Source organism: Cyprinus carpio, chromosome B19 (genome assembly GCF_018340385.1).
Source record: "Cyprinus carpio isolate SPL01 chromosome B19, ASM1834038v1, whole genome shotgun sequence".
In the NCBI taxonomy this organism is placed as follows: Eukaryota; Metazoa; Chordata; class Actinopteri; order Cypriniformes; family Cyprinidae; genus Cyprinus; species Cyprinus carpio.
The window spans coordinates 23,005,581-23,293,938 of record NC_056615.1 but is presented as its reverse complement, the minus strand read 5'-3'; the positions used below and the strand labels follow the sequence as shown (position 1 = coordinate 23,293,938).

General features: G+C 35.1%; 4 protein-coding genes across 5 annotated transcripts in view; 1 reads left to right on the top strand and 3 right to left on the bottom strand.

Annotated features, from left to right (window-relative positions):
* Positions 1–8,071, bottom strand: part of LOC109045657 (collagen alpha-1(XXII) chain-like) — a 52,354-nt gene extending 44,283 nt beyond the window's left edge. Inside the window, exons 1-3 of one of the 2 annotated variants that reach the window (XM_042745126.1) lie at positions 7,704–8,071; positions 3,958–4,097; positions 3,116–3,682 (exon numbers count right to left, since the gene is read on the bottom strand). In XM_042745126.1, the coding sequence (XP_042601060.1) occupies positions 3,116–3,682; positions 3,958–4,033 (643 nt within the window). In that variant the 5' untranslated portion in view covers positions 4,034–4,097; positions 7,704–8,071. The remainder of the gene's footprint in view (positions 1–3,115; positions 3,683–3,957; positions 4,098–7,703) is intronic. The other variant, XM_042745127.1, reaches the window with a different exon arrangement.
* Positions 8,072–33,517: 25,446 nt separating this feature from the next.
* On the bottom strand, positions 33,518–80,225 carry LOC109102835 (potassium channel subfamily K member 9-like). The gene is given in 2 exon segments (XM_042745223.1): positions 33,518–38,928; positions 78,755–80,225. Coding segments are annotated over 2 exon segments (1,482 nt in total). The 5' UTR covers positions 79,317–80,225; the 3' UTR covers positions 33,518–38,008.
* An 11,207-nt stretch (positions 80,226–91,432) lies between these two features.
* LOC109069068 (trafficking protein particle complex subunit 9-like) lies at positions 91,433–280,405 on the bottom strand. The gene is given in 26 exon segments (XM_042745691.1): positions 91,433–92,218; positions 92,221–92,257; positions 93,421–93,644; positions 146,658–146,748; positions 149,836–149,989; positions 160,237–160,312; positions 160,366–160,400; positions 167,925–168,067; positions 183,048–183,166; positions 189,242–189,394; positions 206,379–206,530; positions 208,954–209,086; positions 209,639–209,765; positions 218,430–218,515; positions 236,059–236,204; positions 241,766–241,893; positions 259,382–259,524; positions 266,263–266,479; positions 266,556–266,681; positions 269,123–269,244; positions 270,082–270,108; positions 272,814–272,939; positions 274,557–274,702; positions 277,835–278,435; positions 279,481–279,525; positions 280,274–280,405. Coding segments are annotated over 24 exon segments (3,432 nt in total). The 5' UTR covers positions 278,419–278,435; positions 279,481–279,525; positions 280,274–280,405; the 3' UTR covers positions 91,433–92,081.
* On the top strand, positions 280,405–286,231 carry LOC109105715 (ras-related GTP-binding protein C-like). The gene is made up of 7 exons (XM_042745690.1): positions 280,405–280,768; positions 283,827–284,030; positions 284,184–284,383; positions 284,568–284,682; positions 284,809–284,951; positions 285,373–285,521; positions 285,661–286,231. The coding sequence occupies exons 1-7, from the start codon at positions 280,583–280,585 to the stop codon at positions 285,837–285,839; spliced, it is 1,176 nt and encodes a 391-aa protein (XP_042601624.1). The 5' UTR covers positions 280,405–280,582; the 3' UTR covers positions 285,840–286,231.
* The last annotated feature ends 2,127 nt before the right edge of the window (positions 286,232–288,358 follow it).

Here is a 288,358-nt window from a genome sequence, read left to right as displayed (position 1 = left end):
CTGAATATAAATCATGATGCACCTGTAAAGTGTTTCCAGATGTTGTTAGTTAACGATGTAATGAATGCAAAAGCTTTCATATTAAGACTTTATTCAGATTATAAAAGATTATTTTAAAAGATCCGTCTTTATTCATGCTTAAAAGGGCCCAACTGGTAATGGCTGATCAAGGAAATCAACAATTAATCACCTTGACATTTCAGGCTGGAGAATGATGCAGCATTTGAGAAAGTGCTGTGTCATATAGAGGACTTTGTAAAACTATTACCAACTGTATATATGCACTAACTTAAAGTACTCAAATAATCAGGAAGAAACCAAAACACCCTAGCAACCACATAGCAACACATTTTAAACCATTCAGAATGCCAGTATCAGCAACTAAAACACCTCACATCCAAGTTTTCTTGGATGCATTAGGCATACAGAAACAATCCTATTTCATTATTGCATCCAAAACAAAATATTAATCTTCATGGATAGCATATCTGAATCCTCAAGGCAAGTGTGCGAGCTATCCTCAGAGACACAAGAAGGGGAAGGGCTTAATCAAATGTTTTCTCTCCTGTTTGAAATACCCATTAAGTTAATCAAAACCAGATTTAGGAAACCGGAACAACAGATGCTAAAGCAAACATGAGGAAATTAGCACACCCAACACTATTACTGTGCACTTCTGTTCTGTTTAGCAGTGTCCCACCACTGATTACAGATCTGGCATGCTGTGGCCATGGGTGGACCACCGACCTGAACCAAAGCCCAGATATACTAAGTGATGAAACTACCCAGTTAAACACACTTTTCATTCATTTCAAGCATGATAAAAATGGCCCAGTGAAAGAACTATAATAACTTTAAAGCTAATTTTTGCATAATAGCATTATTTTTTTTTATGATATTTTGTCATTACTGTAACATACTGGTCAAAAACTATTTTTTTTTTATTAAAATTTTGTACAAAAACAGAGAATAATTAAATGGATAAAAATGTATGCCATTATGCAATATATATATATATATATATATATATATATATATATATATATATATATATATATATATATATATATATATATATATATATATATATATAGCCAGTAATAATAATAATAATTATACAATTTGAGAAAAAATGTATCTTCAATTGATCTTTTCACATAAAAATATCCAAAGATTAAAAAGTAAAAACAGTACTGTGGAGCCCTGTTCCACTTGAAACATTAGGACTGTAATTTTCATGGCAAAAATAACTTGGACCTTGGAGATGCCATGTTTTCTAGCCACCAGTGTTCTTAGACGCCAACGCTAGTGCCAGATGATCTTGGTTATCACAGAACTGGACTTGATATGCAGTTTCAGCCTTTCTAAATGCTTGAAGGATAATCCCCGATGGGACAACAAAGTCTATAGCTGGCAGTGAGATCATCAAGTTGATCAGCACACTGAGTCATGTATGTGATTAGAGCTATTCAGAAGAGGACTTTTGGTTGGAATCAGGGCAGAGTCAAGGTTTGGGTTTACAATGAATCAGTTTATCTCTTTCTCTTTTTATCTCTCCATCTCCTGCCAAGTCAAAGTGGTTCCCTCTCTTCCCACAAGGTTGTCTGACTTAAATAAGGCATTGGAAAAGGCTTGTGTTACAACCACTTCAAATACCAATGATTGTTTAAAGAGTGTGCTTTCAACAAAATGTGTCATCTTTTAATACTAATTTTACTACACAAGCGTTCTGGATAGCTTTAGTACTACTACGGACTCAGATTTCCACTTCAAACTAAAGAGCTCCAGGTGTCGTCGTTCTCCCGTTGTCACTAATTTTAGTGAGGAATGTCAAGTCTGGTGTGCTAAGCATCCATCAGCACTAAAAACATACTATGCATACACATAATTTGCATTTGGACGGTCAATACAGGCCACATACCTCAACGGTTTGGGTTTATGTATTTTTGAATCTATATTCATAGTTTTAATGCAAGCTTGTTGTTTGTAATGGCCTCCAAAGACTATCCCACATGCACTTTTAGGTAATCTTTGCCTGCGGAGCAGATGTGATCTGGAAAAGCACTTGAGCTCTCTTGTACTTACTACACCTCTTTACTCAGAGCTCACAGAGTCAAGAAACCACAAAAATGTGCAGTCCAAAGAGCTTCCAGTTCCTGTCCAACAAGTCTTGTATGGCACAGAACAGACCTTCTTGTGAATGGAAATGTGTGCCAACAAAAGCAGGTTAAATGACTGATGTTTTTAGTTAACTGTCAAGTCAATTACATGTTAAGTCAACTCCCACCTATATCTGACTGTGTAAAAAAAGTCCTCTCTAAAGTTTCTTTATTGGCATCTACAGTTCAGTTGAGAATGGGGGTGACCAGTCCTGCTCCTGGAGGCCAATTTTAGCTCCAACACACTTGCCTGGAAGTTTCTAGCAAGTCTGAAGACCTTGATTAGCTGGTTCAGTTGTGTTTAATTAGGGTTGGAGTTAACTCTGCAGGCCAGTGGCCCTCCAGGAACAGGTTTGGACACCCCTGATCAAGAACCTTTCTACTGCACAAAAGGTTCTTCGTAGTGGAAGAAGGTTCTTTAGATTATCAAAATGTTCTTCACATGAATAAATGGTTCTTTTAAAAACTGTTCACTGAAAGGTTCTTTGAGGAACCCAAAATAGTTCTTCCAAAGCAGGATGGGCAACTTTGGCCCACTTTCCTGAAGAGCTTAACTCTAGCCATAATAAAATACACCTGAACTAGGTAATCAAAGTCTTCAGATTTACAAGAAAGGCAGGTGAGTTTGATCAGGGTTGGAGCTAAAATGGATCTTGAGGGCCAGAATTTCCCAGGCTTGTTCTATGCCAGGGGTCTCCAATTCTGGTTCTTGAAGGCCAATGCCTTGCAGAGTTTAGTTTCAACCAGCTCCAACACACTTGCCTGGAAGTTTCTAGTACCTTAATTAGCTGGCTCAGGTGTGTTCTATTAAGGCTGGACCTAAACGCTGCAGGTCAGTAGCTCTTCAGGAACAGGTTTGGACAACTGTTTAATGGCTTTGCTGTGAAACCCCCTTTTTGGAATCTTTATTTATTTATTTATTTATTAAATGTACATGGTGCAAAATCAATACTCACTCTCGCAGAGTCTCCTCCTCAGCCTGCCCCTGATCTTGTCAATGGCATCAAAGTCCGTCACATGGAACACATGAGCACTTTTGGGCTCTGCTGCAATCTCCTCGAGCTCTTCTCTCAGTGCTTCCCCAATCCCTACAGCGAACAACCTGATTCCAGCAGCCGCTGCAGCAGTTGATGGCTCCAAAACAAAATCTTGACTCCTGCCATCCGTTAGTAAGATTGCCACTTTTTGAATGCCCTTACTGGCAGGCCTCGCCCCTGCCCTTTCTGTGAAGATGTTGTTGGTGGTAAAGCTAATGGCATCTCCAGTTTTGGTGTTCCCACCCAAGTAGCGGATGTTCCCAGCAGCACGCTTGACCTCCTCGAGGGTTTTGTACCTGCCCAGGTTGAATTCAGTGGTAGGACGGTCGCTGTAGCGAACCACGGCCACACGTGTCTTCTCTGCACCTACATCAAAAGATTCCACCAGGTTTGCCACCCACTGCCGGATCTTCTCAAAGTTTTCCTTGCCAACACTGGAAGAGGTGTCCAAAATGAATACCAGATCATAGTGGACGTTCTTGCAACCTGGGACAAAGGACATGACATTTTACAGGCTGTGTGTATACAGTTTAACCACAGATTTGTGAGGTTTGTATTTCTGCCATGGTCCGGTTGGATAATACATGGGCTGAATTTTGCAAAGAACTTGAAGCTACTAGTATGTCAGGTTCAAAACCTCAGTCTGCACACATTACAACAGACTCACTGAAAGTCAAAATTAGAACCACCAAGCTAAAGTTAAACAGAGATGTGGTCAGGGGTCATGAAAACTGTATATTTAGGCTAGTATTTGACCCCACCTGCCCTTTGTCCTTCAACAGTCAGAGCCAGTATGGTTAGGACCAAAGAGATCCTGAGCCCAATTCGAAACTTCATCTCCTTCTCCGCTGTTGTTTGCTGATATTCCTGCTAAGCTGCGATGATCATCAACTTGCTGCTCCTGTGGAGACATGAGAACAAATGTGAGGTGATCAGTCATTTGGACTCTGATCTGAGTTATATTGAATGATTGCAAACAGAAGTGGAGTGTATGATTCATGTTAGCTCTGCACTAACTGATGTACTGCTGGTGCAGCCCACATTAATCCTGATTTGTACTTTCCAAGCTGCCGTTTCAGTTTAAGCTGATAACAAGATGAGCCATGCTCATAAAACAATATAATTGAATGCAGTGCTGTTTACCATTTTAAGCTATATACTACACACCACTCTCCACAATACTTTAAATGATATAAAATCACTTTTTAGAAAAATATAATACAATCTTAAATAATAAATTTAGGATTTTTTAACATAAAATCTCTATTCATTTTAATGATTATAATTCTATATAATTATACCATATACTTTTAATCTTATTTTTAAGTATGAAGTGTGACCTATATATGTTTCCATGAGATTCATCCTTCATCCATATGTCTGATGGACACATCCGGAAATGTAGTTGCTCCAAACTACCAGGTATACTGTCCATGGTGAAGAAATAGTGCTTGTTTTCTGATAGACATATACATTAGCAAAAGTTCTAGCATGCACGTGACATGTATTTAGGAAAAATGCATAATATTATAAATAACTCATAATGAAATATAATAGGTCTCCATCAGCAAACCGGACTAAACAAGGAGGGGTAACAGAAAGAAAAATCCGAGATAGTTTTACATCCAACCGTAATTCATTCCCCCATTCACTTAACTATACATTCCACCACTGGTGACTAACCACACTCCCCTGGCTAAGCTGAACTGATGTCTCGGTGTAAATAGAGTGTTCTTCTGATTTAGTGGTGTAGCACAGCCCAGGGAGCACACTATCATCAGAGACTGAGGGAGCAGTGTTGGGAAGCATTGAATTATGGTTTGCAGAGCCTTGATGATGTGGCATCTCATCCTCACAGACAGTTTCATCTAAGCTGTCTAACTTTCAGGTGTATAAAATTACCATTCTTTTTGCAAATCCTTCATCAGGCACAATAGAGCGAACTGGGACTCTGATGCCTTGTAGAAATGACATTGATTCAGTTAGTGAGTTAAAAGTCCTCCTTATATCTTTCCAGTACTAGTTGATGCATTTAGAAATGAAAAACTGCCCATTTTTGGATCTGTCAGGCCAATAGGAAACAGTCCAGTTCCTCGTCAACTGCCGGCCTGACACCTCCTCTCACACAATTCAGTGTCTTTTCTTGGTTCCTTTCCATAACTCAGTCCCCTCCCTCCATTTTTCATGAAGGTTTGCATTATCATCATATGACCCAGAAAGCCGTGCTTGCTCATTGCTTTTGGTCTTAAAAGCCCACAGTATCTCTCAGCACGATGAGCTCTTTGAACCCTCTGACCAGAGCAGGTCTTCTTATGTTCCTTTGATGCTGTGAAAGTATCTCACAATTATTTAACTACTGTCCCAAAGTATAACCAGAGCATTTATATATTTGCAGTAAACAACATTTATGTTTTGTGGAAAGAAACAGCCACTTGTAACCTCCTTTCATTTAGATGTGGTATACCAGCTGGTATGTTGGCTGGTTTCTCTATGGACATCAAATTTCAGAGTTGCAAAGGCTTCTGTTTTCTTACAGTCAATTCAGAAGTCTAAAGTATTAAAGGGCACATTGTTCTACCAGCCCTCTGGTCAAGCTAATAGCCTAAATTACCTGCTGCTTTCAAAAACTAATGGACCCGCACTTGGTTAAAAAGAGATTAAAATAACAAAATTATTTCCATAACTAAAATGAAAGGTTTTGTACCAGTGAACGCCCATTTCTGTTTTTAGCCCTTCTGCTCAATGCTACAAATGCTGGTTAAAACGCATTAAAAAAAAAAAAAAAACCTTTCTATGGTCATGTCCAGAAAGAACCTGGGATTTAAGGCCTGGGTAAACTTGTTTTACCGCGTTCCACTCCATCTCACGCTCATTTGTGTCTGCACAGCTTTCAAAGTATACTCAACCGCGAATGAGCACAGATAGAGTTCGCCATATGCACAGTACAGTTGCTTTTTTAATACTCTTCTAGAAGCAATTATATTCTAACCTAGTCTATGAAGACACAAAAATTAGGCTGTATGTGTAAAGTGGGCACGGACATCCACAGACCCTCCTGATGATGAAAATTATGTCACATGGATGGCCAAAGTATACCATGGGTTTAAGTTAAGACCTTTAGACACAAAGGTCATGGTCACAGCCCTACAGTCTAAAAATAAAGCCTCTTAATTGGCATCTATGGCTCCATGATGAAACTTTAACATCCATGGAACCTTTCCATTCCACATTTATTGTGGAAAAAGGTTATTTGGGTTCAAATGTTCTTCAATCTTCAGTCTTTAACTAATCTGTAATCATTTGGTTGCCAGCCCTTTGACCTACCATCTTTTGTTTACCTGCCTGACAACCTACAATTGTTTACTTACCAGTCCTACAACCTTTGGATTACCACTCCCATGGCATATAACCTTTCCATTACCAGCACCAAAACATATTTTTTACCTTCCCTGCAGCCTACAATCATTTGGTTACCAGGCCTATTACCTGATTTCTTCTCATTGTCCATCTTACAACATTTTAGTTTCTAGGAATACAGTATATTATACTGTATTTGGTTTACCTGCTCTATTACTGGTTTCCAGATTTATGACCTGCATTTTTTTCATCAGCCAATTTACAACCTTTTAGTTACTAGATGAAAGTGAAAGTGAAAGTCGTGACATTTGTCAAGTATGGTAACCCATATTTAAAATTGGTGCTCTGCATTTAACCCATCCAAGTGCACACACACAGCAGTGAGAAGTGAACACACTGTGGACACACACCCGGAGCAGTGGGCAGCTATATATCCAGCACCCGGGGAGCAACTGGGGGTTCAGTGCCTTGCTCAAGGGCACTTCAGCCATGGGTATTGAGGGTGGAAGAGAGCGCTGTTCATTCACTCCCTCCCACCTACAACTCCTGCCAGCACCGAGACTTGAACCTGCGACCTTCTGGTTACAAGTCCAAATCTCTAACCATTAGGCCACAGCTGCCCCAGATGTACAGTATAACATACTAGATGTACAGTATAACATACTATTTTTCTGGTTTACCAACTCTATAACCTACAATATTTTGGTCACCAGCTGACCTGCATTCTCTTAATCAGCAAACTTACAACTTTTAGTTACTAGACATACAGTATTTTTATTTTTATTTTTTTTTTATTTTTTTTTATCATTTGCAGGTACATTTCTAGTTTTGAGTCTCTGAAACCTCAGTGCATCTCCCTCCACTAACACTCCAGCCAAACTCCAAATCTCTGTTAACGACCAGCATGGGAGCAACCTGCAGATGAATAAACCAGAAAGCTTCACCCTTCCCCTTCTGAAATGTAAAAACCAGCCTTTCGTTCTTCTAAAGTTCTCCAAAAAAGTGGAAGAACAAAGAAAGCTCTAGTTGAAGACCAGACTGAGCTATCAAGACATGATTGCTAAATATTCTAAAATAAAAGATCAACAATCAAACACTATAACAGAGGCATGTGTACTGATGGGATATGAATGATAAACCTCACTCTTACCTGTGATGTCAATTCGTGGGAACAAGAAGATCTTCTTCAACCTCCTCCTGAAACACACCTCACAGACACCTGAAGTATCAAAGCAGCATCCTCCTTGAAATAAAGCTCCAGGTAAGGTCACACACAGGTGTGATGACACACACACATGCAGTAATCCTGCAGTGAGGAGCAGAGTGTTTTGGAGTCTGCTCTCCTCTGCTGGGAGGTGGGAGGGACGAGGAACTGCTCCTGTAAGTGTTGGGTTTCAGTGGGGATGAGATGGCTGCCCTGCCCTGCTCATGCACATAAAATAGGGCTCTGACAGACTGCGCCAATTATAGAGCAACTTTCCGGGATATTTTCGTCACTTTCTTTCTCTTCTTCTTTCTTTCTCTCTCACTGCCATTCCTTCAATCTCTCCCTCTTGTCCCCATGGCTTGAGTCTTTCCAGGCCAGGCTGAGCTGACCATAAGTCAATCAGCTAATGGGGCTGATAGGTGACTGCTAGCTACAACATTTGTGTCTATAGTGTGTGTTCACTATATGAAGTGGGGTCAAATAACTGAATAAACAATTTTATGTTTTGAAAAGTAAAAAAAAAATACAAAATAAGAGTGTGTGCAGAGTGAGTGTGCATGCTCCAGTGTTGTGAAACATTCAGAATTAAAGAATTGGCCTTAATTGTTTCAGAAGAATTTCATACTGGTTTGGAACAACATGAGGCCAAGTAAATGATGACAATTGTCATTTGTGGGTGAACTATCCCTTTAACTATCTGAAAAAAAAATTCACTTGATTTAAACCCCACATTTACAAAAGAACAAACACACAATTACAAACATCCATTCTGGTTTAAGAGGGGGATTTTTTTTTTCTTTTTTATACATCTACTTTAAGAATAGTCTAAGCAGAGGACATAACTGAACTCAAATGTTCAAGACACCCAAAACCATGGATGGATGGATGGATGGATACAGACAGATAGAAAGAATGACAGATGTATGGATGTATACAGTAGATAGAATAACAGACAGACAGATACATAGTATGATAGAACGTCAGGTGGGTGGATGGATGGATGGATGGATGGATGGATGGATGGATGGATGGATGGATGATGGATGGATGGATGGATGGATACAGTAGATAGAAAGACAGACAGACAGATAAAAAGAACAATATAATGACAGGTGGATGGATGGATGGATGGATGGATGGATGGATGGATGGATACAGTAGATAGAATAACAGACAGACAGATAGATAAAAAGAACAATATAATGACGGATGGATGGATGGATGGATGGATGGATGGATGGATGGATGGATGGATGGAAGGATGGATACAGTAGACAGGACAATAGACAGACAGATTGATAGATAGAACAATGGACGGATGGACAAACAGACAGACAAATGAAATATTAGGAAACTAAACAGAAGGAAACTTACTCCAGAATGTGTGTTCTTGTACAAATTGTACTAATCTCTTTAAACACAAGCATGAACTAAATGTCAAAGTATTAGTGGAGTTAATCTCTCAGAGGAAACTCAATTAAAAATAACTTTTCCTACCTTAAAAGATTATTGTGTTACCTACACTGAGCTCACGTCAGCATGCAGGACTTCTCTGGCGTTTTTTTTTTTTTTTCTTCTTTTCTTTTCTTTTTCTTTTTTTTATGTTTTAGTTTTTTCCTGTCTGACCGTCTTGTTCTTTGAGGCTGAACATGCCAGATATCCTGTGTGCATGGTGTGTCTCTGAAGACCTTTGCTTTCTCTCTTTCCTTCTTCCTCCTGTCTTACTTTTCATGCCTCATCTGGATGTCTCACCGCAGAGTACTTTCACAGACATGGGACACACACGAAATCTCACAAACACGCACTTTCCAAACTCCCTAAATCCCATCGTTATGCTCAGTAAAACATATCAACAACCGAGTCACACAGCAATAAACATCAGACAATAAAATCTGGCAGGAAGTAACTGCTTCGTCTCGTTGAAAGGAAATCTCCCCTATTTCCATCCTCTACCTTTGTAAGGGGTCTCACTGGAGGTCACACTAACTTTAGCACAGGGCAAAGTCCAGCAGAGGACAACTGATGGGTCGACACAGATGCAGATTTACAAGAGTGACCAAGGAGGTGAAGTGCTTGGAGCTCAAAAGGAGAAACATGTAAGAATATAAAGGACATTCAGATTAGAAGATTACATTATGGAAATATTAAATTACAGCTTACAACAGAATTGTGTTGTAGATAGATAGATAGATAGATAGATAGATAGATAGATAGATAGATAGATAGATAGATAGATAGATAGATAGATAGATAGATAGATAGATAGATAGATAGATAGATAGATAGATAGTGTTTTAATAAACAGTAAGCTATACCTCTATCCCATAATCACCAGCTAGTGTTCTTTTCTAGTGTTTTTTTAGAGTGGCATTTTAGCGCAAGCACTATAGTGCTGAAATGACATTCTGTGAAAGTCATTTTAGTCATTTAGCACTATAGTAATTTTGGTCTCCAGAGAGAAAAGCAATTTATTTACATCTTAAACTCTAAATGTGTCAGACACAGCAACATTTCATTGATTTATGTAAAAGAGGAAAATAAACAATGATCATTTACATTTTATTGGCTGCTGTGAACAGTATTGACAAATTCTGTGCTTAGACTGTCAATGTGGACATTCTGTTTTTATCTAGTTTGCAACAACAAAAACATTTCTATTATTGTAGCATTGTAGCAAGAACATTAATGAACTTTATAATCCAACTTCAAGCAACTTCAAGATCACTTGCGATTTATAGATTTCACATCTGAAAGAGAGGCGTATGTGCGTTTTCTGTGCGCATGTTCATTCTATGAATGAGATGATTTATCACTGTTTCTGTTACAAATTATGTAGGAACAGTAATAGATTAATTTATGACAAGAGCGCACCTCAAAACATATACTATATCATAATAGGAGTTCTGACCTTTGTAACAAAAATGATTTTTCGTTTAATTTTTCCCTATCACATGTTTTAGTAATCATCATAAATTATATATCATTTGAAGACTTAAAACCTCAAAATTGATTCCATTTTAAAATCGGACATTGCATTACCATGGAAATGGTATTTTAAAATATTTTAGCGGGCTCCTCCCCCTTAATGGGGGTGTCATTTTACAAAATGTATTGTCTTTTAGAATCAAAACTTTCTATAATCTTGACAAAATACATATCGCTGGAAAGGTCTGAGTCTCAAGATTCCATATTTGGTGGTTAGTGATAGAAGTAATATTGAGAGAAAAATGTATACATTTGTGACAGAAAAATTGCATTGAAAAAAAAAATCTATGGAGTTTGAATGGCACTTGGTGGCTAGTTTTGGTATAACGCCTAAACAAAATTGCATAGGAACCTCTTTTTTGTCATATCAACTTCAAATTTGGAACACAACTTATTTAGATATGTTCATGGCCCTTAATGAGAAAAAGTAAAAAAAAAAAAAAAAAAAAATCTGGAAGAAAAAGATCAGTTAAATAGTATTTCATATACATTGAAAATAGAAATGATAGCTCACTTGTACCATCTGAGAAGTCTGAGAAAGTCTTTTTCAGCAATGAAAATAATGAGAAAAAGCAATTTTTTTCCTTTTCCAGGATAGCAAAACACCAACATAACAACATATACCCAAGAAATATATTTAATTTGAGTCTGTACAGTTGCCTTGAAAATAAATAAATAAATGAATAAATAAATATGCATCAAATTGACCAGCGAACATCAAAATCGTCCGAAAATTATTTGTGTGCACTTCAAAACACATCAGTGTATCATAACTTTGCATGCATGTTCATGGCCCTAAATGAGATAAAGTCACAAAATATCAAGAATAAAATCACAGATTAACTGGTATTTCCGACAGCTCGAAAATCAAAATGGGTCAGTTTGACCAGGAACACAACACAAGGGTTAAATACTTAAATGGGGCATTATTTAATTGAAAAAGCACTAACATGCATACATTTCCATAACCGAAATCTGAACATTCTGGCTCAGCCTTAAAGGGATATACTATAATTGAAATCTACAGTCACAAATAAATAAACTGAATAATTAAATAAACACTTAATTGTGTATTTTGGATGTTTTCGTAATACTAGTTTATAAGAAGATAGGTTTTATTTATATATTTAGTTAGTTAGTTAGTAGTGGAACAATTTTATGTACATGTTCTGATGCCCCTGTCCGGGTTTATTTCATTATAATCAGAACACATTCCCTTATATACCAATATTCGGATCAGGAATGTTGTGCTGTTTTCGACATTACTGCTGTCTTCATCTGAGCTGTTTTCCCATCTAAACCCAAGAGGGAAAATCCTCTGTAAACATGACTCTATCGCCATGTTCAAGTCTCTAACCCTGACACCATGTGCTGCACTTCCTCTTCAGGTCAAAGAGTCAGAGTACGGCTTCCTGAATGTCATTAACAGCCATCCTTCTCCCGACTTTACCCACTGCCTCAGTCCCGGGTTCCCGCGGGTTTCTCCACAATGTCTTTTCCAGCGCATGGCTGGCGTCTAGGAGGGCCTTCTCGGCAGCGCCCTGACCCTTGGCAGGGCCGGCTGGGGCCAGTTTGCTCTCATCAGCAGATAATCCACCTGCTGATGAGCTGGATTTGCTTTGATCCTCCTCCAGCCGCTGGGTTCTTCGCAGTCTTACACTCTTGACTGCATCCTGGCTCTTAGCGGGAGCGGCTGATTGGCTGTTGCCGTGCCCTGATTGGCAGACGTTCTCGGGAGCAATTGTTGAGCAGACGGTTGAATTACCTTCCATTTTCCCCACCTCGTTCCCTACTGGCCTATCAGAACCAAGTTTGACTTGATTGACAGGTAGCAGTGGTTTGTGTGGCTCTGTGATGGTACTCAGCGGGGAGCGTTCTGGCGACTTGTCCAGGCCGTCCAGCCAACAAACTTTGACTTTTCTCGGATATGTGTCTTTGGCCTCCTGGGCGCTTTTGAGCTTCTGCCGCTGCACCTCTAGGGGGAGTTCTAGCGGAGCAAGTTTCAGAGGACGTCTCGGGGGGAGATTCTCAGATTCTCGCTCAGAGGCCTGAGCAGGAGATCGACCCTCATCCTGTATGGAGGAGGAAGAGGAGGAGGAGGAAGAGGAGGAGGAAGAGGAGGAGGAGGAGGAAAAGGAGCGCATCAAGTGAACAGAATCCTCAGCATGTGTTGATAACAGATGGAGGGCAGGTGTGCGTGAGAGACAGCCCTTTTTAGACACCAGCTGAATGCCACAGCCACTTAGATGGATCATCGCATTTTTCCCCTGGCAGGTCAAACTCTCCTGCATCTGTAACACACACACACATGCAGAAGTGTGATGATTGCATATTTTTTTATGGAAAGGATATCAGTCATGCACACCAACAGTGGAAAATTTGGACACACTTGAATTTGTTTATGATAATCTGAAGGTTTATTCTTGAACACTTAGGTTTTGTAGAAACAATAATGTTCATAAAGATGAATTTGTTCATGAAACATGAAAATTCAAGTGATTGTTTTATTTACTATTAATTTTTTTAATGGATGAGTTGGAACACATAATGAAGGAAAAAGAGGCAAGTGCAGCAAACACATTTAAAACATTCCATGATGCACCCCATGCTTTGAAGAAATAAAAAATATATAAATTCTTGGTCACTACTTACACTTGAAATCAAAAGTTTACAGTTGTTTATTTAGTACTGACCTGAATAAGATATTTACATAAAAGATATTTACATATAGTCCACAAGAAAAAATCATTTCCCAGAAGGAACAACACTGAGTTAAGAGCCAGGGGGTAAAATCTTCTGTAGCTTCTGAAAAGGCAATACTTAATGAAATATATATAATATATATATATATAAATATAAAAATAATTTTCAAAAGTTTTCACCCCCCAGCTCTTAATGCATGGTTTTTCCTTCTGAAGCATCAGTGAGTGTTTGAACCTTCTGTAATAGTTGCATATGAGTCCCTCAGATGTCCTCAGTGTGAAAAGATGGATCTCAAAATCATACGGTTATTGTTGGAGAGGGTTCAAATACACAAAAATGGTGGAAAACCAAAGAATTTGTGGGAACTGAAGGATTTTTTTTTTTTCAGAAGAGAGCAGACAGTTTAACTGTTCAGGACAAACAAGGTACTCATGAACAACTATCACTAAACAAAACAGAAGAAAAAAAAAACAGATTTGGATCATTCAGGTAACAACACAGTATTAAGAATCAAGTGTATGTAAACTTTTGAACAGGGTCATTTTTATAAATTCATTTTCTCTTGTGGACTATATGAAAACATCTTTTATGTGAAATGTGTTATTCAGGACAGTACTAAATAAACAATAACATGCATTTTGTATGATCCCTCTTATTTTGGTAAAGTAATTAACAGTTTGCAGATTCTGCAAGGTGTATCTACATTTTTGACTTCAACTGTAATTCCCATATTCACATATATGTACAACTAAATATTAAAAATAATGATAATATTTCTAAAGATAATAATCATTTTTATACTTGGGGATATATAAATTTTAATTTGAAACTACTGTACTTCTTACTTCAGTCATGGTAATATTTGATCAAAGTAAACATTTAACCTCATGTCAAACATGAATACATTTTCTTTTTATTATTACCATTTTTGATAATCTACAAAAACTTTATATTTCTCCATATTGCAGTAGCTTATTACACTTCGGTACCACAGAATGTTTTATTACTGATTTAAAAACACATCAGTTTAATCCAAAAGTGAAGGATGTATGCATATTTGCAAAATAGGAAAATGCATTGTAACAAATAGCATTAACAAAAATATAGAAATCTACAATAATTTGCCATGCTTGTTATTCATACTAAAATAAAACTACATTTTAAAAGACTCAATTTAAAATATTTTGTTTATTATTTGTTTTGTTTTAGATTTGTGACTTGTCCACAGATATTTTGTGACAATAAATTAACACAATTTTGTAATTTTGTAATAAGAACAATAATTTTGTATAATAGAGTAGAATAGAAGGCTTATATACTCACAACTGATCCCATAATTTCCTGCCTGTGTTTTTGTCGAATCATCAGACGCGTGTGTTTGTTTTTTCCTCTGTCCTGCACGAGACCGTGACTCTGCAGAGAGAGAGAGTATTAAACAGTTCTCTCAGTGATTGACAGTAAGATCCTTATGGTAAGGATTGGGGTCAGTGTGCAGGTGTGTTGTGATCTCTGATGATGTCAAAGCCAGCTCACACACACTCAGAAAACCCACATGTGCTCTCATGAACACATGGCCTTCTTTCCTCTTATTGACAAATTTTGTTTTCAAACATTTAGTAGAAATGTGATTATTTTGTTAGCAGCCACTAGATGGCGCTACAGACTGCAGCTTACTACTACATGAACACTAAACACTTTATACTGCCTACAAAAACATGAAAAAGAAGTTAAGTTATTTTAAATTAAAGCAACTGCATAACTTACATTTCAAAAACTAAATATTGAATTAAAATGCTACTGAAGTTGGAAGGTCAAGTTGAGCATTACATTATGCAATTTACTGCAGTATGTTTTGCATGAACACTCTCAGAAGAAAAAATGTGCAAAAAGGAGGTAAAGAATGTACAAAGGTATCCCTTTGCGGGTACTTCCCCAGTGTTTAAATCCTAAAGGTAGAGTTTTGTACTAATATTAACCCTTTAGGGGTAAAGAAGATACAAATGTGTCCTTTTGAGGGAACCCTCAAAGGGGCAACTTTGTACCTTCTTTACCCATAAAGGGTTAATAATAGTACTAAATTGTACTTTTAGGGGTACAACAGTTTGTAATTGGGGCAGTATCCTCAAAGAGATACAATGGTATCTTTACCCCTAAAGGGTTAATATTAGTACAAAACTGGACCTTTAGGAGTATGACAGCTTGTCTCTGGAGCAGTACCCTTAAAGGGATACCTTTGTACATTCTTTGTTCTTAAAGGGTTAATAATAGTACTAAATTGTACCTTTAGGGATACAACAATTTTGTAACTGGGGCAGTACTGTCCCAGCAACAAGCTTTTGTACCCCTAAAGGTACAATTTGGTACCATTTTCAGCCCTTTCCAGATAAAGAAGATACATACAGTATGTGTCCCTTTCAGGGTACTGCCCTAGTAACAAGCTGCTGTACCCCTAAAGGTACAATTTTGTACTATTATTAACCCTTTACGGGTAAACAAGGTAAAACGGTGTCCCAGTTACAAACTGTTGCACTCCTAAAGGTACAATTTGGTACTATTATTAACCCTTTAGGGATAAATAAGGTACAAATGTATCCCTTTGTGGGTACTAGTGTACTAGTGCTGTCCCAATGATAAGCTGTTGTACCCCTTAAGGTACAATTTGGTACTGTTATTAATATTTATTTTTTTATTTTTTTATTTTTTTTGACAATGTATACAGCACATTTTGGCAAATTATTCAGCATTTTTCTGACACTTCTAAACTCCCTGGCTAAAAACCACAGATAAACTCTAAATCTACACATGTGGAAATGTAAAGCAAGCAAATGATCCCTGATTTGATGATCTTACTCTCCATTTGTGAGGTGGAATGAGATATTCAGTGGCCTAATCTTCTGTCCAAGTCCTCATAGTCACCCTGAAATCCTCTTCTTCCCTGCTGGGGCTGATGGGATTATATGTATGGCTGTGCTGTTGAGTGAGGCTGATCCCGGTGACCCAGAGCAGGGAAAGTGCTGTCGTAATCCAGACCCAAACCAAGCACCGGAAAAAGCAAGCTGACCACATATTCATACAGGCATGGGTGCAGAGACGCCAAAATTGGTTTCAAAAGGGCAATGGGCTTAACGAGAATCAGCGCCGCACAGACTCTCATATCTGCTGAAGAATTGTAACAATCTGCCTGAAACCCCAGGCCTTCAAGGCAGCCATATCCATCTGTCCTGATCCGCTCGCTCACAGATGTGTGTTCAGATGGAAGCAGCTGATAATGCCGCTTTTGTGGGCACTTCCTTTCTCTATTTTTATTTTTGCTCTATTTTTGGGCTCTGAGAAACTAGCAAGTACACATTCGCTTCAAAGCCAACACAAGTGAACACTACATCAAATGTCCATACTTACATTTTGCTGATTTAAAAATCTTTAAAATGAGTGTGGCTCAGTGGTTGTTAGGTTGTTGCTATGTGGTTGCCAGGGTGTGGCTAAAGTGTTCTGAGTATTTGGCAGTGTGTTGCCTAGGTGTTCTGGTTGGCTGCAAGGGTGTTGCTAAGTGTTTGTCAGAGTGCTGCTCAGTAGTTGCTACGATGTTCCTAGGTGGTAACCAGGGTGTTTCTCAGATGTTCAGGGTAGTTTCCAGGATGTTGCTCAGGTGTTCTTGGTGGTTGCCAGAATGTTGCTAAGGTGTTCTTGGTAGTTGCCAGAGTATTGCTTAAGTGTTCTGGGAGGTTGCAATGCTGTCACTACATACAGTAGGTGCTGTTTATTAGTCACTAAGGTGTTCTAGGTGGTTGTCAGGGTGTTGCTAAGGTGTCCTGGGTGGTTTCCAGAATGTTGCTCAGGTGTTCTTGGTGGTTGCCAGATTGTTGCTCAAGTGCTCTGGGTGGTTGCAATGGTGTCACTACATGGGTGCTGTTTAGTAGTCGCCAAGGTGTTCCTAGGTGGTTAGCAGGGTATTGCTCAGATGTTCAGGGTAGTTTCCAGGATGTTGCTCAGGTGTTCTTGGTGGTTGCCAAGATGTTGCTAAGGTGTTCTTGGTAGTTGCCAGAGTATTGCTTAAGTATTCTGGGAGGTTGCAATGGTGTCACTGCATACAGTAGGTGCTGTTTATTAGTCGCTAAGGTGTTCTAGGTGGTTGTCAGGGTGTTGCTAAGGTGTCCTGGGTGGTTTCCAGGATGTTGCTAAGGTGTTCTTGGTGGTTGCCAGATTGTTGCTCAAGTGTTCTGGGTGGTTGCAATTGTGTCGCTACATGGGTGCTGTTTAGTAGTCACTAAGGTGTTCTAGGTGGTTGCCAGGGTGTTGCTATGGTGTCCTGGGTGGTTGCCAGGATGTTGCTAAGTTGTTCTTGGTGGTTGCCAGAATGTTGCTCAAGTGTTCTGGGTGGTTGCAATGGTGTTGCTATATTGGTGCTGTTTAGTAATTGCTAGGGTGTTCTAGGTGGTTGCCAGGGTGTTGCTAAGGGGTTCTGGGTAAGGCAAGGCAAGGCAAGGCAAGTTTATTTATATAGCACATTTCGTACACAATGGTAATTCAAAGTGCTTTACATAAAAGAAGGTAAAATAATCATGAAGAAAAATAATAACAAAAATAAAACAAGCAATTTTAAAAACATAAAACAGGCAATTTTAAAACATTGGAAATGATTTAAAAATTGACGTATTTAAAATGAATTTAAAACAGTTAAAAATAGAAAATGATTTTACATAGAATATATAGTGAATATGTAAAATACAGTGCAATCAATTCGGACATCGCACATTGCTCATTCAACAAATGCACAGCTAAACAGATGAGTTTTGAGTCTAGATTTAAATGTGACTAATGTTTTAGCACATCTGATCTCTTCTGGAAGCTGATTCCAACTGCGGGCGGGCATAGTAACTAAAGGCGGACTCCCCTTGTTTTGTGTGAACCCTTGGTATTTCTAACTGACTCGATCCTAATGATCTGAGTGGTCTGTTAGGTTTATATTCAGTGAACATATCTGCAATATATTTTGGTCCTAGGTCATTGAGTGATTTATAAACGAGTAAAAGTACTTTAAAATCAATCCTAAATGTAACTGGAAGCCAGTGTAAGGACCTGAGGACTGGTGTGATATGCTCAGATTTTCTGGTTCTAGTCAGAATCCTGGCAGCAGCGTTCTGGATGAGCTGCAGCTGTCTAATGGTCTTTTTGGGAAGGCCGGTGAGGAGACCATTACAATAGTCCACCCTGCTGGTGATAAAGGCATGAACAAGTTTCTCTAAGTCTTGACTGGAAACAAAACATCTAATTCTTGCAATGTTTTTTAGATGATAGTATGCTGATTTAGTTACTGCTTTGACATGACTACTGAAACTAAGGTCTGTCTCCAGAATCACACCAAGATTCCTGACTTGATTTTTAGTTGTTTGTCCCCTTGAGTCAAGGTATGCATTCACCTTGAAAACTTCATCTTTGTTTCCAAATGCAATAACTTCAGTTTTTTCCTTGTTTAACTGAAAGAAAGTTCTGGCACATCCAACTATTAATTTCATCAATACATTGGCAGAGGGAGTCAATGGGGCTGTAGTCATTTGGCGATAAGGCTAGGTAAATCTGGGTATCATCAGCATAGCTGTGATAGGCAATTTGGTTCTTTCTCATTATCTGACTTAGTGGGAGCATATACAGGCTAAACAAGAGCGGTGCCAGAATTGAGCCTTGTGGGACTCCGCATGTCATGGACGTCCACTTAGACTTATGCTCTCCTAGACTCACATAATAACCTCTCCCTTCTAAGTATGACCTGAACCATTTGTGTACCATCCCAGAAAGCCCGACCCAGTTTTCCAGTCTCTCTAGTAGTATGTTATGATCGACAGTGTCAAACGCAGCACTGAGATCTAGCAATACCAGCACTGATATTTTGCCAGAGTCAGAATTTAAGCGAATATCATTTATTATCTTAATGAGCGCTGTCTCTGTGCTGTGATGCAGTCGAAAACCAGATTGAAAATTGTCCAGGTATCCATTTGAGTTTAAGTATTTGTTCAGCTGATTAAAAACTACCTTTTCTATAATTTTGCCTATAAAAGGAAGATTAGATATTGGTCTATAATTGCTCAGAATGGTGTTATCAAGATTGCTCTTTTTCAGGAGGGGCTTTACAACTGCATTTTTCAGGGAGTTTGGAAATGTCCCAGAGAGAAGTGAGGCGTTCACCACTTCTAAGAGATCTGCTTCTAAACAGTTAAGCACACTTTTGAAAAAAGATGTGGGAAGTGTGTCAAGATCGCAGGTTGACGATTTTAGGTGCTGCACTATTTCTTCCAAAATTTTGCTATCAATTGCTTCAAAAATAGACATAGTATCTTTTTGATATTGCGTCCAGATCTGTCTGACCTCTGCATTACTTGAGGATGTGCTAATTGCCTTCCTGATATTAATGATCTTCTCAGAAAAGAAGGAAGCAAACTCATTGCATTTGGTAACTGAGAGCATTTCACTGGGAATCTGACTTGGGGGGTTTGTCAGTCTCTCAACAGTGGCAAAAAGAGTACGAGTGTTGTTTATGTTACTGTTTATAAGGTTTGAGAATAAATTCTGTCTAGCTGTGGCTAGTTTCACATTAAAAGCATGAAGGCTGTCTTTATGAATGCTATAGTGAATTTCAAGTTTCGTCTTCCGCCACATCTGCTCGGCTTTTCTGCATTGTCTTTTCATAGTCTGAACTGCTGTTGATCTTCTCCAAACTGATTTCTGTCTGTTTGTTTTCTTACTGACTATTATTGGAGCAATATCATCAATAACATTCTTAACTTTTGAGTTAAAGGAATCAAGGAGAATATCAACAGAGTCTGCAGAAATGCTTGGTGTTAGAGATATAGCCTCCATAAACCGCACACTAGTGTTATCGTTAATGCATCTCCTTCTGACAGAGACAGATCTAGATTCATTGGTAGCAGAGATCAATATATCAAAGAAAATACAGAAGTGATCAGATAGTGCTACGTCCTTAATAACAATGGATGAAATGTTTAGACCCCTACTGATGATTAAATCTAGAGTGTGTCCACCTTTGTGTGTGGGTCCATGCACATGCTGAATCAGGTCAAAAGTGTTTAGAACCGTTATCATTTCTTTTGTAATTTTGTTTTCTGCATTATCTGTATGAATATTAAAATCCCCTGCAATAGCAAAACAGTCAAACTCTGAGGAAATCATTGATAGCATTTCTGTGACCTCTTCAACAAAGGCTGGAGAGTATTTTGGAGGCCTGTAAATAATGATATACAGAATGCGTGGAGCACCTTTCAGCACAATCCCTAGATATTCAAAAGACAAGTACTGACCAAATGACATTTGCTTGCATTGATAGACATCTTTAAATAGAGCAGCTACACCTCCACCTCTCCTAACAGTCCTGCAGACACTCATGAAAGTAAAGTTAGGAGGGGCTGCTTCATTGAGGACTGTTGCACTGCAGCTGTCTTCTAGCCATGTTTCATTTAGAAACATAAAATCCAGATTGTTTGTGGTTATAAAGTCATTGATTAGAAATGATTTATTTTTTAGTGAGCGAATGTTTAAAAATGCCAACTTGATGGCAGTACTTTGTGTCTTTATATCAATCTTAGTTTGATGCATTATAGGTCGCAGATTCGATGAGTTTGCCCTTGAGCTTGAAAAGACCTTAGACTTTCTATCACGTGATAAAACTGAAATATAGAAAGCTACAGGCACGCTGGGTTCCCGCTTGTTTCTGTAAACATTTGTGAATGTTGCTGCTATTATAGCAGGGTCCCGACACATATCACTGAGAGCTGCTATCAGTTGTTTTTGGTTCACCTACAGCAGATGGAGGGTTTGGGCCCTGGCGTTGTGGCAGCGGTCGGAGGGCTCTCACAGGAGCAGGGCCCACAGGCTTTGGTGGTTGGGGGGCCCGCCGTTTTTTTTTGGTGATATTTTGCGGGCTTGCAGCGAATGAGTGAGAGAGTTGAGTCCCACCATACACCAATTCCTCCATTTTCTGTGAGAAGCACAGAAGTGGAGATGCTGGAGAGAGGGATAATGTGTCCGGTGAGAGGGGCTGTGTCTCTGGTGTTTCCAGTGACTGTGATATGTTGTCCTGGCTTCCCTGGCTGTTTTCCAGAAGGTCGTCCTTGGGTGCTGAGTCTTGTATCTGTTTTGATACATCACAGTCTGTCTGTGAGGAGCTCTGTGGGCAGGGCTCAGCCGGGATAGTGTCCATCAGAAGTGCTTGTTGTGGCTGGGTGGTGTTATCAGTGTCCTTGTGGGATATGTCAACCACATGATGACTCGGACCTGGTGTGTGTGTGCTGAATGAATTGACATACTCTGCTGAAGGATGGCGTAAGCAGAAGTAGAAATTGTCCTTAAGCACTCTAGCTCCAAGTTTGTTAGGGTGGAGGCCATCCGGTTTAAAAACAGTTGTCTATGGCCCCAGAACAGATTGAAGGTGTCGATGAAATTTACTCCTTTTATATTGCAAGATCTTTGTAGCCATGTGTTCAGCCCAAGCAACCGTGAAAAACATATTTGTTCCCCTTGCTGGAAGTGGTCCACTGATGAACGACTGAACTTTGAGTCTTCGAAGTGTTTCAAAGAGTTCACTGAAGTCCTTCTTAAGGAGTTCTGACTGCTCTTTCCGAATATCATTCTTCCCCACATGGATGATGATTCGATTTGCAGTCTTGTGCTTCATCAGAATGTTCTGAAGTTCCTTGTTCACATCAGAAACCGTTGCTTGAGGAAGGCAGCATGTTGTTGTAGTCCTGCTACTGATGTTTCTGATAATAGAGTCACCCACTATCAGAGTCCTGGGCTCGGCTGCGCTCTGAGCTGAATGCCGCTGTCTGCTCGACCTTGAGCGCCTGTTAGTAGCAGTGTTAGCTGCTGGCTGATCCGATACATGTTTAATCACATTTGGGGATTCCTCACCCGCATTCATTAATGCTTCAAATCTGTTCTCAAGATGTATAGGGGGTGGCAGAATACCAGTATTCACAAGCCTTGTAATAGTCGAATCTGGGGTAGAGGATGCTACAGCAGCAATACGAGAAACTCGTGACAATCTGATGTCTTGTGTTCCTTTGGGTCTCGCTCCCTGTTTGTGCCATCGATTAGTGTGGCGATCAGTTTCGGCTTGTTCCTCTACACTTGGTATAAACTGTTGAGATTCAGAAGATTCATGGGACTCACCGGCTGTATGCTGAGAGGGTCCATGACGACGGTCTGCTGAGTGTTCCGCCTGTTTTGGAAGTCCAGCAAGTAACTTTGTTTCAAGAACCACAATCCTTTGTAGAAGTTTTTGCAGCAGTTTATGCAACAAGTATATTCAACAGGAGGCATTTTCTCTCTCTTCTGTTTGAATGTAGGCAGTTGTTTTCCCGTCTCCGGAATGTAAGCTGCTGGCAGTGGGAGGCAAAGTCTTCTTTTTGTAGTATAATTCCAGTCCCAAAGAGTTTTTAGTTTTAGTGTTTGTGCCAAAAATCTGTTGTTTGAGCACTGTGCTGATCTGCTGAAGTAAAAATCTTAGAAAAATCTGAGAAAAGTACAGAAATAAGAAGCAAAGCGCAGAGCAGTAAGCTAGAACGTCCGAACGGTAGCAAAGCCGGAAGCACACACGGGTAGCTGTCAGGGTGTTGCTAAGTGGTTGCTAGCATGTCCAAGGTGTCTGGAAGTGGCCACTGAGGTGATCTGGGTGATTGTTAGAATGTTACTAAGGCTATCAGCTGTGGTTGCTAGGGTGTTGGTAAATTGTTCCTTACTGGCCCAAGTATATGGAGGTTTTTTTTTTTTTTTTTTACCTATTTTCTCATTCACCAGATGAAAAATGTGCTTGATCTGAGATAAGACAACACAAAAAATGTGAATGTTTAGTATAATTCTAAGCTGTCATTCCATACCTAAAAATGTAACAAGCTGTGACAATTTGTCCAATTTTCCTTTATCACCAGATGCAAAACGTAAGATTTTGTGTCTCCGAGTTGTTCTTGCAGCTTTCTCAAGATGTTTCCAGCCATCCTAATAGAGAAAAATACTAGTTTATTGTACATGTCTCGGCCTGAAGTTGTTTCTCCTGAAATGTCAAACACCTGTAGTGCAAAGAGAAAAAGAGGTTATTACAGCAAAGACGAGAATCTCACCAGGTTTGTGACGGTTGGCTCTGTGGTTCTCCAGACAGACCCACGATGGACAAAAGTGCTCACATTTACTCACAGTCTCCCATGGAGGGGTCACTGACCACCATTTATTTGAGGGAATTTAGATGCCCACTGTTCCACAGTGCTTTCACCTGTTTCAATCCTAAAGCACCACAAATATGAGGGTGAACAAATAATCATAACAGCATATTTTGGGGTAAATTATTACTTTAATCCACCCCACATAAATAGTTTAGCACATTGATTTTGTTAGGAGAGAATGTAATAAACTCTGAATGACTGACCAAAACATCAATGTGGTTTGTTTTTTAGAGATTCAATATTTTGGGATTTACTGCAGCACATCTGAATGCTTTCTTATATGCAAACATAATTTATTTGACATAATGGCAATCTTGTGCAAAAGGATATTCTGTAAAATGAAAGAACAGCCTGTACTCTTGGCTAGAATTAAGACCCATGTAATTTTTGATGAAGGTGGATTCATTTTGTCCCAGAATGCCCAAGTGTATTTTTCATTACTCTTTATTATTTAAATAGCTTATGAAACTAATGTATGTATGTGTGTGTGTGTGTGTGTGTGTGTGTGTGTGTGTGTGTGTGTATATATATATATATATATATATATATACAGGGCCGAAGCTGGGGTTTGCAGGGCCCTAGTGCAGGTTGTACCAGTGGGCCCTGTTTGAAATTGTTTAATTTGTTTGTTCGTTCTATTTATTTATTTAAGCTATTTACACAATGTTTACATTTTTTCAAGTTTCTAGGTGTCCAGGTATAGAAACCGAATAATCAAATGTAAAATAGCACTACATTGTCTTCACTATAAAAATTAAATATACAGTCAGACCAAAATTTATTCAGACACCTTCAACGTTTCTCACATTATCACTGTTTATTTGCTATAGTTTAGAAAATGGTAATAAAAATATGACACGAATTCAGAGTTAAACTGTGTCAGAACAAATTCATCTTGATAATGTCAGATAACTTTGATAGCAGATTACAATCAACCAAAACGTCAGACAACTGTTAGTATGACAATATTTACACAACTATCAATACTTTGTTGACCAATTACCAAGCAATGCTTAATTTTTTTCAGTCTGTGTAAAAAGTTTGCATTAGCGATTAAATTAAAAAAAAAAAAACACTTAAGCAAAACATGGTCAGGGCAAAGTGTCTAAATAATTTTTGGTCCCAAATTTTTTTATCAATTTTACTGGTAGTCCATGAAGAATTTTTGGGTATAATATGTTGCAGTTTACTTTATTTTTCTATACTCACTTACAAAAATTAACTATAGTGTCCTGCACCCACTAGTAAAAAAAAAATTGGTTTGTGGATTAATTCTTGTTTAATCTACAAAGTAATTCAGTCAAGAGCAGTGAGTGATTTTCTTTCTTTAATTTTCTTGGATCAACATTAAGGACACCGACAGCAGCTAGTAAATTAGGCGCGGTCACTTTAAGAGACAATGCATCCATTATAATGATCCATTATAACATCCGATTTCTTTCTCCACCGATTACTTTCACTTAAGACATAACCGACCGTTTTTTAAGGATACTCTCCAAGACGGGTATTTTGACATCATTTTGCATGTATTTGTTGGTACAAGAGCAAGAAGAGGCAAATTCAGTGTACTAGCGCTTTGAGACTGGTCTCTCTGTGTGCGCCCTGTGTGCACAGAACACCACGCGCGGGTGGTGAATTGGGCTCTTTCACATCTTTTTTTTTCTGTTTGCATGTTTAAACTGTGATTTGTATTTGTTCGTTCAGGTGCAGGAGGACGTGAAGGAGACATCGGTTCAGTGTTGCTGTCTTTGAGACACGGCTCTCTGTGTGCGCACTGAACACGGCGCGCGAGTACTCAGTTGAGCTTTTCCACGTCTTGTGTTTGAATGCTCTAAACCAGGGCTACTCAGTTAGTTTTATTTGAGGGCAGGATTATTGAATTAAAAATTTTAAGGTGGCCAAGGGGGAGGGGCCCATCCCGATCTCTTTCTGGGGGCCTATAAAATTAGAAATTAAATTTAAAATCAACTAATATTACCAATACTAAAATCTTTAAAAATATTGGTATTGTCTGTCAGTCGATTAAAAACAACAACAACTAATTAATCGCACATCTTTCTGTAATTAATCACATTGAATCTCCAAATTAATGTAGAAACAACCTAAAGGTGGTATATTTTAAATGTTTAATGGCTTCTCTTTACAAAGTAGCCTATTATTAACAAAGGCCAGTATTTCTGATACCAATACTGCTACTGACGTCTCTATTAAATGCATTTTCACCTCAATTTTAGCCATTAGTTATAACCATTCAACATAATTATTTACAGTATAATTGAAAGACATTATTTTTAACATTTAGTAGGCTCTGAAAGATATAACTTTTAATTTAAGTGAACTTGAAACAATCTTCGCATAAACTATAAAATGTATTTTGTGTGTTTTTGTCAGATGAAGAGCTAGTCTGAGTCTGAAGCGGCTCCATATGCGAACAGCCGAACGCACAGCCTTTCAAACTGTACTCCATGTGATAATCATCTTCGTTCAGTGTCTGCACTATTTCTCGCCAGAAGTTATGACCGATAACACTGTCTTTATACTCGTTTAAACTAGAGTTCTCATCACCCTCACACAAGTGCTTGTCAGCGCTGCCGTTTATTGATGTTGCGGTCTCCGGTAGGAGTTGTTGTTCCCGCTCTTCCTTTTCGGCTGCGAAACCACGGCCCGGGCCAGCGATGCCACCTTGTGGACAAACTAATTAGTGCAAAACACACTCACACACTCACTTTATAACTTGCATAACATTGCATTGTGAAAGATTTATTTGTATAATATTATAATTCTAAATCTAATACATACCTAAATAATATACATTTAAATTATATTACAGAATTTATATTTGACTATATTTATAATATTTTAAAAATAATATATATATATATATATATTATATATATATATATATATGTAAACCAGTCATTGATGTAAGGTTTGTTAGGATAGGATAATATTTGGCCGAGATACAACTATTTGAAAATCTGGAATCTGAGGGTGCAAAAAAATCAAAATATTGGGAAAATCGTCCTTTAAAGTTGTCCAAATGAAGTTCTTAGCAATGCATATTACTAATCAAAAATTCAGTTTTAATGTACACTGTAAAAAAAAAAAAAAAAAAAAAACTGTGACATTTATGGTAAAATACCGGCAGCTGTGGTTGCCAGAATTTCGCAGTTAAAAATATGGTAGCAACATTTTAGCCTTTTCAGACTTAAGTTAAATTCACAATAAAAAAAAATGTATTTCATTTACTGAAGTAATGTTAATAAACCGGCATATTGAAGTATTTATATCTGTTTTGAACCATTGTAATTTTTCATTGTCACTTTTCACTTTCACTTTAATAATGATAACCACCAAAAGAAGGTGGTGATGAGAAAGTCACATGATGAATCAAAACTCAGCACAAACAGCTCTTCCACAAGCTGAGAAGGGATATACTAAGATAGATAGATAGATAGATAGATAGATAGATAGATAGATAGATAGATAGATAGATAGATAGATAGATAGATAGATAGATAGATAGATAGAGAGAGATAGAGAGAGAGATAGAGAGAGAGATAGAGAGAGCCAGAGAAGGCGCACAGTCATTCACACAAACACTACACAACCATCATGGTAACACACATGATACTGAAATAATGCAATAAACATTAATTTAACAACATTAGATGTAAGATAAAACCCCAGTGTACACAACTAATAAGAAAAAACTAAGAAGAAACGAAAAAAAAAAATAATAATAATAAAATATGAAGTGTCATGCAGGGAATTCTGGGAGTGTCAATTTACAGTTTTTCACTGTAAATTGTACAATGACTTTTTCTTTTTCACTTCCAAAAACAATAACATTTTTTTAGTATTTTTTTTTATGTATTGTTTTTTTTGTTGTTATTGTTGTTATTTTTTTTTTGTATTGTGGATTATTGATGATAAATTATTAATGGGTTTTTACTGTAGCATTTTTACAGTCTTTTACTGTTAAAATCACAATCATTTTTTACTGTGTATTTATGGTAGGAAATGTACAAAATATCTTCATGGAACCTGATCTTTAATTAATATTCTAATGATTTTTGGCATAAAGGAAAAAACTATAATTTTGACCCATACAATGTTTTTTGGCTATTAAATTCTAAAAATATATCAGAGCGACTTATGAATAGTTTTGTGGTCCAGGGTCACACACACACACACACACACACACTGACACACACACTGTGAAAAAAATATTTTTTTTTTTTAAATAATAAAATTTTTACTTTTTTTTCCCCCCTTTTTAAATCACAGCTTTTCAGTGTGATCTCTGACTTTCGGCTCTCACTTTATGTGCATATGCATTATGTAGCACATGCATGTGTACATACGCTTCCCTAATATCTCTCTCTCAGCACCTGCATATTAGACAGGCCGTTCATATCAGTGACATATAAAGAGAGAGGTTAGCTCCGCTCCTCGGGTGGCTTGGCTGCATGGGTGCTGAAGCTCTTTTGAGCTGCGTTTAAATTACAGGCTGGATCCAGCGCCAGAGATCCAGCCTCCCTCCACCACTGCTCTTATGCTGTCGCTCTCCCCCGGCCTCAAACAGCAGCCTGACAGCTTAATTAGTGAGGAGCCGTGGGAGATGAATAGGGCCGCAGAACATTTGCTTCCACCTACTCAATAAAGTCCGGCATCCAGCTGTAGACCTACGAAACACTGGGGATGCTGATGTCATAGAGGACGCGGAACTGCAACCTTACGGGGAACCGGGAAAAAGAGTGAAAAGAATATCTATTTGCTAGAACATTAGCTAATGTACTGCGTTACCAATGACAGCGCATTGCGTCAGTAGCATTAGAAATCAGCTCTGTAGAAAAACATACTGTGCCATAGATTCTGTTGCACTCTGGACCACGAAGATAAGTCAACATAAAATCTAAATTGACTGTATATATTTTCTACTGTAAGTTCATTTAAGTTTTTAAGGTCTTATTGTGAATGATTCCTCATGCATGTTACTTTAAAGTAAAAAAAAAAAAATCAAACTTGACTTTACATTTACCGATGACAACACATAGCCTATGAAAGCTTGTTTATGCCACGGGATTAAAAATAATAATAATAATAATAATAATTTTTATCATAATTTGTACTTTTTCCTCTCTCAACTCAATTTCAATTTCTCAGGATTGCAAAAAAGAAAATAGTCCAAACTGTGAAATATAAAAAATAATGCATGCATACAGTATAATGACCGTAGAGAGCATGACAGTAGGCAAACAATGCCCAAACTTGTCCGGGTAAAAAGAGGACATATGGTCACCCAGATCTATCTTTTTTATTAAAGTTTTACTGTGCTGAAATATGCATGATGAAATATACATGTGCTAATAAAAACTTGGAGCTGTAGTAGCTCCCTGTCTGGAACAAACGCAGTCTGTTCTCACTCACTAAAACACAGGCAAACTCTTTTATTGGAAGGAAAATGACAGAATCATATTCTTCTACTCAAGATGTCAGTGTGGTTTCCACAAATAGGCTTAGTTGTGGTGAAATTCACAGGCATATTCAACTCCTTCTCTCTCGCTCTTAAAGTCTTGCTCCTTCACTATTCTTCATGTGATGTTGCCTCTGTTAGCTCTACTGTGTATAAGCCAGGTTTGCTCTCACTTACATCACACTACAGTAGATCCACACTAACTATCTTTTATCTCTGCACAGTCTACTGTATATATTTAAGGCCGTACACACCAAGAACGATAATTACATTAACACCCATAGAAACGCACAATAACGTGTTTATTTTCATTGCGCTAAATTCTGTTTTGTTGTCTGCCGCTTTAAAAGCTCGCGTTCGTTAAAGCGGGATGGATTCTGATTGGCTGTAAATGTTTTTAACCTTCATGGGCTGGAAAATAAGGTTACGAAAGTTTTTCAACCATATCTTCTGTGTTGTTATCTTTTTTCCTGTGCTGTTGACTATTCTTTTTAAATAAAATAACATCTTTATTGTTCGTTTTCATCCTTGGTGTGAACGGGCCTTACTCCTTTTATATTTGCAATGTTTATATATGCAATATATTTGCAGTGTTTATAAGCTACTGAACAAGCAGATTCTGTGCACATGTATTTTAAGCGACCATGTTTCCTCCCTTTTTTTCACAGATTATTTATTGAAGTATCTTTGGCAGTTTTTTTTAGCAGGGTGATATATACAGGTGCTGGTCATATAATTAGAATATCAAAAAGTTGATTTATTTCACTAATTTCATTCAAAAAGTGAAACTTGTATATTATATTCATTCATTACACACAGACTGATATATTTCAAATGTTTATTTCTTTTAATTTTGATGATTATAACTGACAACTAAGGAAAATCCCAAATTCAGTATCTCAGAAAATTAGAATATTACTTAAGACAAATACAAAGAAAGGATTTTTAGATATCTTGGCCAACTGAAAAGTATGAACATGAAAAGTATGAGCATGTACAGCACTCAATACTTAGTTGGGGATCCTTTTGCCTGAATTACTGCAGCAATGCGGCGTGGCATGGAGTCGATCAGTCTGTGGCACTGCTCAGGTGTTATGAGAGCCCAGCTTGCTCTGATAGTGGCCTTCAGCTCTTCTGCATTCTTGGGTCTGGCATATCGCATCTTACTCTTCACAATATCCCATAGATTTTCTATGGAGTTAAGGTCAGGCGAGTTTGCTGGCAAGAACAGGGATACCATGGTCCTTCAACCAGGTACTGGTAGCTTTGGCACTGTGTGCAGGTGCCAAGTCCTGTTGGATAATGAAATCTGCATCTCCATAAAGTTGGTCAGCAGCAGGAAGCATGAAGTGCTCTAAAACGTCCTGGTATATGGCTGCGTTGACCTTGGACTTCAGAAAACACAGTAAACCAACACCAGCAGATGACATGGCACCCCAAACCATCACTGACTGTGGAAACTTTATACTGGACCTCAAGCAACATGGATTGTGTGCCTCTCCTCTCTTCCTCCAGACTCTGGGACCCTGATTTCCAAAAGAAATGCAAATTTACTTTCATCAGAGAACATAACTTTGGACCACTCAGCAGCATTCCAGTCCTTTTTGTCTTTAGCCCAGGCGAGACGCTTCTGACGCTGTCTGTTGTTCAAGAGTGGCTTGACACAAGGAATGCGACAGCTGAAACCCATGTCTTGCATACATCTGTGTGTAGTGGTTCTTGAAGCACTGACTCCAGCTGCAGTCCACTCTTTGTGAAACTCACCCACATTTTTGAATGGGTTTTGTTTCACAATCCTCTCCAGGGTGCGGTTATTCCTATTGCTTGTTCACTTTTTTCTACCACATATTTTCCTTCCTTTCGCCTCTCTATTAATGTGCTTGGACACAGAGCTCTGTGAACAGCCAGCCTCTTTTGCAATGACCTTTTATGTCTTGCCCTCCTTGTGCAAGGTGTCAATGGTCGTCGTCTTCTGGACAACTGTCTAGTCAGCAGTCTTCCCCATGATTGTGTAGCCTACAGAACTAGACTAAGAGACTATTTAAATGCCTTTTCAGGTGTTTTGAGTTAATTGGCTGATTAGAGTGTGGCACCAGGTGTCTTCAATATTGAACCTTTTCACAATATTCTAATTTTCTGAGATACTGAATTTGGGATTTTCCTTAGTTCAGTTATAATCATCAAAACTAAACATTTGAAATATATCAGTCTGTGTGTAATGAATGAATATAATATATAAGTTTCACATTTTGAATGGAATTAGTGAAATAAACCACTTTTTGATGATATTCTAATTATATGATCAGCACCTGTACAGTGTTAATGAGAAACATTCACTTTTGAGCAAATAAAATGCATCAATGTGTCAAGGTTCATACGTGGTAATAAAAACAGGTGTATAAATTACCTTCTATGCTGATAATCGTACACCTGCAGAAGTTCTAGCACTGCAAAGCGTCATTTGTCCTCTGCAATTTGGTTTCAAGAAGACGTCTGTGATGACAAATGAACACCTGCAAGCAACTGTTAGCATGTTTCTTTGTACTGCATGTCTTCTGAGAGTCAGCTAGCCTAATGGAACATCTTTATTGTCGGAAGTCAGAGATACAGGTAGGACTATCCTACATTTGATTTTGAGAGGTATGCAGCATTAGGCAACATTTTACCAGGGTTAAAATGTTAAAAATGTTGTTTCACATTTTCAATATTAAAAGTGTTTTGTATAGGCCTACTGTTATGGATAGTTTAAGTGTTTTTAACCACAGATTATGAGGCCACTTTAAGAGTTGTTGTGAAGATAACGTCAAATTTTGTCGCCAATACAGTCTGAATTAATAGGTCAGGATAAAATATGAATTTGTATGAATAAAATAATCAGAGGATTGTTATAACCTAGGGTTAAATGACAAAGGGTTAACAGTTTCAAGAGTGAAAATGAAGTGTGAATTAGTAGCCTAATAATAAAAAGACAAACATGCTGAAAAAATATATATATTAAAATAGCCTAAGTTTTACAAATTTTAGTTGGTTTAAGATGGTTTAGCTTGTGTTTCAGTCTGGTTAAGATCGGATCTAGCTGGTCTCCCAATTTAACAACAACAGAAAAGGCCAACCTAACCAACATCTACACACCCACACACTAATCTAGTCATGTTGGTTAGGATGGACTTTCATAAAACATAAGCAGTAGGCAGAGCTGGGTAGATTACTTACAAATTGTAATTCATTACTGATTTCAAATTACGTGAGACAAATTGCAGTAAGTAACAATCCCTTTTGTGTCAAAATGTGTGTCAATGTCCACACAAGTGGAAGACTTTCTGACTGCATATAAGCAGTAGGCTATTTTAAAAAGGAACAATTAAAAGATAAAAAAAAGAGGAATTAAGGAGAATCAATAAATTATGAATAATTTATTGCTATTGTGAAAATAATATGTAATCAGGTAATCCATAGAAAAGTACATTAACTGTTGTCTGATTACAGGTATTTAAAATGTAATTTAATCTCATTTAATTTTTGGAATCTGATTACGGAATCCAGATTACATGTAATCAGTTACTACCCAGCTCTGTCTGTGGATATGCTGTTTTGCTAAGTTGATCACATTATGAGATCTTCTGTTTACTCTGAGATCCTCCATTTGTACAGAGTACATAACCACAGCAGAACGACTGTATACAGCAATAAATGTCACAGCATTTGATTTATTCACCATAGTTAAACTTTAAATGGCATCTTGAGGAATTCTACTGATTTTTCCGTACGGCACACAAAGGACTCATACACAGCTCTCGACAGCTGCTGGAGAAATCCTGACGTGAGAGATAAGGTGGGAGGAATTGTGTGGTGTTATTATAGCAGCACCTCTCACCACCCATCATGCACTGAGAAACCGGACTAATTTTGGGCCCAGAGCACATATGGGAACACAAGAAACTGGAAACAGAAAAAGACTTTGCCAACATGATTATTTGCAAAAGTAACTGTCAAAAAATTCTGTGCACAGATGTGAACGCTGATTGTGTTATTTAGTGGAAGTGTGACGCGGTTATTATTGTAACTAAAAACTAAAACCATGAAATACATTGTTACACCAACTGAAAATAAGATTTAATATATATAAAACCAGCAATATTTCTCATTTTTATTGATTAACATGAATAACTTACTAAAAAAATAAAAAACTATATATAGGCCTTACTGTATGTATATATGTAACAAAACAACAAACTAAAACTGAAATAAAAATGAAAAAGAACTGTATATAGACATTAAAAAGGACTTTTAAACCTTTAAAAAGGAAAATCCAAAAATGTTATCAATAATACTAAAATTACACTATTTTCAGTACATAAAACAAGTGTGCATGTATATATACTTTTCCATAACCAATAAAACCAATGCATGTTTATGCAGATTGTCATATGATACAGAAACTCAGCCAATCAGAGAGCACTCTGTAAGCGTAAGAGGGAAGTTAACATTTTTTAATTCAAATTTTTAATTCACCCCAGTCATGTGAAGAGGTCAGCCGGCCCCATTATGTCATGCACACACAACAAATAAGACAAACAAACAAATTTAAATGCTCATTGCAAGTTTTCCCAATAAAGGCTAAAACAATAAACAGTATGTTGTTCTGACAGTCTGGAGTTTGAATCCGTATCATGACAGATCCCCTTCTTTAGTCGGACAGGGTCACACAGATTATTTGATGCAGTGGGATCTTAAAAGATACCTTGATAATGCATTCTATTTCAGAAACAGATTATTGTAGAAATGAATACAGAGCAACATGTGGTGATTATTGTGAATAATCATATTTATACTGCAGCGTGAATCACACTGCTGTGGGTGGACAGACAGATTTAATAGTGCAATATTCCTCTAAAAAATGTAGAAGCTTAGAGTAAACAAATGAAAAAGAGATGGTCAAACCAGCTGTTTTTCTGCTGATAGATGACATAAAACTACAAATGCAAAACTGAAATAGCAAGTATTTGGGGAGCCTGAGGCTAGTTGTCACACTATGAATGTCTCAAGTGACTATATCATATTTATATTAAAGGAATAGCTCACCAAAAAATGGAAATTTGCTGAGAATGTACTCACTTTTAGGCCATCGATATACAGAGTTTGTTCTTTAATCAAAAAAGATTTGGAGAAATTCATCATTACATTTTTGCTCACCAATGGATCCTCTGCAGTGAATGGGTGCCATCAGAATGAGAGTCCAAACCGCTGATAAAAACATCACAATAATCCAGAAGTAATCCACACCGCCCAGTCCATCAGTTAACATGTTGTGAAGTGAAAAGTTGCATGTTTGTAATAAATTCATTATTAAGACCACTGTAGCTTCCAGCTAAAACACAAATTCTCTATTTTATTTTTGCTTTCTCCAGTGAAAACATCCTTTCACTTGAATCAGGAGTGAAATATGCACAGATCAAGCAACATGTATGAGAGAAAGCGGTCCAAAACAGTTCTAAATAAAAATGTTGGTGGATTTTGATGCGAGAGAACAATAGGGGATGGACTTTTTCACTGGAGGAAGCATCATCGTGGATTGTGGACCTGAATCTTGTCCAGAAGTGATGGTTAAAACATCTTAAATGATGGAATTGTTTCTTACAAACCCTCAGCTTTTCTCTTCAAATATGTTAATTAATGGACTGAATTGGTGTGGATTATTGTGATGTTTTTATCAGCTGTTTGGACTCTCATTCTGATGGCACCCATTCACTGCAATGGATCCATTGGTGAGCAAGTGATGTAATGCTAAATTTCTCCAAATCTATTCCAGCGAAGAAAGAAACGAATACATTTTCAGCAAATTGGCGATTTGTTTTGGGTCGTGTATTCCTTTTAAATCAGGTTGCCCCATAATAATAATAATAATAATAATAATAATAAATGTTTCTTATAAATTAAGTAAAGTGGACTGATTTTGATACATATGATTTATTTGTCAGTGTTGCCAATCATAAAGTTATTACATTTCATCTAATCCAAACATACAAGCTCATCTGTTTGAGTAATTATCATCAGGCTATTACATATAGAATGCAAGGACAGTTTATTGATGTAAAATACATGTTATTCTGTCCTGACCCCAGGAACTATCATGTACATACATTGGTTAAAGTGACAACCAATAAAAAGAGAAAAATAAAGCTTTTTGTTGTGCTAGTGAAACAATGAACATATTTCAGACAGTGTTTATGCTAAAATACATACTTGTGCATTGTTTGGGTGGCGGCGGCATTCGTGAGGATTAGTTGCTTTGGTTTTCCATGTGAATACATGGGGAGCTTTTGCTTTAACAATGAAGTATTTTAATTTGTTTGATCCTATATCTGAATATGAATTTAAGTATGTGCCTTAATGAAATACAAACTCCACATTTGAAAGATACCCCTTCAAGGCACATACAGTATGCTGAACGCTGTAAAAATGGGAATGCATCTGAGTTTAAAATATGCCTTTGTAATTTATCAAGGATATAACTACTTACAATATATGCACTGTACAATATTATAAAATGGTAGCGATTTACATAAATTTACATGAGTGCTGCAACATATGCTGTGAAATCCAGAATGTCAGACGTCAAGTTGATTGGGATTAGAAGGGTGAGCTGTTTGAGCCTGAAACCGCTTCCCGCTGGCAGACACGGAAATTGACTAAAAGAGTGCACGGGAGCGCTGAAGTCCCTTGGGAATTTCTCTCATTAATTAGTCTTGTCTGAAACCGAATTACTTTAGTGGGCACTTTGGACTTTGCATACCTCAGTGATCCACATCAAGACAATCATTCAAGATTTTTTTTTCAAGAAAACATCGGCAAGGGTCCAGTCCATAAGTCACCTTCCACCTGAAACGTTTGGCTAATTTTTAAATAACTGATTCATGCTTTTTCTGTCACATTTCATCTAATTTATTATTGGTCGTCTGCCTAAAAATCTTGGATTTTAGATAAAAACGTCACCACTCTGACCGCTTCTGATTTATTTGGTCAACAGAACTGAAATTAGAGACCAACTCTCAATAAAAACTGGTTAAACAAAATAAACAGTTACAGCCTTCTACATCCATTAAAAAAAAATCCCTGTTATTTGCAATGTTATTTTATTAGTTAGTTATTGTCAGAGTTGGAGTCTTGAAGACCCATCCAGACCACATACATGTTGCATTGCTCCATCTAGGTCCAGATTTCATCTGTGTCAACTTACATAACAAAGACGATAGCCACATTCAACAAGGTGCCTTCATGATTACAGAACATAAAAAAAAAACGTCTATGGCTTTGAATGGGTACTTAGCCACTGCACAATGTGAATGCTGCAATAAATTCAGCATTTTCTCTGTTTTAGTCCATTACTTGGACAGGTATTGGTCTGGTTCTGGGCCTCAAAGCGTCAAGTCTTGGTCTATCTCTTGTAGGGTCTGGTCTTGACTCCAACTCTGGTTTATTGGATGATCCTAACTGTAACACAGATACTCAGATACTACATCCAGGATACAGTAAGACCTAGTAAAAGAGTTGAAAAGGTTTAGTTTAAAACCAAAAAGTGACATGATTGCGGTAATATCAGAGATGTAATTTGGTTAGCGAACAAAAACACTCCCTACCGCAAGCAGAGAATGAGAACTGTTGAGTACATCCAGACTGTTCCTAATAGAGCTGCACTATGTTTTTCAATCAACATCAAAGCAATTTTTAGGCCTATGAGATACCATCTCAATTGCAGGGCATTCTCTTAAGACATCATCAAAGTGTAAAATACATAAATAACTGTCTTTATTGATGCATTTAAATAAGTCGCATTCAAATAAATGCCATGGTTATGGGCGAGAATAAAGCAATCATTGCTAGGGTTAGCATACATTATACACTGATTGTTCACAATGGAATAATAGTCGTGCTGTTGTTTATATAAAATAACGATGAATAACAATCATCCGCAATGCCGTTACGTTCCCATTTGTGAGGCCCTGTTTTAGTGGATGTTTAGTTTGACTTTCATTTCAAAAAAATACTTTTTAAAGGATTATTTGCTTTTAATATTGGATCCAGTGCTATCGCTTCGCCTCATTACAGTATACGCATACCAGTTTAAACAAAGCACATGCAATTATTTTCCTCTCACAACCGACTTTTGCTGTCGCTCGTCTGTCTCCTCAAAATATAACGCACTTGGAAAGTCTCTACATACAATTTACAGAAAACCTTATGTTGAAATTAAACGAACAGAAACGGAAAACAAAAAGGCTGACGGAAACGATGACGCACATCAAACTGCAACTAATGCACATGCTATGGTTGGCAACAATATTTTGGCATGATGTGAATCAATGTCTCATTTTTCTTAAATAGAATTGCTTATAGAAAACAATACCTGATACTGTGTAGTCCTTTTCAAATCAGTTTTATCGTTATTTCTCCTTCTGTGGTGTGGCACTTGAATCTCAAGAAAGAGCCAGAGGTTGCTCACTGTTTGATAAAACACATTTTCACATGTCCCTTACAAAATTATATATATATATATCTATCTCCTTCTGTATTATTCAAAATGCAAGTGTGCATCATCTGACAAGATATCAGTATGGTAGTATTATATCCAAATCCACTTGGGTGCTGCTCAAAAGGGCGAAGAAGGCCCAGGCCATGTTTTCTGCAAAAATAGATATCCATGCTTCATGCTTTTTAACAAAGTTTCAATATATCCACCGAGAAATCCAATGTCCTGCTGGTCCGACGTCAGCCAGAAAATGATGAGAAAAGTGGCGTAATGAGGTTTGGTAGAGCAGCAGCATTGGATATGTGTGTTCAGTTGGTGCCATCGGTTCTCAGATGGACTTGCGTCGTCTCATCAGCCGGAGGTTTTCCGTGAAGCTGTGCAGCCCGGGCGAGACGGAGCTGATGGGGGAGGGAAGGATGCTGTTTTTCAGTGTGCTCGGCGAGATCTCCTCTATGCGGTAAGACACCGTCGAGTGGTAGTGATGGTACTGATGAGGGCTCAACTGGGAGCCGAATGAGTTCTGGTGTGGAAATGCGCCTCCACTGTTTCCTCCTCCCATTCCCAACCCAAGGCCGACCGAGCTCCCGAACTCGTGCGAATGGTAGTGCATGCAGGAGCAAACGGACTGTAGATCGGTGACCTCGGATCTGTAGCACTGCTGCTGCTGTTCTCGTCTCCGTCGACTCCTCTGCAGCGTGTCCTCTTGGATGTGTATGATCATGCTACTGCGGTTCCCCACCAGGGAAGCCCTCTCCTCGGCATCCCGCCGCTCGTCCTCGCTGTTCATGGTCAGGAAACGAAGGACCACCAGGTTGAGAAAGGCCCCGATGACTGTCAGCCCCACTAGGATGTACATGAAGCTGAATGCCACATAGAGGGGCTTTCTCTGCAAAGCTTTGTTCTTTTGCAGGGCCACAAAGTCCCCGAACCCAATGGTGGTGAGCGTTATGAAACAATAGTAATAGGACTGAAAGAAACTCCAGTCCTCGTAGTGGGAGAAAGCTGCCGCACCGATGCAGAGCGTTCCCATGCAGGAGAAGAAGCCCACAGTCACCATGTTCTCCATGGAGACTTCCGTGATGCGCATCCCGCAGCACTTTTTGATGCGCTTCAGCATGTACTTCACAAAGGTGTTCATCCTCTCGCCAAGGCTTTGGAACATCACCAGTGTCAGAGGGATCCCGAGCACCGCGTAAAACATGCAGAATGCCTTTCCAGCGTCTGTGCCTGGAGCCGCGTGGCCATAACCTGAGGACCAAAGAGACAAGTGATCAGATCAAAGATGACAAGTAACAACAAAAACGGAGTATGCTGAGAATACTGCTGGTTAAAGATCTGGGCTGGTCAACAAATGTTGCAGATGTGAAACAACACCTGGGGTCAGAAAAAAAAAATGTAGTAATTTTTCACAAACTGATGCCATTGGAGAGCATTGGTCATTGGAGATGCACTGATCATCACATTTTCATTTCTAAAGAATCATATACAGTACTGTATTGACTCAAAGACCAAGTGCTTCAAAAACCATTAAAGAACCTTAATTTTTGGGAAAGGCACTTTTCCCAAGTTGTCTAGAATGATTATCTGTGGGATAAGTGTGCTGTATGCCAATTTGGATAAAAGCATTAGCTAAATTGCAAAGTAGTAAAGTAGAACCAAGAAACTGCTTTCACCTGCTCCAGAATTCCAAACCGGATCCCATATCGACAAGCCGAAATTAGCAACATGGTGTGCTTTTCGCTCTTTGACCTTATTGTACTCTGGTGACCAGCCAATTTCTATAACTTCTATCATCTTCACCAAATTCCAAGAAGCCAATCAATCAATTTCCAAGAAGTGAAAGTTCCTCAAATTTTGGCTTTGCCTGCAAACGCACTCAGGCACAAAATATGAGCTGAGTCACGCACTCTCTCAGCCAAAACACTGAGCATAGGTCACACAAACCAGGTGCCTCTTTGATCTTATTCTAGGCTCAGAGATTAGAGGGGGACGTCCAATTAGTGCCAGGTTTCCTCTCTTGCCCCCTTGGTCTTCTTCTTAGGGGGGCAAGACAGGAAGGTAGGCGTTAAAGGTTTAGAAAAGAGAGAAAGAAGAAAGGATGGTGGAGCCAGTAAAGCTTTTAGCTTAATTAGACTGTATTTGGAAGTAAAAAGGCTAAATTCGCTGACTCATATCGAAGCCAACGAGCCTTACTAATACAATCTTTGCTGATTGGCAAGAAAATAAGTGACAATAAATGTATTACATCCCACCTCACTATGCCAAGGCAAGTATTCATCCTCCCCCTTTCATTAGCACTAAGAAGGTATCATTCAAAGAACTTTTTCTACACTGGAATACATGTTGGTGTGATAGTAGCTCAGAACATAGTGGTATAAAGTGTTTTTAACAGGCTTCCTTAAAGTTACTGTAAGCAATTTCAGACATTTTTCTAACTTACACTAGACTTCACACTGTCCCTTTAATCAAAAGCCTTCTTACAAAAACCACCCACTATATATATGTCAACAAACCTTAACACTAACACGCAAAGAACAGTTTCTGATTGGATAAAAGGTGTGAGCTGCTTGTATCTCTCTTGTGCTGCTTACAGCAGGTGCTCATTGTTTGGCTGGTTAGCTTCAGCAGTCAGTATCTGAAGGGAAAAAAGCTTATTTTTCCATTAATGGCCAATCAAATGTAGCTGAAAGCAACACATAAATAAATTTTTTTTTAAAAAAGTTAATTATAGTAGATTCAAGAGTTACATGTGTTTTTGGAGTACAATTAATAGTGTGAAACATCACACAGTCTGCTGCAAAGACTTCTAACATAAAGTGAAACTATAAATATATAGACATGTACACATGTACATATATATTGCATTGAGATATATCAATCTATATCAGTTCTTAAATCCCAAGATTGATCTTTAAGTCTATGCTTTTGAAGTTGATGTGTGAATAAAATTTCACTAGACATGTCCCATGTTGACAAGTCTCATCTTTCAAATTCTGACAATTTTTATCAGGAAATCCAAACAATAAATGCTAGGGATGGCCCCTAAACGGATCCAAGTCATTAAATATTGAATATCTGCCAATACAGAGTCCAGATCCGATACTTGTATTTTCCTAGTGTTTGGTGCACAATTCAAGTACAGTAAAATTATTATTACACACGCTGCCGTTCAAAAGTTTGGGAGTATTTTTTTAAGAATTTAAATAAATTAATACTTTTATAAAAAAAAGTGATAGTAATTTCTGTTTTGAATATTCTGTTCCTTTAAACTTTTTATTCATCAGTGAATCCTTTTTTTTATTATTAATAGATCAGCATATTGATAATGAATGTGACACTGAGGCCTGGAGTAATGGAAGATGAAAATTCAGCTTTGAATCACAGGAATAATTTATATTTTAAAGTATAATAAAATAGAAAACTGTTGTTTTAAAAATTGTAATAATATTTCACAATATGACTGTTTTTTTCTCTGTTTTTGATCAAATAAATGCGGCCTTGGTGAGCAAAAGATACCAATTTATTAATTTTTTTCGGGGGTGCTCCATTGTCAAGCCCTTGGAATCATCCTAACCTCCCCCGCCCCCATTACAGTGCCCCTGCCCCGCAGAGAGACAGCTTGTTAACAATTTCACATAACGTTACATTTACGTAAGTCATTCAGTGCCCACAGCTTGGTAGTTCACTAGTAGAGAAATTAACTCTGGGAGAGCATTTCACTAAATATATGCACTATATTAGACTATATTCATTCTATTTTTCTTAACCTGTTAGTGATGTCTTAATTATTTACTGTATGTTAAATAAATATATGTTAACAAACAAAAATGGAATAGAAACAATTTATAAGTTAATGTAAAAAACTGCATTCGATGAAATTTCCTTTTTTTTTATGAGTGTTGATTATTATATTTAAAAATAAACAGCAATTGAATTTGATTGTTTGGGCTTTGTTAATATTGTAGTATGTGCAAGTAATGGGGCTCCCTATAACTGACAGCATTAACTGAGGTAGATTTTTTTGTCCTTTAGGAAATTTTAATGGATAAAGGCTGAATTGGATTTATTTAAAGACAGAGCCACAGTTTGTTCTATATATAAAAAAAAAAAAAAAACTATTTTATTCCATTTTCCCCTACTGTACTGAAAAACGTATCAAACCCTGACATCAAAACAGAGGTATGTACTGAACCAAGTGGCTGTCTTGGAGCGAGTCAATGAATCATTCTAGAAACCCAATTCAGTCAAAACCACAGAAAATATTGTGTCTAAATGATAAGTTACTCAGCTTCTGGAGTTATAAGAAAGTAATATTATACTTGCAATCACGCTGTTAGATAAAACTATATAAAATACATCTAAATGTACCTATCCATCTAAAAAGGGAATTAATTCATATCTCTACAGAAATAGCAGCAGATTTAATGAGAACGCATCCCATTGACATATAGCCTCTTGAAAACCTTCTGAACGCCCACTGGACAGCCCACACTGCAGTGCTCAACACCCACAAACACATGCATTCATTACCGCAACACAGCGCAGCCACGCGGCTCAACTCCTGCCGAGCACTTGTGCGAACTTAACTGGCTTTTACAGATCTTTTGGACTTGTAAGAATTGATCTCCCAGTTCCCCTGAAGGCCGCCTGCCCACTCTAGTGTGCAGTTATGGATTCTATTTATAGAAGTCGAGCCTGATCGATTCAATTTGCAAGTGGCACCAGGGAGAGTTTTCCTCTCTTTTTCACTGGGTACTTACTGTGTTGGAGTTGCTCTCTTGACCTCATGTGCATACACGTGCACAAGCACGTATTGGAAATATGGTTGTGTAAATTTCATGTTATTACTCTCAGCTTTGCTGAAATATTGAAGAAAAATATCGCTGGGGTCAATAGATTGAAAGGTCAAAGTGCACTTGGATAGAATTTGCAGCATGCATGACAAAATTACATTCAATACAGTTGCATTTTAAAGATGGAACATATTGTGGAGCTATCGAAAATTCAATAACTGCATTTTAAACAGCATACTTTTGGAAAGCTCAGTCCTTTATTTCATGGAAAAGAACTGAATAGAGAAATGTTAAATGTATAACCTTATATACAGTGATAGTGAGAGTAAGACATGAATAATGTTACAACAGACTTCTATTTGAAATTAGGGCTGCACAATTTGGGGAAAAAATCTAAATGTGATTTTTCTTGTTAAAATTGCGATTTCGGTTTTTAAAACAAATTAACAACAAAAAAAAATCATTTGAACTAAAATTATAATATATAGTATACATAATAGACAATCTTGTTATTTTAACAAAGTGTAAATAGAATATCGCTAAGAAAATACTGCTATTTTCACTTAAATACAATCCATTGACTGAATGAATGAAATATAAATGCATCATACATTCACAATCCATTGCTATTTGGACTTAATGTAAACCGCAACTTTCTTATAACTAAGAAAATATGCTTTTTTCACTTGTTGCAAATAGCATCTAAACTAATCTGTTTTATTAATTACTATATAAAATATAAACTATTTTATATTATACTGTAAAGTTTTTTTTTTTTTTTTTTTTTTGTATACATTGGAAGCTTAATTACCAAAAAAAATAAAAATCTGTCTGGCAATAAACACATGGAGTAGTTCTGCCACTAGCTGGGTCTATTGATTAGTGGGTAACATGACTTCAGTTGTGCTTTTATTAATGGTGAATACAGGAGAAATTCATCTTTCCACAAACTCTTCCAGCATAGTTATGTAACATTAGTTTTGTATAATATCCTGTAACAGACAAATATATTTGGATTTACACAGAAGTAAAAAAGAAACAAACCTAAAGCACTTTGCACCCTATAAGAATACTAGTGCTAAATAACGCCAAAAAGTGTTCAAATCACCTTGAAATAATCAAGTGCCACCCAAACATGCAATGCCATTCAGAAATACAGTAAAAACAGTAATGTTATTACAGTTTGAAAAAATAACTGTTTTCTATTAGAATACATTGTTAAATATAATTTATTCCTGTGATGCGAAGCTGAATTTTCAGCATCATTTCTCCAGTCTTCAGTGTCACATGATCCTTCAGAAATGATTTGTGATATACTTCTTTTTTTTTTGCTGCTCAAGAAAAATATTATTATTTCTTATTATTATCAATGTTAAAAACAGTTATTGTTTTTTTTTTCTTTTTTTGAAATGTAAAAATGTATTAAGAGACATAACAAGCCTAATTATTCTACACTTTTAGTAGAAACCGTAAGCAATGTGACATCACTATTCATGACAACACAAGCTGGCAATAGAGATATTCAAGCTTTCGTGTCTCACCTGCATCATCTGAGCATTGCGGACACACTCTCCTCCCACATGCTCACTGTCAACGCAGCCAAAATCAGCAAAGACGGCTGAAGCTGCATGCCGTGAGTCATCTGCATAGGGTAAACGCTGACCTGCTAGCATGTTGAGCACTCTTCTGAATGACTAGCGCACATAAACGAAACAAAACGAAATGACACTTTACATATCAGTCAAGGCAGTCTTCATCCAAAACAAGCTGCAGTGGGAACCAGACCTTTCGCAAAGTCAAAAGTCTGGTTACGGAAGACTACGCACGCCTGTGATGTCAGTACCTAAACTACAGTGTAGTGATTTTGAACCGTTCGTGGTAATATTGATTCAGCAAGCGACAAACACATAGTATTCAATTCGCGTGATTCCCTGTTCACCTCAGTGGCTCTTTCCGAGGATGAACGCTTGCTTTAGCGAGAGCTCATGAGTAGGATGTGAGGAGATTAGAGCTGATGCACGTAGGTGGTTTATTTACTGTCATTGCAGAGCCTTGCAGAGCTTTGATACCGTGAGAATTTAAAAGCATTTTTATCGCTATCTGTGGCAGTGGGTTGATCTTTTACACGGTTGGATTTTTGTTCCAGTCCTGGCTGTTGATGAGCTTAGTCATACATCATGTGCGTGTGGTCTCTCTCGCTACAACATAGCCTGGGCTAATGGGAGAAACGCATGGGAAACTGTGAAAATGATTCTGATTTTAAATAAACTGCTTTGAAGCATCCGGGAGTCATTTGTATTTTAAAACTGAACTGCAGAGGGACGAATTTACAAACACCAACACTAGGGTGATCAAACGTGTCTCACGGTCAAAGCCAAAACCTGGACATTTTAGGCAATATAGAAATCCTGGCCAGGACGTGTCCTGGGAAAATGGCATGTTTGGTCACCCTAACCAACACTGCAGCATGCACTTTGCATGTTTCTAGGTATTTCTAAAGTTTTACAAACTATTTCAAGGTGCGTAGGGCACTAAAAATCACCTTCATAAGTGTGTCTCACACGTTTTAGATGAGCATCTGTGCTTTGTCGCCTTCTTTTTCACATTCTGCAAGTGCTAATTAATATTGAGCTTTGACACTTTTATAACCCGTGCAGTAATTACTTTAAATGAGTCATTATTGACAGATTTGATTAATTGATGCAATAATCTTACGACACATAATATTCACAACAACAACCGCTGAGTCACTGCTGCTATACACAGCGAGTGAATGTACAGATTAACCAATAAAATCATTATTTAACTCTTCGTGTTGCTGTGATGATGGAAGGTTAAGGCCTAACCATGACATAGTTTACTACGATACAAAAATAGCTGTATTAGGTGAAAAGTAAACAATGTGAATTTGTTTTTAGAGGTATCACACAGGTAAGGTCATTTTGGTTCTGCAGTTAACACATGTTTCATTACTTAGCCTACTACACAGCATGGATTTGTCACAATCTCTGTTTTTTATTCCTTGAAGCAGGCATCATTTTGATGATGCCGATAATCACTTTTCCGTCAGCTCTGGTTAGACAACATCATGTTTATTCTGATATGATAATCTCATTATTCCATCACAGCAACAGAGCCATTTGTTCAACAGAACACAGGCCAGTTGCACAGTCACAGGTGTGTGTGTGTGTGTGTGTGTGTGTGTGTGTGTGTGTGTGTGTGTGTGTGTGTGTGTGTGTGTGTTTTAAAGAGTGAAAGAAAACCCTTACAAAAATTTACCATGGTAACTAACTATAGTCAACAAGACACAAAAATAACATAGTACTGATAACAATAAAACAGGTATACAGAGTGTTATCGCTGTTAACAAAAACAATTATTAAAATTATAAAATTAATAAAATTAATTGAAATAAAGCTAAAATAAAATAAAATATAAACATTTGATGAAAAAAGCTAAACTTACAAATCTTCAGTGAAAATTTTATTGGTTTCCTTGGCATCTAACGGAAAAAAAATAAAATTAAATTAAAATACAAAAAAAAGCTAAATAGAAATATTTAAATGACAAAGCATATAACAAAATTACAACACCTTACACACAACTGCACCTTTTCTTGACTCTATTCCAGTGACAATGGCGTTGATTAATTCGAGATCTCTTGCAAATAAGTCTTTTATTTTGAATTATCTTTTTCTCTCTCATGAATTAGACTTCTTATTTGTAACTGAGACTTGGCTCAACGTTGGTGAAACGACTCCTCTCTCTGAACTTTCTCCTCCTGGTTGTAGGTCTTTTTTTAGTACACCCAGGTCTGTTGGCTGGGGTGGTGGTCTTGCTATTATTTTTAAAGACCGGTTCAAATGTAGACTTTTACCTTCCGAGTCTCATTGTACGTTTGAAACTCAGTTAATTATGTTTAATTCTTTTAAATCTGTGTTATGTTTTGATTTATAGACCCCCAAACATTCATGGGGATTTTATTCAGGGGTTTTCTGAATTTTCTATCTGTTATTGTCCCTTCTTTTGACAATATTTTAATTTTGGGGTATTTCAACATACATGTTTGTTGCCCTTCAAAGCCCCTGGCTAGTGAGTTTTTAAATTTATTAGAGTCATTTGATCTTTTACAGTGTGTTTCTGGTCCAACACATGAGCGTGGTCCCATGATCTTTGGGGTTTCCAGTTAGTGGGATGAAAATTGCAGATACTGTTTTCTCTGACCACAAGACTGTCTTTTTTAGCCCTGCTTTCACATGTAGATTATGAATGTTTCTTCTTCTATTGCTTCTCGTGCTCTTACTCCTTGTACCGCTAGTAAAAGTAATTTTCAGCAGCCTTTGGAGTTTCTCCTTTAATTACCTTGATTGAGTCTCCCTCTTCTTCTATTGAACCTGAACAGTTGGTCAATCAGTTTAACTCTACATGTTCAGATATTTTAGATCTTGTGGCTTCTTTGGAAATTAGGAATAAAAAGGTCAAGACACAGCGCTGGTTGAACAGTAATTCCCGTGCTCTCAGGCAAGAGTGCAGGAGGGCTGAACGTAAATGGCTTAAAGATAAACTACAGGTTTCTTATGAGATTTTGAAGACTTGTTTGAGTGTATACCAATGAGCTGTTAAATTTGCTGGATCTTATTATTTTTCTGATATTATCTCAAAGAACTGCCATAATACTAGAGTGTTTGTTTTCTACTGTAAACACTGTACTACATCCTGTTGTTTTTTGGCGAAGAACAACATTTTGGATAGATTTCAGTCAGGGTTAAGAGCCAGCCATAGTACGGATTCAGCTCTTTTGAGTGTTACTAATGATATTCTACATGGCGCTGATTCTGGAAGTTATGTTGTTCTGTTACTTTTAGATCTTACCACAGCATTTGACACAGTTGACCATAAGATTCTCATTGATTGCCTTAGAGACCATGTTGGCATTCAGGGTTTAGCCTTAGAATGGTTTTCTTAATATTTAAAAGATAGGGTAGGGAATTACTCTTCATCTGTTGCCCCTCTCATGTGTGGGGTTCCTCAGGGTTCAATCCTGGAACCGGTTTTGTTTTACCTTTATATGCTCCTGCTAGGATCAGTTTTTGAAAAACATGGCATTTATTATCATTTGTATGCTGATGACTCACAAATTTATTTACCATTGAAACCCTAGGATCAGTCTCTGTATGAATGTTTTTGGATGAGGTTAAGTGTTGGTTGGCTAATAATTTTCTTCAACTGAAAGAGAGTAAGTCTGAGTTTATTTTATTTGGTAAAAAGTGTTGTGTGGATGATGTCACTGACTACCTGGGGTTACTTCCTGAGATCTTTCTAGAGTGAAAAACCTTGATCAACTAATTAATGCCGATCTATATCTAAGTTGAAGTCTATCCTCTCTTTTGATGACTTGGAGAAAGATGTGCATGCTTTTGTGTCATGTCATTTGGATTATTGTAATGCATTGTATCTGGGTGTGAGTCAGGTCATGAAACCCACCCCCCCACCCCACCCCCCGCCGCAGCCTGTTCAGAATTCAGCGGCTAGGCTTTTAACGGGTACCAAGAAGAGAGAGTATATTCCTCCTGTGCTTATTAAATTACACTGGCTTCCTGTACATTACAGGATTCATTATAAAGTGCTATTATATGTTTTTAAAGCTTTGCATGGTTTAGCATCAGAATATATTTCAGATTTAATCAGTTTGTATCAATCCAATAGGTATTTGCGTTCTAATGATCAATTACATCTGATGGTTCCTTGATCTCTTTTAAAATGCAAAGGTGATCGGGCCTCTTATGTTGCTACTCCAAGGCTTTGGAATGACCTTCCTCTGTCTGTAAAATCTTCTTCTACACTTCCTGTATTTCAGAGTGTGCTTAAAACTCATTTGTTTTCATTGGCATTTAAAAATGTTTTGTAATTTGTTCTTTACATTTGTTATTGTGGTATGTTTATAATGTTTTATTCTTATATTTTTATTTAGTCTTCCTGTTCACCACTTTGGTTCCACATCATGGTCTTAAAAGTGCTTTATAAATAAATAAAGTTGAAGTTGAAAATATAGAAAATATTAATAAATAGTGTAATAGTATATAAATAATACTGTACATTTATAACAACTATTGCTGCCGTCTAAAATGTAATTTAACTTATCTTGATTTTGCAATAACTAGTTGTCATAATATAATATAATATAATATAATATAATATAATATATATATATATATATATATATATATATATCATTATATACATTTTAAAATATTGTACATTTTCATAAAGAAAGAAAAAAGGTAGTTAGAAACAATACCATCAAGATATTTCTGTCAAGTGAGAATATGATTATTTTATATTCTGCCTCTCTTATATGCCTTGAATTAAAAAGAGAAACACTGAATTTCCTTTAAAAAAGTTTTTGAGTTTTGAACTTTCAATAACACCAATGTTACTAAGGACAATAATAGTCACAATAACAACAACAACAACAACTGACTGACTCACCACTATTATTTAAAGTTTCACATGAAAAATAAGCCACATATCAAAATATCCCAGCCTGCACCTGCCTACTATTAATTCCATAAACTAGATTGCTTTCTGAACCGAGCCAAACAACAAGCCGAATGATGATTATAATAAGTGCTTTTCATAAGTGGACATGGCAACCCTTCAAGGGTGTGGCTTTATCAATGGTGGTTTAGATAAAAATCATCAAGCATAATGAATGAATGAATGAATGATGCATAATGAGCCTTGGGTCCCTGTAATACTACTTTGGTGGCCTTAAAAGAATAACAAAGAGCAACATCTGAGCAATAAAATAATCCGCTGGGATTGACAGAAAGTCTGGTATCTACACCAGGTCCACCATTTTGTCCATAAGAATCTGAACACAAACACTTTCGCACACGCATGAATGAATTTGCATGTAAACACACACTCGCTTTCTCACATGTACACACGTACACACACACAAATGTCATCCTGCCATGTGATTTAATAAACTCAGTCACCCTTTTAGATGCAGTCTCTCAGAGGACTGAAGCGTCTAATTTCTCATCAAATTCCCGCTGTTTGTATGCACCTGCTGTGCCTTTTAGAGAATCATATCTGATGTCCCACACACTGCTGTCAGTCCTATAGTGTTTGTGCATTGTAAAAGCCTTCAAAAGCAATTAAAAGTTAGCAGGCTCTTGTTTGCGTATGTGTGTGCGGTTGTTTTTGTGTTTGTTTGCAGCCGTGTAGAATGATTCCCTCTTGAAAATTAACGTGCAGCGTAGATGTCTGAGTGTTTGCACTTGAAGCAAGCAAGAATTCATTCTTATAGTCTAGAAAAACAACCGAAATGTGGTGCCCAAACAAATGTAGTGCAATAAAGTTTCAATTAATTTAAAATCAATTCTGTTTCAATTTTGTTTTCAACAGTTCAATTCTATTTCTTTTCTATTCCATTCCAACAGTCATAATCAAAGCAGCCAAATGTGCAACTCAGACAATATAAACTTAATTTAGCTCATTTTAATTAAATTCCATTTGATTCTGTATTTCAGTTCATTCTAAATCATGTAAATTCTAAATCAGTTCTATTCCATTCTATACCAACATCATAATCACAAAAACAGGCAAACAAAACAAATTCTATTCAGTTTAATTCAAATTAATTTATATTTTTTTCAAATCAGTTTTATTCCAAATCATTCAAAATAAATTAACTTAAAAATGTTTTCTAAGAGTTTTTTTTTTACTCTGTTCAGTCAGATTCAAATAAAATTAAATGAACTGTTTCAAATGCATTTCACCAATTCAGTTCAATTCAGTCCAATTCACGTAATGTCTGTTCTGATATATATACACAATCCAGGCAAATGGAATTACCTTAATTTATCTTATTTTTACATTTTTGGTTCAAATCCATTTGATTCTGTATATTCCAATTCATTAAATCCAATTAAAATAATTTTTTTTATAATTTCAATTCCATTCTGACATTCTTATATTCACACACACTCACACACACACACACAACAGCCAAATTTGCGACCCAAACAAATTCCATTCATTTCAGCTCAATTCAATTGAAATTATATTTTCAAATCAGTTTTAGTTAATTCAAATTATTCCAAATAAATTTACTCCAAAAAGTGACAAAATTAATTGTTTTATAACATTTCTTTGATACAATTCAGTATATATAGGCCTATATATGCTCGGTTTTCAAAAGCACTGTTGGTGAATTGGTGAATATCCATCGTTCAGATAAAAATCTGGCCCTGAGTGGTTTAATGTTTGACTCACTCTTTCCAGATAAACAGATGGAGCGGTGGCCAGCAGAAGCTAAGTGCAGATCGCACAGCACACAGACAGTAGTGGAGATGCTGGAAGCACTAGATTACATAGTACACACAGCACAATGACTCATTACCTAAAGGTCAGCGTGTGGCACACAAGAGCGATTTACTCTGACAGAAAGTCAGCAAAAGGAGGGTGGCCATTACGGATCACTACAACCACACACGAGACACACCGAACCACAACACACAATACTGTGAGGGTGCTGGTCTGATGCTGTAGTGCAGTAGTCCGCAGGGGGGACTAGTAAACTTGACCTCAAGAAAACAGCTAAAAATTAAGATATCGCTTGTCTTAATTTTTCTTTAAAGAACCAGGGACTTGGAAAAACTGGATAATTTATAAAGTGCGTATACAGTAGTTAATGTTCTAGAACTGAAAAAAAAAATCATGTAAATAAATAAAATCTTAAAACACCATGGACGTTTTTATACAGAATATACATTCTTCTAGTTTCACCATGTTCTCATGTAGAAAACTGCAAGTAAAAATATTTAATTTTTTCTAGTATCACCATGTTCTTATGTAGAAATTGTGAGTAATAATAATAATAATAAATAAATAAAAATAAAATAAAACATAAATAACAAGTGCAAATAAAATAAAACATAAATAACAAGATAAATAAATAAATAAATAAATACTTTAAAAAACAACTTGAAATTTGGCTCGTTAAAGAGAGTGGGATCCCTATAAAACAATCAGCTCTTAAAATGTCTAGAATATTGAAATGTGATGTAAACGGAACTGATTACAGCTACTTATTTTAATCGATGGAGAAATATAAGATTAAAACACTTTGTCATTATAGTAGATGAACAATAGTAAACCTATTCAGGGCTCTTTGAATGTTGTTACAGACCATGGGGACCTTGAAGTCAAAAAGGTTGAGAATCACTACCCTAGTACAAGAACTCTAGTACAAAAAGTTGAAAATGATCTATTAACTATCAATTCTATATAAAAAAAAAAGAAAGAAAGAAATTTAATGAAATGGTTACACTTAACTTCACAGCACACATGATTGTACATGCAGTATATCAAGTGTGGAGTAACGAACAACATGAATACTAATAGAGTCTTACTTAGACTTACATTTCAATCAAGTTAGCCAGCATTATTTATGTATTTTATGAGAAACAAAAATAAGACAATAGGACAGAATAAGACAAACATTTGCCAATTGTTAACAGCAAGAGTACTATACTATTATTGGTTCAAACTGAAATCGCAATTTTCTTTGCAGACAAATCTGAGCAGAGATTGAAACATTGTTGAGATCTACTCTGAGGAAAAGCATGTGACATTACTGAAAAGAATGGAATCACTGACTCAAGGGAAAGATTTGAGAAGCAGAAGACTTGTATTTGTGGACAAGGAGAAAAGTCTGAGAGCTTATTGTAACACTAATGTAAAATGCTAAAAAAAAAAAAAAATAATAATAATAATAGCAATATTTAGTCACAGAACAAGAACACAAGACAACGACAAAGGAAAAAACACATCAAATTTAATGTGAGGAGACACACACATACACACACACACACAGTTGACCTTTTCCTGCCACTGTTATTCCAGCAATGGTTTGCAGTTGAGATAGTATTGACACCAGATGTCGATAGCTCAAAGGTCAGTCATTAGGGCTGCTAAAGGAACCTTATTTATTATTAGTTTACTTTCCTCAAGACTATTAGAATTTGGCTTGAAGAGGAACAGACATTTCATCTCCCAAGAGACGTTTCAGAATATCCTCTGAGAACTAAACAAAACAGAACATATGCTCACTTACAACAACAAAGTCAGCAGCAGTAACACTCTCTAAAAAAGTAGGCTTCTTAAAGTATCCTAATTAGGGTTGTTGCAAGGAGATTAGAATAATACAATGATTAATCTCATGATTTCTAGTTAATGTTTAAAGTTTCATTTTAAGGAAAGAAATATACTGTATATACAGTATTTCAGAATTTGTTCTATGTCTAGGTCACCAATCAAGTAAGTCAATATGGGATCATGTGATACTACAGATGGTCTTGCTTCCCAGCCTGGCTATGTGCCCAAGGTTCCTACTACTCCCTTTGGGGATCAGGTGGTGAACTTGCAAGTGCTAGCTTTGCTCTGTCTCGACCGGGCCTTGAGATGCTACGTAGACCGGACACAAAGCTTTAGGACCTCAGACCAGCTCTTTGTCTGTTACAGAGTTCGGCAGAAGGGGAAGGCTGTCCATAAGCAGAGGATGGCCCACTGGATTGTGGATGCCATCACCCTGGCTTATCAGGCACAGTGTGTGCCCTGCCCATTCAGGTTCCGAGCTCACTCTACTAGAAGTGTTGCATCCTTTTGGGCACTGGCTCATGGCGCCTCACTGACAGATATTTGTATATAGCTGGGCAACCCCCAACACATTCGCTAGATTCTAAAGCCTTCGTGTGGAGCCGGTGTCCTCCTGTGTTCTCACCTCAAACAGGTATTGGCACTGAGAGGCCCCGGTTAGTGTTGGCTTGCTAAAACTACTCCAGAGTGTCCGTACTGTAGACCCTATCGAGCTCCTCCATTCCCTCGCAGCTGGCACCAGGCCTTTCTCCCGATGAATCCTTGAGAACTGGTAGAAGGCTGGGTTCCATATGTGAGACATAAGTGGATCCCATATGTGTAAAGTCCACGGTATAGCCTCAGAGCCCGTGTTTCCCCAGCAGTCTTCTGCCATTTCCTAGAGGGTTTCAATCACCTATAACTGTCCATATGCACCTAAACGGATGTTCATATGTGTATTTGCTCCTGAGACCTCCTTCGGGAAGGATGGGGCTTCTGCAGCGGAACGGGTATGTTTTCCCAGTGTTATCTAATCTCACTGAGTGGGTAGTGCTACGACAACAGTGAGTGGTCTTTTGCACAGGGCAATGGATGGGGCAGCATCCGTGGTGCTTTGGTAGAGGATCCCAATTCGTCAGTCACTGATGTGAGGTTGAGAGTGACCAACTAAAAGGGAATGTCTCGGTTATGTATGTAACCCTCGTTCCCTGAAGGAGGGAACGGAGATGTCACGTCCTGTCACCATAGCTTCTATACCACCACTGAGCGTCCGGGTCACTGGCTCGGCTCCTCAGCAAAAACCTGAATATGCGCTGCATCTGCTGTCTACTTATACTCGCACCGCGATCAACAGCAGCTGGATGCAATCATTGCATGTCCACTCAAAGTGGATTGGTCTCTCTTAGCGAGATCCAAATTTGTCGGTTACCGAAGTGACTAGTAGTGACCAACTGAAAGGGAACAGTATTGTGCTGTCAGACTGCATTCATTGTGTGCTAATCTGAATGAGGCCAGAGGGTAAATCATCAAGCACTGGAGGAGATGAGAACACCAGGCAATACACTGTGTTAGTCAGTGCACTGCGAGACCCTCCAAAACACTCTTGTGTTTGGATATGAGTGCAGTGTAAATGAATTGAACGGAAATTCATGATTCAGAAATGAAATTATACTCAAGTGAATGGAGGAAAAGTAATGTGAAATCTGAAGAAAGGGATAAAGCTGTCTACATGCTCTGACTCAATTATTCAAAAATGAAAACGGCCAACTGGAAAAGACATCGCAATTCAATATCCACATTTTCCCATGAGGTAACATTGGTTAACTGGTATACACCGGTGACTTCCACTTAATCGAAAGTGCATATGCCTTTAAGGTTTCATTTGAACCCCTGTGAAAGCATTCATGTTCAGACAGGACAGAGAACTCAACAGCCAGCCGAAATATGTGTTTAAGAGCAAAACTAGATGCAACTAAATGATTCGCATTCATACAGACATACGTCACACACATAATTACAATTCAGACAGAGTTAGAAACAAAAGATAACCAGACGAAATTCATGTTTGTCAAAGTTTAACTGTTTTAAATTGACACAGTTTCTTAAAAACATGGCACTCAGAACCTTAAAATATAATGAGACACAATACAACAAAGATTTTCAAAAAAATTAAATTACCATAGACATTGTAAGAATGTGTTCTGTGTGAACGGCCCCTGAAGCCATCCCTCAACTACTTACAATGCACATTTGTATGTGTGAACATATGAATATGAACTCTGTCTGAAAGATGTTACAGTTCATCCTAACAAGGCACTAAGTAGCAAGTTTTCAGTGTCAAGTCTATCACTTGTCTTCACTGCAAGGAAAAATGCTCAACAAAGTGCCAAATCACAATCAGTCATTCTATAAGTAATTTTCCCATTCATCTTCACTTAGGCAAAATATTCAATACAGTTCTAAGCCATAAACCAAATCAACCAACTCAGATATTACCAGCTCAATATTATGAAAATAATTATAAAAAAAAGAGAGATTGGTGAAGAAAGGTGAGATTTCACTGTTTTCAGGACTATGCTGCAAAAAAATATTTTGTCATGTGTTGCTTGTCTTTGTCACAGCTGATTAAGTCAAAACTCTGATTAACATGGAAGTGATTTGTCACTTGACACTGTTTGAAAGATGTTTGTATGAATGATGTATCTCTCTATGAATGTCTGAATCACAGTCTCAGTGGTGTTTATCTGAATGGAGTAACCTTTAACATGCTGTCTTAGCTTGTTTCACTGGCATTTGGCTTCTCCATTACTCTCTCCCTCTACTGTGACATCTGACGTTCACGCAGCGGGTCAAAGCAACATGCTATTTGATGTTCTACACACTCTTACCATAGAGTAAACTCAAATAATGCACTTATAACTACTAGCACCATATTTCTTTTGTCCAGTTTTTTTTTGTACAGTGGTTGATGGTATGGTAGTGTATGATGTTGTAAATTGTTATTTTGTACATGGGTTTTTTAATGCTTTGTTTTTGTAGGTTTTATAATTAAGACCAAGTAAAATGTAAGGAAAAAACAGAATGGAACACGGTACATCAATATGTTCTCTAAATGTAAATGTCTAGAAAGCATACAATGAATTATATTAGCAAAGCTTATGACCTAAACAATCTATTCTACCAACCACTAGAATATAGAAAAACGCTTATAACTTCTGATCACACCACAAAAAAAAAAAAAATCAAAAAAAAAAAAAAAAAAAAAAAAAAAAATATATATATATATATATATATATATATATATATATATATATATTATATATATATATATATATATATATTGCATAAGTCATTTTGTCCTGTTTTTCAGTGCAAATGTTTCAATATTCTTAAATCAATACGTTTACTTGAGAAGGGAAATTACAAGATAAGAAGTCTTGTTTTATGAGAAATTGATCAAAATGAAGTTTGATTAAAACAAAATCTGTCAATTGACTCAAGGGAAAAACAAGTTTTCATTCTCCATTGACAGATGTTTGTTCTTAAAGTTACTCAAATTTGTTCGATTTCTCAAAAAAAAAAAAAAAAACACGATTTTGTTCAATTTGCATTCAAGTAAATTAATCTTGATTTAATGTTTAGAGGATTTTTTTTTTTTTTTTTTTTTTTTTTTTGCAGCACATGCAACATTTAATTCCATGACTTTTCATTTCTTCTACAATTTAAGAGCTTTTTAGGCCTTAAATTGCAGAAGGGCAAAGTAAGACTTTTTTTTTTACATTAAATTGATCATTTACCTCAAAATGAGGATTCTGTCATTATTTACTCATTCTCATGTTTTTTTTTTTTTTTCTTTCTTTTTTTCATGGAATACAAAACTTGTTTTGATTTCTTTTTCTTTTTTGTGAAAAGTCATTGAACTCCAGTGTTGTTTAAGAGCCCACTGTCATTTGTAGGTAAGAGTAAGATACTCAAATGATCTCCTATGAAGAATCCTACAGGTTTCATCAGCATGAATGATGAAATTATCTCTTTAATGTCTACTAAAACTTGTTTCCTTATAGAAATGGAATAATAAAAATATGCATTTACTGCATGTCTTCCAAGAGACATGTAGAATTTGTCAGGTTTTGGAAACAGCCATAAATCCTAACCACAAAAACTCAGAGGAAAAAGATAAGGTTGATACGGATACAATTGGAATGACATTTCAGGACCAATAAGGCATTTGACCTAGGAACATGTCCTACTTGATGAAATTGCTGTAAGCATGGGATGAAATGGTCTGTCTGAGAATAAATTGTCTTATTTTAAAGAAGATGGACTAAAAATGGTTCTAGAGCAAGTGAAGATCATTGAGTGCCCGGCCCTCTCACACACATAATTTTTCCCACTCAGAATCTACAAAGGTTATTTACACACATCAATGAAATTGCTCAGCTGTCATCTGCCATTACATCATCACCCCGTACAGACACACAAAAGCCATCTGTATCAGCCCCAATTCCTGCATGCCTGCTGATTGCTACAAGTGCCGCTCTTCCTCCGGGCAGCTTATATCCATGGTTACGGGACATGAAGGGATGCACAGGCCGTCAGGACTCTCAGAAATGGAGCTGAGCTATGCTAGAGGAAAAACAGATCCATCAAACCATGAAGGAGTTTCTGCTTAAGGAGCAATTACATGCTCCGGCTTTGCTCAGCCCCCTTTCTCCTGTGGGGATGTACAGCGGGGGAATAAGATCTGACAGGGACGGTAAGGTCAAGTCTGCTGAGACATCCTCACACTTAAAACATAAAAAACGCAGATTCCATGTCCCATATTATCATTTAAATTAAAAAATAAAAGGACGTTCCTTCATTTCATACATCTTCATGCATCCCAGTTTACCTGAATTCACACTATACAGTATATGTTTGCATGTATTTTGCCAATGTTCTGCTGATTTCCAAAGAGTTCCAGACTTTATCTGGCATTAATATTAGTACAAATGCTGCATACAAGCCTCATATCACCAAGTATAATGCCAAGCATCAGATGGTGTGGTGTAAAGAATGCCGCTAGTGGACTCTGGAGCAGTGGAAACTTGTATTGTGAAATGACACATTGCTTCTGTTTTGCTGAGTCTAGGCTTGGTGGATGCCAAGATGAACATAACATGCCTGACTTATTGTGCCAACTTTAAAAAGTTTGGTGGAAGAGGGATAATGGTATTGCGCCGGGGTTGGACTAGGCCCCTTACTTCCAGTGAAGAGAAATCCTAAAGCTTTAGCACACCAAGATATTTTGGAAAACGCTATGTATCCAATTTTGTGGGAACAGTTTGGAAAAGGCCCTTATCTATTCTAGCATGACTGTTCTTCTTGGCTTCTTCTGTCCCTGATGGTCTTATATAAGAAAGTATTACTATTATTTAGCATGGACTCATTAAACTGATCAAAAGATACAATAAAGGCTTTTATAATGTTGCAAATGTTACCATATAATAAATGTTACTGATGACCGGAGAAATGATGCTGAAAATTCAGCTTTGTATCACAGGAACAAATTACATTTTATAATATATTAAAATCAAAAAACCCTTTTTGTATTATAATAATATATCTGAAATAATTTTTTTTTACTGTATTTTTTACTATAAGAAATTGTACATATTCCAAAATAAATCATTATTTAAATAATGTAATATGACTTTTTTATATTATTGATTTTTTTTATCAAATAAATACAGTCTTTGTGAGTCTTCTTTAAATACTTTTGAGCCGTAGTGTGTGAACAGTAAATACATACATACATACACTAAAACTACGAAGGCTTCATACTTTAAAGCCCTGATACATTCCAGAATTCCAAAACAGCCAATATATGTTGCTTTTTTCCCCCAGGCAGGATCATAATCTTATTACATTTCTTTTTCCATGTTGTTTTTTAAGACTTTTATTAAGAACTTTTATTATGAACGTCAACTGCGTAACTGCGATATAGATGATAATCAAAAACAATCAAAAAACAGCCATTAAACTGCAAGCACAATGTGTCGTTACTGGCATTAATTCCTAACTTAGAAGAAAAAACTGATGTATAAAAAAAATGTGGTTCTAAAATGACTGCTGTGAGGAAGATGAGCTGAGCGGACGAGGGCTCACAGCCCTAATGATCACACACTGATATCTTGTCAAATTTAACACAGACATTCGTTAAATGGCAGAGAGCTCAAGCAGATATCACAGTTATGCACATCAAACGCTGTGTATTTATAGTCTGTGTAGATGTGTACCTGCAGCTCACTCTGTGTGTGTGTGTGAGTGTCACACAATGATGCTCGAGTGACAGAAAAACATGGTGACATGGCAGGAGCTACTTATGACCCCGTTACCCTTTAACACACACACAAACGCCCACACATCTCCTTCAAAAGCTGCTGTCAGATAAAATGTGCACGCATAAATATTTTTTTTATAAAAATAAAAAAAATTCATGCTCTGTTAGTATCTACTGTTCTTATCATACCATATTCAAACATATTCAAATACCATATAATAAACCTATATGTGTATATCTAAAAAGAAAAAATTATCAAAGATTTTTTTTTTCCTTGTTGCATTGTTGGGTGGGGGGAGGGTGGGCATTTTTTACATTTGGGAACATTCCATTAGTATAGCTACAATAAAACACACACACACATACACAAGGAAACATTTCTGTATTATAAATAAACTGCAGTGTTATAAATAAATAATGGTTAATTTATTTTATGAAGTTATGTCATTTCATTTCAGGGACAAATTTGGAATGAATGAAGGAATGAATGAAGGAATGAATTAGTAGTTAGTAAATTGTTTTTCCAAATGAAGAGACCACTCAAAAGAAAGGTTTTGTCATATTTAACTAACTTCAGGAGACAAATTTGTAAATAAATAAAAATACAAATAAATAAAAAAATAATGAATTAATTTCATTGCATGAATGATAGAATATTAACTTCGAAACTAACCATATTCAAGAATTTATTGTTTTTTACTTTTTTTAATTGTTCTTTTTAAATAAAGCTTTTTATACTGTACTTACTACAGACTTAACACACATACACACACTAAAGGAAACAGATTTGCATTTTTAGAATAAAATAAAAACAATGTCTTCATTAATAAATAAGACTCCACAAATGCTAAAGAGGATTTAGCAAAACGTGCATGAGAGATGGAGGGGCAAGCGCTCGTTCAGATGGGCTGTGCTATCACATTATTGCATCTAGCAGCAAAAGCAGTCTATTTTAAACAGGGCCACCCTGCCAAAAAGTATTTAACCACAGATGTCACACACACTCCCACACGCATACACACACTTGCACCCTCTAAACTGTAGACGGAGCTGTTTAGTCAGCGTTAAATTAAAATTGTGCATGAATGATTGTAGCAATTAGGTTAGAAACAGCTCAATTACTGTCTCCTTACCAAACAACCCTCTTCTCACACATACTTGCTCTCTATTTTACTGTACATGCATTAACACACACTCAGGCAAGTTACTGTATGAGGTCATCCTGATGCTCATAATGTGATGATCTAAAATCTCACTCTAAACATCTCAATCATCCCTTATTTCAGGAACTTCTGACAATGTGAAAGAAGCTGCGCTTCAGAGTAAGACGAAGCCGTTCCTTTCATATCCTTGTTAGCCTTTTCTCTGAGGAAAACGCAAGCCCTCTAAACTGTTGTATTTCCTTTGTGAATTGCTCCTGGAAGAGAGAATGAAGTTACTGAGACCCGTTCCTGAGATGTCAAGAGAGTCAGAGAAAATAAGAGCATGAGAAAAGCAGAAATTTCCTCAAGAGATACAAAACATCAGCCCTTGCTTTCCTGACACTGCTGCTCAAATGCTAGCCAGTCCACCGGATCTTACTGGAGAAGAAGCGTATAATATCAACAATCCCCTGAGTGAGCCTGACTACCAAAACTACACCTATTAAGATCTAAGAGGGCTGTGTTCTACAATCTTGTAGTATTGTAGCTTTTAAATGAACAGTTCGCAATTAATAAATGTTCTGTCATCATGTCGTTCCGAACAACATGATTTGCTTTCTTCTGGAGAATTTTTGAAAGTGATCCTAGCCAATCTTTTCAATATAATGAAAGTGAATGTGACTATCAAAAAGACAAACAATGTAATAATAGTACCATAAAAGCAATCCATATTACTTGTTTTTACAAAATATTTCAAATGTTCTTAAGTCATCTGATAGGTTGATGAACAGAGCAAAATTTTAGTTACTTAAACTAATATCTTCACATCCTAAGGTGTTTTCATGAGAGTTTGTAGTAAAGCAGCGAGTCTTTTCAGTTAACCAGTTGATTCAGTCAACCAAACTGGGATGCGTTTCCCAAAAGCATCGTTAGCCAACTGTGGTCGCAAGTTCTGTCATTACCAACATAGTTTAACGAATCATTGTTTTCCAGAGTCCAAACGAACATTTGCAAACAGTGTCGCAAACATAAGTGGTTGGAACTACAGCTCTCGACCTGTGGTTAGAGGCATAGTTTCTTCTTAGTAAGACATATGGGCTTAAATAAATTATACTCTTAGGCACATGAAACAAGCTAACATGCAGTATGGTCTATATCTTCCATTCAGTCTAAATACAGTGTCGTAAAAAGATTCAGCTCATCAAAAAAAAAAAAAACGTTTATATTACACAAAGATAACCCAAGTAAATACAAAACGCAGTTTTTAAATAATGATTTCATTTATTAAGGGAAAAAAGCTGTCCAAACCTGCCTGGCACTACATAAAAAAGTAATTGCCACCTAATTCTAATAACTGGTTGTGCCACCCTTTGCAGCAACAACTGCAATCAAGCGTTTGCTGGCACTGAGTCTTTCACTTCACTGTGGATGAATTCTGGCCCACTCTTCTTTGCGAAATTGTTTTAATTCAGCCACATTGGAGGGTTTTCGAGCATAAATGGACTGTTTAAGGTCATGCCACAGCATCTCAGTCAGATTTAAGACAGGATTTTGCCACTCCAAAACCTTCATTTTGGTTTTCTTGAGCCATTCAGAGGTGGACTTGCTTGTGTGTTTGGGATCATTGTGCTGCATAACCCAAGTGCGCTTGAGCTTGAGGTCACAAACTGATGGCCTGACATTCTCTTTCAGAATTTTTTGATAGAGTGCAGAATTTATGGTTCCATCAATTATGGCAAGTCATCCAGCAGCCCCAGACCATCACACTGCCACCACCATGTTTGACTGTTGGTATGATGTTCATTTTATGAAATGCTGTGTTGGTTTTACACCAGATGTAACGGGACACACACCTTCCAAAAAACTTTTGTCTTATCAGTCCACAGAATATTTGCCCAAAAGTCTTGGGGATAATCAAGATATTTTTTGGCAAACGTGAGATGAGCCTTTGTGTACATTTTGGTTAGTAATGGGTTTTGCCTTGGAACTCTTCCATGGATGCCTAGTCTCTTTCTTATTGTTGAATCATGAACACTGACTTTAATTGAGGCAAGTGAGGCCTGCAGTTCTTTAGATGTTGTTCTGGGTTCTTTTATGACCTCCTGGATGAGTCATCATTGCGCTCTTGGAGTAATTTTGGCAGGCCGGCCACTCCTGGGAAGGTTCATCACTGTTCCAAGTTTTCTCTATTTGTGAATAATGGCTCTGACTGTGGCTCTGTGGAGTCCCGAAGCCTTAGAAATTGCTTTATAAGCCTTTTCCAGACTGATACATGTCAATTATTTTGTTTCTCATCTGTTCTTGAATTTCTTAAGATCGCGGCATGATGTCTTGCTTCTTAAGCATGCTTCACTTTGTCAGACAAATTCTGTTTAAGTGATTTCTTGATTCAACAGGTCTGACAGTAATCAGGTCTGGGTTTGGCTAGTGAAATTTAACTCAGCTTTCTAAAATAATGTGGTTAATCACAGTTCTTTCATGATTTAACAGGCAATTCATTTTTCATGTAGGGCCAGGTAGATTTGGACAGCTTTTTTTCCCTTAACAAATGAAATCATCATTTAAAAACTGTATTTTGTATTTACTTGCATTATCTTTGTGTAATATTAAAATTTGTTTGATTATCTGAATCTTTTAAGTGTGACAAATATGCAAAAAATGTAAAAAAAAATAAAAATAAAAAACAAGAAGGGGGCAAAACCTTTTCACAGCACTGTATATAAAAGCATAATAAGCGCTGTTTTTCAAGATCCCTGGAGTATGACATGAGAGGGAACCTGCAATGAATCAAACATCAAATAAAGCAAAATGAAAAAAAAAAAAAGTAAAATAGTCATCAGGTGACATGTTCAATATAGCAGCATCTTATGCCGAGTTCACACTGCATGACTTTCAAAGTCATCCAATCACCGTTGTTTTCACACTGCAGGACTGTCTGGGATAGCATTCAGTTGCTGCTGTGTTCACACTACATGGGATCGGCGAAAGGAGGTTACACACTGCATGATTTTATAATAGGAAGAATCACCGACTACTTTGTCTGGTCCACAAACTATGTTTCATATAACTCTCCAAACTTCCCACTGCCCTCTAGCCTATCTTGCTCTCTCATTGGCTGTAGGTTATTGCTGATGTGTTTTTCAGTCAGAACTCATTTTACACAGCAGGATTTTGAATCACCGACAGGTCCAGATAATTAGCATGCCAAATATTTAACGGGTGGTTGATTCTCTCAGATTGTGTCTTTAATAATTCACACTGCATGATTGTCACTCACATGAACAAGCACCAATTTTCCTCTGATTTTGGGCATTTGTTGGCGATTTCTCACAACCTGTCGGCGAGTAAAAATCTGTGCTAAAATGGTGCAGTGTGAACTCAGCATTAGAGATCTTTAATTAGTTAAATAGCAGAAGTTATTACTCCACCACATGCGCATGACATTATTAACAATGGCTCTATATTGATGAACTAATGTGGTTCAAACAATGGAGATGCGGCCGTGTTCAGGAAACAGATTGACTAGGTAGTTTGTTTCCACAAGAAATGCATCATACGGTTGTGGTTAATCAGAAAGTTACATCATTTAATGGGAAATGCAGCCCTGGTCTGAATGATTCATTCAGGAATACCATTGATCTGATAGAGTTCAACTCAGTGATTCAGTTGATTCAATTTAAGCATTTAAGCACTCACTGGAGAGATATTATCAGTAAAGGATCATTTAAATTTCAGGCTGTTTGTCACATAAAATTATTGCATGACTTTGGAACAGTAATAAATATGGAAAATTTATGAATAAATACGCACATGAGTTTTACTGACTGCATTTATGGTGCATCCTTTGTTGGCTTCTTCATGTATGTTATACAGTACATGTATAAAATACAGTACACATCAGATGAGAACAACATTTTTTAACTGAACTGAGTTTGCAATACAAACAATTTTATTCAACTCAATTAAATTAACACTGAGCTAAACTGAGCTGAATAACACTATTATCTTCTGAAGAGAGATAACCTGTCATAAAAAATATTAACTTTACCCCAGACAGTCTGTGTCAGAAGTGCAAGTACACCAGTCACGATTTCTGGGAGCGTTCCTGCAATAAGACTGTTCATTAAACATAACCCCCCGACATGAAATGACATCACTAACACCTGCTACACTTTATTGTTATTCAGCAGGGAAGCATCAAGATGTCAGTCGACAACCAGACCTCATACTGGATGGCAAAACAAAGAGTGAAAGCACAAAAGATGAGGAGCATAGCCAAATATTAGTTATGCTGACTCACAGGAAGAGAATAATTAAGGAGGAGGAGTGGAGATGAAAGGAGAGGAGGGTGAGATATTAACTTCATAGATCAATATGTCCTCTTTTAGCTTGCAGGACTTTCTCAACAAGTTGAGGGGTGTAAGAGAAGAGACTAAATGAGAAGATATGGGGAAAGAAGAGATGAGAAGATTCTAGATGAGGGGAGAAAAGACAAGAAGGACGAGACAAGGAGGAATTAAACCAGGAGAACAGATGAGATGAGGAGATACTACGAGAACAGGAGAGAGAAGAGGTGACCAGCTTCTCTTTGTCAATTTAAAAGGAAAGCAGTGCCCTCTAATAAAGTCATTAATACATCATATTTTAATCATCTACCGTATAAAAATTTTAAAACACAATTTAAAATTTTCACGCTGCTTTGAATAATAATGGAGTCCACACACTTATTTCACATTACAGACTACAGGACACACACCGATCAACTCAGAAAAACAACTTCCAGATTTTCCACAGATTCATGTGTCCGATACATCTTTATACCATATTCAGAAATCAATATTTAAGGGAAATAACTGCTTCATGTCAATGTTTTATTAATAAAATGTACTTTTTTGATGTTAGTCCACTGGCATGCTGAATGTTTTATGAGTTCTATGAGAAGGTTGAGATGGGAGGGTGTGTTGTGATATGGTATTGTTATATGTGAATCTACAACAATCTGAACACACACACACACACACACACAAACACTCTTATTATCTCGATAATGGCGGAATACGTGATTTGACTTTGGAGGAGAAGAACTGTTGAATAAAGTCTTTTTTTTTATTGTACACAAAAAGTATTCTCGCAGATTCATAAAATTGTTGTCACATGGACTGTTTTACCAATGTCCTTACTACGTTTCTGAGCCTGGCACATTACAGTTGCATTACTGTATTTGTTGGGTTGCTGTGTGTTGTTGGTTTTAAACCTCTTGGTCTTAATTTGTGTTCTGAAGATGAACAAAGGTCTTACGGGTTTGGAACGACATCAGAGTGTAATTAATGAAAGAATTTTCATTTTTGGGTAAACTATCACTTTCAGCAAATGAATAAACAGGCATAATTAAACTGCACAGTGGACATTATTATTGTTTGTAAAATAACTCATAAACGGTAATTAGCTTGACTGCAAGTGCACTAGCTTAAGGAAAAGTTAGAACTGCTCCATCTGGTGGCCACATAGTCACCATGGTAAAATCATTTTTAACAGATTTCTTAATTATGGAAAATGTAATGACACTTCAATATGCATACCGTAACTTTAATATTATAGTTCATATTAAAGTTACGGTATGCATATTGAAGTGTCATTACATTTTCCATAGTATCTATGAAAGCCAACTGATTTGTCAGCATTAGTTGAACTTGAACAACATCCGGTATTCCAGGAATGTTTAGAAGAAAAAAGAAAAAGAAGTTCTTAATAATAATTTTTTAATGTTTTTTATAGATGTGTATCTTTTTGTTTTATTTTCTGCCATGATTATTAATTATTGTTGCTTCTTAAAGCGAAGATTTTCGAAATATTTAAATATTGCATTAATCTCATTAAATACAGAACTATTAAATCCACCTCCAAAAAAGAAAAACAAGTAGCTCTTACAACTTGTTGGTGCTCTTACAGTATCTGCAGAAGCAAATAAACCTAAAGCTATCGATACAGTAGTTCCCCATATCTAAACATGACATTTAACATCCTGTAATATTAAACATGAACTTCTCATTTCTGCACACAAGCTCCTGTATCTCCCAAACCCCTATTAGCTTTATTTCTACCAACCTGACCCTTGTCTAGACACCTCAGTTAGTTCTCAATCACTTCATAATTTATTTACTAGCTTAACATTGCCAAGTTTGTGAGATGTGTCATCTCATTGGGTTGGAATACTAAAACACCATCATTTACCATCAAATCAAATATGTTTCATCTAATTATATACAGTATGTGGCTTATTTCACTAGTGGCACCAAGAAGACTTTGGGAAGACTTAAATGATTGTTGCCAAACAACCTACCCAACCAGCCCTTCAGTAATTGTAGACATGGTATTGGAAGATACAAAGGTCCGTGGCTTTACCATATGAAGATAACTAAATTGGATCACATGTGACTTGATAACCAAACACTTTACAGCCTTGGCGTAAAGTCTTTAATATTTGTACTTTAATATCTAGTTATGTAATGCAGTGATGTTCATAGATTTCTAAATGTAGCTTAAGTGCCCAAATACTTTATGGGGCCACAGTGAAAGTCATCAAACTTTGCGCCTCAAAAGCGCCACGCTGTGAAGAAACGGATTTGTTTAATTCATCTCACACGAAGCTGCCCTTTTCCCCAGATGTCTTTCAAAATTAAGTCGTGACCACATTGAGCACTCAGCCCCTCATTTCTTGTAAGTGAATGTAGAAATTATGTATATATTTCATATTTTCCACCATTTATCACTTGAAATAAATTGCAGCCTTTATGAAAATGGCCTGTAATTATATCCACGGTTTAATTCATTCTCAGCTTGTACCAATTCAACTCCAAAAATGATTATGCTCAACAATGTACAGTAAATGAATTCCAAGCCTTCTTTTTATCAAATGTGGTGTTTTATCACAAGAAGAGCTCATTATAATAATCTTTTTAATCCTGCCAAGTGATCTGACAGGGCACGTGTCCTTCTGAATGCATTTGAAGTTATTTGCATCGATCAATGATGCAGCGGACTAATCGTTATGATATGACGACAGATATGCTTTAAACGGATGGAAGACATTCTGCATTCTTGTTTGCGTCGCCCATGCAGAGCGTAAGGTAAAGACAGAAGAAGATAATGTGTAATTATCTAAATGAATCTCAACACCGCCTCTAAAATCTTCCTCCCACTTAGCAGATTGAGTCCAACTGCACAAACACACAAATATGCAGACACACACATACAGTACACATACACACACTGCTAATGAGCTTTAAATACCTTGTTTTCCCACCTGTGAGAGAATGAGCATGCCAGAAGTGAAGAGTAGTAAAAAAATGTGCGTACATAAATGTATGTGTTTGTATGCATTTACATAACTATAATTATCCCCAGAAGTAAATTAAATAAGGCAAAATCTACTTTTGGAGACATTATGGGGATGAATATTAATTAAGAAATAAAACAAGTTAATATATTCTCTATGTTATTGTATTTTGCATACTCAAATGTACTACAAGGAATACCATGGTCTTTGAATGTGATATCAATATGGTACTTTGGAATTGCCACAGTTTATGTACAGTTTATTAATAAAATATTGTACAACCATATTAAATGCCTAAAAACATGTTATCACCATAAAGACATAGGATTACTGGTAGCACTTTATTTTACAGTCCTGTTCCTCATGTACATACTATGTACTTATTATAGTAATTACAATAACTATGTAATAACTAGGCACTAACCCGGAACCTACTCCTAAACCTAGTAGTAGTTACCTTGTATTACCAGAACTTTCTTAGATAAATACACTGTAAGTACACTATAAGTACATGTAAGTACACGTACTGTAAAATAAAGTGCAACTGGATTACTATATGGCAAATATCCCAAAATGCCTATTGTATACTGTACATCCAAAAATCACAGTATTACCATGGTACCATAAAAAAAATGTTTTTATATGGTTAAAAAATTGAGGATATGGTTAATGCCCCCAAATATGTTGTTACTATAATAAATCTTCCCAAAAACTATGGTATTGTCATGGCACGTCCCATCATATGTGTCCATTAAGATTGTGATGAACATTGAAAAACATGGTTATAATACATATTCAAAAGACCATTGTACATTGTATTAAATGGATAGTTCATTCAAAAATGACATTTCTGTCATTATTTACTCACCCTCAAGTTGTTCCAAACCTGTATGAATTTCTTTCTTCTGTTATATTTCTTCGTTCTTTCTTCTAATATATTTTCTTTATTTAAAAGAATATATTTGAAGAATGTTGGTAACCAATAAGTTTACGGTAGCCATTGACTTCCATAGTGTGAGGAAGAAAAAAAAATAATACTATGCACATCAATGGCTACCGTCAACTGTTTGGTTAAACTGTTATCAACATTCTTCAAAATATCTTCTTTTGTGTTTAGCAGAAAAAAGACACTCAAACAGGTTTGGAACAAGAAGAGGCTGAGAAAATGATGACAGAAATTTTTGGGGGGGGGGGTTAACTATTCCTTTAACAAAAACTATTATTTCCTCTCAGTCACAGGTATAAAATCATAGCAGCACACAGAAGAGAGAGAGAGAGAGAGAGAGAGAGAGAGTGTGTGTGTGTGTGTGTGTGTGTCTGTTGATATCTTACGGCCTTCTCGTTCTTATGCAATAAAAACGAGAGTGAAAGAAATAAAGAAATATTAAAACCAAAGTCAAGGGCCATTGAGAGCTGTCAATCAAACAGCGGTTTGTGTTTATGCTGAGACTTCCAGTGAGAGATGATATGCTTTCACTATGACACACACACACAGAGCTCTTTCTCTCAGTCTCTGCAGATTTAAACATCTCCTCCATGCTCACTTGATTTGCAACTCTATGAATAAGATAATGCCAGTTATCACAGACCTGAGCCGATTTTTCTCAGACACACATACAGTATAATCTACATATCACTGCATTTCGCAGTTTTTTCCCTCGTGAACATGCATGTGTTAGAGAGAGAACACACAGACGTACAGCACAGTTACATGCTGCCCTGCTCCTATGAAAATCTTCAAACAATGTTATAATCCAGCACTGACCAGAACTTAATGTTTTATTCATGCCGATGTGTGTCCCAGCATGCACTGCAACATTCCTTCATGGATGAATAGATCTGCTAATGCTTTCGGAGGAATGACTACAATAATCACACATGAAACTGGGTTAAATACTCAATTTAATAAATGCTAAATATACTCAAAGTTATACTCAATTACTATAAATGAACACATTAAATAATTTCTTGGTTTGAAAAATGAATTGCAATTTTGTGCAAAAAATATTTTTAATTTAATTTATTTCATATTTAGATTCATGTAATTTAATTAAATGAATTTTTCAGAATATATATTTTTTAAATATATATTTTTAATAAAATATTAAATAAAATGAAATGCACTTACAGTGGAAATGTATTGTTTATTATTTCCTATAGTAATCAATTATTGCACAAAAATGCACTTTCAGTGGAAGTGTTTTGAGCATTTGTCGTTCATTTTTCTTTACTATATTTTAAAGTAAAACATATTTAAATTAATTTAAAAGTATTTCCAATATAATTAAATAAATGTTTTTAAGTAAATTATTTAATTAAATTAATATTTCTGCCAAATTCTGCTGAATCAGTCCTCCCAAAGGTTCAGCTGTTACACTGTAAGGTTGATATGAAGTATATCTGTGGCCTATTTTAATTTGTTAAGAGAGTGCACATAGCATGCATCTAAATCAGCTTATATTTTTGCAATTATTTCTTATTCATTCATTAGCTTGACCTGTCAGTGCAGCACCTGTCCAGAGTGCTGTGTGAAAACAACAGCGCTCAGCATATATCTCTGACCTGTTAAAACCCCCATCAATAAAAATGTACTACAATATAAAAACACCCTTTTAAGAGCGCCATCCATTTCCCCTCGATGAAAGTGTTGTAACCGCATATTCAGTCAGCAAAGAAAGACCTCAACGGCAAGCCAGCTGAACTTAATTGAAAAACAGATCACTCATAAAAATGGCAAAGTGCCATGCAGCTACTGTTACACAATGGAGAAGGTATTGTAGAGGGAAAAAAAGCAGCATAACACTGTGCAATAAAAAAAAAAAAAGAATTCATCTAAAAAACTAACTGAGCTGGATTCCCATCTCTGCAGTTCTCCGTGAACGGGAAGATGATCCGAGTCACTAGATGAAAAAAAGACACAAGGTCAAATCATCCCCTGTGCTCAGAGCAGTGCTACAAGTGATGCATAGAGAGAGAGAGAGAGAGAGAGAGAGGGAGGAAAGAAAGAAAGAAAGAAAGAAAGAAAGAAAGAAAGAAAGAAAGAAAGAAAGAAAGAAAGAATGAATTATGGTATTGCTATAATACCACACACCCAAAACCACATGAAACATAAAAAGCATGTAACACAGACACACACACACACACACACACACACACACACACACACACACACAGTACATAAGAACCATGGTATTCATATGGAAAAAAACAACATCAACAAACCAGTACAAAAAGAACCATGGCACTACCATTTTTGGACATGTACTGTGATGGTATAACTGGAAGAAATATATAAACAAATTTTAGTACCATGGCATACAGTAAGTACCATAGTATTACCATAGCTGTATCATAATACTGCCACAGTACTATAATATGCCATCATGCCTAAATAAATAAATAAAGAAATTAATAAATAAATAAATAAATAAATAGTATTACCATGGTACATGCAAAACAAAACAAAACAAAACAAAACAAAACAAAACAAAACAAAATAAAATAAAATAAAATAAAATAAAATAAAATAAAATAAAATAAAATAAAATAAAATAAAACAAAATAAAATAAAAGTGTTTTTATGGTACACATCATGTATAAATAAATAAATAACAAATGAACAAATAAATAGCATTACCATGTTATATTCCTAAATAAATGCATAGTATTACCATGGTATTTCCTACAAGGTACTGATAGATAGATAGATAGATAGATAGATAGATAGATAGATAGATAGATAGATAGATAGATAGATAGATAGATAGATAGATAGATAGATAGATAGATAGATGCCTTTATCGCGTCGATTATCTCTTATTTTGGTCGCTATAAGGATCTTCTGTCAGATGATATAGTCTATATGAGAAATAGATACGCAGAGCATGTTGGAAATTAGTGGAAAATCGATTTGGCTTTATTGGATAAGCAACCGAGTGTGACTGTGGGCTTGTAGAGCTGGAGCTAAAAATAGCAGCAGAGAGAAGGAGTGAGCGGTCTAATGCTTCCACAGTAACACGCTGATAAAAGCCACTGCTGTTGATCCAAGATGCTGCCGCTTACTAAAAACTTTATATTTTGTGCAATCAAGCTTTTGTGCTTTATGGAACGAGAATGCTCATGATGGGAATGTTAATTGCTACATTTTCCACACACTCTAGAGATCTAGAAGTCTAGAATGAATGACGTCAGCCGTTCTGCTGATCACACACGGCACATTCTTGTGTTTTTGTACAGACGTTTTTTGAACAGTTTGGGAATGTAAAACATATTATTTTTGTGCCACTGACGTCACCAAAAGGAATCATGACTGTTCTCAAACAGGTTTCTTAAACACTGATCCGCTCCAAACTCATGATAGTCCCAGGATAGACACAATTAGGAGAGTATAATTGATCTGAAAAGTGTAGGAGGACATATTATAACTCTTATCATTAGAAATATTAATTAGGTGATGTAGCGTTCACCCTAACTGATTTGCTCTAAGTAGGTAAGTGGACACATGACAGAGGATCAGAAATTAACTTAATAATTGTCCCTTAGACTTGGTTTTCAGGGCAATTTTCATACCTTTATTATTGGATATTTTTTCTTATCCTATAGAACACACACACAGAGCATGTGACTAATTTATTCATATTTATTTCTAATACTTCAGTTAACTCAATTAAATTAAATTGTCCATCTTGTCCATTACTTGTAAAATCAAATAAATGCAAAGGATGGGGCTGAGACTTATTATTAAATTACAATATAATATACATTTATATTAAATAATAAAAATAAATATGAAAATAGATAAATGAACATAAAATATGATATATCAAACACTAACAAATATAAATAAATAATTATTGTAAAACATCAAACTGAATAGAAATACTAAAAATAAAAAAAGAAATAGATCAAATGTTTAAAAAGTACTAAACATGACAAATATAAAAATACAATATGAAGCAGCAATTTTTAAAAAGTAAAATAAAATAAATTAAAATAAATAAAATGAAGTAAATTAAAATAACACAAATGAATGAAAAAGCACATGCATAGTTCAATATACAGGACACTTATGAAACATCAAATGTTAAAAGGTAAATAAAATAATAAAATATAAATATATATAATGTTAAAAACTACATAAAATAATAAACATTAAAATATTTTTTAATTATAAAAATAGAATGTGAAATATTAAATGTTAAAAAGTTAATAAAAATAAGTAAAATAAGTAAATCAATCAAAATCAAACTAAATCAACAAACTTATGAAATACGTCAAAAGGTTAAAACGTTAATATAAATAATTTAAAAGAAAACAAGCAAATGAACAAACTAACAAACAAATTAATTAATTAATTAAATAATAGGAATAGAGTATAAGGGTTTTTTTTTTTTTTTTTTTTTGCCCAGAGCCCTGGTTAATTTCTGACCTTGTTACAGCTTACTGTCCAAGGACAGTTTACTGTGCTGCTGCCACTGGTTGGGCTGGAAATGTGCCTGTCTGCATTTTTCCTTCACACTGCTGCCAACAAAGCAAAATAACTCATAATTGTTCTGACATTTCAGAAAGTATTTGCTTGTAGTTCAAAAAGCTTTCGTTTCTTTAAATTCAGATTGCAAATAAACAGAATCGACTTTTTCCACTGCCCCGGGGTCGACTTTTTCCAGCTCTCCAAACTGACCCGGAGCAGTGGGTAAAGCGTGATGGCCAGCGAAGGGCCGCCTCTGTACGGAACAGCACATGCTGCATGGACAAACTCAGACGCACTCAGCCTCTGTGGAAAGGTGGAAACATTCCCAGCAATTAATCACGGCAAGTGGAACCAGCTCCCCGCGCAATCTGCTCGACGCCGAGTTAGCGCCGCACACATGACCAAGACACACAGTGTCTCCACGGAAACCAAGGCTCCAGGCTACTCTGACATTTCCACCCCCCACATGCATACACACACTCCTGCACATCCACGGCCTCCTCTACGCATCAAAACTAATACATCTGTTAATTATTAAAAACATACTGTCACTCGAACTGTGCTCCGAGAGCTTAGGAAATGCATAGGATCATAGATAGATATATAGACAAACAGACAGTTAAAAATCAACAAGTTTGTCAACTGTTGCTTATGAATATTTTTTCCTAACCCTATAAAACTAAATTAAATTAATAAACTTAAATAAACTGTCATTCTGAAAAATTATATCTGTTACTTATAAAATTAAATTTTCCTAATCCTATGCCATATTATTAATATTAATATAAATGTCTTATACTTCGGTTAAATCAAAACACTGACAATCTGAACAATATCATGTTACATTATTATATTATTAATCATAAAATCAAACAAATAGCTGTGAATAATGCACAAGGACCAGGGTGAAGCTTATAATAGAATATTATGAAATATTTCAAATGTTAAAAAGTATAAAAACATACAAATAAATATCAAAAACATATCAAATGTTAAAAAGTAAATAAAATAAAATCAGTGTAATGTATGCCAAATGTTAAAAGTAAATAAATATAAAATAATATATTATGAAACACATCATATGTTAAAAAGTAAAATATATAGATATAAAAAATACAATTGTGAAAAACATCACAGATTAAAAAGTAAATAAATAAGATAAAAATGATGTAAAAATATGACTTTTGCACCCATTTGTTTGGGTTTCCATCAAATACTGTGATCCACAGACATACTAAACCTCTTAACTCGCTTGAACTTCTCAACAGACAAGTAACAACACAAACTAATGTAGTTTGAAGCAAATGGACATTGGATTTAGTTTTGTGCTTGTTTTGAAAAGAATTTCATTTGAATATCAAATGCTTTCCTAAAAATAACATGTAAAAAATAATATAATGCAATTAATATTAGATTAAAGATTTAAATACACCCCATTCTTGTCTCACAGCTTGAGTGTTTGCTTGAATCCTCTATCAGAATGGAAAGAGACGAATTGCGTTCATGCTGAAACTTTACATTGCTAATGTACGTGTTTACGAGCCAAGCTGAGCCACCTGGTCACTTGAGGATCGAGCCAGTTCCATTTCAAAATCCAGACTCAAGAGATCAATTCAAATACAGACCCCAATTCTCCATTTCTGTGCAGATACATTCAGTAGTGATGGACTGAATGTGCCAGCTCAATTCAATTCATTGTACTAAACTGAATAAAATTATACAACATCTATCTGAGCCTGGTGACCCTGACATCTTACCCGCCAAATTACTGATTGTTTAGGATTTAAAAAGCAATTCAGCCAGAATTATTCTCAAATAAAGCACTTTGCTAAATAAACCACAATTAAAAACTAGTTACAGAGGTCAAAAAAGAGAAACAACTGATAAATCAGGAAGAATTAGCTTTAAACGTGCATCATTTATAATTTAATATATGCTGATGTTTCTTGACACTTCTAAATACAGTTTATAAGATGGTTTGCGTAAAGTTTCAGGAATCAGTAAAGTTAAACTTCTGTTTAACTTCCATAATCAGACTTATTGTGTGAAACAGGTTATTCTGAAAGATTTTTTTTCATCAGGAACTGATTGGATGAAATCAAAAAAGTGTGTTGAGTACACTCTCAGAAGAAAAAAAAAAGGTACAATAGCTGTCACTGGAGTGGTAACTTTTCAAAAGGTACACTTTTGTACCTTATTTACCCTTAAAGGGTGCATATAAGTACCTCAGATGTACACATGAAGAGAGAGGTCTGATTGTCCACATAAAAACAACAATAATATCAATCTCAGTTAAACCAAATAGACCTATCAGGGTATAAAAGCAATTCCTAACTTTATGAATCTAGTAAATAGTTTTACCAGTCTTGTTGTATATGGAATTAAAAAGATTTATTTATCCAGATTTATTTCAATAAAAAAACAAATTTCATCTTAAATACATAACAGGTGGTACGGAAAGTGAAGTTTGCACTTCAAACTGAACTACTAATATACTCATCATCAGATCTAGGATGCTTTGAGCGATACTGCAGTAGTGTAAACACACACACACATGCGGTGCACTGCAGTATTGTGGCTGTCCTGCTGAGGTGTGGCTTCACACACACACAATTTTCTCTTTCTCAACAATGCGATGATACACACAGATGAGATAATGAGGATATCTAGAGCCAGTCATTCTGCTGCTTTTGCACCACCAGAAAGAAAGAAAGAAAGAAAGAAAGAACAATTATATTAAGCACTGTTTTTAAATCATCCAATACTAGTAAAACCATGCTACTTTGAAATAAATCAAAGTACTGAATGATTAGCATATCCATACACCATGGTATATTACATTTTAAAATAAAATAAATAACAGTGTACCACATTATATTCAAAAAGCATTGCTCTGCCCAAAAAAAGGGGGAACAGATATGGTATTATCACTATAGTATATGTCCAAACAGCACTGAATTACAATGGTAAAGCAAGAAAGAAAGCTGTATGAAGTCACATGAGCACATCAGTGACGCATTAGTAAAAAATTTAATCAAAACCAATAGCTATATTCCAATGATCTGCAAATGATCGACAAATGACCAGCAATTACAAGCACAAAGCAACAGACAGTTTATTCAGTCCACAACACTGTGTGCTCACCTGCATGTGCGTGTGTGTTTCTCGTGATCATACTGTATACAAATGCACACAGCAGAACACACATTGTGCATTAGTGTCCTTTTACAGAACGGGATGCTTATTCATTATACACAAGATGCTGCTGTTCACACACTACTAAAACACCGTCAACACACTGAGTACCAACACTCAAGTACATTCTGTACAGTAGACCTGCTGTGTGGACACACAACATGCACTTCTGCGGAGCAGGCGCAGAACTTTTACATGTGCATATCAAATATGATTTAAAAAACTGAACTCATACTTTTTAAAGATGGAAATCTATCAATTTCATTTTTATTAACTTTTGTCTACAATTTCACAGTAAACATGGCATGAATTTTGAATCATTTCACTTTTGACTAGAAGTCATTTTTTCAAGTAAAAATAAATACAAAAATAAAGTATTAAATGTTAAAATGTAAATAAAATTAATAAAACAAATGAATGTAAAATAAATTCACGCATCCATAAATCAATACAAACTGTTATGAAATATATCAAATGATAAAAGTTAAATAAAAGAAAATAAATATAACACTAATAAAGTAAAAATAAAGGAATTCACTATGAGGTTCATTTTGTTGGCATTTCTGACCTTGTTTATTATTTTTGTCATGTCTTTGGGTGCTAATTTTACAATGACAAATGTACTATTTAATAAGAAATATTCATTTTTTTTCTTCATTTTTTTCAATTCAATTATTATTATTGCTTTAATTGGTAAATAATTTAGTTTCCCCCCTGTGTCCTCAGTATTACTTCCCAGCTACAGTATGTTAATCCCTCAAACCAGCAAATGCCTGATGACGTCATCCTCCAGGAAATGGGAAGTGACATCATCATGGAATACTGATGAATTTGAGGAATTCTGTGATGTTTTATGCTCTTCACTGATTTCTCACTCCATCCTGTTTGATAAAATGACAGAAAATGTTATAATTTCAAAAAATAAATAAACCGAGTAATCAAACCCCTCTTCATTTATGCCCTGCTTTAATCATCAGATTAAAATTTACATATTGACCAGAGCAAATATATCAGTCTGGTTTATACTTTTCTTTGAACAGAAAAGATTTTGAAAGATGCTGCATAACAGGAATGAAGCAGCTGTTAAATTAGTGTGTATTCAAAATGAGGAACGTTAGCCATTCAAAAGCAAGGCCTATAAAAGACCAGCACTGATTATATAAGCAAAATTTTTAACCTGTGAAAGGAAGCCAGCACCTGAGCGTTTGCAGCAGAGAGAGAGAGAGAGAGAGAGAGAGAGAGAGAGAGAGAATATTTGGTGCAGCAGAGTTACATTTCTAAGATAGATTTGCATTTACTGAAGGAAATTTACTTCTCGCAAAGCAGCACAGAAATAGTGCTGAAGTTTTTGCTGTGTTTCAGTTCTAAATGAAATGCTGCTTTGCTGTCGTCATGACACTTAGCATCATCTTTGCAGCGGCTATAGATGCTTCAACAGACGCAATAAAGAAAAGACCAATTAATATGCAAATACATCTAGATTTAGATGGCCTGAATCTACAATTCAAAATCTGAATGGAGTCTGAACACTGAGCATTAATTGCACAAGTTTAATCCTTAAGACAAAGGCTTTAGAAACCAAAACCAGAATGTCTGAGGAATATCAATATAGTGCTGCAATAATAATGTGCACGATCAGTGAGGGGCGACCCAGCTGTAGCTGCAGCCGGCACCTGTTGCATCAGGATTGATTTTACAGCGCTTCTACTGATCCATTAATGACACTGAATGATGATGCATTGAGAAATGAACTCAATCAGTGATACAATACTGCAACACGCAAAACTCTGGCCTTCATCTGACCTCAGCGCGTGTGTTTGTGCGCGAGAGAGATTATGAGCCTCTCCAGCACGTCTCATGTCCTCATATGAACTGTCACGATGCCTGATCATAAAGATGGATTATGAATGTTTTATGTGGTGCGGTGCTCGTTCACGCTGACTCTTGTCTAGTGGAGCTGTTCTTTCAGCACCACGGCACAAGGCTGAACTACAAACTTCACTACAGTCCACACTATTACATATGTTGCCTGTGAATATAGATAATCATGCCATATTGACAAATGTTTTATATAATAATAAAAATCAAGAAAAAAAATTAGTATTCCCATATCTCTTTAAAGATCATTATGCAATGCTTCAGCAGCTCGTGCACGTTAAAATCTCAGTATGCAAACACATTAACAAAATCAAAAAGACATTAAAGTACAGATTTCAAGCTTTTTAAATATATATAATGTCAAGTGCATTTGTGTCAAACACCTCAGGTTACGCATTACATAAAGTGACGATTTTAACACTTAGGTTAGAAATGTGTTTCAATGCAAATATTCTCCTTAGAACTTATAAACTACTTGCTTGACTAGTTATTTATGTAGTTTTTGTGATTTCTGAAATTACGCAACAAATGACACACCTGTGGTGTGATAATAACAGCGATTTTCTGCGCATTCAGAGTCCTGCACTAATAACGTCCCTTCATCTCGCCAGAAAGACCCCAGTCTGGACTTTTCCTCCCGCTGAAATGATTAACCAGGTACACCACGCGACGTCCATCATCATACCATACGAAGTGCAAAAAAGCTCTCTAAAAAGCCACACGTTTATATCCAAACGAGACTCTTTTCGCCACCTCGCGTGAAAGACACGCGGAGAAGCAGCCGAAACTCACCTATAGTGGTTATGACAGTGATGGCAAAGTAAAAGGACCCTGCAAATTTCCACTGGACCCCTGCTCTGTGCGGCTCGGCCTCCATGATGATGGTCTCCAGCTTTTTATAGTCATCCTCACTGATGTTGTACTTGCCCTGGAGGCGCTTCTCCTCAGCCTCCAGCTGCTCCTTCTCCCGCATCTAGAAGTCCGACTCGAGCGCGTCAAACACCGCGGCCCCGACCAGCAGATAGGTGAACGTGCAGACGATCAGGGACAGCGTCCGCACGTTCTGCCTCTTCATGGCCAGCAGGAACCGGCGGCTGAGGGGTTCATGTCCCCTCTTATCCCCCGGGAAGGCGCAGCAGCAGTCTGGAAAGGGCGGATAGGTACAGTGTTGCTGTTGCTGCTGCTGCGTCTTCGGACACCGGTTGCGGTTGTAACAGGTCCCTTGATCGTGGTCCTGGCAGGTGGAGAGACACAGCAGACTGCTGGAGCGCCGGGACCACAAGCCCTGCAGCCCGCGAACTCTGCGCAAAACCTGCCCGAACCAGAGCAAAGTCCTCCCGGCGCGCAGTGCCATCAACTAGCGCGCTCCCCGCGTGATCTCCAAAGAGCTTCCGAACTGGAGAAGGCGCCAGAAGCCACTGGGATTCATGCTCGAGTGGCAATTATGCACCTGTTAAATTTCCTTCTCCGCTGCGGTTAAACAAACTCATCGTCGTGGCAATCAGATATCCAAATTGCCCCGAACGTCTTCCAGAAAAAGTTTCCCCGACCTATTCATCTGAGGATCATCTTCAGCTGTTCTCACTCCGCCGGTGCGTGAGTAATGCCGGTGGTACCGGAGGAGGACCCGTGAACACGCAGCAGCATCATCTGATGAGCGGCGGAGACGCGCAGTGCACGACTGATGCCCCAAACGTGATCCAACCCAGGAGAAACTCACTTATTCCCGTGGCTTTGCCGAAACGCTGAGCTTGATGATCCTATGAACAACAGGTCCGAGCGCGAACGTGCCCATCTGTTTCCCCGGTAACGCGTGGATGGACGGATGGATGGATGGGCTCGAGTCTCAACTGGCTCCGCTCTGGTAAAGCTGCACTGTCACGGTATGCCACCACAAGCGTCCGCTGGCAGACTTCGGTGCGTGCCAACCTGAGAAAAAAAAGGGGGGAAAAAAACGCGCGCGCGCATCACCAAAGCGCACACACGGATGGAGACACTCCACACTAAAGACACACGTTGAGCTTGCGCGCGTGTGCTTTACGATCTCAGCTTGAAATCATTTGTGCAATTTGCACCTTCTCAACAGGTGACCTAGGAAAAAAATGGAATTCAGGTAAATCTGACTATTTTTAAGTATATCATAGAGAGCAGCTGCTCATTAAGTCCGGTCTAATCTATTATTTTATGTTGAATATGTGCATCAAAACACTTTTTTTTAAACCCAAGAGCTATTTAAATCTCAGAAATCCCTAACCATGTTAATGGACAGTGAAAACCATCGGCGATAGCAAAAATGCTTTTTTATTACTCTCTCTCTCTATATATATATATATATCCCCGGGAACACATGATAGGTAAAAATTGATAGCCTGAATGCACTGTAAGTCGCTTTGGATAAAAGCGTCTGCTAAATGCATAACATATATATATATATATATATATATATATATATATATATATATATATATATATATATATATATATATATATATATATATATAAAAGGGGTGACATGAATACTGCAATAAAAAAATAACTTCCCATAATAAAACTCGCTTTGATACTATTCCTGTGTGAACATTTGTGCGTGCGCGCGCGCGTACAGTATGTTACACATGAGAGAATGTGCTAAGAAGCCATATGGGTAAATATTAGTTGACCACAGGAGCCAGTAAAATATGATCATTTTTATCAGTAAACTTTTCTAACACGATTAGAGATGAAAATAAACAGTTAATTTAACACACATTAAACACTATGTTTGGGGAATGTTGTTACGCTGTATGGGGTATAGAGAACTCAGTGAAACCTATCATTAAACAGACAATTATAGGCTTTAAAGCTGAATTTAAACAGTAAAAAAACAATTCTGAAACACAATATCTGTAACAGTATACATGTAAAACGTAATCAAATCAACAAACATTGTCGTCAATAAATTGTGAAAAATTGCATGTGACAACTTGTCTAAAATTAGACATTGTCCTGAGAATACAGTTCAACTTTTAGGTTACATTTTATCTTCATAATATAGTTACTCTTGTCTGAATGTATGCTGCTTTGGTCTCCTCTTATACAAAACAGAACCTGTGTCTGAATAAAATGACCAGATAAACTGATGTAGACATCTGGACATTAAAAACGATAGGTTAATCAAAAATTGTGTGAAATGGACTGTTGTGCCAGTGTAAAAAATGCATTTGCACCTTCTGAAAAGAGTTCAGTTTTTCAGAGCGTTCATCTGTGAGGATCCTGCGACTAAAATAACTAGTGAGCTGGACACCATAAGAGTATTTTGGTAGGTAAATGTAGGTCCTGTCCCAAAATTTCTGCAGTCTCTTGGTGTAAGCGGAGGTTATGATGATATAAAGAGTAAAGACAATTTAGATAATACTTCTCTAATATATAAACTCACTCTTAACATCTAAAGATATTTAATAACAAAAAGACAGAAAAAATCATGAGTTTGTAATGCACAAGTACACACACTTTTGTAAATGCCTAGCTTTGGCCTATAAAGGAATAATAGTTCATCAAAAGTGAAGCATTTGTGATCGTTTACTCACCACCATGTTGTTCCAAAACTGACTTTCATTTTTCTGTAAAACACAAAGATTGTTTTACAAAATGTTAAGACCACATTACCATCAAGCGAGCCGTAAAACACCATCAAAATATATGACTGTTATAGTACATTTTGCTTTAGAACAACGTTTTGTGAGAAACAGGCCAAAATATAAGTCATTATTCATTGAGAAACCCCTCCACCAGCTTTCAAAATAAAATAAAAATGTCATGCTGCATTCAAGAACCAATGAAGTGTGTGCAGTTTCTTCTCCTCCTTCTCCACCTTATTTTTAATGTAAGAGCAGGTGCGGCCATTTGACGGAGACTTCTGGTGTTATCCACTTCCAGTTATTTTAGCTGTACAAAAACAGCCCATTATACTGCATGATGATATTGCAAATTGGTTTTTGTTTTCATGTTATTTTAATATAATATCATAATCATAAACACACTGGTTTGTGGGGCAAAAAGTTCTACCATACAGCACTTTGTTTATCTTCTACTTACCTATCCACCTTGTTTTTGCCATAAGAAAGGGCTGGCCATTTGTAAGTTTTATGGATCTGGGCCGATCTCATTTGCGTCCAGCTTTTTCTAGCTGTACAAAACAGCTTGTTTTGCTGCATGATATTGCAATTTGGTGTGTCTTACCATGTTATTTTTAACGTACTATTTTAATTATGAACACACCAGTTTGTGGTTCAAACAGTTTTACCGTTTAGACTACTGCATGTTGTTATTCTTCTCCTTATTGCAAATGAAGGTAGATAAGGAACAGATTCAGTCAGTGCTGCTGTAGGAAAACAACAATCATGCAAATCAGGCCGAGTAAATGATGACATATTCATTTTTGGTGAACTATCCCTTTAATCCATCTCTGTGAAACTATCCTCTTACACAGTGCATTACATCCCACATCATGAGGTAGAAAAAACACCCACATTGTACTTTTGGATTTTTTATTTTTTTTAACTTACTGTTTTTCAATCGAGCAGACGCTGACGCACAGGCGAACGCTCGACATCTAAAGTTTATAAACACATATACAGGGTACATGTTCTGTCTGATGTTCTGCCGCTAAATTTAGTTTCATTTTCTCACATTTCACACACACACACAAGAGTCACCCACCCACACAGACACACACATATAAAAGGATATTTCTAGATGTATGAAGGGAGAGAGATGAGTGCTTAATGAAGAACGCACTTCAGAAGAAAGCGCTGTAGGTCAGAGAACACCTGTGAAATATGATTTCATACACAAGCTCACGTGTGGAAGTCAGTCTTGGGGAAGCTCTTAAACTGTATCTCATGAAGTTACAAGGGCATAGATTTGATTTTGGCTTTGGTGGGGACATAACAGCAGTCGGCAGACATTTAATTGTTTGATGAACATTATTGCTAGGGACAATTTAGTAGTTGCTAAATGTAGGGACATGTCATAATGTTCCTATAAATTCTACTACACCCTTGAAAATCATTGGCTAAGTCTGATTTTGGAAACCGTAGTTCTGTCCTTAAATATGAAGAGTTCAAGCAACAGATTAATAAATGAATCCAAATTTCACAAAAAGCTTATGGACGTAATTATATTGAAGTGTCAAGTTAGGGTTTTTATCACTCTTTGGAGGAAGATGTCATTCACATGTTTGACAGTGTACCCACACAGAAAAATGCTGGTCAGATTTTTTAAATGTTCATCATCCTATCAAAAGATTCACAAACCCACTCCGAAGTTCCGAAAAGTATCCTGGTTTCCACAAAAATATTAAGCAGCACAACTGTTTTCAACAATGATAATAGTAATTAAAATGTTTCTTGAGCGGCATGTAAGCATATTAGAATGATTTTTAAAGGGTCATGTGACACTGAAAACTGGAGTAAAGATGCTGAAAATTTAGCTTTACCCTCACAGGAATAAATTCCTTTTTAAAATAAATTCAAACAGGAAAGAGAATACATTTTAATAGTATTTCACAATATTACTGTAATATTAATAAAAGCAGCCTTGTTGAGCATACAAAACCGCACTGACTCCAAACTGTTTATGTCAATATGTGAAGTAAAAAGATTTGTAGGAACTTTGTAAGTAATGATTCATATGGATTGGTGAATCAACCAGTGAACCAGTTCATTCGAATGAGCCATTTGAATGAACCAAATCACTGGAATACTATCCAAACTAAAAATGTGCTGAAATGAACCAGAGTTTTCAACAGTCTTATACAGAGGTCTGTTTCGGAGAGCATGTTTAATGAAGTCTTAGGTTTACCCACCTGCAAGGCTTTGTGTGCAATGCAACATTAAAACCAGAATTTTAGTTTTCTTGTTACAGGACAAGACAGAAAAATGTATTGCAGTTACTCCCCAACACGTGACCAAAGTTCAGATCCATTTCTGTCTTTTCTTGTGTTTCCTGCTATGCACATTAATTTAAAAAACTCTCTCACGTGTAAGCACAACCTTTTCTATGAGATTGTTCTTTGCCTAATCTCATACGGATCCATCTTTGGTTTTATCTTTTGACCTTTTTGTCTCTTCACACCTGTGCATGGCACATATAATGAAGGGCGTGGCTGAGAGAGAGAGAGAGAGAGAGAGAGAGAGAGAGCTTAGGTAAATCTCTGAGCTCAGTTGCTGGAGACATAGAAATTAATTAAACTCCTGGTTCCTTGGAGCTCATTTGCATGCAAAAAGGACTGGGTCAAATCCCTCAAGTAAAGAGAGGTTAATTTAAGCCAGAAAATAAATAAATAATATAAAAAGCAATGTTTTTTTTTCTTTTAGTTTAAAGCATTCATTGCCTTTTCTCTTTTGTTAGCAGAGCCAAAGGATGGATACACTTTCCCGGTGAGCAGTGTGTATTATTGTCTGTGGATCAAAGTGAAAGAATGAAATGATTTGTCAATGTACATTTAAAATGCATACAACAATAAATAAACCATACATTGTGTGCATATGGAGAAATGTAATAAAATTCAGCTAATATCTGGGTCTATTAAAAAGAAACAATTCTCGCTCTTCTCTCAGTTTTAAAAATTCCTCAAAATATGTTGTTTTCATGCTTTATTATTAGTATTGTAATTATTAACAATAATTCATTGCACAAACACACTGTGGTTGTCACAAACTTGTTAATTATTCCATAAAAAATGGGATATTTGAGGTGAAAAGGAACTTTTAGTATTTTCTATGTTAATAAAGAGCTTAACTTGTACTGAACCTGTTACATTAAGCAACGTGTTTAAGGTACAAACTCTTACAAACCTAAATGCTTTGGGAACAGTGAGCTAAATATAAATGAACTATATATAGACTTTAAACCCTATTCTGTAATGCAATATTAGAGCCACTTCAGCTAAAAGACCCTCAATTTACTGTCAGAGTTCAGTAAGTGGGCAGCTCAATATCCCAACGCTAACACAACATCACAGATCAATACACTGCTCTCTTTTCAGGTAATATTGTAAAGTTATTCATGAGCAGTGCTATTTCGAGCAATTGTGCTTCATTTTCTCTCTACTTTGGCATTTTGCGGCATTCTTGATATAGGTATAAAGAACAAAGAAAATTGAAAATCATGCAGTGATTTTTTTCTTTTTTCGTTTTCCCATTTTTGTACTCTGAATTTTTATTTTATTTTTTACAACATAATAAACAGTAGTAGATATATCAGGCTACGTTCACTGCAATATTTAATGCAGCGCTCCAGTATTTACACATTTGTCATGCATGTTTATATTCTCTCCAGGCTGGCTGTGTTAAAGTCATTTACACCAAGAAGCGTAAAGGAATAGTTAACCCAAAAAGGAAAATTTACTTAAAATATTGGGCCATCCAAGGTGAGTTTTTTCATCTGAACATATTTGGAGAAATTTAGCATTACATCACTTGCTCAACAATGGATCCACTGCAGTGAATGGGTGCCATCAGAATGAGAGTCCAAACAGCTGATAAAAACATCAAGTAATCCACACCACTCCAGTCCATCAATTAACAATGTGTGAAGTGAAAAGCTATGTGTTTGTAAGAAACAAATCAATATGGTTTCAATATGGCTCAAATCATTGCTTTCAGTCCTCTTTCTCCAGTGAAAAAGTCATCTAATCTGAATCAGGGGAGAAATATTCACAGATAAAGTGCTGTTTATAAGCCAAAACAGCCCAACAGCAGACGATTGGATGAAGTGTTATTATGGACTTGTATGGATTTTTGTGATGTTTGTATCAGCTGTTTGGACTCTCATTCTGATGGCACCCATTCACTGCAGAGGATCCATTGGTGAGCAAGTGATGTTATGCTTGAAGTGATGCAACTTTTTCAAATCTGTTCCCATGAAGAAACAAACTCATCTATGTCTTGGATGACCTGAGGGTGAGTACAATCAAATCGGACAATGTTATTTCTGTCAAGAATTCATGCGTAATTTACATTCATGATTTGGCAGACATTTTTATCCAAAGCGACTTACACTGCATTCAAGGTAAACATTTGGGAAGTTCATGCATTCCTTGGGAATTAAAACCATGACACTGGGTGTCGCAAACGACACTGTCACTTTTAGCTTGATTATTTCTTTTATAAAGCTGCTATGAAACACTATGTGTTGTGAAATGTGTTGCGGGTAAAAGCAGCTGTGGATTCTGAGTCACTGAAGTTTTGAAGGCTGTGTGGTTAGAAAAGTGTGTTCAAAAAAATAAACAATAAAAGAAGGCAGCAATATCTGGTGGCACAGTCAAGAGTGTTCAAGCGGTTGAAAATGACAGGTGAACACAGACACAAAATAATATATTAGAGGAAAAGTTGTTCTAGCCTGTGATTTCCTTTCATCTCATTAATTAGCTTCTCATTATCCACTTACCTCTGGGGAGAGAGACAACGAGAGAGTGAGATAGATAGACCACAAACAGACAAAAAGAATACTAGAACAAAACAATACTGCTGTAATTTTCCACAAAACACACACACACACACACACACACACACACACACACACACACACACACACACACACACACACACACACACACACACACACACACACACACAAAATCTTTGGGACTTTACAGGACCGCTCTTCTGTGTTCTCTTCTCTGGGTCTAATTTCAGTGTTCACACACAGAACCTACAGTAGAAACGCAGTGAGATGCATTGATTTGATTCATCTGGCAGGCATAAACAGAAGCTGGTCACTCAATTATTCAGACCATCTCCAACCAAAACTATTAAAAGAACTTCTGGGCCCTGCAAAAACACACATGAAATTGCTGAACAATGTACAGTAGATTTATAAATTGAATTGCTAAATAATTATTTTTCCAACCAATCTGTAATTGAAAAACATAGTACAGAGCAAAGAAAAAAGAATCTATTAATCGCAATTCTTTCAAATTTTCTATTCATCAAATAATCCTGAAAATTGAATACGAGAAAACGGTTTTCAATATTGATAACAAAAATAAATGTTTCCTAAGCAGTAAATCAGCATATTAGAATGATTTCATGTGACACTGAAGACTGGAGTAATGATGCTGAAAATTCAGCTTTGCATCAGGGTAATAAATTACTTGATTTTTGTAATTTAAGATGAAATGGGTTGTACAACCAACAAGATTTTACTTAAGTTTTGAATTAAACTTTTTTTTTTTTTTTTTTACAGTGTATTATTATTATTATTATTATTAAAATTATTTATAAATTATCTATTTCTAAAAATATTTCACTGCATAAACAAACTGCCATGTTCATATTTGTTGCATGTAAACCCATAATAAATGTAGAGTATGGGTCATATTATCATGTTTTGTGAGAATAAGATGATGTCAAGCAAACTTTCCATCCTGGGATGCACCGAGAAGTTTGCCTTATATATATTACGCTATTGGGATCATGGCCCAACAGTTGAGAGCCCTGGTTCAGCACATCCAGCCAGAGTGAGAGCCAGAGAGATGTGACTGTGGCTCTGCAGCGCCTGAAGGATGCTGTCTGCTGACTGATAAGACTCCCGCTCATTCACAGGTGGTTGTCAAGGAGACGGAGAGGCTACTCAGACAAACCAGAGCCGCCAAAGATCAGGATCAGACCTCACAGACACACACAAATGCCTCTCAGCTCCACCTGCTGAGTCTCTGTCTCCCACAATGCATTGCTGTTTGCACACCGTGGCTAAGAGAAGGAGCTGAATGGAGAAAACCATTCGGTGTCTATTCTGGAGTGGCTGAATCAGCAAGAATAACTTGAGTGGCCTCTGGTTCTCCTTCCATGTGCTGTGAGAACACTCCAGCAGCTGACGCTCACTGCTGAGTGTGTGAAAGTGCACTTAATCCACACAAGTGTATACTTACAACCACACAGTTCAGCTTTAGGTAGCAGTAGAGCGTGAGAAAGCGCTCTGTGTTGTCATATGCTATCGCCATTATATAGGTTAAGCATCAGACGGCTTGTGCACAGACTGAGCTACATTGTCTGCAAAACACAGTCAAAATCGCAGTTTGTGAAATTCACTGAATCAATTAGTAGCAAATAAACAAGATATCAACAATGAGACCACAACTTTATATTCCACTTTGTTTATGAGCGATCCGATTTTTCTTTAACGTAATTTTTTAAGTTTTTAATCAAAACATCACAATGATCCCGAAGTAATCCACGCAACTCCAGTGCATCAATTAACGCCATGTGAAAGTTTGTAAGAAACAAGTCCATAATCCATAATATTGCAGTGAAAAAGTCATCTTGTTTGAATCAGGAGAGAAATATGCACAGATCAAGCAATGTCATGAACTGATATGCTGCTGGATTTTGATGAGAAGACAACAGAGGATGGACTATTTTATTGGAAGAAGAGTTATTAAGGATTACTTGTGGATTATTGTGATGTTTTTATCAGCTATTTGGACTCTCATTCTGACGGCACCCATTCACTGAAGATGATCTATTGGTGAGCAAATGATGCAATGCTACATTTCCCTAAATCTGTTCTGATGAAGAAACAAACTCATCTACATCTTGGATAGCTTGAGAGAGCACATTTTCAGCAAATTCTCATTTTTTGGTCAACTATTCCTTCAAGGCGAGACATTACAGGTGAATCGGGTAAAATCTTTACTAATAGATATCAACATACTTCCCCCAGTTGATGAATCACAATACATTAAGACAATGGTTTACATTACAAGTTTTCAGATTTTGCATTATGTAATTAAATACGTATTATGTTGCATAGACTTTTGGGACAGAAATTCAAACTTTGCATAAAGCCAGGCTCAAATTTCTTGTTTCATTGTGTTGCCATAGTAGTGTTCAAGGTTTTTACAGAGGGGATTTTGGATCTCTTTTTATCACTGCATAAATCAGAAAATACTTAATTGCCATATTTTTTAGGAATTAAACGCACCACAAATCAGAATCAGAAAAACTTTCAGATTATAGATGGGAATAAAACTAATGTTTGATTTATGTAAGTGCTACTGAAGTGGATTTTTCTGGTTTAGTGCAGTAGTAAAAACTCATTTTGAGAACTCATTTTTGTACTGTAATTAAAATCTACAGACACAAATAGATCAAGTGTAATAAAACACTAAAATACTATTTCTAATACTATGAAAGAAGACCTGTTTTAGCAAAATCGATGTGAAAAACCATGCTTTTGTCTGTAATTTCTTGCTTTAACTACCTGAAAAACCTATAAACTGATGTTTACAGTGAATTTTTACAGTGATGTACAGAAATGCATACAAGCACATGAACACAAATGATTGTATTTAAGCTCGATTTACGTGTTGCATTTAAAATTGCCAATACGTGTGTTATAGCTGACATTAGCATAAATCCATCTCTTCTATGGTAATTTTCAAGCTTCAATGTATGCAAATGACCTAAGACTGAGTTCAGGGTCAAAGGATGATGTTATATGTCAGCAGTGACATCCTTAAATGTGCTGTAGATTTACGCGGAATGGTACGAAAGCATTAGTAGAGGTTCATCCCCTTGAGAAGATTAAGAAACAGTATTCTGCATTTAACTGTATTTCTTGTGTGTGTGTGTGTGTGTGTGTGTGTGTGTGTGTGTGTGTGTGTTTGATGAAGCACCTGAATTTTTCCATCCTGTGGTGACAGAGCAGATCAAAGTGAACGTCAGGAAACCTGTGCTGAGATAATCTCATTCATGACGGAACATGAAGGAAACACACAGACAAACGGACATCAACGAAAAACATGCACACACACACACACACACACACACACACACACACACACACGCACACACACACACGCGCACACGCACACACACACACACACACGCAGAGTCATAATTGAAGTTGAGAAGTCTGGGCCGTAAAAACTCAGTATTCTGAGTCTGTTGGGTTCATCATTCAGAGCTTGTGTGTGTTTAAGCATATCGGCTCATTAACTCATGCTAATTGAGATAAATATGAAAAGTTTAAAGTGTCACTAAAATGATTCATTTCTCTTTGATCACTGCTGATTGTCTTGAGCAGCTGTCTGAACATTTGGAAGTTTAAACAAACAAAGGCAAAGGTCTGTAAAAAAAACATAAAACCTTGTTTTTCTATTTAGTATGAATTAATAATTAAAATTAATTTATGTAATAAAAATGGCTTGAAAAATTAAAAAAAAAAAAAAAAAAATCCTTAGTCTTTCCTCATACAAAGATGATTGTATCAAATTATACAACATATTAAATAAACTTGCACCGGGGAAGAAAAAAATTAAAACTAAATTATGAGGATTATTGATTGTAGACACTGCATTTAATTTCAGAAGACTGTAGAATTCACAATTATATGCAAGGTTTTGTTTTTTTCACCTTTACATTTCAAACTAAAATCAGTGTCTAGAATCAATAATTTAGTTTATAAGTTTTTCCCAGTGGTAGCACGCTTGTGTTGTATAATATTACCTTATTATCTTTGTACAAGGAAAGACTAAGGACATTATTAAATTTTAATTTAAAATTAATTTATATATAAATTTAATTTAATTTACCATTTAATTATTTCTAAATACTTAATTATCTTTATCTAATAAATGACCTATTATTTACTGTAATTCATATACTGCAGAAGTCTCTGCTCCAAAAGCAGCTTTAAAATATACTGTAAAATATACCGTTGACTCCCGTTATGACAATGTAACCAAACAACTTTTTTTTTATTTATTAATTTTTTTTTTTTTTTATCTGATATTATTAGGCAATCTAGTTATTGATACTTTCCTTCTGTAACATAAACATTACACAAAAACAGCCATTGTAATATTATCTGAACTTTTACATCAATCATTTTAAAAGCAAATGACCTTTTCTGTTAATGACTCTGTGATTTAGAGACACAATTTGGTCAGATGGACCAAAGAGACAATCTCAGCGCTGGAAACCCTGAGTGGATGTTTAATGCTAACTGAATTACTGCAACTGCAATCACTTACCATTACAGCACATAATGTAGACCATTTCATCCGCCTCTTGCATTATCATCGCTGGACAACACCACAATAAAAGCATTAATATCACATTTCAAGCAATCAACACCAACCCCCAAAAAACTGATCCAAATGTGCTAAAAGCTGCTTAATACAATACTACATGAAAATATTGTGACAGATGAAACTGATATTTAAATGCACTATTAAGGGAAACACCTACACACCTGCTGAGAACATATTTAGATCATATTTCAACTCGAAAATGTTTTTATTAAAAAGCCTGTTTTTAACCAGTAAGATTTTTAGAATGGTGAATTATTCTTATAACAATTAGGAACATTTCCCTTTCTACTCTCATTACCATAATGCAAACACACACACACACACACACACACACACACACACACACACACACACACACACACACACACACATTTATATTATATTATATTATCTTAATGAATCTGTTAACTGTTTAATATTGATTATGTATGTTTAATAATAATGGAAAAAAAATCTGTAATCAAATTATTGTTGTATATATTATTGCAATATAACAAAAATATTGAAGGATTGCAAACTTAAGGCAAAAATGTTTTTAAAAATGCCATTAAAACATATATTAAACAAATATCACAATGCAAAAAATGAATGGTTAAAAACAGTCTTCAACCAAATATAATTTCCTGTTTTTATATATATATATTTTTTTATGGGGTGAAATATAAGCTGGAGATGTTTCATGCATTAGAAGCATGACGTCGTTGTGCAGTCCATCACATTTAGCATTTCTCCACAATCACAATCTCTTAAAAAGAACGATTCAGGACCAGATTGTAAGCCCTCCTTAGATGCTTTCACTTAGTGGTTCCCTGAAAAATGTTCCTCATCCTTTAGTCTGTCTCTAAAGAGGAGAATGAGGGCTTCAGAACGGAGCATAAAGTGGAGGATTTGGCATAAATTGAATCTTCAAACTCTAAATGCATCATACACTCACTCGCTCTAGACTCAATAAATATCCAGATCAGCTCAGCAGTCATCTAAAAAACAGCAGAACTCCCCCAGGTCCCTTACAAAAGCCTATTGAGTCCGTCAGGTCAGAGTTCAGAGTTCAGAGTTCGACTGGCTCCTGGGCTTGATGTGGACGCTGGGCAGACAGAACCAGGCGGGCGGCAGGTCGCGGGCCGTGCTGTCATCTTGGAACTTGATGTTCAGATAGAAATCACCGGTGTATAAGAAGACAGGGCTCCCACACACACTGAATTCTCTGTAGGGTTCACCTGCGGATGAGAACATCACACTCCTCAAACACCTGCAACCTACACACTCCTCACATACATGACCTGTGGCCGTAAAAGACAAGTCTTACAGCTGCAGAAGCAAACAGTCTGTCCTCTTTAAAACAACCAAACTCAGACCAAAAAGTGAACAGAGTGAACGGGAATTCATTTTTGGAATTCATGGTCTTGAAAAGGGCTCAGACCTCATTTTATTTGAGATTCAATCTACCTTTTTTTATTATTTTTTTTGGAAAATGGACTAGTAAAACACTATATGTGATCCTGGGCCACAAAACCAGTCTTAAGTTGCTGGGGTATATTTGTAGCAATAGCCAAAAATACATTGTATGGGTCAAAATTATAGATTTTTCTTTTATGCCAAAAATCATTAAGGTATTAAGTAAAGATCATGTTTCATGAAGATATTTTTTAAATTTCCTACCATAAATATATCAAAACTTAATTTTTAATTTGTAATATGCATTGCTAAGAACTTAATGTGGACAACTTTAGAGGTGATTTTCTCAGTATTTCGATTTCACCCTCAGATTCCAGATTTTCAAATAGTTGTATCTCGGCCAAATATTGTCCGATCCTAATAAACCATTCATCAATGGAAAGCTTATTTATTTATTCAGATTAATGATATATTAATCTCAAATTCAAATAATTGACCCTTATGACTGGTTTTGTGGTGCAGGGTCACATATAGTAATAATAATACCACCAGTAGCAGAAGTAATAATTCAATATAAATATAAATTTAAAATGGCATGTATTAAATATTGTTCTATTCTGTTCTATTCTATATTTCTTACATAATTTCACATAAACTACAAGTTAAAAATTTAGATACGTATAACTGAATGTATGCGTCTCATGATCTTAAAAACATTTTAATCTAAAGGGGTATGATTTAATCCTTGTAATTATTGTCTGTACAAACAAATGACTAATTTAAATTACACAACATTTGAAATTACATTTTAATTATATAGTGAGTATAAAGAGGATGGAAAATTATTGTGGAAAACTAAATGAGGATTTCTTTTGTAAGAAACCTTGCTCAACACACTGTATATGTAAGTGGCCTGTGACTGAGAGCTAAACGTTCCTCATGTGTTGAGGATGTGACCCGGCTCAGACAGTGTCCTGCTGCTCACCGTGCCGATGTAGAAGGTGTTGGAGCCGATGAAAGTGACGGCATCCTGCAGGTCGTAGTTTTGGACTCCATTCTGATAGTCTTGGAAGGGAACGATGGTCAGAGAGAACGGTCCGACGGCACTCTTGCTGCGGTTGGTCAGTTTCACCTCTAATGGCACAGCGTCCCCGACCCTGCAGTCAGCGATCACGTCACAGTCACACGGCTTTCCGTTAACCACAACATCTGCAGACAGAGAGACAGAGGCGTTCAGAGAAGCTAGAGCAGTCTTCTCTGCTGAAACACAGTACAGACATGCACAACTCTTCAGCTCACATGCACTGGAAAACTAAAGCGCAATAAGAAGTCATTCAGAAATCATCACAAACACAAGCTACTGTTTTCTCTACTGCACATTACCTCAATCCTGTAACACATTTCTCAAAACTACACCCCCCCCAACCCAAAAAAAAAAAAAAAATCACCCGTACAAACTCTCTATTCAAAACTATTCATCTTTAATGTAATTCAAACTTTGCCTTCAAATGGTTCATAAAGCCACTAAATACAATTAAACACACAGCACTCATTACTCACGGAGTGATTTATTAAAAACCGTATGAACCTCACCACTATGAATGAATGCTACCACTTGAAATGGTGATAAGTTCATTCATATATACAGTATACAAACTATCATTCAAAAGTTTGGGGTCTGTAATTTTTTTCCTAAAGAAATTAAAACTTTTATTTAACAAGTATGCATGCAATTGATTAAAAGTGACAGTAATGACATTTATAATGTTACAAAAGATTTCTGTTTTAATTCTGTTAAATTCATTTGAACTTCCTATTCATCAAAAAATCCTGAGTAAAAAAATGTCACAGTTTTTACAAAAATTATTAAGCAACACATCTGATTTCAATATTGATAATAATAAGAAATGATTCTGTGTGGCAATTCAGCATATTAGAATGATTTCTGAAGGATGATGTGATACTGAAGACTGGAGTAATGATGCCGAAAATTCAGCTTTGCATCAAAGGAATACAATACATATTAAAACATATTCAAATAGAAAACATACATTTTTTTCATACATATTTGACAATGTAAGTATTTTTGTTATAATTATTATAATTTCAAAAACCTTAGAAATAAAACTTATTGTAATTTGGACTATTTTTAACATTTTTGCAGCTCAACGACTTGAGTCCACATTCACTATTATTGTAAGAAAAAGAACAGATGTCCTTTTATTTCCACAGAAGAGAAAATCACACAGGTTTAAATGTAAATGATGACAAATCTTGGATGAACAAAGCCTTTACAATTACACGAAACCTACAAAAACATCTACTAGACTGTTTCAGTTGATCATAAACTCTCAGAGAGTCAACAGTGGCAACCCATGATGCACCAGCACTGATCTCAGAGCAGATCATGAATGAACGCTCACTAAAAACAAAGAGGAAAGAGGAAATAATCTAGGTTTTGTGCTACTGATAGTGAAGAAAGCTGCTCTCAGCTGTCGCTATCTATCACGATGAGGAGTTCTCTGTGTCTCTTCGAGCTGTCACACGAGCCCCGTCCCCGGAGAGCGGCATGCTGGGAGATGCGGTCCCTGTGGGCCTCTGTCAGTGACACACAGACAGACAGCCTGCCCCGCAGGACTACAGCAGCTCAATAATCTCTCATTGACAGGACAGCTGTAGATGTCTCGGCAGGTACAGCTGTCTGTTTGGGTAAAGATGATTTAACAGTCGCTATCAAAAACCGAGAAGGCAAATGTCAAGCTTTTGTTATAAACCGAGCCCAAATGTTTTGCTTCGCATGGTCCCTTCCTGACTGATGTAAGACTTGGTGAAATAAAGTTTTCCACTCTGCAAACCCAAATGTTATTTCAAGTCCCAAAATAGCATTTCACCAAAAACAGAAAGCGTTTTTGGAACAGAACAATGCCACCGGCACCGACTAAACACAAGCTGTTCAATCAAGATTCGTTCCAATAACTCCTGTTTCATTTAATGCTTTGTTTTTAAATGCCACAAAACACATCGTCACTTAGCCATCCAAATAATGTGATGTATGAAACAATATTTAGCTGAAAATAGGGCGCAACTTTGAGTTGACTGAACTGGATTATGAAAAAAAAATGTTGTTTTTGTTAAATAAATAAAGGTTTAGGTTACTGTGGATTAGTAAGTTTTTATATATATATATTTTTTTAACAATTCTCTTACCCTCATCAAGGCTTCATTTATTTGATTAAAAAATACAGAAAAAACAGCAATATTGTGAAATGTTATTGCAATTTAAAATAACGTTTTTCTATTTTTATATATTTTTATTAAGTTTCAAAAGAACAGCAGCTACACCAAACGGTAAAATGTTAGTGTATAAGCCTATTGTTACAAAAGATTTCTATTTTGAATAAATGCTGTTCTTTTTAACCTTTTACCTTTTGTTAACCTAATGTTAACCTTTTAACATTCACTCTCATTCTCATTACTGTAAGGCAAAATATAATAAATAAGTAAATAAAATGAAATAGATTAGATAAATATAAATAAACAAACAAACATTTATGCATGGCAGCATTTTAAAAATTAATTTCTTAATTAAAATCATTGGATTGTGCTCATGAAAGTCTAATGAGAATCAAAATTGACAAAAATTTAAAATTACAAAAACAAGCATTTTTTTTACATACATTTCAGGGTGCATTACAGTAATGTTCATTTAGGTGAAAAATATGCTTAATTGTCATGAAAAGAGTGCCATAAAACAGGGCCAGTTTAATATTCGTAATACTCTTTCTTTTGATTTTATGCTGAAATTTGATCTGGACTATTCTTTGTCAAGACGACTGGCATCAGAAAGCACAATTATTGTAATGTCATATTTCAGTGAGAGCTACAGCACACAAAAGCCCATGGATACAGCTGGATCTGTATGGAAACAATACGCTGCAACATACAGCTGCTCCATATGCATGTACACACACGGCTCTGCTGCGACACCTTACCAAGTGTTATATTTAGTATTATAAAGAGCTGTTGCTAGGGGATGTGAAAATGATAGGTAGATCAGCTGTGGACGGGTGGATATATTCCTCCATAATGATGAACAGAACAAAGACATAGAGAAAAAGGGCAATCAGACATGCAAAGAAATGCAAACTCCATACAAAAACTTCATTATGACATTCTCTGAAGAAATGGGAGTAGTGTTTACTCGTGTGTTGCTAGGTGGTTATGCACTTCACATTCTGCTGATCTCTCTCTCAGGTTCACCACGTCAGCATTGTTGTGGTGGCTGTTGCTCTAGAGTGGTTTCGGGGGTGACCACATTGTCACAGCACACACACAAAAAGGGAACAGGTTGTCATGGCAACCAGCTCCGTCTGTGGCACCGAGCAGACGCAGTAAAAGTGCTGGAAAGCATGAAGGCCGGAAAACCGTCTGACTCGGCAAAGCCAGGTGCGCAGACTGATTCCTGGAGTTTGCAGGAGTTCTGTGTATTACAGGAATCTGAGCTGCTGTTTAAGACTCGACCATCAAAACACTTTAACCTAAACAAACAACATTTCTCTATGACTAAAAGTTAGACGACAAGTTCATATTTTTCACTAGGAAAGCTCGCAAACAGAAGCTGCGCCCATTTGAGGCGGTTAACATAGCAACAGCAGGCCACTTTGCATCAGTACTAGACGGTATATTCGTATCATTATCTATTATATATCATTGTTATTATTAATAATATAAGTAGACATTCTTAAAATCATCATATAGTTTGCACTCTGAAACAGCACAAATCCTCTGGATTTCCTCTGGTACATTGGTCATGATATGCATGCAAATGGTTTCGAACCAACTCTTACTAACCAGATCAGAAGGGTTTCTACCTAAAGGTCTGGATAAACTTGGTCCTAAGCTTTCTTAGATTCTAGAACATAAATGTCAGCCATCTATTAACAGCCCTCCTGTAAATGTTTAACCATGTGGTCATTTAGATGAATTATTAAGCTGAGTTATACTAAGGTGGAGTGCTGTCATGTAACAGCATGAATTTTACTTGGAAATCTATATAAAAGCACAGAATCAGCAGGCGGGCGACCTCAGCAAGAGTTTATCTTCTCATCTCATTTCCTCCACATTAGCGCTGACTCTCGGCTGGCAAACATGAAGGTGTCTGGTGCTTTCAGGCCACTACAATCACACTAGAGCCGTACCTGCTCGAGAGTTTTATTTCACAAGGCTAAAGGAAACATCCGTCTTGTCTTCTTCAAGATCAGGGCACATGTTCTCAAGTGCACTACTCAACGCTGAAAGAAGCACTAGTGGGAATCAGGTCTGAGGGACACAAAAGACCCTTTTCAATCTGCTCGTTCTGAATTGCAAAGCTATAGAGGAGAGCAACGTCCTTCAAACGCAGTTCAGGCCGGTCGACGCGCCACTATTAATCAACGCTGAAAGAACAAGAGGGATATCTCTCACTGTCACGGCTGAATCATCGAGCACCTAAAACGTGTGGTAGACTCTGAATGGTTATATAAGATCAATTAATTACAATGCTTCAAAGTGGCACTCAGACTTCAAATCCCTCAGACTTCTTTTTCTTCGTCTTCACAAAATTCTCCAATTAATTCAGCTCCGACTGCTTAACAGATGTCTGTAGCACTTAAATTTGACATTAAAGTTTGAAAATCCCCACTGAATTACCGTAATTATGAGTTTCAACTAGTAAAAAAGCTCTTATCTGAGTCTAAGGATGTGAACAGGTCAGAATAAAATCTTTCAGTTGGCACTTTTTTTAATGCAGGTCACTTCGACATTCAGAAATCTTACCATCACTGATGATGTCATTGTAATGTTTGCTATCGATGTATTGTTATCGATTTTTCTTTTATGGCAAAAATCATTAGGATATTAAGTAAAGATCATGTTCCATGAAGACATTTTGTAAATTTCTTACCGTAAATATATGAAAACTTAATTTTTGATTAGTAATATGCATTGTTAAGGATTCATTTGGACAACTTCAAAGGGGATTTTCTCAGTATTTAGATTTTTTTGCAACCTCAGATTTCAGATTTTCAAATAGTTGTATCTCGGTCAAATATTGTCCTATCCATAATAAACCATACATCAATGGAAAGCTTATATATCAGCTTTCAGATGATGTATAAATCTCAATTTGGAAAAATTGACACTTAAGATTGGTTTTGTTGTCCAGGGTCACAAATATACAAATTACAAAATGTAAACTTTATTAAGAAAAATAATATATATATATATATATATATATATATATATATATATATATATATATATATATATATATATATATATATATATATATATATATATATATATATATACTGTATATATATACACATACATACTTCAACATATCAGACTTTTTAGAATTTGTATCAAAAACCAAAGATACAAAGAAAATTAAGCTTAAGTGACTAAGCTTACACGACTTAAAAGACTAAGTTCGAATTGTTATTTTTAAAATGTAAAAATAAATACAAATCTTAAATTATACATTTAATATAAAAAATTAATAAAAGTATAAATCTTTTACATTTTTACAAAAAAAGAAATAAAAGTTTTAACTGCAATACTTTTTGAAATGAAGAAGCATGGTACATGACATCCACACAAATCTCAAGTCTTACATCTGATCAAGCAGATGAGGATGGAAGCCTTTTATTTGTTCAATCTATTATATTCCAGCACTGTCACGTTTACAATGGCTATGAAATAAAGAGACTGGCATCAAACTTGGCTGAGAGCCTCTGGCTTTATCCAGAGAGAGTCTGATCAAATCAGAACTTCCTGTTCTGGACGACACTGAATTCATCTCGACTCAGAATCACTCCTGTTCATTTCCAGCTTTAATTATTCTTTTATGGCAGAATTCCTCTACTGGATCCATCCTGCCACATTCTTCCCTTGGCTCTGGCCTGATATGGCTGGATATTCACAATCAACAAAAGTGACAAACAAATTCATAGAGGCAGCAAAACGCATCCCTGCATTGAAAGATAAAGAAGCTCCAGGCTCAAACTTTTGCAAACAAACAATTCAAAGGTTCACTGAGCAGAACAATACAAAAAAATCTAACATAAACATATGAAAGTGACATGACATACAGCCAAGTATGGTGACCCATACTCAGAATTTGTGCTCTGCATTTAAAGTTTTATAATACACCCATCCAAAGTGCACACACACAGCAGAGAACACACACACGGAACTACAAAAACGGAAAATTATATATATACACACACACACACACACACACACACACACACACACACACACACACATATATATATATATATATATATATATATATATATATATATATATATATATATATATATATATATATATATATATATATATATATATATATATATATATATATATATATATATATATATATATATATATATATATATATATATATGTTATATATATATATATATATATACATATATATGTATACACACACACACACACACACACACACAGGTGGCCAAAATGATTAGAAATATCAGTTTACATTTCCAAAACATTAACTTTTTTTTTTTTTTTTTTTGAATGTCACGTCACTTTTTGCCACTATACACAACACACACGCACAGTAATTCATTTTATTTTAATTTACAATTTTATTATTATCATTGCAAGCTAAAATTACAAAAAAATGTAGTACTATATATTATATTTCCTGTTCGCCCACACACCAAAAAATTACTAGAAAAACCCAAGGAGACTCCAACAGTACGAAGCTCATTTTAGAATGGTTTTCAATGCTCAGCTAACCTGACAGACACTGATCAATAATCAGCTATGCCTGAATCATAAACACAGGTTACGGTGTCTGTTCAGCTGTGAAAATATGGCCGCTTTGACGAACACAACCTACAGAGCTGATCAATGACGGAGGGAAAACGGCGCTTGGCAAGGTTACGCCATGAAAGTGCTCTACAGAGCTGACAAATGAGCAAAGCAGCACATAAAAAGAGAAAGGGAAGTCTGGAGTGGATGTGAAATGTTCTCCGCAGGAGGTCCGTGTCTACTGGAAATTTCATTTGGCCTTACGAATGATTAATCTAATCTAGATCCACTGCCCTAAATGATTTGTTCATCGTCCTCCTTTGAAGATTCTGGGGATCTATGACACGCCACTGCAGATCTTTTAAGAGGGAATAAATGACAGTGCAGGGTTCAAGCAGCACATAACCCATTCTATTTGGGCAAAAAATAACTTTAAATAAATTAATAAATATGTTGCTAACAATTTCAGGCCATTTTCTGTAACCTCAAGTGCCATATTGGATCTGTCAAATGCACAAAAATTTAAATGTCAGTATATTTAATACAGGCTTTATCCAATTTCTATTGTTTGCACTTAACCCAGACTGGCGAAATCCACCACTTGGGCAGATATTAAATCAGCACTAGCCAAGGATGAATTGCCACTTACTGCTTGCCAACACATTGCCAACATGACCACTTGGCAGAGAGGCTTCTGCTTGGTCCTACAGTTGTCATTTGACACTGTCATTTAAAAATTTAATTGCGACAAAGCAAAATGGCACACTTAAATATAATGACTATTGCTTAACTTTAGGTACATTTCAGACCTGTAGTTTGTCTGTGTTGCCCTGAAATGGACTAAATTGTAACATTTTCTTCTTGGTTCATTCACTTTGAGCGTGAATACAGGTTGCGTCTTGAAAACTACAGTCCTTAAAAGCATTTTTGGAGGAAAATTTAATGTAAATCAATTGAAGTCTAAAAATCTTGGGTGGATGCAAATAAAATGCTGCCATATATGCCTACACAAATCAAACACACCAGGCTCCGAATTATTTCTAAAAATGGGGCAACTTTTTTTTAAAAGTGGTGGCTCCTGCATGGTCCAACAGTTGTCATTTTACATGGACAGATATGAATTAAAAATTTCATTAAGACATATCAAAATGGCACACTTAAATTAAAATGGTAATTCTGAAAAATTAGTTAAGTTTCAGACCTGTAGCTTGTGTCAGTTTGAAATGGACTTTAATGTCACAATGTTGCGCTCTCTTCTTGGTTCATTCACTTTCTCAAGCTAATATTTTTCAACAAACCAAAAATCTGCTTAAAATGGCAATTATGATCTTCAAAATAGATAGACAACAGCTCTTCAGGCTTTTACTACTCTTTATTCTGTTCATCATTATGACTGATATTATCAGTCTGAGCGGGAATCAAGGCTGCGTCATTACAAGGCATTTTCTGAGAAAAAGGCATGTTTTGATTATAAATTACAGCATAAATCAACTGAAATCTAAAAATCTTGGGCTAAAATGCCACTATGTATATCTACATAAACCAAACTGGGGGAGAAACACACATTTCTAAAAATGGGGCGACTTCTTTAAAAGTGTTTGGAGATGAAATATTTTGAAGCGCAGTTTACTACTCTTAGAGAACAGCACTGTGTCTTCTTAACTCTAAGCTTTAGGTAATTGTTTGCACAAATGATTGTTATTAAATGTAGGAATCAGGCTGTAATGAGTGTGCTGTCAGTGTCTGTAGCAGCGGGGAAGGCTGCAGTAGTACTGAGTTTGCGTTCTGTCAGCAATACACCGACGTGTTGGAGGGCGGAACCACAGAAGTGAAATTTAATTACAGACTCGTAAATGCCACAGTCTTTCTCTAACTTTCTCCTTTTGCTGTGGGGTTAAATGAGATCAGATGCACAGATAGCATAGAAATAAGCTAAAAAACCTACATGGATGGGAAAACTGTGTTAAGATCTCTACAGTGGACCTGCATAGTGAATGTCAGGACATCTGTTAGTAGGGATATAAAATTGCATAAAACTACAAAATGTAAAAAATGCATTCCAGTGCATTATTTTGACAAAGAAACTCAATGCACCAATTGTTGGTTTTAATGATCAATAAATAATTAATGTATTGCATATTCATTTTCTTTATAACTGCTGACAAATTTTCCACTGTAAAACAAAGTCCACATGTCAAAAATACTTCCAGTACAGATGCATATGATTGTCTTTTAAGTTACATTTGTGTTTTCAGCATGTTTTTTAAAATAATGGTTTTTTTTTTAACATTATGATGATTACTTGTTGTATTCCTCATTTGTTAAGGTGCTTTGGATTAAAGCATCTGCTAATTTAACAAACATAAAATGTAAGTGTTTAATCAAAATGTCATATTTCATGTTTTTATTTTGTATCATTTAATAAAGAATCATAAATCAAATTGTGTGCATGATGACCACTATTTATAGTGGCACAAGATTCTTGTAAAAAGTTGTAAAAGAGGGCGATGTTGTCATGCAAATACATTGATATGAAAATACATATAATATTTCAATACCACAATGATACAGAATGCTGCATTAAAGGACACTTATTGCACACACAACATTTATAAAGCATGACTGTGAAGATTATGAATATTAAGAGTGATTACCAACACATTGCATCTGGTGATTGGTTCAAAAAACATGCCAAGACCTGAGGGGCCCATAAGCACCAGTCAAACAACTAATATGTCACTAGAGCTGTTTGCATTGATTTTGTTATGACTGGGAAGCAACTGTGAAACAATCTGTATCATATAATGGTGACTAGAATTAACTAGTAAGATAAATCTGCTGGAAACAAACAGAAAGGCTGACTGGATCTGCCACAAGGACAAAAGTCTTCGACAGAACAAGATCGGGCCAATCAATGATCTACAGGTTGAACGGAGCTCAATTGGATCTAGGTGCCGAGAGCTGGGTCTCCATCGGGAGCTCTAGCACACAAAGGCTTCTGTTCATAATCCTGTTTGCCGGTGAAGAATTGATTAAGCATTTGATGTGGGTGGATGCAGGTATGACGGCAGCATCGACCACTAACGCCGACTTGTAAACCTGCTCAATTACGCCAACACCTTCGGCTGTAAATGTATGCGCAACAACGCAGAGCCACAACTCCTGAAAAATGCCGATATCCAATATCCACACTGAGAAAATGTAAAGTGTCTGTTAAATAGGTTTTGAAGGAGGAAATAAACACACAGCAACTATGGGAAATTGGTCGACAAGCTTTTAAATCTTGGTTGAATCCATCTGAAAGAGACAAAAAACTAGTTTCAAAGAACAAAACATATCTTTGATGAGAACCATAAAAAATGTTATACCATTTTATCCGCCAGGATCAGAGGGCAATAGCTACCTGACGAGACTTCTTAATCTGGGGTCTTGCTAAAGGGGTAAAATCACCACTTTTGTTAAATGCTGCACCAACCATCTATTAGCGGTAAATCCTTCTTTATCAGGCACAAATTAGGAGTTTCAATTTCGCGGCATTTTACACAACCTAGGATCAGAGCAGAGTCAAAGCGCTGCCGGCAAAACCTTTAAAACGACCCCACACGCACACAAACACAATCAGCAGTTACGCCGACTGTCTTTCCGAGTGGCCTTCCCTGATTATTCGCTAGGGATTATAATTTGATTTGATTCCTGGTTTGACCTGCTGTGGAGTTTAAATTTAACTGTGTAAGTATAGGTCAAGAAGATTCGGGGGAAACGGCTCCTGAAGACTTTCATGATTGCAATAACTTCACATATCAGCAAGTCTCATCTCTGCAGTTAGAAACCCCATCTAAACACAATTAAAATATACAAAAAGAATATGGTAAATCAGACAATAATGAAATACACTGAAAATAATAATGTAATTTTATATATATAACTTTTATATACCAGAAAAATGGATAATGTATCAAAACTGCTTGTCCTATGTAGGGTATAATGTATACAATGAATTAAAAATACAATTAAAAAATATTGTAAACTATACAATAATGAAATGTACTAAAAATACTGATGTAATTAATTATGTAAACGGGGCTAAAGGCACACCTTAAGAAAAAAAATGTGCTATTCACTGTGCCTAAAATGTATAATTGCAGAAAAAATATATACAGTTGTATTGAACATTAATGAAGCAACATATTTCTAGTGAAAATAAAGTTATTTATTTTGTTTAAAAATCTTAAAAATGGGTGAAGTGGCAAGGGGGCCTTTTATCACACAGACGGGGTAAAAGGCACATGGTATTGATACAAATACTCCATCTAAAATTATGTTTAAATCTATCTTAAAATCTATTTTAAATCTACAACATTTAAAAAAACATCAAATATTAGATCAAGTAAGCACAGAATCAACTTTGCGCTACTGCGCGCAATTGCGTCTTGAAAAGGGAATGTTTTGGAAAGTGCTATGCCACATTTTTGTGCCATCTAGTGGTTTAGATGAAAATAATATCAAAGGCGCCTTTTACCCCAGGGCGCCATTAGCCCCGTTGTACCCTACATATGTTTTTATAGTTCCACAAAGCCATTTGCACAGCGCTCTTCCATCACTTGATCTTTCGTTTGGGTGCGTCAATCCATTAAATCACTTAAAATACAAAACCAAGATCCACTCACATGATACAGTCTCCTCTTTTCTTTTTATTATACATATATCACCAATAGGACAAGGACACAAATGTTTCAGCTATATATATGATAAATTAATGATATATATTTATATTATTATATTAAATTAAAAACTATGGTTAAATCTAAAAACGGCTATATACTATATATATATCTGTATAATATTAAATAAACTCTTATGATAATAGCCTACGAGTATACCATGAGTTTATTAACAAGGACACCTTTAGCTAACGCTGCTTGAGACCCTGAAGTTAACAGACTGTAACATTCCATTAAGAAAATACCAAACTGCAAACCTCTGAAAGGGCATGTACTGCCTTCCAAACCCCCTCGAGGAGCTTCATACAGACAGCTGTGAGCTTCTATAAAAGCTTAGAGCCATGCACAATATACCAGACTTTCACATGCAAAACAAACCCAATGACTCCGTATGAATGACCAAACGACACAAAAAACCATTCATACCTGTCATAAAATGCTCTATCCTCACAGCTTTGAATCATTCAAGCTGTGAGCCGCACAAAGCCGGCCTGTAAATATTTGTTAGTTCAGTAAAAGACGGACACTAATTGGCCTGAAGGGGTACGAGGGATGGAGGCAGGAGTTTCTGCAACAACACAAGTTGAGTGAATGGAAAGACAAACACAGACGCACAAAATGACCGCTCTTATCAGTCAGACAGCATCTGTGAGGAAGACACGAGCTAGTGGGGGAAAATACTGTATTTGACTATTGTGGGAACAAATTATTAAGCATCTGCGACATGCCGTTTTCATACTTGGAGGAGTTGTTTAACATGCATGTATGCATACACACATGCTAATGTATGTAATTATGGCATTGGAATGCGAAGCACACCTCGGAGGGTAAAGAGGACGCCACTTTTTTTCCGATGATGCGAAAGGTGGTGGAAGAAAACAGCAGTGCTTTATTTTAAATTGCAAAAACAATCAACTTAAAATTACTTTGGAAAATCTCCATCGCGGGACACGCTCTCCTCCAGCGTTCTCCTCAATCTCGCCGTTGTCTTAGCCTAATTATGTAAATGAGACACTGTATGTGCTATTCTGAACACTTAATGTGCAGGGGGAAAAAAAGCTACAGGACCCATGAATAAACAACACACACAGACGCAAACACAATCCATTTAAACAATCTAATCACTTTTGTCCTTGGTCACCATCTCTGTGTGCGGGTGCTTTAATGAGGTAAACAGTTTGCACTGATTACACAGTTAGAGAAAGATAGGATTGAGATGTACAGGAACGCAAGCACTTAACATCACGTAAAACTGCTACATTCTGCTCATTGGGGGATGTACAACAGTTGTTGGGTTTGCTAATGTTTGTGAGGTTGATGGCACTGAGTCTTTGAATCATTCTCAAGAGTTTTGTTTGAGACACTTAGCAAGCTGCAAGGAAACACGATTTTACATTAAAAAGCAAACTGGGGTTGGTTAGATCTCTTCCAATAAAAGTGGCGGTTCAATAAACTAAAAATGTTTATACACATTACATTATCTCCCAGTGTAGCTCTACCTGTCTACCTGAAAATTACTAATTAAAACCCCCACGTTACCTGAAAAAACGTACAAATGAAAACTTAGAAATTACATAATACATGAAAACCTATAAAAACTAAATGGACAAATTGCATAAAATCTAAAAACAAAACATACAAATGACATGGAAACAAAATAATTAAACCTCAAAATGATGAGAAAGCAATATCTGTAAATTAAAAAAAATAATAATAATTGAAATTGAAATTTTTCGAAAGCGTACAAGTTAAAATATTAACCTGAAAATATACAAGCCTACACATTACAGTCTAAGAATTTTCTAAAAAATTACAAATTACTTAAAAACTAAAAACAATTACCCAATAAAACAAAGAATAAAAATGTAATAATTATTTAAAAAAAAAAAATAATAAAACCCCACAAATTACTTGACAGGCCTACAACATTAAAATCTACCAATTATTTGAAAACACTAAACAATTAAACCTAGAAATTTTGTGGAAAAATTCTGAAAATTGAAATCTACTATTTGTCTCAAAAACCTAGAAAATAATCCTTCTATTTGCATGTAAAACCTAAAAATACCCCCCCCCCCCAAAATACTTAAAATCTTACACATTACGATCTAAAAATTGTCTAAAAAACATAAAAAAATGAAAACCTAGAAATGACTCTAAGAAAAGTCCAATGTACCATGTGAAAATAAAGGAATTTGTGATATTGATTTCTGACAATTTTTTCTTTTTTTTTTAACAATTTAGACATTTTTAAATTCTGACATTTTGAGTTGAATGTGTTGTGTTTTAGGGTTGAAGGAAATGTCCATTCAAATCTCAAAAACACACAATTACTTGGAAAATCCTACAAATTAAAATCTACCAAAATTAAAAAATAGATAAAAATAAATAAAAACTAGAAAAAATTTAGCTGGGGAATTTTTAGCTGCAGTGTCTATTTAACAGCCAACTCATACATGAATGCAAATTATACAAGATATTATATGGTAGAGCAACAGTATGAAGAAAATTAAGTTAGTTAAACTGTTGATGTGTTTATATATCTCCCTGAATAATAACACATAATGGCACAGATAATTGATGTAAACATTATGGGTCCCTATACAGACGTTTATCAGCGCCACATACTTGTCTAAACTAAGGCTCTGTATACTGAAGGATGTCAGTACACCCAGTACACCTTTAACACAAAGACTCCATAGGTGCACAGTGATAAATGTTCAAAATGTCTTGACTGAGAAAATACAGACTCCCATACTTACACACAGTACCAAAACTAAAAAACTTTGTACTATTTTTACCTGAAAAAAGAGTAAATACCCTTCAAACACCAGTTCAGATGACATGAGAGTTATTACATTTAAAAATGTCCAACCCAAAGAAACAAAATAACATTTTAGCCATTTTATCAATGACTGGTTTCCATGCCCACCTGCTTCAGAAAAATATCCCTTTCCCGCAGAGATTGTTTTTTTTTCTCCCCTCAATGGAAAGTTCTCTGAGACAAAGTTTTCAGACTTTCTATGGGTGACGAACATGGTGAAGCAGAAGTTGAACTGAGTGAAGCTGTCAGGATTGGACATGTAATGAGGACACACATCACAGACAGTTTTTCTGCCACCCAAACAGAGTCTGTCCAGAACATTTACTCAAACTAAATAATAAAAGCAGCTCATTCAGAAGTCACTTTGAGTTCATTAACATATGTCCACCCATATTTGAATATTCACCAATTTGACCCACCATGATGGTTATATTGCAAGTGCTGTTTCTGGGGAGAAAATGCAAAAAAAAAAAAAAAAAAAAAAAACAAAAAACAATGAAACCAAAAAGAAGAGAAAAGAAGAAAAGAAAAGTAAAGAAAAGCAAAACAAAACAAAAACAAACAAAAAACAAAACAAAACAAAACTAAACTAAACTAAACTAAACTAAACTAAATAAGATAAAATAACGAAATTTAGTGAGAAAATTCAAATAAAATACAAAACTAAGTAAATGCTCAAAAACAATAAGAAAGTCTAAAATAAAATAAGAGAAAATCTAAAATAAGAAAGAGAAAATGCACAACAAAAAAGCAAAATAAAAATAAATAAAAACATGCTAAAAATAAATTACAATAAATACGAAACATGCTAAAATAAAATAAAATAAATATGGAGAGAAACTCTGTAAACAAACATACTTAAAATGAAATCATAAACCCATCTCATGCCACTGTGGTCCTAAGCAGAGACACTAGAAAACACATTTAATAGGTTCATATAAATAACCAAACGCTTCTGACATGATATGAACCGTAACATCAGTTTACGAGCAGTAGAGAATGACAAATCATAAAATTATGCTATCGTTCCGACAAGTTAAAAATATAAAGTCCCTAAATGGATTTGCTGTCCTTGGATGTTAAAAGTCAAAACAACAACAGCATTATCCATCATATGCTGCTGTCTCAGAGCACACCTCATGTTACCACAGAGAGCTATGGCAAAATACAGCCAAACAATTAGCTCGTTCCCACCAGGATGCGTCCTTCACAACACAGCTCGACTTACTGAAGACTGCAGGGTTATAGATCTAGAAAACAACTGAGGAACTGCAGATCATAATCAATAAATTCTGCCTATGAAGCTTAAGAAATGTAACAAAAAAGGACAATATTTGAAGAATCTGAAAAGGACAAACACACCAAAAAGCATCATAAAATCAGTCTATATGACCCACACTGTAAAATATAAATATATAGACACACTCTCACACACTTGTTTATTTCCTTCATTAAATGGTATGAGTCATAAGCGAGGCACAGGATGCACTGATTGCAGGTCTGGATTTGTCTTTAATTGCAGGTCTTCTCTCAACAGCACATGAATCCACTTTATTTGAAATGCTGTGGGCTTTACAGCTAGAAAGCGGCTGCCCTTTGCTATCCTTGCGTTTACACGCATACAGGACAAAAATGCCTTATATAACTGGAGGCAAATGTAAGTATACATATTTCATGTTAGCTAGTCCTTTAAATATGTGCATTAAATGAACCTTACCGCATAAGTGTTACACTTTCTAACACATTTTTGTCTTATTGTAAATATACTGAATATAGTGAAGATAGAATCAAGTCCCATCCTACTTTTCTTTTATTTACTAAAAATAAAATAAAACAAAAATTAAATAAATTAATTTATTAAACAAACAAACAAACAAACAAACAAACAAACGGGAAGTTTGAAAGTTGAGGAGAATAAGTTAATGTCCAGCACTTGTACTAAATTCAGATCTCATCCTACTTTTATTTTACTCACAAACAAAACAAAACAAACAAACAAAAAAATCATTTAAATTAAATGTAAAAAAAAAAAACAATCTAGATAAAACCAAAACCAAACAATAAATAAATAAATAAATAAATAAATAAATAAATAAATAAATATAAAATAAAATAAAATAAAATAAAATAAAATAAAATAAAATAAAATAAAATAAAATAAAATAAAATAAAATAAAATAAGGCAAAGCCCAGCACAGGTACTTAATATCCAAGTCCTATCCATGATTCAGAATTAAATGGGTTGCAGATAGTATGCTGCTCTCCATACACATACAAAGTACACGCTTACACACATGCACACCATTTTTATCATGTCGAGCCATCAGAGTTGATGACCTAGTGTGTCCAATCATGGTCCAGTCATTAACACAACACATCCGATCATGTATCTAATCAACCTCCCAATCACAGCTTTACTGTCACAAGTCAGCAGCTGATGGCCACAATTATCAGCGCTTACTAACTCATCTGACCTCAGCCTGGAATAAACAACACTAGAAGTCAATAAGAAACTGGTGGATCTGAGCTGATCACTGTCAACAATTGATTACAGAAGCTAATGAAAACATTCTTCATTAGAAGAGCTGCATATGGTTAGATACTTACATAACCACTGCATGGATCCAGCATGTAATTTAAAGGAAAGTGAAATGACTTTAACCGCACGAGTGGCTTTGGGTTTACAACTTTTAAGTAATGTTGTCATTATTAAATTATAATTTCAAAGTTAAAGTGCAGAGTAAAAGTGAACACAAATGAGTACCCTAAGGCCCTAAGTTAAACACTTTTTATAAAATTAATAATTCAGACTATAACATTTTGATTGGATGAGCCATGCTTTAGAAAAGCCTGAACGACTATTAATAACTGCCTAATAATAACTGGGCTGCATTGAAGAAGAAAGCTCAAGCCATCCCCTGTAGGAAAGCACAAACAGATCATGTCAAACAGCTAATGAGAGGTGAAACTCATTTGGGCGCCTATCAGAATGAATATCAGAGGCTCTAATGCTATCAGGATTTTAGCAGGTGCACACTGGCACAACAAGTAACGTCTAGTCCTGAATAACGAAACCTAATTTCTAACCCAGGGTTTGTTGAGGTGTCCAAATCAGACATGATGTGACAGGCACTTTTATGCCCTCTCTGAGAGCAAAATGTGAGAAGCAACAAATATCATAGCCAGTCAGCCAATATGTTTATTTGATGGGTTTTAGACCAATGGGATTTCACTGTGGGTAGAGCTACTCAGCACGGTCTGATAAATAAATAAATAAATAACACATCTGACAGCAGAGCCAGTGCTGAATCCAATTAAAAAATTCTAAAAATAGACTTTATAAATAAATAAATAAATATATAAATTAAAACTTTAAAACAATGTAAAAAAAATTATTTAAAATGTTCCCCACCCTCCCTTTCTTAAAATTTTGTATGCTATGTATTTTTATGCATATTCTGCAAATATTCTGTACTTCTGTATTAAATCAAGCTTTTATTTAATTTTGTATGCTATGCATTTTTATGTATATTCTGCTGATAAAATAGAAACCAGTGACACATCTGATAGCATAAGTATGTACTGAATTCAATGTAAAACGTCAAAAAAAAAAAATAGTAGTAATAATAATCTTTTTTAATAATTAGTTAAAAATATAAAATAAAATGTAAATAAATTACTTAACTTTTCTTATTTGAAATTTTGTACGCTATATATTTTATGTATATTCTGCAAATTACATAGTTTATATATAACAAAATGTTAATTTAAGACTTTCTGTTTATAGAACTGCAATTTAATTTGTATAATATGCATACCAATACATACTACTTCAGATATTAGTTAAAATGGTTGGTTTTAAAATTTATATTTACGATTTTAAACTCGGTTCAGTATTTGATTGGTATCTCTTTTTTACTGACCTTGTGGCAGTGTATTTTGGGATTGCCTTGTCTGCAAATGATGCACTAAAAGAATATATTTTAGAAGACAGCATCACAATGCTGCTCACGCACTTGTTAAAACATCCTTTGAGCCGGAAGTGCACCTATAACACCTTAAAATGCAGGTAAAGATAGCTATTAACACTGACAAAAGAGACTTTTTTGGCTACATTTTCTAAACGTACCATAAATTTAGCTGCTGTCGAAACTGACAGTGAGTGCAGTTATTATCTGTGGAAACATACTGACGTAGAAGGGGAGGAAGATGAAATTACAAGACTACAAGAAAGCAAACAGCAGACAAAAAGGGATGAAAGCAGAGTACATCGAGTCCTTTCATTATTCTGTCTCCAGACAGTTTAAGCTTCGCTTTTTGACCTTAATCAGTTTTGATTAAGTGAATTACATCACAACATTAAAGGTCTCTCTCTCTCTAATTGATCAGAAGCAGGAAGTTGCAGAGAAAGGGACAAAATACTGATGACAATGTCTGCGATGATTAAGAACATAAAAATGACACATCAAAGCAGAGAGGGTGAGGAGCACGTTTGATGCCGCTTCACAGACTCAGAGGTGAACGCTTGCACTTTAAATACTTAGTTTAGACAAAAAGGAGGAGGTAGAAACAGAATACTGATGGGAAGAATCAATGCGGGCAAATAGGTGTCTGATTTGCTAGATCTTCAGTTAACTGGTTACTACTACGGTTTAGTTGCATAGGATTTCTTCTTTTTAACAGTTAAAAACTTGTTGAGTGATTCATAGCCTGATTCATCCACTACTAGCCTGATCTCATTTCTAGAGTGAATTTAAAGTCAACATGAAATATATTCTTAACACACTTGTTCCTGGTGTTGTGAATGATTCATCTGTGCATGTTATTCTAAAGAAAACCAAATAGTGTTTGTCTGATCATTAAACCAAATTCCATTACCTACAAAATTGGTTTCAAGTTACAGCTGACTTGTTTATACTGAGACCATTTTTATAATATACTGTATTAAATTCAAGTTTCCTTCAGATATACATCACATTAGAGAACTAAAATGAGTTGAAAGCACTGTATCAAGGTCGTTGCAGGTCTCTGTTCACATGGGGGGGGGGGCTTAAACTGTGCACTGGAGCTTAAGATACTTTGGTTTGTTGGATACCCAATTTTGTGCAAATCTGACAAACAACATAGGACAAGTTCTAAAAGTAGGTGGTGGAAACGTTTACACACAGAAATGGAATCGCATCCAGCAGGCACAGGATTTCAATATAACATCAGGTTGACGCTGGACATGACATCGGACAGATGTTGCATTTTGGTTAAGAATGAAAACCGGGTGGACGTCAGTATTTGATGCCAATTTGACATTGATTTAATGTTAGATTTTGGTTACACAACCTAAAAACAACAAATATCACCATCAGCTTTATAGACATAAGATGTATAGGCTAAAACCACGTTGTAGCCCCACCTTGTGATCGATTCTCACCAAATTTAATACACAGCTTAATTGAGATGCCTTCCAAGTATCTGCCATTTTTCGGAATGATCGGCCATTCAGATTTGACATTATAAGCTGAAGTTTGATTGGCTGCTGGTAATACACACCCTTCAAGGTGAGATAAGATACAAAGCTATACCATTAATGGTACTGCCTAAAGCGCATTTTCTGTGCATATTTGTGTCATCAATGAAAAGCAGGGAAAACTCAAACTTAAGGTTTTGAACAAACAACTGAAACAAGAGGACCCGGGTGTGGTTCCTTCATGAAAACCACTTTGACACCAACCAAAAGACCCAGACTCATCGAGATCACACTGAAAGCTCTAGTGTACCGTGTGTTAAAACTGCTGGAAAGTAGCAGACGGCTGATTTAAATACTCAGCAGCGCAAAGCTCAGGAAATAGATTTGACATGATAGTGCAGTGAGTTCAGTTCCCCAGAGGTGAGTCTATGAGTGGAGTCACTTAACCCTGAGTCCCGGAGCGGGTGAGCTCCTGTCCAAACCCCAGAAATTCATTTACTGGGGAAATGACCTCGTATAACACCTGATCCAACCAAAAATAGAGCCATTTCCATTACTTTTCCTACAGAAATGGATTGAAATGCTACATTAACTAACTATGCTCCAAATTATTTACATTCAGACGACCCTAGGGGCCAGAGCAGTCAATGGTTCATTTTTCTGAAAATATGATAGACCCATTATATTTCTACGGATATAATTTGTCCCGCATACTTTTACCAGAAAAAAAAAAAAAAAAAAAAAAATACACACATATATATATATAAATGATATTGTACTTTAAAGTTCCAAAAATAGACCCTTATCTGTATTTAAAGGAGCCTCTGGCCAGCTCATTTTCTTCCCAAACACTTCTCTCCTTGGAGAAATCAGCACCTGTATAGTGGAGTGGTGCCTGCAGCCGGTGAAAAGCTTTCATTCCACAGCACACAGGTCTGCGGCTAATGGCTGCCCTCATCATTACACACCCTGCCATATGATGGTGATGGGTATCGCCATGGTGACATATGCCAGGTGATGCAATGTGAAGTGAAACTTCCATGAAAAAGTCTGTTTATCAACCGAAAGAACCAACCTTCCAACAGTACCTACAATAAAACAGTCAACAGCCTACTATCAGTCTATCCATCCATCTATCTGCCTATACATTCGACTAACTGTCTTTTGTCTGTCTGTCTGTCTGTGCATCTATTCAATTTTTCAGCTGTCTATCAATCTGCCTATTCATCTATATGACTATTTATTTTGTCTATCAATTTTGTTCATCTATCTATCTATCTATCTATCTATCTATCTATCTATCTATCTATCTATCTATCTATCTATCTATCTATCTATCTGTCTATCTGTCTATATGTATCTGATCTTATGCAGCTATCCATTTGTCCATGCCTATCCATCAAATTATCTATATTCCCATCTATCTATCCATTTAATTGCCTATCTATCCATCTGTTTGTCTGTTTATACATCTATTTGTCAATCCATTTTGTCCATCTGTCTACTTTTACCTGACTATCCATCTATTTGTCTACCTGTTTATACACATATCTATCCATTTGTCCATCCGTCTAAGTGCCTATCTATTTGTCTACCTGTCTTTTTATTCATATATCAATGCATCTGTGTCTATTTATCTATCAGTTCATGTATCCATCTACCTGTTTACCAATCCCTCCATATCTCCATGTGAAGTGTTTACATATGGTGGCTTCACATCACTTCAGCTCTGCTTTCTCAATGTTTCATTCAGTTGTACAGCATTTTACTGAGCCTTTCATAAACACAGCGCCAAACCAGCAGACGTGACCTTTAGATAAATCGATTGGACTGATGATAGTCTTAACAGCTGCTCAGTAATGGTACTAATTAATACAAATTATGCCTTTTGATGGAGATTAACAGATTTGCTCGGAGCGCGGACATCTGTGAGTGGAGAGACGTCAGAAGAGAGAAAATGCATGATTAAAAATCAAAAGAACTATACTGCAATTCTCACATTTACAGGGGAAAGATCTGGACTGCAGAAATGAGCATTTTCTTCACCTCACATTGCCTCCAGAACCCCTCCCGTCATTAATAATTCAGGTCTCGCATGCGGCACGTGAGAGTGAGCGGTCCAGAAATAGCTCATGCTGCTAAAAAGAGAACACAGGCTCCAAATTTAGTCTGCCTGTGTTCATTATTCACTGCACATGGCAGGAATGTGCAGGGGACTGGGAATTATGGGATGCTTTTAGGTCAAAGTCGCAGAATCGCACTGCTCTTTAAGCGGTCCAGACAAGGGCTTCTCCAGCGACATTTATTTATTTAGAGGAAGAGAACGGGAAAATGAAAATGAAAGAAACTGGGCGTTGCAATGGCAGACGGAGTGCAAAATAAAACTGTTGTAAACATCGGCACAGAATGGACAAACAGCCCTGTTTGCTCTAACCCAGACAAACACGCAAATCTGTTTACCAAAACAACATATAAACAAAGAGATCGGTGCAATTTAACTAACAAATTAAATCACAAATATATTGTGCCCCTAAAAAAACAGGCACTAAACAAAGGCATTTGAAGGAATGGAGATGTATTCATCCAAAAGTCAACATGAAATGGTATTCGCAACCCATTTTCTGTAATGCATTTCTGATTGATGTCTAATATTAAATAAAAATGCTGGCTGAGACTTGATTTTATCCATAAGGAATTAGTTGGAGAAGATTATAAAGACATTGTTTTTCTTTTCACAATAAAGTGCAACATTAATCCTTCACAATAATAATACTTTCTTTATAAATGTTCTCGGTCTTGATGCAGGTAATTAATCAGTGCAGTTTATTCCTGAGTCAGTTTTGATTTCATGTTGCTTTTAAACATGTGAATATGCTGACTTCATTCCAGCAGAGATTTACTTACATAACTAGTCAGCCATAACCCTCATTTAGCATACCGTTAGCTGTGCCAGATGAAATGAACTGCGCTTACAACCGGAATATAAAGCTGGAGCACACATCTCTGCGGCCCCATGACACCCGTGAGCCGCTCTCATCATCTAGAGCAGCAGGGGAAGAGAGAAAATTAATCACTGTCTTCACACGCAGCCTCAACTGGAACACAAAACTACCTGTCCTCAAAAAAAAAAAAAAAAAAAAACACAAACTGGAACAAAGAGCGCTGACTAACTTCTTCGAACATATGCTTGGAAAATCACTTCATCACTCAAACCACTGTTTAATACCACATACATAAAGCCATCAGGAAAACTCTTAATTTTTACTACAGCAATACATCACACAATAACAAAAATAAGAGAAGCCTCTAATTCAACCTCATAATAAGTGAAAAAATCATTTGATATTTGGAAAATAATGTATTATACTATTTTGTCTAAAAAGCATCATTTAGGCATCACAACATCATAAATGCACAGTAAAAATCAATGTTGACTTTCCAGATTTGCCAATGATTATTTTTAACAGGGTTATTAAAGCATTAAATTAATAATACATTAACTAAGTAAACTTTAGATGACAGCAAAGGTAAGCTAAAGGTAAAAATAAATGAAATGAGCATGTAAAAGTAAATAAATAAATACAACAAAACAGTGCCAGTCGTACCTGAACATTTCATGAAATTTTTTATTTTTCACTGCATTTTGAAATTTGTGTAATGGCCAACTCTTAAGCTACTCAATTTCCCCGTGATATTATGTGGTTACAGCATTGCTAACACTAATAAATACTCCAGTTTCAGTCTGTTCTTCAAATACAGCTATCATGTGACTTGAAAGTATTCATGCGGCTATAATGAGACATGAAATATAGTACATGAGTGATATGGGCAACTTACATGGTACTCTTTTGTCATTTTTAAACCTTGATCGATTATAATCCATGGAAAAGTACAGAAACCAGTCTTTTCCTTTTGTGTTTTACAGAAAAAAAGATGTACTGTATGTGTTATAAATGATGACAGGGTGAACTATTCCATTAAATAAAAAGCTAATACATATTCACTCTATATGACAGTCTAGCTAAAACACCAAGACTAGAAAAGTGAACAATCAAATCAGTATAAATATGACACTAAAACACTGCAAACAAATCACTCATCAAATCATCAAATCGCAAAACGGCTGCATCGCATTCTCTCACTATGGCCAGGTTTGGTTTATTTATCTGTTTGTCTAGGACTTCATTTCGGCTACAATTAATTGTGTGTCCCTTTAGCGAGTGAATCCAGCAGGTGAAGTGGTTTTTGCTGCAGGCGTAAGACTACAGTAATTTAACTGTGCCCACCATGAATAAACACACACACACACACACACACCGTTTGTCTCTCATTACAGCTAATTGTGCCGCTTCTGTAAAGGGGTTTTAATTAGCCAAAACAACAACAGCAGAGAGATTATGGGGCCGTACAGATGTCCGCTTTCTCTGTGTGTCTCTAGACTGAAAGATCAGACTAAAAATAAACAGGTGGCCTTTTTGAGGACAGCTAGTCTGTTTGTGTTAGGATCTGTTCTGAAAGTCTAAGACCTGTTTAAGTGTGACCGCCTCTCTGATACCACTGTATAAAGACGACACACCGCTTGTGAACATATCTTAATAGTCATTTATAATATGATTTTTATGCAAGTGTGCAAGACAATGTATGTGACGATAATATATATAATAATTAGAAATTGTTTTGTAGTTTTTATTTTTATATGTTTTATGGATTTTTTTATGATTTTGTGACACTAAAGACTGGAGTAAAGATGCTGAAAATTCAGCTTTTCCATCACAAGAATAAATTTCATTTTAAAACACATTCAAATAGAAAACTGTTATTATAAATTAAAATAATATTTCACAATTATAGTGTTTTTAATGTATTTTTGATCAAATAAATGCAGCCCTAATGAGCATTACAGACGTCTTTTAAAAACTTCTTTCAAAAATCTGTATTATTCCAAACTTTTGGCCACTGCAGCATTCCTCAGATCTTGCCCTGGAGGTCCAATGCGCTGCAGGGTTTATCTCCAACCTTGATCAAAGTTACCTGCCTGTGATTTTCTAATGATCCCAAAGACATTGATTAGCATGCTCAGGTGTGTTTGATTAGGGTTAGAGCCGAACTCTGCAGGAAAGTGGATCTCGCGGTCCAGATTTGAAGATCCCTGGTGTAGGGTATCAGAGAAAATCAGACAATTTAATATTTGATCAGAGCCAAATTCCACAAAGAGGACAAGGATAACAAGGCAACGTCATAAATCTGTCCAGATCCTAGCGCCAGTCAGTCTGAAGTAAGCCTAACCAACCAGTTCCACAGTTTGAACAGCTTGCATCATTAACATGAGAAAACACTTAATTATAATCCCAACTCAGGAAGGATTGTCAGGATTGCCAATGCAAGGGTTAATTGACTGACTGATGGTTGTTCAGGTCTCTGCAATTGCACATATTGCTATAAACTTGGGATTTCATATTTTCCTTCTCTTAAACTCATTCTTTCCTCACGTTCTCTCTTTTCTGCAACTTGTGTGAGTGCGTGTATTTATGTGTTAGATTAGTTTCTATTGTCTTAGATTTATCCAATAAAATCTTATTTATATTGAAGAGAGAAATATCTTGTGTTTCGTGCTCACAAGTTAATGTCTTAAACTGCTGATCTTGTTATTTAGTTGATTAATACATTTTGGATTTTAATATCCATCGCATGGTTGATGTTATACGGCTTGTTCAATGAATCACTGGCTGATTCAGTTGATCAGCCGTAAAACAATGATTCTGTTCAAATTCCCTATAAAATCAAAAATAATTCCCTTTGAGCTAAATTGACCTGTTTCCCTTACAAGTGTATTAATCTACAGACAGTACAGACATTTGTTTAGTATTACCACTAACAGGACATGGCATTTCCGACCGAGCTTTTGTGTCGATAAATTCCCATCACAGCAGCAGAAGTGCATTTTTAATTAGCAAAGCTTTGCATAAGGGGCTTACGGTTGTTTCGTGCATTGTAGTTTTGTGATCACGTCAGACCTCCTGATTATTTCTGCACAACGTTGAGACCTTGGCATTATCTGCGTAAGAAGGGGAATTCTTAGCATGGTGGCACATTGTTAATTGGAGGGTCTTGTATGCTGAGGCGACGCTACATAGGAAGGCATTATAGCTGGAGTGTGAGTAGAGCAAATGGAAAATACTTGTGATGGTAATTAGACCCTCTGTAAAGGTCTCAGGGTATTTGAGGGCTCCTATATTGTGGTTTTGGTACACTGCTGGTTTGATTCAATTCTTTAAAGAACAATCAATGCTATAAAAGTATTTCTTTAAGCATGTTTGCACACATGAAAGCATTTCACAGCGATACAATACAAATAATTCATGCTAGTCTACCTGTGGATGAAGAATTCAGACAGGGTTTGTATGAAGTATTATGCTGCTTTCAAGTCTTCAGTCAGAAACTCAAGATTTCACCTAAAAATTAATGATCTGTCATCATTTACTCAACCTCGTGTCTTTCCAAACTCTCATAACTTACTTTCTTCTGTGGAACACAAAAGGAGAAATCAGTCTTTTCCATACAATTTTAATGAATCAAGACAGGAGCTTTCAAGCTGCAAAAAGGCTGCCAAAGCACCATTATAGTATCATAAAAGTGGTCTATATGGGCTATATTCTGTCTTCTGAGCCATATGTTATGCTTTATGTGATAAACAGATCAAACGTATAAACTAAAACTCTTCCCTTGCAGTGAACCTTTCCCTCTTTTAGCTCCCACTTCACATTCGCATTCATTATACCGAAAAGAGAACGCAGGATATTCTGTACATATTCTTCAAAAAGTCAAGCAGATTTAAAAATGCCATGAAATTGAGTAAATAATGATACATTTTCAAATCAGGGTGAATGATTCCTTCAAAGAATATCCAATAGTGAAAATATTTGTATATGCACACTAAAATGAATGAATAATAAAATAAAATAAAATAAAATAATATAACATTCAAAAGTCTAGGGTTGGTAAGACTTTTTTTTTTTTTTTTTGGAAAAAAAGATTATTTTTGCTTACCATGGCTGTATTTATTTGATCAAAAATATAGTAAAAATTGTAATACTGTGAAATATTATTATAATTTAAAGAACTGTTCTCTATTTTAATATATTGCAAAATGTAATTTATTCCTGTGGTGCAAAGCTGAATTTTCAGCATCATTACTCCAGTCTGTAGTGTCACATGATCCTTCAGAAATCATCCTAATATGCTGATTTTCTCCTCAAGTAATATTGCTTATTTTTATCAATGTTGAGAACACAGTTGTGCTGCTTAATATTTTGTGAAAACTGGATACATTATTTTCAGAATTTTTTGAAGAAATGAACTTTCAAAAGAACAAAAGTTATTTGAAATATACATTTTTTGTAACATTTTAACTATATTTACTGTCACTTTTGATCATTTTAATGCATCCATGCTAAATAAAAGCATTAATTCCTGAAAAAAACCCAGTAATATAGAGTATATCCATGAAAATTAAATTGTACTACTTTTTGGAATGAACAGAATTTAAAAAGAATATCAAATTTAAATAGTTTGAAGTTGGAACATGGTGCTTTAGCTTAACACATTGAAGAATACTGATGCTACGGCCCATCTGCCAACCTGTGAAGAGTCTTCCCATCCTCCAAAAATTCAGCAACAGCCACTTTCTCTTATTCTGCTATGCCAATTAGAGTGTCACTGCAACAGGGACATGGCTGGAGGCGGTGGGTGGCTTCCTGTCCCATCCACTAATCCCTTCCCATCATCCTCCAGCGCGCCTGTCCATCTCAGACCACGGTGCCGAGACGTCGCTCTGGATCAGATGCCGCATGGATGAACCTGCTGAAGCAGCGCCTCTGGAGGAGGCTCATGCACTGTGGGGTCACACGGGACCAGTGCTGAGGTGTGCGGATGTCCCCGAGCAGTCAAAAACCTTTCTGACAGAGCCGCCCTTGATGTCACTGGACATTAAGATCACAGTTCAGATTGATATAGCTGTCTTCGTTTGATTACATGACACTCGAATTGCCCTGCTCAGAGTGACAGTGACTAAAAGTAGATATCAACAATAGCCACTTCCGAAACACAGGAAAGTCTCAGCACAATCGATAACAATGTTATTTAATAAACGGGTACAACCATGGCACAAGTTCATCCATCAAAAATTAACCAACAACCGTAAACAAACCGAACAGTAACAAGATTTTTCTCCAAAGTCCTCACTGTCACAGACTGGGAATTAATAAAGATAATGGGGAAAAATATTTATTTTTGTTTAAATGTATTTTTTATAAATAGTTTAAACAAATCCATTCAATATTTACATTTCAAATAAAAATGTAAAATGTAAATATTGAAAGGATTTGTTTAAACTATTAATAAACATAATAATTTAAACAGAAATAAATAAATAAATTAAAAAAAAAACATTAAAGTAACTAAATGAATGCATTTATTTAAAATAGTAACATAAATTTAGAACAAAATGCATTAAAACTAAAATAAACTTAACAATTACTGTAAAAAAAAGCATGAACAAACAATTTAAAACAAAAATTTAAATACACAAACATATTCATTTGAAATACAAATATTTAAAGCTAAAGTGACAGTGATAGCTAGAACGATAGACAGACAGACAGAGATAGATGGATGGATGGATGGATGGATAGATCTTTTTTTAATGAGCGTAATCCTGAGATCAGGCCACTGGGTTCAGCTCTCTGTTGTTTCATTCAATCAATTCAAATATAGTTAAGAACTGAAACAATATATGCATTCAGGTCCTTTACCAGTACAGCGAAGCATATTAGCCTGAAATAAAATAAAAATCAATACCTTCCCCAAAACAGCTCATAAAACAGAAAGACGGGGTGCAGAATAGTGAAAGACAGAACGCTAGAGAAATGAAACATCAGCTTAATGGCTTTAGCTATTGTATCTTTCTGTGTATCAACAGATGCTCACATGTGAGAAACACAGAACTAAACAACTGGCTCCCTGTCAATTCATGAGTGTGTGTTTGGATAGGCCACAACACACATGAAGCTGAACTGAGATGGCAGGAAGAAGGATTTGCTGAACAGCAACTCACAACAGAAGAACAACACAAGTCAGAACAGCTAACGTCCCGGGTGATCTGTTCAACATTTCTGTTTATATTGTATGCTGCTTCATGTTATTTGGCTCTGTTTTAAAGACTTTGGGGGAAATTAGAGCAGCGTTTTCTCCATCGCCGGTGCTTGAAAACATAATACGCTGGATCTCTGCTGAATCACCAGCACCAAGGCAGCAGAAAACATTTACATTAGTTGTTGATGTGAATTTCAACTAAACAAAAACAAACAAATATACAGCACAATCACTGTAGTCCATAACAAATTAACTGAATTCATCTTTTACAATGATTCATGAACTCGGAAATGACTGAACTGAGTCTGATGACGCCTTTACGGAATGAACTCACTGAATGAGTTAGAAAATTAATGAATCAAAATATTTTTGTGAGATAAATGTTTTTTATGAAGCATTTTCACGTAAAGAGTTTTCAAGAATTGTACGTTTTCAAATGTATTTACATTTAATAATATACAGTTTATATATATATATGTGGGAAGTCGTGGCCTAATGGTTAGAGAGTCGGACCCCAAATCGAAGGGTTGTGAGTTCGAGTCTCGGGCCGGCAGGAATTGTCATGGTATTGAAGGTGGAGAGAGAACTGTACATGCACTCCCCCCACCCACAATTCTTGCCAGGGGGAGTGCATGTACAGTTCTCTCTCCACCTTCAATACCATGACTTAGGTGCCCTTGAGCAAGGCATCGAACCCCCAACTGCTCCCCGGGTGCCGCAGCATAAAATGGCTGCCCACTGCTCCGGGTGTGTGTTCACAGTGTGTGTGTGTGTGTTCACTGCTCTGTGTGTGTGTGCACTTCGGATGGGTGTTAAATGCAGAGCAAAAATTCTGAGTATGGGTCACCATACTTGGCTGAATGTCACGTCACTTTCACTTTTTCACTTTATATATATATAAATATAAATTAGGGTTGTCAGTCGATTAACATTTTTAATCTAATTAATTACATGATGTTTTGATTCATTAATCTAATTAATCGCAAAATAAATTTGACCGTGAAAATACCCACAAAAGATTATTTAAAGATATATTTGTGTTAAATGAGAAAGTATCAAGTAGATATTACAAATTGTAGCTTTTTAAATATTTTATTCAATTCAACAAAAAATAAATGTATTACACAAACATTTAGGCAACAACGTAACATAAACTATGGAACATAAAAGAAGATAACTTGAGAAACATCTCAGCATTGTTTGTTCATATAGTGACGATCATTAGTAACCAAAACAGCTTTGTCAACAACAGTCTTCAAAAAAGCTTCATTTATGTTCTAAAAAAGAAAGGTTTGAAATGATACGGGATGTCAGAGTAAATTATGACAGAATTTTAATTTTTGGGGTGAACTATCCCTTTAATGTTTTTATTATTATTATTATTATTATTAATTAAATAATACTCTAAATAAGAAACTAAATCTGCCAGCAGGTGGGGGTAAATGCAATTCATTCGATTCATTCAAACGGCTGATTTACTTGGCTTAAAGTAAATGGCTCTATGAATAGGCCTTTGAATCATTGGTTCACACGATTCGTTCAAAACGCGAATTCATTCAGAATCTAAACACCACTGTGTTGCTCGAAGACGCAAAACAATTCTGCTGTAGCTTTAAAGGTAATATATTCTTTGCAAAATTGAGCAAAAACATAATATTGTGTTAAAACACAATATCAACTTCTTATTTACTGAACCTTTGTATAAAATCACATTTAAACTTGTAATATATGGTAATCGTGTAACAGCCTACTGCCCTCCCTGCTCCTGTGATATCTTATGATATAAATATGAGACAAAAACTCATACAGGGACATTTTTGCACCAATATCTTGAATTTTAGGGCATAACTGCATTTGTCAACAGTCAACTGTATGAAATGTAAGATGATGTACAGATCTGGGGGCGGGGTCAGTGTGTTAACTGCGTTAAAATATTTTAACCACGTTATTTTTTATAACTAAGTTAATGGGTTTCTGAAAAAAAAAAAAATAAATCTGTAGGGTCAAATACAACCAGCAGACAAAGAGGACGAGGGTTTATTTGATGTCCTGAAGCACCTGTATCCTGTTGCATTAGAGACCCTCCAACTGTTGCCTCCATCATTTCCAGTGAAACCTCTTATCACATCTTATTGAAATGTCAACCTAATATACTGTGTATAAAAATAGCAATCAAGACAACAAATTCATTTGAGTTTATCTATCAGAGGCTGAAAGAATGACATACAGTAGAAACACACACATAATTAAACAGGTCTGAGTAGTGATAAACAGCATTCAGCAGCGAGAAGAACATGAACATGAAAAAAATCTTTATCTTTATCAGTATCTGATTGTCTCACAGCAGGACAGAACAATACTCCGACAAGAGGACCAGAGATGAGATTCCAGCTGAACCGAACAAATGAACACATTAATGAAGTGAATGAAGGCAGAGACAACAATTAAAACCTGCGAAGTTCAAGCTGTAAGATTTCTCCTGGAATAAAAGCAGTAACGGCTGCAGGCAGTGGACGTAATCATCATTATCGTGATTACACAATTAGACATCAGAGGAAAAGTTATGCTGCATTACAGCACTGACTGACCCTGCGAAACCTTGGGAAATTTTAATACGATCTGATTGGGATTCAGAAACAGGCCTTTAAAGAAATGCTTCACCCATAAATATAATTGGATACTTCCATTTAAACTGCTTTCAAAGACTGAAAACAAAAGCTGGCCCATCTCTCCTCCTCTCTCCTGCAGGCTATTCAAATCATCTCAGGAAAATAACAACAGAACCAAAATACTGTCCAATCAATTGCTGAGAAGTGAGAATGACAGGTACAGTAACCAAAAAGTGTTCCAAAACCTAGTGAGCTGCCTTGGTGCCTACTTCCTACATAGACAGCTGCTTTCTAAGGACACATCCCGACTGAAATGGAATTCCATCAGTGACTTATTTAGATGCACTACACAGGCTACAACCAGTGAAACAAATTAGAGACTCAACACAAAGGCTTGTGAAGCAAAAATCCATAAATAAGGGGTTTCAACTTTAGTTTCTGGTCAAAATATGAGTCCATAATCGTTGTCAAATAAGTCCATCATTTATCATAATGCTTCCTCCAGTGAAAAAGTCCCCTCTCACATTAAAATCCATCAACATATTGGTTTAGAACTGTTTTGGGTAAAACGGTGCTTGATCTGTGCATTTTTCTCTCCTGATTCAGACGAGATTCATTTTTCAGTTAAGAAAGCAATATTATGGATAGAGGACTCAAATTTTAGCTGTATTAGTTACTTATAAAGACACAAACACATAGCTTTTCACTTCATATGATGTTAATTGATGGACAGGAGTCATGAGGATTACTCATGGATTATTGTGATTTTTTTATCAGCTGTTTGGACTCTCATTCTGACGGCACCCATTCACTGCAGAGGATCCATTAGTGAGCAAGTGATGTAATGCTAAATGGCCAGAGGGTGAATGAATTTCTAGCAGATTTTCATTTTTGGGTGAACAACTCCTTTGACTGAGAATAAATGCGACACTGAACATTGTTAAATGTTAAAATTAATGCATGTTTCCCACATTTTGCACATCATAAGCAATGCATATTCATTTTAAAACATCACACTGCACTAGCTGAGCATTTAAAGTAAGCAAGGCACTATTACACATGCATGCATACATAAAAACATTGTTTAAAGCACAATGTTCGGCCTGCACCCTTTTGGTTTCTTTACAACTCACGCCTGAAGCAAAAGTCGTGTCCTCTTTATTTACTACAAAGCAACACACAAACAGACACACACACTCGAGACCAAGCTGTTTGATGTCAGGATGTCGAGTGCTATCAGGCAGACAGATGTCAACTGCTTCACGCGCACTCTGCGCCTCAATGTTATCTCTCACTCAGACACACGCCGGCCAATGGCAAAACCAACCAGTCGCCACGGCAACAACCATTCCACCCATTTTTTTAAGATGTCATGATATCGTCCCCATAGAGAGTGGCAGAAAAATTAATACTAATATTCTGCATTAAACATGCACATCTCATCGTTTGAGTACTTGAAGAAAAACTCCACAAAAGAAAAGTCCCTAAATATTTGGAATTCAAATGACGTGTTTGCTTTATATTTCATAACTTCATCTGAATGTAAACCCACCTAAAGCTTGCATTCCCTCGTCGTCTTTGTGAAAGAATCGGATTCAATGAAACCAGACGTCTGACCAAACAAAAGAAAATGGAAATGTCTAGAAGTCACAGCAAGAATCCGCCTATACAAAAGACATGATTTCACAATGAAGACGACTCAGGATGGAATACTTGATGGAAAATTGTCACAGACGGGGTTTTTTTTTTTTTTTACTGGCTGGGCAGGTTGATTGCATAGCTGCTGCTACTACTAGCATAACGACTACTCCAAGAGACCTACACAAGTTTCTAACCTAAATTTACTAGCGCACATGTCAAATAACCCTTTATATTCTTGACAAAGCCTTCATTTGTCAATCAAAATCTAGACGTTGATTACAAAAGGGTTCATTGATGTGTTATGCATCATTAACCATCTTCAAATGATGTGGATGAGGTCTGCCGGTGCACATAAATACATTTGCAGGCTGAAATGCACACATGCACATTTGATAAGGGTGATATTCATCAATCTGGTCTCTATATGAGGCTTCAGACCTAAACATATGCATTAATCACAGCAAGCAAACTGAGGATCCAGCGGCCAGAGCTGACAGAGATAATGATTCCTCACTAAGGACAGATCAGTCCGCATTAAGAGCTCTTAGTTCTAACCTTCAGCCAGTTAGCACAGCGGATGATGAACCCAGACAACCACAGGCCGAATCTCAATTCACATACAACCACAGCACACTTAAAACACACACTTTGCTATAAGATCACACCTGTATGGCGATATTTCACTTAAGTCATGACCTAAAATGATTATTATATCACTTTTAGGTTCTTTCATTTAAAAATCACAAAATTGTGTAATGCAAGACGGGGGCAATATTAGACAAAAATGCAGGCAAGGATGCATACTTTGAAAATCAGAGCTTTGCAATCACTCCAATGCTAATGTCACATACTATATAGGATGGAATGGATGCACAGTTAATATAATCCATATGATAAAAGATGGTACAAGCCCTCTCAGACCCCTGGGTTAATACGGTGGGAAAGAGCAGTCGACTTGTTATCCGAGAGCAGTGCATATGTTAATGACAGCTAAATAAGATTCATCTTTCATTATAATCGCACGTCGTAATTTATTCATCATGTTAGATTTAATTTGGTATGGTTTTATACTTGGAAGTGTTGCGTTCATTATGCGCACACCTGTACACGTCTCTGAAGCAGATTTTTGAGAGCTTCATTAGGCAAGACGAGGGGGAAAAAGCACAAACAAAACAAAACACATTTGCATTGAATTAGCATGGACTGAACATGATGCTAATTATATCTGCATATGGATATTTGATGAATGACAGACTGATTGGAACAATACAATTTATCACATGTAATCCAATTCCACAGATTTTCCAACATAATCAGCAAAGAAAATATAAAAAAAGAAATGAAAATATGTGTGTATGTATATATATATATATATATATATATATATATATATATATATATATATATAATTAAAAAATAGTTTACTTAAGTGGATCGCCTCCTAAATAAAGACTAGTATTAACTTTATTTTTACGATATGGCAACAACCTCAAAGTCAATGTGAAATGCTGTTTAAACCACTTCTGCAATCTGAAGTGGGTAAATGTAGGGCAGGATTAATTTTTATCCACCTGGAACTGACTGGATGGTCAAAAGTGTCTCTACCTGAAAAACAAGAGGGCCTGATGACATCAGCAGATAGTTAAGAGAGCTGATTTTGATTTTAATGTTGGCTTTACACTGCCCTGATCACCAGTCGAGCCTCAGAACCCTGCCGAGACAGACAAACATCTATCAGTCTCTCTCTTCAATCATGCCACAATATCTTTGTCTTTCCGGTTTGTTCATGTGACCGCACCGGTGTGTATGTATGTGTGTGTGTGTGTCATTTCACATGCATTGCGTGCATAGAGCAGATGGCCACGTTCAAAAAGACACGCTACATTCTGCCATGCCACCAGCGACCGGCCAGTAACACGCAAGGGGATCAGTGATTGGCCAATCATAGTCTGGACGTCTGTGGAGCCATCAGCGGACCTTTTACAGCTTGAACAAGAGCCATTTCACATCGCATGACAGAGTGATCGGTCCTGAGGGAACAAATCATATGGAGCCGATTTCAGTATTACTCAGTGAGGCGAGAGGAACTTTGACCCTGAAGGAGAAACACAGCCAAAAGCTCTGATAGCAGAGAGATACAGGTCTTCTACTTAACACAGTCGCTCTGTTACTGAGCCTAGTGAGCCTCCTCACTCTCTCCTGCCTACACAAGCCACTCACTGGCCCTTGTAGTCAACATTTCGACTGAAATGGTACCACAAAAGTGACTTATTTGAAATTCCAGATAGGTAGCACACAAGAGATTCGACCAGTGCAAACGGTTGGTTCCAATAGTTCAACATTACCACATAGTTAAGTTGTTAAATCTAAGCATAAAATTCATATTTAATCTTTTTTTTTTGTTTGTTTGTTTGTTAAAGAAATGGATTTTTAATTATTGAATGGAATATGTTTAATGACTCGACATCATCTGCATGAATAGATAACTGATGGAAATTTCAATAAGTGTGCAGCAATTATTACTAATATTCAAATAAATTTACATTGTTAGTATTATTACTATTATTGTCGTTGTTGTTTGTTTTTGTTGTTGTTATTATTATTAAGGGTCTTACCAATAGTCTCAATGACATTTTATAATCAAGAATCAAAGTAGAACTTTAAAGACTTTTTATATTTTATTTCTACCTCATTTCTGTTTTATTTCTACTTGGATTCTTGATTTCTACTTTGGTTCTTATATTAATATAGAAATAAAACAAAAATATATAAAAATAAAATATATAAAGTCTTTAAAATAAATCAGTTCTATAATCAAAACAAACTGCAAGAAAATAAAAGAAAAAAGAAAAGAACAAGAGCATAACATTTAACAGAAGTAGCTGTCAAGACTTTTACTAGTTATGAATCAAGAGGCATATAAGGACTCAGAAAGCTGAATCTTTCATTGAGTTGCATTCAAAATGCTTAATGTTTTTGTCTTAATAGATTTTTTTTTTTTTTTTCATTGAAAAGTATAATTCGTTTAAATCCATTTCAACAAATGCTGCCAGCCATACAAATGAAAGTTTACCCCAGGATCTGCTTTTTAAAAAACCCACAACAACTAGCTAAATAGTTATTCATATTAAAGGTGCTGTATGTAGGATTGACACAGAGTGGCTGAACTAGGTACTGCAGTCCTAATTCAAAATATTGGAGAGGGTTTTTTTTCACCCGGTCCCTCCGATGACGACTTGACGCACATGCAAGTTGCCAGATTGACACTCTGACCCCTTTCGTTTGCCAGCTTCCATGACTGAAATGAAATAGCTGTGTTTCCCGCCAACTGGCAACCCGGGCTGCCGAAATACAATTGGGTAAACTTGCAGTGGGCAGGTTTCACAAACCAAAACAGATACTGACATTCCACCCAGGAACGCACATTTTCAAAGCATTGTTTTTTAGATAAATATTTTATATTAGCATGTTTCTTAAATATCTGCAAACATATTATGGTATTTTTATGCTTTAGTAGAGTCAAAAACTTACATACAGCACCTTTAATAAATAATTATTAGCATTTAAACCCTTCATACTTGACCATTTAGGATCACAACAAGCTGCTAAACTCTGCTTACTCTATTTAAAATAGATGGTTCTTACTTGACAGTCTACAAAACATTCTCAAAGAACCCCCGGCACAGCATATAACAGATTGGCAGTACTGAGAACATGCATAAACCTTATGGATGATTCCAATGAAATGTGGCTAGACATCAGCATTAATATTTCAAAGAGAGAAATTATTCTGATCATTTGCTGAGAAGCACAGTGCATTTGTTTTGGCATCAAATATTTAAGAAGCTAAATGCAGTGGTTGACATGCGCATGGAGAAAACAGCAATAACACATGGAGGAACATCACCTGCAGGTACAGATCAATACGCACAAAAGATGGTCTGATATTCAACAGTCATCAGCGACACAAAGCACAATTTCTCGCTGGGTTTTGTTTGTGATTGCGTGTTTGACAGGCACATACAGTACGTTGACGTGCATTTGCTGTTTGAAACATCTGCTAATGTCACTCTAATACTTAGTATCGTTATTTATTTATCACTGTACAACTAAGGCTGGCTAAATTTGTTTCTGCGTAGAATGAGAGATGAACTAAAAGACACATCAAATGTCAGAATCAAACCTATAACTTTGAGTATTTACTCACCCTGAGACCTTTTAGATGAGTTTGTTTCTTCATCAGAACAGATTTGGAGAAATGTAGCATTGCATCACTTGCTCACCAATGGATCCTCTGCAGTGAATGGGTGCCGTCAGAATGAGAGTCCAAACAGCTGATAAAAACATCACAATAATCCACAAATAATCCATATCACTCCAGTCCATCAGTTCATGTCTTATGAAGTAAAAAGCTGCACTTTTGTAAGATACAAATCCATCTTTAAGACATGTAAAGTTTTAACCCTAGCTTCCGGATAAAATGCGAGAATCCATAATAACACATCCTCCAGTGAAGAAATCCATCTCCTGTTGTCCTCTCACATCAAAAACCACCGGCATATTTGCTCTTAACTCTTTTGGACTGTTTTGTCTTGTAAATAATACTTAATCTTGTGCATATATCTCTCCTGATTCAGGTACGAAGACTTTTTCGCTGGAGAAAGCAATATTATGGATAGAGGACTCATATTAGAGCCAGAAACAATGGTTTGAAGTTTAAAACGTCTTAAATGATGGATGTTTTTATTGCAAACATGCAGTGTTTCACAAGATGGAGTGGTGTGGATTACATGTGTATCATTGTGATGTTTTTATCAGCTGTTTGGACTCTCATTCTGACGGCACCCATTCACCGCAGAGGATCCATTGGTGTGCTGGTGATGTAATGCTATATTCTTCCAATTCTGTTGAAGAAACAAACTTGTCTACATCTTGTATGGCCTGAGGTGAGGACATTTTCAGCAAATTCAAATTTTCAGATTAACTCTGCCACGACTGACCAATCAGAATCCAGCATTCCAGAGAGCCATTTAAAAAACCTTAAAAATCCTCAAAGCTTTGCTATCTCATAATGATGTAGCATATGCTTCTTGTTCTCTGAGGCAAAAATTAGTGTTTATTTGTTTATCATACAGCATGTGCTCAGATTGTGAGAGTAAACGTGTACTTGCCACTCAGGTTCTCCTGTGGGAGTGTGTGACTAAGAGGTTAACCTTTGTGTTCAAGGAGGCCGTTATTTAGTGAAGCAAAGATGCCCTTGATTGTGTGTCTGTATGTGTGTGTGCTGATTTAATCGATTGAGCTGCACACATTGATGATCTCACCTGCTGGATTCAATTAAAAACCTGCACACACAGAAGAGCCACTCCTAACTGTGTGTAACACAGTGATTGGAGATGGAATGGATAGAACCCAAACTACAAATACATCTGACATCTATGAATAGAAGTGCATTAGTCTGTCATTTACAGTCAATAAAACCCAGAGCCATTAACTCGCAACATGACGGCAATAAATTAAAAAGCCCTACGGATTGAAAACTACATGATTTATTGAGGAAAACATTAGATTCTGATGGGCTTGCAGAAGGAAAGCACTTCCTGTGGAAACAGGAACATGATCTCCTGAGGTGAAGCAGCAAGACATTGTCTGGAGACTTGGGGTCTTTGATAGTCTCTCCGATAGCATTCATAGACCACCTGATGCATATGGGACACAACGGCATGTTTTGTAATTCATTGCATTGCCTAATTGCACCAAGTCAGCATGCAGCAACGTTCAATGCAATGTAATTGCAATGCAACTTTAAGCATGCATTCTAATTTTTAACATGCAAACAGAGAGACACTGTCTGAAATGCATGAGAAATAAAAATTTTGCAAGTGAAATAAGAGCAAAAACTAAGTAAAAACTGAAAACCTCTCACTTTTGCATGATAAAAAAGAAAAGAAATAAAAATATAAGGTATTCTTGTTCAGATTAAGTTTTAAAATTTGAAATTTAGTTAAAGCTATAAGTAACTTTCATTGTGTTTTTGTGAAAATTTTGTGTTTTTTCATTTGTTTGTTTTGTTTTTTATTTTATTTCAAGTAACAACAGGTTTTTTTTTTTCATGGTTTTAGTTTTAATTTTAGTTAACTATAATAACCCTGATTCCTACGTAAAACAAATGAGTTATTTTGAAGGTTTAATTTTCAGATCAGATGCTGCTTTCAGATGTGTTCACACTGACAGTGATCTGCAGTGGAAAAAGTGTCAGTGTGAAAGCACTTTTAGAAGGAAACCATTATGTCGGCAGCAGACAGCTAGACAGATTTCCACATCGAGACCTTGATGTCTCTGAGGACCTGTTGATAGGTAGTGTTGATGAACGGAGGGGTGAACTACAGCTCCTGGAATATCTAACCAAACAGCTGATCTTACATGCCTCCCACCAGCTGCTGATATCAGAACCACTGATCGATCCAGCCGTCCAACCATTAACAACGAGAGAGAGCGAGAACAGAGCAGATAATAGACCTTCGGCTGCAGACAGGTGGATTTAATTACGCTACGTAATCTATGCGGGACGATATTTCAGCTGCTCAGAGTGGTCAACGACTGTCTCGTGTGATCACATGGTCTGTCAGCTTAGTAACAGCCGATCGCTGCCCTCTTCCAGCTGACTTGCAAGCCTGCAGCAGAGTCTTCAATAACGGATTCATAAACAAGCAAATCAAATGATCAACTCTAACTATAGCTGGTGGAAGCATTCTGAAAATACAGCTCAATCTGTTCCTACATCGAATGAGAACTGCATGAGCGCCTGTGTGTGTGTGTGTGTGTGTCTCCGCTGGAGTAGAGTGACTCCCGCTGAGGTAACAGGTATTATCTAATGAGGCCAATTACTCTCATTCAATCTCTGATTAACTAAATATCATTTACTCACAGTAGCTGAGTCGAGCTCCTCAAAGTCTAGAGAATTGAAAAGCAGATATGCAATCAGCATTTCAGTCTATACTGATAGTCGAAAGTTAATTTAGTAACAGTTACTAAAATAATCATGCTCTACTACAAGAAATGTACCTTTTAACTTAATTTTAAAATGAAAACATTGAAAATTTTGAATGCATAATAATAATAAAAACAATAGAAGCAGCTATTTGTACTACAAAATGTATTTATATAATTACATTATAAATAAGTATTATTATTATTAGTAGTAGTAGTACTAGTAGTATTACTACTATTATTATATAAAGAAATTATAAAATAATGATACTAATAATAATTTTCAATTATTATTATTGTAAAAAGAAATAATATATAATTATTATTATTATAAAATATATTTCTGTCTTTATATATATATATTTTATATTCTTGTATTTTCTTGTATTTTATTTTATGCCATACAAGCAGCAATATTTTTGGCTATATTTAGGGCAAATTCAAGTTAAAATCTCAATAAATAGAAGATAATTATGTACAATAGCTATATAAAACAAAATTCTTACAACAATTTTAATTTTTTTTTAGCAATTAAATAAGCTCTTTCATTCTGATATTTGATAGAAAATCTATATATAAACTATTATTATTATTATTAATCTTATAAAATATAATAATAATAATAATGGTTTTATTAAATATATTGTTATTGTTATAGTATTTTATTACTACTCAGTTAATAATAATAATGATAAGAAGAAGAAAAAGAATATGCAATCATTTTAATATTAATAATTAAAAATACTATTATCAAGCAGTGATAAATATAAATAAAAAAACTATCAGTTATAAAAAAAAGCAATATTAAAAATTTCAAATCAATATGTACTATCAACATTAATAGTGATGCTAGCATTATAAGCTGAATGTTTCTGCAGCAATAGTTCATCATGCTGTTTCATGAGAAAGCGGGACAAAGAGTGATTTGAAGATGCCTCTAATAAGTGCAACCACACAGAGAATGAAAGCGTGGCTGTGAAAGGCAGTGGGAGGTTGGTAAGAGCTTTTCAAGAGGCTGCTCTTCCAGCGTCAGATGCCCAGGCTGACAGATGGCAGAGCGGCCTGGCTCTAGCGCTCTCACTGGGGTACAGTCATGTGTACACGGTCCTCACAGCCCGATCCATAACTGCAACTTTCACTCCGGCTCTACAACTCGCAGCTGGTGGCCTTAATGCCACCCCTGTCCCACAATTCCCTCTTCTGCTGACTCGACAGCCATGCTAATGAACCTCTCCCTGATTCTCGAAGTTAGTTTCCACCGACTCTAATTATGCCTGGAAAGTGTCACTGGAAAAAAACGCTATAAAAAACATATTTATCCACCAGCGCTGGCTATTTTCAGCTCTTGTGCGAGTGGGTTGATCATTAGCTTGCCATGATAAGGCGTTGAAGATGTGACTATGATGTCTCCGTGTCGGAGCGTGTGCCCTGCTGAGATGCATAAATCAGGGTGGGGGTCTGGAGCCGCCCGTCACTTTGACAGATGGGTACTGTGGGCGGAGCCCAGACTGATTTATCTGCTTGTTTTCCTGCACTGTTACTCAGGCAGTGTCCATCAGAACAGAGCGAGAGCAAAATAGCTGAAGGACTATTTATATTTCTTTAAACAGTGTACATATACAGTTTTCTATTTCACATAAATGCTGTTCTTTTGAACTTTCTATTTATAAAATAATCCTGAGAAAATATGAATTGTAATTTTGACAAAAATATTAAGCAGCACAACTGTTTTCAACACTGATATTAATAATAACAAGCAATGTTTCTTGAGCAGCAAATTTATCATATTAGAATTATTTCTGAAGGATCATGTAACACTGAAGACTGAAGAGTAATGATACTGAAAATTCAGCTTTGCATCACAGGAATGACTTACATTGTAAAATATATTCAAATAGAAAACAGTAAAAAAAAAAAAAAAAAAAAAAGTCACTAAGGTTGTTGCAATGCACTCTGGGATGCTTTCTTTGAATGTCCTTAAAGCACTGTATAGGTAAGCAGCAAACTAGGCAATAAAGAGCTGAAACAATGAATGCTACACAATGAAATACAGTTATTAAATATCTATCAGAAATTATTGCCAACAGGTGGATTAATCATATAAAGTCATGATTTAATTCACTTTGCAAAATGAATAAATCACTTGCACAGCTATTGTTCAGGTGATTTATGTTTTATACATGAGTTTTCATAATTCGTACAGAGCTGTTTAAATAATTTATGACGCACGTTTCATAAATATGCTACGCATAGGGCTGATGATGTCATAATGCTGAATCATAACACGTGAATAAAAAATCCGCTCAGATTATGGGATTCAACTCGCAAAACAAATGCATCATTTGAATCAATCTTTGCCTGCTCGACTTTCACAAGGAGGCATATAAGTGTGTTTCTCTCATTCTGTGTATCTTTATCTCGCTCTCTAAACCTCGTATTAAAACGCTTTGTTTTTTTCTCGCATTCTAAATGAAACAGCCTCTCCATTGATTTCCTAGGAGGAAACAACAGTCTCCCCCGAGGCTGCTTTTTCATCCTTAAAAGACAAATTACCTGACATTTCTAAACTTAACACAGTTGTGTGTGCGGTTACAGGCCTCTGGTATCGTTCTTATTTGTTTAAGCCTTAATGTCCTTTGTAAGTGTGTATGTCCTAATGTGTGTGTCCTCAACAGACCCTCAAAATCATGGAGAAGAACGCTCCGAACTTATTCTGATTACTGCATGTTCGTTCATTCAATTTATTCAGATATTATTCTGAATACAACGTAGAATTATTCTAAAGTTCAAAAGTCCACCCTGCTACTAAACTGTAAAAATGGCTCATTTAAAAACCATTGGCTCATTAACATATGACCCGCCCACATTCATACCTTCATCTATTCAAAAGTCAGCAACCTGAATGCTACCATGCAGATTCTGGCCAATCACAACAGAGGTCATTTACATACATACGTCTTAAAATCTCTAGTGTGCGGCAAACATAGATTGAATTTGTTTATTTCTCTGCCTAGTTCAAATGCCAGGGAAGATTTGCTTGTTTGGCCTCTGATCTGTGTGATTCATGGACACTGACACGCCCCAACAGCGAGAGATCCAGGTCCTAAATGCGAACCCCTTCTCACTGTAAACACAAGCGCAGCTGTCAGCACTGTAAGAGCACTGTAAACAGTAAAATGCCTGCCTGGAGGAGGTTTAACGTCCATTTGTTTGGATCTGTAATAACTATAAAGCTTAGTACCGTTTGCACAGATCAATAGTATCATCACTGGAGCCTGCCACATACTTAAGGCCATGATTGTACTGTTTAAAGCTGTTAGTGGGGTGGAGAGAGATTGATGATACCTTGTCTGAGCATCAGACGGCACAGCCACGGACCGCCCACTGACTGTCTCATAAACGCAGGGCACAACAGTGAACACCCAGATTTTCAGAAGCTTTAGCACCAAAACTTTCCCCAATTAATTTTCTCCACAGGGATTTCAAACACGTTTTCAATATTTGTATGTAATTTTTATGTAAAAACAACCAATTGTTATAATAAAAAATGAAAATGAGGTAAAAATGTTACAAATAAATACTATAGAAATACAGAAATAAAATACCATATATTACTATAATAATTATTATATAATAATGGATGAACATAGTTAAAGAGGAGTCCATAAAAATACAACCCAATGCACTGCGTTAATATGATGTAATTTTTCTGTATCTATTTTTACAAGTGTTTCTGAATTACAAATTGCATTAAATATGCAGTTGAAGGAAATGACTGTAATCTTAACAAAAAAATGTTTGGGTTTACTGTTACCAAAGATTTTTATTTTGAATAAATGCTGTTCTTTTTAACTTCTTATTCATAAAAAGAATCCTGAAAAAAGTACTGCAGCTTCCAAAAAATACAAAGCAGCACAACTGTCTCCAGTATTAATAATAAATCAGCTTATAAGAAGGATTTCTGAAGGTGAGACTGAAGACTACAGTAATGGCTGATGTCATTCTTTGCATGACAGGAATAAATTATATTAAAATGCATTCAAAGAGAAAACTGATATTTTAAATTGCAATAATATTTCACATTTTACTGTAGACACACACTTGAAGGTTGCTGTACAATAAATGTAGCCATGTCAGTCATATTCTTTTTTTATTGAAAAAGCTGGTCCACCAGACTTTAGAGTTTATATGTTTATCAGTTTTTTTTGCCAATTGTGATTGTGAAAACCACTCTAGTGTTATTAACATAACTAAGAAACCAACCTAAAATATAGGTTTCAAAGTAAACATCACACTTCTTTGAATTCAACAGTCAAACACATAATAATGGGCATGACTGTTCCATTAGAGATAACACACACAGCACACATACTGACAGGAAGAGTATCAGCACCAGAAGGCAAATGTCTGGTTTATACGCGTGGGTCAAACAGGTGACCATGCTTGACCGGCCACTGGAGCCCTTCTGATGTCAGAGGTGCCGCCCAGTGGAAGAGAGATGATGCGTCTGACTGGTGCTGACAGCTGTCTGTCACTCACAGGGTGCAGGGTTAATGCAGGAGAAGAGCAGGGAGGGGGAAAGTCAAGTGCTCCACAGTGAGTCTGACTGTTGCTATGTGACAGCAAGAGCTCATTTCAGCTTTTCAGCAAGTGCTGAATCTTATTTTTAGAAAGATGACACACACACACTCACACTGTATGTCATTACATACAGCTATTTCTCTCTCTTTCTCTGTATTCAAAGTGGCAGAACCACAGACTACACACACCATCATGATTCATTTATATGAATCTGTGCATGAACTAATACATCTTTTTTAAAGCATTTCTGATATAACTTCTCTATTATTAAACTATGTGCATAACTCATTCAGCACAAACAACCACATAGAAACAGCCTGGTAACACTCGCAACTGCAAAACAAAATGCTAAAAAAAAAACACCCTGAACACACCAGCAACCTCATAGCAACACACACAACACTCTGGCAACTGCAAAGCAACACAGTCAAAACCTAAAACCCACCCTGAACATAGCAACACCCTGGCAACCACCCTTAACACTTTAACATTGTGGTTGTGAATTTCCCCCTCACACTCACAGAAGTGTGTGTGCTTGTTTAGCTTGTGTGTCATTAAATGAGTGGGTGACTCTCTGCAGGGGAAGATCCACTCAGAGTCTCCTTACAGACTCAACACACGCCGCTTAATCAATGCTGTCATTAACATACCACAGCAGAAACACCGCCATCCACTCTTCAACTGTGTGTGTGTGTATGTGTGTGTGTGTGTGTGTGTGTGTGTGTGTGTGTGTGTGTTTGTGTAGATATTTGTTCAGGATTTATTCTGTAGTCAAGACCAGAATGATGAGCTTCTTGATATTGGAAGACTTTTTTTGAAATCTACTGTAGCTAGATAGACCATTTACATTTAGTCAATTTGCAGACGCTTTTATCCAAAGAACGATAGAATGATAGATAGAACAGAACAGAACATAGAATGGCAGAAGGAGAGAAAGACAGAATGAAAAAATGATAGATAGACAGACAGACAGACAGACAGACAGACAGACAGACAGACAGACAGACAGACAGACAGATAGACAGACAGACAGATAGATAGATAGATAGATAGATAGATAGATAGATAGATAGATAGATAGATAGATAGATAAACAGACAGACAGACTGCTCCTGTTGTTCAGAGGAATGTTATTTAGCCTCTTAGTTAGCAGCAGTAAACACTCGTCTGAGTAAACGCTCATCTTTCCATTTGATGGAAGCCCTTCATTCCAGATGTGTACAGATGACGGCTTTTCACTCCAGCTGTGGAAATTAAATTACGTTGCCTCTTCCATCTTTCAGTCTCCTGTGTTTCGAAGCCCTCTCTATCTTATTGGTGGATTCTTTTCACATGACCAAGATTTATATGATAAAACAGCCCATATCTCCACTAAGCAAATTTGACTATCAGTCTTCCTAGCACTTCCTCGTGAAATATTCACCTTAAGATACTTAGCAGAAAATTGGTTAAAAAAAAAAAAAAAAAAAAACAGAGGACGGAGGTCTCCCTGTTCATCCTTTGCTCTGATTGAGTGTCTTGTCCTGGTTTAAGTGGCATGGCTAATTGCGTCGAAAACAAATTTGAGTATCGCCAGCTGGGTTCACATTCTCCTGTCAGTCATTTGGGAAGATTATTATGATTACAACAATTATTTTATGCCCATTTAATACCTATTTTCTCTTCTCTGCCTCATCACTACATCTTTGTTCTCTCACCCAGACTTATCCATTCTGGTTCTGTTGGATATAAAGGGTCAATCTGGTTTTTGGAACCAAACTCATCGTTTGTCTCTGGTAATTTTCTTAGGCGGTTAGGGTATTTTCATCAAAAATAATGCAGTAATAAGAGACAAGAGAAATAAGAGTCAGAAAACACTCTGTAGAAGCTTGTAAAGTCTGACAAGACACAAAAACTCACCACAGCTCAACCATTAAATGCTTGTGTTGTTCTTTTTTTGTCCAAAAGACTTGAGCTCAAAGAAGCAGCCCAGAAGAGCTCTGTTTCTACAACAGCTGTTTTTTTTAGACATCAAAACAGAATCAACACAGAGAGTTGTTGTGCATCTGGTGTTGTGCACATTTTAAGATGCTCCTGTTCATGCATTTCTAACACAATGTAAAAACACTCAACACTGCCTGCATCTCAATTCATAACAAAACAAAACAAAACAAAACAAAACAAAACAAAACAACAAACAAATATAATTATTAAAATACAAATAAAACAACCAAACAAAATCAAACAAATTAATATAAAAATAAAACAGATAACTAAAATAAAATAATAAACTAAACAAAACTCAACTCAACTCAACTAAAATAAAATAAAATAAAATAAAGAGATGGAGGGACAGGAGCAGAACTCTAGGATAGGTATTAGTTGACTAAAATACTGTACTATACTGCCTTCCATTACTTTGGTTGCCTTCTGGTTTAGAAGGTTTAATCATCACCTGCTGAGAGCAAATAAGACAGTGAGGCCTCCTCTGCGTAATTATCATATGTGTACGTTTGTGCAGATGACCTAATGATTTCACACCCTAGTGAGCAGAAACCCTTTCACTCAAAAGACCTGCTGACCACACTAATACATACATGCAATATGACTCTATTGATCTCTGCTGCACACGGGGGACGGGGCACAGTCAAACAATGGGAGTGCACGATTGGACAGGGACCTATTGTTGCATCACAAAGGGTAAAGGATTGCAGAGATGCTGATTAGACGAGACACATCACTGTTGTTGATTATCAGACAGAGAAATGCAATAACAGCTTCCCATTTAAAAACATCAAAAATGAACAAGCTGTACTGAATGAGCTACTTTTTTTAATCCTACAGCTCAAAAGAGCTTGTTTAGGAATTGTACAGCGTGACAAAAACGTGATAATTCTGTGCCACGCCAACACAATAGAACAACAAGGATCAAATACGCCTGTATTGTGTTGAGCCAGATTAGCTGTTCCCCTCAAGTACACACACGCATTTATTAACACTATAAAGCGTACACAAAGTTGCTGGTAGCATCTAATTTATGTCAAAACCATAGGAGAATGCAGTCTTAATGCAGCTCTGCAGTCCGACACAAATACCAAGGAGAAAAAAAGAAAAAAATTATTTGCGATAAGGATGTAGATTTAAATGTGAACATCATTAATCCTTGACTGCAAACCCTGACCTTTCTTAAGAAAGAAAGAAAGAAAGAAAGAAAGAAAGAAAAGCACATTATCAAAGAAAGAAAAGCACATTATCAACCAATGAAGCATGTTCACACAGCAGCCAATGAAATGCAGAACGTAGCACATATCAGCCAATGAAAGGCAAGACGGGTCACACACCAGCTAATGAAACACAGGATGTAGCACACAGCAACCAATGAAATGCAGGACTGTGCACATAGCAACCAATGAAATGCAAGACAGGTCACACAGCAGCCAATGAAATGTAGGACGCAGCACATAGCAACCAATGAAACGCAAGACAGGGAATGAGCTACACAAAAAAAGTGGGTAATAACGCATAATGTGTTTATGGACCTTTTTAGTATATAAATATAAAAAATTTTATCAATGTCAAAATATTTTGGTTTAAAGTTTAAGAGGAAATCTGAGGCCCTGTATCTATTCAGCACTTCTAATCACCATTTTGCCTTCACTAATTCATTTTAAATGGTCCTGCAGTGTGAACTCAGATATGCAAATATTCCATGTAGATGCTCCATTAGTATGAGCTTATAAAATATGATGCATAATTATAAATGAATTAGCAAAACACTGCTTAAAATAGTGTCATAAAATATTTAGTGTCAACTATCCAAATACAGAGCAGCCAATGACCTCTTGGATAATGCACAGAGGAGCTCATGAGTGTCTGCACACTCCACAATCTGCTGATTTCTTAGGAACTAACAAACAAGCATCCAAACACTTACAGGTACAGACACACACACACACACACACACACACACACACACACACACACACACACACACACACACAGAGAGAGGCATAAATCAGCGGCTGAAATGGACGGTGCTACGCAAATGAACAGAATCGTATGAATCCTGTCCGGTTCCCATGGTAACGCAGAATGCCGCAGAGTACCTGTCTTTACCTACAGCAAATAGATTCAAGTACGGAAATGAATAAAACACTTGATTACGGCTCTAACACACTAATCGACACTCTCGCTGTGCTGATGAGATTCCAGAAGTATTCCACACTAAAGGCATCTAGCTTTTACAAAGCATTAAACATCCTGAAGCTCACTGATTAAAGTGTTTCAGGGCTTTTTTTAGTGGCTCTTTGCAAATAATACATGCTCTCACTTCAGAATGCAATCAAACACTCTTGATTTAACAAATAATTATGATAATCTATCCATCCACCCATCCAAAAATAAGATTGAGGTCCTGTTCCTCATTGCTTTTTGCCTCTATCCCAAAGACAAAAAAAGACCAAAAATAAAATAATTAATAAATACATATTTAATAAAATAATTATAATAAAAACAATAAAATAAAATATAACAATATAAAAACAAAAATCAGAAACAATTGGATCTAAAGGCTTAAAACCACTGGTAAAAAATAAATAAATAAATAAATATTTTTTTTTCATTACAAATTATAATATATAAGGAATGGAGAAACCGATTTGGGACAAAATAAATAAAATAAATAAATAAATAAATAAATAAAGCATGAGAGACTAATTTGAGTAAAAAAATAAAATAAATATATGTATGTGCATTTATCTATCAGGAACAATAGACTCTATGGATTGTTTTTATCATCTCTTTCACATAAATGTGATTTTAGAGCTGTGATTACTATAATTATCAGGACTATGATTTATAAATGCAGTTATAGCAAGATTGTCTGATCTGAGTTCAGAGGGGTTGGGAGTTAAATAAATGATAGAATTAGAGAACCATAACCATATTAACCACAGCCAAGTTCTAGAAATAACAGGCTTTAAAAGTTTGACAAAGTTTTTGTCTTTACTTTTTAATAATCCACCATCTAAAACGCAATGACCCGGCAAAGGTCTCCTCGTAATATTCGTCAATTTAAGACAAGCGACGTATCAGCCTTCAGAGCAGATTCATTTAGTTCAAACAGCACTGTGGCGTTTTTAACTGCAGAAGAACTACAGCAGCTCTCAGCAGATCTCAATGTATGTGAGAGTATCTGGACTAGAAGACAAGCAGGTGCAGAAAGAGCCGTCAGACGTTCTGAAGCTCAGATGGAGTTTTAATCAAGAGTTCTGCAGTTTTCACATCTCTGATAAATGCATGAAAGAGGGACTCTGATAGGTCCATTAAAGCATTAAAGAGCGCTGACCGCATTTAATAGCTAAATAAATGCCGCTGGTGATGGGAAAGAATTTTAATGGCTCTTCTGCTGCTCTCGTGTGTTTGAACGTCTCTGATATTAATGTATGTGTGTGTGTGCAGGGTTCAGAAATAACACTCAATAAAAACCAAATGCAAGTAAAAACTGCCTTTAACCTTTATATAAACTGCAACATAATGCATGGTTTAAATTGTGTTTAGTAACAAGTTTTCTATAAAAAAATAAAATAAATAAATCCATGTCAATCCTACCTGTACATTTGAGGTGCAAAATTTAATCTCTTTGTAATGGGTGGCCATCTAGAATATACAATGCTGTGATTCACAACAACTTGCACTGTCAAAAATATAGCTATTAGGGAAGATCTGATAAATAATTACTTTACAAATATATATATTTTTAAATGTTTTGTTTATATATGCAGTTGGATCTAAAAGCCTAAAAGCACTGGTAAAAATGCCCTTTTTTCCTCAATTTTGTCATTTATAATACTTTTTATTATAAATTATAATATTTAAGGAGTGGAGAAATTGTTTTGAGGCAAAATAACTAACTAAATAAATAAAAAAATAAAGAGTGAGAAACAAATTTGAGTAAAAAGTTGAATACAATAAAATAAAAAAAAATAGAAATTATAATATATACAGTATGGAGTGGAGAGATTGTTTGGGGCAAAAATATAAAAATATAAAATAAGTAAATTAAAGGAAAGAGACCATTTTGTGGAATGAATGAATAAATGAATGAATAAATAAATAAACAAATATATAATAGTGAGGGAGATAATTAGAACTCTAGAAATTAAATAACAATATATAAAATAAACAAAGCTGAAAAACAAAACATATAATATTGTCTTGGTATTTTGTTTGTCTGTTTTTGCTATAATGAACAAAACCTGATCAGACTCTCCAGCATTATTTGAGAATAATCCAAAGAGCATGAACATCCCAAAACTTTCTAATCATTTTCAGATTTAAATTTAATTTTGAATCAAAGACATCCAATGTGGAGTCATACTGCATAAACAGCACAAACTACTGGCCATTAAGACATTTTTATGGCTGATAAATTTTCTCAATTTATCCATAATTGGCAGGTGAAACAAAACATTAAATCACACTAATACCCAACATAACAGGCCTGCTGTAATGACAGATAAACAAGGCACTAGTGCTCTGACAGCCTCTTGTATGCAAGCGTAACACTGATAAAGGCAGAAGAGACGATCACCGTGTGATATGAAACATGTTTCATGTCACGGGCTGGTCATCTCAGATGAGTCCTCCAACATCTATGAGCTCATAAATATGCATTGATGTTATGCAGGTCTGCAGGCTTGAATAAACATGATCGTGTGATGTGTAATGAATGGCTGCTGACCCCCAGACAACGAGAAGGAAAGTGAAGAGGCACGACTGCAGATCCAGAAGCAGAGAGGGTGCTTACAGATAAATATAGACACAAGCTTGAGCTTTGATCTCTGAGTGCCATCGAGAGACAGACAGAGAAAAAGCAGGTTACAACTCCCATGATTCTTTGCAGAGAATCCACACGGTGATCACACACACACTTTTCACTTTCCAATCAAATTGGCTCTGCATCTGCCTCTGTTCTTGTACCAAGAACCAGTATTGTAGAGTTTTTAAAACAGCTCAAACTGCAAAACATCTAGATAAAACTTTACAGGGGACATTACAACCTGTCTACCGTAATAGACCACAATATAGCAAATTTGCACTTCTGTACTTGTTAAAAACCATTCACTGTTTACCTTAACTGTGTTGTGTGATATACACTACTGTTCAAAAATTTGGGATCAGTAAGATTTTTAATGGAGTTTCTTATGCTCATCCAAGGCTGTATTTATTTGATCAAAATACAGAAAAAACACCAATATTGTGAAATACTGTTGCAATTTCTAATTTTGGTTTCCTATTTTAATATACTTTAAAATATAATTTATTTCTGTGACGCAGCACTGAATTTTCATCAGCCACTACTCCAGTCATCAGAATCACATGATCCTGCAGAAATCATTCTAATATACTAATTTATTATCAGTGTTGAAACTGTTGTGCTGCTTAGATTTTTTTTTTTTTTTTGATCATTTTTGAACCTGATACTTTTTTCTTTGATTCTTTGATTAAAAAAGAACAGCACTTATTCAAAATAGAAATCTTTACTATCACTTTTTATCCATTGAACACATCCTTGCTGAATAAAAGTATTAATTTATTTTTTTGAAAAAAGAAAGAAAAAATGTACAAACCCCAAACTTTTGAATAGTGGTGTATAATGTAACACAAAATTTCTATTTTGAATAACCACTTTTTATTAATCATAGAATCTGGGGGGGAAAAAAAGTATCACAGCCCCCCCCACCCCCCCCCCCCCCCCATAAATATACACCATTTCACTTGTTCTAATATTTTTATCATTTATATATATACATACATATAATACACATTTTCTTTCAAAAAATTTTTTTTTACCAAATTAGGTAAGGCGTAAATGTTCACTACTGAGATTACTGCCCCAGTGACAAGCTGAAGTACCTTTAAATGAACATTTTTGTACATTTTTCTTACTGTGTTTCATGTGTTAACTGGCTGATATGAATTTTATTTGGTATATATTTAAACAAGTTGTGACCATGACATCAAATCAGCTTTTGATGGCATAAAAACTCCATGAAATTACACCAAAATATGTTCTCAAAAGTGAAAAAGTGGAAAAGGGAATTCAGATATTTGGCTTAAAAAAAAAAAAAGAGAATAAACATTTTTCGAGGAACACTGGAACATTTTGAAAATCACTTTAAAAAGCAGCTCTAATGAAACCCGTAAAACATGTCCATCTAATGCATCCCTACAATTATAAAACAGCATAAAGAACACAAAAGCCTTGTCCTGCACGAACGGCCTCCAACACTCATTTCTCCTCGATTACAAATGCAAATAAGAAACATGAACAGAGACCAATCCTACATCCACCGCTGGAGACAAATAACCTCTGAGTGTGAATATATTTGAATATCTGTATTCATGAAGCCAGGGACGGAGAGAGGAGAGTGTTCTTACCCCACTGTAGAGGAGCCAGCTGCAGATGTTCTAGTATGAGCTGGTTGAGGACGCCCTCCACGCTGGCCTCCCCGTGACGCTGAATGGACGAGTGCACATTTTGTCAAGGAAAACGTGGCCTATCAGTATCACCCAAAACTGATGCATATTTGATCAGAATGTCCTATGATTCGCTACTAGGGGTATCGCGATATACCGGTATTAACCGTGATATTCAAAGCAACAATTATCGATATCGTCTTGATTTAGTGTGTGATGATAAACCACAATATTTAAAATGAACAGTTCTTTTATGATAACACCACATGTAAATACTCCAGCACCAGTACCTGGTTGAGCGCCTAGGTGGCAGTATTGTGCCTTAACGGTGAAACCTGTCACACAAGAAGAAGACATAGCGCTCGCAGCTACTCCGATAAGAGCAGTGTTTATCAGAGTAAGTTGTCATTATTTTACCAGTCATAGAATGGGAAACGTTATATTAACCTGTTAACAGCAGTTTTCTGTGTTCATATATTTAAATATCGGGTGATTATTTTAATAAGTACTGCATTTTCTTTACTCGTCTTATGTTTGTATTTGCAATCAATACGGCCTGTGCGTAGTAACACTTTATTTCTTTGTTCAGATCTATTAACAGTTACATGATTAAAACTGATCTTGAAAAACTGAGCGACCACATTGCTACAATAAACTAAAATGTTAAGTTGGTTGCAGTGCCATGCACTTAATGCCTCATCTGCGTTCATTCTTCAATAAGCTTCATTAGTTAACATTAGTTAATTACATTAGTTAACATATATAAATAACATAAATAATAAGGAACAAGATTTCCACAGCATTTATTAATCTTAGTTCATGGTTCATTTCAGCATTTACTTATGCATTATTAAAATCACAAGTTGTGTTTGTAAACATGAATGCACTCTGAACTAACATGAACAATGAACGACTCTATTTTTATTAACATTAACAAAGATTAATAAATTGTGTAATAAATGTATTGTTCATTGTTCATTCATGTTAGTTAATACATTAATGTTAACAAATGGCTTAAGTCTTGTGCCCTGCGTTTATCAGTGTCCTTATGTTCGTTGGGTAAAAAAAGAAAAAAACTATAAACAAAGTTAAAAATAATTTGACTCATATCCCCCCCGCCAAGGTTTCTATTGATATCACGATATATCAATATCGTGAATTCTAATGGCCACAATAACCGTGATATGAAAAATCTAATATCGTGACAGCCCTATTTGCTACCTTACTGACCTTTAGCATGTTTTTCCTGGAAGTGTTCAGAACAATAATTCCACTCCTGTGTTTTCTGCGTTAAATTAGCCAAGCCGATGAGCATGTAGGAGGTGGTGAAATATTTGCACACAGCGACACTAATAACAGTGTTGAGAACAAAAGCTGATTACGTAACAGCAGTGATGCTATCAGAAGCCTCTAATGCTGTGTAATGATGCTGAGCCCTGCGCTGACTCTGAGAAATGGCCTTCTTCTCAACTGAACCGTGTAAGTGTACGCTGGCATCTGGTAGAGAGGAAGAGATTCCCATTGCCAGATATGGACAGCAATAATAATAAAAACTACCTGGAATTGTTGACCAAAAACGAAAATTTACTCAACCTTTGGCTATTTGAGGAGTGCATGAATTTGTTTTTTCATAAGTACAGATTTGGAGAAATATAGCATTGCGTCACTTGCTGCTGTTTAGTAATTATTGACAGACTATGAAGGTTACAGACCATGCAGAGAGATCTCTCCTTATAATATATCCAATGTGGTTACACACAGATATATTTGTGTTTATGGTTGGTTGACTGGAATGATGGCATCTCTGACCCGCAGGCTCAGTATGAACTTGGACACATCCTCTGAACACAACCCTCATCTGTTACTCTTCAAATAATTGTGATTTTACTCCACCAAGAACGCCGATGTTTCTACACATCCAATCAGTCATGCTGATGCCATGCACATCACCGCTCGGGACTGTATCTCTTGATTATTTATTATTTTAGGTGTTTATTATTTTGTAAGTGTCATTGAGCCTCCGCAGTAGCAAGCGACTCATGAAGAGAACAAGTGCTTGTCATCATGGGGGCGTTTAAACGCTATTAAAATGAGGGACGTTCAGAGCTTGTGTCGGTCTCCTGAGATAAATGGGAGATGATGAACGCCACTGGATGATGCGTAAGAAACCTGAGCATCTGACTGGCTGCTGGGATTTTGGCAGTTTGGCGGATAGAAGATGTGATTGGTGAGTAACTGTGCTGCTCTATTTAGAGAATGTAAAAACACTTACACAAAAGCCATTTTCATAGCTATATCAGAGATTTTAACAAAGCAAATTATAATTATTAAAGAAAAATATGAGCCTTAAACTACATGTAAAAATATTATTTATATAACATAATTTTTTTCAGTTGACGACATCTTCATATGTGCCCAAAGGTAGGTTCTGTCAGATTCACTTCTTAGGACAAATTTGTCCTCAAACTATAACTAAGTATATGCACTGCACACACACACACAAGCGCCATAAGTTTGAGCCATATGTCAGTGCATCAAGCTCGGTGTAAACGTGTCTCCTCCAGTATGTCCAGCTGTTAGAAACAGATGCTGTCAGACGGTCATCCTCACAGCTGGGACACACGTAACAACACCTGAGTCACTCTAAATACTCCAAAGCTCCAACAATGTAAAACAGCAACAAAAAACTACCATCGGAAAACATTTGATTCATAAAACAGACAGCTATGACTCTAAACTCTTATTGGATGTGACTACAGTTAAGGCACTTATAATGCCTAAGTTGAAAATGACTTTTTTCCCCCTTTTATTTTACAGTTAGTCTAATAAACTGCATTACTTACAGTATATAGCCAAATAACTGTTCATTATTTATTTATTATTAATTTGCTATTAAAACTGTATGTTTAATCATAATTATTATAATATTATTTAATTATTAAATATCTGTATAGCTTATCATACTTTGCTTCCACCATGCTGGTGTGGTTTTATAGAGTTTTTATGTTTTAATATAATATTGTTTTTTTTTTTTTGTTAGTTAGTTGTTTTTCTAAAAATATTTTAAACTGTGTTGTCAGTAAGGAAGGAAAGAGTTAGGGATAGTGTTATCAGGACAGCTGGCTTCAGTAAAGGATATGATGGTCCAGTGGATGTCCAGTGTGCTGTTGATGAGTCCTCCCTGGACCTGCTGTCTCTTCTCTTCCTGCTGGCGTACTGTAGCCTGTCGCAGTGCATCATGGTCTGTCACGGGCATGCTGTCAAAATCCAACTTATCCACCTGAATGGCCATCCTGCACAAACACAGAAGCACACAAAGTGAAGTGCTGTCATTCAGATCCACAGGAAAAAAATCCAATTGTTTCACAGAGGATAACATGCTCCGAAATAAATCCTTCAAACATCAGATTTCGTTTGTATACATAATGTTCAGAAAGCGACAACAAAAATCCATCATTATGAAAGGCTTGTCAGAAACGGTATACAAAAAATGCCAAGGACATGTGCACAAGCTCACAAAACCACTTCAGGCTCATAGAAACGCCAATAAAATATCCTTGACATTTCCATGTTCCCCATTATCAGCAGAGAGAAAGACAAAGTGGGAGAGACAGAAAGAGCGATAGAGGGATGGATTAATGAAGGAGATAAGACCCTCTGGGGGCTGCTGGGAGATGCTCTCAGGCCTGGAGTCGGATCGCAGCATCTCTGGAGAAGTAAAAATCTATTTCAAATCTACTGATACCAGACAGAAAATATGCTGTGAAGTAAGCTGTGACCTCACAAAAGAGCACAACATCAGTCGTTTGATAAAGATGACCGTTAGAAAGCAAAAGAGTACACCATGGTTTTACATATTTTTGAAGAAAGCGCAAGAGGTGCTCACATGTGCAAAACTTAATGGAATTCTGGGGAGTTCCAGAGGATTACTAGAGTGTTGCTAAGTGACTGATAAAGGCTTCTGGGTGGTTTCTAATTGCCGGCCCATGTTAACAGAGGCCACTTTAAAATCTATATAGCTATATTTTTCAAAAAAAAAAAAAAAAAATATCTATATATATATATATATATATATATATATATGTTTTTTTTTAATACAGCCACAATAAAATAATAAAAGTACATTAATTTCAACAAAGCAGTATTCTCATGCCATATGCTAAGGACAAATAATAATAATAAAAAAAAATGATTACAGTTTAGTTTGGATGTATGGATGGAAGGATAGATAAAATAAACACATAAAATATAGAAGGATAAATAAAATAAATTAAATACATATAAGGATAGAAGGGTGGAAAAAATAAAATAAATAGATAGATAGAAGGATAGATGGAAGGATCAAAACAAAACAAAATAATTACAATTTAGTACGGACGGACGGACGGACGGACGGACGGACGGACAGACAGACAGACAGATAGATAGATAGATAGATAGATAGATCGATCATGTTCATGCCATGTGTTTAGGATAAACAAAGAAATGGACTTTACTGACTGATATTTTCTTCTCTGAGCAAATGATTGAGGCATGTGACTTGCGAATAGAGATTTTGTAAAACTACAAGAGTAATAGTGAAGCTTGGCTGAGAAAACAGCGCTAATGGAGAGATCTGACTACACACACATCCTTCCTTCATTCCTTCATTCATTCATTCAGTCCAGTCCACAGAAGACAACAGGCCAACACAGATCCCTGCAGACACTGATACATAATTCATCATACACACACACATTAAGGAAAACACAAACAGCCTGTGGCGTTCTGGCCGCCGTGCAGGACGGAATCATTCTTTTTTATTCATTCACTGGTTTGTTTTCCTTTTGTCAATTTTATCCTACAGATCTATTTCTATTTGTTTGTTCTTTTGTTTGCTTTGCCATTTATTTCAGTTAATTCTTTCATTCTACCATTTGAGAGTTTGGTTACCTTTTTTTTCTTTTGTGGTTCTTGTCTTTTTTTATTCCTTCCATTCTTCTGTCCTTAGTTTTGTTTTTCATTCTACCTTCCTTTCTTCCTTTTGTCCAACCTTCCTTCCTCCATTCTTTGCTTCTGTCCTTCCATAATTCTAACTCCCTTCCTTTTTCTGCTCTACCTTGCTTCCATTTTTCTTTCTACTATCCTTCCTTATTTTGCTCATAATTTTTTGCTATACTTTTTGTTCATCCTTCCTTTTTAACCTCCTTTCTTTCCTTCTATTCTTCTTTCATTTTTTTGTTCTTCCTTCCTTCGTTTTTTAAATTCTTACTTTCATTTTGTCCTTCATTTTCTGTTTGTCTTCCTTTCCTTTTTCGATCTAGCTTCTTTCCCTTTTTTGCTTGAACTTCCTTCCCTTTTTCATTCTTTCCATCTTCCTTTTTCGCTCTTCCTTCCTTCCCTACTTGCTCTTTATTTCATTTTTGTTCCTCCTTGCTCTTTCCATTTTTCCTTCCATTATTTTTTCTTTTATCATTCCTTTTTCGCTTCTTCATTCCTTTCTTCCTCTTTCCCATCTTCCTTCCTACCATTCTTCCTCTGTTCTCTTCTCATATTACTTTTAGTTCTTCATTCCTTCATTCTACCCATCATGCTCCCTTGTTATTTTCTTTCTTTCTTTCCTTTTTTCATTCTTCCTAACTTCCTTTTAGTTCTTCCTTTCTTCTTCCTCCTTCCATCCTCTCTCTTTAGTGCAGTCAGTCATGATGTTTATGAGACGAGAGGTTAATGTCAGTGAAGAGGCTGCAGGTGTCTTGAGCTTGACACTGATGGACGTGTCAGTAAATGTGATCTGATTCGCAAGTAAACTGATTTTGTAAAACAACACACAGGTGAAAGGAGACGCTGAGACATGATGGACTGATAATCACAACGTCTGAGATGTGATCTGTGATCTGGAATCTCATAAGAGAACTCACTCAAACTCCAAACAAAGATGTCTCACCGCTAAACATGAACAGCGCTCAGAAAAAAAAAAAACAGAAATGAGAGGGGGGGGTGATGAGAGTAGTGTAATGAACCCGCAGAGAGGTTTTCCCAACCGCAGAGAGGTTTGAGATGTGAGGCTCATCTCACAACAGAGAACAAAAAAAGAAAAGATCCCCTTATAGACACTCCACTAAGAAAACTCAATTCAGCAGTTACTATTTTAACAATAAACCAAATTTAAACAAATGAATACAAAGGCGCTTCTTCTCAGAGAAGGTTTAATCATGAAAACCACCTAAAAGTTAAGAGCTAATGTTTCAACAGCTAATTTTAGCATTCAGAGCACACTGTCAGCAGGCCAATTAAAATACTGCCACTAAAAATAAGAGAGAGAGAAAGAAAGAGGGGGAGAGGAGCGGGACGGAAGAGGAGAGGCTCAGAGGGAGGGAAGGCGAGGAGACAAGAAGAGGGAAGAAAGGAAAGAAGGAAGAGGAAGAGGAGCGGAAGGGGGGAGGAGGGAAGAAAGAGCGAGGAAAAAAGAAAGAAAGAGGCAGATGAAAGGAGAAAGAAGAAAAGAAAGAAAGAAAGAAGAATAGAGGAAGAAACGGGGAGAAAGAGAAAAGGAAAGACGGAAGAGGACAAGGAAAGAGAAGAACCAAGGAGCCCAGAAAGAAGAGAAGAAGAAAGACAGAAGGACAGGGAGGACAAGGGAAAGAAGAAGGGAGAAAGGGGAGGAAGGAGAAAGAAAGAAAGAAAGAAAGGAGAAAGAAAGAAAGAAAGAAAGTGTGACTCCTGCCTAAAGCTAATCTTCCACAGAAATGTAATGCAAAATGATATTTAAAATGACATTTTGCATAACTAAAATTAAATTTGTATTTAGGACAAATCAAGTTTTTTTTTTTTTTTTTTTAATGATCAGATTTTTTAACCTAATACAGACAGATGGTTTTTGTTTAACGTGTCCATCTTATCATATGAGGAATAATACAGCATTTGAATGCAGTTTCTTGACATTTTTCATCACTGATGTACAAAATATGCAAAGGCACAACACACGCGTGCAGGTGCAAAGAAACACACACACACACACACACACATCCCTGTTCTTCATCAGTAGCTGTCAGTATCACTGCATCTGGACTCAGTCAGACAGAGGGTGTTATCATTCTATGATTGATATGTATGAGGACTAAAAAAGCAACAAACAATTAGAGAGAGAGAGGAGAGGAGCGAGAGAGAGAGAGAGAGGAGGAGAGAGAGAGGAGAGACCCAAAAGAGAGAGAGAGAGAGAGAGAGAGAGAGAAAGCACTACTGAAACAGACCTCTAACGACTGAAGGACAAAAATCACACACACACACACACACGTGCACATACATAAACGTATACATTTTACAGGTGACTCAAGGAGAAGGAAAAAGTGGCAAATAATCCTACACTTGAAAGTGACTAAAATGAATTAAATGGTTAAAGACATGCAATCTGTGATACACATGAGCCATTTATATGCATGTACCGTAGCTGCATTTTAAAACAACCAGTTTGCATGATTTTTTTTCAAGTAATTACAGCAGTGCACCAAATTCAGTTTTATCAATTTTCAATATATACTGAATAAATATTTTATCAATTCATCTATCTATTCATTATATATATATTCAGGATGAGAAAGATACAGATACAGCATTTATGCGATCAAGGCATTTTGCTGCAGTTGGAAAGTGTCAATGACTGTCTGCTCAGAGAGGAGAGCGAGAGCGAGAGAGAGAGAGAGAGAGGGTTATATTTAGCTCACGTGTGTGTTCTCTCCCGTGACTCCAGAAGCAGAAACACTGAGCTATTTATAGACCGCCTCCCCATAACCTGCGGTTACCGGCACACACAGCATCACTGCGCCACGGCAGCGCAGCATCACCCCACCCAGCATCTCAACATCACATTAACTCATTGTGTCATTCAATTGAAATTACAATTTATATATTTAAAACGACACAATCCCTCAGATGAGTCCACAGAAAAGATGACAGGTTATTAAATCCCTCCATCTGCAAGAGTCCAATCCCACAAATTCAAAATGATGTACATGTACATTTTTTCTTCATTTTAATAGTGATGTGCTAATAAGCATAACATTTTTTAAAATTTATAATTGTGATAATAAATCAATTTTTTCTTTCTTTTTGCATTTAATTTATAAAAAAAAAAAAAACTTAATTTAAATATAGCTATAGACATCCAGAAGTAGACTCTTTTAAGCCAGCTATTTATTTATTCATTCTTTTATCCATTCATTCATTAATATATTATAGGTTTATATAATATTATACACAAATACTCAACATTTTTGTCTATTGTTTTTTCTGCTATCTTGAATTTCTTTTTCACTGAGCTTGCTGCACATTTTGGAATGCCAATCTCTGTGACGAATGCATGCAGTGCTGCTTTAGCAATGGCCTAAATGAGGTTTCTTAGTTGGCAGAATAATTGTACTCACTTTGCTATCTGTTGGAGTCGTTTTTCACGACGCCTTTAAATATTGCTTATATAGGCATCTTAGGTTTTGAAACAGAGCTACAGTAGAAAGATTCAGTTGCATCTTGAGACTCTGGGAAAGGGAAAAAAGCAGTATGCACACACACACACACACACACACACACAGAGAGAGAGAGAGTAAAAAGGGAAAAGTGGCCCTTCATCATGGAGGGAGCACTTAGAGGCTTGTTGCTACAGCAACAGGCTTTTGTTTAAATTATGTGGGTAATGAAGAAGTTGAGCGGAGTTTGTCACACCAACACACACACACACACACACACACACACACACACACACACACACACACACTTCACGACAGAAGTGGAAAGAGTGCAAAACCCAAAATGCTCAATGTGTCTCGAAATGCATAAATTCAGTGCTTTTAATGGTGTGTGGTTCAGAAGGTGTGAATGAGTGACTGGCAGTTCAAACAAGCATGCACACGTATGATGTCATCACAAACACACTCACTGTGACTGTCATGAAGCCTGCTGGTTTTTCTAACGCAATCATTTTGTGTTACCAGAGCTCCACTGCATTTTTTTTTCTTTTTTTCAAGTGAAAGAAATACATAAATGAAGAAGAAAGCCAAAATATTAAATGCCATTTTTGATTATTTTTTGATTAGTGATGCTTTTTTTTTGGAAGGGTTAAAATTTTATTTTTTCACGAGATTTTTGGAGAAATATATGATGTTATTAAGATGTGGCAGGATCATTATATTATAAGAACACAGAAATTTGTAGGTCCATTAGTAGAATCTGTTGAATTTAGCAATTCATGTTGCATTATATGCTAATATAATAATATAAGATAGTTTAGAAATGGGAAAAAGTACTTCCCATATTTTTTCCCCAGAGTTTGCGAGCCTTAATGATATGCATTAAAGATATCATAATATCACTTCAAATTCAGTTTTTTTCTTTTGGTATCTTCATTTTTAAGGCCTTATATCATTCAGTTAGAAAGATCTTAATATCTCAATGTGGTTCCATGAGTCAAGGGCGCAGGTTTGGTTTTGAATTTTAAGTTCTTATTTAGTTTAGTTAGAAAGATCTTATTGTGTTGATGTGGTTACATGAGTAAAAGATAAAGAGAGTGGCTCGGAAGAGAGGGGCGGGGTCAGCAGAGCTCATTTGCATTTAAAGCCGCATGCAAGGTAACAGCTCACAATAAACAGAGCTGTTTTTGACAGGGTAAAAACACTCTTGCTTTACACTATCATTGAGAAGTTTTAACCACACTATGTTACAGACTTTTAATTAAGACCCTAAAGAATCATATCAACTTGTGGAAAATGGGCATCTGATGACCCCTTTAATATTAATCGAATATTGGACCGATGACAATTCTGTGGTAGAAAAAATATTATGTTTCTGTTGTATCTGATTGAAATTTAAACATGTATGTTCTTATTTCAGTGTTATTTTTTATTTTGTGGATATTTCCACTAACAGTTTACTTCAACATCGAGTTAAAGGTATAAGACTGTAAACGTGTTCATAAATAAATAAATAAATAAATAAATAAATAAATAAATAAATAAATAAATAAAATCTTGAAACATCATTTACATGAACTTTATACTATTTTTCATTTAAAATTTCTCAAGCTAAAACACACTTGTGCTTTTTTATTAAAGATGAGAATTTTAAATTCTATTCATTCTCACAAAAATGAAAGTTTCTCAGATCATAAGCCAACATCTGATATTAGGTCAAATCTAATTAAAACTAATGCCTCAAGAAGCCCCTAAGTTGCACATTAAATAACTATTCACTTTACAAAGATAACATATTCATTTACTTATTTAATTATTACAAATATATAGTTCTGTTAGAGAGATGTTTCTTTCTGTAGTGTTGTAAGGAATGCTTTCGTATTATATTACTTTACAGAACATAATCTGAATTATAATTATAGGACTATTAGTTTTATTTCTCATTAAGTCTTGGTTAGTGTTTCTCCCGGACCTTAAGGACATTTATATATATATATATATATATATTATATATATATATATCGTATATATATATATATATATATATATATATATATATATATATATATAAATGGCACATCATATTCTACTCTCTTCAATCCTTCAGATAAATCTGCCCAACTAAAGCTCTCATTAGAGTCAGCTGACTGAACACAGACGAGACTTCAACTAGTCTGGCTCAATATGAACTTATTAAAAGTTTATGAATTTTTATTTTTTGTGTTTTGAGTTATCTGCTTGGTTGTTATCTGCTTGGTTTTGGTTGTTGAATTTTTATGACTTGAGTTAGTTATCTGCTTGGTTATGCTGGGATATAAAAATGTGCAGTAAAAATCATGAACAATATTTGGGAATTGGGGGATAAAATAATAACTCTTTTGTACATATTGGCTAAACTGAAAAATTGTATTCTTATTTTTTCCAAATCTGATTGATGTATTTTTTTTTTTTTTTTTGTTTTTGATTGTTTTATTTTTTTTATGTTTGTTTAACATTGATGTAAAAGGTTTATGGTTTGTCCACTGCTGAATAAAATAAAATGTAAAATAAAATAAGATAAGAATAAAATAAAATAAAATAAAATAAAATAAAATAAAATAAAATAAAATAAAATAAAATAAAATAAAACAAAACAAAACAAAACAAAACATTTTACATGCAGTGATGAAACTTTCCCAATAAAACAAAGAAAAAATCTTAATGAAATAATTGGGTCAATTTTGATGTTATTACTGTATGTTATGTTTGGCCCTTGACCAGTGCAGAAAACACAAAATGCACCAGTAAAGGATTCAAGATCTCATCCGAATCTTCACCCAGAGAAACTCCAGCGTATTCAGCTCAGAAACAATCTCTCTCAAACTGAGGAGATCTAAGGCTCAGAGAAATCGATTAGTGAAGGTGAGCCTTCGCACCGCTGGACACCTCATCGGATGACTGACAGGAATGATTGGTATGCAGCGAGGACAGTGTCGTCCTTTAAAAAACCTCTCCCTGAAAGCATTCATCATACAGAACCACAGAACGAGGCAAAGGAAAAGACACAGAACAACCATGAGGAGAGACATCTCATATTATGAGAAAAGATAGAAAGAATCAGTATGAAGAACTACACAATAACACATAACACACACAGTGCCATTAAAGGGAAGAAACCCGATTAGTCCTCCACGAGATCGATAACCAGTACGCACACACACAAACACACACACACACTCGTTGATCATGATAGTCGTTTTTGTTTTTTATATTTAATCATTCGCCCCACCGCCCCACAGCTTCTAGAACTCTGTAATCTGTTCATCAATTCTTTCTGATTCAGGTATCAGCCAAAGCAGCACGTTTCCCAATCAAGACATTAATCAGGTGATCCATGGAGGTGATCGGGGGAATAGGACGTCACCCGCAGCGTGTCAGAAGGGCACGTAGACTAAGAAAATGCAGCTCTGCAAGCCAACACAAACCTATGAAGCACTTTATGGCAGCTACATTTCCAACTTGATGGGATTTTCATGCTTTTGGTGGACTGGACGGGGCAGAGAGAAAGGAAAGTGTGTATGTGCACTACAGCAGTGACACAGGGTTCAAAATAAATAGCCAATTGAGAAAATGTACCATCAAAAATATTGGAAAACACAAGAAAAAGCATTTAGCTTTATAAAAAAACAAAAAACAAACAAAAAAACACTACCCTTCGAAAGTTTGCTGTTTGTAAGGTTTTTTTTTTTTTATGTTTTGAAAGAAATCTCCATCATTACTCCAATCTTCAGTGTCAGATGATTCTTTAGAAATCATCCAATATGCTAGTATTTCTGCTCAAGAAACATTTCTTAATATTACCAGTGTTAAAAGCTGTTTGTATTTCATGGAGACCGTGATACATTATTATTTTATTTTTTTTCAGTAGTCTTTGACAAATAAGAAACATTTCTTAATATTACCAGTGTTAAAAGCTGTGCGTGTTATGCACAATAAGTAAGTAAAACCAATAGAAGAATAGAAAGAGTCCATTTCCTGTCACTGTTCCAGCGATGGTATTTCATTTGCGTTGCACCCATATAGTTTTGTTTTATTTGTTTTGTTTTGATTTGTTGAATAAGTAATGTTATATTAAAAAAGAAAAGATAATTTCGATTTATTCAATTTGTTGCATCCTTGATGAATAAAAGTAATATTAAAAAAAAAAAGAAAAAATACTGGTCTGCCATTCATTTTTTAATATTATTTTTTTTATGTTTTTTATTTTTTGTGTGTTATGTTTTCGATTTTAAATTTAAGTTTTTAGTTTATAATTTTTAGTTTATAATTTAGTTGATTGGATGGTGTTGCATGGATGGTGTGTATGTTACTATATCCTATATATATAATCTATATATATAATATATAATATAATCAGAGCTTATATATATATAATAGTATAGAATAGTATGAATAGGTATATATATATATTATATTTCCACGAAAGAAATAACATCTCTGACCATGTTCAATAAACGACACACATGTAAGCAAAGATGGCTGAACGTGTTTGATTTTTTGGGAGAACTAATACGCATTTAACTAAACGGACATGAGCAACATTTTCTATTTCAGAAATGTTTCACTATCCCTTTAATAAACGACATGATAACATTTTCTATTCAGAAGTTTTTCATCTTAAAAAATTAAGTAAATGATTGGAATAAAAGTTGTTTTTTTTTTTTTATTAATTAAGTTAGGTTGGGATTGGAATTAACTATCCCTTTAAGTGGTGAAGCTTCCCTGTGGATCAGTCCTATAAGTATTGCAGTTCTCTCTGGCACATTCGTGCATTTCTCTGCACATCTTCAAAAAAAAAGACCCTAAAGGCAATTTCAGAGAGAAGCATCAAAAAACTTATGGAGTGTATGGGGAGACTGTGTGTGTGTGTTTTTTTTTGTGTTTGTCTCAGAAAGTGTGACCCACTGCAGCTAGAACTTTCGATGAAATGAGGACAGTACTGTATGCGTGGATGAGAGGGTCAGGTAATGCCGTCTGACAGTCTACAGACTTCAATCAGCTGGACAGACGGCGTTACATCAATCCAGTGAAGGAGGAGTCTGTGTGAGTGTGTGTGTGTGTACCTCTGACACTCGCTGGCGTGCAGCACCAGGTCCTGGTTGTTCTTGGCAGACAGCGTGAGCTCATGTGTCGCGGAATGTAGCCACAAATTCAGATAAAAGCCCACGTTCAGAGTTTAAACACATCCGAGTTGAACACATCCAGCAGTAGATGACATTGACGTGTACTGCAGAAACATCGAGGAAGTATTAATGAAGCACAGAACCCACACTTCATTTAATTATTAAAGTTTGAATGCAATTTGAGTCTTCACTCAAAGCAAAATCAAGTAAAACGTGTAAATGTGCACAACTGCAGCAGGACTTTAGGACAAAGAAATCATATTGCACTGGACAAATTGATCAAAATCAAAGTCAATTTTTGAAGTTTTTAATGAGCAATATTTAAAATATATAGAATTGTTATTCTATTTGTATATTTTCTAATATTGTATTAATAAAGTAATATTGTAATAATTACTTTATTGTAATGATTTGTATTATTTTTATGTGAAACACTTATGTAAAAAAATACATATTTTGTTTATTCAATATACACTACTATTAAAAAGCAAGATTTTAATGGAAGAAATAAATGTCTATTCACTGAAAAAAAAAAAAAAAAAAAAACTTTATTATTTTTTTTTTAAATAAATTCTGCTCTTCTGAACTATTAATCAAAGAATCCTGTAAAAAGAAAATATATCATGGTTTCCACAACAATATTTATCAGCACAACTGTTTTCAACATTGATAATAATAATAAATGTTATTAGGACCAAAACATCATATTAGAATGATTTCAGAAGTACCATGTGACACTTCAAGGAATAGCTTTGCATCACAGGAATAAAATACATTTTAAAATATATTCAAATTGAAAACAGTTATTTTAAATTGTAAAATAATAAAATTGTAAAAAATAAATAAATAAATAAATATATTTTTATTTTTTACTCCATTTTTTTAAATGCACCCTTGTTGAGCATGAGACTTTTTTCAAACCATCATAAAATGTTATTATAGTAATGTATATATAAAAATATCTACAAAATTTGCTTGATTTAAATATTTTTGATATTAATTCTGACATCAGCTACTGACACAAGCACACAAATAAATTTAAGTAAACATGCATATACACACACACACACATATAAACACACACACACACACACACACACACACACACCAAACCAGATGGCCACAAGAGGTCATGCAGATGTACTTGTCATCTTCTGTCCAAACATCAAAGGTTAGCATCTCTTTCATGTAGTGAAAGCTGTGTGCGTGTGTGTGTGTGTGTGTGTGTGTGTGTGTGTGTGTGTGTGTGTGTGTGTGTTACCTGCATCTTTATTTATCAAACCCACCACAGTAACACAATACACACAAATCAAATTTTACCCTGCTTGTATTTTCACCCCAAAGTCTACTTATAACATTAGTCACGGTTTCTTGCAGCAAAAACAGTCATAATTTAGTTTTGGTGACTATTTTCTATCTTGATCTTCTCTGGCCATTAGAATTAAATAGTCTGTGTTTTTGCATGTGTACCTTTAAGGATCAGTACAACGAATATTGTGCATCAAATTTCAATAGAGCTAGAAAGGGCCAGTTTACCATGAGATGACCTCTTTAAACCCCAGTGAGCAGAGATTTTGAATGATATGATGGCCGCTGTGTGTCAACACACAAGCAGTGCAGTCAAGACATACAGTCTCTCTCTCTCTCTCTCTCATTTCTTACAGTGTTCAGTAGGGAATGAATCATCACAAGAGATGCTGCCAAGTTTTAAATAGCAGAGAGAAATTGAGAGCGAATGCCAACCAATGCTTACTCAACACCGAGCATCCCTCATTCTCTCGCTCTCCATCAATCTCTCTCAACTCGTGAGCAGATGCCCAAAGTTTTCCCGCAGCGGAGTCCAATGACGTCACCGCTGGAAAACACTGAGGAACGTTTCAAGTTAAACAAATCATGAATTTGACCCCATTCACTTGTGTCTTAATACACATTCTGGATCTCATTAAAAGCAAGAAAAAATGGCTTGCATTCATAATCTTTCTACAAAATAAACATTTTTTGTTTAGCTCATTCCCTTTTGGCTGCTCACTCAAGGTTTCAAGACAATAAGGTGAGATTTTCTGCAAAGCTGCTTCGAAATAGCATGGATTGTGAAAAGTGTTTTACAAATAAACATGTAATGCACTTTTAGTAGAAGTCTGTGGAGAAAAACGCTGTACTGTGAACGCAAAAAACAATGTACACACTATTTCGACAGCATAGCCACAAGATTATACCTGCTGACCGAATGTCAAAGAACTGCTAACACTGGCTGTGTAAAGTAATATCCGATGCAGTCATTGCCTATGACCTTGCCATTGTGAGTGCCATCTATTGTTTACATGAAAGCAACAATGTAAAGAAAAAAAAAGATATAATGATAATTTAACATATATACATTTTTATTTATACAGAATTAAAATATTTTACTATAACAATAATACGTTTAATACACATTAATATATTTATTCACCATAACAAAATATCTAAAAAATGTAAACAACAATAACAAATTTTCATAAATTTATTATATTGCCTTCTATCATCAATTACTACTCTTAATTACTACTACTACTGCTACTTAACATTTAAGTACACAGACATTTACAATAAATTTATGTTACGATTATATGACTCAAAAACAATTATAAACAGCTATATTTACTATTTTTACATGTAATAATTTAACAAAAAATTATAATATATTAATATAATACTATATTAATTCTGGAAGCCCATTTCCACCTCAAGATAAAAAAGAATTATGGAAGCCTGTTTCCATAATGGGATAAAAAAAAGAGAGAGATAATTATGCCTTTTTATATCACAATTCAGACTTAAATTCGTAAATACATTCAGAATTGAGAAATATAAACTCAAATTTTGACTTTTTTTCTTGCAATTCTGAGTTTATGTCACACAATTCTGCCTTTTTTTCTCAGAATTTATATTTAGCAATTCTAAATAAATCTCTTTCAATAATGGGATAGTAAAATTTAAAAAAAAAAAAAAAAAAAGCTAATAACTTGTTTCTCACAATTTCTCCACAAGATACTTTTTTGCCCTTTTTTTTTTTTTCTGCATATTTTGAGTGTAACATATTGCAATTTAAAGTTGTTGTTCTTTTGTTCAGAATTCTGAGTTTATATAATATATATATATATATATATATATATATAATAGTATAATATATATATATATATAAATATAAAAAGTCTGACAAAAATCAGTTGTGAGAAAAAAAGTCTACAAACATCTTTGCATTAATGCACATGTTTTAAGATGGGAGTTTAAGCTGTATTGAACCCCAAACAATCCTTTAAAGCACTGGATTTGTGAAAGATAAAATGTCATGAACACAGTAGCTTTCTTTTATTTGGCATTTGAATGTTTTCTTTCCTCCGGAGTTCCTCGTCTCACTAACAGTACATCACGCTGCACACCACACACCAGAGGATAAAAGCTTTTATAAGACAGGTTTCTTTTGCATTTAAATGGTCTTTCCTGTAGTAATTTTGTGTATTTGAGGTGTGTCTAAAAGCAATGACGAACTGTGTATTGTGGGTGTGTGTGAATGGTGTCTGAGTTCAGTAATTAAACTGTTGCTTTTTACAACATCCTGTTGAATTTACTTGGTCAGACACACACGCTGTACATTTGTCCACACATAAGAGGTGTGGGTGTGAATTAGACACACAGACATTAGTCACAGGCCGCTTTACATGTTAGGAAAGCATCTTCCCGCATCTATAAGAAGCTTTAAAGATAAATAATCCAGGCAGACCAATGAGTATTCATCAGATCTGTGGTGTGGAACATACCTCTACTCTGCCTGCATTATTCAGAGCAGACGATGGGCCATTTGTCTAGACCCACCGCCCAGAAATGTCTAGAAGATTTTCATCTCAGGAACATTATTTCATCTCCTCAGAGGTAGTGAGCTGAAGAACTGCACCGCGCTCGAGTGGATCCTTCAAGAGGATGTGGACATTAGTGTGTCTGAGAGTGTACGTGTGTAAAAGCTTCCTATTCCTATCAAGCCTGTACTGTACATATAATGTGTAATAGAAGGAATTCTATAGAAGAAATTTATAATGGCTTATAAAACACACCAAATTTTATTAAATGTTTTCATAAATAATTAGCACATTAACAAAACTCTACAATATTTACCCATTCATAGTTACTTAACCTGTTAAGAGTTTAGTTATTATTAAATACTGAATTTTATTGTTCATGTTCTTTTATTGAGTAGAGTAGTTTATTTTTTGAATTAAAGTAAAAAAGTAAAAGTTATTATATTATATATTGTATTGAATAAGTATTTAATTTGAGTTTTAATTTAAGTGGTTATTATTATTATTATTATTTTTTTTTTTTTTTTTAGAAAACTCCAATTTGTATAAATCAAGAACATAATGTAATATAAAGTGAGTGAAGTGACGTGTGGCGACCCATTGTAGGTTAAAGGTGGAAGAGAGCACTGGTTATTCACTCCCCCCACTGACAATTCCTGCCAGACTTGAGACTCGAACCCACGACTTTCGGGTTTCAAGTCCGACTCTCTATCCATTAGGCCACGACTGCCCCTTAACATACTGTATATGTTAGACTTAAAATTCTTTAAAATAAAAAAAATAGATAACAAATAAATACATTAAATTTAATGAATTTTAAAAATCTTATTATTATTATTGAATAAAAATATTAATATAATTGCAGATATTGTCTTTTATTTAATGACTATATAAGATTGATATATATTATATAGATATATCTATGATATATATAATTATATTATATCAACATATATATGCCTTAACATGTTTAAGTATTAAACTAAGCAAAAATGGAATTAAATGTTAAGTATTAACTATAAAAAAATGAATAATAATTATTATTATTATTTTATTTTATTAATCATTTAAAGGTATTGTAGTATATAGTAATGTATAGAAATATTATAATCTTAATGTTATAAAGATTATAACACACATATAGACACGCACATGCACGCACACACATATTTTATGGATTATAATTATAACTCCTATAGTCTAACCTTAACCCTATAACACCTTCTTAGCATTTTTAGACATGAATAAAGACATTACACACTCCTTTTATAAACCTGTTGTCCTCGTAGGGATGTAATGAGGTGTGTTCACATTTAGTGCTGCTATATTTTTAGAGCGCCTGAAGCCATCAGAGAAAAACATCCAAAAAACCGATTGCTGAATATTTCACACCCATTCACCACAAGCAGGATTCTGCATTTCTATGTGCCGCTGTTGTTCTTGGCCAGTGTCCAGTCTGCCGAATGAAACTTTCTTGGCCTCGTGTGGAAGAATGAGCTAATCATAATTTGAGGTTTACAGTCATTGCTTGAATAAATAAAGTTCAGAGTGAGACACACAGAGCAGTGCTGAGGAAGCTACTTTCAAACCGCAGCAAAGTTCAAATCTGCTCATAATTCACAGCAGTACAACTACACTGACAGTAAAGCCATATATATATACACACACACACACACACACACGTATATACTGTATATATACATACACTACCAGTCAAAAGTTTGGGATCAGTAAGACTTGTAATGTGTTTTTAAAGAAGTCTCTTCTGCTCATCAAGGCAGCATTTATTTGATCAAAAATACAGGAAAAAAAAACAAAAACGTAATATTGCAAAATATTATTGCAATATAAAATAATGGTTTCTATTTTAATATCCTTTAAAATATAATTTATTTCTTTGATGCAAAGGTGAAGTTCCATCAGTCATTACTCCAGTATAAAGCTGTCACATGATCCTTCAGAAATCATTCTAATATGCTGATTATTAATAGAATTATCAATGCTGGCAACAGTTGTGCTGACATTTATTTTTTTCTTTCCAGCACTGATAGTAATTCAGCATATCAGAATGATTTCTGAACTATCATGTGAAATCATAAAATGCCTCTGGCTTGCTTAGTTGGGGACACTTCATTTACAGCGATATCATTGACTTGATTGCAAATTATTGCACAGATACTATTTAAACTGAACTGAGCTGCATGATGACATCACTGAATTCAATGATGAACTTCCTTTAACTGTCATTTTGCATTATTGACCACACCTGTTTTCCTAATTAAATGTTTGTTCAGTTTCCTTTGACGCAATCTTTTTTGTTTAAAGTGCTATATAAATAAAGATGACTTGACTTGACTTGACCAAAGCCTGGAGTAATAATGCTGAAAATTCAGCTTTCCACCACAGGAATAAATTTGATTTTAATGTATATTAAAATAGAAAACTGTTATTTTACATCATAATATATATATATATATATATATATATATATATAATATATATATATATATATATATATATATATACTATATATATATATATATATATATATATATATATATATATATATTAAATGTTTGAAAATACATAAACTAACACTACATGTGACTATTAAAAAAGACATTTAATAATAATAATAAAACTAGAAATAGTCACATATTTTAATATTTATTTTAGTTACATTTGATCATATTTATTATTTGTATTGTTGTTGGTTATTATTATTATCATTAATTAAATATACACTGCTATAAACCAAGGAATTAAATACACATATTTTTAAACCAAATATACCTAATAAATAAAACAGTGATGAACAGTAATATTCAGCTACTTTAATGTTATTATAATATTTATTTTGCTTAAAAAAAAAAAAAAAGATAAAATGGCACATAAAATGAGCCATCCAACAAACTGACTTGCTAAGATGAATCAAACCCCTAACATTTAAAAAAGACGCATTACAAAAAAAATCTACATAGCTTCTAAAAAATGAGCTTGATACTGGATAAACTAGACTATTATTAAACAGCTGAGTTACTGATACATGCAGTACATTCAGCTGGTTACTCCAGAGTGTTGTAGAGAGAAACACAGTGTGTGTGAGCAGCCGGTCCATCCGACAGAAATGATAGATGATCTAAATGACTGAGACAGCAGATATTATTACAGCTAATGAGTCACTTCAAGTGGTCATCACTAAGGTGTGATCAGTCTCTCTCTCTCCATCCATCTCCATCAGTCTATCCCTCTCTCCATCTCTCTGTCTGAGCAGCAGTCATTCATATCCATCTCTGCTGTATCACACTAAACATCAGCGTTCAGGTCGACTAGAGCAGAGCGGCTCCTTCATAAATGACCTTTGTGGCTGTATTCATTCAGCAGACGAGACCTCGCCCTTAATAATGTAACTGAGCACTCATTACCATTAAAGGACAGTGTGTTTGTACAGTATGTCATGCTGTAAAATACCTAAATGGATGGACGGTGAGGTTTCGGAGTGCTCTGGTGCTGTTTGATGACACAAGCACAATCTATTATCTGTCTTTAACCTGTTTACAGTTATCATATTCCATCTGAGATAATGACAGGTTGCTTTATTGCTTTACACTAAAAACAACATCATCATTATCACTAGTAAAACAAAGTTTCAATTGCAGCAAACCCTGGAATTATCATAATCGTTATTAATAATGAATGAAAATGCTACAAAGAGCTAAATATGGTGTGTTTAAGACATGTTGCAGGCAGAGGCTTGTCTCTTGAGTATGGAGTAAATGTATTGTTTGATACCTGGTGGCAGGTAAAGTGCTGACTCTTGTGAAGAAAACTGAAGGTTCAACATCCACTCTGACCCCCAGACTGAGCTCACGGTAGTAGCCTTCCACCTGACCGGCTCCTCCGCTGTATTTAAAGGTCAACACAGCCTCCAGCGTCTACAGAAAGACGGACAGAAAGAGAGAGAGAGAGAGAAAAAAACAAATCACTGAAACTGAAACAGACCAGAATCATGGAAGCACAGACCAATTCCTTTACAATTGAAGAAAGCAAATCAGTGACACAAAATCATAAATCCTGAATGGCTGCTTATGATCACATGACCTTTAACAGCTCACCCAAAATAGAAAACTGTTATCGTTTACTCATATCCCACGTCATTTCAAACTCTTCACGCAGGTCTTTTTCAAACCATGAAAGCATGCAGAGGCTGTCAATTTCTAAGAGCACCGTATAAGTAGTCCATGTATCCTGTGTCCTGCCCCCAGTCATTTGATAGCTTTGTATGAGAGACCCAAATATGATGTTGTGACTTCAAAAGACTTGAAGTATAGTGCAGAAATCATATTTACTGTTTGGTACTTTTATGGTGCTTTTTTTGTCCTTTAAGTGACAAGTCAGTGAGTGATGTGACATACAGTACAGCCAAGTATTGTGACCCATACTCAGAATTCGTGCTCTGCATTTAACCCATCCAAAGTGAACACACACAGCAGTAAACACACACACACCATGAACACACACCCAGAGCAGTGGGCAGCCATTTATGCTGCGGCACCCGGGGAGCAGTTAGGGGTTCGGTGCCTTGCTCAAGGGCACCTCAGTCGTGGTATTGCCGGCCCGATATTCGAACCCACAACCTTACGGTTAGGAGTCAAACTTTCTAACCACTAGGCCACGACTTCCCCCTTAAACTTCCCCCTTTATAGAGCTTGAAAGCACTGGTCACTTACTGCTTTAGTTGTACAGAAAAAAAGCAGCTCAGAAATTCTTACTTTATGTTCAACAAATGAAAGAAAGTCCAGTTTTGAATGGTAAATAATTTGTGGAAAAAATAAAATATAATGCTTATTTCCATTACCGGTACAAAGGAATTGTCAGAATTGCAAGACATAAACTCTCATCTTAACAATTTTGAAATTTTTTCTTGCAAATCTGAATTTATATCTCAAGTCTGAGTTTACATCTTGCATTTTTTTTTTCTGCCTTGGAATAAAAAAAATATTATATGTAATTGAGACTTCTCACATTTTTTACTTTTTTTTCTTGCTATTCTGAGTACAGAATATATCTTACAATTCTTAGTTTATATCAAATATGCAATTATTTTATCTTTTATTTTATTTTTTCAGATATAAAATTCTGGCTTTTTCACACAAGTGCAAATTTGTTTTCTGTTCACTATTCCGAGTTCACAATAATTAATAATAATAGTAATAATAATAATAATAATAATAATAATAATAAATAAGGGAAAAAGCTAATTGTGATCTTTTACACCACGTTTCTGACTTTTTTCTTTCAATTCTGAGTTTATATCTAACTATTGAGTTTTTTTTTCCACCACAGAACAAAAAATAAAAAGGTAACTGCAATTTTTTTTTTTTTTTTAATTTCTGACTTTTTTTTCATATCTCACAATTCCAGAGTTTTATCTTGCAAAAAACATCAGAAGTGTGAGATATAAACTTAGAATTGCAAGAAAAAAATTGCAACTCTCTTTATTTATCCCATGGTGCTGACTAAAAAGAAGATAAATATTAGCAGAAAAGAAAGTACAAGAGATTAAAAAAATATGATGAAAAAACAGAGGGAGCTCTGGTAATGAAAGAGTGAATGGAGTGAATGCAGAAAGAGGACAAGCTGAGTCAGTCTGGGGGCTGAGAGAAAGTGTGTGTGTGTGTGTGTGTGTGTGTGTGTGTGTGTGTGTGTGTGTGTGTGTGTGTGTGTGTGTGTGTGTGTGTGTGTGTGTCTCTCATCTTGGCCTTCTCTGCATCGCTGCATATTGCCAGAACTGCAGATTCTTCCAGAACAAACTTTTCCATTTTCCCCATATCTCTGTAATCTCTGTAATCTACTTAAGAGGGGGAGCATCATGTAAACATTATTTAAATAGTTATAAGTGCATTTCCTGCTTAAAAAGCAACAGTGAATCCTTTTAAAATTCCATCATCGCTGTCACTCATCTTCCCTCGTCTTACCAGACCTCACCAGAGCAAACGGTTTTTAAAATAGAGTGGTTTATAATAACGAGTGTGGTCTTATGAAGTGTATTGGGTTTGGAAGTGTAATCGGATCAGAAAACTGCTTTCATGCAGATGCACCGTCAGACTGCTCAAAGATTGGATTCTGGTCCACTTTATACATACTGTATGCTGACCAAGAACATCCCACTAAAACAGGTGATGTAAACATCTGATGTAAACATGGCTGTTTTACGTGAAGTTTAGGCCTGGGTAAATCAAAATCACACTGTCTGAAGGGGCAAAACAGAACATACACACAGTATACAACATACAATGCATGTCTCAAACAAAACATTTGAACCTCATAAACTACAGCATCTCACAAAAATCCAAGAGCTATGAAGGAATGCATGTATGAATATACCGCTGAATGAAGAATGAGTAAATCAAATAAGAAATGAACAAATTTGAACATTTGAACAAAATTAAAGACAAGCAGAACTATGCAGGTAACAAATTAATGATCATATTAATAAAATGAATAAACATCTTCTGAACAAAATAAACAAACCAACAAAACAATAGGCTATTATATGGACAATAATGAATAAACAAATGATTTTTTAAAATAAATTAATACTTTTATTTTGTATAGATACATTAAATTTATCAAAAGTGACAGTAAAGACATTTATAATGTTATAAAAGATTTATATTTTAATATAATACAAGCTTTATTCAAAGAATTCTGGAAAAAAGTTTCCAAAAAAAAAAATAAAAAAATTAAGCAGCACAATTGCTTTAACATTGATAATAAGAAGAATGATTTCTTGAGCATCAAATGCTTTAATATAATAGAAAACAGCTATTTTAAAATGTAATAATATTTCAGATCATTCCTGTTTTTACTGTATTTTTGATCAAATTAATTTAGCTATGGTGAGCTTTTTGTTCAGAAAAGAAAAGAAAAGAAAAGAAAAGAAAAGAAAAGAAAAGAAAAGGAAAAGAGAAAAGAAAAAAAAAAAGAAAAGAAAAGAAAAAGAAAAGAAAAGAAAAGAAAAGAAAAAAAAAGATAGAAAAAAAGAAAAGAAAAAGAAAAGCAAAAAAAAAAAAAAGAAGAAAAGAAAAGAAAAGAAAAGAAAAGAAAAGAAAAGAAAAGAAAAGAAAAAAGAAAAGAAAAGAAAAGAAAAGCCCAGACTTTTTAATGGTAGTGTATAGAGAATAATTAAGATAACAAATGATAAAATAAATAACAAATTATAACAAATAACAATATAACAGATAAAAAGATAACAAATAATAAATGATAATATTAATAAATGAACAAATTAGCTAATGAAAACTGATGAACGAACAAATATAATAACACTATAATATAGGGTATAGATAATGAAGGAACAAATACAAATATGAATGAACAAAAAGTGCTGGACAAACATATTAAAAAAGTAAATGTACTGTATATACAAACAAACAATTAAGAGAACTGTGTAAGAGAAAGACAAATTCCCGTTGCACTTTATGCACAGTGTAGACAAAAAAAAAAAGAGTAATTAATAGATGAACATAAACAGAAAAATAACACAATAAAAGCAGAAAATAAAGATAAATATTTATATTCACAGCTATAAATTTTATCTACCACTCAAAACAAAAAGACTTGTTTCCCAGCTGACTGATGAAATCCAGTGCACAGACTCCAAGATTTTTTATTTTGAGGAATCTCGTCATTTTTATGTAAAATTAACCATTTATAGGGATTATTATCACAGACTCATGTCCATACATATGAAATGTGAAACAGGAACATCACAATCTCAGGGCGAGAAAGATCTGTTTTCCAGCAGGACTTGATCTTAAGAGATTATCTTAAATGAGGGACCGACAGCATCACTTCTGAGTTTGAGAGGATGAGGAGGCAATAAAACTACAGAACGAGGAAGAACAGAAGACAAAGATAGAAAGAAAGAGATCTAAAGGGAAGACAGATCTCATTGGCCTTATCATTCTGACGGCCTCCCGCCTCACGCGCCCTGCGCAGACCTCTGGCTCTGAGAGAACAGAAAAAGAGTGTGTGTGATGCTTTCTAGAAAGAGAAGACGACAAATGAGAGCCCACTGGAGAGATCCACATTCACCCTCCTGTTGTGTGAAACTAACACTTAGACAAAGGAATCAACAAACAAAAAGTGAGTGAATGAAATAATGAATGAAAAACAAATACATTCGATAAGAGGCATCAACAGATGAAGGGACAATAATGAACAAGCAAATAAATTAACTAACTATTAACTAACTGAATGACTGAAATAAGATGCAGGCAGACGAAATGAAACTCTAGGATGTACTGAAACTAAATCTTGTGTGAAACGAGATCTTCAGGTTTCATAAACACAGAGCAAAGACCTTCAGGCTGAAATGGATGAATGTTGAAGAGCTCCAGCGGGAGCGTGAAGGTGATCACTGCAGAATCGCCTCAGACTGTCAAAAGCTTTCAAATGGCCCTAATATCACTGCTGCACCGCTGCAATATTAACCACAGAAATATCCTGCTCATGCAAACGCAGACGTTCGTTTAACCCTTCTGAACACTTCGTTTAGCCCACTGCCCCTCAGTCATGTCCTAACGGTTATTAAGACCCCAGAGTTTTACGGCTTACAAGAGGAGGATGTGAAATCTAATACACTTCATAAAGATCTCTGACATTTTCATTTACATCCTCCTTACAGACCATTACGAGAGAGAGAGAGAGAGAGAGAGAGAGAGAGAGAGAGAGAGAGAGTCCTTAATGCTTTTGCAATATTGTACTCCAATAGTCATGCTAATAAAGCAGCGCTGAATTGAAACTGAACTAAACTGAGATAAAAGAGAAAGTTAAAGAGTTAATAGACTGGATACAGAGAGCAGAGAGTGGGGTATATATATATATATATATATATATATATAATGAATGAACACATTCATGGACAAACAAATAATGAATTAACAAACCAATTAATACATTCCTACAAAAATTATTTAAACTACAAAATAATTAATTTACCAATGAACAAACAAACAAAATTAAAGAACAGATGACTAAATAATAAAAAATACAAAAAATGCTCAAATGATAAATGAAGGAACAAATGAAGAAAATTCAAACAATGATGTCATTTTCATATGCAAAAAATTTAAATATTTTAAAAATGCCTTTAAAAAAGAACTCATGTTACTACATCTCAGTCAAAAGATGGTTGTAGTATGGACTGATCTACAAGACTAGTATTGAGCAGGAGAAGGACTTTGATTTTGAGAGGCATAAAATTGCGACATACAGGGAAAACACATCATGAGGTGTTTTGTCTGACTGTCACAGCCATCTCTTCATCTCTAGTCATACTAAGCTGTTCTGAAGAGAAAGACATAATTTTACGGACACAGTGTGTATGAAAGACTGAAAAGAAGTGAATTCTCATGTTTTACAGCCTATTTCTCAGATAGCCTGAATAGATGTAAGTGTGTGGTCAGATCCAGATAACAGCAGGTTCTCAGATATGCTTATCAACATTGGTCTCTAGTGACCTTTATGTTGTAAAAGCAGGTCTCTATGGCATCAGGTTTCCCACACACACACAAACACAGATACACGCAGGTTTACCGGAAGAAATTCAGTGTCAATTGAAGCTGCCGATTTCTAATGTCAGTGACCAGTGACCAATGCTGATGTGTCCAGCATACAATAAACACATTTTCAGCATCATTACTCCAGTATTGACATCACATGATTCTTCTGTAAGGTGACCTTGTAGTGCACAACACAATGAAATCGCCACAACACAATGCACAGGACTAATTTCAATGTGTTGAGATAATTCTGCTGTTGCGGCTTGTTTTTTTGTTGTGTTGTGACTTAAATTAGATTAATATTACTCATAAATGCTTAGTATAATGTTTAATTCATTGTTTTCAATAATAAGAACATAAATAGTTTATATAGTCATTTACTGGGTTTTTTCTCTTTAAGAAAACATTGCCCATAACACTGTTCAGATAGAGAGTGTTTTAGTTGTGTTGCAGCTTGTTGTGGATTATTTCTGTTGTGTTCTGACTTGTTTCCATTGTGTGTGGAGATTTCGTTGTGTTGTGCACTAATGCACAACATACTTCAGAGATCAAATGCTTATTTGCATTTTTTTCAGGATTCTGATGATAAGAAAGTAAAAAAAAAAATCAGCATTTATTTGAAATATAAATCTTTTGTAGCATTATAAAAGTCTTTACTGTTGCTTTTGATCAGTTTGATCTATCCTCTCTGAATAAAAAGTATTAATTGAAAAAAACAAAAACAAAAAAACATGCAGAATTTTGAACCCTTACCAACACAATATAAAATTCTAGATAAAACTCCTTAAGTCTAAGGCAGAAACGTCTGCTAGAAACTACCAATACAGTTCAGTGGTGTGTGAACAGGGCATTAGAGTTATCTGTTTCAAATAATAACCCTAACAATGAGAAATAATAATAGTGATGAGGCAAACCAAGCACGTTCAAACCTGTCTCAGTGACAGTCTGCTGTCCTACACACATTCTGACACACTGACAGCCAGGAAACCAGCTGTTCATGTACAAAACACACACGCTGGCATCCATGTAAAACACAAACAAGCCAGACTGAGCCATCCATCAAATATCACACACGCATGACTGAGTGTGTGTGTGTGTGTGTGTGTGTGTGTGTGTAAGCATATGGAAATCTGTTTGGTCTGGTTGGCCAGATTACACACATGGACTGAGACGAACACGGCATAAAAATACACTCAAAGCCACAATCAGCTACCATATCTATATATATTCATCACTCTATACACTACTATTCAAATGTTTGGTGCCAATTTTATTCTCATTTTCATTCTAACATATATACTTACATTTAAAAGTTTTATTATTATTATTATTAATTTAAAAAATCTGCTCATTGTGAATCGGACTACACTGCTCGTGCTGTATGTTTTCTATTGGGTGCAACATTTTTTTTTTCCCCTTTTAATTTCATGATACACAATCTTTTTGTCTTATTAAATCCAATTTAGCACTCCGCCACACTTACACAGACACTCAAAACACAAATAAATGCATACACAAATACACAAAAATGCAGTAAAACACACTCACAGTGATCTACAAGTCGTAACTTGACATAGACAGTATGTAGTAATTTCAACTATTTAGTTGTCTATGGCATGTCTTCATTCAGACAGCTAGGTAACTGTGTGTGTCTGTGTGTTTTGTTTCTTGAGGGCCGATGCCAGCCATATAAAACTATGAAAATGCCACACTCACCAGTTGCTAAGATACAATTGTGTGCTTTGTGCCTCTGTAGGCACATAAAGTTGAAACAAACAAATAAATACACAAATACACAACTGTATGTGCACTTTCTAACACATGAAACCCCACAAAACTAGTCCTAAATAAAACCGTGTACACACACACACACACACTGCAGCGCTGCACAGTGTTGTTAGCATTTCCATGGAGATGCAGATGGTGCGCTCAGAGTCTCGGCGGATTTTCAATGTTTATTTTCAGACCCGCCGCTTTTAGTTTTCATTTAATGTCTGTCTTAAATGGCCTTCCATTTCTTGACTGGCTAAAACAGAAATGTGAGTAGGCATATGCCTTTATGTTTTTTTTAGAAACCTAATGAATTGACCAACTGGATGTTTTTTTACAGCTGAAATTAATGTTTATACTAAGTGGTGTTTATAAAGGAAAGCACCACTAGTATTAATGCTGATAATATTTTATTTTAGTTTTATTGCCATTAAAATATATATTAATAGTAAATCACTCTAAGTTACACTAGTTTATCATTGGTGAGCGTAAGAGACTTTATCAATTACAATATTTTGACTAATATATTGCCCTAAATAATGGTTTGTTGTTGTTGTTGTTTTTTTTTGTTTGTTTTTTCATTTTAATTATTATTATTTTTTTTTTTATTTCAACAACAACAAGCCTTTGAAAAACTGTTACTGGCAGATGTCATTGTGAAAACACATCCTGTTATCAGGTCAACTCCTGTTCAGTTAACTTGCAGAAAGTAAACATTAATAAATGTTGTAAAATTCTATTAACTAATATTAATGGATTCAACATTTCTATAAAGTATTTAAGAGAAAATTGAAAACATAAAACATTAACATTACATTGGTCAGGGTTGCAAAATGTTTCTTTTTTAAACATGAATCTGAATATTTTGCGGGACATATAGTAGATTGTGAAATGTTATTTACATTAATATTATTTAATTATATTTAAATATTTCAAATGATATCAACTATATATATTATTATTTTCCTTTGAGAGATTATATATTTATTACATTAGAATAACATAGACTGATAAATCATGCACAATATGACCAGACCAGAGTTAAGAATATTAACAGGGTCAGTTTTGATTTAATATTTAATTTTAAATTGAAATCTTTTGAAATATTTTTCATCTCCTTTCATTTGTAAAGGTCATATCTTGATTATGAGTATCTGTCCTGCAAAGATGATCTTTAGAAAAGACTGAGTTGCATTCATGCTCACACATGCATAACTGCTAAATAAAAGTGCATTTAATTTCACTTCTCACTGGTTTGTAAACTTGCTTCATTTTTCAATCCGGTCCAATAAGGGTTTTGGAGTCAAAGCGCATACACATAGACTCACGCCAAATGCGTACTTTTTGCGCTATTGATAGAAGGTTGAAGCATAGTGCATCTTCTTGTACTATGTGTGTATGTGTGTGTGTGTGTGTGTGTGTGTGTGTGTGTGTGTGTGTTTCCCTGCGGTTGGCTGCTGAAAGTGCTTACACAGTAGTCAGAGCTACAGAATAACTACCATACATCATCCCACAGATGAGCTGCCAGATACACACACACACTCGGGCTTGACTCCAGCTGCTGATACGGATCTTCCCTCTCTCGCTGGCTTTAGTCTCTCCAGTCTCCACTAAGTGATCACATCACTTGCCTCTTCACAGCATTTAACTGCCCCTTCAGCCTCCTGATGCCCCAGCTGCCCCTCTCAGACCCACACAGTGAGAGTGAATCACCTCAAACTGGACCCAATGAGTATGAGAGGTGCAGGATAAGAGGAAGATAGGTGGGAGAGTGTACTTCTTTTTTTTACTTTACAAGGCTTATTTTACAGGGAAACAAATATTTCTTGATTTTTCAATGTACTGTATGCTGCTATCCATAAGTTTTACTGACCATTAAACTTTTAGCGCAAACCCTCACCACACTACTAAAATACTTTTTTATTTTATTTTACCACAATATACCACATATATATTATCAAATACTTTTTACCTTCATAAAATTCCAATAGAGAGATTTTGCCAAAATTAGCTCACTTCTACGGACTCAAAGTATTGCTACATAGTGCTGGAACGAATCCTGAGATAAGAAGTCTGTGGTGAAAATATCTCCTCACATCACTAATGTGTTTAGTGTTTAGAGCTTTAATTTAAAGACACACTGGCCTGAAGGGAAGGAGAACAAGTATGTGTTCTTATTCATATAATTAATGTATGACTTTGTTTAAACTTTAAAGAAAGAAAAGTTTCTGTGATTTCTGAATGAAGATGCGCTACATCTGTGCATAGATATCAACAACTATACACTGCATTATGGGTTGATTTAATCAGAAGTAATCGAACCAACCTACCACCACAACAAAAGCAGAAGTAAAAAAAATAATAATAATAACAGCATCTAGCTATGCAAATCTATGCGTGTGTGTAGATAGATAGCCAAAGCAGCATGTCAGACTTCATAAATCCTTATGATCATTTACTTTTAACTTTCCTGCTCATCTCCAATAAAACAGCTCTGTATATCAGCTGCTGATGGGAAAAAGAGTGCTTTTCATTTCCTTTACATGCACAAAACAAGTAAACAAACTAATCACGAGGCTAGATGATGAAATATACTATGCGTGTGTGTGCTTGTACAACTGCAAACTCACAAACGCAGCGGAGCATGTCGAAACCAAACAGCTTAATTTAAGAGTTTGTGCCCGGCAGGATCTGTCATGAGCACATTGTGCCGTAACGTACGCATTCACACACAGGTCCCGTCAGGGGTCACATGTGATGATCCGTTTCCATACCGGCAGAAAATGAGTCATTAATCTACTGAAATGAACTCACATCAGAGCTCGTATTGATTCGCTCTCCCTCCAGCACCATTTGAGGAATTATTAAAATGCTTCTTCACCGTCTGGCCGAAGAAACAGTGACGAAATTGCTTGTGCAGTTTTTAAAATTTCGAAACCTGAGGACAAAATACATATGGAGGAAAACATCCTTTAAAAAAGAGATTGAAAAGGGAGAAAGAGTGTAAAATTCTTAATCCAGCTTGGAAATGGTATACAATTCATTTCATGTTTAACTTGATTCGTTTATGTTAAACGGATCGAGTGCACAGCATCCTTAGCTGTAAAGCACGATCAAATCAGCCAAAATAATCAATGAACAAACATGCAGTGAGCAGTGAATGTGAAGAAGTTTGTGAATGACAAACATTCCAACTGTACCGAAATCCACTGAATCACTGCTGTTTGTCTTCGAAGAAATTGCCCTTGGCGAGCAGCGTGCATTCTTTGCATCTCTTGCGATGCTTTGACAGCAGACGGATGCATGTGGCATTCTGTACAGCTTGTGCTTTGATACTAAAACTAAAGGGATACAACCATGAGTAAAACGGTGAATCAAACAAATCAAAGGAACAGTTCACCTATTTGTTTGCCTTACATCACTTGCTCACCAATGGATCCTCTGCAGTGAATGGGTGTCGTCAGTCCAAACAGCTGATAAAAACATCACAATAATCCACACCACTTTTAATAAAAAAAAACTTAAACTGTCACTTCTGGCCAAAATATCAGTCCATAATCCCTAATTGCGCAAAAAAGAAAAAAGAATGAAAAAAGGTGCTTTATCTGTGCATATTTCTTTCCTGATACAGACAAGATAACTTTTTCACTGGAGAAAGCAATAGATATGTCTTTTAGCTGGAAACATCATTTGAAGATTAAAACATCTAGATTATGGATTTATTAGAAACACAGCTTGTGGATTATTGTGATGGTTTTATCATCTGTTTGGACTCTCATTCTGATGGCACCCATACAGATGATTCATTGGAGAGCAAGTAATACAAAGATTAATTTCTCAAAATCTGTTCCAATGAACGAACAAACTCATCTTGGATGACCTGAGGGTGAGCACATTTTCAGCAAATTTTCATTTTCATTTTTGGGTGAACCATCGCTTTAAAACACTTCTGATACGATCTGAATTTGGAGGTTGTACATTATTATTTGTGCTGGAAAAAGCCGAACCCAGTTTTAGCACTTCTGGAATTGGATCCAACGGCTATTTTTGTGACTGTAACACCTCATATGGCTTTAAAGGAAATGCACAATAAGATTTTTCAATTATGGGTTTTTCTGTGATTTTTTACTTTTTTTTCTAGTCAGCTCATTTGTCTTGCTGAGGGTTATTTCATAGCTTGCATTTGTGTTTCTTGAATAAACCCAATTAAATACTACTTTCACACTTTTCTGAGACACAATAAAATATTCTGTTCACAAATTATATTTAGCATCATTTGTCTTCATTCACACATCATGTCTCAAACTTTATCTCAAGCTCTTCACTGACACTGTTGTCTTTTTAGTAAACAAGTATACAAAATATATTAGTATTAATATTAGCAATGTTAAAATATTGTTAGAGGTGTTAGCCAATCATAATTTTGATAAATTATATAAAAATCATTTCATAAATTAAAAACGGAAATGATTTATTATTAACTATTTGTTTAAATTCGATCAGTTTTATTTGTTTAGATAATTTATAAAAGTCTAGTTCAGTTGTGTGACGTGATGTGGTTAAGCATAAACTAATGTTTAAACGTTTAGGGTTAGTAAGATTTTTTAAAAGAAATTAATACTTGTAATACTTAAAATTGATCAAAAGTGACAATGAAGGCATTCAATGTTACAAAAAGACTTATATTTTAAATAATGCTGTCCTTCCTGATTTTCTATTCATCAAAGAATCCTGAAACAAAGAAGTATCACATTTTCCACAAAAACATTAGGTGCCAACTACTTTCAACACTGATAATAATAAGCCATGTTTCCTGAGCAGCTAATCATCTCTCCTCTTGAGCACACACAAACACTCTCTCTCTCGCTCTCTCTCTCTCTCTCTCTCTCTCTCTCAAGTATCTGACCCTAATCTTCCCTCTCCAACAGCTTCAATCCCATTTCTTATTGTGCTCGGCCTGCCCAGCAGAGCAGACCGGATTCTCTCTGTCTCCTTTATCACTCTTCCGTCCCTGCCAGGACAAGAAGAAAGAAAGACTGCACTGGAAACAGCTGAGCTGGAGACTTCTTCTCTTCACTGCTAAGCCGTTTGGGGGTTTGGAGATAGTATGGGCCGGGACACAGTCACTCTCTCTCTCAGTGGACAGTACTGATAGGGTTATGAGAGGGGAAGTGAGTAAAGACACTTCCTGTTGTGAGTCTCAGTTGGACGCAGTCAGTCAGGCGGCAGAATGATTACCTTCAGCTCGTCTGGATTCAAACATTCAGAGTGTCTCAGGCTGGGATATATCCTGCAGCGTTGATGTGTCCTGTCACTCAACACTTCCTCCTCTCATTACTTACTCTAGCTTGCCTGTTCGTCTCATTTCCATTCAGGATGCATCTGTATACTCTCACCCTGGTGTCCTCAAACTCTTTCTTTCTGCCGAAAATGGCACTGTATTATGCAGTGATGACAGGAGGGATGGAGGTAGATGGATTGTCAGTCTCATGCCCCGTTCACACTGACAGTGATTTTGCCGCTATAGTCGCGGGTCGCTACTGGGCGTTCCTGAGGCTGGACATCCCAATGTTGCAGGGAATAGCTGCAAAAATCATGTGTAATATAATTCAACAACAATTTATTTTTCTTGAGTCTTAAAATAAGCATCCTGAAGCAGAAATTAGTTTAGGCTTTAAACAAGAAATTAAAAAAAAAAACGATTTGCTAATGTGGTGAGACAAAATAAACATGTTTCCTTTTTAAATTATGATTATTTTGTCTTTGCTGTGCATCTGAAGCATACTTTAGTTAGAGTTCTCTCTTTGAAAGATTTATTATCATATTTGCTTGTTCTACAATAGAAAGAAAATTGTTTTTGCAGTGCACTCAGGTTGCCAGAAACTTTGAAAATGAATGACCACCTGTCTTTGTGCAACTGCAGATCACTGTCAGCTTGAACAATCCTTCAGATGATGGTCCATTCCTCCATTATTGGATTGATTATAGCACTTCCCCTGACCAGTATTTATATATATATATATATATATATATATATATATATATATATATATATATATATATATATATATATATATATATGTAATACATAAAAATATAATTTTACAAAATAAAAAAGTGAATTATAAAATTTAAAAAAACATAAAAAAAGAAATAAATATTTAATAAAAATACATATTGGATTGATTATTACTATATAAAAATAAAATTATAATATAAATATAAATAAAATTAAAAAAATACCATTAAAACAAAATAAAATAAAATATATTTATTTATATTTATTTTGTTTAAACAAAAAAAAAAACAAATTGTCTTCATACAGCAGCAGTCTCAATGTGTATATTCTCAAACATGATTGCCAGAGGGATTCTTGCCCTTTATATACTGAGAAATGTACTACTCAGAAAAGAAAATCTCAACCTGCTCAATAACTGCTCAGCTCCTATGAACTGAAATCTCACCAACAGGTCAACTCAAATCTAACTTCTGCTAAAATTATTATGGACTTCAGCACAATGGACAGAGACGCACACAAAACTCCAGCACCATGGACAGAGACGCACACAAAACTCCAGCACCATGGACAGAGACACACACAAAACTTCAGCACCATGGACAGAGAAACCAAACCAGATACCCCTGCTCACTACAGACTGATGTAAGGAAGAAATAATCAGGTTTTACGAATTCGATGCAGGGAAAAAACGTGATTCAACAAAAAATATTTATAAGACTGAGAATAAGTATAAGTAAACAAGAGAATAAGTATAAGACTAATTCATCCATCAGCTTTATCCATCAGGCTGTCAGGAAGCTGAACTCGCTCCCGAACTCGCTCCCGAACTTGCCCCCCTGTCCCTCTTCTGCCCCAGGCACCACTGAACTATGAACCCCCCCCACCCAGATCCCACATCTCCAGGTCCTTCCACCCCCCCTCCCTCTAACATACGATGACACGCACCAGTCACTTTGTGCAGCATTGCTCACTACCTCATTCACCATGGAACTGACGTCATTCTGCCACCTCATCAGTCAGTTTAAATAAAATAACTGCTCTTGAGCCCTTTGTCACTTTAATCAGACTGAATAAGCTTTTTTTTATGCACTAAAAATCTTTTTATCTGCACTGTTTGTTCACTGGTTTGTTCATCTGCCATGTGCCTTGCGCTGCTTTTATTTAACTTTTTCTATTATGTCTTTTTTTACATTCCCTTATTGTATAGTTTTATCTTATATTTTATATTTGATCTAGATTTTTAGGCTCTACTGTTAGTGTTATCTGTATGCACCGGGGGTCTGAGAGTAACGCAATTTCGATTCTCTGTATGTATGTACTGTACATGTGGAAGAATTGACAATAAAGCAGACTTGACTTGACTAATTCACAATGAACCTGAATGTGGGCGGAGCATTCCAGTGTGATGTCATAATTAGAACCCAAGTAACCATTAAAACAGCACCACCCATAGCTAGTGTACTTACAAGTGTTCTACAGCAATCAATGCACTACGGCTCTAGAGCAGAGCATAAGCAAAAAAGTAAAGTGTGTGTAGGTCGAGGACAGAATTCCTACCTTGACGTGATTGAATTCGTTTTTGCTGGCATCACTGCCGACTGGTTTATTTTCAGTGCGTGGCTTTAGAACTTGCCGCAGCGGGCTGGAGACAGGCAGACCTGTTACGCTGATACCATCTGAAAGCACAAAACAACATACATTAGACATATGGCAAAACGTGAACACAGAGGCCTGAGAAACAGTGCAAGAGAAAAGAGAGATCACTATCTTCTGGGACTTATGTGAGGAGAGGACGCTATTATACAGCAATAATTCCTCACATTCAGAGGACGTGAACATCGCTCAAACGCTTCACTATCCATCTCTTTCTCCATCCGCCTTTCGATCTCTCAACGCATCTGTTTGTCGGCATTTAGCACTCAAGATAAAAATTAAAATCCATAACGTGACAGTTTGAAATATGATAAGGTGGAAAAACTTGGTAATAAATAAGGCGATGGAGTGCATGCGCCACAGTGACTCTCTGGAACACACTCAGGTGGATATATTTTATCTCTGCAGCGCATATGGATAACAGCATAAGCTTATAAACGCACACACAAATTCATTCAAGCGATAAACATTCTGGGTTATTTTTAGAAACGGGACATAAATATGACGAATGAGACTTTCATCAACACGGACTTAAATGGTCTGCAAGACTCCAAGAATATTAAAACACAAAACTAAAGAACACAAATCCTTAAATGTACGACATCCGTTGCAGAAGGGCCATGCGGTATATGAAATATACAAGATATATCTGCAATGATTTCACTGGTTATATAAAATTAACCAACATTGTTATGATACCCCATTACTCCATTTTACTAGGACATTACGTTTCTTATAGAGTGTGTCAGTATAATGTTGTGATTATTAAAACAGACATGTTTTAAAGATCTAATTTAAACTTTTGTACAATAAATGGTGTTGAGTTGGAAAGTGTGATTCATTTCTGCAAGTCAGTTCAAAATGATTAAACTCATAATAAATAAATACATTTATTAAAATATTTGCATCACACAAAAATGCTTACAAATGTCCTCGCATGCTTGTTATATTAAAGTCAATATGAAATCAAAATGTATCCAATATACTTATTTAATTAATGTTCCTCGTTCACATTTTAAAGGCCACTTTTCACGGAAAAGTGCCGAAACAAAATCCAACTTATTCTCATTAATTATCCTGTATCATTTGGAAATATGTTAGATTATTGTCAAAGTGCTAAAATTAAATTAAATGAATAAATAAATGAACAAATAAATAATTTTATATAGCACATTTAAAGATTAATAATAATAATAATAATAAATATTATACCAGTTTCAAAAGTTTTTAATAATAATAATATAAACAAAATAAAAAATAATTAAAACAAATTTAATTTATAAAGCGCTTCTAAAGCTTTAAGAATAATAATCATAATATTTTGTTAATAATAATAATAATAATAATAATAAGAATAATAAGAATAAATGTTTAAAGGTAGTGTCTCTATGTCTTAAAAAAATATTACTAAATAAAACAAACAAACACTTTTTGCATTGTCTGCCAAACAAAACGATTTCTCTAATTGAAGGTTTTTCTGCAGCAGACATTTCTGGATTTGACCTGCTTTGGCTCTGTCTGAGGGAAAAAAATGAGGGTAAATTGCAGCATTTGCCATGCACAGATTTCTCTCTGTATCTCATGCAGATGCTCCAATACACTCAGATGGGTTCTGACATACCACAGAGGAGGAAGAGCAGATGAGACGGCAGCTGAAAGGTGCATGTACAAAAATGCGGCTCATCACTATTTGAACAGAAACGAATGTCTGTAGAACAGAATGTGATTTTCAGTCATCTTTCAAATGCTGCCTCTCTGCTGCTTGGTAAAAGAGAGTCGTACGCAGCAGCTCACATCAGGACAGATCTGGTCAGTATTTGTGTTTTACCACCCGAGGGTTCTGAAAGGGAAGGAGAGGGTGTTCAATCACTTGGCACACAGAGAACTAACGGTCCTCATTACGAGTCCCACGGCCTCCGAAATGACATCACGTCCCTTCAAGAGTGTCTGACACAATATGTCGTAATGTCTGCTGCTAACTTTACAAGATGCAGACGCCCAGATACCAGGTGAGAGCAAACAGAGTGACATGAGGTAAGAGGAGGCGGACTTAAGAATGTCACACAAGCAGAAGAGGGCGGGGCTAAGATATATATACATATATAAATATGCTTGTTTTAATAATAATAATAATGAACAAAAAATACAAATATTAATGAAAAATAAATATAAAATATTATATAAATATTTTATACTACTACTACTACTACTACTAGTAATAATACAGGTCATAAAGATTTTTAATATGTATAATATTAATAATATTAACATAAAAACAACATTAATCTTTTATTATTAAAATGCACAAAAAAACTATTTTCATACAGTACTTTTAATGATTTAATAATAATACTAATATAAATAAATAATAAACATAATAATAATATAAAAAATAAAATACTTTATTAATATTAAAATAATAAATAAATATTTATATAGCACCTTTAATAGAAGTAATAATAATAATAATAATAATAATAATAATAATAATAATAATATATATATATATATATATATATATATATATATATATATATACACCACACACACACACACACACACACACACACACACACACACACACATATATATAGTGCCTTTAAAAGTCTAAAAGGTAGTCTAAAATAAAAATAAATACAAATAAATAAAAAACAAAACACAAAACAGCCAGTTGCCCAGCAAGGCAAGATTATTTTGGCATCTGGCTCTAGTAAGGGACTACAATGGGAATGTGATGATAGCCTGATTACAACAAATAATCAACACCTACTAGCATTGCATTATTGATTGTTTTTCTGTCATAATTAGATTTTACCTTTTCAATGTATACAAAAGAAATAGAGTCTAGGAGCTCAATATCAGCTCAAATGACCCACCTAATAAACATCCTGGACAGCTTATGTCTAACAGACCTCATTTACTCCCCCTGCTTAAGTAAAACACAGTGGGTCGCATTGAAAAACGCGGTGCTCAGCGCTTACCAGACGTTACCCAATGAGGCTAGCAAGTTCATCCCTATGAGGCGGCGTGACATCATCCACACCGGGGCTCTGCGGTCGGCTGACGTCCCGCATGAAGGGTAAACGTTTACCTCCAGCGGGCTCTCAGCAGGGGGAGACGTCCAGTTTAATGGAGCCGCTCTCCTCTCTCATTATGTTGTTCTTGCGCTGACATTTTAACATTCAGGCACTAATGTGTTTAGTCTGACTGTCTGGCCCTCGCGCTCTGCCGCTCTCTGACGGGGAGACGATTTATAGAGGACGGATGAATGAACGGAAGCGCGCGGCATGTTAAAGATACTCCCGTACGGACTGAACCCAACGGCCTCCTAAGAGACAGACAGAGCATTGCATCACAGTGATGACATCACTGCCATCACAGCCTGAGTTATGCTGACAGGAGAGATGGAGACAGACACTGAGAGACCGATAGAGACAAAAAAGGGCAAAGAAAAAGGGCTGAAGAGAACAGAGCCAAAGAAACAGAAAGGAAATGTACGGTGTGTTCAACTAACAAATGTTTTCCATAAGCCTATTCGTTTTAATGTATCAGTTTGATTAAACTCACTTGATTAAACAACTCATTCACTTATCAGCTGGTTAACAACAAATTTACTCAGTGAACCTTTAAAAATTATTTCTAAGAAAATAAATATTGCAGGCATGTGATCGGCTGAGGACGAAAAATAAGGGGAAAAAATGAGGATTGGTTCCCCATTCAATATAATGATAATAATAATAATAACAGTACTTATTTAAATTCTAGAAAAATTAAATATAAACTTATTTCAGTTGTAACAATACTATACTGCTGTAGTACTACTGAAAAATAAAAAGTATTTATTATTATTATTATTAATATTAATAATAATAATAAACAGCAAAAATATGGCAATAAATAGCAATAAATATGGCTGTCGTAAATTCTTTGCTTTCAAACGTTAAACTATAGTAATAACACTACTGCACTGTAAAATAAAAACCATTAAAATAAAATATTATTTAATAAAAAATAATAAACAAAATATTCTTATTTAAATTATATACATTAAATAAAAAAACTACTGCAATAATTGTAATTAAATTGTTATATACTATACTACTGTATGACTACTGTAAAATAAAGAAGAAGTACCTGTTATTATTATTATTAATAATAATTGTAATTATAATATTTATAATAATTACAATAATTTCAATATAATAATTATGGTTGTCTTAATTTCTTTGCTGTCAAACATTAAACTTTAGGGCTTTTATTTTGCCAGAGAAGCACTGGGAGACACTAAATATGTCGTCTAGCACATGTTGCATTTTCAAATGCAAGTTCCAAGTTTCCCCTTGGATTTACTTAATTCACGCAGCCCAGAAAAACTTGTACAGATATGTCTAAAATGTGTGTAAATATGTTGAACCTAGAAGTGGCTTCATGCAAAACATGCAACACCAAGGATGTCTTGCATCCCATTATGACATCACAATGGAGAGAAGGTTAAGCAGCCAATCAGAGATGAGGAAGTGCAACCTCAAACGTTTTGACATTTGAATGACTTGTTTTGATCTTTTTTAATCATTTCTACAGTTACAATCCACAATGATGAGAAAACCAATAGCAAACAGTGCTAATATTAATGCTAAATAACAGCAATTATGTATTTGCACTTGCGATAACATCAGCAGTGTTTACAATTCACTGCCCTCTACATGCTGCGCTAATAGGACAGGCTTTAAGCTGTCTTATCGGCCTAATCCATAGAAAATTATTATTTCAACAATAATGAAAACATTTTAGCAGCGTCTGAGGAGAGACCCAGGAGAGGAGAGAGGAAGGAAGGAGGCTGTTCATAGCGCACCTGTTTGTTATTCAAGCAGAAACGCAGCAGACAGACGCACTCCGCCGCTCGTCTGCTACAGTCTGCTCTCCTTGTGTCTCATTAATATTTACATGTGCTTACTAACAGACATGGAGAACCTGCAGGACATTTCCCATTCTCAGAGGTTGCTCTTTTGGGCTCAAAAGTGGTTGCAAATAATTTTTAATGACATTTTATACTTTATTGCAAGAGTTTCTTCTCTAATTCCTTTAAAAAATATACAAAAAAACTCAGTTGTTGATATTCAGTTAGAGAGAACATCTAATTTCCTTCCATCTTTTTCCTAAAGAAAGACCAAGTACTCAATCAAATTTGTAAAAATTTTAAATATTAACATGATAGGCCACACTTACATCAGTTTATAATTTGTATAATACAAGTCTCTTCTGATCACCAAGGCTGCACTTATTTGATCAAAAATACAGTAAAAACATTAATATTGTTAAATATTATTACCATTTAAAAAAGAAAACTTTTTCTGTTTCTGTTTGAATATTTTAAAATAATTATTTAATTTATTTAAAATATAGTTTAACAAGATATTTTTATAATGGTTAATATTTATTATTTTTATTGATATTTCATATTTTATTTTATATTAATTTATTATTTTTAATTATTTTTGTAACATTTTATATTAATTTATATTAATTTATACAGTGCATTATTATTATTATTATTTTTAATATTTATCATTAATACATTTTCAGCATCATTACTCCAATTTTCAGTTTTTAAACTGATTTAAACTGCACTTCAGTGCTGTTTAGGAGAAACAACTGTGATAACCGTGCTTTCTCCTTTTCAGTGCGTTTGAGAGGTAAAAAAAGAGGTTAGACAGGAAGAAAGAAGGTATAAGTGTAATAACCAGGAAACAGACAAAAGGACAAGATGTGAAGAGGAACTAGATATGAATCCAGAGAGGAAATAAGAGAGGGCAGAGGGTACGGAGAGCAGGTATTACAGGAGAGAGACAGCCGATGTCTCTGTAGAATGTGAAATGAGAGGGTACAGACACCATTTCAAATCACCTCGCTTGGATCAGATCTACCATAACAGGGCAAAGTGAATACTGCCTTTCTATCTATCAGAGAGCAATCAAGCCAGTCTTGATTATAGCGCGATGGCTCCGGTGATGCACTCTCAGAAATTGAGTGTAAATCGAATGGGACAAACCAGAACAGACCCCAATGATGTTGTTTTTGCGTGTCATGTGGATGTTTACCGTCGTTCAGGTCATTTAACAGGCTCTCCTGACCGGAGAAGTCCAGTTTGGCGCTTATGTTGACAGGGATGGAGACGGATTGACCGGATTTCAGAGGCAGATGGGACAGAGCGTCCTGCAGGTCCCAGGTCAAGAACTCCCCAAACAGCTTCTCTGTAAGACAGAAAAAGGGAAATATTTCATTACAGCTCTAAGGAATGAAATGAGCTGCAAATGTCAGTGACAAACAAGGATTTTAAACTAACAATAATAAAAGAAAAAATTACAATTGTTTACATTGCTGCCGCCTAAGGAGAAATGCAAGTGAGAGTTTGATCCCGGTGCGTAGCGAGAATCTTACAAACTCGCTCTCTCTGTTCATGTCGTCGTCTCTCTGTGTGAAGACACAAGAAACGGCTGTTCAAAGCTTCATTCAGATGCTAACAGCTCCCAAACCTCACTGAAGATGAATAATAGACAGAGGCCAAATAACGAAGTCGAATGAGTGCCGCACAACACGTCTGTGAACGTTTAAATGAGCGTCTGCCCTACAGACACACGATCCTCATGAATCACAGCTTTGGGGAAGTCCTCATGAATCACAGCTTTGGGGAAGTCGTGGCCTAATGGTTAGAGAGTCGGACTCCCAATCGAAGGGTTGTGAGTTCGAGTCTCGGGCCGGCAGGAATTGTGTGTGGGGGGAGTGCATGTACAGTTCTCTCTCCACCTTCAATACCATGACTTAGGTGCCCTTGAGCAAGGCATTGAACCCCCCAACTGCTCCCCGGGCGCTGCAGCATAAAAAAAATGGCTGCCCACTGCTCCGGGTGTGTGTTCACAGTGTGTGTGTGTGTTCACTGCTCTGTGTGTGTGCACTTCGGATGGGTTAAATGCAGAGCACGAATTCTGAGTATGGGTCACCATACTTGGCTGAATGTCACTTTCACTTTCACTTTCACTCACTTCACTTTTCACTTTTCACTTTGATTTTCATTTCCACATGAAAGACTGAAGAACGCATGAATAAGATGCTGCATTACAATGGCAGTCATCAGACATTCAGGAAAACACTCAACTCGCTTAATCTCGTATTAACACCTGCCACCTGTTTATCTGAGGCCTGGCGAAGAGTTTGACCATTTCTGAGTGAACAAAACTGATGCTTATTTTCACTTAATCTGATTGATAACCTCTGGTGTCTATTTGCAGTGATCCAATTTGGTCTAAACTCTTGGGTTTACAAACCCAAAACCTTGATTTAGTCACAAAAGAGTGTCTGAAGTCAGATTCCACTTAGAGTCCAACTTAACCTGTATGAGCTCCTATTTGAATATATATGAAATGCTTCTTTAAGAATTTTTTTCTGGGTAACAATATTCAGCATTGCACCAATCGCTATAAATCTGCTGTTTTAGCATTTTAATTCTCAGTGTCTGCTCTTCCCCACAGCGGTTATCTATTCCAGCTGTCTCTCGAGAGCCGTGATCTTCTCTTCAGAACAACACGGATGGAAATAAACAACCCAGACAGATGTTAAACCCTGTTCCGCAACAACACGCTCCCGGGCCTGCGAGCCATCATCCTGGAGGGCTTCTTCCTGGCAGCGGTCCTGAACGGATCAGAACGGCAGACTACATCCAACCCGAGCGCACACGCCTGCCAACGCTACAATCCTTTTTTTTTCTTTTTTTTTTGGAGCTCTTAAACCACGAGTTTAATCTCCAAAGTCTCTGCAAAAGGCAAAATTTACAATTAGCATGCTGCTAATGAGGCCTATAGAGCTAAGTTAATAACAAAAAATAGAGCATGGATTTTTTTTTTTCTAGTGTTTTTATCTAGATTGAATTTTAATTTCCCAAACATATTAGCATATAAACAGCGATTTCATACAGTCTCGGTTTCAGGCGGCGTGTTGACAGACCGTTCATGGATCATCTGAAGCATATTGTGCATAATACTGGAGCTTTCCAAAATCATAATCTCAGATTGGCTAGCTTTACGTGATTTAGGGGAATCTTTTTCAACCTTTTTATGTTTATCTCCCAGTTTCTGTGAGTCACCAAACAGAAAAACAGTCACGCTTGCTTTTTGTTCCCAAGCTGCCAAGATGAGCGCTTCCAAGGCATTGAATCTTTGAAAGATATTCAAAAGTTGAGACTTTCAATAAGGAAAAAAAAGTCTGGCTACATGAAACTAATTTTCATATATACTACAGTCTGAAAATAGCCTCTGTGTACAATTAAATTATTCAAAATTACAATCAAATGTCATAAAACTCTAACTCAAAAGCTGAGGAGAGGCCCACAGCTCAAGCTCTCCTTACTAATTTGTTGGGGACGCAAATATTCAATAATTCATAATTCTATGCGAGTGAAAGCTAAAAACAGCGTGTAGACGGGTGAGTCGGCTTTATAAACAGCTGAGCAGTGACCATAATTCACCACGGTACGGCTGGGATTGAAACGCCGTTGCTAGGAGACACAGAGCTGCCGATGGCAGTGACTTCTGCAGACTCATGTGTTAACAGAGACGACAAACAAGACACTGACCGGCACATTTCTGGAGATTTTTAACATTTCTGAGAAATTTGTGGCTTCTGTACTGAAAACATACAGTAATTGGAAACCTTGTGTGTTCATTCTACAAGCATTGATGACATAAAAACATTTTAAGTGCACATATAATCTTAGCCGAGTTTTTTATTTGAGTTTTCCATGACTATATTCAACTCTATCTCTGACCTTCACATCTGTTTTTGCTACTGGAATGATTAAAATTAAAAACTGGATGTAAACCTTCTTTAATCACAAACACAAATAAACAGATAAATGTATAGATAAAACGAAAGAACAATGGATTGATAGACAGAAGAATGGACAGTGGGATGGATGGATGGATGGATGGATGGATGGATGGATGGATGGATGGATGGATGGATGGATGGATGGATGGATGGATGGATGGATGGATGGATGGATGGATGGATGGATGGATGGATGGATGGATGGATGGATGGTATATATTAGTACGACACACAAATACAGTGTTATGCTTGTTAAAATGATCTAATAAAAGCTGCTTGTTTTGACCTAAACACAGATCTACAGCCATATGACTGAAGATACTGAGGGCTTTAAATCAAGTTCTGGACGTAAGGAGGGATAGATAAACCAACAGCACTGAGCATGATTTCACAAATTATTCAAATGTTTCGTCACTGTCAGACTAAGGTAAAACTTTGATAACAGCCCTCAGATCACATCTCACTACAGAGAGAAGCAAATATAAAACACACAGTGAAAAGAGCAGGAGAGTGTGTGAGAGACACATGAAGGATGATAATAATCCTCCATCAGCATGAAGAAAACTGAATAACACATTATTACTGCAACACCGTCCTCTTTCTGATACACTGCCTTTATCTGCCCTACACCTCCAGCATGAGAATGGCTCTACAGCTCCTGCGCTGGATTCAGATTCCTCCTCTTCTCATTCTCTCCAAACACCTCTGAAATTAATTCAGCCCAAACCACTTCAACAGACTCCACTCAAAGTCTGTGTGATAATTCCAGCCTTAGGTGTGCCATCTATTGTATACACTTTATAATAAATGGAATCTTAAAGTGTGAAAATCTCCATTTGGATTGCATTGACAATGTTTGCCATTTAAAGAGTGATGGTGAGTGGGCCAAGTTAATATTTATATTTTTCATGCCTTGCAATTTAAAACCACATTGTTTATTCTGCCACAAAGTGGAAGCGCATAAAATCCCAAAGCATTACAATTCAGATAAAAAGAGAACGGAAAGAACTGAGAGGTAACTGTATTGACTTTGCTCCATCGAGATGTAGTAATGAATATTTTAAAGACATCACTCTTAAAACAAAGCGTAATCTACAGATGTGCTCAAGAAATTTGTTGGAATATTTAAAGACACAAAGCAAACATTTACAGCACTTGAAAAGCTCTTTTAGTAGGACAACCTTACAAACTACTCACTAGTAAATCCAGTCATTTATTTTTAGTTTTTAAACTATTTTAATTATTTTCATTTTAGGTCAGAAGTATACAGTGGAGACAATGGAAAGTCTAAACGGACAATATTTATATATTTTGATTATATATTTTTATATTTTTTTGTAATGTTTAAGGATGGATTTTTTTTTATATTTGTATTATTAGTAATACAATTTTAGTTCAAATAATATTTAAAAATTAAACAAATTTAAATAATTAAATATTTACTTTATATAAATTGTACAAATTTCTTGCAACATTTCTGAATGTATTTAATATAAAAATAAAATTAAAATATCACTTAAGTTGTAATAATTTAGAGAAATAAAAAATAAAATAAATAACAGAAAACAACCTATTTAAAACAGAAATGATTTAAAATAGGCTATACAATACTTCAATATTTCAAAGGATGGCAGTATTTAAGGTCTAAAGCCACATTCACACCAAGAATGATAACTTTAAAGATAACTATAAAGATAATGATATTAGCATCCACACCAGCAAACGATTTTGTCTGTAAGTGTACGCTCGTCTGCTGTTTTAAATTCTCGAGCTCGTTATAGCAGGATTGATTATGATTGGCTGTCAAGGTTTTTATCATTCATCAGCTGACAGAAAAAAACGTTCTGAAAGTGATTCCAATGATATCATTTCTTTGTGCCTTTGTCATTATAGCTGTAGTGTGGACTCTGCTATTCTTAATTTTGAGAACGATTTTTAGAACTATATCTTTATCGTTATCTTGCTTGGTGTGAACGGGCCTTAAGACCACAACATCCAATATCTGTCTTAAAAAATAAAATAAAATAAAAAATACTTCAAAATTATTTATTTATTTGTTTTGCTGCTTTGCAAGTGCTGTAATTTCCGTTAGAAAATGCAGATCCAGAGCCATGCTGTGTGTGCAAGTGAAAGCAGCACAGCGTCATTCATTTGAACACTCCCCATTGGTATAGAAAAATAAAAAAAGACACGAAAAGCAACACACATACACACAGCAGCACACAAGTCGTCTGCCTGGTTAGACAATGAAAGGTCACTGCTTCAGCCATGAGATTCTCACGGAGAGCTGGACACAGTTTGATGCTTCCGATGCATTCCTCAATACAATACAGAATCACATACAAATACAAATCTTATTCATATTTCACCACAATTACACTTTAAATGAATGTGAACGGGGTTCGCCTGTTCAAAAGTCACCAACAAACACAAGAATGTGATAGATGGATTCCAGAGAATTGTTATGCAGTTTTGAAGGAGTTGTAAACAATTGCTCTAGTGTTCCACTTGGGTATTCTGGGTGGACAAAAGAGTCCAACAGACTTTTGCATTTCGAGCTTAAGCCAGTTTTTCGATTTAAGGTGAAAATCAAGGTCTAATCAGAATTAACTGATACTTGGGGTGAGGGGTTTGCTCAAATGGCCTTTAGTTATAAAACCGTTTCATTGCATAATATTGCACCATATCTCATACACGGCGAATGTCATCGTCAAAGAAAAAAGCATCATCGCTAACTTCAAAAAAGTCTGACAGCTGATGTAATCTGACATCCATCAATCACAGCCTGATATCAAACAGACTGCGATGACCAAGGTCATAAATTATACATCTATATGTTGAAAAAAGACACAGCCAGGCCAACGCTGAACACCATCTGGAGTCAGAGAGAAAGACAGGTAGAAAGACTGATAGCTGCAGAGAAAGAGAAAGAGAAAGAGAGATGTCAAAAATGTGTAGAGATCAGAGATGGAAAAATGAATCACGGAGAAACACAAACACAGACAGAATCAGGTGTTTCTATCCATCTCTATTTATCTACATCTCTCTAACCATCATATAAAACCTTCAAACAACAAGACTTCACATTTTGTTTTTAAACTTTCAAGCTGTGCCTTGACCAATTTTCCATTTCTACTATAAAAAAAAAAAAAAAAAAAAAAAAAAAAAAAAAAAAAAAACACATTTTGCAGTATGAAATTCAATTAATTTGTGCTTCCCTGTGTTAAATTATAATTGCTCATAATCTGTGTAAAGCTGTATGAGGTCAAAGTTGCTGCAACAGTTTTCAGATGTCTGAACCAAAAAGAAGAGAATAAAAAATAAAAAGATTTTTAAGAGCACGGATTTCCTAATGGATAGTCAAAAGATGAACTTCTTCATTACTAGGAAAGTACATATTTCTTCTGCAAGGTATAAGAATGCAAGTTTAACAACCAATGTTTTCAATATGGAAGCATAATTGAGTTTAAGGATGCTGGTATCTCTGCCCTCTGTTGGCTGAGGAAGAAACTGTAGCGTGCGTGTGTTTGTACACAGATGTCTCATCAGAGCGCTCTCTGCTCATATTTTATTCATTGTTTGCTTGTGCGGGCTACAGGAGACCATGCTGCAGACAAGCCAAAACAACCGCTGTGTGTGTGAGAGAGAGAGTGTGTTTCAAAGGTGCTGCAGCCGACACCCACCAATCTAAACCCCACGGCTCATTCTGTGTGTGTGTGATTCGGAGTTCATGGTGACCTCGGCTGCTCCTCGTGGGCCTCCATCCTTTAGTTAAGACATGCTGCCATCTGCTCTTTCTACATCAGTCACTGGCCTTTATCCAAAACCACCCACAAACATCAGAAATCCAAATCTTCTCCATCCAGAACCTCTCACACGTCTGGAGATCAACAGAATCTTTCCAAGAATTCCAAAATCCTTGCACAAATATTCCAGAGCTTCTTGGTATGTTTGAAAATCTCACGCTGACTTCAAATTCCAAAGACATTCTTTGACAGCTTTTAACTTCAGAATGAGAAGGATTCACATTATAACAGATATTTCATTCTTCCTTTTCATCGCAAAGGAAGGTTTCGAGAAATATTATGAAAATAAATTAAATTAAAATAAAATAGAATAATTTATTAAAAATTTATTTAAAAAATTATACAAAATAAAATTTTACTAAAATATAAAAATGAAACCAGATATAGATATAAAATAAAACTAATAAAATATAAAAAGGAAAAAATAGAATAAAATGCAATTAAAAAAAACTAAACTAAATATGATAGAGTAAGATAAAATAAAATAAAAATTAGAAAATTACTAAAAAAAAAAAGATAAATGTTTTGTCACACACAAACTGGCTAAAATGATAGGTAAACTTATTGCTACTTTTTATATACACAACGTATAATTTTACGATACAGTTTTAACAATTCTACTGCTGTCTTGCATTATTACACATTAATGTTGTGATTATTTTCCTCCATTTTATAGTCTCAATAAAATAGCTAGATCAAGCAATCAGACACAATGTCATCATAAAACTAATAACTGTACTTCAGTAAAATAACTTTTACTGGTCTAGGAGGAAAAAGCAGGCAGCATCAACAAATATCACGGGTGACATTTAAAACATGGACGTCACTGCTTCAGAAGACACTCTTACGTATTCCAGTAGTAAAAATAGCCTGAACCATGCTGAAGAAACGTAAAATATATGTTACACATTCAGTTAGCAAAGCCTCCACATCTCAGGGGGTCACAACTTGATGATAAATGCAGTTTTATCCTCAGAAAACAAGAATGAATAGGAACCAGAAGCGATATTCTGACGATTGTTGTGACTCTAATGGCTTCCATCCATTTGGCTAAGATTATGAAAGCACTTGGACCACAATAACAATAAGAACAGTGAGAGCTTTTTATCCTAACAGTAGCTCTGTTCCCATGTATTACAGTACTGCTGGGTAATTAGAAGCCCTAATTGGACCATCCACCGCTACATGCTGGTTGAGCCCCCGAAGGCAGCGCGTGCATCGCACAGAAGAGTTATTACAAGAAAATCTGTGTATGCGCATGGATGGAGAGTGCACAGAAAAGCTCCCCAGGCTCTTCTGGAATCCTTTCAGAGTCTTTCGAAACACTCCAGAGTCTTCTAAAGCCTTTACGGAGCTCCGTACCATTCTGTAGTGCACTGTGGGGTGGTGTAGCGGTTAGAGGATTCGTTTAGCCAACAATGAAAACACTCATTCATGCACGCACATACTGAAAGTTGGCATATTGCAATTAGTGATTAGACATGAGAGAACCATGGGGCCTAAATTGTATGTAAATGCAGCCTTAATTGCAAAATTGTCCTTCTTGGATGGTATCAGCGCTGGCAACCGCAAGGAAATGGGCTATTTGTGCTTTTGAGAAATACATTTAACCCTAGGTTATGTGAAAGTCAGAAATCAGAATAATTAAGATTTTTTAATGTTCAAAACCTTATATGCTCACCAAAACCACAGTAAAAACCACTATACTGTAAAACAGTATTACAATTTAAAATAAATGTTTTCTATTCAAATCTTTTAAAATTTCATTTATTTCTGCGATACAAAGCCGAATTTTCAGCATCATAACTAAAGTCTTTAGTGTCACATGATCCTTCAGAAATTTGAAAGATTTCTTATTATTATCAGTGAACTTGAATATCAATATATATTTGTGGAAACCTTGATACACTACCATTCAAAAGTTTGAGTAATATTCAAAAATAAATACAAACTTTGATTCAGCAAGGATGCACTAAATTGATCAAAAATGGCAGTAAAACATTTATAATGTTAATTAAGATTTCCATTTCAAATACATGCTGTAATTCTATTTATCAATCCTGAAAAAACTGTATAAGGGTTTTCACAAAAATATTAATCCGCAAAAACTGTTAACTGAGCAGCAAATCGGCATATTAGAATGATTTCTGAAGGATCATGTGACACTGAAGACTGGAGAAATTATGCTGAAAATTCAATGACATAAATGACATTTCAAAATGTTTTAAAATGTAGTTATCTAAGATTGTAATATTCTTTCATGATATCACTATTTTTTCTATTTTTCTATTTTTGTAGTGAGCATAAGTAAAATAAACTAATTTTTAAAACTGTAATTATTCAAAATTGTTGACCGACAATATAAAAAGAGCTCTACAATCTAAGAACTTCACAAATCCAAAAAAACATTAGTCAGCATCCTGATGCTCCAGGGAATTTAGGCTAGCCAGAAGAGTAGTAGTGTTTAAGCTAACTGAAGCGTCTAGCAATCTGTTTTAATTAAGAGTGCTGGCAGGAGCTAGAGGGCCATGCAGCGTTCAAAGCTTCCTTTAGCCCACAGAGAGCTGCCATCTGATCTACTGCCTCAATCATGACCCAGCATTTCACCAGGGAACTGAATGTAGTGCAGAAATGCAAGTACAACCCGGGTCATGTCTGGAGTATTTGTGGTGGCTCAAAACCCACTTAGACCTCAAGAAACCATCAGACTGACATGTAAAGCATGTAAAGAAGTTATTTCTTCTGGTCTCAAATGTTTGGACGGTAGTTTATGAAATAGTCTTAAAAGGAAACCTTTTTTTGCCCCTTTTTACAATATGTGATAAGTCTCAGGTGTCCCCAGAATGTGTATGTGAAGCTCAGGTCAAAATACCCCACAGATCATTTATTATATCATTCTGAAAATGCCTGTTTTGATTGTAAGCAGAAACACGTTGTTTTCGTGCATGTCTCTTTAAATGCAAATGAGCTTCTGCTCCCCGCCCCCTTTTTCAGTATAGGGCTGTGCCTTTACAGCTCTTACCTCACTCGGCTACAAAACATCTGTTCGGTTTTGATTATCATCTCTCTCCCGCTGAAATCATGCACTTTAAACCATATTAGTTTAAAATTCTCATAGACAGTTTTCTGAGCACATAAATAAGAAGCAGGCACACAGAAAGTGGCTGTCACACGCCTTGTGAGTACTAAACGAAGTTCTCTTTCATGTCTTATTGCACTTAAACTGTCAAATACACACAAGTTTATGTTAAAAACACAAGTTACAAAAACAGTTGGTTATGTCTCTGAAGGTAAACAGCTGGGAAAGAAAGTGCAGGTTTCTATTAGATCTGTGTGGCAACAGCGTAATATACAGTAAATAAATGTATAAATAAACTGCTCTCTTGTCTCCTCTGAGCTTAGTTACTAAAATAAATAAAATAAAACTGTGGCTGAATGCTGAGGGCACTAACCTGGCTCACTTTAGCAAACTATGCACTAGAGTTATATAGTGCCCTCTAAAAGTTTGTCAGTGCCCTAGGCAAAGTGGGGTTTTGGACAATATTGGCACAAATCCTGCCGCTAAAAAAGTAATTTTAGCAATAATACTGAGCATTAATACTGATTTTAATTTAGATTACATAAAAAATGTTAATCTATACACATCACAATCAGACTGTGATGCCTGATTACTGGATTAAATGTGACCCAGGATTTGTTTTTTAAGGATTATTGGATCAGCACATAATTATAGCTTTAATAATTGAGTGCCAAATAAAGTTAGTAAAGAACCAATCAAAACACTGTTTTGAGATGCTTTAGAAACTTTATTCTCAATACATTTTCATTACTACATGTTTACCTAGTGAGCAAATCACCACTTTTCGCTTCAACCCTTTTAAGGGTACAGTATGCTATGTCATACTGTAATTATGCACTATTGGATCTCCCTACTTAACAGAGAATTAGTGTACACACTAATTAAGGCAACATTATAGTATATACTCCTTATCATACTTAAGTGACTCCAGTAAATACTTTCTTAAGAGGACAATATGGTGCACTATTTCACACTTTCAAGCATATATCTTAGTGTTTACTGCAGTGCATATGGTAATATTTTAGGTTCAATAATAAGGTTAAATTTACCAAAATTAATGCAGTAGCTAATAAAACAAGTTCATGCATTATTAATAAAAGCATTAATTAACAATAGTAGAAAATTTATAAATCAACATTAGCCCAGATTAATAAATGCATAAATAAAAAATACATGCATAAATACATGCATCAATAAATCAACAAATGCATGTGTAAATGCATAACTACATGCATGCATAAATAAATGAATAGATACATAGATCACTGTTAGTTAACAATAAATAGTAGCATATTTATGAATTAACCTTAACCTAAATTAATAAACGCATAAAAAATAAACAATTAATACATGCATCAATAAATTAACAAATGCATAAATCAATGTCTAAATGTATAAATAAAAGAATATCTAAATGAATAACTAACTAAACAGTCACTGTTAGTTATGAATAGTACAATATTTATGAATTAATATTAACCCAGAGTAATAAATGCATAAATTAAAAAGATTCATGAATACATGCATCAATTAATCAACAAATGCATGTGTTAATGCATAACTAAACAAACAAACAAACAGATCTCTGTTTATTTCTCTGTTAGTTCATGACCTAATGCGTTAACCGACTGAAACTTATAAAGCATTACCATGAATATTCTATTTGATTAGGATGAAGCAAGATGAGATAAGATGAAGCAAAACATTCTCAATAGAAAACAGCAGAAGACACCTGAAAATGAAATCAACAGGAAGCAAGAACACAAGGAGCTACCTAAAGAGCAGCACTGTGCCTGAACATCATTGAGATGGAAAGAGACAAAACTGCAGGTGATTCACAGATCTGCTCACCGAAGCCAGGTCTCGACCACACACACAGCAGGTCAACAGGCGTGTGTTTTTGACAGCGCGACAGAATGCCAATCATAAAAGCGACGGCTAAAAAGGGAACTGAAGTGCACGTCCTTGTGTCTCCACCGGAGTGGAATGAACTTCAGTCAAGCTGTATCACATCACATTGCAGATAGGCCCGTCCCAGAGAGACTGACTGCATGCTGAGCTTATGGAAGATAAAGTCTGACAGTGGGATTTATGATTGCGTCCCGCACTGCAGTTTTGATACGTGTAGGAAGACAGGACAATGTAGAAAGCTAAATCAGGTTCTAAGTTTTGAGGCCAGGGCCGAAACAGGAAAACTCCAGCTAAAGTAATTACTGAAGTTAACTAACAAAAGAAAATGCTGGTGCATTCCTCACAAAGACAGGAAAATGTTTTCTTCCAACACTACAAAGACCTGAGAAATATCATTTTTCATTTGGAACATGCTGTCAGGGGTGAAATATAGCAGCGGCGCTGCATATGGGTGCAGGTATGGAGGTTTCTGTATCAGGTGGCATAAATAAAGACTGCTGTGGGCGGCACAGGATGCGGTCCATCCCCATATCTCATTCCTCAGCTTTCTGTTCAGACATATTCAATGTCAAATACAGCACCCGTTTCTGGCTCTACCTGCGACGGAGGAAAGCGAGAGCGTGTGTGTTCCTGTGCCTTCAGGCTGCCTGGGAAACAAGCTGGGGTTGCTGTTGAGCGCTCATGTAGCTGTAGAGACTCACTAGAGGATGGAGAAACAAGAGAGAAGGTGAGAGAGAAAGAAACGTGGTAAAGACGAGTCCAGAAGCTGCCGAGTCTGATGGTTTCTGTCACAGTGGCCCTCTCTTAAGCAGCGAGAACATGGACAGATCCGCTCACTAAATGTGTCTGGTGAAAGACAGACTCTAAGGGCATTTTCACATCACATTTTTCCTGGAAATACTTCAGAAATCCGATCTGGTGTGCGGTATTTTCTGTCGGCTGTTTAGAAACTGAACTAGCGAGGTCTGATTTCTTTTAAAGGTGTGATGACATGAGAAATCAAATTTGCCTGGATCTTTTGGCATATAAGAGGTCTTTGTACCACTAAAACATCCTGGAATTTTTATAGCTTAAGACGTCCTCATTATAAACCTGATTTAAATCAAGCTCTAAAACGGTTTGAATTGGATCCTATGGGATGACGTCATTAAGCACCAGTCGTTTGCATAAACTCCGCCTCCTGAGCTACACATCGATATAGGCCCCACCCAACAGTGTTCAGTCCCTTATGGCTGCCTCTTGATCGCACTGAATGCAAGTGTCGCATCAAAAAATAAATAAATAGAAATTACAATCACTGCCGCTATCTTGTCTACACTGGATACAGTATACAGTCCACATGCTCAAGTCTGTCGTCAGGACAAATGGAGTGAAAAAACTTTAACTTTGACGTGTTTGGATTAAATAGCTTATTCATGTCTTTTTTACAGATAATGGCATCTCGGATTGTGTTTTGTTTTGTAAATGAGGCACAGTGTCATGGAGAGTTCACAAAAAGTTCATGTTGAGAGATGAAGTATTACTAGATCTGACTGCAGCTGCATCACACTGTAAGTAAATGATTTCATATTGCTTTGTCTGGAAATTACCGTTTTATTTTGATTATGTTGTCAAAACACTCATGATTCTGCATGACTTGGCTTGTGATTTAGCCTAAAACAGTTTGCAATTCACTTTGAATCCATTCGTGACGTAATCCATTGTGAATTAATTTGTGGTTCAGCCCTAACTGTTTCATGGTTCAGTCTGAGACTACCTGTGACTATCAGTTTGTAGTTCATTCTGAATTGCTCATGATTAAGTCCAAACTGTTTTGTGGTTCTGCCTGAATAGCTTGTTGTTCAGCCCAAATCACTTTGTTATTCAACCACAATCAATTCAAGATTCCAAGTCAGATCGCAATTCAGACTGAAACTGTTTGTGATTCATGGTTATTTCTGAAATAGTTTGCAGTTTAGATTAATTCATGAATGTGAATCATTTGGACAGTTCACCCACTGACTCCCTCTGTAACACTGCTTTTAGAATCAAATCTGCTGGTGTCTGATTTGTGAATGAATAATTATTTTGAGACTGTTCTTTTAAATAAATTAAACATGTTAAATGTTTAAGTTAAACGTAACCAAGTGGGTCTGAATCAGTTTTTGAATTAATTTGATGTTGATTAATTAAATCATTGTGATTCAGTCCAAAAGTTGTTTGTGTATCAGTCTGAATCAGTTTGCAATTTAGCCTAAATCAGCGTGAGAATCAGTCTGAAGTTGTTTGAGATCTGAACAATTAGCTGTTCAGTCTGAATCAATTCAACAGTTCATTCACAAACTTTAGTAAGTTTAGCACCTGCAGGAACGACTCTGTACTGCAGGTAAAAGTCATTTTCTTGTAAAAGTCAAAAGAGTGTCACAACCAAACACAAAAACATATATATCAAAACATGTAAAAACAACCTAAGAGGCTTTATGTGCTGCCCACTGGAGAGGTTTTTGGAGCATTGTTCTTTAATGATTACAAAATCCAGACAGACACACATTATAATTGTGGATGTTTGAGACTTGTGTTTGTTGGCTGTTGATGAGCTCACAAGTCCAGACCTGTAGGCTCATCAAGGAAGAAAACACCATTAGCTTCATGCCTCAATAAAGAATCACTTTAATTTCCACATGAGGGTCATTTGCCACGGGGACAATTTGCTCCGGAAATACGAGAGAAAAAGAGAGAGCGAGAACAGAAAGAAACATAAAGACTACTGTAAGTGCATGTAGGGCTGAAGTGACCTTATGAGAATTTAATCATGGTCGCCGTGCCCAGAACTATATTCTTTAATTAAACCACAGCAGCTCCTCGCTTCTCATTTCCTGTCTACATCCACTTCCTCTTCTCCATCCCTCTATTGCTTCCCTAACTTTTGACTGAAATGAGCTTTTGAGCCCCTAAAGATGTTGTTAAGCCAATGAAAAGATACAGAAATTAGCACAAATATAGATAACACATACAAATACTGTGTAAAATAGTCCATTTTTATTTTTATTAAACCATTTTTATCAATGCATTTCACTATTAAATATATATTTAAAAATTAAATAAATTATTAAATATATTTTGAAGCGCCTTAACGATAATATAATATAATATAATATAATATAATATAATATAATATAATATAATATAATATAATATAATATAATATAATATAATATAATATAATATAATATAATATAATATAGTATATTTTTATTTGATGCCATGTCAGCATCTTAGGATATTTTCATGTCAAAAACAATAAAAGAAATTAAAAAAATACAAGTAAACCAGCAAACAAACACAAGTTACATTACACAAGATTTTTTTACAGTAACATGATAAAAAATTCTAACAGTTTTCTGGCAAAATTATACTATACTCTTTAAGTGAGTTTATAATGTAATATAATATGATGTTTAAAAAAAGGTTTATTTTGGGGATAGGCATTTGGTAGCTCATTGGAAGTATATTTAATTATATAAATTTGTATACATAATAATAACTGAAGTTCCTGCATCCTAAGAGACTAAGTATTTTTCAAATTTAAAAATGTTTAGTTATAAAACCCAAGATGTGAAACAGACAGGTGAGCTAGTTAGTGTCTGGAGATCCTGGTTTATGCACAGCAGAGACAGCAAGTGCTTTGACATTTCCAGATCCAAATGGGACACGATTCATGGATATTCTTTCTCTCTCCTGGTTTCTTTTCCTTTGGCCATGTCAACAGTTAGTAGGAAACTAGACATGATATTTATAGTTCTACTGCAGCCTTCAGGAAATCTTCTCACTGTCTCTCTCTCTCGTTCGCTCACTCTACTCTTGGGCTTTTCAACTCTCAAAAGAGAGAGACGATATACAAACAAATGTGTGTGTGCGTGTGTGTGTGTGTGTGTGTGTGTGAACTCGCCCTCAGGATGTTTTGAAAAATCATGCCATGCAATATTCAACTGAGTGAGTAAACCTCTATAGGGATGCATCCAATCCATATCTTTCAGCATTAATAACCAGCTAAATGCAGTTCAAATGCATTTCTTGACTCATCGCAAACCACACAGGTGTTTTGTCAGGTGCGAACAAATGCATTTGATTTAAGCAATTAAAAACAACTCAAAATGGGCGATTCTTGGCCAGAATAATCTACAAAGTGGACTAGACCTGCCAACTGTCAAAAGATCAGCTCTGTGAGACTAACAGGGACATTAAAATGCAATCACTACAACATTTGGAAAGTAATTTTGTCTGAGTTGCAAACTGATGTTTTTTTCTTCTCTCTCTTTTTCTTTTCCTGAATGAAACCAAAATAGGATGTCTGAAGAGACATTGGTTATTTTCCTATTTCAGATATCATGTCCTATCAGATACAACCACTGAACCTTAACAAGACTTCTTAGATAAAACATAACAGTAAAATTCTAAATCATTCCTCTCATAAATTACACATTTTCGAACATTTGACCTCATATGTATTTCTTCCACTTTGCCAAATATTTGGGTGGGTTTATTTATTTATTAGTGATGTTTACTAAGTCCAGCATTGCTATTGCTCATATTTTAGGTCAGTGAACAAACCTTTAACTATTATAACTCCAGAGTGTGAGTCGTTTTACAATCTTCATCTGACAGACAATAAATAAGACTGTTTTTTTTTTCAATCTTTGTTATTGTTGCGCAGGAGGATCTCAAGTCATATTAGGGAACAGAATATATATGAAAAAAAAAAAAAAAAAAAAACGCAAAGCAACGCAACCACCCAGAAAACCCTGGCAATCACATGCTTAAACCCACTAACAACTTAGCAACAACTAAACAACACATTGGAAACCAATCACTATAGCAACAGAGTGGAATTCATATTTGAGATTCTCTATTTCGTTTTTAAATCAAGCTAACTACAATTATTACAAATTTTCCCCAATCAAAACCTCAACCTGACTTGGCATGTGCAAAACTTCAACTCATTGGTGAGTTACATAAAACACTAGTCAAAATCTTAAAGGACCCTGGCATGGGTCAAATCCCTCACTAAAGTACTGCTAAGTAAATCCACACACGCATACACACACGGCTCAGTCAAAGGACACCTCCACAACAACTTCAAAGGAAAGACAGTGTGTGTGTCCGTGCCTGTAGAGGCCACCTGCTCAGTCACCGATGCTGAAAGCAGTCTGGGATTAGAGGAGACACACACACACACACACAGAGTCCAAAGACAACGCTTTTCATGTTCGCGTGTGTGTGGAATACCACTAAGAGCACTGCACAGTCTTATTTTCCATCCTCAAAGACGCAGAGACAGAGGTGCGTAAAAGCAGACGTCTTTATTCAAAGAGAGAGCACATCAAAACAGTGGAGTCACAGGGAAACCTCAGATGGGCTCGAGTGATCAGACTAATGCACAGACTCTATTACGAACTCACAACAATCAGCGCAGCCTTTGAACCTCCGTCCCATTACAGGATGTGCGTTGTATCAAAAACGCTGTGGCATTTACTGCTCTATAAAGAGCGGCGCGGCGTTTAGACTGTGTGTTGCGTGTACCTTTAGTGCTGAGGGTTTTAGACGTCAGCTCCAGGGTATTCAGCGTCTCCGTGCCGATATTCTCCAGGGTGATGGTCAGCTGCTGCGTCTCTCCGTTAAACAGCTGCAGGGACACGCTTGTGGACAGGTCTTCACTGGACAGATGAGCTGACCTGGACCAAGACAAAAAATACACAGTATAGAACCATTAAATGTTTATTAGGGGTTTGTCTTTGACAACAATTCAGCTGAGTTTTATTAAGAAATGTGATGCATAATCACATTCTGTGACAATCTGATGCGATTTTTTAAATGTTGATATGATTCTAAATGCATAAATGTATAAACTCTGAAAGACTTGCTGGGGACACAAACATAAATGCAGGGACAATTTAAAACATACTGTGAAAATGTGAAATGTGTTTTCACTTTTAAAAAGTTCAAAAGTTATCATGGACTTTTGATTGCTTTGGATAACAATAATAATGCAATCATTTCAGAGTGTACCTGTGGAGAAAAGTGTCTGCTAAATAAATAATTGCAAAACACAGGGTTATTGTTATAGTAATTATAATCAATTATTAATTTGCATATTTGTTATACTGAAATTGCATTCTCAGATTGAAGCCTTTACATCCCTAAAGTCCTAAATATAAATAAAATAAAATAAGTAAATAAGCAAAAATATTAGTAAATAAATAAATATGCAAATTGCTACGTAAATGAATAAACAAATATTTAAGTAAATAAATAAAGTAAATAAATGATTTGGGCAGCTATTTTGTAGTCAAAGAAGTATTGTGGAAGGATAAAAACTAGTAAAACTTATTTTTCAAGCTAATATCTCAATAACATATCAATCACCAAAAAAATTATTTAAAAAAATAACCAAATAAATAATAACAATTTTTCTTCTTAAATCACACTAAACATATTTTCATGCTGATCTGGCTAATGCACATCCTAGAGGACTATCATAAAGACCTGCTGATGATGATGTCGATAAGGTCAATGGCTCTTTTAATTGAAAGGTGGAACTTTCTTTTCTCCAGCCGCTTTTCAATTAAAAGGGTCAATCTCCTTATTAGGGCTTCAACTTAGTGATTTCTCGTGTGGCTTGTCTTCTTATTTCACCTCTAGTTTGGCATTGCCGTCTAGTTAAACAAGATGTGCGAAAGCAAGCTGCAAACTTCAGATTTATCATTATAACAGTCTTCGAAATGAGGGAACCCTTAAAATAAACAGTCCATTTAAAAAAAAAAAAAAAAAAAAAAAAAAAGTATGCTGCCAATGTTCTATTCCATCAACTTCCCCTCGACCGCTGTGTTTGTTCCACTCATGGAGCCTAAACAACCTTTAGTCGATTGCCTAAAAAGTTTTAATCCGTTTTTCATGTCTTCGTACTGTGCACTTTTTGTCTCGAAAAGAGTACTTCATGTTAGTTTTCTGAAGTTTTCAATTCATAAAAGTCATAAGTCATAGTCATAGTTAGTCATAAAAAAAGACTAAAAGTTCCTTTGAGGAAAAATTGAACAGTAAAAAGTAAAAAAAAAAAAAGAAAGTAGATCTTAAAAACTTTAGTTCTCAAGAGGTTAAACAATGCATATGCACATTCAAGAGAGAAAAAACTATGAAAAAGGCAAGTGACAACTTTACATTTCTACCACTACTATATTTAGAGTTACACATTCTCCCATTCATTTTTATGAGTGCTTCGTCTCCTCCCTCTTATTTGGTCTTTGACCCAAACTTTATTCCGGCAGAGCCACACTAAACAAACCAATTTCATTTCATTTCATTTTATTCTGACTGTCAGTTCAGACTGCCTCATTCGTGTTGAAGAATAATATTTTAAATGTACTTGAGAATGAATATGTTTACAGCAGCCTCTGCAGAGCTAAATCTGATTAAAATGACTGACAATCCTGTCAAATGAAATATAAGGTTGTGAATGTATGTGTGTGTAGGCCTATAAGGAATTACTGTAATTAGCTCCGGGTGCTTTGGGATCATCCAGAGCCTTCTGCCAAAATCTTCTCAAACAAACCATATTAAAGAAAAAATGAAAAGAGTGGTGAGGGGGGTGAAGTATATTTTTTTGTGCTAAAGTGGAACTATACCTAGTATTTTATAAATACGGTACGAGTACTATTGTCACATGGCTTAAAACACTGCTAACTTATTCAAACAATTACCATAATAATCTTTTATATCTTTCAAAGAACCAACAAAGTTTACTGCAAAACATTGCTAGCTGTTAGGCTGATAAAAACCTCTGCAATCCTGACTCCCAAAACCTGCCAACAGCAGCCAGCCAATCACAACAGATTCTCTGCCAGCACTTTATTTTTGTGCGCAATATGCATCAGGCGGTCCGTGGGCTTTCCATGAGCAATCGAGCATGATGTCTGAGCTGAGAATAACCACCTGAACGCTTCCTCTGATTTGTGACAGCACTGAGCAGAGTCACATCTCCATAAAACTGGATTGTGCAAGCAGGTTAGAGCAACTAAAACATCCTAAGACAATGTGATCTAATTAAATCCCTGTTTTACTAATGCTTATTTTATATTCTGAAGAAGAAAAGTGTGTAAACCTGGGTAAGGACGTGCAGAGCTGTAGTCGTGGGAGCGACGGCACCACCTCCACCATACAGCCGCTGCTCTTCACCCCCACCAGACCCTCCAGAAGACAGTCGCTGCTCACCCCAAACACGGATGTGTGATACCCTGCAATATTAGCAAAAATCTGATTTAAAAATGTTCCGTAATAACAGACCGCGCTAATGATCTGAAGGCAATTAGAGCTCGTTAAAGTCCTTTGAAACACGCGTGTGATTTGTAGACGTTAAGAACTGCTGGAATGGCCATAAAGCAGGGATCAGTGAGTTTATCCTATTTTAATGAGAGGATATTTAGCTGGTTTATTCAAGCAGGGAAATGCTGGACTTGTTTTTAATTTCTAAGCAGACTTGATTTCTGCATTGTGGTGCAGAATACATGTTCAGTACAAACTTGTTTCTCATTTTATAAAAGAATATTCACTCGTCTATTGTTTTTTTAGCACTGATGTAGTCAAACTGAACCCCGTTTACCTACAATTTAATATTGACACCCTATTTAATTAATGCACTCAGTATTTGCTCAATAATATTTACTGCACATTATACAGAATACATATTCATGAGCCAGTCAATTTCCCGTCCCCACCTGAACAATCTGTTCACATTTCAGAAGTTAAATTACAGTTGTATGTTGTGTTTAAGGTGTTGTAAAGCTCACCATTGATTGTAATGTTGCCTGCGGTGCGAGGAACTCCAACTAGAGTGACCGGATAGAGGCCAGACTCCGCTGGCAGAGACAGAGCAGCAGGAAGAGACTCAAAATCTACCCCTGATGTCAACAGACCCTGACAAACACAATCACAGAGTATTATATAGTGGTCATTATATAGTAGAATTATTTGTTTTATCTATAATCGCAGCATGAATGCTCTGCTTAACATCTCCTTTTGTGTTCCATGTAAGAAAGAACACAAGGATGAGTAATTAATGACATAATTTATAAATTTTATTTGTTTTCAGTTTAATACCAATAAAATAATAGTAATAACAATTATTATAATTATTATTATTATTATTATTTACAAAATGGTTTTATTTATTGGTATTAAACAAAAAAATGTTAAAATAAATAAAGAAAATAGATATATGAATATAAAAATAAAAAAATAAAGTAAAAAAAAATTAAATTTAAAATAAATAAAAATACATTTCAAAATAAATCAATTTAAAAATCATAATAATTATTATTTATTGAATTGTTTTATTTTTTTAAATAAATAGATACATAAATATAAAAATAAATAAAAAATACAATTTAAAAAGCATTTTAAAATACATTTCAAATAAATACAATTATATTCACATTTACATTAAATCAAATGTATAAATTCATTAAAAATAAACAAATGTAAAACAAAAAATCAATTTAAAAATCAATAAAACAATTCATAAATAAATCTTAACACTGTGGGGGAAAAGCCTGAAGTGTATTATTAGCTCAGTAAATTGTGTTAAAAATAATAATGTATTGCTGTTCAGCACCTGAGGAATTTAGTGTTTAAATTGTTCTCTTTTTCTTGTTTTTTCTCTTTTTATCACTTATGGTGTTTTCTCACCAAAAGGGGAAAAAATGCAATTAAAAAGCAGATTAAGTATAAAACTAATGCAGCCACCGACAGCTTTTCAAGGACAGAATCAGAATGTCATGCACATGTGGATGTTATTAAAAGATAAAACACATGCACACAAAACAAAACAAATCCTTCAATGTCCTCGGAGCAAAAAGGTGACGATTAACATAAACGGCACGTGACATTGTCACAAGCCAGCACTTCAGTTAAAAACACATCATAAAAACACATATATTTACCAGATACAGCAAAATAGCAAAACTCTAAAATAACAAGCAAATATGAATAACAACCTAGCAGCGAATATGTTGTTTGGCATTTTAATTTTCCAATTTCAACTTCCTTATTCAGACTTTTTTTGCAGAATACATAAATAGTCAGTCTTTTACAGATTTATGGTCTTTTATGCTAGTTTTTGTGTTAGTGTGTTTTAACGATAACAACAAGAGAAGAAAGAGATGCAGAAACAAAGCAGAAAGAGAAGAAAGGAATAGACCAATGAAAAAACAACTGGTGACATAGAATGGTTTGAGATTTTTTGGGTTTTCTTTCTCTTCTCTTCTCATTTTTTTTTACTCCAAACATCACATAATCAATCATCCTGATATCAATCTGATATGGAGGAGATGAAATCACTCCCAGCATGCTCTCCCCATTACCCATGGAGAAAATAGCTCTTGTTCACAGCACTACAGAGAAAGGAAACAGCGTTAGCAGAATCACAGCGGCAGATGAGAGCGAGAGACAGAGACAGATTGAAAAGGAGACGCTTATACCTTCGTCATGGAGGTGAAGGCCGATTATTAACATGCCCTGAGAAGTCGAGCTGCTCTCCGCAGAGAGTTTTCCCACTTTCTATTCATACTCCTGAAATCATTCAGACTCCACCAAATGTGCTTTATGGGATTTTTATCATATTAGCCTGAATGAAACCATTAAACTCTGGACTCAACAGAAAAGAATAAAGAATTTTCCATTTCTCCTGATATCTCATATACTCAGTGTCCAATGTCTCTGTGACATAAAACTTGTATATACAGTATATATCCAAAGAGAACATAACATAGGGCTTTAATGTCAAGCCATTTTACTCATTTTATTTTACAATTTGGAATTCCATTTCAGATGCAACATATTTTGGAGTCAAACTAAAAATGTAACAAAATAAAATTTTATACATATATAATAAAAAATACAATTAAAGATTTACATACACAAATACACATTTTTTTGTAATATTCTATAATAAACTAATTTATATGTAAACTTTTTTTTAAATTAATTATAATTTAATTAAAAACTAATTGAATCTTAAGCCTAGCAGTAACAAAAAATACTTATTACTGAAATATCAACAAAACAATACATTCAGTACAAGAAACGAATGAGTAATATATTAAATTCATAAGGTAATTAGGATCAATTTTGAAACTGAAAAAAAAAAATATTTAAAATGTAATACTTTTCCATTTCTAAATTACTAAAATACAATAAATAAAATAAAATGTAAATAACGAATAAGGTTATACACACACACACACACACATACACACATAAACATGAGGTGTAAACATGTAAACATGAGCAAACCACACTTTTAGCCAATATTTATAAAAAATAAATAATAATAAATAAAAAAAGAAGTCGTCTTTGGCTTTGTTGACATGTTTTTGAATGGGGAGGTTTTGCAGAGATGGTGTATGGCTGAAGGGATGATGGCTATCTAATCAAGTGTCTGTCAATAATCCAGTCTGACTGAAGTTAGTAAAATGTCTGCAATCACTTACAGCAACTTCATCAACTCCATTGTTGAGGCAGACAGCAGAAACATGAACTCAAAGATCTCTCATTCAGACCCTGAACAATTGAGCAGCTTTGCAATAAAGACACATAGTAATGCAATTAAGGATGTATTGTTTAATGTAGTCTAAAATAGTAATCTCTAAAATACTTTACAGGTACTAAGTAAAACCATGTTATGTGGAGGGTCTCAGTATTGTATGAGCCTTATTTTAAAATATCTCATTTGCATTTCCTTCTTGAAAAGGTTAATTAGCTTGACAGCTAATGCTAACGATCTGTTCTTTTCTTTTCTGGTCTGGACGTCTAACGGCAGACTTTCATCGGCTGCTACAAAGACCTTGTGGAAATATTTGCTCTTTGTGTCTTTTTTTTCCTTTTCATTAGACAAAAATTATACAAGCCATTTTTAAAAGCACCGTAACATAATCATAGACACTTAATTAAACCGAGAGTGAATGAAATTAATACCTTGAAGTGAAATATTTTCAAAGCAGTTTCATGAACTGACATTAGAAAATGAGAGAAGTGTTTGAAGGCATTAATTATATGTTTATTTTATACATTATACATTAAATATTTAATAATATTTAAATATGATTAATGATATTAATTAGATGTTATTTTTTACAAAAATAATAAAATAAAATGATTATAAAATATAAGCAATTATATTACATTTTAATATTAAAACATAATACTGATAATACAATATAATATAATACAAATACTGCTAATTATTAAATATTACAAAAATACATCTTTAAAAATCAATAAATGTATTTTTTTTATTATATTAATTATTTTATTTTATATATATATATATATATATATATATATATATATTATATATATATATATATATATATAATATAATATATATATATAAAGAATAATTATAGGCCTAGTAGCCATGAAGATGCTGAACAAACAGACAACATTGAGATATACTGGATACATATTGTGCTTGACATGAGGTCAGCAGTAAGGTCACACTGGTTCATCCTGGCACCATCCGCGGTGCCATCTGACACAGGTTATGACCGTTTTATAGGGTCTCATGCTGTTTCCATCTGGGGCAGATCTGGGCATGTCTGAAGAACACAACTCACCTATGCAATCATTTTTCCTTTAACACAAATACACATCTACAGTTAAGTCCATCCCTGGTGAGAAGGGACAAAAAAAACCTTCTGGATTGGAGTTTAACCTCTAGCTGGAGTGCACACCTGTGCCCTGAGTCTGCGGGTGTGATGCTCTAATGGTTATGGATCTGAGCTGCTAACATAAAGACAGTAGATTCAGTCCAACAGTCACAATAATCACAGACCTGCTCCATCACTATCCTACCCTTGAGAAAAGAACTTCACCCCTGAATTGCTCCTAAAAGACTTTCTCTACAGTTTTTGGATGAAAAGTGGGTATTCAGCTCCTTTGGGGGATACAAATATAGCTCTGTTCTAAAACTCAGCAAGCTGCCTACCTAGAGAGCGCTTTAAGGCATCACAGGTCTGCTACAGATGTGAAATCTTAAGAATGTATTGCTGTGAGTTTTTTTTATATTTTTGAAAATGATATGAAATGACTGAAAAAAATATATTGCATAAAAATAACTACAACAAAGGAAAATATAAAATAGAAAAATTAAAAACAAGATTACAACTGCAAATAAAGGAAATAATAAAAATAATATTAAATAATATGAAATAAAATAAAATACAAATAAAATAAAACTGATTTTAATTTTATTAAATGATTTGTTATAAAAAGATTCAATCTAATGCACCTCAATGGAAAGAAATGCAGCTAAATTTCTAAGATAATAGAATAGAATAGAATAGAATAGAATAGAATAGAATAGAATAGAATAGAATAGAATAGAATAGAATAGAACACTAAGGCAGCTCAATAATACCAAGAAGAAAAATATATAAATGAACAAGACTGATATAAGTGATTATATATAATATAATAAATGACGAATATTAAGATAAGATAAATAAAATAAAAAATAAAGTGCAAAATAAAAATAATATAATATAGAAGAAAACAAAATAAAACTGATTTTATTTTGAATGTTCTAAGAATATTTTCAGTAAAATAAAATACTAATAAAATCTGATGCATATCAATGGAAAGAAAGGCTGCTAAAATTCTGAGAAGCCTGGTTATGGAATAGAATAGAATAGAATAGAATAGAATAGAATAGAATAGAATAGAATAGAATAGAATAGAATAGAATAGAATAGAATAGAATAGAAATTTGAGGCCCCTCAATAATACCTAGAAGATAAATAATAATAATAAATTACCAAGATAAAATAAAATAAAATGGCACCTCAAAAATACATAGAAGAGAAATATACAGTATATATAAAACATAAAATCTGAGGTGTCTCAATGAAAAGAAAGGTTGCTAAAATGCCTTGTATTGACCAAAAATAAAAAGCTCAGATGGAAAACGATAATGTGTCTGATGTGAACAGCCTCTCAGAAGTCCATGTACCATGTACCATGTACCATGTCCATGTACACTCGTGGCCAAAAGTTTTGTGACAAGTTTAGAGTATTGACCCTTGTTTTTTCATAACCTCTATAATTGGCTCTGACATGCTGGATATTAGCTTCTGGGCCAAATCCTGACTGATGGCGATCCATTCTTGCCTTATTCTCGGAGTTGATCACAATTTGTGGGCTTCTGCTTGTCCACTTGCCTTTTGAGGACTGACCACAGGTTCTCTGTGGGATTGAGATCCGGGGAGTTGCCTGGCCACAGATCCAAAATTTCAATCTAATGATTTTCGAGTAACTTCTTTATCACTCTTGCTTTGTGATATGGTACTCCATCATGCTGGAAGATCATCACTAAATTGCTCATGGATCGTTGGAAGAAATAGCTCTTGCAGGACGTTTTGATACAATTCTTTATTCCTGTCAGTGTTTTTGGGGCAGAATTATGAGAGAGCCCACTCTCTTGGTTGAAAAGCAACCCCACACATAGATGGTCTCAGGATCCTTCACTGTTGGCACTTCACAGGACTCATGTAGCGTTCACCTTTTCTTCTCTGAACAATCGATTTTCCAGATGTCCCAAACAGTTGGAAGGGAGTTTCATCAGAGAAAATAACTTTGCACCAGTCTTCTGCTGTCCAATCCTTGTACTTCCTGCAGAATTTCAGTCTGTCCTTGATGTTTTTCTTGGAGAGAAGTGGCTTCTTTGCTGCCCTTCTTGACTCTGTTGTCCAAAAGTCTTGGCCTCACTGTGCGTGCGGATGCTCTCACAACAACCTGCTGCCATTGCTGAGCAAGCTCTGCACTGCTGGAGACACGATTATGTAGCTGACTCCTCAAGTGGAGATGGTCCTGGCACTTGATGGAAAATCTGGGACGTCCTGAAGACTTCTTCACTGCAGTCGAACCTCTCTCCTTGAAGTTCTTGATGATCCATTAAATGGTTCTTTCAGGTGCAATATTCTTTGTAGCAATTTCCTTGCATGTGAGGACATTTTGATGCAAAATTATGATTGCTGCATGTGTTTCTTTGGAGGTAACCATTGCGAACAAGAACACCATAATTGGAAGCGTTTCTTCCCTCCTTTTATAGCAATCAGTCTGCTCTTACAATCTAATTAGTATGATAATGATTAACTTGACTAGTATTTATTCACACTTTCACATGTGCTGCTGATATGATTAGTCAATTAATATTAGCTGGTCATTTTGTGTCAGGATCAAAAAATGTAATGAAATGTATTTATTTATTTATTTTTGTGAAAAGTACATATTTTGGCCAATGAAGCTTTTAGCAATAATTTAAAATGCATCTGATCACTCTACACAATAATCTAGAAACAATGTGAATGAACACCACAACAGCTTAAGCAGCAAATTTTGTAAAACACAAAATTTATGTCACTGCCAAAATTTTGGCAACGACTGCACAGAGCAGACAACAAAGCAGCACTAGAAGAGCCAGCATTTGATACGTGATTACGTTGGTTCCTTAGGAGCGTCTCCACATGGCTGGATTCTGATAATTGGGTCTCATATGAGAGACCCATTATAGTGTCAGGAAGACACTGTAACCCCTCTCCCACATGCACACAAACCGTCCCCATCTTTTCAGTGTGCTTCTGCCTCTATTCCCATGTCATTATAGGCAGGTCGGGGTGACCTTCTATGGCCTAAATGGCCCCCAAGCCACCGATAAGCTGCACAGTCTCGTTTCAGTTGTCTGGGTCGAACTCTAAAGTGCAGTTAATATGTAAAGAGGAAAACACAAAAAGATTTTTGGCAATGAGATTTGCATTACAATCCCATTGCTTGGTGCAGTGGCTTAATCACAAAGCAACACAATGAACACACCATGCCCTGACTAGGTGCACTGTGACAAGTTTCCAGCACAATTTGTCTGCCCTCACTGAGAGCAAAATACCATAAATAGTGACAAAACCTCTACAAATTAAGCAATTAATTTTTTTAAGAGATCTCCATGGTGCTCAATACAAATTTTTAATGCTTCAAATATAAGTACTCGTGCATAAAATCGGTTTCTAGCATTTTCTCTTACAGCGATCAACATAAAGAGTAACACCATAAGCCTCTGAAGGGTTCTGATGTAAGATCTTATTTTCTACCGAAATTTAGATATTAAAGTGTCGAGCACAGGTTTTCTGAATATTTGCAAAAGTAATTAAACCAAAGAGCACATGCACTTAGAGAGCTAAATGTCTCTTCTCTTCTATACGGAGATGAGATATGAGTGTGTATAATGGACTCCCTCTCTTTTTGTCATTTTTCTCATGCTTAATTACAAAAAGTTAAAAATAAAATAAATAAAATAAAATAAAATAAAATAAAATAAAATAAAATAAAATAAAATAAAATAAAATAAAATAAAATAAAATAATTCTGTTCTGAAAATAAGTAAGCTCGCTACCAACATTTAAAGTCATCACATGCTTGCTCTGGATGTGAAATGTTGCTTAAATCCAAAAAATGCATTGCAGCAAGCAATGTTATTTAGCCCTCTAAGTGAATGTGTCGGCGTGTTCAGTTGCATTTTTTCCTGATAGCAGCAATAAGAACTTAAAATGCTCTATCATTTTTGGCCATGCAGATAATAATTTATATGACAGAAAAATATATTTCATAAAAATAACTGCAATAAAACAAAATAAAAACAATTAAAAAAGTAAAATAAAATACAAAAATAAAAATATGTAAATGTAAAGTTATGAATAAAATATTTGTTTTTAATAAACTGTATCTAAAAAACAATAAACAATAATATTACAAAAGTTAAAAAACAAAAGTAAAATTATGAATACAATTATATTATTTATTATTAAAATTTATTTCAATTGATTTCCAGGTCATTTTTACCCTAATTAAAGGGCATTTTTCCCTAACCATATTAAATGCATGCATCATCTTTCATATCAAATTCTTATATTTTATAAATAATTTTACTTATTATAATAAAAAAAGGACTGTTACCAATCAAATGAAATCAGTATCTACAAAACTGATCTTTCCACTGCAGAAGAAACAGAAGTGAATGGCATTCAGATGCATTTACACAGACACTTCAAGGTAAATGAAATGTGGCAGGAATACATGCACTGCAAAATTATAACAGCATAAATAATCTTGTGTGTTTAGTGTTTTAAAATAGTTTATATATATATATATATATATATATATATATATATAAAACTATTTTAAAACACTAAACAATAATAATATATATATGTATACAAATATGAAATGTTGGAAAAAATGCAAAGATAAGCTACAATGAAAGTCTTAATTAATGAGTCATTGAAGCATGCCTTCAAATGATTCGTTCAGACTTCTGGTTCATTCAAGAATCTTTATGAACGGACCACTGAATCATTGACTCAAATGATTCAAAATTCAAAAACGTGTATCATTCAGTAAGGAAACACTGCTGTATGTTGCTCAGAGATGCGCGGCTGTTCTGCTGTGATCTTTGTTTGGAATTATTTTCATTAACCAAAACTAATTTCATTTTATAACATCAAATATTTTATAAATCAAATACTGTATGCTTACCATGTTTTCAACCCGAAGTTCAAATGGCATCGGATTATAGACCATCAACTGCACCTCACACACGTCGCCCTGCACCCACTGGAAATCTGCAACACACACACACACACACATCAATGAAAAGCAGCACACTGTATAAATGCATAAAGAATGAAAAGCATTCAGCTCTTAAATATAAGAGGATTCATTAATGTTGACAGGCCTGATCAGTATGCTTGCATGCACGGCTCTATAAATGACGACCAAAATCAAACCCATGACCTTGGTGTTCCTAGCACTACGGTTGCTATAGTTAAGCAACAGGAACACTATATGACTCTCTTCAGCTGAATTTTGCTCTGTGTTTCTGAGTAAATCCTCCAGAGCTGGAAGCTAGTGGACTGGAGTTACTCTACTGAGCTTTTCCATTAATCCAGAGACGAAGTCTGATACTGATTAAGCGTTTCCAAACAATGGCCCCTCGTTCCCTCGGGAGGAGATATATTCACTGTATTATCTACAGTATGCTCGCAGATTTCACGCTCAAATTAACCAGAGCCCTGTCTCACACTAATAATCATCCGCCGCTGAAGGCCATATGGAGTTTAGAACGCATGAATTATTTTCATAGAAAGAAAACCAACTATATCTATTCTTGTCCGTCGCCTCTGAAATATGGTTATTGTTGACATTTCTCATAATTTCCATGAACCTGGAGCTCATTGTGTATTTCACACTAAAAAGAAATGGTTGTCATTGTGAAATGACTAATTTGCTGATGAGTTTAAAAAAAAACTGGAAAAAAAAATTACTTGTATAAAAGTTACTTGAATAAACAGATTAAATTATTTGTGGGTTGAATTTCTTAATTCAAAAATAACTATATAACAGACAGACAGACATAATAAAAAATAAAATAAAATAAAATAAAATAAAATAAATAAAATAAAATAAAATAAAATAAAATAAAATAAAATAAAATAAAATAAAATAAAATAAAATAAAATAAAATAAAATAAAATAAAATAAAATAAAATAAAATAAAATAAAATAAAAATAAAAATACAGGGAGATCATTTTGCACATTATCCAGGTTTTTCACACAGCCACTTACCAAATACCTAAATAATGATGAACATGAAATATTGAAATTATTTATGTGAGAAGAACATGATAGTGATATGTAAAATAAACAAGTAAATAAATAAAAAATTAAACAAGAAAAAAAATTTAAAATAAAATAAAAGTACATAAATAAATGAAAGCAAATGGGAGTAAACATATAAAATAAGAAAATAAAACAATTTAATTACCAATCAAGTATATAAAGGTAAGCAAACAAAAGTAAATAAATTAAAACTAAAACAAAAAAGGAATACATAACCAAACAAGTACATAAATGTAAATAAAAGTTAATCAGAAATGTAAATAAACAAGTAACACTAAAAAAAGTTAATAAATTAACTTATAAGTTCATAGAAGTAAATAAATAATAGTCAAAAGAAAAATGCAAATAAAAATAAAATTAACAATAAATAAAATAAGTGTGTGTGTGTGTGTGTGAGAGAGAGACAGAGAGAGAGAGAGAGAGAGAGAGAGAGAGAGAGAGAGAGAGAGAGTGTGTGTAGAAGCCACCCCTTTGCTCCATTTAAAAAAACCTTTTAGTTTAGGGCAAATAGTTTCAAGTGGATCATCATGGATTTTCTCTTCCAAACACTGTTTTTTTTCCATTTCCATCAGGAATCTAATAATCCATTCCAAACTGGTACATAAATCCAGTGTGAACGCACTGTTGGGCTACACTGAAATGACAGTGTAAACACCAGGCTTCACTCCTAAGGGAAATTAAAGCAGGGTTGAAAAAGGAGATTCTTTATTATAGATGCTATGAAGACGGTTTTCCATATGATGAATGCATCAGAAGACAGCACAGACCTCTGAAATGCTGAGAAGGGGACAGGACAGGCCAGGCCAATTAAATGTAATATCCCCCTTAAGAGAGAAGCCCACGAGGCGGTTTAAGCATTTCATTTGAGCTGGATGACACACAAAGGCCCTGTGACTCTGCTCATGAAGACCACAGGATGAGAACACAGACAAATCCACCTGCTGAGTCTGAAATCTGAGAGTTTAGGTCAACATCAAACAGCCATCGCAATTTTTTGTACCTCAGTACTGTGGCATAAAAATAAAGAGTAAAAGGCTTTTTTTTTTTTTACTTTTGCTTAATATTAATCCTATAGTTTGTTTGGACTGGGTGAAATCATCTGAAAAGGAAAACTTTTTGTTGGCTCAAGGGTTCAGTTTAATCAGCAGCAAGATAAATCATAAATATTTCCTTGAACTCACTAAATAATGTAAAATTGGGAAAAGTAAAAACAAGTGAACTTGTGATAGATATATGAGATGGGGGTTTGTTATGCTCTTCTATGCCACACAGAGAGAAGCAGTGAAGAAAGAAAGAAATCCCTCCAACTCAACTTTCCTCCTCAGTTACTAGAGCTCTCTTTACACAAGGACCTAAAGGAGACACTGACTTGAAGCTGTATGACACATTATAACATGAAACATACATGGGACTGGAGTGGAAGGGAGATGGAAGAGAGAGAAATATAGAGAGATATCAATACAGTATATACAGGCACTACTGTTTAAAAGTTTGGGGCTAGTAAGAATTGTTTTTTATTTTTTTGAAAAAGGTCTCTTATGCGAACCAAGTTATTTAATTAATTTAATTAAATAATTGATTAATTTTACTTCACTTCATTGTGACCTTTTAAATCTCACAATTTGGACTTTTTTTTCCTTGAAATTCAGTCTTTATCACTTTTTAAAACTCAGAATTTGCAAGATATAAATGCACATAAATGCATAACTGTGAGATATAAACACAGAATTGTGAGATATAAATACATAATTCTGAGGTATAAATGCAGAATTGTGAGATATAAACAGAATTGTGAGATATAAACACATTAATTAAATAATTTATTAATTTTATTTCACTTCATTGTGACTTTTTAAATCTCACATTTCCGACATTCAGTCTTTATCTTTTTTTTCTGAGAAAAACTCAGAATTTGCAAGATATCAATGCACATAAATGCATAACTGTGAGATATAAACATAATTGTGAGAAACAAACTGAATTATGAGGTATAAACACAGTATTGTGAGATATAAACACAGAATTGTGAGATATAAACAGAATTATGAAATATAATCACAGAATTATGCAATATAAATACAGAATTGTGAGATATAAACAGAATTCTGAGATATAAACACAGTATTGTGAGATATAAACACAGAATTGTAAGATATAAAAGCAGATTCACCATTAATTCTGTATCAGTGCTGCTCTTCTGAATGACTCACATCGAGCTGAACTTCAAACCTCTGCAGCTACACAAAAGCAAAACTGTTTACTATCATGCAGCCCTGAGTGTATGAGCGCATGCTACAAGTGGAGTGAAATTTCTCTTAAATAAGTGTACGAGGCTGTTAGGGTTGGATTAACACTCACAGGCCACCACTGCGCTCTGTTGTTCATGATGAAATACTATCTTACTAAATGTATAGTATGTAATGCATTCATTGCTGAGTAGATTACTTACAAACTGTAGTCTCAATTCTAAATTACATGACAAAATTTGTAATTAATAACATATTTTACATAATATAATCACTGCTTTTTGATTACTTTAAGATAACATTTGAACTATGAATATGCAACTGTTACTTAATTATTAATTTATTACCTTAAAATCTCAAGGATTACTTCAAGTAGATTTATTAGTTAAAAGAGGTTCAGCTGAGAATAAAATAGTTTGTGCAATTTAATGTGTTTGAAAGACAAAAGCCTTCCAAAGACATAGTAATACACAGTTAACACATTAAGTACATGTTTTTGTTTGTTTGTTTTTCAAATGCTGTGTGGCCTCTCAATTTCATTATTTTGATTAAAACCATCTAACTGTTATTGTAATTGTATAATTGACTATTATGTAAGTATAATAGTGACTGGTCTTTGAATATTCACAAAAATGCAAGACTTTCTGAATGTATGCAAGTGATATTCTATTTTAGAAAGGTAAATTTAGAAAAATGAATAATTTATTGATATTGTGTTAAAACATGTAATTATGTAATTTATAAAAAGTAACTGTAGCCTGATTTCAAGTTTTAAAATGTAAGTTAATTACAAGTATTTAATTTTTAGAATCTGATTACATAATCCAGATCACATGTATATCAGTTACCAGCTCTCACTGTATTCTACCTACTAAAAATATAAAACATCATATAAAGAAATAATAAATGGCAACAGTAACAATTACATGAAGTCAAGAAGATAACACTACACACATTATCATCATGTTATCCCTTTCTTAGACCTTCAATATTTTTAAAGAGAACGTGGATTATTCTTACTTAAAATGTTAGCATGAATTAACAATTGCTTTGAGGCTATTTTGGATTACGGGATTTAAAATAAATAATTTAAAAATAAATACATAATGATTTAAAATAGATGAATACATGAGAATTTAAAATAAATAAGGATTTAAAATAAAATAAATAATTTAAAAATCAATTTAACATGAATTATTTTAAATAATTAAATAAATAAAAAAGCTCTACCTACATACAATAAGTACAATAAGCGTTAAAAGAATCTGAAAATTCCTGTTTCCACTGATATGATTTCTTAATGATGGACTGCTTTTACAAACCACTAAAACATCATCAGGTTTCGAGGATGAAGTCCTGATAAAGATATTCATTTGCAATTATAATGATTTCAATGAAATGTTAATGGCATAATTCAGTTATGCACTTGTATTGTTACAGTTTTGTGTAAAAGTCTGATCAAATAAAGCAAAAAAATAAATAAAATAAAGGGACAAGTTGAGAGCAATGCATTGTGGGATTCAGTAGTGCAGTGTGCTCTGCAAACATCATATTTTGGAAAATTGCAGTAAAGCATACAGAAAATACAGTACGCATACTAAAACTACTTCCAATACGTCATTCCCAACATGCCCAAGGTCATGCACTTGCAAATCTAATTAAAAAGCCCTTCTAGCCTACATTAGACGTATCTGTTCTAAAACCTCTTTATGTACGACCTGTGGTTTTGGGTGTGTGTTTGTCTCCAGCAGGCCAACAGTCATTATACAGCCCCACACTGTGTCGTTGTCCATTACAGCTTAGCAAACAGGGATTGTGGGTCTGCTGTGGACATCATCTGGTGTAAGAGCTCCATCCCACATACACAAGCACGTCAAATATTTGCCCTTTTGAGCATGGCCTTGCGATAAACCGCTCTAAGTGGTGTTGAGATCTGGCAGGTGAAGACATATGTGGACCTGGACCCAAGACGCAGGATGGATGCACCTGTCAATGTCACTGAATCCCATCTGCAGGGGTCAGGAAGCTTCCAGGGCTTTTACAGTGAGTGGGGAAAGCGAGAAAACCTCCATCTGTTCACTAACAAGCACCTTTTTCACACAGCTCTCTTCCCAATCGCAGCGCTGCCTGACCACTACGACAACAGCCCAGTGGCTACATTGCAGATATGGGGAAGCGAGAGTTTTTCACAGTCTGAAAATCATGGGAGAGTGAGAACTCCCCGCGTGGGAACTCCTGCAGGTCATAACAAATGTTAACGAGAGATGAATTGGCTCGTTAGGAAGTGCTGATTATCAGCACGCACACAGTGTGTGAGCAGCTGTTCGCCCATATGCAACACACACACACACACCGAGATACTACTACTCAAACATAAATGCATGCAAAATATGACATATAAATTAATTAAGATGACCAATAAACAAACACTGAATTATTGCATTAATTCCAACATTGTAGTGCTGCTAAAGTAGATACTAAAAATAGATTAAAATATAAAAAACAGCCTATGCTTGCAATCATCTATTAGTCATATTTGTCAATTATTTAAAAAATAATTAAATTTAATCAAACTTCAATAAATGCATAATGTTTTAAAGTAAATAAATAAATGATTATGTAAAATGTATCTTTTTTTTTTTTTTTTTTACATAAACAAGGATTAAAAACAAATGATTTTTTTACATATATTTTTATCTGTTGGTTCATTTAAAAAATTATTTATTTAAAATTCATTATAAATTGTACAAAAAGGTATCTTTTCTGTTAATTTATAAATTTGAAATCAATTATTTATTTTCAAAAATGTATTATTTTAAATAATGGTTTATTCATTATAAATGTTAAATCATTATGCACTTATTTAAACTTTATTTTTATTTATTAATTATTTATCAGTTTATTTTAAATAAATAAATTTTAAACTACTAATTATATATTTTAAAACTATGTATTTAAAGGCATTTTTATTTATTTTAAGTATCATTTATTTATATAATTATTTATGTATTTTAAATATGAATGAATGAATGAATGAATGAATGAATGAATGAATGAACGAACTTTTATTGCATTTTTGGATTTTTCTTAATAGGACACTGGAGATCTAACAGAAAGCGAATGGGACGGGTTCGGGAAAGGTCCACGAGGCGGGATTTGAACTCGGAACACCCAAATCACAACTGTGCTACATGTCGGCACTGGCAGAATGAACAAATTACTGAATGAATATGAAAAAAAAATTTAGTATAAAAAATGCTGTTTCCACTGATATGGCTCTTTCAATTTGTAAGTATTTCTAAAATTGGACTGCTTGTACAAACAGCTGAAACAGCATCAGGCCGAGAGGCCGCCTGAGACAAAGTCCTGATAAAGATGTTAAAGAGTGTTTAATGCCTCATTACGTGGGTAATGGAGGAGGAGATATCTCTCTCTCCCTACAATAGCCATCCGTTTAGGAGACAGGATAAAGCTCTCTCCTCCTGCTGTTCCGCTGGAAGACACACAACTCCAGACACCTGCACTGCTTCTGAGATCCGTCCATGCTGAGAACCTGAGGATATCTGCCCTTTGGCTCTTCTGAAAACACAGCTTTCCCTGTGAGATACACCTCACTCCACATAAAACCACAATGCTGAAAAAGAACCCTTCAAGAGCTCACCTTCTAGTCAATATAGTACAAATCCATATACAGCAGCCTCAAAAAACATTTAGAAACTTAATGTTCAAATGCCAATGCATTAGATTCGAGATATTTGGTAGGTTTTGAATTATAAAACAGTACATTTAGTGCTGAAAATGAAAACATGAGGAGACCTGACTTCATACATCCACAAAATAATCATCAAATGTTATATCGAATGAAATGACATTGACACTGTGTACTTTTTTTGGTTTACTGTATCTATTTCCAGAAAGTTACACCAGGCAAAAGCAGCACGGCTGGTTGAGTTCATGAACTGATAGCACCAACAGCAGCCACGGGGGATCAACACACGCTACGCCTGATAAAATCATCTCACTTGAAGGAAACCTGCATGAAATGCTAGACTAAACAGCAACACTTTCACTTAAAGTCAACATGAAATAAAACTGGGAGTGTTAATGCCAAGATTGACCAATCAAAATCAAGTATTCTAGACAGCTGTGTAATAACAGTCAATGATATCAACCTAACAAAGCACAATCACGAGGGACTAAATCAAGTCCCATCCTACATTATGTCCAGCTCAACATTCAGTTTCCCTCACAAATGTGTCAAATTACAAATGATAAATGTGTTATGAAGCCTGCTGACATTAATGGAACCCTGAAGAAAAAAAACAGACAGGAGATTTATCAAGAAAAGAACCCATTAATGAACACTATACTGACTGCTTGTATCTTCACAAAACATAAATTATATTAATCAAGCAGCTCTAATCTGCTACATGCAACTATAAGCCATGAAAATATGAGATTTGCAGAAATGTAGCATCGCATCACTTGCTCACCAATAGATTTTCTGCAGTGAATGGGTGCCGTCAGAATGAGAGTCCAAACAGCTGATGAAAACATCACAATAATCCACTAGTAATCCTCACCACTCCAGCCCATCAGTTAACATCTTGAGAAGTGAAAAACTATGTTTGTAAGAAATGTTTAAATTTTAAACCATTGTTTCCGACCAAAATATGAGTCTATATTCCATAAAAAGTTTCCTTTAAACTTTAAAATGTTTTTTTTGTTTATCACAAGCGCGTAGTTTTTTATTTTAATTGATGGACTAGACTTTTTGGGATTTGTGGATTACGGTGATGTTTTTAATCAGTTGCTAATAGCATATCTATGTTATTAATCAATACTGCATGTTCTTTACAGACATCTAGCACTGCAGAAATAATGGCATGATTGTCATGCACACAAGCTTTTTTAAACATTCTTAGACTCGTTCTGTTCTTTTTGGTTAGTTTCTGTGAAGCTCACAGATCTGGACGTCAGATTAAAGCTTTAGCAGAGGAACAGTTCGTTCAGAGTAACTCAGAAGAGAACACAAGGCCACTAGATGTCACAGAGATAATTACACAGGCCTGTTGTACTCTAAAACTTTTGCTGCCACTACGTTTTAACGCTGATGAGCTTCTTTTTTAAATACTTTCTTCAATCCAGTTTAATGTGCAATGATAAGTCGCATCTGAATATGCACACATCACTATGCAAAAAGCAGTATGATCAAACAGTAGAATGTCCAAACAACAGTATTGATGGAAAAGTAGATGAACAAAACCCAGATCACTGGATGATGTGATGAAACAGCCTGTCTAGATGATTTTTTTTTTCATTGCACAAATATCTTATTCCATTCTGTAATCCATATTATAGCCTTTGTGGTTAGAAGCAGAAATACAGATGCATAAAAATCTTTTCAAAGCAATTAATAATTAAGGAAATACAGATTTGCACTTTTTTTTTTTTTTTAATGGTGAGGCCCTTAGATGAAGAAACTTTCTTTTTACTGCATCAGGGAATCTTTAAATGCAGCTTGCTTGTTTTCATCTCTGAATGTGCCATTTAAAATTACAGCGGGGTGTTTTGTTAATAGCAGCCTTGAGGTGAGGGAAGAATTGTTTGGCTCATAGCCAGCAGTTTTACAGCCTTTGCATACAAACAGGCTCCTTTTGGACCGAATATCAAATATTCAGATGCGCTGGCTTGCATCAGCAGTATAATCAAAGAGTCCATACAAAATCACTCAAAATATGCTACCGACAGTTGGAATTATGGTAGACAAATGTAGATAAAATATATATATATATATACAAATGCATATATGGGGGGGCTTTTATGATTCCCCAGGCTGCATTTATTTGATTTGAAGTACAATATAGTGACATTACTGCAAACTAAAAAAAATATATATATATGTGTTTTTATTTGAATATATTTTAAAATATAAGTTGTCACATGATCCTTCTGAAATCATTCCATCAACTTTATAAAATGTCTTTACTGCCACTTTTGATCAATTGATTAAAAAGTGCATATAGTGCATATAGTTTTGAAACTCTGTAACAGACTGAACTTGGACGAGAGTTTCAAGACTGAATCCCAACAGGTTAATGAAGTCAAAATCTTGATCAAAGCTGCGAGTTTCTTATTGGCTATGAGTGAATATTTTTTTGCATCTGGGAGAAGGAATCAATCCAGTCGTAACTATCCAGCATGGGCAAAAATAGCTACGGACTTCCCTTTGGCTCATCTATATCACACACACACCTGAAGGATGCTGGTCTCTTCTCTGGGAATAAGAGTAAATATATTCACTGTAGGAGAAGCAGCTTGAAGGCAGATGGTTTCTCTTCCCGCACTGGGACGACAACAAGTCATACATTTAGAAAATGAGTTTTGGCTCTGTGGATCGGGCTGAGATTGAACAGTGTTTGGGGTTTCCATCAGGCTGCTGGAGAATCTGAAGTCTGATTTTTCTGCTCTGAAGGGAGTCGACTGCATCCATTTCTGATAAAACAATGAATATTTCATCTGTATCAAAACAGCCAACAGCCATATGTTTTTTCATCTAATGAGTCCCAAATTAAACAGCCGTCAATATCAAGTTAAGCAAGAGAGTTTAACACTACACACCTCCAGAGAGCATCATGGTTTCAGGAAATCTGAACTTAATGATTTTCTTTACTAAAACTGGCAAATATACCCCCTGACACCTGGGTCTACTTGAAAAGTCTGTTTTAAGATCCATCGTGAGAGCAAATTAACCCAGGCCTTCCAGACAGTAATCTTGACTAGTCTATTATCAAAACCTCAGAGAAAGAAAGTGCAAAACTCAGCTTTGAAAAGCAATGTTGTATTTTAAGTATTGTAAAGTGTTAATAATGAATTTACTCAATGCGGAATATATACGCTACCATTTAAAAGTCACAATAAGTCTCAAAACTCTTTAAATACATAAATTGCATTTGTTCTACTATAAATGTAAGAAGCCTGCTTATGTTTATTGGTTTTATCGAGCACTGAAGAAATAATGATCTCTTGATTTAAAATCAATGGCATTTCCAGGAGACTATTTACACGGCGACTTTGATCACTAACCTCACAAAACTCCACACACTCAGTAAGATAAAGAAATTGACTTTACGGCAAGAGAAACCTAATCTCCCCTCCCTCCATTGCTAAGACTTCCCTATGTAGCCAAGAAAGACATCGCTCTCGTTTTATGATTCAAGACGCAAACAGAATCAGGCAGAACTTGAAACCTATTCTCCGCCTGGGCAATTACAGGAAAACCCATCTCCTGTTATATAACCCCCTTTATTTTACAGCAAACATCAATCTCGTTTATAGAATCTGACGTGGAAGGCAAAGCACTACATGGAGCATTAAATATTCTGTTAGTCTGCAGCCGCGGCGCTGGACAGATGAGCAGAGGCGGCTGTTAACTCTGATATCTGATCACAGGCAGAAATGAGAGAGGTAGAGGAGGAGAAGAACGGACCGAAACTCTAAATGCCCCTCAGTGCTCACAATTCACTCTCGGTTCTGTCCATAGAATTTAGGGAAGCTTTCGCGAAGGAGGCTTTTGTGAGGGTGGCTGTCAAACTTTCTAAAATGGAAAGCACTAGAGAGACAAAGCTTGAGAAGATACCAATGGAACTTCCTGAAATTGTATTTGGATCAAGGTGTGAGATTTGTGTTGGGCTGAACCGATGGCTTCACTCCAAATAGCTGTGGGCTGTCTGAAAGATTGAATCACAGGTGTGTAAACAGGGTTTAGAGTTTAAACGCTGCAAGAAAACAATGTACTGTAGTACAAGCAGGACCACTGGGATATGAGTAGGATTTCTTTTTTGCAGAGCCAGGAGTGTAAAGCACACTAAATAAGCATCTACAGCATGATATTAACAGCAACCAATATCTTCCAGCCCCCAACCTCCATTTAAGTGAATAAAAACATTTTATGAAGAAGAAGAGACTTTTATGAGCCACTTCATTTTACTAATTTAAAAGCATTTCAGAATGAGTGAATCTAATGAGCTGGTTCTTTTTAGCGAATCAAAAACATTCCAGATACCCAAACAAATGATTCTCATACACCAGATTTTTATGGGAATAAAAAAAAAAAATTCTTAAGAGGAGACTTTTATGAGCCAATTCTCTTTGCTAATTAAAAAACATTTCAGAATGAATGAATCTCATGATCACCGGTTCTTTTCAGTGAATCAAATATATTCCAGACACCAGAACAAATTATTCTTCTAAGCCCATTCTTTTTAGTGAATCTAAAACATTCCAGATTCTTGAAACAAATGATTCTTATGAATGGATTCTTTATTTTGTGATTTGAAAACATTTTAGAATGAATGATTCTTATAACTGGATCCTTTGAGTGAATTAAAGACATTTCTGATTCCCAAACAAAAGATTCTTATACTGTAAGCTGTATTTTTTTTTAGTGAATTTAAAATGCTACAGATCAAATGATTCGTATGTGTCGGTTTTTATGCAAATCAAGAACATTCATGAACTAAAGAGTCTTATGGGCTGGTTCTTTTTATGGAATCAATATAAAAAAATAAAAAAAAACTTATTCTGATAATTCAGGTTTAATTGAATAAAAAAAAAAGTCCAAAATGGCATTACATCCCTATTGACTTTCATTATACAGTGGGTACGGAAAGTATTCAGATCCCCTTAAATTTTTCACTCTTTGTTATATTGCAACCATTTGCTAAAATCATTTAAGTTCATTTTTTTCCTCATTAATGTACACACAGCACCCCATAGTGACAGAAAAACACAGAATTGTTTTTTTTGCAGATTTATTAAAAAAGAAAAACTGAAATATCACATGGTCCTAAGTATTCAGACCCTTTGCTGTGACACTCATATATTTAACTCAGGTGCTGTCCATTTCTTCTGATCATCCTTGAGATGGTTCTACACCTTCATTTGAGTCCAGCTGTGTTTGATAATACTGATTGGACTTGATTAGGAAAGCCACACACCTGTCTATATAAGACCTTACAGCTCACAGTGCATGTCAGAGCAAATGAGAATCATGAGGTCAAAGGAACTGCCTGAAGAGCTCAGAGACAGAATTGTGGCAAGGCACAGATCTGGCCAAGGTAACAAAAAAAATTCTGCTGCACTTAAGGTTCCTAAGAGCACAGTGGCCTCCATAATCCTTAAATGGAAGACGTTTGGGTTTGGGATGACCAGAACCCTTTCTAGAGCTGGCCGTCCGGCCAAACTTAGCTATCGGGGGAGAAGAGCCTTGGTGAGAGAGGTAAAGAAGAACCCAAAGATCACTGTGGCTGAACTCCAGAGATCCAGTCGGGAGATGGGAGAAAGTTGTAGAAAGTCAACCATCACTGCAGCCCTCCACCAGTCAGGGCTTTATGGCAGAGTGGCCCGACGGAAGCCTCTCCTCACTGCAAGACACATGAAAGCCCGCATGGAGTTTGCTAAAAAACAGAGAAATAAGATTCTCTGGTCTGATGAGCCCAAGATAGAACTTTTTGGCCTTAATTCTAAGCGGTATGTGTGGAGAAAACCAGGCACTGCTCATCACCTGTCCAATACAGTCCCAACAGTGAAGCATGGTGGTGGCAGCATCATGCTGTCGGGGTGTTTTTCAGCTGCAGGGACAGGACGACTGGTTGCAATTGAGGGAAAGATGAATGCGGCCGAGTACAGGGATATCCTGGATGAAAACCTTCTCCAGAGTGCTCAGGACCTCAGACTGGGCCGAAGGTTCACCTTCCAACAAGACAATGACCCTAAGCACACAGCTAAAATAACGAAGGAGTGGCTTCACAACAACTCCGTGACTGTTCTTTAATGGTGGGGCGAGGGTTCTGATTTAAACCCAACTGAGCATCTCTGGAGAGACCTGAAAATGGCTGTCCACCAACGTTTACCATCCAACCTGACAGAACTGGAGAGGATCTGCAAGGAGGAATGGCAGAGGATCCCCAAATCCAGGTGTGAAAAACCTGTTGCATCTTTCCCAAAAAGTCTCATGGCTGTATTAGATCAAAAGGGTGCTTCTACTAAATACTGAGCAAAGGGTCTGAATACTTAGGACCATGTGATATTTCAGTTTTTCTTTTTTAATAAATGTGCAAAAAATGCCAACAATTCTGTGTTTTTCTGCCAATATGGGGTGCTGTGTGTACATTAATGAGGAAAAAAAATTAACTTAAATGATTTTAGCAAATGGCTGCAATATAACAAAGAGTGAAAAATTTAAGGGGGTCTGAATACTTTCCGTACCCACTGTGTGGAAACATAGTTTTCAAAATATCTTATTTTGTGTTCTACAGTAGGCCAATTATTGAATTACACTTATGCCACCCCTAAAAAGACAATGAAAAGTCATTAAAAAGTTTCTGCACTTTCTGCAAGAACTGTTTAATTGAAATTCTCTCATATTTTGGCAAAGGAGTTGCATTTCTTCCCAATATTTCTTCCTGAGTCATTAATGGAACCAGAATTGGTCATTCATTTGTGATTTCGCCTCATCCCTATTCAAGTTGCACACAAAATATAACTTCTCAAAATATTTAGGCAAATGTTTCAAAAATACTTTTCCTACTTCAGTCTAATCAGTCAAATACAATTATGCACATATACCTTGTTGATTTAGTTAATGCTCGACTAATTGTACCTGACGCAATCCCTGCCTCGGTGTGTGTGTTTGTGGAGGCTGTATTCGCTTTGATAAAGGTCTTCTCTCCAGAGACATCTGGTGTGTGTGTGTGTGTGTGTGTGTGTGTGTGTGTGTGAGTCAGACTGCTTTCTGGCAAGAACGAGAGAGTAACAGAACATCAAAGAAAACACCTATAGTTGATTCGGCACAAACACGCACTAACTAGCTTACATATCAACACCACAGGGTTAGAAACAAACATACAATCCAAAATCAATGCAAACATTCTTTTCAGTTCCCAAATCAGACTGAGAAGTGTTTACCTGGCTGCTCATTACATGCAGCCTGGCCAAATTTAGTGTGGCACGTCATCGGCACATAAAATATTCAAACCAATAGAGCCTTGACGGCAAAACAACAAACAAGTGACATTTTTCATCGGCCCAAAGATTTTTCTGTCAGGGAAAGTGTGTGACTCAGAGATGATAGCCTTGGGTGCTCAGCTTACCCCGAGACAGGCATGACACATCCCCTAATGCCTGTGGCATTCTGGGAAGTTATAAAGTGGGCTTGTACCAATCAAACAAGAGAGAGGATTGTATAATGCGGCTCGTTTACAAGCCACGTTTGACCCCGCAAAGTGCATGGGAGCCATTAAGAAAGAAGGGAATGAATAATTGAAACTGCTAAAACGAGAAAAACGGGATTTTGTGGATTTGAGACAAGACTGCCAAGAGCATGAGAGCGGTGATGTCCTGTCACGACTGTGAGGTGAAGGACTTTGGTGATTACTAGACGGGTGTGCAAACGGAGAGCAAATAAATGGTTATTGGACACAGATGTCAGGTGTGGCATCAGTCTCGCAGACCTGGAAAGTCTCTAAACAGACTTTCTGGAGAGTAACATGTCCAGTCTGTACTATTTATTACAAAGAAAAACACTTAAATACATACATCTTTAACATGATTTCAAAAGAACAATATCCATTAATAATACTAATTCAAGTTTCAGAACCTTAATGGGATAGTTTGGCCAAAAATAAATATTCTGTCATCATTTACTCACCCTTATGTTGATCCAAACCTGTATGACTTATATTGAAAAATATTGTCTTATATGACAATTTTTATTTTTGGGTGTATTAATCCATTTAAGTACACAAAACATGCTTCATTTTGATTCGTTCGTCACTGAACACAATAAAAACTTGGAGTGAGTGAGTCACATTGATTCAGTGAGTTCATTCAGTAAAGCGTTCATCTGACTGATTCAAACTGGCATCTTGTGAGTCTTTCTAAATGACTCATTAAAGAATCAGCTCATAAGAGTCATTCACATTTGCAGAGCATCACCACTGAAAACAGAGAGGGAGCTTAGTCATATCAAATGTTAAAGTTTTTTTTTTTTTTTTTTTTTTCACCAGTCTTAAAACCTGCCAGGCAAAAATCATGTTAAAATTACATTGAAAAAAAAAAAGGGTATAGAAACAATTTTCACTCAGATATTTCAGGTAAATTTCACAAACAATTACAAAGAAACAGACAATTAAAGCATTAAATTAGACATTACATTTTTGAAGTATAAAAAAAAGTAATAATATTTTCTTGTACTTAAGTGATCTGTTTTACTTACAATATCGAAAAATAGTTTTTTTACAATGCACTAACAATAAGCATAAACATTAAAAAAACTGTGCTGCTTGACTTGCAAAAGCCACTAAAAAGGCAAATATGTCAACATTTTTTTTAAAGAAAATAAAGCAGGATCTGAATGGATTCATTTAAGCCAAATCCAAACAAGTCCAAGTGGCATTTCAGTGAAGCTGCACTCGAAAGCAGAAGTACGTGGCACTAATTTAACCCTGATTGGAAATTATCCAATTATGTAAACGACCAGAATGATTGTTTTGAATGTGAATTCCCTTGTCCTTTCATATTCTTGCTCCCTCCATCCCTCTTTGGAAAACTATCTCTTGACGTCTAGGTGCTTGTGTAATCAACCGGAAATTGAGGCAACTCTAAACCTCGCTTCAACAGCAGAAAGACGAAGTGTTCAGGAAAGTGCCCACCTGTGTTGATTCTCCCCGCCCACCTGTGACTAATCACGACCCGTGACGGAAGCAGTTGACTAACCACTCCCACGTAATTGAGAGTGAAATCGGGACCACTGGGAGTATCCAAGTGGACATGGGATAGCACATGAAAAAAAATAATAATAAAAACGGGCACTTGCAGCAGACGTTGGTGGGTTTTGGCAGAATGAAATAAGACAGGCTGGAAACAGCCATCTGACTCTTATACAACATGATTTGTTTGAAAAGTCGGGGCAACCTCACACTGAACAGCCATCTGTCTTCATAAGATTCCTGCCAGTTCCTCAGGGCCCCTACGATCCAAAAATACACCCAAAAAATCCAAACCAAAACAATAGAACTCGAGAAAGGTACACCCAGAGTGAGAGATTAGATACAGTCCATGAATTTAATATGAATCTGGAGGAGCTTGAACTATAAATAGACATTTTACTGACATGTGAATGATGAAAGATTATTAGAGTGATATATCTTTGACATCAAAGCTGCTAGGAAAGTTTTCAAAAACGTATCAAGAAGTTAAAACCATGTTTTCTGGATATGTTATGTTATATGTCATGTTATGTGTTGTGTTATGTTATATGTTATAACATGTACTAACAGGAGTAATGTGTATAAAACGATATAAAATTAAAATATATCATGATAAATATTAATATACCATGGTTATAGCATAACTACACAGTACAGTAACATGAAACTTTAATACATTTCATGGTATTCATTTAAGATAGTATTTTCTTAGTAATTCAAAGAATACCATAGTATATAAATACAATAATCAAACTGTACTAGTATGGTTATTCCAGCACTGTACTATGATACTTTGAATTATGAAGTACTATCAACATGTAAATTCAATGGTATATGAATATTATCAAATCAAAATAACATAAGTGCCACTGTATTTGATTATATCATGATGCTGTTTGATTTTGATATTTATATACCATGGCATATTTCATCGTACATTCATTCGAGTACCATGGTATATAATACCATGGTATTTACTGTATCAAAGCACCATAGTTTTAGCTTGTAATACAGTCACAGTACCAGCTAGTCACCATGGTTTGAGATTTTAAACAACTACGCTGCCATAGTATTTAATGTGGTAAACTGTTCTGCTATTTGCCTTAATAAGTCTATAAATAATAGTGCCTGTGCTGTTTGATGCTGCTTAAGAGATCCAGAAAACACTTCAACTCCTTCCAGCCGCCTCCGACTGCCAACAGGCAAAGAGACAACTTAATGACAGCGCCTGTCATAAACATGAATCAAACAGACCACGTGGAAGCACAATGGTGTGTGTTTAGTTAAGAATCTATTAAACAGTAATTAAGATCACTACCGAAGCCCATCAGAGCAATACCAATCCGCATAAACCGTGTGTGAGGTGAAAACTCAAAGATCATGCTAATATACCATAATTAAAGTCTCAGAGAAAACAATAACACACACAAAAGCAGTTTAAGAGTGATCTGAGAAGAAAAACAACTCACCGATCTTCTTCGAGCGCTCGTCTCCTCTGCTGTGCATTGTGATTGGAGAGTAGATGAATGGGCTGGCGCTGGACAAGCCCTGTCCCAGAAGGCCTTTTACCTTATGAGGACGCAGACTCACCGGCAGGTTTAACAGAGACACAGATCTAAAGAAATAAGATTTAATAAAGAATAAATAAGCTTTCCATTGATGTATGGTTAATTAGGATCGGACAATATTTGGCCGAGATACAACTATTTGAAAATCTGGAATCTGAGGGTACAAAAAAATCTAAATATTGAGAAAATCACCTTTAAAGTTGTCCGAATTAAGTTCTTAGCAATGCATATTACTAATCACAAATTAAGTTTTGATATATTACGGTAGGAAATTGACAAAATATCTTCATGGAACATGATCTTTAATTAATATCCTAATGATTTTTGGCATAAAAGAAAAATCTATCATTTTGACCCATACAATGTTTTTTTTTTTTTTTGGCTAGTGCTAAAAATATACCCCAGCGACTTAAGACTGCTTTTGTGGTCCAGGGTCACATATTGAGTAAGCAGAAAGCTCCTGAAATGTGTCTTATGCTCTTTTCAGTGTCACATGATCCTTCAGCTGCTGCTCAAGAAACATTTATTAATATCAATGTTGAATTTGAGAGTTGAGATGCTTCATATTTTTGTGAAAACTATGATATACTTCTTTTAGGGTGCTCTGACAAAAAGAAAGTTCAAAAGAACAGCATAAATTTGAAATAAAAATATTTTGTAAAATTATGAATGACACTTGCTAATCAGTTGAATGCATCCTGAATAAAAGTAGTAAATAAATATTATTGACCCCAAAATTTTGAACGGTATTGTAAAATTTATAAAACAACATTTATAAGGATTCCAAAATTACGCAGTTTATAACTACACTCTGGTGTTTAAGTGTCTACTCAGTGTAGATTAACAACCGTTTGGATGTAAAATTAAATTTCACAACATTTAAGTTTGTAATAATTCTCAGTAGCAAGGTTTCCATTATAGATTTGCACAAAACTTTCACAATATTTCATAAATGTCGATAAAAAACAATTGCAAATAAGTCTCGCGATAAGTCATGGCAAAGGATGTTGGTAGGTTTATGTATATTGCAGCCACCACACTAGTCATTATTTTTAATCGAAGGAGAAGTAGATGTGTATATTTAGTGAAGCAGTGCAGAGAGCCACTTCTGGAAATCTTCGGAAAAGTGCCTCGGTGCAGCTGGTATAAACACCGGCATTGACTAGACTGGCCAGTGGCTGTGTCAGAGCCGTACTGCACCAGACGTCTTCAGTGTAAATATCCAAGCATTATTGGCAAGGAAAGGCCTTTATGAGGTGTATGAGGTGTTTCTTGGAGGTTATAGTATATTAAAGAATGATCATGTGACTTTGACGTAAACCAGATGACCTGTAAATCCGAAAAAAACGAAAAAAAAAAAAAAATGTTTCCATTGCAGCTTTTGATATATTCCTTTTTCAAACTGCCTGCAAAACCACCTCATGTGAGTGTAAAAACTGTGATATATGGGAGTTTTTGCAAAATTGACGCGTTTCCGTTGGGCATTTTTTAAATTCGCAATTTCAATTTGTGCAATTTGAAGGGTAATGGAATTTTTTATAACCCTTTTACAATACATGACTGCTGAAAAGGGAAATAATGTAATAGAAACATATTTAATGTGAGAGCACAACTTCAGCTTTAAGTTGAAACCTAACAACAGCCCAAAACACCCTAACAACAACCCACAACACCCTAGCAACCACATCCTACATCTGCAAAACTAAAACAATCTGGATGTCATCTACAAAGTCAAAGCTTTAAAAGAAAATCTGCCATCATCTGTGCCCTGCTCTAACAATTACAACACAAGCTCTGAAATATTCAGCAATAGCGCTCATGTGGACAATGCAAATAGTCATTTGCTAAGCAAGCACTACTATCACCCATATTTGAAGGGATAGTTCAAGCAAAAAAAATAATAATTCTGTTATGATTTACATTTTAATCCTGTTTGCCTTTTTGACTTTCTTTAGCAGAACTGAAAAGAAGATATTTTGGAAGAAGATGATGATAGAATGTTCATTTTTGGATGAACTATCCAATTAAATGCTGGAAGGTTAACCAACAAACCCCCAAGTATTAAACTTCGGCACATAACTCTTCCCACAGTGCTTGTGCAATTGATTCCTCAAATCAAGTGAGAGGTGTGCTGGTAGTCTATGTGATCAGACTTACAACTTTCACCTGGTGGATGATAAAATATGCTAAAAAAGAAATTCCACAGACTTATACTGAAGCCATATCTACAGATCAGAATAGACTTGTTCGGTGTCACGTCATAGCTGTGTGGGCGGAGTCAGCGTGGGGGAAAACAGTCCTTTCCCCCTCATTGGAAAAGCATGGTGTTGACTCAGAATGGCCTACATAAAATTATTTCTGGCGCTCAACAGAGCAACATACACATAAAAACTGAGATGTATTGGGTCGGACTGTCCATACGGTATTTGTGACTGGACAAACCACCCAACGGAATGGCCAGAGGTGTCTATTCCCGACATTTTTTGTTCCCTAACTGAGCAAGAGACAGCTGACTACAAGCCTATACGAGACGGTAAAAGTAAACATGTCGTTTTGTTTTGCTTAATTTTAATAAAGTGATAAAGACTTGAGTAAAACCCTGTCGTACTTTCTTATTGATATATTAAAACGTTTTTTAACATTGACAAAAACAGGTAACATTAAGCTCCACTGAAGTGCCTTGAAATAAGCAAGGTTATTCTATGTGGTGTGTGCTGCGGCTGCCTAATCATTTTCATGAATATATGCCGTAAAATAAAAAGATAACATGAAAATATGTATATAAAATACCAAAAAACATGGTTATTAGTTACTATAGTTAAACCATGGTAAAAAACAAAGTTTTGCCATACTAACCATGTGGTTATAGGCTACAATTGGCAATAAAAACGCCAAAAAAAAAAACAAACCCTTGGTTAACCTACTATACTTTTACTATAGTAATACCATTGCTAATTGTCATAAGGGATTGTGCATAATAACATAAAATAAATGTTTTAATAGATTATAACATATCAGGGAGTGAGATTTATTTGATTGCAGTGCGAAGGAGGGTTACTGTAAAGTCCCATCAGAACTGGGTTGCGGTGCAGGGGGACGGGACTAATGACAGATCATTGCAGGGTATCAGTCATATACATCATCAGATTAGGTTTTTTAACTTATTAGAGGTACAGAACACAACACAGCAACTTTTCGGCATTGCACTAAGCAAAAAATCAATCAAAATCATTGCAAAAATCAAGCACCTGACAAGCACCTGACAAGGTCTCCATGCTTTAATTCGAATGGTTTGTTTTCCCCCTCAGAATAAAGGGTTTTTGAGGGCATTCCCAGCAATGCCGAACAGGTCTATAGAAAAAAAAAAAGGCTAATTTGTCTGGACTGAAATCATTAACCTATTACCTAGTAACCACTCCAAAACCCAAGAAGCCACCTAGCAACCACCCAAACACCTTAGCAACCACTACAAACCCTAGAAAACCACCTAGCAACCACCCCTAACTCCCTAGAAATCACAGCAAACCCCTGCCAACTACCCAAGCACCTTAGCAACTACCCTAAAGCCACCACCCCATACCCTAGAGAACCACACCAAACCTCCAGCAACCACCCAAAACACTTTAGCAACAAGCCAAAAACCCTAGCAACCACCCCAAACCCTATAAGCCAAAACTCTAGAAACCAAAATGCTAACAACTACCCGCAACCACATAACAACCACTCCAGACACCCTAGCAACCACCTCAAATCCTAGAAAACCACCCCAAACTCCCTAGCAACAACCCCAAAACCCTAGCAACTACCTAAACACCTTGACAACCACCCTAAACACCTAGCCTAAGTAACCACCCTAAAACCCTGGTATCCACTCACAACACCCTAGCAACAGCCCCACATGCTAACAACCACCCGCAACCACCTAACAATCATCCCAGACACCCTAGCAACCACCTCAGACCCTAGAAAACCACCCCAAACCTATAGCAACCAAACACCTAAGCAACCACCCTAAAGACCATAGAAAACACTCACAACACCCTACAAACAACACAAATGCTAACAACCACCCGCAATCACCTAACAACAACTCCAGTCATCCTAGCAACAACCTCAAATCTTGGAAAAACACAACCAAACCTCCAGCAACCATCCCAAATGCTAACAACCACTCATACCCTAGAGAACCACATCAAACCTCCAGCAACAGCCTCAACACCACCCAAAACACTAGCAACATGACCAAAAACCCTGCAACCACCCACAACATCCTAGCAACCACCTAACAACCACCCCAAACCAACTACTTCACCCCAGCAAACACTTTACATAACAGAAGCTATATATAAGAAGCAAGAAAGAGAGAATATTAAAAACAAGACTGTGATTTCTAAAAAAAAAAAAAAAAAAAAAAAAAAAAAAAAAAAAAAAAGACTGGCGTAAGTCTGTGTTCTTTCTGAGTTTCTAAATCAAGCTCTCAAGTGTTGAGCAGCTTTCAACACTCTTCAGTTCTGTTTCTACCCTTCCTGTTCTCAGATATTCATAGAAAAGGACACGAGGAGACAAAAAAAAAAAAGAATCACTCTGAACTTTCACTTGATTCTGAACAACGAACCTCTCGGCGTTAGAGCTTAAAATGTCTCATAACACTGTTGCCAAAGCAACAACATCTCTGAACAGCAATCAGGGCAGTTTAACACTGACATTTACTCTTTCCTATAAGACTTTAACATTGTTAACAACAACGGCGAGATTTCATTATGGAACTTTTTAAAGAAAAAAACTTAAAATCTGCCCTCTGTGTAAACTCTGGCAGCAGGCAGCGAGCAAGATACTGCATGTTAATGACATGTGAAGAGGGAGATAACTATCAGGGGGAAAACTCCCCGTCTGAAGTTTTATAATTAAATATCCCTTTAAGGATAAATTAAGCCATTTGAACAACTCAAAAATTAAAAAAACAAGCTCTTCGGAGAGGAGCGCTTGGAGAAATGGAGACTTCAATCAAGCGAACATGTTGAGCTTTAGCCACTGGTGGGATTATGAAATACATCTGTTAAACACATTTATAGGCCTTTCTTTCCTACGCACAAAGAACATCAGCAACTTCCTTGGGACAGATGAAATGATATGTGAAGTTTGCACTTCACATTAAAATGTTTAATTTGGGGAGAATAAAACAAATGAAAGCTGCATATTTAATTTTCATACAGAGTTCTTATGGCTCACAAACCAACAAACTTCAAAGATGTTTTAAACCAAAGATAGAGTTCAGATGAGTCATTTTTCAGACACGGAGCAGTAGAAATACACCATCAAAAGCCTCTGAGTGGACATTGAGATAAATGTGTTCAAATAAACAATAAAACATTTTGCTTTCATGGAAAACAGACATATTTTATCATAAATAGTCTGAAGAACGTTTGATGTACAATAACACTCACAAGCGTTTACTGAAGCTAAGATGCATAAAGCCACAACCATGAGATCATTAACATATGACCTCCCACATATGCAAATCATTGGGGACTAGATTGGTTGTACAAAATGCAAGTATGACTGTGTTTGGTACAAGGACATCAGGGGAAAAAATAAAAGGTTCTCTCACCTGACGATGGGCAGTTTGGTGAAGGGAACAGGAGGAAGTTTGAGTCCGTCAGGGAGGCTGATCACCTCCATTCCACCCGGACACTTTGACGTGTAGTTTTCCAGACTCTGGGTCACTTCTTTCTTCTCTGTGAAGACAGAAAGAGTATGTGTATTGTTATTTCTGTGACAGCAACATACATACTGAAATTTAATTTGTATGTATATATATATATATATATATATATATATATATATATATATATATATATATATATATATATATATATATATATATATATATTTAAATTATATTAAATTAAATTATATATATAAATATATAAAATAAATATATAGAAAAATATAATAAATAAATATAAATTACAATAAAATAAATAATATTATGTATAAATTAATTTATATAGAGAGTATTTTATTTTTTCTAAATGAAATATAAAAACCAAATATAACACTAAAATGTTATTTTATATATAAAATGTACTATAACAAAAAAATATTTAAATAACACTGTTATTAGTTAACACCTTGACACCTTACAATCAGTTAAAAGTTCTTGTAAACAATTGTGCACAAACATGATTTAGAAAATGGATATGGAGCTACAATCTGATTGGATGAGCTATCAAGACTAGTATTCTTCCAGAAACATCACTGTTTTTAAGAGCCAACACCACACCTCATAAATCAGCAGATCATAAATGCATCTAAAGTGTATTGAGAGCCCCAAGGGGTGAAATTACCCACAATCCTCGCTCACAGGTCTCTAGCCCGGAGCGAGATATAAATTGAACAAGGCAAATAATCGGAGCGTCCGTACATCATGAGGGGAGACGTGCATGGCTCACGACCGGTCTATTTTAAGCTCTGTTTCCACAGGTGAGTGTCGTATTGACTAACTGCTCTGTCTATAAAAAAGTTAACGGCCTCACTCTGCCATCAATTCACACCTCACAGCCTTTCCGATAAAACCAATGATCCCGCATGCAGTCACAATCAGATCCAAACGCTCAGAGAGAATCCCTGCTGCAATGAGCAACAGACAAAGACAAATATAATGGACGGACAGATTTTTATCCTAAAAAAAAACTATTTTATAATATAATACTTATACATTATAATATAAAACTTATAATATTAATACAACTTGATCTCATAACATTTTGCATTAATAACATTAAAAACATGGCATGTTTGTATTATTAACAATTTATAATAATAATATTAAAAATATTTACATTTAGTCATTTAGCAGACGCTTTTATCCAAAGCGACTTACAAATGAGGACAATGGAAGCAATCAAAAACAACAAAAATATTAATAATAATACAAAATGTTCTAAATATTATTTTAGTTATTACTATTGTTTTATTATTATTATTATGAATAATATGATAAAAGTATAAATATACAACAAAAATATAAATCATAAATACTAATAATAATAATTATTATTATTATATTTAATAATTTATAACATTTTACAGACAAATATATTGGACGGCTATAATATATTTTTTAAATTAGATTAAATAAAAATAATAATAAAATGTATAATATTAATAATAGTTTACAATTTTCATAACATTTTGCAATAATAACATTACATACATATCTGTATTATCAATTTGTATTAATAAACAATAATAATAATAATAAAACAAAATTTTATAAATAATGTATTATTATAATAATAATTATTACAAATTTTAAATATAATATATAAAAATATAAATGGTAAATAATAATAATAATAATAATACTATTTAATGATTTATAACATTGTATTATTAATAACAATATATTATAAATATTTTAATATTATTGTTATAACTATATTTATTATTATTATTTATATTTAAAATTCAATGCTATATTTAAAAGTAAAATAAAATATATGCTTTATATATATATATATATATATATATATATATATATATATATATATATATATATATATATATATAAAGATTTAAAAAATATTTTAGATAAAAGATAAAAAAAGATATGTATATACAAAACATGAATAACAAAACAAAATATTATTAAAATATTATTATTATTATTATTACTACTACTACTACTACTACTGTTATTAGGTTAGCTGTTCTACAAACAAAAGGAATCCTTTGCACCCTGAACAGATGGGAATTGAAAGCTTCATAAAATAGATGCTGGCAGATTGCCGGCCCCTGTGGCAGACGGAAAGGTGGAACTAACTTATAGCTGCCATTAATGATTTAACATGACCCCAAGAAAGATCAGTCCCATCGATATTTCTCATTCCTCACACAGGGGTGCAGCTGGCCCACGGTGAAGTGCCGTCTGAGATGACAAGAAGGGGAAGGAAAGGATGAGAAGAGGTGTAATAAACATCCTTCACAACTCTCATGTTGAGGGAATAATAGATCAAAAACCCGTCTAGTTCTAAGACCAGACTACAAAAAAAAAAAAAAAAAGAATTCTAATCCTCTGTAATTTTCTAATGAGGTTAGAGGTGGTCAGTTCATCTAAAGAACGAGTGTGATGCAACTAATTATGTTAATGTCATTAAATGCAAAAAACTCATAAAATGAATATGTAACAAAGTCAGAACGCAGGGTTTTTATTTATTTTTTTTTACTTTAAATTGCCCACTGCAAAAGAGACTTCATGTTCTTACATACATGCGAACCACACAGTTCAGATCTAAAAACAACTATTTAATAGATGTTCTCTCTGTGTGCATTGTTCGTTTGACAGCTCTAAAAGAGACCTGTGTGCATCTCTGGATGTCCGTTGGACAGGATCTCTGCCTACAATTGAGTTACATAACATTAATCTCAAATAACATCAGGGAAAACTAAAACCAAACTCTTAGAGTCCATCTACTTGGAGAACTCTCAAAGCAACTGGCTCTATTTACAGAAACCAAATCATAAAAAGACAGCACATAAACTTCTGCTTTCAATTTACCGTGCCTTATCATGATCTCATTTTCTCTATTTTATACTTGAAGTGTAAAATATAAAGAAAATTCAGCCTTTTTAAGATGCAATATTGGTCGGCCATTGCAGAAAGCGAAGGTTTCTATCAGTACTTCTTGGTTAAAAAGATGATCTTGAAAAGATAAACGAGAAGAAAGAAAACGAGATTAAAAAGCCGTCAGACCAGTCAGAGCCAAAGTGATTCATATTCTTACTAATGGACACTAAAGTGTCTGTGAGATTGAGAGAAAGTGAGTAGGTGAGAATATTTCTCTTAGTAAATGATGAGGGGTCTGGCTATAATCTCAAACCACAGTAGTTTAAATAAATATATGTCCTCATTTAAATCCATCAAAAGGAGGAAATTGTCTGTTAACTAACTATTTGGTTTAGTTTTTTTGAGAAAATAAAAGTAAAAAATATAAAACAGTATGCATGAATCATATTTCAATCTCCACCATGCATCTAGGCACAGTTTTTAAATGATTTTAAAATGTGCTTTCAGTTATATCATATGATTTCCATAGCACTTCCTTCCTCGGTTCTCAGCATTAATCAAAAACATTGCAACAAAAGGAAACCAACACATAAGGTATTCACAGTTTCTGATCTGGCCTTTGCGTGTGACCCCAATTAACAGGGTGAAAAAATGTTAATCGCTCATTGAGATTTTTCTCGTACGACGTCACTGCTAATCACATGGTGTCTTTTGTGTGAAGTGATTCATTTAGCAGGAAATACCTCACACGGATGTTTGCCAAATCTTATCGAACAAAGGAAACTAAATCTCACAGACGATCTTTGTCTCACTGATGCAGATAAACTTCTTAAAAACAGACCTAATCAAAATTCATTCAAATTCAGAGGAACATCTGGACAAAAAGCTGCTAAACCCAGTCTACAGCTAAACACCATCCAGTACGTTATTTATGATTACTATAAATGACATTAAACTGCACTCACAAACCATTTTACTTTGACTTTTCTTTATACATAAAATGGATATTAATGACTTTTTCAATGGCTGATATGCATAATTATAAATATATTGAAACATATTAACCTATAAATCTTATATAAGGATATTTACTAAAATAATATCGAAATAAATAAATAATATATGAAAATAAATAAATACATACATGCATACATACAAATAAACACAGCATCACCATAAAGCCACACAATTCACTTTACTTCCTTAATATATTTACACATAAAATGAATATTAATGTTTTTTTTTTTTGCAATGGCTGACTTGCATAATTAGCTATAACTATATTTCTATTACATATTAACCTTTATATCTTATAATAAATAAATAAATAAATAATATATATGGAAATAAATAAATAGAAACAGCATCGCCACAAAACAACATTCACAACCATATTTACTTAATTTATTCAATAAATAAATACTGTTGAAATATATGATTTTTTTTTTTGTAATAAACCACTATTTCTTCCTTGCGGGACATTTTAACTTTTTGCGTTTAAGCGTTTTTGTTGGGTCAGGACAGAAAAAAAAGAAAAAGAAAGTGCGTAATGCGAAAATGTCACAGGCTCAACAAAAAGTCTAAAAACATGACTGAGGAGGTAAAAAGCCTGCAGCTGTCGGCAGAGATGAACTCGAGCGCTCAGGATGATGCGAGGACTGCTGACGGGATATAAGCAAAGATGACTGTCACATAAATTATGAATAATGCATAAGCAGGGCGCTGAAGTCCACTGCGATGAAATTACCGACTGCAGAAGAACCACTAAACCCAACAAACACGCAACATGCTGACAAATGCTTCTCAATTGGAGGAAGAAATGCAGGCAACAAAAAAAAAATAAAAAATAGTGTTGTCAATTGAGATCCACCAAAGCTGGGAGGAGACGGCAAACTGACAACCGACTCAGAAAATTGCTGTTTACAGCAGTTCAGTGAGCAGGAATAGATTGGACGTTACTATGGTCCATCGCAAAGGTCCGCAGAACGCCCTCACATCTTTCGGCTGAGAGAGGGAAGGGCTGTTGCTATAGAAACCATCAACACCCGGGTATGTGAGGAAAGGACCAGTGAGGGAAAAGTGACTCGCTAAACAATTTCTGAAATGTTCAGATGAGGGTTTGAGTCTCTTTTCAGAACGTCTTCAGTCACAAAAGGCATCATATTCAAACTGCATGTAATTGCATGCCGTCTGATCAGGGTATAATTACTGACTTTGCACAGCCTCTGGAGAGAAGACACATGGGTCACTAACTTGATGTACTGCACATTTTTGAGTCAAGTATCAAATGAAAGGGTTCAGCCCCTGAGGGAGAGACTTTAGATGACAGAACACGGGGTACACCATTAGATGTACCTCTTAAAATATCATGAAAACAAACTCTAATTGTAAAAAGTGAAACTAAAGCTGAAAAAATAAAGCAAAATAAAATTTAAATACAATAAAAGGGCTAAAATAAAGCTGAAATTAAAATAAAAGAAAGTTATTAAATAAAAACATTAAACAGTCAGTCATCAAGGCAAGTTTAAGTACTACAATTATTAAAACAAAAACAAAAATAAATTAAAGCTACATATAAATATTTTAAAATGATAATAACAATGACAAAGGTACATAAAATCACAAAACATATTTAAATGAAAGTAAAAATATACATATATAAATAATGCAGTTGCTAAGGAGTTCCTGGTGCTTTTAAGCACATCGCTACTCTAAAATTTGGTGAATTTCAGTGCATTGCTAGTCTGTTGCTAGTGTGATTTGGGTGGTACCTGGGCATTGATAACAACTTAGAAATGTTTTAAGTACATATTTATATGTACTAAATATTTATGCCTGGCTTAGCAAAGAGCACTAAATATTCTGAATGCGTTCACCAGGTACATCGTCCTGAAATCCATTTCAAATTGCTTGTCTGTGTTTCTGTCAAAAACGTCTCTCCCTCTGCCAGTCTCCCCAGAGCAGCGCTTAATATTTCAGGGACAAAGGTGCTTTTGACAAGAGCCTGAAAGTGAGAAAGAGGTTGTTTTGTGAGAGGCGTGTGTGTTATGTTGGCCATGAGAGAGACCTATGCCGCGTTTCCACCAAAATTACCCAGAACAATTGTACCAGGAACTTTTTTCCCCAGGAACTATTTTCCCCCCAGACCTGTTGCTTTCTGTGTTTCCGCCGCGGTCTAAAGTACCGTGAAGATTAAGCAAATAGTCTGGTGACGTAGGTCTGTGTGCGTTTCTCAATACAAAGTACTCATATTTCGGACTTGCATCCTCGGTAGTTCGGACTTTGCGAGTTCGAGTCGGGAGTGTGATCTCCCTCGGACGGGACGACGCAAGTCCGGTAATTCTGCAAACAGCAGCGTACTTGTTAACATCAGTCAGCTTGCCTTGGCTACTGCAATTTTCCTCACTGTATATTTACAATAAGATGAAATAGAATATCAAATACCACTGCCTCATTTCGTTTTCATTTAAACATAATAATAGCTGCAGAAATGTACTTAGTTCAGGGAAATGTGTATATATACAGCCTATATTACAATGAAACAAATTATTATTTTTATTTTAACATATAGATAAATTGAATAAAGACCAAAGATTACCTGTTAGATTTACCCAAAACGAATTATATTTTATTTTTAACCACTAAAGAGACATCAGAGCCAGTGGCAGATGTCAGAAGGACTAGCCGAGTTGAGATTGCTCTCGGTGGATACATGAGCACTGAGCTCCCGCTGGTCACGTGGAGCTGATCATCTCCGAAATCCGTAAAACACATTTTTAAATAGGCGCTGTCTTTATAAATAAACCACAGATTTGAGTTTTAAACAACTACATTCTCGCCTGAAATACTTTTAAAACTACATTTCATGACGCAATAACAGTAATATTTTGAAAATGATCCGAATAAATGGTGGTTGAAATCACAATGCTGCGTGAACTCAACCAATCAGCATGTTTAGTGCCCAAGTCCCGCCCCCGAAAGTTCCGGAACTTTGAAAAAGTACTACCTCGCGAGCAGGGACTTTCTGAGGGGCATTTTTTTTACCCGGGACTTTACTTAGATCCTGGTTCCGGCGGTGGAAACACACCGAGTACCAGCCCAAAGTCCCCAGTTCCTGGGTAAAGTTCCAGCGGTGGAAACGCGGCTCTAGTGAGTGTGTAGCTTGTAGGGGCTGTAAAGTAGGGCTGCACAACATTGGAAAAAACTCACATTGCAATATTTTGTTTTTCTGCTATATATATTGTGATATGAAAAAATAATAATAATAAAAAAATTAAAAATTCACCAGATGACTTGAATAGCTCTATTTGGTGGGGGAAAAAATTATCAATGATTGGGGTGATTTAGTAGTTGAGTAAATCATCATAGAAAATAAACAAATTACGAGATAAATATAATAGAACAAATATACAAATTAAATAAACAGTCCTTTATATTTTTCAGGTACGTCTAACAGTATTAAAGTACAGAAATTGAATAATCAAACGTAAAATAACACTGCATAGTTTTCACTGTATCAATTAAATATAATAAATCTGTTTGTTTTATAATAAGAATCATATTTATAGTGACTAAAGGCCCGTTCACACCAAGGATGATAACTATAAAGATAACAATAAAGATATAGTTCTAAAATTCGTTTTCAGTATTAAAGAACAGCAGAGTCCACACCACAACTATAACGATAAAGACAAAAAATTTGACAGCCAATCAGAATCCATCCTGCTGTAACGAGCTCGAGAACTTAAAGTGCCAGACGAGCGTGCGCTTAGAATAAACAGAAGATATCGTTCGCTGGTGTGGATGCTAATATCGTTATCTTTATAGTAATCTTCATATATATATATATATATATATATATGAAGATTTGGTTCCAAAACGCGATAAACGGCATTAAAAAAAAAAAATAAAAAAAATGAGTTTCCGCCAAAATTAGTATTGTTTCTGGTCGGTATTGAAAAGTCAGTTTTTAATTTTACGCAAAATGCGATATTCGCAGAGTTATTAGGTCATGTTTTCTCCCTTTTTTTCCAAACCGCGACAAGCGCCAGTCTCCCTTTTTTGCAGAATGCTATATATCCACTTAACCAATCACAGCGCACCATTCCAAGCACTGTAAACGGTAACAACTAATCACAGCGCACCATTCCACACACTCGAGACTAGGATGCGCTCTGAATACAGTCTGCATCCTAGTTTTCCTCCTCTACTTTGTACTTTGTGATCAACAAACAAGGGCTGCACGATAAATCGCATGTGAATGTCATCCGCATCTCGTCAGTAAAGCCAGTTCTGTGATTAATAGTACCGGTAAATCTCCATTACGTGCTTTTAGATGGAGTGAAATTTAATACACAGAGCCGTAGATCACTGACAAGCTGCACTATAACGCGTTCATTAGATGTATCACATTCGATTATGAACGTGATATTCCATAGCTTGTCAGTGTTAGATTTTTTATTAATGGCATTTATGTTTTTGTTAATACAGCACATAGCACTAGTCAACTGAATGGATGTAACATGGCAAAGATGAATGCACTTTTGGAAGTTGAATGTAAAGGAAATGTCATTTTGGAATGTGATATTGTTAATGTTCATGTTCATGATAAAATTTTAATTGTACTTAATTTATAGCATTAACAAGATGACCAGTTGAATTCATTTCGGAAACGATGACTGATGGATGTATTTTTAGTCCAGTGCCTGTATATAAGTATTGATATTATATTGTGTATTTTCATCAGTTTCAATATGAAAAATAACTTTCATATTGATTCAATGGATTTATTGAATTTTGAGAAGAAGAAAAAACATATCATGAATATAATTTTACGATAAATCTTTGAAAATCAAAACCTGGATTTAAATTTTTAATGTTATAACCTAAAGATGCTATGTGAAAGTTTGAAACAGAAAATTGTGGTTTTCATCAAGCCACTCAAAACACATTTTTACTCAAATTAATCAAAATGGATGTATTGCATTTTGGAACCAAACTCTTCTTATATATATATATATATATATATATATATATGTGTATATATATGTGTATATATATATATATATATATTTTTTTTTTTTTGTGCGAGGGTTGGGGCCATGTCCCTAGATCACAGTTTGCTTCAAAAGTAAAAGATAAAATAAAATAAAATAAAATAAAATAAAATAAAATAAAATAAAATAAAGTATTATATTTTGCCTAAGAAAAATAATTGCTACTCTTCAAACCACTGATTTACTTGCATTGTGACATTAATTTCAATGTACAATTAAGTATATTTAATATTTTTCTCATTACTATGATACAATTTTTTAAATTTTATATATATTGCTTATTCTTAATTTTAAAACAAATTGTAGAGTACATTAGTACACACGATTACATTTTAAAAATCACTGTATTACAGTATTTTTGTATTTTGTTTTAAACAATACATTGTACACAATAAAATATTAAAATGAATTCATATTATTCCAAAAATTTATTTTAAAAAGAATGCAAAATGCTTTATGCAAAATATTATTTCTTATCTTCATTTTTATTTTGCAGTGAAATGTGACCAGGCAATATTTCTGTGAGATATGTATTTTGCACACGTGTAAATATATATATATATATATATATATATATATATATATATATATATATATATATATATATATATATATATATATATATATATATATATTTAAATCAGTTTTATAAAATCAATGTTTAGAATATCTATCTTCATGCCTTATTGTTGCATTGTTTTCACATTAGCATTTACAGAATCAAAGTGTCTCTTTAACACAGAGAGCTTCCTGCAGGTAAAGTCTCGCCAGGTCATTTAGACACATCCATTCACAAAATGTGCTACTAACTTCTAAATGAAACTAAATTAACACCACAGACTTCAGAGCAGAGCTGAAAATGAATCTCTGTGTTGCAATTTACACCCTTCATCCGGTGAGAATTTCTCAAGTGCGTTCGCCAGCTCTCTAAATGAAGCTCTTTATTTGGCATTCTTGATTTGTCTTCACAAACGTCGTCAAAAATAGCAGCCGAACACATACCTCAAATAGCTTATTTCACACTGCTCCGTGCAGACAACACAGCCCTGCTGACATGTGAGCTCTGGCAAATGAAACTTGACATAATACTAATTAGCCGACAACATCACTTTCTTTTCCTCTGCATCTCTCTCAGTATGTTCTGCTGCTCTTTCAGTCTTTTACCCATCATTTCTATCTGTTTCCTGAAAATAAACTCCTAAACTTGGGGGAAATGTTGTACAGTGAGGTACTTAAAAACAACATGAAACTGCATCTGCAACACATTTAACTTGAGTAATGCCATATATTTTACGGCTGAAAACAAATATTCAAGAGGGGAGTAATTATGAAGGGCAGGACTTGTTTTTATCCACTGAAATTTGACTGGATAGTGATGACAGGCTGTGACAGTTTTCTTGTACCCCACACTTACTTGGTTACATTCGCAGATAAGTCAATTACAGACTAGGAAAACAAACACTTTTCTTTAACCCTCTGGAGTCTAAGGGTATTTTTGGGGCTTGGAGAAGTTTTGTCATGCCCTGACATTTGTGCTTTTTTCAGTTTCTTATAAATATCTAAATGGCTAAAGTCTAATCTCACTGTAATCAGCACAAACTGGGCTATAATAATATGTTAGCAGCATGTATGTACATGATTGTGTTTTTGAGAAAAAAAATGTTATGCGTGGTTAGTGAAAAAACTAAAAATGTTAAATCACTTGAATAAGGCAATAAAACACATATAGAAAATTGGTTCCCAGGAATTTTTTGAGAACTGAAGCTTGTAGCCTAGAATTTTTTTTTCTAAATGATGTGAAAAATCATCTTGGTTTACTCACTTACAGAAAACAATATATTCCATTTAAATTTTCTAAAACACTTTTTGTTGGTAAAAAGTCATATGCGAGTAGGCGTCAACTATCATGAATTCACACCTGAGAAGACAACAGGCCCGCATAATGAGCTGCATAATGAGCCATTCAGTCAGCTGTGTCACTGAGAGGGATGAGTTACAAAGAAAGAATGTGAGGACAAAATAAATGTATATAATTTTATGTTTGTAGTTTATTTAGAATATATTTAATTATCCCACAACATAATGAATTTTAGAAAGAATGTGAGGACAAAATAAATGTATATAATTTTATGTTTGTAGTTTACAAACTGAATTTTTTGCATCATTACTCCAGTCACAATCCTTCAGAAATCCTTTTAACAATCTTATTTTCTATAAAAAACATTTATTGTTATTATTATCCATCATCATTATTATTATTATTTTATTAATGTTGAAAAGAGCTGAGAATTTTTTTTCAGGTTTTTTAGGGGGGATAAATTTGAAAGAAACAGGCAATGATTGTTACATTTGTTACAGTTACATTTATTGTTACATTTATATTATTTACATCAAGCTTTTGAATAATATAAGTAGTGTATATTGTTATTGAAACTTCATAATATTCACTGATTATACATGGTTTTAGTCAGGGAATTATAGTTTGGAAAAAGTCTTTGGAAAAAGTCCAACTAGTAAAATGTTTACACGTTATGTGAAACTAGTACAAGTATATAAATAAATAAGAGACTTCTCAGTGTTTATGATTCTCTGCTGAATAAAGAATTTTTTTCTGAGGAACTCCAATTGCAAATCCTCAAGAAATCACATCTTTTTTATTATGTATTATTATTACCAATGTTGAAAAACAGTCGTGCTGCTTCAAATTTCTGGGAAAATGTTATGCATTTTTTTTTTGTGTGGGATTGATGAATAGAAAGTTTCAAAGAACTCAACATTTATTTGAAATAGAGTTTTTGTAACATTAAAAATGCTACAGTGTTATTTCTTAACAATGCATTGCATTCTTGTTGAATAAAAGTGTAAAAAAATTTTTTTTTTTAATTGCGACCTATAAACTGTTGAATAGTAGTGTTCATTGAAATAAGTTAAATACAAAATGAAATTGTAAAACTTCATTCAAGGTTGCAGAAGCACTAATTAAGATCTACAATTCAGTTTCATACTAGATTGTCTCTAGTGTCATACAAAAAAAAACAGCTAATATGATATTTAATTTTGATCTCTTTGGTCTCTTCTGCCTTATATCTTATTTATGAAATATCTAATTCAGAAATAGCAGGGAAAATTGTTACAGAGTCATAAAGTATATATATATATATATATATAACAACATGCTCTGCTGTTCCATTCACAATAACAGAGACCTTTATTAAGAAACTTGGATTTGCTTGACCAACATCTTTTGTCTTTCTCTGGTTCTTTCTTTATGGTAGACTTTATGGCTCTAAAAAGTTCCATTTATCTGAACCTTAGCCAATTTAAAAAAAAAAAAAATTAAAAAAAATTAAGAATTAGAAGCAAAAATCAAATATTTTTGATTGTCAATATGATTTTTTTTGTTTTGTTTTTGTCTCAAAATAAGTCTCGTGTTCACCAAGGCTGTCCATTCCATCAAATTCACAGTAAAACCGTAATATTATACAGTATTATTACAATTTAAAATAACTGTTTTATGTTTTAATATATTTTAAAATGTAATTTATTCCTGAGAAGCACTGCCGGATTTTTAGCATCATCACTCCAGTGTCACATGATTCTTTAGAAATCATTTTAATACTCTGACTTGCTGCTCAAGAAACATTTTTTTATTATTATTATTATTACCAATGTTGAAAACAGTCGTGCTGCTTCAAATTTCTGGGAAAATGTTATGCATTTTTTTTTTCCAGGATTGATGAATAGAAAGTTTCAAAGAACAACATTTATTTGAAATAGAGTTTTTGTAACATTAAAAAATGCTACAGTGTTATTTCTTAACAATGCATTGCATTCTTGTTGAATAAAAGTGTAAAAAAATTTTTTTTTTTAATTGCAATGACCCCAAACTGTTGAATAGTAGTGTTCATTGAAATAAATAAATACAAAAATAAATTGAAACTTCATTCAAGTTTAAGTTAATTAAGATCTACAATTCAGTTTCATACTAGATTGTCTCTAGTGCATAATGCAACAGCTAATATGATATTTAATTTTGATCTCTTTGGTCTCTTCTGCCTTATATCTTATTTATGAAATATCTAATTCAGAAATAGCAGGGAAAATTGTTACAGAGTCATAAAGTATATATATATATATATATATAGAAATAGCTGTGTATATATATATATATATATATATATATATAAAATATAAAATATAAAAATAAAATATAAATGTATTAAAAAATTAAAATATAACAAGAAAAAAAATTAAACAGCATAAAATTAAATAACATAATATAAAAAAAAAAATAAGAAGGAAAAATAAATACATAAACTTCTCTTTCTACCCTTATCTATGAACTCATCGTTTTCTCTTCCATCTAGATTCTAGAAGCATGTATCTGCCACATCTGCAAATATGTTTCTCCACCTCTTTCTCTGTGTCTGCATTAATTACTTCATAACACAAGCATCCACCTGTTATCTGTAGGCAGAGCAATTGTTCACTACAAAGCTCTGCCTTGATTAAACATCCCCCTCTTTTCATCTAATATCTTTCTGTCAGGACTGAAAAAGACGGCACCCCTCATGTGCTTAAAAGTAACTCTCTGAATCTCCTGCTCTGTTATCCCGTCAAGAGTCCGGACCGACACTGATCAATGTCAAGCAGATGCATTTAAATCAGACGCCTCCGTTCTGTACAGTGTCTTTGTGTTGAGGGCGTTTCTAACAACTGCCGCTAACAGGAAATCATTAGTCACTATACAGTAGTGTGTAACGGGGCGGACTGCTATCTGACTTACTGTCTGTTATTTAGCTCTTGCACAGATGCGGCAGGAGAGCGACTGAAACTGTTGCTCCTCACCTCGGCTCTCAGATGGGACACAGTTTTAATTCAGGTGGACTGAGCAGCTCTCCTCAATCAAACATCAATTATGTCAACAGTGGGATGCTTACTGCAATTCAAAAGAACAGGGGGAACTTCTGTGAAGCCAACACTGTGATAGTGATGTCCGATTTATGAACAAATTGCTGTTCTAAAGCAGTTCTTATTAATATGTGACATGCAAAATGTTATAAATCACTTGAAAGTAAAACTAAGATATTAAAACCATAAGCAATATATAATGTAACCAACAGAATTTTACTAATATTGGGGAAAAATTGGGTGCATGGTTTGAGCGATGACTCAAAGGAGTCATTTTTTAACCGGTTGACTGAAACAAACACTATTCAAAAAAATCGACTTGCTAAAAATGTATCAGACTTTTCAACTCAGCTTGAGAATGACTAAATTAATTGTGGACTACATTTGTGCTTAAAAAAGCAGTACATTTGAGCTGTAAACCATAGTGGTATTCCTAAAGCCTCTGGACTCACAGCCATAAAACAATGAAAAATGTTGAATTGTTCATTTATAGCAATAAATGTCAAATTTTAGAAATATTAACAGTATGTAGGCAATTCCAGCTACTTGAACAAGTTGAGAAAAGTTTCACTTTAGGCAACTGCTGAGCATCTACCAATGGGAGTGAAGAGGTCATGTGACCAGGCTCCGGTCAGCTATGGGACAAAATGATTTTTATTATCCTCACAAATTTCTTTTATTTGTTTTCTTCTCATAGATTTATGAGAATAAATAAGAAAAGAGAATAAAGTATGAGAATAAATAATAAATACATTTATGAAATAAACACATATTTGGGAATAAACAAACACATAAATTAGTTGCTGAATTTTTTTTTTTTTCGTTGTTCTTTAATTTATGCACAGTTCATAAATATATACAAACCAGTTCCATGCTAGCTTGTCTCTACTGCATACAACAGCTAATATAATATTTAATTTTGGTCTCTTCTGCCTTATTTTGTATCTTATTCATGATAAAAGCCTGTAACAATACAGAATTAACATATTAAATAACAAACTGTTATTGAGACATAAAACAATTAAATAAATAAAATAAAACTAAATATTTTTTTAAATTTTAAAATGCATTTTTTCTCAAAAATGTATGATAGTAAATAAAAAAGATAATAAATTATGAGAATAAATAATGAAATGTAATTTTTAAAAATAAACAATATGTAAATTAATACATCTATGAAAACAAATATTTGAGAATAAATAAATAGCTCAGTGAACAACATAAGCGTTCACAAGTGACTGACTTAATACTTTTCATTATTTAAAAAGATCTAAATTTTATATTATATATAAAATCATAGAGCAACAATAACCGATCTGGCGGTTTATGTAAACACAAGAAAAGCAGCTTATAATGAAGCCTGTAAGCAACTGTTAATTTTCCCTTCATTTTTGACATTACTAAGAAGAATAAACAACATTGCGACACCAAGGACAACATAAAAATGCAGGATTGTGGGAACCAGACCTAAACGGAGCATGAGTGGGAGGGGAAAATATCACGATTAATATTATACATTTAGTCATTAGCGAGGACACAAAGTCCAATTCAATGAGAATGCAGAAGCAGCAGAATAACGCAGGTAAAATAGTCTTATTTAAACATCAACTAAACATTAACAAGAAGAGAAATTGGCTACAAGATTTATTTCAGCATTCTCTCAGGCTGTTTTTTTTATTAAATGAAATGTCAATGAAATAATACCTGCAAATACCTTTGTTCTCACACATGCCACATGCATAAAGACAGGCTTATTTGAGCTCATAAGTGTTTAAGTCATTATAACGCAAAATATCATCATATGCTTGTTTGACAAGCATCTGGCGTCATCTTGAAGCATTTGTGCTCCTGTTTAAACTCCAAAAGAAGGCCTGAAATTCCATTTAAACACCCAAAAACAGATCACATTGCTCGTTAGACAAAATAAGAGTGATTCGTTTGGCTCTCAGAAGAGAGAGGAGAGCAGAAATGGGTTTTATCAGAACATAGGGAGCCATTGTTACTCTGACACTGTGTTGAAAACAGCGTTCGACCAATCCCTGAGCTCAGCCGAGGGAACTCTGGATTTGTTCTGTCTGGTAGGAAATGATAAGCTTGACAGAGCTCAATACCCAAGAGCTGCAGGCCCGGCAGTGTGTGTGTGTGTGTGTGTGTGTGTGTGTGTGTGTGTGTGTGAGGCAGACAGGATTACAGCACACCTCTATGGGGACAGGAGGCTGTGAAGTGGACTATGGCTGAACAACAAAAAAACAACATCAATCTCTTTTCAAAGACATGGAGGCTTTCAGGAAAATCCAGGTAACACACCACACAGAGCCACATGCTAACACACATACTGTAAGCACATACAAATGATAGGAAACAACATTTTTTTTTTTAATTTTTTTTTTTTCAAATCTAGCTGTTCTTTTAAATACTGTAGGATAAAATGCAAAATTACTAAAAAAAAAAAACAAACAAAAAAATTTATACAAATTCTTTTAAATCAATACTGTTCCTAAAATTACAAATAAATATTGTAATATTTCAAATATACACTCTTTCTATTTTATTTTATTTTATTTTATTTCATTAATTAAAAAACATTAATGTTATTAATTAGTTTATTTAACAGTTATCAATTTCATTCACTATAATCAAACTATAATTGATTAATAGAAAATATCACTAGTTAGTATAATACAAATAGATTAAACTTTAATTTTAAAGTATATTTTATATTATATTATATTTCACGGTATTATAATTGCGATCATTTTAAACAATTTACCCTTTTAAGGAGCTTTAAAACATTTGTACTTTTTCTTAGAGACTCTATTAGCCATCTGTTTTTTCAAAAGAGTAACTTGACTTTTATTTAACTTCATTACTTCGAATACCTTGGTGAACTGCACTTTAAAAGTAGCTTCCCCGACCCTGCATTCAAAATTCACAAACAGGCTTCTAAAGAAATAAAGAAAATAACTGTGCAAAGAGAGAGATGACCCTCTAAAAAGAGTATGACTGAAAGTATAATATGATTCCATAAAATACGGGCCTGAAAATACAATAACAAGTGCTCACCGCAGCAGAATCAATCTACACAAACACACTCTAGTGAACAGTTTATCCTCACTGTCTCTTTCTTTTCATCTCTTGTCTTTTAGATGAGTGCCGTCTGTCTGTCTGAATCTCTCTGGGTACATGATGGGTGTCTAAATGAGCTGACAGCATCTACAACCAGCGTTTGTTTTCTATTGCCTGATCTGTGCATATTTCACTCCTGATTCAGAAAGAGCGACTTTTTCACTGGAAAAAGAAATAGATTATGGATCGAGGATTTATCACTTTACAAGACATTAACTGATGGACTGGAGTTGTGTGGTTTATTTGTGGATTATTGTGATGTTTTTATCAGCTGTTTAGTCTCTGATTCTGACGGCACCCATTCACTGCAAAGGATCCATTGGGGAGCAAGTGATGCAATGCTAAATTTCTCAAATCTGTTCTGATGAAGAATCAAACTAATCTACTGAGTACATTTTAAGCAAATCTTCTATTTTAGATGAACTATTCCTTTAAGGAACCCAAGAGGGGCAAAAAATGGTTGCATTTATGGAAAAAAGGGGGGTAAAAGTATGGTTGAGGTATTTGGAAAAATAGATGTGTAAGTTTTGAGGGGATTTGTTGATTAGTAAATTATCTTAGTCTGGTCAGAGAGGAAGTCCAGCATAGTCTGCAGTAGAAAAGAGAGATGTCTGACAGACAGTCCTGGGTTGCCCATACGACGAGATGCATAAACCAGCTCATGAAGCAACCGTAACTGTACTGCCGCCCACCCACGATGGGTCCCTACAAACAGAGAGGAGGAGAAAGCATTAAACACACACAAAACAACACTTTTCATGGATTTACTTCACATGAGCCTTTGTGTTTCCACCTTTTGATTTGTTTTTCAGTGTAGCCTATTCTTCACTCTTGCAGCTTTTTCTTTCCTTTTTTCCCCCCTCATGAAGTTCATGTTAGTCAAAGTTTCTTATAAGAGAAGTCATCATTTGGTTTTTAATGACCATTTTCACAGGCTGTTTTTTGTGGCTGTACCTTTAAGATTTCTTGACAATAATTGTCCATCAAAACCTTTTTTTTTTACGTCCCCTTTAAATGATGAAATATAATGTGACATGAAGGTCAAACTCAATCAAGCTTTGTTTGTACATACAACATCTTTTTCTGCTCAAACTGTCAGAAAGGCATATAAAATTTACAGTCCTAAATTACATCATTCAACAGCTGAGTTACAAAACTCATCCATCAGGCGACTCGCACGGCTGTCACTGAAAAGAGAGAGTGAGGTGAAGCTGATCCGTGCTGCTCCTGAAGAATGTAGCAGCAGCTCTGGAATGATTGCGAGGATTTATCACTCCACACAGTTCTGCCGCTCACATGACTGTCTATTTCACACTCACCTTACTCTCAAATCATGCAAATCCACACTAAGCTTTACAGTAGAGAGTGTTTGTCTGCACACCAAACCAAAGGGACCAAAATCTGCAACATTTAACTCTTTTTTTTTAATCAAGAAACTAGAATCAACCGTCTCCAAAAAGCTGTTTGGAATAGAGCGCTCCAATACTACTAAAGTTTACACACGTATTTATGAAACACCTACTACAAATGTTAAAATGTGAAGTATAGACACTATATCCCACAATTGTCCTCAAATGTCCTCAAACAAGAAGCAATCATGATGATTCTTAACTTCCTCTAGCTTACTAAAAGTTTAAGCCATATTTAGGTAAACATGCATTTAAAGTGTGCATTTCTACATACTTCCCAGATGAGAACTGGATGCAGCTTGCTTAAATAAACATGCAATTTTTTTTCTGTCATACATAAAACATTACAGATTCATCCTCATTTGCATTCCACCCGTCCTAAATAGCAAATGTGATTAGGAAAATAAAATAAAATAAAAATTCACCCAGGTCTTTGGGTTAATATTATCCACAATCCCTTGCACTATAGAAAACCATGTGATTGCTCTCTTTTGACTTTTAAGTTGTAGTATTATGCACTGCATGGTCAAAGTTCCCATGATTTTTTTTTTTCAAAATAAAATAATTTTTTTTGTGAATTTAAAAGTGAATAAAGAATTTGGCAAACGCAATAGTATGCAACAAATGGATCGAGGTATCAATATGCACAATTTATGTTGTAGTATGTTCCATGTCTGTCCCAAAACACTCCCAATACATGACTTATGCATAAACCTTGCAGTCTAAGAAAGTATATGCACACAAACAGCAGAATTCAAATAAAACATATTTATTATTTTTTTAAATAATTCTGCGGTGCCCTGTTCCTACACAAATTATGCTTAAGGAGTGTTAATTAGAGAATTTTGTGTGTGTGTATATTTAAGAAGACTGCGATGGACTCTTAGGACCACACAAAAGATCATTGGTTTGCACCTGCCCAGTCTTCAGGACTTGTACAACTCCAAAGTGAAGAAATGGGCAGGTAACATCATCAAAAACCCCTCTCACCCAGGACACAACCTGTTTGCACTTCTCCCCTCAGGCAGACGCTACAGATCTCTCTGCACTAGAACATCTTGACATAAAAACAGTTTTTTCTCCCATGCCATCTCCAGCTTAAACAGCTAACATATGAATCATTACATGTGTTCTGTAATTCTGTGTTCTGTAATTCATTTCCGTAAATCATTCTAAATCTTTAATTATTGCCTTCTCAAGTGTTATGTAAATACATATGCATATCTCTATTACTTATACAGTTCTATATAGATTAAAAATGCACAAATCTGTACATAAATCAATAAACTGTTCCAGATTCTTTCACATTATTTATTGCTAAGTCTTGTTAAATGTATTTTTATTTTTTGTTCTCATGTCAGATGTGTATGTATGTGTATGTAACCACAACAAATTCCTTGTGTGTTTGCGCACACCTGGCGAATAAAGCTAATTCTGATGTGTGTGTGTGTGTGTGTGTGTGTGTGTGTGTGTGTGTGTGTGTGTGTGTGTGTGTGTGTGTGTGTGTGTGTGTGTGTGTGTGTGTGTGTGTGTGTGTGTGTGTGTGTGTGTGTGTAAAAAAATTAAAGATAATACCCTACGAAGACCAGATTCTGGCCAAATCTCAGTTGGTGGAATATTACATGTAAATGCACAAGCTTTATTTCCCACACGTCTCCTCCTGGAAGCAACTATAAATGGATAAAAAGCAAACCTTTTTATTATACATAACCTTATCTGCATATAACTTCCTTGCGCATTTGGTATCCAGAAACCCATTCGCAGATACTACAGCATATCAGCAACATCAGAAACATATTAGGCGAGGATACAGGCTGTAAATATCGTCTGTGAGGATGAAACATAAAAAAACCCACAAATGTCTGGCATAATCAGATCATTGAAATAACCTCTGTGTAAAAAAAAATAAATAAATAAAATAAAAAACATGCAACATGTATAAGCTTACTGTTACCCTGACATCCAAGTGGGCTCTTATTAGTTAATTAGTCTAATATTAATAACAGCTAATTTCGTACAATATATTAAATCATATTAATATATTAAATCTGTTATTGAATATATTAATAATATATGCAATATATTACAGTATAAATTAAATTATAATTTAAAAATATATCTGATTCATGCATGAGGTTGTGGGGGGGGGGACTCCTCCCATTTTTTTTTTTTTTTTTTTTTTCTGATTTTGAAAAATTCAATACAGTACATTACTTGGACCAAAAAAGCATGCATTTTCAACGCTGATTTTTTTGCGCTCCCAACATTCATTCACAACACATCATCACCCCATAAAAATTTCACTATTTAGAACAGCTGCTGCACATTTAGCTGCCATTTATTAAAAACAGCCACTTCACTCCCTCTTCAACTAGAAATAATACATCCCTGTAGTTCAGGGATCATAACGGCTGGTGCAAACAGGCCGGTGAGTCTCCAGGAAGCGTTTTACAGTTCTCCAGGGTCTGCTGCAGTTCTGTGTTCAGTCTGTGTTTTCACTGGACTTTCTAAATCCCTGTGCACAATGGTTGAGCTAAACGCAATCAATCAGAGGTTGATGATATATTCGCTCTCTCTGTGCGTAAAGAGAGCTGAGCTCGAGAACTCCCAGGCCAATTAAAAACCCATTTTCTCTTCTGTCTCTGCACTCCATGGTGTCTCTATTGACCCGAGCCGTGTTCTTGTTTTCGCTTTAAGTTTAAGTTTGAGTGGGTCAGGGTTAAGCTTCAGTTTAAGTGTGCGAGGGGTCTCCACGGCCCGCCAGCAGGGGCCGTCACCTCCTCCTCTCAATGACATCACTGATTCGATGCATCAAAATCACATTAAATCAGCTGTTTTGCCTGACATTAATATAGAATGAAGATGTAAGAAGAGTAAATATATCTAAATGACGGAACGGCTGGGTCTGCATTGAGACAGCACTCATAAATCCTACTTCAAGTCCATGTGAAATCAACTATTTATTTTCTTTATAAATGCTATTTGTCTTATTGTGCCTGATTCATCTGTGCACATTTAAATCTTTTATCAGAATGTAATACCATGGCGTGATTGTAAAGGTGTTGCTATGCACTTGTTAAGGTGCTCTAAATGGTTTTCATTGTTGCTATGGGTTTCTGGTGGTTGCCAGGGAGTTGCAATGCCCTTGCTAAGTCATTCTAAATGGTTTTAAGGGCATTATTATGCCACTGTCAGTGGTCGTTGTCAAGGTGTTGCTATAAACTTAAAAAGGCGTTCTAAATATTTTTTAGAACATTACTATGCCACTGTCAGGGGTGGTTGTCAAGGTGTTGCTATGCACTTCATAAGGTGTTATAAATAGTTTTAAAGCGTTACTATGCCACTGTCAGGGGGGATTGTAAAGGAGTTGCTATGCACTTGTTAAGGTGCTCTTAAGGGTTTTTAGTGTTGCTATAGGTTTCTGGTAGTTGTCAAGGAGTTGCTATGCACTTACAAATGTGTTCTAAATCGTTTTTAGAGCATCACTATATTGTTGTCAGGGATGTTTGCCAAGGTGTTGCTATGCACTTGTTAAAGTGCTCTAAATGGTTTTTAGTGTTGCTATGGGTTTCTGGTGGTTGCCAGGGAGTTGCAATGCACTTGCTAAGTCATTCTAAATGGTTTTTAGGGCATTATTACTCCGTTGTCAGTGGTGGTTGTCAAGGTGTTGCTATGCACTTGCTAAGCCATTCTAAATGGTTTTTAGAGTATTTCAATATAATTGTCGGGGTGGTTGCCAAGATGTTGTTATGCACTTGCTAAGGTGCTCTAAATTATTTTTGAAGCATTGTTATGTGTTTGCTATGGGTTTCTGGGCGGTTGCCAAAAAAGTATTACTATATGCACTTGTTAAGGTGGTGTAAATGGTTTTAAGAACATTGCTATACAGTTCCCAGTGGTTTCTGGGTGGTTTCCAAGCTCTTCTAAAATATTTCAGTGCATTTCTATGCAGTAGCCCGTTTCTGGGTGGTTGCTAGTGGTTAGCGATTCTCTGGAAAATTCTGGTCTCTAGGCGTGATAAGTCCCTACTCTTTTCTCTTATTTTAACATCCACAATGTGAAAATTACAACAATTACTCCAAAAAGAAAGAATACACCTCCTTAAGAAACCACACAATTTGGGGCATCACATTGCAACAAAATAAAACAATTAGTTAGTTAGTTAGTGCATATCCTTAGACTAAATATTCTGTATCACTCTGTAATGTGTCACATTATGGAGGTTAAATATATTGCGAATGCCATTTTATGTCATCTTTAATGAATAGTAATGATTTTCTCTTTCCAATTCAAAGCATTCTGAAGGATATAGACAGACCCTCAGCCTCAGGCTGTGTCTGAAGCTAAACGTCTTTATCATTCCATGCATGTGAGAGTTGGGCAGAAGGTTGAGAGGATTTCATATTAAAGAGAATATAGTTAAGGACCCTAAAGTGATGCACCTCAGAGTCTGACATCACAGCTCAGGGTAAGATCTCCTCTCTGCACCATTTTCCAACACAAAGACTGACCGAAATATATATCACCCCTGAGAAGAGCCCTTCAAAACCCACCACGCTGTTCTGTAAGCAAAGAGGGACAAGGTTACTTTAAAGGCGGTTTGGCGGATTTTAAATATAAAAAAAGGGCTTTTTATGAGTCTGAGGTATTTAAAGAAAAATGAGCAATTCAAAGTATTCATATTCTGCTCTTGTATTGTGAAAGACGTCAGTAAAACGGGTCGAGAGGACAACCATGAAATAAAACACAGTAATAGCATGCATTTATTAAAAAAAAAAAAAATACAGCATTAACCTAATCAAATGAGCAAACATTCGGGGGGGGGGTGATGTCATTATCCAGGTTCAAAATCCTTGAGACATCAGCACGTACATCACTCGCATCATAATGCACACAGGCCGCATTTCTATTCCAGACTCGCAGGCACATTACTTCACCAGGAGTCTGTCTTAAACAGGCTGGAGGACATGGAGGTGGACAATGCCTTTCAACCAGACAAAATAGATACTCCACCTTATACACGCCTCCTGACCGATATGGATTTTTAAATGACTAATAGTCATACAGAAATGTAAAGAGCAGGGTGAGACAGAATAAACCAGAAAAAAAGTCTTAGTCTCTGGTTTTGTTCTTTATTGTGATTGACTATTTGTGATTATACTATATGAACATGTATGTATATAAATTTTTTAATTTGGTTTTTTATTTTGGATTGTTATTATCTGCATATTAATGACACTGTTACTAATATGTCAGGAAAAATTTGAAAATACTTTAAGTTTAGATCATGAGAAGATGAATATTAAGGCTTTCATACTAAAACTATTCAGATTCATTTTTGTTAATTAAAATAAAGCTGAAAAAGTTAATAAAATAAAATTTGTTGCATTGGCAATTAATCAAAATAAAATAAAAATTTGCTGTACTAAAATTACAAAACTAAAACTGAAATAAAGCTATAGAGAAATATGTTTTTTTTTTTAATTACATAAGCACATAAAAAAAAAAAAAAAAATTACTAAAACTTAACCTAAAATGAAAACTGAAAAATAGCCAATTCAAATTATTAATAAATACTGTATATAAAGTAGTATATTAAAAATACTAAAATAACACTGCTTCAGTACTTAGGTTGTTGGACATGCACACATTCTTGAGTCTATCCAGACATGCAATCAGATCAAATACAATAAGGCCAAGAAGAAAAGTAATGTGGTGCATTCAGTTATAAAAAATAAATGTTTAATAAAACACTTTTATTTCACTTTATAACATCGTTCTATTAAAAACAAATATAATAATAATGAAGACTTTTTTAGTATTATGAAAAAAAAAAATCTGTGAGTGTGTTTTCTATAGATGTTGTTGTTACTTCAAACAGACTGTCCTTCAAATGATCATTAAAATCCACCAAACAGTGACGGTGAATGACCATTTTTGTTAAAGTCCCATCTAGATTTAGGCTTAACAGCTATAAAAACAATCATTATAATAGTACAACTTAACCAGTCCTAGAAGAAACATCTCGTGTTACCTTTGCTGAAGTCTTTGGGGTCTAGAGAGAGGCTGTATCCCGGCAGGGTCTCCAACAGGAGTTTGTAACAGGCCTTCCAGCCAGGTTCGGGGATGGTGGGCGCCACACACTGCATGGCTGCGACGCGTTTGAAGAACGCTGATTTCCGTTGGAAGCCGATGAGCTCGTAGAGCTCTGATAGCACACTATATCGCTGGATCTTCTCCTCTTCTGACAGCTGAACACATAGACAAATGTTCAAAGACCATTCCTAATTGAGCAGCTTCGAATACTGACTTGCTGCAAGCCCTCACCTGGCCTAGATTGATGTAAACGGCGTTCTGCAGGAATTCAGACGCCTCCATGGCTCGCTTCTGAATGGCCAACACTCTGACAGCCTTAATACAGGCCTCCAGCTCAATCACTCCTGCACTCTTATACTGAAAGACAGACAACAAGATTTTCATTTTTATGAGTTATGAGCTGTCAACTTAAACTGCTAATTTAGTGCAGTAATTATTTATATTAAAAAATAATTATAAAGAAATAAATGAACGCAATTAATCATGGCCAGGCCCACACATATATCCATCTGAGAAATTCAAGCTTAATTAAAAAAATATATATATATATATATCTTTTTTATAAATAAATACATTTCAATAAATTGATTTTTAATGCACAAAGTTTTGCACAAACATGCATAACAGATTGTGAGAACTGCACTCTGAGACCACAAATTATAAAAAAAAATTATCAAATTAAAAAAAAAATTACAAAAGAAAAAAAAACTCATTTTAATTCATTTTCATTTAAATTTAACTTAAATTTATTTATTTTCGTTTTTTAAAAAATACTTTTTGTTTTAAACTTTTAATAATAACTTTTTGTTATTAAAAATTTGTTTGTGATTAAATCATGATATTAAATTACATTTATTATTAAATTCTTAATACAACAATAAATAAGGTTTTAAAAACATATTTTCATAAAAGCACATCATGCCAATAGTTCTGCTATACATGTTTAAGTTAACATAATTTCAGAATGTGAAAATTGCCCTCTGAGACCATAGATTATAATAACTTGCAATACTGAAGTGCAACTATTAGAAAATATTAGTTAAAAAAATATTCAAATATTAGTTAAAAAAACTGGTCAGAAAATTATTAAATAAAATGTTATCATTTAAAAATGTAATTATTAAATCTTTTTTAATACAATAAGATTTTATTTGCACAACAGATAAACAGGGCACAAAAAATAGGGATTCAGGAATTATGTTTTAATTTTAGTTAAAAACCATGCTGACCCCAGAAGTTTTTTATGTTGTTGTTATATATGTTTTTTGTTTTTCTCAAGTTAGTTAATATATTTTTATAATGTTGATGTATTGTACTCTGAGACCATAAAGATAAAAACTTGCAATATTGAAGCTCACTGGAGAATATTTAAAGAAAAGATCTGCAGGTCAGAGAAAGGTCATGCTGTAGGTCCATCTCTTACATGTCTCTGTTCAGGATGTGTCATCATATTTGAAAATCAAAACACAGCAGTGGATGGAGGCACAAAGTGCTCTGTTCAAATCTATGAATTTACAAGGCTGCAGTGTCCCCTGCTGGCTGCTGGCAGAACAGCTGATGTGGCAGAAATGAGCAGTTGGAGATCAATGAAACGAACAGAGATTGAATAAGCAGCTCATACACAAGACTGGGGTCAAATACTTTACTTTTCATAAGCCTCACTCAATATGAGAAACAGTGAGTTTAAAATGCACCATTCAAAAAGATATTTTAATAGCAGTATTAGACCATCCCTAGGGGCTACTTGCTGTGTAAAACACCTACTTAAAAACGAGCCGGCCCTGTTTGCCATCTCAGAGCGAGAGGTGATGAATAATGAAACAGAACTTTGAGTGTTTAATACAACAATAAGCCACGAGAAACTGTGTGTTAAAGTGGATTTACCACAATTAAATTATAGGCACAAAGCAATGTGCACTTAAAACTCCCCTAACTGGAGCAAAATCACTATAATACAAAGATTTGGTAGACTTATTATTTTTAAAAAGACCAGATATCCATGTTCAATAAATAATTACATTTTTATTATTAAAATAGTTTGCAAAGGCTGTTTTAAAGGTGCTTTAAATGTGCCTCATTAAATCAGATTTTAAACTGACAGTAAAAAAAAAAATATATATATATATATATCTTATATATATATATATATATATACTATATATATATATATATATATATATATTTTTTTTTTTTTTTTTTTTTTTTTTTTAAGTAAAATACTTCCACTTCAGATTAATGCTGTTGTTTTAAACTTGCTATTCCTCAAAGTATACAGACAAAAATATTTACATTAAAAATGAATTAAGAACTGTTTTCAAAAGTGCTAATAATAAATGTTTCTTGGGCAGCAAATGATTATATTAGAATGATTTCTGAAGGATTATGTGACACTTGAAGACTAGAGTAATGATGCTGAAAATTCAGTTTTGCATCACAGTAATAAATTATATTTTAGAATAATTCAAAATTGAAATCAATTATTTTAAATTGTAATAATATTTCAAAATATTATTGTATTTTTAGATCAAATAATTGCAGCACTGAACTAAAACCAAAAAAAAACATTTTTCATTTAATTTAGTTTAACTTGATTTACTAAAATAACAAAACAAAAAAAAATCATGAAAATGCAACAAAAATGACTAAACTGTGACTGATTCTAAATAATAATAATGCTATAACAGTATGTCAATGGTACTACAATAACACATGGATAGAACTTCCAGAAAACAAATTGATCCTCCACAGCAGAGAACAGCATCTCAGAAAGAGCAGATCCTTTGTGTGCAAGAAATTACCTTGCCGTAGTAAGAGATCGCCTCCTTGTATTTCTCGATGATGTCCTCCTGACTCAGGCAGTTCTTGGCTCGGCCGATCTCAGCGCTCGTGTCTGCACTGATGCCACTGGACGTCAGAGCACCTGGACAGGAAAACGACCATGAAAGATTGAGAAAACAAAGCAGAAAAACAAGCCAATTCTGTACTCTGCATGCCACTGTAACACATCCATTCACATTACATTATTTTGAAATGCTATAAAGCCTAAAGTCCACAATAATATTAAAGATTCTTGCATTATGCAGCTCTGAGATATAAGATGCTGCAATTGGTTTGATGACGTGTGATGGAAAGTCGTGGAGCAATCTCTTGAATTAAATATGAAAGTCATCAAGAAACATTTTTTTGATGAAAAAAAAATAATTACACACTCAGGATGTTTATTAAAGAAACATAAGAACAAATTGACCCTATTTACTTTAATAAGCCTATTTACTTATTACCACAAGAAATACAAATGACACCAAAACACTGACCTCTAGTGGCAGTAAATCGCAGAAGTTGTAAAGTTGTACTGTAAAATCCTGCCAGTCTAAATTAATCCCTATGTCAAACCCATAGGTTTCTAATAAATTATGGTTAAGCGTTATCATCAAAAACATAAACCAATCTGATCAGTAAGTATCTGCACTGATGATTTTTAACATGATAACTACTACAAAAAAATCAATAAGAAAACACACAAATATCCCATCTAATGATTGCAAAAGTTAAGAAATCCAGCTGAAATCAATTCAAATCCATGCACTGAAATCACGGTAGATATTTTCATTGCTGTCAGATCAGAAACACAGAAGGCCACCCAAAAACACCTGCACACATGCACAAGCACAACAAAGTAACTAAAACTACGTCACAAATGCACAAACGGGCAGGAACAAGAGCCATATCTTGAGCTCTATCGTGTGCTTTACTGTACCTGGATCAATGAGAACTTCTTGAGCGCCTGAAGACAGAGAGATAAACAAACAGAGAGGGAGAGACAGAGAGAGAGAAAACCTGGTTCACTCTTTGGCACAAGCAGTGAGCAGTGTTAGTACAGCACATATCAGGGCACAAAATGGTCTGTTATGATCCTGACATCGCTGTCTGTAGAGCAGTAGGGATGAGCAGACATGCAGCACGACTGAGAAGTGATGGGCTCGTTCTAAATAATGACCATTAACAGACACTGAGGAAGCATGCAAGCTTTAAAAAAACATTATTCATAGTCTTATATTAATGAAAAAATCTTGTACAGCTGTGTGTTTGTAAGAAACAAATCCATCACTTAGGCATTTTAACTCTAAACTGTCACTTCCAGCTAAAATATAGTCCATAATCTATAATAACGCTTCATCCAGTGGAAAGTCTGTCCTCTGTTGCCCTCTCACAACAAAATCCACCGATATATTTGTTTAGAATTGTTTTTGTTTGTAAACAGTGCTTGCTCCGTGCATATTTCTCTCCCGATTCAGACAAGACAACTTTGTCACAGGAGAGAGCAATGTTATGGACAGAGGACTCATATTTTAGCTGGAAGAAATGGTTTGAGGTGGATTTGTTTCTTACAACACACAGCTTTCACTTCACAAGACATCAATAGAGTCGTGTGGATTACTTGTGAATTATTGCTATGTTTTCATCAGCTGTTTGGACTCCCATTCTGACGGCACCCATTCACTGCAGAGTGAATTTACTGGTGCACAAAATGATGTAGTGCTAAATTTCTCCAAATCTGCTCCCATAAACAAATAAACTCATCTGAGGATGATGACATTTCTTTGTGAACTATTCTTTTAAGTCATACTTAAAATATGTGCCTATCACTGGATTAGATATTAAAATATCAAACCAAAATGCAGCTGCACAAATGCTGAGAGAGCTCTTTTTGCTCAGCATCTCATTTTAAACAGCATCTATTTTTATCATTCATCATACACACAATTGTTGTGAAAAATTTACTTGGAAAGTGCCTATTTGTTGAAAAATAAATGTCATTTGATTTGATAATTTGTAATGCACCAAAATGAAATTCATTTCAAATGTGCAAATACTTTTTGGAACTACTACAGATGCAAATTTTGATTTGATAATTTGTAATGCACCAAAATGAAACGAGACAACACAGACCGCAAACAGAAGACAAACAAAAGAAAAGCAGAACCGCCCAGAACAAAGACACAGAAAAGCACAAGAACCGCCAACGCGAAAGGGACACGGGAGAACGAACAGAACAGAAGGCCAACAGAGGACACGAACAAAGGAAAAGCCAGAGCCGACTGTGAATATTGTGTAGAAAAAACCACAACAGAGCGCTATTTTTAGAATATAAAATGTGTATTAATATGCTTATTTATTAATGAGTGATGCAAATCTGTAGCAAAAACCCCACCACAGCGCACTAATTAGCAAGAAAAGACAAAGGGAAAATGAAAGGGAAAAGAAAGAAGAAAGAGAGGGGAGAAAAGGAGAAGAAAAGAGAAAGAACGAAGAAAAGAAAATGGTTTTTTTTGTGTTTTGCGTGTGTTTTTATTGTGTTTTTTCATTATAGAAAAGAAAGAAAGAAAAGACAGGAAAGAAAGGGACGAAAGACGGGAAGAAGATAGGCAAAGAGGAACAAGGGAAGGGGGAGGGGGAGGAAAATGTCGAAATAAGAAAGAGACAAAGGAGGGACAAAAGAAAAGAAAGAAGAAAGGAGGGAAAGAAAGAAAAAGAAAAGAAAAGAAAGAAGAAAAAAGAATGAGGGGGGGGAAACTTGAACGAAAAAAAGACAGGAAAGAAGAAAAGAGAAGAAGGAAAGAGAAGAAAGAAATAGGAAGAAAGAAAAACAGAAAGAAAGAAGCCCGAGAGCGAAGAAAAGAAAGAAAAAGAAAGAGAAGAAAGAAAGAAAATAAACGACAGAAAGAAAAGAAAGCCAAGCACGAAAAGAAAATGAAAAAGAAAGAAAAAAAGGAAAAAACGAAAGACACAAGGCAAAGAAAGGAAAGAAAGAAAAAAAAGAAAGAAAAGGAAAGAAAGAAAGAAAGAAAGAAAGAAAGAAAGAAAGAAAGAAAGAAAGAAAGAAAGAAAGAAAGAAAGAAAGAAAGAAAGAAAAAGAAACCTAAACAACAGTATATTAAATTTCAGGGGGAGGGGAAATAATAATAATAATAAATTGTACAAAATAAATAAATAGATTAATTGAAAACTATGTTGCTCTGTACTAGAATGATCTCACATTCCTCTGCTTTAGATCAGTATGACAGACTGAGCAATAATCATAATCAAACACTTCTGCTGCTGTCAGTGGAGAAAATTTGACGGTTCACTCCTAATCCTAATCCTAAATTTATTTAAGAAATAAACAGCAAAGAGCAATAAATTACATCTGAGCATGCACGGACATATCATTAAAGAGACATCCCACTCTTTCACTGGCTTATTCACTTACAAATTAATTGATGATGTAAATAAAATCATTATTTCAGTTTCCATAGGAGGTCCTCACATTTCTTTCTTGAATATATGTGTGTGTGTGGAAAAAAAGATATACAGAAGATCTACAACAGAATTAAATATGAACTCCAGAATCTCTCAAGCCATTAAAGCAAAAATATGATGAAGTATATCATCTTGATACTGTTTGTTTAGATAAAAAGAGTTGTTGTAGATGTGTCTGACTGCACTGACCAGGTCTGTGTCTCTTTCCAGCATCGGCAGCAGAGGAGACGCTAGGTTTGCGGGCTCCGCTCTTCCCCGCAGTGCCTCCTGGGTAATGGAAGATGACAGACGCAGAGCACAAGCCCTCCAAAGCAGCTGAGGAACAACACACAAACCATTTCACTGTAACTGTTCATCACTGGACAGATGATCTGTCATGCAGGTTTTAAAGCAGCATGCATTTAGGAAAAAACTGAAAATGTCAATTGCTTGGATGTGAAGAGCTGGAGATTGTGATGAAAGTTTACTGGATTTGTTAGCTTAGTTAGCTGGTCAGCACATGAGTTTAAATTTTTTTTATAATTTTGCACTGGCATATAAGTGATTTTATCACACCAGGGTTATTATAGTAACTAAGGGCCAGCTTGCACCAGCGCAAACCGTCTTTTGGCGTTAAATTTGTACTGTCAGTTTTTACTAAAGACGCGCAGTGACGAATTAGCTCTGAAAAGGCATGGACACAGTTATTTTTGCACCTGACCTTACTGAATATGTATTTATAGGAGTTTCCATTTCAGACGCAAAATTTATAAGAGGAGAGTATTCAAATGAATCACTCAATGCATTTTACCAATGTATCCGCTCGTCGAATTACTGACATTTGTGCCATTATTTAACGCCAAAAAAAAGCATGTCTTAAAATATTTTGCGCTTGAAATGGCTGCAATTATTGTTGCTTGTCGGAGGCACCACAGAGACAGGATGAGACACTGTGCCAGGATGAGACACTTTTTTCCACATGTAGCCTATTCATTTATTTGGAATGCCAGAAGAACACATTGTCCGAACATATCGTTTGCCAATCCATGTTATTTTTAATTTGCTTCAGAAAATAAAAGACGACTTGGAACCCTCAACTACGAGTCTCGCAATACCAGCTCTATCATAGCTTCTTGCAACCCTTTATTTTTTTGGCCTCCAGTTCTTTTCAACGTAGCCTACTGTAGGTTATTTATTTCTTTATTCTTTATTTGCGACCACGCTAATTTGCACTGCGCCTGGTATATTGCGTTGGTCGATATGTAAATGAGATGTTGTGACTGTGTTCTTTAACTTACGTGTTGTTATTAAATCACCTGCAGAAATTTCCATGCCCATCTGTGCTGTTTTGGAATTGCACTCTCGCGCTAGTTTGCCCTGTTTAGTAAAATTGGCCCTAAAAGTACTAAAATTTGTTGACTGAAAATTTAAATAAAATTAAATAAAAAAAATTAACATCTAATTTTCTTTTATTTTAAACTTGATGTTCTAAAATAACTCAAATAAAAATTAAACTACAAAAAAAAATACAAAAAAATACAAAAATATACTAAAAGTTCAGACTTGAATAAAATATTAACAAAAACTATAATAGTATTGAATGATACTAGTTAACTAAAGCTATGTTTTTGTTTTGTTTTTAACTAAGATTAGGTTTATTTTTATATATATTTCCTTTTTCAGCTATTAACATTTCTGATTCATTTAGTTTAATAACTAAATGAATTAATAATATTAATTAAAAATAAAAAATTAAATATTCCTAAATTATTATAACAATATTACAAAAACTACTAAATTTTATAAAAACAACAAAATTATTTAAACTTGAATTTAAAATGACAATATAAAAAAATAAAACTATTTTAACATTAATAAACACTATAAAAGTATCACCATAACTTGGTGTGAAAGTATATTTGTGAAACGTTTATCAATCAATCACCATCTTACCTCCCAGCCACAGGAAGTCATTGACAGACCGCAGCAGCTCTACAGCCATGTGATAATGTACGAGGGCGTCCTGCAGCATGCCTGCCTGCAGACACAGATCCCCGACGTGCTTCCTCATGCGGCCCTGACAGCGTTTCTTGTAGTGCCTGAGGAAGAGGAGCAGCAACAGGCGTCAGATAAACATTCAGCATTTACACACAGAGCTTAATCGATGCAAGACGCGCTCGCAGCCAAGTGCAGGTGACGTCAGCCATATTTAATTAAAGTTATTTTTATCAGCGGTGGATCGATTTGGCTCTCCTTATATGGAACACAAATATGCTGATGTGGTTTTGTATCAAGCTTGGTCTTCTGTCTTAGCCCAGGATTTACAGACAGAGAGAGGAAGCTGGAGGTGAGGATAGGGATGCAGTAGGAAGGGGCTGCACAGGCAAAACTGATGGGGGGGATTTTAACTAAAGGGGACATAAAGCAACTTGATGTCAGTCCCATGGGGATGAAAAATGAAATCATTTTTTTTAAAATGAGGGGTTTCTATTTTATAAACATGAAGAGGTAAAACTCTGGTGGAAGGACCCCTATAGATTGTGTGCAAGAGGGTCAAGTGTTATTCAAGTGAGAACCAGCCAGAAGAGAAATAGGAGAATATTATCTTAACTTTAATAAGTTTACACTTTTTCATACAGAGGATGTATCAGTAAAAATATAAATACTTTATATGATTAGCAATAGTCTAATGATTAAGCAAATATTGAAAGACTTCAACATCAGGGCCTTTTTTTTTTTTTTTTTTGCCCAATTCAAGCATAATATTTTTTGACAGATACAAATACACTAAACTATCATCTTTAAATGTTTCAATGCTATATTGAAGGGAATATTTATAAAGATTTATAATATTGAAAATAACATCAAATATGCACCAAATAAGTCAAATTAAATAAGTAAAAAAATAAAAATAGAAAAAAATCAGCAATTTTTACTATAATAGTATTTATTTATAATAATTTTATATATAGAGAGAGAGAAGGTATACATGTATTGACTTGTATATAGAAGTAATAATATTAATAAACCAATATAGATAATTACTAAGATTATTATTTTAATAATCGATTAGCCTAAACCTACACTATAGACCTCAAACTTGGTTATACAAATTTGCCAAAAAAAAATAAAAAAAATCAATACTTTTTATATATTACTATATGCATTAAAAACAAAAAAAATATTTAAAACTAAATATTATCTTTATAAACATATAATCTATATCCATTATAATTCAATATATACCATATTTATATTAATACATTTAACTTCCGATCAAATCTTCACAACTAAACTCAGAGAGTGTTTCTATAGATGCATGGATGTCATATTCAAATTCATGCTGCGACCGTAGATGAGATGAGCATAAAGCTTTGCGAGCAATCACTCATGAATTACTGAGTGACATCCATGCATTTCTGCAGTTAAAACAGACAGAGATAGTGAATAAGAAATACAGCATGCTTGATTAAACACTTGACCCTTTCAGGCACCAGGACCCAAAGAATTGTTCTTCCAACACAGATTCAAAATATTCTCACCATAAAGGTGAAGTGTGTCAGTTATGCATAACCAAACAGAACTGCAAAACAGTACAAATCTACCATTAGTCAAGCAAACAGGGGGTTTGCCGCTGGTTTATTCTAAAGCTGATAATTCACTCGAAAAAAAAAAAAGACACACTTCACCTTTAAACAATCGACTAGAAGATGACATGAGGACACAAAGTTTCTAAATCTTTTTCCGTTCCTGCACATTGACTTTCATCTCATAAATTTGACCTTTCTACTCTAAACTGAGACACAAGAGAACTGAGGTCCAACAACTGTGTCACTGACGGGGAGAGGAAGAGGCTGATCAGGTAAGAATGAACTAAACCGGCTCACCTTTTCACACCCAATAATAAACTCACAGGACAGTAGAAAGAAAAGAAGAAAGACAAATAAAACAAGGCAAAACAAGAGAAGGGGAGAAAAAACAACAACCATGAAAAACATGACAAAACTCATGAAAAAGGATAGAAGATCATGCACGGTTGACCTACAAGCAAAAGCATCATATACTGTGGGACTCCTGGGCATTCAGTATTCCCCACAGTCAATTCAGACTTCATTTAAGAGGAAATACCATCAGCAGATGAACTGCAGTGGGTTCGTGGGTTAAAAAAAGCAAATAACTTCTCAAATCATAAACATTTAAAATAAATAAATTCAAAATAAAACACTTATAACAATTTAAAAATCCATAATAAGTTTTTATTATTTTACTTATTAATTTATTGGACTATATTATAATTTTATCTATTAATTTATTGGACTATATTATAAATATATAAACATTTTATTTAGGTACTTGCATGCTAAAATGCAAAAACATAAATATAAAAAAGAAATGTGTGTATGTATTATATATAAAATATCTAAAAATATATAATTTTATTTGTTTATCTAAATGTGATGTTGGTTACTGGCCACATGAATGATATACGAAGATGCTAATTTATTGTTAAATTATTACTATAAATATTTAAATTAATTAATTCAAAATAACACTTAAAAAATACATAAATACATAAATCAAAATATTTTATTATTAAGATTGAGATATATATATCAAACATTTATATATAAAATCTCAGGTGAAACTTATATATTAGATATAAATATTTTAGGGTTTCAGCTGACAAAAAGTTTGGAAATCCATTGTCTAAATAAAATTAACAAAAAATAAAACATTAAAAACTAAAATCAGTCAGTATAAATGCTACAGATAAATTTGGGCACAGTAAGAAAAATAAATATAAAGAATTTTCAACAGATTCCGTTAGTAGTGATAATAAAGTATATGGGTCATTCCGTGTCAGATCAACCAAATTTCAGAAATTTCCCCGGCTTAAATTTTGGATTTTGCTAATATTTTTTCTGAAGAAAGATAAACATGTACAGTGATGATAGCCCAAATATTAAATGTCATGGATGAATATTTACTAAGTTATCCACTGTTTTGTAGAGGAGGGTCAAATCTTTAATATCAGCTTATAACCGATATAATACCTCTCCATCATGCATCCCGAAAAATGAAGCTTGGCTTAGCAAGATATTAATTAAGTGTTAATTGAAGTTTCATGAGCCACCCTTTTCTAGATACAGACATACAGGTAATGGGTTTTCCAATAACTGATTAATCTGGCTGCCAATAAAGCTGAACATATTCTCAGAGCCCAAACTCACCTGCTGTCTGTGTCCAAGCCCACAAAGTCCTTCTTCTCAAACGGCACACACAGCATTTGTATCTTATCGCCAGATTTATCAGTCGCTCTGTCCAGCCTTTTCGACTCTAGGACGATAAATATAGACTCCACGAAATCCTCCACCCGCTTCTCCACATCAGGACAGTCGTCGTAGCTGGGGTAGAACGCCACATCTGTCCGCTGCTGTTCGGCCACCTCCCCCTGCAGCCCGAACACCAGCAGCCTCGAGTCGTACAGCGTGGAGCCGAACACCTCCTTCTGCCCGTGGAACCGGTCGGACGTCTGCGGCCACTCTTTGGCCGTGGTGCAGCTGGTCACTGAGATGAGACCCACCACTTTGCGGTGGGTTTGAAAGTCGCCCCACTCGTTGTTCTCAGGGGGGTAATGGTGGCGGAATCGGATGAAGAGGACGCGCTGGGAGTCCCGTATGCTGACCTGGCTAACGCTGGCGATGCGTTTGTAGATGCGGAAGAACTGGTCCTCTGGGACAATGCCCATGGGCTGGACCACCACCACGACCGTCTGATGGTCCTCAGCACACTGCATGTAGTCCGGGACACTCATGTCTGCATACAGTGACTCTAGAGAAGGAAAACAATCCACAAAACAACATTCTCTTTTATTACAGCAGCTTTCAAAGGGGTTAAATAGAGTTATCCATCTATTCTACTGTACATTTGAATATTTTGATGTATGATGTATTGTAAATGCTTTTTTTAAACAATGGGCAAAAGAGAAATTCATATTAAATAAGAAATTTAAATTAATAAAAGTAATTATATTTCTAATATATACACACACACAGGCAGCTAAAAGTTTGTAATAATTAAGTTTGTTTTCTTTATCATAAATCTCACAAAGGCTGCATTTATTTGCTCACAAAATGCTATAAAAATGGCAATATTTTAATATTATTAAAATTTAAAATAACTGTTTTGTAATTGCATATATTTTAAAATGTAATTTATTGCTGTGATGCCAAACTGAATTCACAGGCGCCATTACTTCAGTCTTCAGTCTCATATGAACCTTCAGAAATAATTCTAATATTCTGATTTGCTGATAAAATATTAATTATGGTTCTTAGCATCAATGTTGAAAACAGTAATGTTATGTTTTAGTGTTCTGTTGGACAGCAATTAAATACACTGTCCTATTAACATAAAAGGACTACTGAATAAACTTCAGTAATCAAGTACAAGTAAATAACTAAAATAAAATCCCAAAATGTGTAATATTTTACATATTCGTAACCATAAACGGAATAAAACAAGAGTGCGTTATAAAATCCAACATTAAAAACAAACCAGAGTTCAATGATTCAGCCTTAAACTAAATCCAAATGCGTTCCTTATTAAATTATCCTGTTTCATAAAACAATCATCATTGTTTGTTCATTCAAAATGACATATTTGTATAACATTTGTGTTTATTTTGGTCAGATTTCAAACGCGTGTTTGAATGAAACATCTTCAAATTTATCAGCTGATATCAACGTGTCAACAGCGTATTAACGTACGTTATGAAACTCACAACTCAGAAAGTGTAACATTTATTCTAATATAACGCTGGCAGAATAATCATATGCTTTTAAAATATGTGTGTGCAAAAGCTTGTTTTACTCACAAACGCTCTTCCTGTCTACACTGCTGCCGCTTCTTCTGCTACAGTCTGTCAATGAGATAAAAGCGGGTGACACATTCATGTGTTTATAAGCGCCCCCTGTTGGATGAGCGCCAACATTCACTGTGTAATAATATAATATAATATAATATAATATAATATAATATAATATAATTAGTGCTATCAAATGATTAATCACATCCAAAATAAAAGTTTGTTTACATAATATATGTATGTGAAATGTGTATATTTATTATGTATAAATACACACACATACAGTATATATTTTGAAAACATTTACATGTATATACATTTATATAGTCATATTTTTATATTTTATATTATATATACATTTATTTAATATAAAAACAACATATTTTTCTTAAATATATACATGCACGTGTTTGTGTTTGTATTTAAATATACATAATAAATCTACACAGTAAACACACATATATTATGTAAACAAAAACTTTTATTTTGGATGCGATTAATGATTTGACAGCACTAAATATAATATAATATAATATTTTTTTATTGTATGTTTAATGCTTGCAGCAAAAAGAAAACATTTCTACAACATAAATCATTTTCTAATTCTAGTATATTAATATAATAAACATAAACATTATATATATATAGTATATTAATATATAATAATTTCATTTTTACGTTCTCCATTTGTACATTAAATTAAACAAAGATATTTTAGTGTGGGTTCTGCATTATAAAAGAATAATTGGCGGCATTAAATGTTTAAAAAACGTTAAATAGAATATTTAATCGCCTTTCATACATATAATATATCCAGAAAATGTTTCCGAGAGGTTGATCATCTCAGAGACCGCTCCACTCAGAGGCCTCCCTCACACCGCAGACCTCTCCGCTCGCCTGCAGGCGTTCCCCTCTGCGCCTGTCATATGATCAGCTTCCCGTTTGTTTGTGTTCATGCAGCAAGCTAACCGCTTCCCACTATGAAACCTCCGCATCTGTATTCAAACTAAACCTGTAATCCACACCGATCCGACCTCGATCACTCAAACAGAGTCTACAGAGTCCGCGCAGACAGATCAGAGGGATTCAAAGCTTTAAAAACGGCGTTATAATGTCGATCGAGTACGAGGAGCAGCTAGCCGGAAGCCTGGTGGACTCTTTCCCTAAAGATTTCGGCTACGGGGTGGAAAACATGGATATGATGCAGGAGAACCTGGAAAACTCGACGTCTGCAGACAATAAACCCAGAATCCTGCTGATGGGACTGAGGCGCAGCGGGAAATCCTCCATCCAGAAGGTCAGATCCCATTGGGATACAGCACTGCACTAACTATTAAAGTACCATGGTAAAGCCTTGGATGTGGACACTGCCGATGTAATACCACGCTGTTCTATGAAGTACATACCGTTTTTTTTTTTTTTTTTTTTTTTTGCAAAAACGTATGTTGCATAACCAATGGTACAATAATGGTATCAGATGCTAGTGTGTTGTTTTTACGTATACTGTGGTACGTAAACTGTGGTATATATATAAATTATTTTATTTTTCAGGACAATGCATGTTAACAACAGTACACCTGTAACATGCCAGAGTTAGCCAATGGCTAATTTTCATCTGTAATCCTGTTTGCCAGTTGTATATTGGCATCCTAAGGAAAGTACAATTTTAAAAGTTGGCATGTACATACAAATATATTTGTCTGCTACAGCATAGCTGCAGTAGACGAGAATTGTGAAAATGTAAAATCTCACTACAATAAATTTTAAAAAACAGCATAATTATACACCACAGGCATGTGTGTGTACTGTGTATATTTATTATGTATATAGAAATAACACCTGCATTTATATATTAAGAATAATATGTTATGGTTTATTTATTAACTAGATTTATATATATAATATAAATGATATTAATATAAATATATACATGTAAATATTTTCAAAATATATACTGTATGTGTGTGTATTTTATGTAAATAATAAATACCACACAGTACACCCACATATATTATGTAAACGCAAACTTTTATTTTGGATGCGGTTAATCGTTCTGATAGCACTAATATATATATATATATAGCAGATGTTGATTCAAGTCAACATAAAGTTAAATTCCTATTTGAATAAATTCTATTTATTTTGATCATATTGTGCCTGATTCAATCAGTGCAGTGGTTCCCAATCTGGTCCTGGAGACCCCCAACACTGCACATTTTAGAGGTCTCCCTAATCAAACACACACCTGAGGTTTCAAACTTCATCAGCTCATAAGTGAAGATTCCAAGCAAATATATTTGTCTGCTACAGCATAGCTGCAGTAGACGAGAATTGTGAAAATGTAAAATCTCACTACAATAAATTCTAAAAAACAGCATAATTATACACACAGGCATGTGTGTGTACTGTGTATATTTATTATGTATATATAAATACACACCTGCATTTATATATTTAAGAATAATATGTTATGTTTATTTATTAACTAGATTTATATATATAATATAAATGATATTAATATAAATATATACATGTAAATATTTTCAAAATATATACTGTATGTGTGTGTATTTATATGTAAATAATAAATACACACAGTACACCCACATATATTATGTAAACGCAAACTTTTATTTTGGATGCGATTAATCGTTTGATAGCACTAATATATATATATATATAGCAGATGTTGATTCAAGTCAACATAAAGTTAAATTCCTATTGAATAAATTCTATTTATTTTGATCATATTGTGCATGATTCATCAGTGCAGTGGTTCCCAATCCTGGTCCTGGAGAACCCCCAACACTGCACATTTTAGATGTCTCCCTATTCAAACACACCTGATTCAACTCATCAGCTCATAAGTGAAGATTCCAAGATCTCAAATGTGTGTGTCAGATAAGAGAGACACCAAAAGCATGCAGTGTTGGGGGTTCTCCAGGACCAGGATTGGGAACCCCTGTATCAGTGTATGCATGTTATTGCGTAAAAGAAAAATGCTTTTCTTCATATTTTATCAAAATGGAACATCTATTGATTCTGCTAACATAACCAAGTGAAATGCATTTCAAATATTGCTTCATGCTGCAATTAGAACTATAATTGCAAAAGAACATTTCCTGTTATTAAGCAACACCAGAGCTTGAATTGAGGGGGGATGCGGGGGGGTGGCATCCCCCGGTGAAAAAAAAAAATACAAAATGCATCCCCCCTGTGAAACCAGCATCCCTTTTAGATGATTAATAATGTTGTGTATTATGTAAAATTTATTGTGAAAATGAAATGTTAAAATTCTCTACTTATGATAATTCCCGAACTAACAGCGATTGGCCAATCAGAACTCTAACAAGCTGCCACAAGCTGAAGCAAGTTTCCGTCATTTTTCGTGCAAAATGGTTCAAGCGCAACTTTTGGAGTTATGATTTTTACTTGATTAGAATTTAAAGACATTCCCCAACATAATGTTATTGTGCTGTACGTGTGACTGTGAGGGACTGAGAGACGATAGGAGAGCTGACGAGTATGTCACCGACTTCGCAAAAAAACAAACAAAAACACATCTTGAGAGTCCAGAAGCATTCACTGCGCATTCATGAAGCCCATCAGAATGCAGTCAGAATGCCCTTATTATTCAAGCAATGAAAGAAAATATACCAATGTATGAGTTTTTATGTTTTTATATTCATTGCACAAGCAATGTACTTTTCTGAATATCAGCACATAAATATATTAATCATTTTATTCAACAGTATAGACAGAGCAACGTGGTGTTTCATTCCTTGAATGAATCCGATTTTGAACGAATCATGTGAGCCAGTGATTCAACGGTCCATTCACTTGTTTCGTTTCTAATCGAATTTTGATTTGAATGATTCAATAAATCGTTTATTAAAACAGGAATTTGCTGCCACCTACTGGTGGTTTTATTGTCATCTTTATTTATCCATGACAGTCCTAAACCAGCCAAGGTGCAAGCACAAAAACACATTCAGCAAAATATTGTTTAATTAGCAGTATCGACCCAAATTCCTCAATTTCAGGCCCCAGAAGAAAAAAAAATTACCGTAAAAATTATAATTTGTTTCATAAGGCTAATTTTTCAGACATTTTTTGTAATCATTGTGTAAAATTAGCTGCGGGACAAACCCCAACCCCCACTTAATGCTTCTTAAAATCCTTCATCCTCTAGAACTCAATTTCTGTTGGATGTTTGTGGATGAAATAATACTGCTGTCTTTAAGATGTAACTAGCCTTGTGTTTATAATTGGATAAAGAATGAATCAGTTATGTTTTATAATATCTGTATTTGTACATTGCATATAAACCTATGATGTAATGTTGTGGATCTCAGGTGGTGTTTCATAAGATGTCCCCAAACGAGACGCTCTTCCTGGAGAGCACCAACAAGATCTACAAGGATGATATCTCTGCCAGTTCCTTCGTAAACTTTCACATATGGGACTTTCCAGGCCAGGTGGACTTTTTCGACCCTACATTCGATTACGAGATGATTTTCAGGGGCACCGGGGCGTTGATTTTCGTCATCGATGCTCAGGTGAGCTGATAGAAGTAAATTATAAGTAGAGTGATTGTGATTGAGAGTGCTTGTTGTTTAACAGGCATACTTTCATTTTATTTCTTCAGTATGGGAATTGGCTCACTGCCTGGCATCTTACCGTTGTGTTTGGATGTCTCTCTCTCTCTGTAGGATGACTATGTAGAAGCATTAGGCCGGCTACATCTGACGGTGTCGCGGGCGTTCAGGGTGAACCCAGAGATCAATTTTGAGGTGTTTATACACAAGGTGGACGGTTTATCAGACGATCATAAGATAGAGACGCAGAGAGACATTCATCAGAGGGCTAATGATGATCTAGCTGACGCCAGTCTGGAAAAGCTTCACCTCAGGTTGGTCATTCTGATCCTAACGCCGGATCGATTTGCCAGTCTAATAACAACTAGAGAGCGTTTGGTAGGATTATGTTTTGATTTCAGCAGGGCTACAATGATATTCCAGCAAGTTCCAGCATGTAATGGCATAATATATTATGTATGAATTGTGTGAGCAATATTTCTCTTTATTTGTTTTCAGTTTCTATCTCACCAGCATCTATGATCACTCCATATTTGAGGCCTTCAGTAAGGTGGTCCAGAAACTCATCCCTCAGCTGCCCACTCTGGAAAACCTCCTCAACATATTCATTTCTGTATGTACACAGCTGCATACCCTCATCTTTATTTTCCTCTCTTTCCAATTCTAGATTGCAAACCGAGGTACGTGGTCTAGTCAAAATCCATAGTGCATATTTGTGAATATATTGTTCCCTTTTTAGAATTCGGGGATTGAGAAAGCGTTCCTGTTCGATGTGGTCAGTAAGATCTACATCGCCACGGACAGCTCTCCGGTGGACATGCAGTCGTACGAGCTCTGCTGTGATATGATCGATGTCGTCATTGACGTCTCGTGTATTTACGGGTGAGAAGCTGGGATGCAGTGCTCTATAGATTCACTGCCATTCAAAAGTTTGGGGTTGGGAAGTGTTTTTAATGCTTCTGAAAGACATCTCTTAAACTCATCAAGACTGCATTTAAGCAAACAAACAGTTAAAACATGAAATGTTATTACAACTTTGTATTATAATATACTTTAAAATGTTAAATTGTCCGTCAATTTAATCAGTTTAATGTGTTCTTGCTCAATAAAAGTGTTACTTTCTTTATAAATTCGTATCGACCCCAAACTTTTGAACAGTAATGTATACTAGTTAAAAAAAAAAGATTCTATTAATTTTGTATCCTTTTATAATGCCGACAGTGCGTGATATAAGATGATTGTTATATATGTGTCTTCTATTATGTGTTATGGCTTTTTTAACCCATTTATTGAATGTTTTTAGCCTAAAAGACGACAGCAACAGTAACGCTTATGATAAAGAGTCTCTGGCCATCATAAAGCTGAACAACACCACAGTGCTTTACCTGAAGGAGGTCACCAAGTTCCTGGCCCTGGTCTGCATCCTGAGAGAAGAGAGCTTTGAGAGAAAAGGTACAGACGTTTGACATGATCATTCGCTGTAGAATATCAGCATGTTTTGTTGACTCGTGACTCATGAACACAGTGTTTTTTTATTTAAAGATGACTCGTTTGCAATTTCGCACATGGCTCATGTCTCTGTCTTCCACAGGTTTGATAGACTACAACTTCCACTGCTTTCGAAAGGCCATCCACGAGGTATTCGAGGTGAGCAGCTCCACCCAGAGGACAGGAGCGGCGGTGCAGTCCAGCCCCCCCAGCAGCAGCGGTAACGGCTTGGCCCGACTCAAATCTGCAGCGCTGAACGGTACACCCAGGAGCCTGGTTTAACCCAGGACACAAGGACCTCTAAGAACACAGGGCCTTCACACTAGTGCGCTGAACGTGCGCTAATGTACACGTGAGATTACTGGAGCGTTTCTCTACTTAAACCTGCTGTTCCAGGAGAGACACAACAGGACACTCATACAGGACAGACTACGTTGCTGCTTTTTTATGATATTTTGATGTGTGTGTGTGTGTGTGTCTGTGTGAGAGAGAGATTGTGTGCAGATGCAGCATCAGCTGTTATAATAGGGGAAATGGGAAAACTTTAGCCAACAGAATGAGGCACAATGAAATTATTAAATAGTAAATACAGTCTCAAAACTCATTATGTGTTTATGGTAGCCAAAAGTGCTGTCTAGGTAGGGTGCTCACTAAGTTTTGAGACACAACCACGTTTTTGAGGGGACAACTCATACAGGATGCCAGACTACGTGTTGGCTGCTTTTTTATGATAAGCCAACAGATGCTGTGTGGTGTGGTTGGTGTAGTGTGAGAGAGAGATTGTGTGCAGAATGCAGCATCAGTGTTATAATAGGGGAAATGGGAAAACTTTAGCCCAGAATGATCCAACAGAATGAGGCACAATGAAATTATTAAATAGTAAATACAGTCTCAAAACTCATTATGTGTTTATGGTAGCCAAAAGTGCTGTCTAGGTAGGGTGCTCACTAAGTTTTGAGACACATTCCACCATTTAGACGTTTGAGGGTGAATTTAAAAAAAACAAAAAAAACAAAAAAAAAACATGTTCAAGTAACATTTCACAAACTACTCAAAATGAATAAAAAGCTTAAATTATGCCTATTTTTAGGAGCTTATGGTGTTTACATTGTGATAAAACACCTTTTACCCAAATTCTCATTGCTATAATAAGTCAGAAAATTGTACTTTAATTTCTGTTTTTTATAATTCCAATTATTCACAATTTTTCTAGATTGTCATTACTTAAAGCAGTATTTAAATTGTATTACAGTTAAAAGAAATATATATATATATATATATATATATATATATATATATATATATATATATATATATATTATTTAAATCAGTATAAACGTTGTACAATAAATACCATGCAATTCTTTACCATTTAAAATTATATATATATATATATATATATATATATTATATATATATAATATATATATATATATATATATATATATATATATATATATATATATATATATATATTATTATTATTATTATTATTAATAGTATTATTTTTAAAAATGAGAATAGTTTTTTTTTTTTTTTTTTTTTTTTTTTTTTTTTTTGCATTACAGTAATAAGAATTTGGCTGAAATGTACTTAATTTTATTTTTAAAAAATTATAATATTCTCACAATGTAAAATTTTAAATGAAAAATAGGCTTAATTTTCTTTAAGCAATATATTTCCTATTTCTTTCTTTTGATTTTGGGGTGAAATATGACCCGGACGTGTTAGATTCACCCATGAAACAGATCTTCACTCCCTTTTGTTGCAAACTTCCCAGGTCAAAGCATCTTCAAGATTCCAGTTGTTAATGCTGGCCTGTGCTGTGATTGTGTTGGCTGCTACTGTTATTTACTCCTGACATAAAAAAGGGGGGAAATAAAGGGAGAAAAGGCTAAAGACATTTGTGAACTTCGTCATGTCTCTGTGAACTGCCTTACAGTGAAAAGAATCAAATACAGAGACTGTTTTTACTTCAGGAATGTATGTTTTTTTTTTCCTGCCAAAATATCCCTTGTTTCAATTTGAAATGAATCTGGGAATAAGCATCAACCCAGACTAACAGTAAGCGTGTATTTTGCCATAAAAGGCTTCTTGAAAAATCCTGATATGCTGAGAACACAGAATAATGACACTCGAGATTGTTGAACAAGTATAATATTTTCATGTGTGAAGTCCCAGGGTCCAAAATAACCCTCTTTCCTTTTTTATTACATGATTCATTATTTTATTCATTCTCAAAAATCCCCCTTTCTTGAATGGATATAATGAGGGCTTGTGTGTGTCTGTACAAGTGTGTGTGTACAAGAGACTCACTGATAAGTGTGATTGTGTTGAATGATAATTGTTAGTGATTGTTGTGTGTGTGTGTTTTCCTTTATTTTTTCTAATAAAGTGTAAAAGAATAAGATATACATTTTTGTGATTGAATTATAAAGATTATTACCTGTAAGATATCAAGAAAATGAGAATTGTTTACTTATGGTATATTTTGTCTCAGAGCACGCTGATAAATTAAAGCTATATTCATTCGAGCCCCGGTCTCATTGGTTTGTGTGTGTGTGTGTCTGTGTGTGTGTGTGTGTGTGTGTGTGTGTGTGTGGCTCTTGTTTTACCTCTAGATGGCGCTGTCAGGTAGAACTAAACTAAATATAATTTTGAAGAAAAAGAACAGTATATAGATGAACTTATTTTTTTAAATAAATTTATATGTTAAAAATCAATATTTGTTAAAACATATGAGGGTTTCTGCAGGTGTCTATCACACATTTTAGGCCTTAAAGTCTTAAATCAGAACAGAA

Coding starts and splice junctions, on each gene's coding strand:
- LOC109105715 (XM_042745690.1), top strand. CDS start 280,583: ATGTCGATCGAGTACGAGGAGCAGCTAGCCGGAAGCCTGGTGGACTCT. Junction 280,769..283,826: donor GGAAATCCTCCATCCAGAAG/GTCAGATCCCAT, acceptor TGTGGATCTCAG/GTGGTGTTTCATAAGATGTC. Junction 284,384..284,567: donor CTGGAAAAGCTTCACCTCAG/GTTGGTCATTCT, acceptor ATTTGTTTTCAG/TTTCTATCTCACCAGCATCT.